Here is a 288,358-nt window from a genome sequence, read left to right as displayed (position 1 = left end):
TTAGAATTTGGGGACAATTGTCATTTTGTTTCCCAAAAAATTTTGAAGACAGGATTAAAATTCACTCTGACGGGGGAGATGGGCGGAGCCTAGTGGAGCAGACATGCATTGTTAGAGCTCCGCACCGCTGAGGAGAGGAGAGAAGGACAAAGCGGAGCCTGCAGGCTCAAAAGGTATCCATTTGAACCTTTTTGCCCCAGGGAACAAACTGTGAAAGTTTGGGCAGGAAATATGGTACTGGGAGGAAACCGTGGCAGAAATAAAAATCACCTCACAAAGAGCTCACAGGCACTCACTGCAACTGAAGCAGCTCCAGTCACCTCACAATATACAGCCTCAGGGCGCTCTCACAGACAGAAAATGTCACAGCAAGACTCTCCATTTGAGTCAGATACAGAACAAATCCTCTCACAAACTTCTCCACAAGCCTCCTCAACATCCCCAGTAATATTATTACAATTTGAAAAGATGCTTCATAAGGCTTTAAAACAAACCTCAGACCAAATAACAAAAAGCCTAACCAAAGAAATAAGAGAGCTGGGAAACCGCACCGCAGCCTTAGAAATAAAAATGGATGAATTTGAAATTACAACCCAAGAAAATATAACAGAATTGGAACAATTAAAAGAAGAGAATTTAATACTTCAAACTAAGCTCGAAGATTAAGAAAATAGAGCCAGACGTTCAAACTTGCGCATAAGGGGAATACCTGAAACTGTGACAGACCTGCAATCTACTATTACTGCTCTATTACAAGAACTAAAGCCAGATATCCCTATTGAACGTTTAGAACTGGACAGAGTACACAGAGCCCTCACAGCCAAAAAGAAAGATGGACCCCCACGTGATATAATCACAAAATGTCATTATTACAGAACGAAAGAACAAATACTAATTGCTGCAAGAGAAAAAAAGGAACTTAATTTTCAAGGACACAATTATCAAATTTTTGCTGACCTATCCCAACTTACTATTACTAAAAGACGATCCATGAAACCCCAACTAATGGAACTGCAACGCCACAACATTATGTATCAATGGGGCTTCCCCTTTTCAGTCAGATTTAACTACCAAGGTACAATTTACAGAAGCAGATCAGCAGATGAACTACAACAAACCCTTTTAAAATTAAATCTGACAGAACCCACAAGCAGCAACTCTCCCACACGCAGAAGAATGGCATCATCTTCACCTTCAGGCAGCACCCAGAAAATTTCAGAACAAAATAGGAATCATCATTCTCACAAAAGAGGCCGTTATGCCACATCATCCATGGACCAAGAAGATTCAATGGACTGACATCCTAATTCCTGATATCTCTTCATTTATTATACTAAGAGATGGTTCTCTATAAAAAACCTGTATTTATAACTGAATGTAACTGCATTCTGATAGTCACACACTGTGTGGGATCATGTTACATTCCAGTTATATTTCTTATTACTTCTGATTCATATAGCCTTAGAATATATAAGTGAAATAAGGAAATTCTTGTTTAGTTATATATTATCAGGTAATAACAATAGATTTATTACTTTTTAGGACAAATATGTTCAATAATTCAGAAGTAATGGAAGCTTTTTCTTTCTTTTCTTAAAACAAATATATTATTACCTAACTAGTTCCTAGAATTATGTTTTTGTTTATTCTAATCTGAAGCAATACAACCTCAATTTTATGAGTTAACATATCTAAACAGTTACATATGAATAAAATATTTACTCTAAAAGGGTTAAAATCCCAAAATAATTCAAACTATCTTCATCAATACCAAAGTTATTAACAGTACCTTTCTAACTGAATTATTTAGCCTAGGGCAAGACTAACCATATACAACCACCCTGGAATAAATAATTTCAACAAAAATTATATTCTGCACTCCAATTAATGAAACATCATTTTGATGTCTTTTGACATAGCACTTCTCTCCTGTAAGCGGAAGATCCGTGTACCCCCATTAGCCCTCCTCATTCTCCCAACCATATTATGTGGGAGTGTGATGAAGGCACTTATTCCCCTGAGAGAAATATTTATTCTCTTTCACGGGTAAATTGTGATTACTTGCAAAAAATAATTTATACAATGTACCATCTAATCTCATATGTTTTTTGTTTACTCTTTACTCCAGAATTCACTGGTTTCTTTTCTATCTTTTCATCTCTTCAGTCCACACAGGTTGATCTGCGCAGTCAGCTCTGCATAACAAAAAGTAAGTCAAAACTATTTGATCTGTTGCCATGGCACCACTGAATATACTTTCCCTGAATGTTCAGGGAATAAATGTCCCTCAAAAAAGGACCAAAGCCTTCCGTACTTTCCATAACAAAAAGGCTCACATAGTATGCCTCCAAGAAACACACTTCACCAAAGATTCTACTCCAAAATATATTTCTCCTTTTTATCAACAAATTTACACGGCTTCTGCCTGTACCAAGCAAAGGGGAACTCTAATTGCATTTCACCGATCCACACCATTCACCTTATCATCAGAAATTAAAGACCCAGAAGGTAGATACCTGATACTCATGGGTTATATAATGGATACAGCAATCACGGTGATTTCCTACTACGCTCCTAACAAACAACCTACACCATTCCTCTCACATATATTACAAGTGATTAATACACATAAAATAGGAACAGTGATAATGTGTGGGGATTCGAAACAGGTCCTCCTCCCATTTCTAGATAAATCACCTTTTACACCATCCAAAATAACCTCTAGATTACCTTTTTCTCAACTTCTTTCCAAATACAATCTGGTAGATTCGTGGAGAGAAAGTAACCCAATGAAAAAGAAATTCACTTATTTCTCGCACCCTCATCAAACCTTCACCAGAATAGATCATATTTTTCTAACAATAGGAATGATACCAGAAATTATTGCATCAGATATAATTCCGATTCCGTGGTCTGACCATAATGCAGTATACACTACTATAGCCTCAGCCATACCAAAAGTGCATGACCCAACGTGGTACTTACCAGACATAATGCTCAAACACCCACTACATCAGATGGCCATTGAACAAGCTTTAAAGGAATACATATCAATTAATAATACAACAGACATCTCCCCAATAACACTATGGGAAGCTCATAAGCCTGTCTTGCGTGGTACAATACAAAGACAAATAGCACTATTTAAACGTGAACGCAAAAATCTAGCAAAAAAACTAGAACTCAATTTTAATGCAGCCTACATATCATTCCAAGATAATCCATCTCAGAGTACAAAATCTCATCTGGAAAAATCTAGATTGGAATACGATCTATTTCTCACTGAGTCAGTTGATAAATCCCTCAAACGCTCCAAACGCAATTTCTACATGAATACAAACAAACCAGGTACATATTTGGCTCGGGCATTAAATTCAACTAACAAATCTTTCAAACCAATACGTTTGAAATTATCAAAAAATGTTTATACTAGTAATCCAGTTAAAATAGTCCATAAATTTCACTCACATCTCGCAACTTTATACAAGACAAACAATGAATTTAATCCTACAGAGGCTGAATCCTTCTTCTCAAAAATAACCTTACCTGAGTTATCTCAGAATCAAAAAAGCAGTTTGGATGAGCCTATAACTATAGATGAAGTTGCTAACGCCATAAAAGACCTAAAACTTAACAAAAGACCAGGCCCAGACGGCTACTCGGCTTTATACTATAAAACATTCTCAGAAATACTCTCTCCCATTCTCACTGAAACTTTTAACAAACTTCTAGATGGACATTCTTTTCCGCAAAAAACACTAATGGCAATTGTTTGTACGATTCCAAAACCCCTTTCTGATGATACTTCCTGTGTGAATTATCGGCCTATCTCTCTGTTAAACCTTGATATTAAATTATTAGCAAAAATAATAGCAAAACGCCTCAATAGCATTATAGGAAAATTAATACATAGAGATCAAGTAGGCTTCATGCCAAATAGACAGGCAGGCGATAATATACGCAGGGCAGTGTTATTGGCACATATTGCTAAAAAAACTGAAAATCCCTTTATGTTTTCTATCTCTCGATGTTAAGAGGGCTTTTGACACAGTATCCTGGCAATATATGCAATATTCATTACAAAAATTGGATTTTGGACCCCACTTTTTAACATGGATCAAAGCGTTATATAATAAACCCAAAGCCTATATAAAATATGCTGGATACAAATCTGATGCCTTTAATATCGAAAGAGGTACCCGACAGGGTTGCCCATTATCTCCCTTATTATTTGCCCTTATACTCGAACCCATGGCCCAATATATCAGAACAAACCAAACTATAACTGGCATTGAAGTAGGAGGTATTACACACAAATTATGTATATTTGCAGACGATATATTACTTTTTCTATCATCACCACAGGTCTCTGGTCCTAACTTAATACCAGCTCTTGATGGATTTGCAGCCCTATCCGGCCTTATGATTAATCCTAAGAAATGCCTAGTGCTTAATATTTCACTCACAAACATGGAATTGATCCCGGCTAGGGCTGCACTCCCATTCACATGGGCAGAAAAATCAATCCCATATCTTGGAATTCATTTAACAGCATCTCATTCTGACTTATTCTCAACCAACTATCCTCCTGTATTAAGACAGATCACAAATCTAATAAAACAATGGTCGCAACTTCCCTTATCCTGGATAGGGAAGATTAATGCAATCAAAATGACTATTCTACCCAAATTGCTTTATCTATTCAGAGTCCTCCCTATTCCAATTCCTTCCTATTTTTTCAGAATAGTACAAAAAAGAGCAACTTCGTTTATATGGGGCTCTTCTAAACCACGTATACCTATACACACACTACATCTTCCCAAAAATAAAGGAGGCCTGGGATACCCTAATTTTACTAACTACTACAGAGCAGCACATTTGGCCAGTCTGTCCAAATACCATGCAAAACAGGAAATCCCATTATGGGTATTTATAGAGGCTTCAGAAAATGACCCTCTATGAATATCAAACTTATTATGGCTTGATCCTAAAGACCGATTTAAAATTCATAATCCCATAACTAAACACTTCTTATCTCTCTGGGATAAACTAAAAACCAGATATCAGTTACAATCTTCACACAATCCTCTCCTTTCTTTTATCAGAAATCCGGCCTTTTATCCGGCATGGATCTACCCAAATTCTTTTAAAGCTTGGACAACATCAGGCATTCAGACACTAAATGACTTCATAGCATCTAAATTATTCCTTTCATTCCCATCGCTTAGAGAAAAATATGATCTACCAAACTCTGAGATATTTAGATATCTCCAAATCAAAAATTTCTATACACCATTCCTAAAGGGGGATACACCATTATCCCAATTATCCATTTTTGAATCAATCTGTATAAAAGATCCATTTGCTAAAGGTACAATTTCATCACTTTATAATCAATTATATGGAGTAGCAAATCTTAATAGACCCTCTTACGTTCAGAGGTGGGAGGAGGACCTGGGACGAACTTTAGAAGACACGGACTGGTCTAACATATGGCTCACATCTAAGTCATCTTCACCCAACATCTTAGCACTGGAGACAAATTATAAAGTCCTAACTCGCTGGTACCTTGTACCCGCTAGAGTGGCAAAATATTCACCTAATACCTAAGCTCTTTGTTTTCGAGGATGCCCAGAAATAGGCACACATTTACACATATGGTGGACGTGCCCAGTAATCCAAACCTTCTGGAAGGAAGTCTTCGTGATTGCATCTAAAATATTTAAAAAAATAATACAACCAGATCCATATATAACTTTACTTAATCTAAAACCGGAATGGTTAACACTCTCTCAATTCAAACTTATGATCCAGCTAATAACGGCTGCAAAACAAACAGTGGCCAAGGCATGGAAATCTCCTACATTGGTACTAGCAGAAATAATTCACAGAATGAATAATACAATGTCCCATGCTAAGATGTTAGCCATCGATCAAAATCAAATTCCAAAATTTGAAAAACTTTGGCATCCTTGGATAAAACAACAGTTCCGGTCAAACTTCAATGACTCTGTCCTGTTGCCATGGTAACAGATTAAAAGACTTACAGAGACACCCATTCTAAGGCTTCAAAGAGTACTAAAAAGAATAATAAACTGACGAGCGGGACAACCTTGTGGACCATACCTCTGCCTTTCTACCCTTTTTCTTCTTTCTCTTTCCTTTTCTCCACCTTATGATTAAAGCTCATTATCAGAATTTATTTGACCTACATACACTCTACCTGTAAACAATATGTATAGTAGGTATAAATCATTTAAATACCTACAAAAATAACTAAGGAAATGATATATATCTTTAATTTAGGTTTACGTGAACCCAATGTTTAATATTTGAAATTTCATGATATTTACCTATATAAACCCTACTGTAAAACAATGAGCTTACTTTATAGATCCTTGTAAACTTACTTTATGTATCTTTATAATATTGTATACTCAATAAACTTCTTTTGACAAGGAAAATTCACTCTGACAAAAAATGCAAAACAATACACATTTTCATGCAAGTTTCACAGATGCAGACACCTCTGTAATCCCCTATGTGTATTAGCCTCAAAAATGTTATCTGGTGTCACATAGCACACTAGTGCTCGTGAGTCCAGATGTGGAAACAGCTGCTGTGTCCTGTCCTTACATTACACTGAATCATTTTTGAAGAAGCATTATAGTTTCAAACACATCTACACAACATCACCACATTTTTTGAATACGACAAATTATCAAGACCTAAATGTATGTCCAACCCTGTACCATCGTATTTGGCGAAAAACAAACGTCATTTTCTTGGTATCATATGTATTTTCAAAAGAACGGTCTTTACGAACGTTGCTGTATAAAAGAAAAGCATATGGATCAGCATGCAAGTTAAATATCTCAATAGGAACACACAACAAGTACTTACTTTTTTAAGCAGCTTCTTTATTCGCCAATATTGTTCAGGCTCCCTAGTTTTGAGGTCAGACCACTGCTTCCTCAATTGTTCTTTGGCCCGTTTAATGCCAAATTTTTTGTCAAGAGCGGTGACAACTAAGGCCATTATTTTGTCCTTCCGCATATTGGGTCGTGTGTACAGTCCTTTTTTGCCATCATAGTCCTCCCTTCTCAATATGGACACCATCTCCACCATCTCTTCAAAGGCCATGTTGGTGGCCTTATATCTCCTCCTGGATCTGGATGGTTGTGGCTCCGGGCTTTCCTCCGTGCTACTTGCAGATAATCTCTCCGCCATCTTTCTCTGTATACTCCCACTGCGCAACGAAGAGTGAAGGGGCAGAGACAAATCGTACTAAAGAACGTCAGGGGCGGGCGACGCAGGCGTAGCATGACACATGCGCAGTTTATATAAAGCTATTACGCTGGCCTACGTATGTCCGAGCGGAAGTAGCGAGCATCAGAAATGAAGGTAAGATTAAACATGGGTGTGTGTTTGGTGAATGTGTTTGGTGTGTGTGTGTGTGTGTATATGTGTACCCTAGATTCAGCAAAAAATAATACTGAGAGTTTGGACTGACATTACAGTTTTTATCTTGTGTCTTGTCTTTCAGCAAAAATGAATCCCTTTAAGGATGCTGAATTTTTGACACGTTTCATTGATCTGTATCAAGAAAAAAGAAACCTGTGGGAGGTCAAGCACCCATTATATTTTAATAGAGATGTGAGGAAGGCAACACTGGGCACACTTTTGGAATTTGTGAAGACTCGAGTCCCCCAGGAGGACCTTAAGTTTGTGGACAGTAAAATTGGTATCTTGCGCAATATGTACAGGCGGGAACACAATAAGATCCAGGAGTCCCACAGATCAGGAGCAGCAGCAGACCAGGTTTATGTCCCCAAGCTGTGGTACTACCAAAAACTGCGATTTCTGGATGACCAGACAGAAGCAAGGCAATCACTTTTGACCCTTCCCTCCAGCCTTCCCTCCAGCCTTCCCTCCACCTCCACCCTTCCCTCCACCCCAGCTGATGAGTCCCAGGAAGAACTGGGCCCTTTCATCCTTGATGAAGTTGATGCGCCCAGCTTTAGCCAGATATACTTTTTTGTGAATTTGGGATTGTGTAAATATTAATGATGTAAACGTAAAAAATTTTGAAGTGCTTCACCAAAAATGACTTCATCACAATTATTAATATGTAGACATATCACTAGACAGTAGTGGCCAAAAATATACTTCAAATATTGGTGAGCAGCTACAATAATGGTGGGGTCAAAAAGATAGCCTTTACTATTTGTTTAGAATTATATTTGCAAGTCATGAGCTGAAAATTGTGTGTGATTGCGTAACCCAAAATTACAACTACCGGTACGTCCCTTTTTTTACCCAGGATGAGCTCAGCCAGGAGGAGACCGTGCCCAGAGGTATAGAGGAGGAGGCCTTGCCCAGTGGGAGAGAGGAGGAGGCCGTGGCTGGGCCTAGTAGAAGCCTCACGGAATTTCAGGTGCCTCCCCGCCGCATTACCATAAAAAGGCTCAGGAAGCTGACCCAAACAGAGGAGGAATCACTAGCCCTCATTCGGGAAGCCAGCCAAATCCTGAGAACACCACCCAATGCTGAAGAGGCCTATGGAACATATATGGCCACCAGGTTGCTGGAACTAGAAAAGGGGCAACGCCTCCTCTGTGAGGGCCTTATTTTTCAAGCATATCAGAAGGGCTTGAGAGGGGAGCTTACTCAAAAAACCTATATAGCAGATGAAGCCACTCCTCCTGCTACTCCTCCTCCTCCTCCTCTTGCCTCAAGTACACCACCAGAGGCACAGCCTCCAAGGAAGGCTGCAGAGAAGCGTGGACGGAACGCTGCAGGGCAGCGTGCAGGGAAGGCTCCATGGAGGAGTCGAAGGTGATTGCCTGGCTTCTGTCTGGTCTGACTTCTGACTGTGCTCCCTAGTCGCAAGATACCAATTTTATTTTCCAAAAACTTGATGTGTGTCCTGGGGGACAAAAGGCTTCACACATTCTAAAAGTGTCTCCAGTGTTGCCTTCCTCATTTCTTTTTTTACCAAAATAAATGGATTTTTTCTTTACCTTACATTATTGACTATGTGTTTTGATTCAAAAAGGACATTTGGTTTGTGAGTAGGCAGGCACAGGTCAAAAAAACTATGTGGGTTATTTACAAAAGGCTAAATCTTTGGCAATTCAAGTGCAAAGTACTAGTGCAAAGTGCACTTTATAAATTGCACTGCAAGTGCACTTGTTGGAAGTGCAGTCGCTGTAAATCTGAGGGGAAGATCTGAAATGAGGGGAAGCTCTGCTGATTTTATCATACAATCATGTGCAAGAGAAAAATTTTTTTGGGTGGTTTCTTGCATGTGCCCCTCAGATACACAGTGAATGCACTTCCAAATGCTCTTTCAGTGCAATTCCAAGTACAATTTGCACTTGTAGTGAAAAATGATTTTGCCTTTTGAAAATAACCCCCCTATGTCTAATTAACAAGGGACACCAACCTCATTAAATAAAAAAACTAACATTTTGTATAATTTAGCACACATTGTAAAATAGATGTTAAAATCTAAAAAAAATAAAGATGAGTCCAAAAGAGAATTTTCTACTTTATTTCTGGAGATCTGGCTTTTAAAAACTATAATATTAGTCATGACATGAGGATAAAATTTGTGAGAACTCTGTGTGAATATAAGCAGCAAAACAACTTCATTCCTCTCGCATTATAAAGAAAAAAAGAATGCGCTGTATTAAAAGATCACAGAAGAGGAATATGCTAGCTTCAATACGAAGGCTAGTTTTACCAGACCGAGCGCTTCCGTCTTGTACTTGCTTCAGTGCATGCGTCAGTTTTGGTCCGTCGGACTAGCACACAGACGACCGGTTTGTACCCTAGAAAGCCGACTCCGTCGGATAGATTTGAAACATGTTTCAAATCTAAGTCTGTCAAACTTTTGAGAAAAAAAAGTCCGCTGGAGCCCACACACGATCGAATTGTCCGACGTCCGGTCGTGTGTACGCGGCATTAGTTCACCTTGACAAAAGATTAGCTGAACTGAATTTATTCTCTCTTGAGAAGAGGAGATTAAGAGGGGATATAATCAACATGTATAAAAAAAGTGATCCATATAGTGAACTCGGTGTCGAATCATTCACTAAAGGGTAGGTTCACCTTTACAGAAAAATTTGTAAGGTGAACTTCCTGCTGACCTGGAGAGGGGCGATATCCCGTTCTGAGCCCTGCTATAACCGCGTCACGGGTTCGGGGCTTAGAAACCTCCTCGACTTTCACTCTTCCCCTTCCCCACTGACAGGATGGGCTATGTGGGTTCTGATTGGTTGACGCCACCCATGTGATGGCGCTGACCAATTAGAATGCTCCTAAATGTACCTCCTGACAGGGTACATTTTGGAGAATAAGCTGCAGGGATTTCTAAGCCCAGGACCCGTGACGTGACTATAACAGGGCTAAGCAATGGGACATCATCACGCTCCAGGTTAGCGGGTCTGGGGGGGGTGAGGAGGGGTCCTGTGTAAGTTCACCTTACAGATTTTTCTGTAAAGACGAACTTACCCTTTAAAGTGAATAATTCTACACTGAGTTTACTATATGGAACACTTATGTATTTATACATGTAGATCATATCCCCCCCCTTAGTCTCTTCTTCTCAAGAGAGAATAAATTCAGTTCAGTTGATCTTTCCTCATAGCTGAGCTCCTCCATTTCTCTCATCAGTTTGGTTGCCCTTCTCTGCACTTTCTCCAGTTCCAATATCCTTTTTGAGAACTGGCTAACTGGCTAATGCTAATTGCTAATGAATTGTACAGGGGTAAAATAATACCTCTCAATCCAAGTACACCACGTTCACAGCCACCCCTCTGTCCAAGATTTTGCTCATCTCCTCACAAAAAGAAATTAGAATTGTCTGACAACTTCTGTCTTTCTTGAATCCATGATGACTTTTGCTTAAAGTTGTTTTTTTTTCTATCAAAAACTCATCTATTTGATCTTTTATTAAACTCTCCAGTATTTTCCCAACTAGGGATGACATAAGTTTGACTTGAACATTGGGTGTTCGCCCGTTCGCCGAAACATTATGGGGTGTTGGCCGAAAATTCGAGCGCCAAGGAAAAACCCCCGAGATCGCAGTGCATTACTGTATGATGTAAGCAATTGGTTTTAACATACTACACGATCCGGAACCCCCCTTTTCTTAATCGTACATCACAGGACACAGAGCCATAGTAGTTACTATGTGGGTTATAGGCCACCTTCAGGTGATGGACACTGGCACACCCTAAGATAAGAAGTCCACCCCTATATAATCCCTCCCACTACTGGGAGTACCTCAGTTGTTTTGCCAGTGTCTTTGGTGTTGGTCACGAGCAAAGATGTGCTGTGCTCCACTGGAATATTCCTTGCTAGGGCAGGCTATGCAACCAGATTCATTCAAAGTGTCTTTTCAGGCTGAATTGAATGGTACCTGGGCCTCCTGGTGGAAGAAAAGAGGTTTAGCCCGTTTCTCTTTTTAGAGAGCTGGACCCCGGGATCCAGTACTTTGTTTTTCTCAGCCATAAAGTTTTCCTGGAGGGGTGCATTAGGGGTCCAGGTGTGTGGATGCCCCAATAAAACGGGGCCCCGTTTCCTGAAGGTTTTTTAACGGAGCACACAGTGAGGGGTGAAGATTGGGTCTGTCGGTTTTACCACAGAATCCCTGCGGCGGGAAAAGTAAGTGGGGATTTCTGTAATGGATATGATTAAGGTGTTACCAGGTAAAAACGTTAAAATGCCTATTTCAAATGTAATATTGTGTGAGAAGCTTAGCTTGTTAAAATCTTAACAACAGATATTTGCTAGTTCCCTTTTTTCAGTCTGAAGCCGAACCGCAAAGGATTATAAAAAGACTGTCTCTTCCAAGAAATTGCACCAAAGGCAGACATGATATCAACATCCAATGTTTGAAGAGGAAGTTACCAAGATATTTAATAATAGCTATGATTAGTTGCTAAGTTTGTTGAAATTATTGCTAAAACTGCTGAAGCTGCTAAAAACTCAGACAATGTCACAATAAAGTGTTTTGCATATGTTATATTCTCTGTCTAAAAAAAGTGTATAAAACTGAAAGAAAAAGAGGAAATAAAGCTCAGAAGTTCTTATTCTGAACTGAGTGTCAGAGTTTGATTACTTCATGGCATGCATGCTTTACATGTAATTTGATAAGGGAAGGGGTAGATAAAATAATATCAGACTTTTGTTCTGAATCCAAAACATTTTAGTGCTCAAACGTGGGGCTCGAGGCTAGGGTCCCAAGTAGCCGATCCAGAAGGGACCAGGACAAGCCAACACGGAGAGACAGGAGGAGACTGATCACTTCTAAAACAGTAAGACACTTTTGATAACTTGTATATCTAGTCTACTGTTTATCCTGTACCCATGGCTGGTCAATCTCTGTGCCCATATTGGCTTTCTGCGGCCCTCAAAGACAGGTTTTAGTCTTGCCTCTAGTCTGTTGATAAGTTAAGGAACCTGCAATTATATCTGCCACCTGCTTTGTTCTGTTCTGTTTTGTTCTGGTCAATTTTGTGTTTTGTGGTGGCTGTTGGGAGTTGGGGATTGCTTATATAGTCACGGATGATGGATGAAATTAGTTGACGTTGTTTAAACTTCTCCTGGGACTAGGAGAAAGCGTCAGGACGTGGTTAAACTTCTCCTAGGGGGAATAAAATAAATAATTGTGTGGCATTTGGTCTAAGCCTCTGGTGGTCAGATGGGGTGATAGGTGTTCAAGAATAGGAAGTGGGAAGCGCACTGTCGGGTTGTGCTTCGAGTCGTCAATAGAATGGCTTATTTTTTCTTTCCACATACCATCTGAATGAGATCAAGTGTTCACCCCAGTTCCATGAGAGATGTCTTTGCCTTTCTGATCCGTATCCTGGTTACCTACTATGAGGACCTACCTGGCAGCCCCCTGAGATCCAGACAGAGTCCAGCTCATACGGTTCGAGTGTTGGGACATCCTTCCCTATGCCCTGGGCGGCACACTGCTCACCTGTTTCCCTGTCGCTGACAAGGGAGTCCATAGGATCTGGTAAGAATTTTTTACACACCACCCTTCCCATGATTTCTTCATCTGATTGATGTGTCTTTTCTCTGCGGATTTAACCTTCTGCCAACTGTTGGAACACCATCTTCTTCTGGATTATATCCATATTTCCATGCAGTGGGACATTACATTCCTCACCCATCCACTTATTTATTGACTTTGTGTTTATTACATGTTATTTGGTTGATGATTCACCAACACCTCTTTGGATTGAAGTACAATTGAGGAATACTCTTTGTATTTTGATTACACACATATTTATTATGCGCTACATTTTTTCTACTATGTATTTATTGTCTTTGTCATACTGTATGTAGCTGCTCCCCTTTTTTCATTTGTTAGCGCAGTGTTTTTTCCACACCCCTTTTCAATTGTGCGGCAAAGCACGGGTAGTACAGTAAGTACGGGCAACCGGGAAACCCCGGGGGGGGGGGCGTCAGGAACACGCATAGCGATGTGGGGGATCCCGTGACAGTTTGAGTAATCCTGTACTCCACTGCGGCCGTCACATACCTTGTTGTTGGTTGATTATGTCATGTCCTAAATGTGTTTGCGGGGACTGTTGTTTGGCATACATGAAGGAGGCTGGGGGTTGGTTAAAGTGGCAGAGCCAGGGTATAAGAGAGAAGCTCTTGGTTACAAACCCTTGTTAGCAGAGATCACAGATGTGTTGGTATTTAGATTAAATGAACATTATCCAGTTAAACTTGAAGTTGGCAAGTCGCCACAGGTTATAGAAAATGAAGTTAAAAGGAGGGGACACGCAGCCGAAAGGTGTCGGTCGCAACTTCAATAACCAGAACAGTTAAAGAGGAAGGAAAAAAAATAGAGTGAGGAATTTGGGCATGGTTCTGGGAAATGTAGATGACATTTAAAGTGGTGCATTGAATATTAGTTACTGTACTCCTTATCTGTTTGTTAACTGTCTTGTTGAGAGTAATAAGTAGTCACGTATTACTTGCTCCTCTACCTGTGGCCACCTGAGTGGGCAGGGCTGTGACTGATCTACGTTTTTAGAAGACGCGTGTAAGGAGACTTGCACGGGGGCGTGGCCAAGATGGAGCTGTGAGAGGCAGCTTTTCTGGGGAGCTCCGCTGATCCGTAGTTTATCCGGATCCATCGCCACTAAATCTCTCACAAAAATACTCCTGCTGACCGTGGGGGACCTGGGGAAGACCTGCCTGCAGAGGGGGGAGGAAAATTTGCTGTCCCCGGGCCGTGATCGGCACTCCGCCGCCGCTCGGGCCTACCTCCGAAGTATAGGCCGGGTGCTCCTCCTCGCGATCGGATCGGCTGCAGGGTTCCATCGGCTGCCGGGGAGCACGGCGGGGAGCGGGTGAGGCGACCCCTGGACGGATTATAGGCTGGGCCTGGGCCTGAAGTCTCTCCCCTCCCTACGTTTTACTAGGCCGGGACCGCGGCCTTTCCTGGAGGATCGGAGCCCTCTGACCAGCTGGAGGGGGGCCCGAACCCTGTGGCCTGAGGAAGTGACCCTATAGCAGCTTGGGGCGGCTGCCTGAGCAAAGGAGGAACTCCTGGGCACCTCCACCCCTGACATCTCACTGTGGAGGAATCCTAAACAGCAGCATCAGCAGATCGCTAGGCCGGCGGCTTTCCTTCACATGCACCGCCGATCGTCCCAGCCTGCCAGAGGAAGGGGTAAGAAACTAAAGGGGTAAGAAACTGGGTTCCCCCCTGAACCGGTGGAGATAGAGGTGGCCTGTGCAGGCCGCGTGGGGTCCGGGGGGCGCGCTATCAGCAATATGGCGTCCCAGACAGAGCAGCCAGAGCAGTCTCCCTCTACACAGCCAGGCCTGGCTGATGTCCTGGCTGCTATTGGAAATTGCCAAGCCTCCCTTACTACCCTCACCTCCAAGGTAGATGCTGTGCAACTAGATGTTGGCTTAATAAGGTTGGACATGGATAAAATAAGGGGCAGACTTTCTGTTGCAGAACAGCGTCTGGGGCACGTGGAGGACACTGTCGAGTCTCACGGAGCAGACTTGCGGGCCCTGCAAACCAAAATTAAAGCACTGGAATATAAATCCGAGGATGCGGAAAATCGTAATAGGAGGAACAACCTCCGAATTGTAGATCTGGCGGAAGGAGCTGAGGGGAAATGTCCGACGGAGTTTATCGAAGGCCTGTTACGTTCCCTCCTACCAGGGGCTCAATTTTCACCTTTCTATGCGGTGGAGCGAGCTCACCGGATCCCTCCCAAGCCGGGCCCCCCTGGAGCACCGCCGCGTATATTTATCCTAAAGTTTCTGAACTTCCGTGACAGGGATGAAGTGCTTCAGGCTGCTAGAGTGCAGGGAGAAATACGCCATCAAAATAACAAGCTACTTATCTTCCCTGACTACTCTGTAGAAACTCAAAAGCTCAGACGATACAGTGTTCTGTTTCCAGCACGGTTAAGAGTTCAAGATGGGGAAACTACCAGATTTTTTACCTCCCCCAGGGATGCTAACGCATGGCTGGAATCATTGCCCCCCAACCGTTAACCGCTGCAGCATGCTCTTCTATACTTCTGTTCTGATTACTAGCCACTGATTACTTAAATCTGGACAGGGGAATTAATCTTGCACCTGTTGTGCCCTTTGTTTTCCCTGTAGGTTTACAATATAAGTATTGTGCCCCTGGCTATGCCAGGTGATATCTACTTCCAGGCTTGCCACTGTTTGATTCTACTGTGGGATAACCTTTTTTGCCCTCTACAAGATGTTCCTGAGTTGCTGGGATCTTTAGAGATGAAGATTGCTTATGTTATACTGACTTACTGCGGCAATGACCTGTTTGGCTCTTATGGAAGCTCAGATTTCAGTGGTGTTTGCAGTGTTTATGGGATGGTCACTGGCGGACTCTAGTGACCATTACACGAATTACAGGATAAATCCTTCCTCTTCTTCCACTTGCAGTGTTATACACCTGTTCTTATGATTGCCTAGTCTGGACTTCCAATCTAGGAGACAATCAATTGCTAACCGCATTCGAGGGAGATAACACTTTGCCAGATTACCTGCCTAGGAGGATGGTGCACCCTGTGTTCCTGAGTTACGGGATGTTTCTCCTCACCTATCCTAAACAGAGAATATTTTGTGTTTGTTTTTTCTATTTTTCATTTTTCAGATGCTGCTAGTTTTTTTTTTTTTTCACGTATCTACTCTCCCACAATGGTCTGAATATGAGATGGTCCGAAATAACCCTGTTTTTGGTTGGATCACTATATTTCTCCTAATTCCTAATGGCGGCGGAGTCTCACGTCACCTTACGTGGACAATTCACTCCACTAAGCTTCTACACCCACTGGTTCACGCTCCCTGAACTTGGGGTTTGATTTTTCTTTCTTTTGATGTTTGGGGAACAAGGCATTCCTAGGTTGGGGTGGGGGATGCGGGGTGGGGAGCGGGGTTTAATGCTAGGACTGTTTTTGTTAAAATTTTTTTGTTGTTTCAGGTGCTTTAGATATGACACATGTTTGAACAGAACCATTTACATAGTGCTATGTAGAATAATATATGTGTGGCTGGACTGGGATGCTGCCTGTCTGGTATGGTGCGTGACTGCATCTCCCCTATACCTCATATTTCATGGCTGAGTTAAAGGTAATTTCATGGAACGTTCGGGGGCTCAATACCGCTCTTAAGCGTTCCCTGGTGTTTCGTTTCCTTCGCTCCCACAACCCGCAGATCTGTATTCTCCAGGAGACACATCTGCAGCAAAACAAGACGGTATGTCTTAGGAAAGCCTGGGTGGGCCTTAACTACCATTCCACCTTTTCCACCTATGCCCGTGGGGTTAGCATCCTGGTCCACAAGACACTACCGTTTAGGCTGATTGAGGTTAAAACAGATAAAGAAGGGAGATTTGTTATTATACATGCTAATATATTTGATAAAAATGTGGTACTAGTTGGGCTTTACGTTCCTCCGCCAGCATCTGGCAGGGTCCTTCATGAGATCATGCAAATAGCGGTGCAATTTGATACCGCATTGGTGTACCTCATGGGGGACTTTAACATGGTTCCACTGGTGGAACTTGACCGGCTACAATCCTCGGCTCGGGACATTCCGTACCTCAGGCAGTGGGCGGAAACTTTTGCCCTCACTGACGTTTGGAGGCACCTGTACCCGACATTGAAAGTCTACACTTGTCATTCAGCCTCCCACAAAACGCTGTCTAGAATAGATCTTGTCTATGCTTCAAGCCCTGCACTCCAATACGTACATGACCTATCTGTGCTTCCCAGGGGAATTTCAGACCACGCACCATTATGTTTGACACTGATGCTGTCTGTTCCACCGGGGACTCGCCTGTGGCGCTTATCCAGATTTTGGGCTAATGATGAGAGATTGTTGGAACCCCTAACGGCCTCTATCTGCAATTTCTGGACAGACAATGCTGAATCAGCTGCCCCTTCTGTTGTATGGGACTCCTTTAAAGCTTGGATACGTGGGGAGTATGGGCATAGTATCGCTCGGCTCAAGCGTGACTCCACTCGCTCCATAGATGAGCTGGAGGCATTGGCTGGTAGATTGGAGGCTGAATATGTTTCTGCTCCTGGGGAGGACCGGTATAGGGCGTGGAAAAAGGCTCTGCGTGACCTATCCACTCTTAGGATGGCCCAGACAGACAAGGCCTTGCTGTACTCTGCTCAGCGGGTGTTCGAACATGGTGGTAAAAATGGGAAGCTCCTTGCATGGCTGGCTAAAGATAACATACCCTCTACCCCCATAGGTTCCATTAAAGACAATACTGGTCAGATCCTCACCGCCCCTGGTAATATTAATGACCATTTTCGAGAATACTTTCAGGAGGTTTACTCCTCAAGAGATGTTGCAGCAGATTCATCCATGTCCTCATTTTTTGACTCCCTGTCTATCCCTGTTTTGTCTGAGGAAGCAAGGGAGGGGCTGGAGGCTGACGTCACACTTGAGGAGATCCAAGTTGCCATGGGACACCTTAGGGGAAGGAAGGCCCCGGGTGCAGATGGGTTACCATCTGAATTTTACTCCAATTTTTCTGAATTATTGGCCCCTAAGCTGACTTCACTGCTCTCTAAATTTGCAACTCTGCCAGCCCTACCTGACTCAATGAATGAGGCGGTTATTGTACTGGTTCCTAAACCAGGAAAGGACCCTCTTGATTGCGCATCGTACCAGCCCATCTCGTTGCTTAATGTCGACGCCAAGATCTTTGCTAAGGTCTTGGCCACCCGACTATCTCATGTAATAGAAGATCTAGTGGGTATAGACCAGACAGGATTTATGCCAGGAAAGGGTACAGATATAAATATTAGGCGCCTATTCCTAAACCTAGCAACATCGCATGACAACACGGGGTCCAGAGTTATTGCCTCTTTAGATGCCGAGAAGGCTTTCGACTCCGTCGAATGGAAATTTTTATGGGAGACTTTACATAGATTCGGATTTGGTCCCAAATTTATTCACGGAATACGATTGCTGTACCGCTCCCCCCGAGCACGGGTTCGCACCAACAATTGGGTCTCAGACTCCTTTGACTTGTTTTGCGGTACGAGGCGGGGATGCCCGCTCTCCCCCAGCCTGTTCGCCCTGGCGCTGGAGCCCCTGGCAATTGCCATTAGGAGTGCACCGGACGTTCAGGGCCTGCGGGTGGGTATGATGGAAGAGCGCCTCTCCCTCTATGCCGATGACGTGTTATTGTACCTAAATGATGCTGGGCCCTCTCTTCAAGCTGCCTTGCGTATTTTTGACAGTTTTGGTGCACTCTCGGGAGTTAAAATAAATTGGACCAAATCAGTCCTATTTTTTATAGATGATGGAGCTAACTCTGGACCCCTCTCCTCCCCGTTACAAAGGGTTAGGGAATTTAAATATCTTGGTGTTGTGATCACTAGAAATCCCTCTGATTTTATTATAAAAAATCTGACCCCTGTCCTGAACACCCTACGTTCGAAATGTGCTGCCTGGGAGAGTCTTCCTCTGAATCTTCTGGGTTGCATTAGTCTCCTTAAAATGATAATATTGCCGAAATTTAACTATTTGTTTAGGAATTGTCCGGTTTGGGTCCCCGTCTCGTTCTTTAAGGACATTGACCGTATAGTGGGATCCTTTATTTGGTCGGGGGGGAACCCTAGGTTGGCACGCACTACGTTGTGTTTACCTGCAGATTTGGGCGGACTTGCTCTCCCAAATTTCCAGATATATTTTTGGGCAGCCATGTTGGTGACGGTGCACTGGTGGTTCCAGGGTTCTAGATCCAATGTGGCAACCTGTCTCGAGGCGAATATCCTGGGTTCACTGACGGACCTTCGGAACTTTCCCTATAGAGGACCCAGGGCATATTGTGGGGTCCGTGGGCCTACTAGGGCAACTTGGAGGGTATGGGAGGCGGCTAAGCGCAGATATTTGAGACCTGGCCAATTATCTCCGGCTCATCCCTTATGGGGAAACCCACGACTTAAACACTTTCGTATGATACCGGACCCATAGGTGTGGGCCAGATATGGTGTAACCACGTTGGAACACGTAATGTCTGGGGGACAACTGCTCTCCTTGCATGAGCTTACGGCTAAATTTGGGTTGCCCCGTTGGATGGGGTTCCGGTACATACAGCTGAGACATGCGGCCAGGGCTCAATTCCCGCAAACTCCCCTGTTACAGACGGATCCCATTGAAGATCTCCTATCTCCTGGAGACTTGACTAAACCCCTATCCTCCCTTTATAATGCGTTACTGGGAAGGGATTCCCCCAAGATAAATGAACTATGGGAAAGATGGCGGGCTGATATTCCGTCATTGGATAAAGAGGGATGGGAGGACTGTTTAGAGTATGGCCCGAAATTGGTGATAGCATCCAAGGACAAACTGATTCAAGTTAAACAGGATCTACTATACCCCGCAGAGACTCCATCGCATATTCCCTGAGAGAGACCCCATGTGTCCTAAATGCAAAATTCATATAGGCACATTTATACAGTGTTGCACTATTTTGGACTAAGATAGTAGGTGAAATGAACTCCAGACTGCAGACCTCTATTCCGCTCTTACCGGCTATGGCGTTGCTGGGGATACATGATGATGAGCAGAGGCCATATCATCTTAAATTACTAATTTCCTTCCTTCTTTTCTATGCCAAAAAAGAAATACTCATGAAATGGATGGATTCTTCCCCTCCATCCTTTTCAGCCTGGGAGGCACAGATTGAGGCAGTAATCCCAATGTATAAAATGACATATATAAACCGTGACTGTCCGTGGAAGTTTGAAAAAGTTTGGGCTCCGTGGATGGCCTCGTAGAGAAACACTTAGTTCATTACGATCATCTGCCCCAAGAGGGGAGGGTTTTGGAGGGTGGCGGGTGGACGGTACTTATTGAGAATGGTACTATTATCCCTACGTATTACTTGCGGGCTTTGCATATTGTCTTCCTTATCCTAAAATGTGTAATCTACATATGTTGTGTATTGTACTCTGTTGAATGGTATTCTGTAACTCTAATTTATCTTGTACAACAATAAAGCACCACTGTTTTTGTTAAAAAAAAAAAAAAAAAGGAGACTTGCACGGCAGTCAAACACTGTAGATGTTCCTTTCTCTCTCTCTCTCTCTCTCTCTCTATCCATTTTGTCCTCATTAACTCGAGACTGTGATATGGTCTGAACTGGTACCAGGTGACAGATAGAGGATTGTCGGACCCTTGAGTCCAGGACAGCCTAGTGACCCATTAAAAATCCTGAGCAGACACACATAAATATCACAATCATCAAGACAGAACGTAGCAAGGTAGTGTTATATATTGGAAGGTGGTCCGAAAGAGGACAGGTGGTGGTCACAGGATTGTCAGACCCTCGAGTCCAAGACAGCTTCATTAAACCGCCATACAAATTCTGAGCCTGGACACATAAACTTCCCAATAGCTAACGATGGGGCAGAAGTTAGAGAGACCTAAAGAGGGTAGTTTGGCTTGTGATTTGGTATTAGAGCGAGAAGGAGAAGATGCTGTCAAGAAAGAGAAAGAAGTCGGCAAAAGTGTGTGGGGTTGATATGTACTTGGGCGGAAGGCTACAGGTAGATGAATGGCGTACTGTTTTGAAACATATAAAAAAGGTCTGTTGTCAGATCATGGGTTGCTACAAACAGCAGATGCTTGGCTCAAAGTTGCAAAAGCTATTCATGAAGAAAGGTGGACAGAACAGGAAATGTGTTGAAATGGTTGTATTGTGTATGTGTGCAAAAAAGCCAGAAAAGGGGTCAAAATCAAAGACAGACAGTCCGCCACCGCCCTATAATGGCGTCTGGAACCCAGGAAGTAGACACTCCCTTTCATCTACTGCCCCTCTGCTACAAGTGACACTTGTCTTTGTACGGCTTGAGTGGTTGCTGCCACACACGCCTGACCCAAACTGTACCACCTGTACCACCACCCCCACCGGAACCTACCCACATATATCCGGTGATAGACCAGTCCTCGGTATCATATTACAAGGCCCAACCTACCCCATTAATGACAAGTGTACATTAGGGATGAGCTTCGAGTTTGAGTCAAACTCATGTTCGACTCGAACATTAGCTGTTCGCAAGTTCGCCGAACAGCGAACAATTTGGGGTGTTCACGGCAAATTCGAATGCCGCAGAACACCCTTTAAAAGTCTATGGGAGAAATCAAAAGTGCTAATTTTAAAGGCTTATATGCAAGTTATTGTCATAAAAAGTGTTTGGGGACCTGGGTCCTGCCCCAGGGGACATGGATCAATGCAAAAAAAAGTTTTAAAAACTGACGTTTTTTCAGGAGCAGTGATTTTAATAATGCTGAAAGTCAAACAATAAAAGTGTAATATCCTTTTAAATTTCGTACCTGGGGGGTGTCTATAGTATGCCTGTAAAGGGGCGCATGTTTCCCGTGTTTAGAACAGTCTGACAGCAAAATGACATTTGGAAGGAAAAAACCCATTTAAAACTACCCGCGGCTATTGCATTGCCGACAATACACATAGAAGTTCATTGATAAAAACAGCAATTCCCCACAGGGAAACCCCGAACCAAAATGAAAAAAAAAAAAAATGACGTGGGAGTCCCCCTAAATTCCATACCAGGCCCTTCAGGTCTGGTATGGATTTTAAGGAGGAGATGCTGGATGCCGGAGGAAGAACCAGAAGAGCCAGAAGAACCAGAAGAAGAAGAAGATGAAGGAAGATAGAAGAAAGAAGAAGCATTTAAATAAAGGAATTGTCAAAAACTGTCTCTTGTCATTTTTAACATTTTTGACAGTTTTTTAGTGAAATGGTAGGGGTAAGTACCCCCTTACCATTTCACACGGGGGGGTCCGAGATCTGGGGGTCCCCTTGTTAAAGGGGGCTTCCAGATTCCGATAAGCCCCCCGCCTGCAGACCCCCACAACCACCGGCCAGGGTTGTGGGGATGAGGCCCTTGTCCTCATCAACATGGGGACAAGGTGTTTTGGGGGGCTACCCCAAAGCACCCTCCCAATGTTGAGGGCATGTGGCCTGGTACGGTTCAGGAGGGGGGCCGCACTCTCATCCCCCCCTCTTTTCCTGCGGCCTGCCAGGTTGCGTGCTCGGATAAGGGTCTGGTATGGATTTTTGGGGGGACCCCACGCCGTTTTTTTTTTTTGGCGTGGGGTTCCCCTTAAAATCCATACCAGACCTGAAGGGTTTGGTATGGAATTTAGGGGGAACCCCACGTCATTTTTTTTTTAAATTTTGGCCGGGGTTCCCCTTAATATCCATACCAGACCTGAAGGGCCAGGTATGGAATTTAGGGGGACTCCCACGTCATTTTTTTTTTTTAATATTGGTTCAGGGTTTCCCTGTGGGGAATTCCCATGCTGTTTTTATCAATGAACTTCTATATGTATTGTCGGCAATGCAATAGCCGCGGGTAGTTTTAAATGGGTTTTTTCCTTCCAAATGTCATTTTGCTGTCAGACTGTTCTAAACACGGGAAACATGCGCCCCTTTACAGGCATACTATAGACACCCCCCAGGTACAAAATTTAAAGGGATATTACACTTTTATTGTTTGACTTTAGGCATTATTAAAATCACTGCTCCTGAAAAAACGGCCGTTTTTAAAACTTTTTTGCATTGATCCATGTCCCCTGGGGCAGGACCCGGGTCCCCAAACACTTTTTATGACAATAACTTGCATATAAGCCTTTAAAATTAGCACTTTTGATTATTCATGTTCGTGTCCCATAGACTTTAACGGTGTTCGCGTGTTCGAGCAAACTTTTTTCCTGTTCGCATGTTCTGGTGCGAACCGAACAGGGGGGTGTTCGGCTCATCCCTAGTGTACATTCTGAGGAAGACTCGGACAACTCCCAGGGGGGGAAACGCAGACAATTAAGCCTCAGGAGGTTCCCCCCTTGGCCCTCCTGCCCTAACAGACCTGGGACTAGGGACTCAGACTCAGCCCGACCTAATGCTAATGGATCAGAGTCACGCCGACCCTGCCAGGATGCACCAAGCTGACAGGCATGTCGGAACAGGTACAACCCCAAAATGACAGATTGTTACATTTCAAGGCACACCCCACATTGGGTCCATCCCCATGTATGACTCATCAGCTGGGGCAATGAGTTCCTTTGCGCCATTGTCCAACGACCCATTTGACCACCTATATGGTGACACACGTTTATAGTCCCTCTTACGCCCCTTGCAATCCAATACACAAATCCAGCAGCCATTACCCAGTACTTTCCCTAAACCCCCTTTGAATGGGTTCCTGGACCCTCACACGACCAAAGACAACGGCCCCAATACGGCCCCTTCCCTTCATCACCGAGAGTCTGACTTTAAGGAGTTTCTCTAATAACAGTGAATGTAGCAAATGTGCTATATTTATGCAAATGGTTTTAATTGTGTTTAAGCTGTATTAGCAATAACTGGTTTAAAATGTAGTTTAAAATGTTCAATTTCAATCAAGAATATATTTAAGAGTATTATAAATAAAGAGGAAGTTTATGTATTCTGGGCGTTATGCCAAGAGAAGAACGCAAGAGGAAGTGCTTTCCTTGCTTGAATCGATATCTAGATTTAGGGCCCATTTACATCTGAGCATTTTGTAGGTTATTCTGAGAAAAAAAAAAAAAACAATTATTCTGTATGTATTCATATCTCCGCTCTAAAATGCCTGAAGCCTCTATGTGTACAAGAGGTCACACAAGGAAAGGCGAATCTGTTGAGAAAGAGCACAAGGAGTTTACTGATTTGGGTTTTAGCGTGCTGAACAAAGCACATAGACACCTGTTAATTTATTTCAGGTCTTAACCACTTGCTTACTGGGCACTTAAACCCCCCTCCAATCCAGACCAATTTTCAGCTTTCAGCGCTGACGTACTTTGAATGACAATTGCGCGGTCATACAACACTGTACCCAAATTAAATTTTTATCATTTTTTCAACACAAATAGAGCTTTCTTTTGGTGGTATTTGATCACCTCTGCAGTTTTTACTTTTTGTTAAAAAAATGTAAAAAACTGAATTTTTTTTTAAAAATTTGTTTTTTTTTTTATATTTTGTTATAAAAAATGTAAAACAGGTCGTTTTTCTCCTTCATTGATGTACGCTGATGAGGCAGCAGTGATGGGCACTGATAGGCGGCAGTGATGGGCACTGATGGGTGGCAGTGATGGGCACTGATGGGTGGCAGTGATGGGCAGCACTGCTAGGTAGCACTGATTGGCACTACAGGTGGGCATTGATAGGTGGCACTTGTGGGCATTGATAGGTGGCACTTGTGGGCACTGTTAGGTGGCACTGTGGGAACTGTTAGGTGGCACTGTGGGAACTGTTAGGTGGCACTATTAGGGTGGCACTGATGAGGCAGATGTGCCTCTTCCACTTCGGGACCGATGTCCCTCACATCCGAGCCGGTGATCAGCTTTTTTTTCTACTCACACTATCAGCGTGAGTAGAAAAAAAAAGATTACCGATCTTTTGTTTACATCATGTGATCAGCTGTCATTGGCTGACAGCTGATCACATGGTAAGGGGCCGGGACTGGCCCCTTACTTGGATCGGTGATCACCCGAGTCTCAGTGACTCAGTGATCACAGCGCGCTCGGCGCGTGCCCTGCAGGGCATGTGCACAGGGGAGGCCATCATATGACGGCCTCCCGGGAATTCAGGTCCGCGCTGTGGCCGTCATTTGGCCATAGCACGGATGTGAAGTGGTTTAGGAGTCAATCTGAAAGGGTCTGAGTATAGAGTAATGGAGCTTGAGACGTTGTTGTTAGTAGTTATTAGGTCCAGAATCCTCTCAGAGCAGTAGAGAGTAGCTCCTCTCATGATGGCCTCTGACACACCCTATCTGTGCCCACCAGTACCAACTCTACATGTCTGCTACAACTGCGGAAGACTCGGCCATTCCAGAAGAGAATACCGAAGCCCCCAGAAATTCACCCACAGGCAACCAAGCCCCAACTGTGGTTCACATAAAAACAGCCAGTACCAGAGACATGACACCCCACCTTGCCTACCACCTCGCCCACCTCTCCGGATCACATGGACCCCTTCTTCAAGCAAGCCTGTGTCACCTGCCCACTACACCTGGACTGTTATGCCACAAGGTGCCCAGAACTCCCCCTCCCAATTCGCCAAGGCAATGGCCCTCATGCCCAGACGTTGTACTCCTTTAGTATGTAGATGACTTCCTACTTGTGCAGATACCCTTGGTGATGCCTTAATCTTCTCTAAAAGCCTCCTCCACTACCTGGCTGAGTAAGGATGCAGGCGACCACGAAGGGACTGGCCTTAAAGCAAAAAGTCCAGAGGGAAAGTGATTTTCCTAGGCCTCTGCATCTCCCAAGGCACCCGACATCTCACTGAAGAAAGAGTTGCTGCAATAAAAGCAATCCCTTTGCCTATATTGCCTATTTATAAACCCTTACATGCTTTCCTAGGATTAATCTCCTATTGCTGCTCTTCGATCCCAGAAGCCTCCCTCTTAATGCAACCTCTTTATGATGCCCTTTCTCGCTTTCTCCAGAAGCTGTGGACAATTTTGAAACTCTGAAGGAGATCCTTTTAACAGCCCCTGCTTTGGGACTAAAAGACTTTCAAACTGTTTGTCTCAGAGAGGCAAGGACATGCCACAGGAGTTTTGGCTCAAGCCCATGGTAACAGACTCAGACCCATTGGCTATTACTCCTGTCAAATGGACTCAGTGGCCAGGGGGGGGGGCCTCCTGCTTCAGAGCTGTCTTTGCAGCCCAATGCCCCTCATGAAATAACTGCCCCTCATGACATAACTGCCATACTAAACCAAGTACAGCCCAAGCACCTGTCTTCAGCAAGACACCTCAGACTCCAGTGTGCCTTGCTCCTACCTGATAACATCACTCTCCTCCAATGTGATACTCTCAACCCATCCACTCTACTTCCACTTCTCGACGGGGGAACCTCATCTCACCGCTCATGACTGTTTCGAGGTGATGAAAATGGAGACTTCACATTTACCGACAGTCAGTGAAACAGCCCTTGAGAATCCTGACTTGACAATCTTTGTGGATGGTTCCAGGTATGCTGACAGTGCTGGATGGTACCACACAGGATACGCAGTCACCACCGAAGATACAGTTCTTCAAGCTTCAGCATTACCTTCCTCCATGTCTGCCCAGGAGACAGAACTCCAGGCCCTAACAATGGCATGCAAATTGGCAGAGGGGAAAAGAGCTAACATCTATACAGACTCAAGATACGCCCTAGGCGTTGCCTGCGATTTTGGGGTCATTTGGAAAACCAGAGGGTTCCTAACAGCAGCAGGCACACCTGTAAAACACAGTACAGCTATCAAGGATTTAATGGATGCCCTACTCCTACCAGCACAAGTGGCTATACTCAAGATAAAGGCGCACAGCAAGCTGGATTCCCAAGAAGCACAAGGCAATCACCTGGCAGACACTGCTGCAAAACAAGCTGCAAACAAAACACAAGAAGTGGTCAGTGGAGTGAATGCACCCATCCTGGATGGTACAGTGGATACCCCTGAAGAAACTGTACAGACCACCATGATTCTACAAAACCCTCCTGTGAGCAGGACCCATCTCAAGGAGCAGCAAGAAGCAGCTGACAAAGAAGAAAAAGAAGTGTGGATCAAGAAAGGAGCCACAGAAACTGTAGGGATCATGGAATTAAACAAGAGGCCGTGTCTGCCACGACCAATGTTTCCTGCAGTGGGCCCACGGTGCCTCTCCCCTGTCAAAAACTTTGATGAATGCCCTGATCAATAAATACTACTTAGCCTGGGAATTACACTACTTACCAACAACTTTTGCAAGTCATGCACTATCTGTGCTAAATGTAACTCAGGAAGAACGGAAAAGGTACCTTTGAAGCATCTAGCAAAGGCCCAGTACCCCTTTCAAAGGATACAGATCGACCACATCCAGATGCCAAAGAGTGGCCAATATGAATATGCATTGATTGACAGCAAAAACCACGGCTAAAAGACTTTTAATGGAAATAGTGTGCAGGTATGGTGTCCCAGAGGTTATAAAGAGTGACCAGGGGCCGGCTTTCACGTAACCAAAGAGATATGGGCAGCTTTAGAGGTCACATGATCTTTCCACACCCCATACCATCCTCAGAGCAGTGGGAAGGTGGAAAGATTAAATGGCATAACAAAATCTAGAATGCTAGAAATGTAAAAATGTCTCAGGGAACGGGAATGAGTTGGCCTTAGACAGCCTACCCATTTCCTTATTCAGTGTTAGGTACACTCCAAGGGGAAACCATGGTCTGTCACCCTATGGGATAATGTTTGGTTCAGCCCCCAGTCTAGGTTGTTATTTCCCACAACAGTTGCAGCTCCAATCTAAAGTATTAGCTGATTATGTGAATGCTTTATCTCGAGAATTAACCTATATCCATTCGGAAGTATCTTCCATTTCAGATCCTGAGCGAGATACAGGATCACACAAGTTGGTCCCCGGCGACTGGGTCCTGGTAAAGAAGTTTGTGAGAAAACACACCCTTGAACCCAGATATGATGGTCCTCTTCGGGTTCTCCTAACTGCCACATCAGTCAAGGTGGCCGGGAAGAACACATGGACACATGCCTCCCACTGCAGGAAAGTCCCTGTACCTGAGGAAGAGGCCGAGGGGACCGAACAATGATTCTGTATATCCTTTTCATAGTAATCATTGCCCAGGTGCAAGAGGTAGCCATCAAACAAAAAGATGGTGTAACCCAGTTCTGGTATAACTCATCCAATACACATGTTGCCACTTTTATATCCTCTTATGAACAGATAATTCCAGGTACTATATACGAGATCCGGTCCTGGAATGAAGCAGTAAGACCCACTTGACTGTGTATGTATGTGTCACTGACACCTATTGGGGTGACAACTGAGATTCCTGGGGAGCAGTGGGTTGGAACACTGGGGGTACAAACTGGGGGTACAAACCTGAAAACGCCCAAAATAGAAAAGACAAAAATGGGAAGTCACTCTTAGATAGAATGACAATCAACAAGCACACAGATCAGTATTACACTAAAGAGTTCAGGCTGACCACTGAGAATCCTAGCCCAGAAGACAGTGGGACCCATGTTCTGGGCCTATGGTGGGGAAGTGGGTATCCCGGTTTTAGAAAGCCCTTCCAACTGAAAGATATGTTCAATAACCCAGAGTGGGGAGTTCCCCAATCCACATCTAGCTCAAACCCCTGAGGCCCCATATACAGACATTAAAGGACATGGTGGCCATAGCAGACCCTACCTTTGAGGAAACCATGGCTGCATAAACCGGGTTCTCAGATGTCAACTTGTGGCTCAAGTGGAAGAGGTACAGTGCAGAGAAACACAACAAAACCAATTGTTATGTATGTGGGGGGGGCTAGGCCTCATTTGGGAATGGTACCCCTGAACATACCCCCCAAACATGAGACATGTTTCCTAAGCCTGTTTACCAACACAACCACTAACCACTCCCTGTGTGAACATTGGAAGGAGGAATATCCCATAGTCACCAAGACTGCCAAGCCAGGAGAAGGTATCACCATATATCCTGGCAATTACACATGCTATGAATGGTATCAGGGAGTGGGGAAACCCTTCGGGAATTTCCCTAGGGGTTACTGTGGATCTTATAGTGAGGTGTCTGCAGATCTAGTGCAAAATCAAGTCCAGTCTTTGGGAGACGTGTACTGAATCTGTGGAGGCATGAAAATTAGAAGCAGATTGACAGGACAGTGGACACGAGAATGTGCACTGGCCAAGGCCATAATGCCTCTACATATTCTCTCAGAAAACCCAAAGCCAAATACAAACAACACACCCAGGCCTAACAGGAGGCGTAGGAGTGCCCCAGCAGGAAGCTTTGAATCTCATGTATACATAGACACCATAGGGATCCCTAGAGGGGTCCCAGATGAGTTCAAAGCAAGAGACCAAGTAGCAGCAGGATTTGAATCTTTGGTCCCCATCATCACTGTAAATAAGAATGTAGACTGGATAAATTACATTACATTACTACTATAACCAACAAAGGTTTGTCAATTACACCAGAGATGCACTCCAAGGTTTAGCCGAATAACTAGAAGCCGCATCACACATGACTTTCCAAAACCGCATGGCCTTAGATATGGTCCTAGCTGAAAAGGGGTGTGTGTGTAAAATGGTGCCTAAAACAGGTACATGTTGTACCTACATCCCAGACAACACTGGCCCAAACGGTAAGGCTGGATTCACACCTATGCAGTTTCAGTGCTTTTTGCATTTTGCAGATTTGCACTAAAGTCCATTTAACACGTTTCCTATGGAAAACGATCTGTAGTGCAAATCTGCAAAATGCAAAAAGCACAAAAAATGCATAGGTGTGAATCCAGCCTAAGGTGACTTTGGCCATTAGGAAACTTGAGGATTTGTCGGAGTAACTAAGAAAGAATTCAGGGCTCACCAACCCTTGGGATCAATACTTCACCTGGATTAGGGGAGGGTGGCAGGGATTACTAACACAGATAGGAATAACCATCCTGATAATTTTGGTGACCTTGGCTGTCATAGTTTGCTGTATTCTCCCCTGTCTTAAAAAGTATGTAGGGAAAGCTATTGACCAATGTTCTCCTACATTTATGAATCAGAAAATACCAGATGAAAATTATGAAATGCACTCCATTACAGTCACCTCCCCTCAGGATGCAACGCCATAAGGTTACAGGGACAGACAGCACCTGATTGTCCCTCCAAGCTGTATAGAGTAGGGTAATGAGTTAGTCATTGCTCTTCTCTAGATACAGTTGAAAAGAGTTGCAGGGGAGCAGGCCAGGGGATTGGATAAGATTTTAAGTATAAGGGACAGATTTTAAATAGACATTTTTAAGGGGGGAACTGTAATGGATGTGATTAAGGTGTTACCGGGTAAAAAACGTTAAAATGCCTATTTCAAATGTAATATTGTGTCAGAAGCTTAGCTTGTTAAAATCTTAACTCTAAGAAATTCAGAAAACACCAGATATCTGCTAGTTCCCTTTTTTCAGTCTGAAGCCGAACCGCAAAGGATTATAAAAGGACTGTCTCTTCCAAGAAATTGCACCAAAGGCAGACATGATATCAACATCCAATGTTTGAAGAGGAAGTTACCAAGATATTTAATAATAGCTATGATTAATTGCTAAATTTGCTGAAATTATTGCTAAAACTGCTGAAGCTGCTAAAAACTCAGACAATGTCACAATAAAGTGTTTTGCATATGTTATATTCTCTGTCTGAAAAAAGTGTGTAAAACCAGGCCTCGTGGTGGAAGAAAAGAGGTTTAGCCCGTAACGCTTCTCTTTTTAGAGAGCTTCACCCCGGGAGCCAATACTTTGTTTTTTTCATCCATAAAGTTTTCCTGGCGGGGTGCATTAGGGGTCCAGGTGTGTGGATCCCTCGATAAAAAGGGGCCCCGGTTCCTGAAGGTTTTTTAACAGAGCCCACCGTGAGGGATGAAGATTGGGTCTGTTGGTTTTACCACAGAATCCCTGCGGCGGGAAAAGTAAGTGGAGATTTCTAAGGAATTTTAAATTGTCTCCTTTAAAAAGTAAATGTTGTCATGCCTTAAAGTCACCACTGAGAGCTGTATAGAGCACGTACCTTTCATGCTTTCCTCAGATCTATCTGTAATCAGCAGAAGCTGCAGACTTCCCTCCGGTGAGCAGTCCTAGGTCTCTGGTAAGGTGTTGGGTTTTTTTTTCCTAAAACACCCCCCACCTGGACAGAAGCTCTCCCCCTCTCTCTCTGGATAGAGGGGGAAGTCGGAAATGATCGTCGGATGCCGCTCCATTTTCCACCGCCTGCACGGCGGTTTGTCACAGCCACCTCGTCGCCCCCCCCCACACACACGTGCCGATCTCATCGGATCGGAGGCCCGCGCTCGTGCGGGAAACACTCTTTTTTAAAAAAGAGAAGGGGGCGTGGTGGGAATACAGCGGGGACATGGCTTAGGCGGCGTTGGCGTGCAGCAATGTCCAGCACGGGAGTACTGTTAAAAAGCTTCATTTGGCTGTCTGCAAACTGTTGAAGGGACACAAGAGCAAAAGCATGTAAGTGATGACACAGGCATTCCCTTGGCACATTTACTAAAGCACCAGGCTGAGCACTAATAGCAGCGGCAGTTGCTGGACTATTTGCTCAAGCAGTGGGTGCAATTTCTTCTGGTAGTACCTCTGCATTTGTGCATCGGGCTATGGTCAGAAGGGGAGGTAGAAACACCCCAAAAAAGGGCTCAAGAGGGATTCCTTCAAGCTCTAAAAAGCCTAAACTCATCTCTACAATGGCATCCTCCCCTAAGAGATCTGAGGTGGCTGGTCAGAGTGAGCCATCAGGGCCATCAAATGTTGCAACTGTTTCCAACACTGCAGCCCCTGTCTATATTACTGAAGAGGTTTTTTTCTGCAGCCATGATAGGTTTGGAAGATAGGTTAGCGGCTTTAATCTCATCCCAGTGTGGGACAAAACGCGACAGGTCCCCTTCCATTACCCAGGACCCTCAAACTAAGGATCTTAGGGCAGGGTAAGATGAATTTCCCTCAGGGGACCATGAAGAGGTTGATGACTCCTCTTCTGAGGGGTCAAATGCGGAAGGATCAGCTTCACAATCTTATAGATTGTTGGTACAATCTCTTACTGAGATGGTCCCTTCCACATTTTTGCTACCCTTAACAGAGTCGGTTTATAAGCCCACTTCTTGTTTGGGTTTGCTATAGCCTCCTCAAGCTGTGCATGCCTTTTCTGTCCATTCATTGCTGGAAAAGCTTATGTATTCTGAGTGGGATCACCCAGATAAGTATTTTTTTCCTCCTAAAAAGTTTTCAACACTTGGAGGAGAAATTTCTCCTCCCATGGAGGAGAAATTCACTAAAAAAGGGAGATACCAGCAATTGACGCTGCTTTATTCTCTGTGAATAAAAGTTTGACTTGTCCGGTAGACAATGCTCAAATGCTTAGGTATCCAACGGACAAAAAGTTGGAATTTCTATTGAAAAACACTTTTTCTCTGGCAGGTTCAGTGACTTAGCCTGCGCTGGCAGAAATTTGTGCATGTCAATCCCTGAGAGACCAGTTTAAACAGGTGCTCAAGGTTATTCCTGATCAACAGGAATAACCTTGAGGGCCTGGACACTCAGATTACAGAATTGTCCTGTCAGGATCCAATCTGACAATGCCACAGCAGTGGCCTATATCAATCACCAAGGGGGCACGAGGAGTCGTGCGGTCCAGAGAGAGGTGAATCATATCTTAACTTGGACAGAAAACAATGTACCCTGCCTATCGGCAGTCTTCATTCCAGGAATAGAAAATTGGCAGGCGGACTACTTGTCAGGGCTGGCTCAGCCCTTCATTCCCTGAGCTGGCCGCTCAGCTTTCGGCTAATTGCCAGCTCTCATCTCTCTCCACAGTTAACCAGCTGTTGTGGATCTGCTCATCAGTCCTGCCTACTTAAAGATCTCCAGCTCACTTCATTCCTGCCTTCGCCTTGGTCACATTACAAGAAACTATCTCCTGCGTTCCTGTTTTAAGACTGGATTTGCTGACATCCCTTCTGGCTCCTTATCCTGCTTGCTATTCCTTTACTTGGATCCCTGACTTTTGGCCTGGCTGATTACCCGATCTGGTTACTGAACTCTGGCTTGGCTGATTACCCGATCCGGTTACTGAACTCTGGCTTGGCTGACTACACAATCCAGTTACTGGACTCTGGCTATGCTTTGACTATGCTTACACTATTTACCTTTTTATTTTTATTAATAAACAAGTGTGATTTTACTGTACTTCTGTCTCGGTCTGGTTCATGGTTTCTAACAGTAGGCGAAGGCCATGAATTCAGAAGATACAGTCAATCCACTTGTTGGTAATATTTTTTCCAGATTGGATGAGCAAGATCACCGCATGGATCAGTTTGCCATGGCATTACAAACGCTCCTGACTCACACGGCTCACCTGGAATCCCCCACTGAGTTGCAGGCCATCCCTGCTGCTGCGCCAGTCTCTGTGCAGGCACCCGCCTTGAGTATTACCTCTATAAGAGGTATGTCTGGCTCCGCCCTGCTTCCCCAGCAATTTGAGGGTGATCCAGTTCAATGCAGAGGGTTTCTCAACCAAGTTGAGATATACAGTACTTTGAGATGCTGCCCCAGGTGTTTCCCACGGACAGAAGCAAAGTAGGGTTTGTGATATCTTTGCTTTCTGAGAGAGCCTTGGCCTGGGCTAACCCTCTATGGGAGACCCAAAAACCTATTATCTTGAGTTACCCTGAGTTTGTGGCCTCCTTTAAAAGGGTATTTGACATTCCCACATGCTCCGCTTCTGCTGCCAAGTGCCTCATGTCCATCGAACAGAGTACCAGAACTGTTGCCGGCTATGCCATTGAGTTCCGTACTCTGGCAGCAGAGGTTGCTTGGAACAATGAGGCCCTCATGGCTGCTTTTTCTCATGGTCTCTCAGATTCCATCAAAGATGAGATAGCAGCTATACCCACTGAGCTGGAGAGCTTGATCTCGTTTGCCATCCTCTTTGACACCAGACTCAGAGAAAGACTTTCTTTTAAGGAGCGCTTGCGGAAGCCTCCTGTACTGTTGCCTCCAAGCTTTGCAGTCCCACCCGTGCCTCCCTCACCACCCATGCCATCTGGTACCGAGTCGGTCAGTGAAGATGAACCCATGCACTTGGGCTTCACGTGTCTCTCTGCGGATGAGAGAGGCTTTAGGAGGAGGGAGAGACTGTTCCTTTATTGTGGCCAGGCAGGTCACTTTTTGAAGTCGTGTCCTACCCGTCCTGGGAACATCCGAACCTTGAGGTCCTGTCATGGACAGACCTTAGGTGGTGTTGTGTCATCCCCAGTTATCCAGAAGGATAAGCCCCTGGTTTCGGTCACACTTTCTTTGGCTAAGTCGTCTATCGAGATACAGGCTCTAATCGACTCTGGGGCTGCAGGCCTGTTCATTGATGCTGCCTTTGTATCAAAGCACTCGATTCCACGACAGCTGCGTGACACTCCACTTGCCATTGAGGCTCTTGATGGAAGACCTCTACAGCCTGCCCATGTGACTCATGAAGCAGTTCCATTGTCCGTGGCCGTAGGGGCTCTTCACCATGAGATAATTCAATTCCAAGTGATTTCCTCTCCTAAATTTCTGCTGGTTATTGGTTATCCTTGGTTACAGAGGCACAACCCTTCTTTTGATTGGCTCTGTGCTGAGGTTCTCTCCTGGTCACCACAATGCAGTGAAACATGCTTCCGGAAGGTAGCAAAGGTCCTGTGTATCTCTTCACTCTCCTCCCTGCCAGAGGAGTACCGTGATTTTAGCAATGTCTTTGACAAAGGTCAAGCCAAGAGTTTTCCTCCACACCGGCCATATGATTGCGCAATTGACCTTCAACCTGGTGCCACTGCCCCTCGTGGCCAGGTTTACCCTTTGTCGGTCTTGGAGGATAAAGCCATGGAGGAGTATGTTGCAGACGCATTTTCTAGGGGTTTCATCCACAAATCCTTGTCTCCTGCTGGTGCTGATTTCTTCTTTGTGAAGAAGAGGAGTGGTGAACTGAGATCTTGTATTGATTATAGGGGTCTCAATCGCTTCACGATTAAGAATGCCTACCCGATCCCATTGATTACAGAGTTATTTGACCGCCTCAAGGGAGCAACGGTTTTCACTAAGCTTGATCTGAGAGGGGCTTACAATCTCGTGAGGATTAAGGAGGGCGACAAGTGTAAAACTGCATTTAATGCCAGAACAGGCCATTATCTCGTAATGCCTTTTGGCCTTTGTAACGCCCCGGCAGTTTTCCAGGAATTTATTAATGATGTCCTCGGAGATTTGTTGCAGTTATGTGTGGTGGTTTATCTCGATGATATCTTCATATTCTCCAAGTCCTTGGAGAGCTACCACACAGATGTCTGTCGTGTGCTTCAGAAATTAATAGAGAACAATTTTCTATTGTAAACTGGAGAAGTGTGAGTTCCATCGGGAACAGGTTAATTTCCTGTCATTTCCACTAATATGACAAATAACCATATATTATGTAGTGTGAAGACCATTAGGTTCCTCAAATCAGCACTTCAAAATGTGTGGGGGGACATAAAAAGTGTATCAATAAATAATCAAGTCCTCAAAGTCCTCAATAAATGTATCATGTAAAATAATGGGATAAGAGTCCTAAATAAATATGCGACTTCGTATTAAAGTATATCAAAAATGCAGAAAACATCTGGACTGAAGAGACACCACAGCCAACAGTGAGGAGGCTTACCGGAACGTTTGAACCCAATAAAACATACATTCAAATTGGTCAAACAAGCTTGAATCCTGAATGGTTGATGAAGTTCCGTGGAAGGTGGGAGAGGATCCAAGGATGGTCCGTGTGATAGTGTGAGCCTCAGGGGTGATGTCCGCAATAGATGATGGTTATATTGGGCAAGGAGAAACAAAAAAAGGCCACATAGTGTAATCCCGCATGGAAAATGTATACCAAATTTATTGTAAAAAAGAAATACAGCGCTGTACAAGTAAAATGGCGGCAGTGGGGTCCTACCCGACGCATTTTGTCTCCACTGCTGCCAACAGGATTTATATAAGAAATATGATTCCCAATTTGAGAGTCAACTCACATTGGATTCGGCATGTAAGCCATGCCACTTCCGATATTCAGGTAAGATGGGCGCTCGGCGTGCGTTCCACACCTCATTTTGAGACCGGAAGTCTGTAAATCAATTAGGCATTACTTCAGCATATCCAATGTATTTAACGTGGGAGGCTTTGGATAATATATGGAGTGTCTGTGGTGTACCGTGCGAACAGAACAAAGTATGAAATAAAAGAAGGGAAGCGTGAGTGCACTGAAAGTGAGTAGTGTGACATCACAGGCATGAGCCCGAGGCATGCGTTTCAACCGACCGTGGTGCGTTGGTGTGTGCGGAGGGGGATGACGTAATTCCCCTTCGCTTAGTGGGAGGCGTCCTGCGCCGACGTACACTAGCATCATGCGGCGGGGTGACGAATGAAAAGCATGTTTGCTAGGAGACATCTCAAAAGGGCGAGCTGCACCGATGCATCATAGCATCGTAAGTCACCCCGGCAATGGGGTCACGTGTCGTGGATGTCGGGATGATGCCTACAAGGCACCATAACAAGTGGAATCATGGTGAACAGACAGAAAAAGTAAAAAACAGTAAAAAACAGAAAAACTTGACCCTGACAGACATAAATGTGTTGGGAATAAATTTTGCGTGTATATGTGCTCACAAAGGCATGTGGAAAACATGTGTATAGTAAATGAGTGAAATCTGAAGTATATCGAAATGTTTGAAACAAATTTTTTTAAATTATTTTTTAAGAGAATAACACCTACTCAAGCCCCAATATGTATATGTAAAGTGGACTCTCATGGGGGGGATCATGTGCCGACAGTTATACACATAAAAGGAGAGAACTTCCACCCCATGTTAGACAAATCTACACATGACTCAAAACATGTGTAGCTTAAGTCCATAACAAAAGGATCCTTAAAGTTCAAAACGTAAAATTGAGAACCTATATGACAATATATATAGAAACTTTATATGTAGGGGTCATATTTACACATAAAAAATACAAATGATAATGGTAAATATATACGGGAAATATATATACCTAAGAAGTTATATTAGAATAAAACAATGAGAAAAGGAGAAAGGTAGGCATATGTGTACCTGAAAGGTGTGTTGAAATAAAACAATGGAAAAAGGAGAAAGATAGGTATATTTAATCGGGACATCAGGCCTTATTGATGAAGGAATTAATGTCTAGCTCCACGTTCATACCGGACGGAAAAAGAGTCCGGAGTTCATGGATCCAGAAGGTCTCTAAACGAGAAACTCCTCTAGTCATGGCACCACCTCTCCATGGGGGAACATATCTGTCTATCACCATGAACTGTGTGCCCTTAATTATACGGTTGTGGTGCAGTTTATAATGCCTGGGGACAGTGTGTTTAGTATCCCCACTTTTAATAAGAGCAATATGTTCAGCCACTCTAACTGAAAAGCAGCGGATAGTACGGCCCACGTATTGTTTCCTACAATGGCAGGTGATTAAGTACACAACATGGCTGGTAGTACAGGTACAAAACTGTTTGATGAAATATTGTTTACGAGTCACAGAGGATGTGAATGAAACAGTTTTGCATCCTATCCCAGAGTTGTGCTGACAAACAATGCATTTTCTACATGAGTAGAAACCTTCCATCTCATGAAAGAGAGGTTGACGTATGGGGGGGGGGGGTTGATAATATTTGGAGCTATTTTACTCTGCAGAGTGGGAGCTCCTCTAAAAATGAATTTCGCTTGGTCAGGCAGAGAGGTATTTAGGATCCGATCGGCTTTAAGGATGTCCCAATGTTTGGAAATAATAGCTCTGACCTGTTTATGCTGAATAGAAAATGAAGTCAGCATAGACCAATTGAAAGTATCCCCCTGTTCTGCTCTAGATTTCTTTATCAGTAGAGACTCCCTGTTGGTGTTTAAAGCTTGTTGAAATTCTCGGTCCACTAGATAGGGATCATAATCTTTGTCCACAAACCTGGCTCTCAGTATGTTGGACTGTGTTCTGAACGTGGCAATATCAGAGCAATTGCGACATAGCCTAAGGAATTGGCTCCTTGGCACGGAGTCCAATCACGATCAATGGTGGCAACTATCCGTTGGAATGAAGCCATTGCGATCTGTTGGTTTAAAGTGCGTCTGAAACTGGAAACGTCCATTACGCATTTTAATATCTAAATATCTAAATATCTTAATATCACATGTTTTGAGTCATGTGTAGATTTGTCTAACATGGGGTGGAAGTTCTCTCCTTTTATGTGTAGAACTGTCGGCACATGATCCCCCCTTGAGAGTCCACTTTACATATACATATTGGGGTTTGAGTAGGTGTTATTTCCTTAAAAAACAATTAAAAAAATTTTGTTTCAAACATTTCGATATACTTCAGATTTCACTCATTTACTATACACATGTTTTCCACATGCCTTTGTGAGCACATATACACACAAAATGTATTCCCATTTGTGGGCACACTCATTCACTCACACCGCTATCCGCGGTTATTTCACATAAATTGCAACACATTTATGTCTGTCCGGGTCAAGTTTTTCTGTTTTTTACTTTTTCCGTCTGTTCACCATGATTCCACTTATTATGGTGCCTTGTAGGCATCATCCCGGCATCCATGACACGTGACCCTGTTGCCGGGGTGACTTACGATGCTATGATGCATCGGTGCAGTACGCCCTTTTGTGACGTCTCCTAGCAAACATGCTTTTCATACGTCACCCCGCCGTCTAGAGCATGTGACCTTTGTTACCAGGGTAACGCATGATGCTAGTGTATGTCGGCGCAGGAAGCCTCCCACTAAGCGCACCATGGTCGGTTGAAATGCATGCCTCGGGCGCATGCCTGTGACGTCACGCTACTCACTTTCAGCGCACTCGTGCTTCCCTTCTTTCATTTCATACTTTGTTCCATTCGCACGGTACACCACAGACACTCCATATATTATCCAAAGCCTCCCACGTTAAATATGTTGGATATGCTGAAGTAATGCCTAATTGATTTACAGACTTCCGGTCTCAAAATGAGGCGTGGAACGCACGCTGAGCGGCCATCTTACCTGAATACCGGAAGTGGCATGGTTTACATGCCGAATCCAATGTGAGTTGACTCTCAAATTGGGGATCACATTTCTTATATAAATCCTGTTGGCAGCAGTGGGGGGTCGCCCCAGACGATGTTCAAGGAGACGAAACGCGTTGGATAGGACCCCACTGCCGCCATTTTACTTGTACAGCGCTGTCTTTTATCCATTGCTCATGTGAGTGTATTTATTTTTTACAATAAATTTGGTATACATTTTCCATATGGGACTACACTATGTGGCCTTTTTTTGTTTCTTCTTGCCCAATATAACCATCATCTATTGCGGACATCACCTCTGCGTCTCACACTATCACACGGACCATCCTTGGATCCTCTCCCACCTTCCACAGAACTTCATCAACCATTCAGGATTCAAGCTTGTTTGACCCATTTGAACATATGTTTTATTGGGTTCAAATGTTCCGGTAAGCCTCCTCGCTGTCGGCTGTGGTGTCTCTTCAGTCCAGATGTTTTCTGCTTTTTTGATATACTTTAATACGAAGTCGCATATTTATTGAGGACTCTTATCCCATTATTTTACATAATACATTTCTTGAGGCCTTTGAGGACTTGATTATTTATTGATACACTTTTTATGTCCCCCCCACACATTTTGATGTGCTGATTTGAGGAACCTAATGGTCTTCACACTACATAATATATGGTTATTTGTCATATTAGCGCTACACTTATTCTGTTCTTTGTTCTATGCTTATATCCTATTGGCTGTGTTAGCTGCTTACTATTTGGGTAGCGCAGAATTACTTGTTATACTATGTCATTTCCACTGCTGGTTTTTCGATGGACCCAGAGAAACTTTCCTCAGTCCTACAGTGGCCTCGACCCATGGGGTTACGTCCTCTGCAGCGTTTCCTGGGTTTTGCCAACTATTATCAGAAGTTTATTTGTAACTTCTCGTCTCTGGTCAAGCCCCTGATCGATATGACCAGAAAGAATGGTAACCCACAGAGTGGGTCTCCGGAGTCCATTAAGGCCTTTGAAAGTCTCAGGGCTGCCTTTGTTTCTGCTCCTGTGTTGGCACATCCTGATCCTACGTTACCTTTTATCCTTGAGGTTGATGCTTCTGAGACTGGTGTTGGTGCCCTTCTGTCTCAACGTCCTACCTCTGAGAGTGCCATGTATCCTTGTGGCTACTTTTCCAAGAAATTGTCACCTGCTGAGTGAAATTACAAGATTGGGGACAGAGAGCTGTTGGCAATCATTTTAGCCCTGAAAGAATGGAGACATCTCCTCGAAGGTACCACTGTGCTGGTTCTCATTCTTACTGACCATCAGAATCTCACATTCTTGTCTGAAGCTAAACGCCTCTCTCCCAGAAGGGCGCAATGGGCTCTTTTCTTGTCAATTACATTGTCTCATTCTTACCCGGTACTAAGAATGTAAGGGCTGACGCCTTGTCACGACAATTTTCCTCCACTTCCAAGTTGGAGTCGGTTCCGGTTCCTATGATTCCTCCTGATCGTATTCTGGCTACGGTTTGCACCAGTCTCATTTCTTCTTTGGGTGACAAAATTCTTGCTGCTCGGGTCAATGATCCTCCAGAGAAACCTTGTGACCGCTGCTTTGTCCCTGAGAATCTCTGTACTGCCGTGCTCCAAACTTATCATTCTCCCAAGGCTGCTGGCCATCCTGGGAAGAGTCAACTCTTTTGGGCCATTTCTCAACAATTCTGGTTGCCTATTCTACGTGCTGATGTAGCCACCTTTGTAGCTACTTGTTCCGTGTGTGCTCAGAGTAAGACTCCATGACACATTCAAGTGACCCATACCCAATGGAGAGAGGCCTTGGACTCACCTGTCTATGGAGTTCATTGTGGAGTTACCCAACTCCCAGGGCAACACAGTTATCCTTATGGTGTTTGACCGGTTCTCAAAGAAGTGTTATTGTATTCCACTTAAGAAGTTGCCCTCTTCTAAGGAACTGGCTTCCATTTTTGCTCAGGAGATCTTTCGCTTACATGGGCTACATGTGCTACCCAAGGTGATTGTCTCGGACAGGGGTAGTCAGTTTGTGTCCCGTTCTGGCGAGCCTTTTGTGCACAGTTGGGAATTCAGATCGCTTTCTCCTCTGCGTATCACCCACAGTCTAATGGGGACTGAACAGGACAAAACAAGCCAACCAGTCCTTGGAGCAGTTCCTACGTTGCTATATTTCTGACCATCATAACAACTGGTCAGACCTCTTACCTTGGACGGAGTTTGCTCACCATAGTGTCTTGAATTCTGCTGCCCAATTGTCCGCGTTTATGGCAAACTATGGTTTCCAACCTTCCATGTTGCCTGAATAATTTGTTCCGCAGAGCATTCCTGCATTAGGGGAACATCTCCACGGTCTTTGTTCCATTTGGGCACAAGCCCAGGAGGCTTTGCGACATGCCAATTATAGGTACAGACTCCATGCTGACCGCAGACGCCTGCCTGTGCCTTCCTACCAGGTTGGGTACAGGGTCTGGCTGTCATCTCGCAACCTCCGACTCCGTGTTCCCTTACTGAAGTTGGCTACTTGGTTTATTGGGCCTTTCCGTATTCTCCACAGGCTTAACCCAGTGGCTTACACTTTAGACCTTCCTTCCAATATAAAATATATATATTAAAACCTTTGGTCTGCAACCACTTCACCACCTCTGTGCCACGTCCTCACCCAGTACAGGTTGAGAACCATGAGGAGTATGAAGTACAGTCCATTGTTGACTCCCGTAGGTTCTGTGGGCGCATACAGTACCTGGTGCATTGGAAAGGGTACGGTCCGGAGGAACGCTCTTGGGTCTCATCCTCAGACATACATGCCCCTGTCCCCCTCCGTGATTTCCATAGATGTTTTCCCCTCAAGCCTGGAACAAAGAGCTGCGGAATGGCAGTGCATGTATTGCCTGGTCTGACCAATCCAATAGAAGAACAGAGAAAGCCTGGTGCTCAAGGCACAGTGTACCCCTCAGGATTTTAAGGACAGATCATTATTTTATTGATACAAAAAACAATTATACAATAGAAATGTTAAAATCAATAGTATTTATACAGAGTTGCAAGCATAGTAATAACTGCCCTGTGAAATAGCAGCGGGCTGATGCAAGTAGCTATATAGAATGACGCCTGACATGTTTCAGACTAATTGTCCTTCTTCAAAGGCTTTGTGTCATCTATAGCATATATATTCTATTCCCCTCAAGCCTAGTGGTCCTCCAAGGGGGGGGGGGGTCGTTGAGGAGGGGGTACTGTCAGGGCTGGGCTCAGCCCTTCCTTCTCTGAGCTGGCCACTCAGCTGTCAGTTAATTGCCAGTTCCTATCTCTCCACAGTGACTCACCTGTTGATGATATCCTGCTCGTCAGTCCTGCTTACTTAAGCAGATGATCTCTGCCTTCGCCTGGTCAACATCACAGAGATTCTCTCCTGTGTGCCTGTTAAAGACTTGCTTGGCTGACGTTCTTTCTGGCTTTAGATCCTGCTTACTGTTCCACTACGCTGATTCCTGGCTTTCTGACTCTCTGGCTTGTTTGACTATGCTTTCCAGTTACTGAACTTTGGCTATGTTTTGACTACGTTTGTTCTATTTACTTTTATTTTTAAACAAGTGTGATTTAACTGTACTTCTGTCTCCATCAGATGCATGGTGTCTGACAGCAGCCTATACCACCAGCTCCTTGTCCACAGTCACTCCTTCCGTAGCCCCACCATCATGCATGGAGGAGTCAGCAGAATTATCCAACCACAGTGTTAGGTACATGCTGCTGGTGCATGCCCAGCAATTTGAAGGCTCCAATGTTGGTTCCCAGATTGAGGAATGGAGTAACATGAGCCTAAAGAAAGGGGATGCCCGAGAAGGACAAGAAACTGGCAGTCATGTTCCCCCAGCTGCAGTATACTGCCAAGTTTGCTCCAGTGACGAGGAGGGAGGGGATGATGAGGTCACTGACTGTACTTGGGCGCCTGAGAGAAGAGAGGAGGAGGCACAAATCTAAGGAGTCAGGATGTCCTCTAGGGGACAGCTTAAGGGCAGCCACCCCATTGCATTACACCGTAGGGTTCTGCAGGTGCAGGGCGCTGCTGACTACCCGCTGACTTTTAAAAGTTCCTTGGTGTGGGCCTTTTTCCACACATGTGCAGCAGACCGCACTGTTGCTGTTTGTAACCTATGTCTGAAACGGATCAAGCTTGGCCAGAACAGCAGCCACTTGGGCACCACATGCTTGACCAGACATATGAAGACCTGCCATACAGTCCATTGGCATTAGCACTTGAAAGACCCACATCAAAGAAAAAGATGGACTTGCTCCTCATCTGGGATCTCCATCCCTACTATACCTCCAGTCCTCTCAAAAACCTGCACTGAGAAGAATGAAGGTATAGCAATAGGTGTCCCAAGTACTTTCAGCCAATCTGCTAGGATGGGCAGGGATGTTACTGTCACGTACCTGGTTGGAGGCCGAAATGCCGAGAGGGCTCCCCTTGCGGCTGAGTGCAGTACACCCCTGTAGTTGGGTACAGAGGGTGTAGTGCCCAGGGAAGCACAGGTTGCCAGATGGATTCCAGAGAGAAGAGCTGGTGGGCACCAAAAGGACACTGGGTAACACAGGAAACACAGCTAGGCTAAAGTCTATAAGAATCTTCGGTAATACTTGGCAAGGTGTGCACAAGGAACAGTAGTGGAAGCCAGGCCAGGGGTCAAACACAGTAGATCTGGCAAGAGGAAGAGGCAGGTTGCAGAAACAGGGACAACCCAAAGGTCTGGTATCAGGAAGAAGGCAGGAACAGGTACTATAGCAAAGTCCGTGATACAAGCCTGGATCAGGTACTGGAGAGAACAACAAGTCGGTAAATCAAGCCAGGGGATCAAACCAGGAGAGCAGATCAGACAGGTCAGGAACAAGCTGGGTCACAACAGGAATCCAAATAGTAATTGCACAGAGGCTTAGGAACACAGGAAGACTGACAAACCAGCAACTGCAGACACAAGCAGACTTCCTTATATAGGCCCATGTGACCTGCTGGTAGAGATACTGGGTCCTAAAGCCTTTCTCCTGCCAGAGATGCTGGGTCCTAAAGTCCTTCTCCTGCCATAAGTGCTGGTAGAGATGCTGGGTCCTAGAGCCCTTCTCTTGCTGTTGGTTCCTTGACAACTGGCACTATTGCCAGTTCTCCTAGGGCCATTTCCCTGACATTTACTTTTCCTTCACGGCGCACTGGGTAACTCTGCTGACAGCTGGGAAGGATGCCGGTCAGGGATCAGTGTTGTTGGAGCTTGTTCCGCCACCACACCTCCAAAATACTAGTGGTGATTCTGCCACAGCTCTCTCCTCCACCCCCTCCTCTTCTTCTTCCTCTATGGCCTCTTCTGCAGATTTGTCCTCTGAATCAGCAGTGCTCCATAAGCATTCAAGGGGCTATGCAAACAGTCAGCTCTGCAGGGGCAGGCTCAGAGATGGTTGACGTCATGCCAGCTTCAGCCAGGAATGGTTGTATGCGACAATGGCACCGACCTTCTCTCCACCCTCCGACAGGGACACTCGACTCATGTTCCATGTTTGGCACAAGTCCTGAATAGGGATGAGCCGAACACCCCCCCGGTTTGGTTCTCACCAGAACCTGCGAACGGACCGAAACTTCACACGAACGTTAGAACCCCATTGAAGTATATGGGACTTGAACGTTCGAAATCAAAAGTGCTAAATTTAAAGGCTAATTTGCATGGCATTGTCCTAAAAAGGGTTTGGGGACCCAGGTCCTGCCCCAGAGGACATGTATCAATGCAAAAAAAAGTTTTAAAAGCGGCCATTTTTTCGGGAGCAGTGATTTTAATGATGCTTAAAGTGAAAAAAAAGTGAAATATTCCTTTAAATATCGTACCTGGGGGGTGTCTATAGTATGCCTGTAAAGTGGCGCGTGTTTCCCGTGCTTAGAACAGTCCCTGCACAAAATGACATTTTTAAAGTAATAAAAGTCATTTAAAACTGCTTACGGCTTTAATTTAATGTCGGGTCCTGGTAATATGGATGAAAATCAGTGAGACAAATGGCATGGGTACCCCCCCAGTCCATTACCAGGCCCTTTGGGTCTTGTATGGATGTTAACCACCTCAATACCGGGCATTTTCGCCCCCTTCCTGCCCAAGCCATTTTTCAGCTTTCAGCGCTGTCGCACTTTGAATGACAATTGTGCGGTCATATAACACTGTACCCAAATGAAATTGTTATCATTTTTTCCCCACAAATAGATCTTTCTTTTAGTGGTATTTGATCACCTCTGCGGTTTTTATTTTTTGCGCTATAAACAAAAAAAGAGTGACAAGTTTTAAAAAAAACACAATAATTTTTACCTTTTGCGATAATAAATATCCAATTTTTTTTTCTTTAAAACAAATTTTTTCTCAGTTTAGGCCGATATGTATTCTTGTACATATTTTTGGTAAAAAAAATCGCAATAAGCGAATATTGATTGGTTTGCGCAAAAGTTATAGCGTCTACAAAATAGGGGATAGATTTATAACATTTTAATTTTTTTTAATTTTTTTACTAGTAATGGCGGCGATCTGCGATTTTTATCGTGACTGCGATATTGCGGCGGACACATCGGACACTTTTGACTCATATTTGGGACCATTCACATTTATACAGCGATCCGTGCTATAAAAATGCATTGATTACTGTATAAATGTGACTGGCAGGGAAGGGATTAACACTAGGTGGTGATCGAGGGGTTAACTGTGTTGCTAGGGAGTGATTCTAACTGTAGGGGGCGGGGACTCACTAGAGGAGGAGACCGATCGGTGTTCCTCTGTACTGGGAACACACCATCGGTCTCCTCTCCTCTGACAGGACCGTGGATCTGTGTGTTTACACACACAGATCCACGGTCCTGCTGTGTTACCGGTAATCGCGGGTGCCCGGCGGACATCGCGGCCTCCGGGCACGCGCACCGGGTGCCTAGTAACACGGCGGGCGCGCGCGATCACCGGCGGCGGCGCGTGTGCGCCCCCTGATGGCCTAGGAAAGCGAGGACGTCATATGACGCCCGCCCGCCACGAGAGCTGCGCCGCCTGGCCGTCAATTGACGGCCGGCGGTCGGGAAGCAGTTAAGGGGAACCCCGCGCCCATATAAAAAAAGGAAAGGCGTGGGGCCCCAGGCCCTCTGAACAGCAGTATACAGGAGGTGCAAACAAGACAGGGACTGTAGGTTTGTTGTTAAGTAGAATCTGTTTGTAATTTTGAACTGGTACATTTTTAAAGTGTTTAGCTCCAGCCAAAAAATCTATTTTAAGCTTTTTGGAAAACATAGGGAAGGGTTATCACCCCTGTGACATATTTTTTGCTGTCTGTGCTCCTCTTCAGAAGATTTCACCTCACTTTTTGTCCCAATGACAAATGTTTTTTGAAAATTTGGGGTTTTTAGTGGAACAAGGATTGGTGATAAAGCATCAGTGGAAAGGAGAAACATTTTTTTATATCAACTCTTACAGGAGAGAATTTCCCTTCCTAGGGGTAGATTTCATCTCACTTCCTGTTGCCTCCTTCTGTTTGCAAGTAGGAGTCATTTGTAAGTTGGATGTTTGACAGTAGGGGCCTGACCTATATACTCTGCAGAAATTGGGGCCTTAGGTGTTGTTGTGGCCTCAACACTGTAAGCCCTCACAGGGCCCTGCTGTGAAATATTAGATCAAGAATTGTAATTACATGCCCCTGTTGAACAGGGCCAGAAAAATTGGGCCTTTGGTGATGGTGGTGGTGGTGCTGGTGCCACAACACTGTAAGTCCTCGCAGTTACTCTTGGTGGGCGCAGAAACGGGCCCTGCTGTGAAATATTAGATCAAGAATTGTAATTACATGTCCCTGTTGAAAAGGGGCAGAAAAATTGGGCCTTAGGCACTGGTGTCACAACACTGCAACCCCTCACAAATACAAGTAGTTGGAGCGCAGAAACGAGCCCTGCTGCAAAGTATTGCATTAAAAATTGTAATTACACGCCCCTGTTAAACAGGAGCTGAAAAATTGGGCCTTAGGCACTGGTGCTGGTGCCACAACACTGCAACCCCTCACAGATACTCTAGTTGGAGCGCACGAATGAGCCCTGCTGCAAAGTATTGCATCAAAAATTGTAATTACACGCCCCTGTTAAACAGGGGCAGAAAAATTGGGCCTTAGCCACTGGTGGAGGCGCCCAGAACCAAAAATATTCTTACAAGCTATCAGCATGATCATTGAGGAGGAAGAGGATAGTCACTCAGCATAACAGGATAGTCACTCAGCATCAGCATAGGGAGTCTTGAAGGAATCTGACATTTCAAAAAAAATTATTTGGTTACATCAGCATCAGGTGCTTGGTATCTGGTGGTGATCCAAGACTGATTCATTTTTATGAAGGTCAGTCGATCGACCGAGTCGGTGGACGGGCGCACCCTGTGATCGGTTACAAAGCCTCCAGCAGCACTGAATGTGCGTTCTGAAAGAACGCTGGATACAGGACAGGCCAGTAGCTCAGTTGCATACTGTGCAAGCTCTGGCCAGTGATCCATCCTCAAGACCCAGTAACCCAGAGGATTTTCGGAGGGAAAGGTGTCCAAGTCAAATCTTGCCCCTAAGTATTCGTGCAGCATGTAAAACAGACGCTGGCGATGGTTGCTGGAATCGATCATACCTTGGAGCTGCGGACTAAGAAATTGTCTGAACGCATCGGTCAGACAGCCACCTTCTCTACCACTCCTTCTTTGACTGACCGAAGCCTCAGCAACACGTTGTCCAGGAACAGGAGTTTGTAACCTCCCAGTCTCTGGGAATGTGTTGCACAGACCTTTCTGCAAGGCCTTCCGAAGATGTTTCATCCTCTGCTCCCTCTGCGACGGCAAGATAAGGTCCGCAACCTTACTCTTGTAACGTGGATCAAGCAGGGTTACCAGCCAGTAACGATCCCTCTCCTTGATCCCACGAATACGAGGATCCTTCCGCAGGCTTTGCAGGATCAGGGAGGCCATGCAGCATAGGTTTGCTGAGGCATTCGGCCAGAGTCCTCTTGGTCACTAAGGACGACATAACCCGCAGCCACCTCCTCCTAGCCACATACAAGTCCATGGGTTTCTTGGGACTGTAAATGATCCCTTAAAGACTGTTGTTGATGCCGAGTGCCAGACTCCACCTCCATGCTGACACAATCCTCCTCCTCCTTCTCGTCCTCTTCATGTGTGATCGCCGGGCATGCAGAAACACTGTCTTGATAAAGTGGGCCTTGAGAGCTAAGGAAGTCTTCCTCTTCCTGCCTCTGTTCTGCCTCAAGTGCCCTGTCCATTATTCCACGCAGCAGGTGCTCCAACAGGTGGACAAGGGGGACAGTGTCACTGATGCATGCACTGTCACTGCTCACCATCCTTGTGGCCTCCTCAAATGGTGACAGGACAATGCATGCATCCCTGATCATGGCCCACTGGCATGGGGAAAAAAAAACAAGCTCACCTGACCCTGTCCTGGTGTCATAGTCGCACAGGTACTCATTGATGGCCCTCTGCTGCATGTGCAGCCGCTGCAGCATGGCCAACGTTGAGTTCCACCTGGTGGGCATTTCACAGATTAGGCAGTTCTTGGGCAGATTAAATTCCTTTTGGAGGTCAGCCAGCCAAGCACTGGCATTATACAACCGGCAGAAATGCACACAGACTTTCCTGGCCTGCCTCAGGACATCCTGTAAGCCCAGTTACCTGCCAAAGAACCATTGCACCACCAAGTTAAGGATGTGAGCCAAACAGGGCACATGGGTCAGCTGTTCCTGTCGGAGAGCGGAGAGGAGGTTGGTGCCATTGTCGCAAACCACCATTCCTGCCTTAAGTTGGCCATGCTTCAACCACCTCTGAACCTGCCCCTGCAGAGCTGACAGAACCTTTGACCCAGTGTGGCTCCTGTCCCCCAAGCACACCAGCTCAAGCACCGCATGGCATCTTTTGGCCTGCATACTTGAGTAGCCCCTTGAACGCCTACAGAGCACCGCTGGTTCCAAGGACAAAGCACAGGAAGAGGCCACGGAGGAAGAAGAAGAGGAGGGGGTGGAGGAGAGAGGTGTGTTAGAATCATTAGTAGTGGCATTTTGGAGGCGTGGTGGCGGAACAACCTCCAACACTACTGCACCTTGTCCTGCATCCTTCCCAGCTGCCAGCAGAGTCACCCAATGCGCCGTGAAACTTAGGTAATGTCCATGTCCATGCCTGCTGGACCATGAGTCAGCGGTAATATGCACCTTACAGCTGACCGCCCTGTCCAGCGAGGCATGGACATTGCCTTCCACAGAACTGGAATCGCCTTCCATGAGAAAAAGTGGCATTTGGGTACCTGCCACTGAGGAACCGCACATTCCACAAACTCATGGAAGGGGGCAGAGTCTACCAACTGAAAAGGTAGCAGTTGAAGTGCTAGCAATTTTGCCAAGCTAGCATTCAACCACTGGGCATGTGGATGGCTGGGAGTGAACTTCTTTCGGCGGTGCAGCAGCTGGGGCGGGAAATTTGCCTGGTACAATCTGACGTCGGTGTACCGAAAGCAGATTGCCCACAAGTACTTGGCTGTGACACACCTTCATTATTCTCAGTGCAGGTCTCAGAGAGGACTGGAGGTATAGTGGGGTTGGAGATCTCAGCTGATGAGGACCAAGGAGAGGTCCTCTTTGTTTTTTGTTGTGGGTCTTTTAGATACGCTTGCCAATGAACTGCATGGCAGGTCAACATATGTTTGGTCAAGCATGTGGTGCCCAAGTGGGAGATGTTTTGGCCACGCGAGATACGCTTGAGACATATGTTGCAAAAAGCAGCTGTGTGATCTGATGCACTCGTCTCAAAAAAGGACCACACCAAAGGACTTTTGGAATAACGCGCAGAGACAACAGCGCCCTGCACATGCGGAGCTTTGTGGTGTGATGCAGTCAGTGTGCTGCCCTTAGGCTGGCCCCTGGAGGGCATCCTGCCTCGTTGGTGATGTGCCTCCTCCTCCTCCTACACTCTCCTATCAGGCACCCACATTGAGTCAGTGACCTCATCATCCCCTCCCTCCTCATCACTGGAGCAAACCTGGCAGTATGCTTCAGCAGGGGGAGCATGACTGCCAGATTGCTGTCCTTCTTGGGCACCCCCTCTGTCCATGCTCACGTTACTGCCTTCATCTAGACATTGCGCAGCCTCAGGGCCCAGTGTACTCAGTGAAATCTCAGTGCCCAAAATAGTATTAAGGATGCCATGGATTGAGGGTTCTAAGTCACTGTCCCTGGTTGCCTCTGGCAAGACCTCTGATACATAGATTGTTTCTACGGTTACGATTCTCGAGGTCTTCAAGTCTGTATAATGAGGCCCTGTAAGCAAATGCTAATTGTGTAACCCTGTCTTGTAGTTCTTTAATGGCTACCGCATGTGAATCTTGGCGCTGCTTTGTCTCCTCCAATCTGCCCAGTAGATGAGACATGTAAGCCCTCACTGACGATATGTCCTTTTTAATGGATTTCTCCATGCTGCGGAACATGCCTGCCATTTCCTTTTTAATTTCACTCACCAGTGAAATCATCTGCGAGTTTGCGGGAGATCCAGGTTCATCCATCAGCTCTGAGCAGCAGGAGGAGGCCGGGGAACTTTCACGAACGGAAGCAGCATGCGAGTCTGGCGAGGCAATCGACCTCGAGGCTTTGGCCTGTCCGCTCCGTGTGCTAGGGCTGGCTCTCTCCGCGGCAAGAAATCTTTTAATGGAGCCAACAGTTGACTGGTGGGAAGCCAAAGACTTCCCGGGACGCTTACCCAGAGTTGAGCAAGGTCCCAATGCTTTAGATGGCATTGCTGAGAGGATTTAGGCCGATGGCTGGACGGAGATCTTCTCAAACACGTCCACTCGGCGCCATGCGTAGGCCACGCCCTAGAGGTTAGAACTTATGCTTAGCATCCCTCAGGGTCTGGGTTCAAATCCCAAACATGTTGCATCATGTAGATAAGTTGTCTCATCTCCCTATGTTGTTAAACATAACTGCTGACTCATGTCCTAAAACTATGTCTAAATGTAGTATTTCTGTATAGGAGGGTTCCACCATCATTGTAAATCTTGCCAGATACACCATTTAGCCAAAAGTATTGGGGACGTCTGCCTTTACACACACATGAACTTTAACGGAAGCCCAGTCTTAATCCTTATGGTTAACATTTGATTTGGCCCAACCTTTGCAGCTTTTGGGAATGCTGTCCACAGGGTTTAGTGTGTCTATGGGAATGTTTCATTTTTCCAGATGCGCACTTGTGAGGCCAGGCACTGATGTTGGATGAGAAGGCCTGGCTCACAGTCTCTGCTCTAATTCAGCCAAAAGGTGTTCTATCGGGTTGAGGTCAGGACTCTGCGCAGGCCAGTCAAGTTTCTCCACCCCAAGCTCCCTCATCCATGTCTTTATGGACCTTGCTTTGTGCACTGGTGTGCAGTCATGTTGGAACAGGAAGGGGGCCATCCCCAAACTGTTCCCACAAAGTTGGGAGCATAAAATTGTCCAAAATGTCTTGGTTTACTGATGCCTTAAGAATTCTTCACTGAAACTAAGAGTCCAACCTGCACCCCTGAAAAACAACCCCACATCATAATCCCCCCTCCACCAAATGATTTGGACCTGTGCACAAAGCAAGGTCTATAAAGACAAGGATAAGTGAGTTTGGGGTGGAGGAACCTGACTGGCCTGTACAGAGTCCTGACCTCAACACAACAGAAGACCTTGGCGATGAATTAGAGCGGAGAATGTAAGCCAGGCTTTCTCGTCTAACATCAGTGCCTGACCTAACAAATGCACTTCTGGAAGAATGGTCAAACATTCCCATAGACACACTCCTAAACCTTGTGGACAGCCTTCCCAGAAGAGTTGAAGCTGTTAAAGCTGCAAAAGGTGGGCCAGATGAATTTTGAACCCTACGGACTAAGACTGGGATGCCATTACAGTTCATGTGCGTATAAAAGCATCTAGTGTCTAATGTAAGAAAGTTAGTTTTGGACTTTAGATTGGAAGCTCATTGCAGCCAGGCACTGATGTTAATGATTGTTAGCACTAATCATGCCCATGGACTTGGACATTTAAAATTGTAGGGTTTACGCTGCACAGTTACATATGCTTATAAAACTGTTGCTTTGTTTATGTGCATGCAAATGGACTTCGATCTTTGGCCTGTAGTTGGAGATTTGATGCACATAGCCAAGGGCAACACAGTTGCAAATAGTATTATATGTTCCTGCTCATCATGTGCAATCACGTTAGACATACATGAAGAGACAGATTGAAAAATACTGGTGGGCATGTACTTCTATTGGGAGTGTGTCAGGGTGCTAACAATACAACCTATCTTATATAAAGGGCTGCAGTGGGGGTGTTTCGTTTGGCCTGAGAAGGCCAGGTTTTTTGCTGTGATTTGTGGGGGAGAAGGAATAATATTGTGCATAATGACAAACACCCAACTAGGGCTGTTTGTTCGCTGAAATTCTTGTGCATTCTTTACATCGAAAGTGGGTTTATATGCCATGCTGTCAATGTTGTGTGTGTATTGTTCCTGTCTGACCATGCATTCATGGTTTGGCAGCATCTGCTGACCTTCTACTCTTTGATCTCATTGCTTAATTATGTACACAGAAATGCAGCTTCCAGCAGAACATGGTCACCCATGTATGTGTGTGGATTGTGGGGTTGTGGTGGGTGGTCTAGTTTGAATATGTGCCTTTTATAATATTATGTTGGAATGCTTTGTAAGAATAATGACTGTTAAGCATGTTTCTATATTCTTGCAGACAAAAATGTGATGTGTGCTGGTGGGTGAGTAGTTGTACTATGAAATGTGCTGCCCATTATACACTGAAAGTAAAGCTGTGTCCACTCTAAGGTTTAGACACATTTTAGATTGTAAGCTCCTATGAGCAGGGCCCTTAAAACCCAATTGCTAGCCATTTTGCTAAATGTAGCACCTGTATAATATTTTTTTATGCTATTAAATGAATGTACATAATTTGGTTTCTGCTGGCAAAATAAAAGTACATTATTGAGCTTGTTTGTTGATTTTTCTCTTTTCTTATTTCTTTTTAATTCCTTTTGGGGGGTGGTGGTTTGGGGGAAGTGGAATATCTTACTTATACCCATAGAAATTATAAGATATATTTGTGCACCAAAAAAATGAATCTCTTCAGCACACCTGCAAGTAAATGATAAAGGTGGAGTCTTATATATAACAACTGTGGAGAATTGCAGGTAATGAATTCAGCTGGTGGATAGGCAGTGTTGTATGTGTCAGCCCTGGTTCACATTGGTGCTATTTTGGCATGCGATTTGACATGTCAAATCCCATGCCACTTCTGCTGTAATTGCACTGTCCTAATCAGTGCAGCACTGCAATTTCCAAAAGTAGTTTCTGTACTACTTTTGGCGACTTCGCGGTGCGATTTACATTGACATCTGTGCAGAAACCTGAAATTCCCCCCCACAGTCGGGACTGACATGCAGGAATAAAATCCTGTGAGTGAACCAGGGCTCAAACTGGGCCTTTGTCTTTGTAATTCACCTGCTGCAATCCCAGGGACACCATTTCTTACCAAACTCCCTTAAGTTTGCCTTCAAATATCGTTATATGTAGAAATACAGATTTGCATATCTGCAAATATTAGAAAATAAAAAATTCTAATCTTGGTTGCGATCAAATATTCGCAGCTGTGATCAAAAAAGCGTAGTTTCACCTTCTGACCCGAAAAGGAGTCATTGTAATCACCTGGAAGTTCCTGTGCTGGTCAGGATCTCCATCTAGGTGGACATGGCGAGGTCCCTCCTTAACAAAGAGGAGGTGCTGCTCATTTACCGGGTAAGTGTAGGCTAAAGCCGTGTACACACAGTCGTATTTTCCGACAGGAAATGTTCGATGTGTGTTTGTTGTCGGAATGTTCAACCGTGTGTATGCTCCATCGAACATTTGCTGTCGGAATTTCAAACAAATGTTTGAGAGCAGGTTCTCAAATTTTCCGACAACAAAACTTGTTGTTGGAAAGTCCAATCGTGTATACACAAGTCCTTCGCACAAAAGTTCACGCATGCTCTGAATCAAGCAGAAGGAGCCGCAATGGCTATTAAACTTCCTTTTTCTCAGCTCGTCTCACATGCTGTACGTCACCGTGTTCTCGCGTTCTGAATTTTTGGCCAACATTTGTGTGACTGTGTGTATGCAAGACAAGTTTGAGCCAACATCCTTCGGAAAAAAATCCACAGTTTTGTTGTCGGAAAATCTGATCATGTGTACGGGGTATTAGTGTATTTGTGCTTACTCAATGTGGGGGTGTATGTGGTAGTTAGATTTGGTGTGGGTGGAGTTCATTAAAGTGGTGTTCTGGCCGAAATTATACTTTTTAAATAAAAATATCCCTATAATACACAAGCTTAATGTATTCTAGTAAAGTTAGTCTGTAAACTAAGGTCTGTTTTGTTAGTTTATAGCAGTAGTTTGTTATTTTATAAACTTACAGCAGGCCATGGCCATCTTAAGTGTGGGCATCTGAAGCCAGACTCTATTTCTTCCTGGATCTCATCCTTGCAGATCTCGCACATGCTCAGTGCAGCACAAGCAATGTAATAGGTTTCAGGTCAGGTTTCCATAGCAACGGCAGTGTCAGAGGAAGTTGCTGCCCCTTTTCAGAAGGCATTGCAAACAGGAAATGATGCGATGGACCACGGCCAGGGAGGAGGAAGTGAAAAATGAATACAGCAGATATACAGTAGGTGCTGAGAAAATTTTTTATTTAAATATCCAATTCATTTACAGTGCACAGTTTAGTGTGGGATGCTGAAGAGTTGTAAAAGTGGGTGGAACTCCACTTTAATTTGTTTATTTGGCATCAGCACACATTTGCTTCCAGCCCATGTGCATACATCACTTCCTGCATTTGTTCTGCTGATGTAAATCAGTCAGGACTATGCAAATATAAATGAGAGCTCCTTTTATTAAAAAAAACAAAAAAAACATGATTTTCTATGATAACCATTCATATCTGTACTACTTTAAGTCGCACCAACGTCAAAGTAGTCTCTGTACTACTTTGGTGTGACTTTCATGCGACTTGAGGTATATAGGTCGCTATATTACACAGACATTCCAAGAAGTTGGGGCCAAGTTGCAGCTGCAAAGTGGCAGCTAAATAGTGTGACTTTCAGGTCGCAGCAGTGTGAATGAGATTCACAGATAACACCTTTGAATTTTGCCCTATTGTCACTTGTGCATCCTTAAAATGGGGAAAATTCATCCCTGCACTACCTTGGTTTGACTTTGATGCGATTTGAGGTCCATGCACCACAAGATTACACAGGGATTCCTTAAAGTCATGGCAAAGCTGTGCAATTTTAAGTGTAGCGCTGGTAGATTTACAATCTACCGCAGATTAGGTAAATTTAGGAAATTGGGTGTTAGGAAGGTTAAAGGTTCGCCTCTGTTCCAGCTCGGCTGACGTTGTGTGTGCTTCCGTGCTGACCGGTGGGTGTTGCTGTTACCACTAGTCAGTGTTGGAAAGGCAACATGTCGAAGTGTATGGATGCTCCTCTGTCTCGGAGACAAGCTCGGTGGAGGTGGTCCTCCGAGTTGCATTCTGGGAAGGGGGTATTTATGGGACAGACACCATGTTTTAGGGTCGTTTTACAGCCACCTGCTGGCCCTCCTGCCGACAGGTATGCGTTAAGGAGCTACCTCATGGTCCTCTGATTGGGAGGACCACGATGCTGCGGCGCAGGGGTGGGTCCAGAGGCTTGTCTGGAGCCTACCACCATGGCCGAGGAATGGTCCTGAGCTGTCAGTCCTGTGTGACGAAGCTGGACGGCCGAGGAGATCCCAGGGGAGGACCCGTTTTGGAGAGATCACGCAGCGTGCTGGTCTATAGAGGGACCTGGTGACTCGGTTGCAGGACGTATCCAAAAGAAGTAATTATACAGCATAGTGTCGCCGGTTCGGCTTAAAGGTTCAGGCACTGTGACTGACTGTTCACTGCAAAAGATCTGATACATCCTGTGGCAGAGGATCATGCAGATTTACCCCCCCAAGTAAGTCTGTGGCAGAGACTTTAGATTCGTGCTGTGTACTGGCTGCTAGACCGGTGAGAGAGGCCTTTCCAGACGAGCAAAGAGTGTGTCCCACAAGGGGAGTGCATTCCATCCAATTATCTGAAATCTACCGGGACATTTGTTGCTAAGATATTAGAAGAAGATATTTGAGTTTCTCCTGAAAGTTTCCTTTTCCACCTCTTTCCTGCTACTTCCTAAAGTTTGACTGTTTAATAAAGCATTGAAAACGTACTCCAGTGTTGGTACAGTAAGTTCAACGGAACCCCTAGACCCGGTGTCGGTGAAACAGACTGAAGCAAAGTGAAGGTAACAGACCCGCTTAAACCAGCAGCTCCACCGTGAGTTATTGCTACGTAAGGTCACACAAGTGCAAATGGGGCCTAATTCAAAGGTGTTATCAATTAATCTCATTAGGTTACTTTCATACTTGGGTGACTTTTCATGCAGATTTGGACCTCAGAGTCGCATGAAAAGTTGCCCCCATGATTTCCATTCATATTTATGAAACTTCACCCATGTTCATATAACTCTGAATTGACCAGTCAAATTGCAGGCCAATCAGCACCTATTGACGGCAATGGAACTGTCCGAATTGGTTCGATGCCACACCGATTCCCAAAAGTAGCTCCTGCACTACTTTGGGTGACTTCAGGGGACCATTTCTTGCCATTTCTTACCTCCCAACTTTTTTAAATGGGAATGAGGAACACCTATTAGCAAAAGTATGTAGGCATAGAACACACCCCCTAACACGCCCCCTAGTTAAACCCCCAAGTGCTTTTTTTTACCAATAATATTCCTTTTGGAAATTTACAAACAAAGCAATTTAGAAATTAGATGAAAGGTTTAGCACTGGGAAACCCTTTTTGAAAGATAAAAAGTGCATTTTATATACAACTATATAGATTAGAACAAAACGAGGGACAAATGAAGATGAAAGAGGGACCAAGGGAATTTGTTCCAAATCAGGGACAGTTGGGACCTATGCGATTTCACTAGACATCTGTGCAGGAAAGTGCACTGATGTCTCTGAAATCGCTCACAAAGTTGGGCTGAGGCCCCTTTCACACTTGTGTGACTTTTCCTATGATTTTGGACATCAGAGTTGCATGATAAGTCATACCCCATGATTTTCAATGAGTACCATTCATATCTATGCGACTTCAAGTCACACCAACTTCAAAGTAGTCCCTGTACAACTTTGGTCTGACTTTGATGCGAGTTGAGGTCCATAGTTCTCAAGTTTACACAGGCATTCCCTGAAATCGCTGCAAAATTGCCACCACAAAATCGCAGGAAAATCGCAGCAAAATTGCACCACTTTCCCTGCGACTCCTGCGTCCATAGACCTCAAGATTACACGGGCATTGCTTAAAATCGCATCAAAATCACGGCAAAAAAGCGCTGCAAAATCACGTGACTTTCAGGTCGCACAATTGTGAAAGGGGCCTAAGCCACTGTGCTGAGTACTATTGTACCTAGAATGTAAAGTAGTTCAACCATCAAACACTAGTAAATGTATTTAATTAGTTAAAGTATCGACACATAGTGGTAATGTGGATACACATATGATACTCGGTGCCACTTCCTGATATAATTGCAAAGAAAGTAGTAGATTGGGCTTTGGACTTTCTGGGCACAATAATCACTATATATGATTGTATTAAAAATATGATTTATTGAAAATTATTAAAAAACAACAGTAAAAAGGACAGAGCCAGAAATCAGTTCATAGCGATACAATTTACAGTTATGCACTCCATACATAGCTCTACAATAGAAATAAATCATATAAAAATTGGAGATACCAATCCTTAATTCATGTAGTTATATTGTAGTACACTGGGAGCTATGCAATGATAACAATCGATGTCTATAGCTTGCTCAACATGTTGCACGCCAAAGCGCTTCTTCAGGAGCACAGAACAGATTACTGAAATATACAAAACATCCAATAAGTATAGCTTTAGTGAACTCACTATAACAAGAGACTATAGCCAGATAATAAACATATTGCGAACTTGGTGTCATTGCCACCGGGACCCATCAGATGATGCCATTCCCATAAAGCCCAAGTAACATTCAAACACTATGGGAACGTGTGTAACATGATAGTGATAAGTACAATGGTTCATAGAGAGGAAAAAAGGTATGGCTGCCAGTAGAAAATTAGAAGGGGGGGGGGAGGGAGAGGGAGAGGGAGGGGGAAGGGGAGGGGAAGGAGGGGGGAGAGGGAGGAATGAGGGGAGGGGAAGGGAGAAGGGGAGGGGAAAGAGAGAAAGGGGAATAGGAAAAGAGGAAAAGGAAGAGAAAAGAAAAATATCAAGGTGCCTATAAGTGCCAGTTCATATGAGAATGAGAAATGATACATTGGTATGAAAAGGGGATGGGCTAGTATGAAAATCCCATTCCAAATAGGAGATCAAATGTGTGTCTATATAGAGATATATATATATATATATATATATATATATATATATATATATACGATCTCCATGATTTTCTAATTAATTGTACTACTGCTATTTGTAACTAAAGGGACCAATAGTTATTTTTGTATAACTGCGGTATTACTGGAACAATATTACATTATTTGTAACCATTGGGACCAATAGTTATTTTTATATACCTGCGGTATTATTGAAACAATATTACAGTATCTAGTATTAATAAGATATTTACAAAATTGATTTAATCTATATGACATGAAAATTATTTTTGAATAAGTTCTGGATACTAAGTATACAGTCAGTTAGCTATCAATATAGAAAAGGTACATTTCACTTACCATTATCATATTAGTAAAAATAAAAAATATATCTATGAACCGCAGGGATAAAAAGACTTTTTATGTCTTCACTCTATATCTTTGCATACAGCAGTGTGTTGCTGGGAGTATAAATTATAGCCAACAAAGCTGTTACACCGGCCAGACAGCGGAGAAACGATATGTCAAGCTTCTGATAAGTATCGCCAGTATATGGTGTTAGGAAATTGGTCGGTATCCAAATTGTTGGGCTGTAGCACTGAGAGGACAGTTCCAGAGAGAGAGATAATGGTAAACAGAAGGAAAAGTGTCAGAACAGCATGTTGTAACATACAGCCTAACCATGATAGAGACAGTATCTTCTACTGTGCAATAGCATACCTGTTAGTGATTCAAGATAGAACTCCTATATCCAGGGAGGAAGTCCACCCAGCCGCTCGGGTAGAGAGCGACTGGCAGTCTGGAGCGTGGATAGAGAGACGTTACCGACGTCTCTTGTACACATGCCCCGCTCATAGTCACCAATCAGCGGGGCTGATGTGACGTCATCCGAGCCGGCCGCCGGGTGCCTACCGCGCATGTCCCAGCTCGTGGCGTCGGCAAGGGAACCGCCGACGTACGAGACAGGGAGAGAGCGGTTGCAGCCCGAGGTATCCTGGAAAATCCAGTGATACCCGTGTGCGCCTATCGCCCTCGGAGGGGGGGCGTGGCGCTGGGCGGCCGCATAGTGATGAAAATTGTACCAGGGCAATATAGAGTACACCTACCTGAGTGGTCATGACCACAAGCACAGCAAATTCGCAATTAGAAAGATTCTAGGATAAGTCAACATAGTATTAGTATTGATACAATATTGATATTAAGAGCGGCTGTATTGATAATGACAATAATCAGGATTATAGATAGAAGACATAATAGACAACTTAAAACAACTGAATGTAAAGACAATATAAGTAAGGGTGTGGTCAATGAAAGGGGTAAGTGAGTCATCTGAGAAAATATGGCGTTCCCACCCCCCCAGGTACAAGTTGGCGTAGGCCGGTGCACAACAGGTGCCCATAGCCACGCCTTGTATCTGGAGGAAGTGGGAACCTTGAAAGCAAAAGTAATTACGGGTAAGCACAAATTTCAGTAGTTCCAGGATGAACTCACAATAATCCCAGCTGTAATGATCCTGTTCTCGTAGAAAGGTACGAGCCATCCCCATGCCCTGCTCGTGAGGGATGCTAGAGTACAATGACTCAACATCCAGAGTCACGAGGAGGGCATCGGGAGGGACAGGCAACCCCTCTATTTGTTTCAACAAGTCCAGTGTATCACGAGTATAGGAAGGTAGACCCAGTACATGTGGCATAAGGACACAGTTATACAAAAATAACTATTGGTCCCATTAGTTACAAATAGCAGTAGTACAATTAGAAAATCATGGAGATCATATATATATATATATCTCTATATAGACACACATTTGGTCACCTATTTGGAATGGGATTTTCATACTAGCCCATCCCCCTTTTCATACCAATGTATCATTTCTCTATCTCATATGAACTGGCACTTATAGGCACCTTGATATTTTTCTTATCTCTTCCTTTTCCTTTTTTCCTATTCCCCTTTCTCTCTTTCCCCTCCCCTTCTCCCTTCCCCTCCCCTCATTCTTCCCTCTCCCCTCTCTTCTAATTTTCTACTGGCAGCCATACCTTTTTTCCTCTCTATGAACCATTGTACTTATCACTATCATGTTACACACATTCCCATGTTTGAATGTTACTTGGGCTTTTTGGGAATGGCATCATCTGATGGGTCCCGGTGGCAATGACACCAAGTTCGCAATATGTTTATTATCTGGCTATAGTCCCTTGTTATAGTGAGTTCACTAAAGCTATACTTATTGGATGTTTTGTATATTTCAGTAATCTGTTCTGTGCTCCTGAAGAAGCGCTTTGGCGTGCAACATGTTGAGCAAGCTATAGACATCGATTGTTATCATTGCATAGCTCCCAGTGTACTATAATATAACTACATGAATTAAGGATTGGTATCTCCAATTTTTATATGATTTATTTCTATTGTAGAGCTATGTATGGAGTGCATAACTGTAAATTGTATCGCTATGAACTGATTTCTGGCTCTGTCCTTTTTACTGTTGTTTTTTAATAATTTTCAATAAATCATATTTTTAATACAATCGTATATAGTGATTATTGTGCCCAGAAAGTCCAAAGCCCAATCTACTACTTTCTTTGCAACTAGTAAATGTATGTTCTCAATATAATTGTGCTCAAATGGCTGAAAATCACACAGATGGTATCACCTTCTGAAAGCTTGCATTGTACTCAGCAGCATATGCTAAAAAGAGGCGAACGCCTATTAGCCAATACCACATCAGCATGAGCATGATTGTTACTATAATATTAGGCTGGATTCACACCTATGCATTTTTAGTGCTTTTCGCATTTTGCAGATTTGCACTACAGAACGTGTTCCATAGGAAACCATGGTGAATGGACTGTAGTGCAAATCTACAAAATGCAAAAAGCACTAAAACTGCATATGTGTGAATCCAGCCTTAAGGCCTGAAATGCAAAACATTATTGTATAGAATGAAACATTAGTAAATGTTTTTTCTATGAAGGTTCATGCTCAGCTCTGTAGCATAGTGGTATTCCCTACTACCTTCAAAGGTTCAAGCCATGAGTTAGAATCCCACTGATGGTATCACCTCATTAAAATATGCATTGTACTCAGCAGTATAATTAGCCAATGTACATCAGCTTGGTTTATTTTATAATTTTAACTCATCAAATGCATGCAATGGTATGTAATTATTCAATAATATTATGGCGTGGAATTCCAAAAATCAAGGAAAAAAACGTCGTAGGGTCCCCTTCGTCCACTTTGGGTCTGGTATGGACTTTAAGGGGAACCCCACACCAAAAATTAAAAAATAATTGATGTGGCTCCTCCAAAATCCATACCAGACTCTTATCCGAGCATGCAGCCTGGAGGTCAGGATAGGGGGGACGAGCGAGCATCCCCCTCCTGAACCGTACCAGGCCAGGTTGCCTCAACATGGAGAGGGTGCTTTGGGGTCCCCAAAGCACCTTGTCCCCATGTTGATGGGGACAAGGGCCTCTTCCCGACAACTCTGGCCGTTGGTTGTTGGGGTCTGCGGGCGGGGGGCTTATCAGAATCTGGAAGCCCCCTTTATCAAGGGGGCCCCCAGATCCTTCCACCCTACATGAATGGGTATGGGGTACCCTACCCATTCACCAAATAAAACAGTGAAATGTAAAAAAAATAGACGGTTTTTGACAAGTCCTTTATTGTATAATAGCTCCGAGCAGAATTATTCCCTGAGCTGTCTTCTCCTGCCACTGTCTTTCCCACCGCCATCTTCTCCCCAAGCTGTCTTTTCCCCGAGCTGTCTCTCCTGCCACCGCTGTCTTCTCCATCTGCTGTGTTCTTCTGGGTCGCCCGTTACCCGCTAATAAAAAAAAAAGCCACTCTTCTTCTGTGGCAGGCCTTGAAGGACTCATGGGTTCAAATCCCACAGGGATACTAAAAGATTGCATTGGTGGAAAAAAGGCGAATGACTATTAGCCAATTAGCTAAAGCAGCATGTGCTGAAAATAGGCAAATGCCAATTAGCCAATGCACTTTGGTTTGGCTGATTCTTTTATATTAACTCTTCAAATGCATGCAATGGTATGTAAGTATTCAATAATATTATGGTGTGGAATTCCAAACATCACACACTAGTTAACGGGCAGTTTACATTTTTTTGTTTGTTTATTTTAATTCACTTGTGCACTGAAAAAATAAACACAGCTGGTGGATGGTAGGGATTTGAACTCATACCTTGAGTACTGTGGATACATCTAAGCAGATCATCAAGCCATTCTGCTAAGTACACTGAGACCTGCAAAATAGTGCAGTACGCTTAAAGAATGAACATAAATAATTACCGTTTTATAGTCACCTAAGTAAAAAAAAAAAAAAAAAACATGAAAAAAACAACATACAAGAAATAGGTAACCTAAATGTTCAATACATGTAACTTTACAGAATAGCAGCCATTACTCTGTAATAATCATTCATAACTGCATTCATTAGCAAAAGAAGGAAAAAAACCAGGAATACTAATTGCAATATACATCAATAGATGTACACGAGGTAGAGCACATCTCACATAAAAATGTTTCTTTCACATAAATGAATCGTGGTTGCAGTGCAATGCTATACAATAACTTTGTATAGATTGGTATTTGCATATCCCCGAATCGCTAAGCGCCGATTTTCAAATTTACTAACGTAAGTTCAACGCTAATAGAGCTCATTTTCATTCGCAAGTTCACCTGTTGAAATCCTAATTGCCTAAAATTGCCGCTATTACATTCAGTAGCGCCCAGTACTTCCCAGCGCTATAGTAAATGATCCCCACAGTATGCGGATTGCTAACATTTACTAAGAAACTCACAAAAAAGCTGTTAAGTTAAAAAAAAGAGCCTTGGATGCAGATGCCGTCTGAACAAAATAAAAGCTAGTGTCAATCATCTTTATCTCCGCCTACGCCACATTAATGCACACAAAATACACATTTGATGTTCAATAAAAATGTATAGGGAGCAGTAAAACAGTTTTTTATATTAATAATTTAATTTAAATTTCTCTTCTGAAAGTTTTTTTTTTTTTTAACTCATATGACCGGCATAGCACCAATCAGGGCAGGCCAGACACAGGCTCATACTGTAGAGAGCATACATCAGCAGATTAATAGAAGCCCCTCCCAAAGCAGTGTTTACTTATCTCTCTTCAAAGCCCTAAGTCCTGTGCCTTTCTGCTGCTCCATTCCTCTGTTATCAGCATGAGAACTTCTGACAAGTTCTCTGACACAGGATATAAAAACACACTGGAAATTTGTGTCATCGGGGTAACTTAGAGATAGATAAGCAGAGAGCTGGTCTATTCACAGCACAGCTCTGCATGTTTCTTCATTCTTCTGCTTATGTGGAGTGGGAAGTGTATGCTTTTCCTCCAATCAGCTCACACACAGTATATGCCCAGACTACCTTCCCACTGCTGAAACAGGAAGAAACATTTCTAACACAATGTGCACTTACTAAAGAGTCTAGAAAGTGGAAGACAACATATATACATGTAAAACGTATGTAGGGAGTTTTGTTTCATCTGTGTATCATCTCAGGCTGTTCACTTCATTGGGTATATGTGAAGGTTTACATCCACTTTAAAAATTAACCAAATATGTATCAGTTTGAGCATCAATGGACATTTTATCCCCTATAAATTAAATGTGGTGAATATTGCTGGTTAACCACTTAACCACTTCAGCCCCGGAAGATTAGGCTGCTCAATGACCAGAGCACTTTTTACAATTTGGTACTGTGCTGCTTTAATTGGTAATTGTGCTGTCATGCAATGCTGTACCCAAACAAAATTTGCGTCCTTTTTTTCCCACAAATAGAGCTTTCTTTTGATGGTATTTGATTGCCTTTGCGATTTTTATTTTTTGTGATATAAACGGAAAAAGACCCTAAAATTGTGAAAAAAAATGATATTTTCTACTTTTTGATAGAAGAAAAATCCAATAAACTCAATTTTAGTCATACATTTAGGCCAAAATGTATTCAGCCACATGTCTTTGGTAAAAAATGTCAATAAGCGTATATTTATTGGTTTTTTCGCAAAAGGAATAGCATCTACAAACTATGGTACATTTTCTGGAATTCACACAGCTTTTAGTTTATGACTGCCTTTATGAAATCTCATTTCTTGAGGTGCTAAAAAGTCAAGGCAGTGCAAATCCCCCCAAATCACCCCATTTTGGAAAGTAGACACCCCAAGGAAATTGCTGAGAGGCATGCTGAGCCCATTGAATATTATTTTTTTTGTCCCAAGTGATTGAATAATGACAAAAAATAAATAAATTACACAAAGTTGTCACTAAATGATATATTGCTCACACATGCCATGGTTATATGTGGAATTACACCCCAAAATACATTCTGCTGCTTCTCCTGAGTACGGGGATACTACATGTGTGAGACTTTTTGGGAGCCTAGCCGCGTACAGGACCCAGAAAACTAAGCACCGCCTTTAGGATTTCTGAGGGCATAAATTTTTGATTTCACTCCTCACTATCTATCACAGTTCAAAGGCCATAAAATGCCCAGATAGCACAACCCCCCCCCCCCCCCCCAAATGACCCCATTTTGGAAAGTAGACACCCAAAACTATTTGCTGAGAGGCATGTTGAGTCCATGGAATATTTTATATTTTGCCACAAGTTGCGGGAAAATTACAAACTTTTTATTTTTTTTTTTGCACAAAGTTGTCACTAAATGATATTTTTCTCAAACATGCCATGGGCATATGTGGGGTTGTAATTCCACATACAGTTGCAATAAAAAGTATGTGAACCCTTTTGGAATAAAATGGATTTCTGCACAAATTGGTCATAAAATGTGATCTGATCTTCATCTAAGTCACAACAATAGACAATCACAGTCTGCTTAAACTAATAACACACAAAGCATTAAATGTAACCATGTTTTTTTTTGAGCACACCATGTAAACATTCACAGTGCAGGTGGAAAAAGTATGTGAACCCTTGGCTTTAATAACTGGTTGAACCTCCTTTGGCAGCAATAACTTCAACCAAACGTTTCCTGTAGTTGCAGATCAGACATGCACAATGGTCAGGAGTAATTCTTGACCATTCCTCTATACAGAACTGTTTCAGTTCAGCAATATTCTTGGGATGTCTTATGTGATTCTATTTCTTGAGGTCATGCCACAGCATCTCAATCGGGTTGAGGTCAGGACTCTGACTGGGCCACTCCAGAAGCCGTATTTTCTTCTGTTGTTGATTTACTTCTATGCTTTGGGTCATTGTCCTGTTGCAACACCCATCTTCTGTTGCGCTTCAGCTGGTGGACAGATGGCCCTAAGTTCTCCTGCAAAATGTCTTGAAAAACTTGGGAATTCATTTTTCCTTCGATGATAGCAATCCGTCCAGGCCCTGACACAGCAAAGAAGCCCCAAACCATGATGCCCCCAACACCATACTTCACAGTTGGGATGAGGTTTCGATGTTGGTGTGCTGTGCCTCTTTTTCTCCACACATAGTGTTGTGTGTTTCTTCCAAACAACTCAACTATCTGTCCACAGAATATTTTGCCAGTACTGCTGTGGAACATCAGGTGCTCTTGTGCAAATTGTAAACGTGCAGCAATGTTTTTTTGGACAGCAGTGACTTCCTCTGTGGTATCCTCCTATGAAATCCATTCTTGTTTAGTGTTTTACGCATCGTAGATTCGCTAACAGGGATGTTAGCATATGCCAGAGACTTTTCTTTTTTTTTTTTACATCAAGAAAAAGTTTATTCAAAAGTTGACAAGACAGTACAAATCAAGTTAACTGTAATCACAGCAAAGATCCACATAAAGCCATATTTGGTCCTCGCTATCTTACAATGTTATCAAGAATAAACAATTTCTGTTATAATGTGAAAAGAAAACAGTGTTGTTAAGTGTAACCTTTGATATATACTATGCCATTGTTATAATTCCCTTGTCTTTTACACTTAACCTTGTCATGACCAGTTATCCTCAATAATAAGGCAAAGGGGATAATCATCTGACTTGCATGTCGGAGTCAAAAAGAGCAATACGAGTCAAGAGAGAGAGAAAAAAAAAAGGGAAAAAAGGAAAAGGTGAGCAGAAAAAAGAAATTTATGACTATTACCTAGTCAAGTAGATATCTAGCGGATAATCAATCAATCAATCAATCGCGTTGCCCAGCTGACTGCAGCCAAGAGGAACCTGTTAGTGTAAATACATGCTATCCTGTCTCAGACAGGTCCAGATGTCTGGGCCTCGTTAGTATCACTGAAGGCCTTGGAATATTTGAAAACGTTCCAGGGACGCCAGGTCTCAAGAAAGCTTTCTACCTGTTCATTGGATTGAGCAAGCGTATCTTCCATTTCATGGAAGTCTGCTACTCTGCGTAACCACTCAGTAACTGTTGGAACACGTGTGGACTTCCAGTAAATTGAGATCAATGATTTGGCAGCGTTTAATAAATGTCTTGTGAGAGAACTCTTGTATTTTTTTAGAGGCCAGTTGGAGATGTGGATGAGGCAGCATGCTGCATCAAGAGGCAGAGTTGTCTCCGCTATCAGTTTAATTAGGTCAAGAACTTCATTCCAGTAGTTAGCGATTAAAGGACATTGCCACCAAATATGCAACAACGATCCCTTATCTTCCATGCAACGCCAGCAACGGTCCGACACTTGTGGGAACCATTTGTTTAGTCTCATTGGTGTTAGATACCATCGTGTCATCAATTTGTACGCAGTTTCTTGGGCTTTAGTGCTTATGGAGCACTTATGTGCTAAAATACAAGCGTTCTTCCATTGTGTGGAGGTTATGTTTATCTGTAGAGCGTCAGACCACCTCACCCTGAGTCTGTCATCTGCCGGTCCCTTTGTTTCCTGTAACCAGGCATACGCCATGGAAGTTGTTCTGTTAACCGGTTCCCCCTTACGGCACACAGACTCAAACTCCGTCAGTGGTCTAGAGAAGTCTCCCCCCTTGTGATTTTCCTTAAGATAACTTCTAGCCTGTAAGTAAACCCAAAAGGGCAACTCTGTTACATTGTCGACCCTTTTTAGAGCCTGATACTCCTTGATTTTACCCTGATGATAACATTCGCCCGCCAGCAAAGGTCTGTCAGTGTTAGGTGACTGAAGGTGGGAGTTAACAAGCCCTGGAATAAAGCCTGGATTGTCTTTCATCGTTGTTAATGGGCCTAACGCTGAAGTGATCACTTTGCCTCTGGGTAAATCATGCATCAATTTGAGAGTGGTACCTGTTATGGGGTGGCGCTTTAGGTCGTCAGGGTAATTGGACCATTGTAGCCAAGGGGACAAAGAAAGTGGAGTGGAAAAGAGGGCCATCTCCAACCCCACCCAGTCCTTACTATCCCGATGACAATGCCAATCAATGATCCTAGCAGCGTGTGATGCTAGATAGTAATCTCTCAGGTTGGGGACTCCAAGCCCCCCAGCTTCTTTTACTTTCATTAATGCTTCGAACTTGATTTTTGTTTTTTTGTGAGCCCAGATGAATCTCACGAACAGGGTTCTTAAGGTCTTAAACAAGCTTGGTGGTAACTTAATCGGTAATGTGCGTATTACATATAGGAGCTTGGGCAGAACGGTCATTTTAATGATGGCCACCCTGCCAAACCATGAAAAGGTTCCTGAGTGCCAGTTGTGTAGGTCTCTGTCTATACTTTTCAATAGTGAAGGAAAATTTTGGTCATATAATGACGAGATCTGTGGCGTTAAATTAACCCCTAAATATTTCAGTTTTTTGGGATCCCATTTGAAAGGAGAGTTAGTCATTGCGGATGATAGTGAGTGGGTATTAAGCGAAATATTCAGGGCCTCTGACTTGGAATAGTTTATTTTTAAGTTAGAAACATAACCATAAATTCCAAATTCCTTCATGAGGTTGGGGAGAGTAATATGCGGTCCCGAGACAAAAAACAACAGGTCATCCGCATATGCGGCTATCTTGAACTCTCTATCCCCCACCCGCCAGCCCTTTACCGAGGGATTTAAGTTGGTTTGTCTAATAAATGGTTCCAAGGACAATATAAACAAGAGAGGGGATAAAGGACACCCCTGTCTTGTACCGTTGGCAATGTGAACTCTCTCGGAAAGTGTGCCATTGATTTTTAATCTAGCCGTAGGCTTTTGATAAAGTGCTGAGATCCAAGCCAACATCTTCGTGCCCAAACCCACATGTTTGCAGGTGGCCAGCATGTAGTCCCAAGCCACGCGATCGAAGGCCTTCTCCGCATCCGTGGATAGGAGAAGGCCTTCTGTATCGCTTGTTCTGATCTTGTTTATTAGCAACAGAGATTTAATAACATTGTCCTTGGCCTCCCGGCCGGGCATAAAACCAACCTGCTCGGGGCCAATTAGTTTATGGAGGATGGGTTTCAGTCTGTTGGCAAGTATTTTCGCAAAAATTTTCACGTCTATATTCAACAGAGATATAGGACGGTAGCTAGCGCATTCATGAGGGTCCTTGGTCTCTTTTGGGATGACCGTAATAAATGCCGAGAGTAATTCAGGTGGTATCTCCTTGGAGTCAGACATGGAGTTCAAGGCCGCCGCCAAGGGAGCTGTCAGGAGATCTGTGAATGTTTTATAGTAAATTGCCGTGTACCCGTCCGGGCCCGGACTTTTGCCTTGTTTCAGATTTTTAATGGCAAGTTTGATCTCAGATGTGTCAATTGGGCATTCTAATTTATTTGCCTCTGCGTCTTCCAAAGATGGGAGCCCGCTTTTTACTAAATATTCTCTGATGATCTGGGGTCTGTCGCCTGTCAATCCTGGTAATTTATGTTGTAGTGGTAAATTGTACAGGTTTGTGTAGTATTTGTGAAAATGTTTTGCAATATCTTCTGTGGAGACATCTAAAGAGCCGTTTGCTCGTTTGATACCCGAAATGTTGGTGTTATGGGTGTGTGTTCGTAAAGCCCTAGCTAGTGTCTTCCCAGGTTTGTTACCTCCCTCGTAATAAATCTTCTTCTTGAAGAACAAGAAGCGCTTTGCCTTAGTGTCAAAGAGGTTCTGCAGAGATTTCCTAGTGTCTAGTAGTTCCGAGGCCGTGGAAGCCGACAGGGACTGTTTGTGTAGAGTTTCTAGGTAGTGGATGCGGTTTATCAAACGTGTAGTCTCTTTTGCTCTCTGTTTTTTCCGCTTTGAACCTATCGAGATCAATTCCCCCCTAATTGTACACTTGTGGGCTTCCCAGAGTGTTATTGGGTCCATCCCCGGCGTCGTATTTCGATCAAAAAAGTCTCTCAGGGAGTCCTTCAGATCGTGTACATAAGTAGGGTCTGAGAGTATGGAGGAGTTAAGTCTCCATATCTGGGATTTTTGCGTCTGTTTAGTCAAGTCTAGGGTTAGTGCAATAGGGGCGTGATCAGATATGGATTGTGTGCCTATGTGTGCCTCTGTGAGAGTGTGGAGGTCATTCTGTGAGATAAAAAGGTAGTCTAACCGTGCGTACTTCTCATGGGGCGTTGAGTAAAACGTGTAATCCCTACCGGTCGGGTTTAGGAATCTCCAGGAATCTATCAACTTAAGGGAGTGGAGCAGGTTTTTGATGCTCTTCAGTGTCCTGTATCTAATACTAGTTGACCCGTTAGAGGTGTCTGTCAAGGGATTCAAGGGTATGTTGAAATCCCCTCCCATGATCAGACATCACGAAGTGAAGTCCTGCAATTTATGAACCATTTGAGTGCAAAAGGTTAAATGAGCTTTATTTGGGAAATAGACATTCGCTATAGTGATGGGAAAGTCTCCATATGTCCCTTTCAGGAAAATGTACCTTCCCTCCGGGTCTATCAATTGTTCCGACAGAACAAAGGGGGCACTCTTATTGACTAGAATTGTAACTCCCTTTGTCTTTGCCTGATCGTTAGTGGCATGAAATGCCCTAGTAAAGGTTGAGTCGGTGAGCCTGGGGATATGCCCGGTCTTAAAGTGTGTCTCCTGCAATAGTACAAAATGTGGCTTACCTTTTTTAATTTCTCTGAGTAACGTGCTACGCTTTTCGGGTATGTTCAACCCTTGAACGTTATGTGATATTGCAGTAGGCTTACGTCCCAGGAATGAGTAGGCCATGATGCAGGCTCAGAGGTTGTGTCGTGAACTAGGCTCTCAAAAAATGAACTTACACACAATCAGTGAATTCGTGAAGTGGGCAACGTGATTGATCAAGGTCTACAAGAAAAAAAAAAGAAGTTAGAGAGAGTAGAGAGAGAAGAAAAAAGAGGAAAAAGAACAATGAACAACAGACAAGATTAGGTTAGCCTCTAGATAGAGCCCTATCTAGAGAAATAGTGTGTCTGGTGGTCTACTGATAGCACCAGATCACTTTGTGGGGCAAAGGGAGGCGGCCGCCTGGTGTGATAACAAAAAAGAGAATGTTATCCTATGTCTGCACCGGTGCACAAAAAAAAACAGCGTGTAAACTGGAAGTATAACTGGCTGACCGCGTCTCCATGTAACACACAGCCTTACATATAAACTGCAATTATAAAAAGAATGTGATAAATTCACTCTGACTAATAGAGGGTCTAAACTCCCCAAAATTTGCGGGGCAACCAAACTGTTATATAATCGCAGACAATAACTGCAATAATACGCTCTCATCCACCCTCATGGTCATCACCTTCAAAGTGTCGTGACCACCTGCGACATTTATTCCACCCGTATCCTTATGACTACCGGACAAAATTATTATGCAATATTTAGGTAGCAGTTTGTCATTAACATTTGCCAACAACCTCCGTTGTGCTCTGGGTCTCTTTACGTTTACAGTAACTCATTAGAAGTTAGTTTTGGAGACGAGCCCGAGCTGAGACAACAAAGATGAAAATAAAAAAAAAAAAAAAAAAAAAAGGGGGGGTGCGCAGTCAGTGAGCTAGTGCGTGGAATTGAGACATTATGACCGATGAGGGGTAGTTCAGCCAGATCTTTAGTCTTCTGCCTGGTCACGGTCCACTCTCGCTCTTGAGTTCGGGGTATCCTGTTTAGGACCTCCAGATCTCCCCTGCTTCATCTTCTTAGAGAATCTCTTCTCCGTTGTGGAAAATGGCGACCGAGGTGGACTTCTGTCATGTGGTGGCAATGCAAAGTCCGCGTACCAATCTGGGAGAACCACTGGATCAAGGTTTAGTCCCGCACAGAAATCAGGAAGATCCGCTGGAGTGCGGAGCACATGTTGGTGACCATTCGCCGATACAATGAGCGCAAAAGGGAAGCGCCAAGTGTATCTGAGATCCCTTTCCCTGAGCTTATCCAAAAGCGGTCGTAGGGCTCTGCGATTTTTTAAAGTAATTTGTGATAAGTCATGAAATAGCATGATGGTTTCACCATTAAAGATGATCCTGTTATTTCTTCTTGCTCTGCGCATTATATCTTCCTTCAATTGAAAGTTCTGTAGGCAACATATGATGTCACGTGGCGGGGCAGTATCAGGGCCTTTAGGCCGGAGGGCTCTGTGAGCCCTGACAAATTCTATTTCTGTCTCTTCCTGCCTGTCAAGGAGGCTGTTAAAGACCCTCTGGAGGGCTGGAGTTATCTGGTCTGCCTCCACTGATTCAGGGATCCCCCGCACCCTGATGTTGTTCCTCCTGCCCCTGTTGTCAAGGTCTTCCACGTGTCTGTTCAAGTCAATGAAGTGATGTGCATGTGAGACAGTGACCTGATCCAGTCTGTGTAGGGCCTTGTCTCTCTGTCTCCCTGCGTGCTCTGAGGCCGCCAGCTTCTCAGTGAGAACTACTAAGTTAGTTTTCAAGTCTGTAATAGCCGCTGAGAACGTGGATTTGATGTCCGCCGAGAATACAGACATGTCTGCATAGGTCAGGGGTTTGTTCACTCTGGATTTGCCCCTACCTGTGTCCTCTGTAGATTCCGAATCTCCACTGAAATCCTCCTCATGGAGCTCGGTCTGTTGCGTCGGCACCATCTTGGGACCGGCCTTGCTGCTGCTCGCTGCCGGCTTTTGTTTCAGGAAATCGGCGATATTCCTGGCAGCGGATGGCAGTTTTCCACGGCGGGATCGTGTCTGCGGGGTGGTGTAGAGCTTTCTGCCCGGCATTGAGGGCTCTGCAGCAGGGTGTCAGGCTGTAAGGCTGTGTGACCTACGGAGCTCTGCTAGTGTGCTTCCATCCGAGCCGCGCGCCAAGCCACGCCCCCGCCAGAGACTTTTCTAAGTCTTTAGCTGACACTCTAGGATTCTTCTTCACCTCATTGAGCAGTCCGCACTGTGCTCTTGCAGTCATCTTTACAGGACGCCGACTCCTAGGGAGAGCAGCAGCAGTGCTGAACATTCTCCATTTATAGACAATTTGTCTTACCATGGACCGATGAACAGCAAGGCTTTTGGAGATATTTTTATAACCCTTTCCAGCTTTATGCAAGTCAACAATTCTTAATCATAGGTCTTCTGAGAGCTCTTTTGTGCAAGACATCATTCACATCAGGCAATGCTTCTTGTGAAAAGCATACCCAGAACTGGTGTGTGTTTTTTATAGGGCAGGGCAGCTGTAACCAACACCTCCAATCTCATCTCATTGATTGGACTCCAGTTGGCTGACACCTCACTCCAATTAGCTCTTGGAGATCTCATTAGTCTAGGGGTTCACATACTTTTTTCCATGTGCACTGTGAATGTTTACATGGTGTGTTCAATAAAAACATGATAACATTTAATTCTTTATGTGTTATTAGTTTAAGCAGACTGTGATTGTCTATTGTTGTGACTTAGATGAAGATCAGATCACATTTTATGACCAATTTGTGCAGAAATCCATATCATTCCAAAAGGGTTCACATACTTTTTATTGCAACTGTATAACCATGGCATGTTTGAGCAATATATCATTTAGTGACAACTTTGTGCAAAAAAAAAAAAAAAAGTTTGTCATTTTCCCGCAACTTGTGGCAAAATATAAAATATTCCATGGACTCAACATGCCTCTCAGCAAATGTGTGAGACTTTTTGGGAGCCTAGCCATGTGCAGGACCCCGAAATCCAATTCACCGCCTTCAGGCTTTCTAAGGGCGTACATTTTTGATTTCACTCCTCACTACCTATCACAGTTTCGGAGGCCATAAAATGCCAAGATAGCACAACCCCCCCCCCCCAAATGACCCAATTTTGGAAAGTAGACACCCCAAGCTATTTGCTGAGAGGCATGTTGAGTCCATGGAATATTTTATATTTTGCCACAAATTGGGGGAAAATGACAAACTTTTTTTTTTGCACAAAGTTGTCACTAAATGATACATTGCTCAAACATGCCATAGTTATATGTGGCAGTGATGGGAGAAAGTCACACATGTGCAAATCACAAGCAAGTCTCAAGTCTTAACCTTCAAGTCACAAGCAAGTCCCAAGTTACTGTGGCGAAAAGCAAGCAAGTCAAGTCGAGTCCCTGCTAGAAGTCAAGCAAGTCAAGTCAAGTCATTTATTTTGGTCAAGTCACAAATTAAGTCAAAATACTGATCTACCCCGAAGCCGGGACTCAGGGGGAGCTTTCTTTTGTTGGGGGGCGGCTTTTGCCTAGGCCAAGACTCAGCACTGGTGGTGCCAAGTCATTGCAAGTCAAATAGCCCAAGTCAAAGTCAAGTCGTAAGTCATTAGTGACAAGTCAAAGTCAGACCCCCCAGGACAAATCACCCCCCTACATTAGTTTAGACCCCCCAGGACAAATCACCCCCCACATTAGTACAGACCCCCAGGACAAATCACCTCCCTACATTAGTTTAGACCCCTCAGGACAAATCACCCCCCCACATTAGTACAGACCCCCCAGGACAAATCACCCCCCTACATTAGTTTAGACCCCCCAGGACAAATCACCCCCCTACATTAGTACAGACCCCCAGGACAAATCACCCCCCTACATTAGTTTAGACTCCCCAGGACAAATCACCCCCCCTACATTAGTTTAGACCCCCCAGGACAAATCACCCCCCTACATTAGTTTAGACCCCCCCAGGACAAATCACCCCCCCACATTAGTATAGACCCCCCAGGACAAACCACCCCCCCCTCCATTAGGCTAATTAAAAACACCCGGGCGGCAGCTGGAGAGGAGAGGATGGTGAGCAGCCGCCCGGGTGGAGAACAGAGCGTGTCAGGCTTGGGCAGCAGGTGGGAGTTATACACAGGAGGAGAAGTGGAACATGTCGGGGTCAGGCTTGGACCGCCCTCCCCGTGACATCACTGCGCGGCTGCAGCTGGTCTCTCTCTGCACACAGAGACAGCCGCTCTGGTCTCCAGCTGTTTCGATCTCCTCCTCTGACAGGAGGAGGGATGGGCACAGCGGTGGCGGCGGTGACCGGCGGAGAGAGCCGCCTACGGAGGAGGAGGAGGAGGGAGGGGAGCACTCTGGCGCTTCAGCTCCCCCACCTCTGTGGTGCCCGGGTGCACTGCACCCCGTGCACCCCAGCCAGGATCGGCCCTGGCACCAGACCGACGCCTGCGCTTGCCTTTGCGTGTAAGCATGGGGGGACAGGGGTGCTTTTTTTTTTTTTAATTATTATTTTTTTTTTAATCATTTTTATTGTTATCTCAGGGAATATAAATATCCCCTATGATAGCAATAGTTAGTGACAGGTACTCTTTTTTTGAAAAAATTGAGGTCTATTAGACCCTAGATGTCTCCTCTGCCCTCAAAAGCCTCTGACCACCAAGATCGGTGTGATAAAATGCTTTGCCAATTTCCCAATGGCGCTGTTATTTTCCGGCGAAACCTAAGTTATGAAATGCTCGTAGCTTCCGGTTTCTTAGGCCATAGAGATGATTGGAGCCATTCTGGTCTCTGATCAGCTCTACGGTCAGCTGGTGGAACCACCGGCTGCATTCTTGGGTTCCCTGTTGGGAAAGGAGAGCCAGAGAAAACCATGGAAGATGGTGTGGGGGGTTCCCTCCCACTGCTTGTAAAAGCAGTCTAGAGGCTAATTAGCCGCTAGCATTGTATTTACATGAAAGCTGACTGCTGGCTGAAAAGAATGATACCAAGATGATACCTAAACCTGCAGGCATCATTCTGGTATAACCACTCAAAGTTCAACAACATACTAGTACGTTGCTGGTCCTTGTTGGGCATATATTGTAATCTTTTTTTTTCATGCAGCCTGTGGGCTGAACGAAAAAAAGAGATTGATCGGTGGGTATGCCCACCATTAGAATACCTCCCTTCATCCACCCACTTCTAAAGATGGGCATACATGCACCATTTATATATGCCGAAGCATGGGGGCATCCTCCCGCAAAAGGTAGGAGCAAATCGCTCCTCTGCCCCTGCTGCCCCCATGCTTCGGCATATATCACCTCCTTTGGAGTCACGGCTTTATATATCGTGGGAGCAAACATACCAGTATGTCACTGGTCCTTGTTGTGCATACATTGTAATGTTCGTTTTTTCATGCAGCCTGTGGGGTGAATGAAAAAAAGAGTTTGATCGGTGGGTATGCCCACCATTAGAATACTGCCCTTCATTCACCCACTTCTAATGATGGGCATACATGCACCATTTTTTTTTTTAACTGTGGTGGTGAAATCCCCTCCCACAGCGCTGGAGTAGCTGATTTACGTATCGTGGGAGCAAATGCTGTTGCTGTCAAGATAAATAAATGAGTGCTGCAGCTGAATGGCGCACCTGCTAAGCAAATGATGGTTAACAATAAATCAAAGTAACATTACAGTTTAACAGTAATGCCCTGTATACACGATCGGACATTGATCGGACATTCCGACAACAAAATCCTAGAATTTTTTCCGACGGATGTTGGCTCAAACTTGTCTTGCATACACACGGTCACACAAAGTTGTCGGAATTTCCGATCTCCAAGAATGCGGTGACGTACACCACGTACAACGAGACTAGAAAAGGGCAGTCCTGAACCAAGCGCGGCACCCTTTGGGCTCCTTTTGCTAATCTTGTGTTAGTAAAAGTTTGGTGAGAGACGATTCGCGCTTTTTCAGACTTGTGGTTTTCAGGATCGTTTTCTGCTGTTCAGTTTGTGCTTGTGGGTTTGTATCTGCTCTTCAGTACGTGCAGTCAGTTCGTAATGAATTATTCAGTGCGTTCTTGTCCACTCGTTGCTGTTTTTCAGGTCGCTCTTCACAGGCCTTGTTGTTCTTCAGTGCGTTCTGTTACTTCGTTCTGAGCAGTCGACCGTTTTCTAGCCATGTTGCGTATACGTACTCCTCGTAGAGTTCGTGCTGTGCGGGGGCTTGGTGTTGGGGTCCTTACCTTGACACAAGCCCAGTCCATGAACAGGGTGGGGAGGAGTTTATGGACCAAGAATTGGTTGCTCCAGCGTGACCAGTTCTGTCACATGCCTTTGCTCCGTGAGATCCGTGAGAATAATCCTGATGATTTCAGGAACTTTCTCCGGATGACGGACCCCATATTTCACCATTTGTTGGCTTTGCTGACCCCTTATATTAGCAGGCAGGATACCTGCATGAGGCAAGCCATCACTCCGGAGCAGAGGCTAGTTGCCACCCTGCAGTACTTGGCGACGGGGAGAAGCCTGCAGGACCTCAAGTTCTCAACAGGCATCTCCCCCCAGGCTCTGGGGATCATTATCCCAGAGACCTGTTCTGTCATCATCCAGGTCCTGCAGAAGGACTATATGAAGGTAAGATTTTTATCCTTTTATATCACATTTTATTGTAGTTAATGTTTGATAATATATTGTATTTCTTTCCTCATTCCCTAATTACCATGATTGTAATATGCTGTGAATGTCCCCTTTGTCCTCATGCATGCTGGATTTTTATGTACTTATTTTTTTTGTCCTTCATGCATATTTGCCTTCACTTACCTCCCCAGCATGCTCTCCTGGCCCTATATTCACATCATGTAGTCACTTAACAATGTATTTTGTCAGCTCCATAGTAGTGCTTTACCCTAAAAACCCGCTAAAATGTTTAAAAATGTGATTTGTGCTTTAAATTCAGGCAGAGTGCCAGAGGCTTTTTTTGGGTCCCCAAATCATTTGGAACCCTCCCTTCCCCCAACTGCTAAGTCAGCTGATACCGATTCTCTATCTATCCTCAATCATTTATCTGCTGACTTTGCCAAACCCATACACACTATACCCACCTCTTTTATGGTCATATTTATGGATGAATTCCCCAAAGCATGTAGTGCAAGGGCCTGCCTGTATACTTTCAAATGGTACTGTTTAAAGTTTTTGTATCCTATTATTATCTTGATAGGTAATAGCAGAATGGCCAAATGTGCTAAAATGTGTACAGTGTGTATTTATCTCTTTGTATTATGACACTTCTTACCTGTCCAGTGGGCTGTCAATAGTGTAAGTAAGGAGGGGCTGGCCAAAGTAATACACATTATTTAGGCATTCATCTCTCAATGAAGTGGAGAGGGTTACCTGTCCAAAACATCTCCCCCCTCCCCTAAAATGTTAGAAATGGCCCATGAGAGGGGGGGGGGGGGATCTGATAGGTTGACCTTATACCTTGGTCTTTCAAAACTCCCTAAAATAAATGTTATACTGATGTTGGCCAAGAATGTTTGTGTCTAATCTGCTTTCCCTGTTTAGGTGCAAAATGATTAATTTTTTTTTCTTGTTTGACTCCACAGTTTCCTTCCAACCCACAGGAATGGCAGACTGTGGCCTCCCACTTTGCCCAGCGGTGGGACTTTCCTAACTGCGGAGGGGCAATTGATGGGAAACACGTCCACATCATCCCACCACCCAACTCGGGGTCATACTATTACAACTGTAAGGGGTTCAATAGTATTGTGATGTTGGCGGTGGTGTCGGCTACTTATGAGTTCCTGTATGCGGACGTGGGGAAGAATGGCCGGATGTCCGATGGTGGAGTAATCGCCCAGACGGAGTTCTACAGGCGTCTCCAGAATGGCAGCTTGGACTTGCCACCTCCAGAAAACAATGTGGAAGGACTCCCATTCGTCTTCGTTGCGGATGAAGCGTTTGCACTGGGGGACCATCTTATGTGGCCATTCCCTATGAGGACCCTCACCCCAGACCAGAGGGTTTTTAATTACCGGCCAGCCGGTTCCGCCTATTTCTTACACCCATACACATGGCGGAGTATAAACTCAATCACATCATCCTGGCTTGCTGTGTTCTCCACAACTTTTTAAGGAGCAATTCTGTGAACTATGCTGGCTCAGTTGGGCCTGAAGCCGAAATTAATCTCAATGAACCAACCCTGACGGTGCTTGAAGCTGGCCGTTCTGGCTTGCCCCCCTGAGTGCCTGCGAGGTCCGTATAAGATACATGCAATAATTTGCGGGTAGAGGGGCCATCAATATGCCAGACAATGTCTGAGACATTTTTTAAATAAAACATTTTTTAAAACTGAACAAATATTTGCTTACATTTACTGCTTGTGTTTCTTTTAGCTGACCATGACTGCAATTTGGGGAATCCTGAAAATGGCGTGATTTTGTAAAATTAAAAAGCACTGTTGGGTGTTATTTACACTTGAGACTGTACTGAAACTGCACTTGTAGTGCAAAGTGGATTTGCCTTTAGTAAATAACCCCCATTGTCACTGAAAACACCAATTTTACCACAAAAAAATGAGCATTGAAAGAAGTAGCCACACATTGTTGATTATCAATCTTTTTAATACAAGCACAATCACATGTGCATTTATAAAAGGTTTTTAAAACAAACCAACATGTTTGTTGTATAACAAATTTTTAGGTCACATTAACCACTTGCCGACCGCCTCACGCAGATATACTGCAGCAGAATGGCACGGGCAGGCAAAATCACGTACCTGTACGTGATCTGCCTCCCGCGGGCAGGGGGTGCGATTGGACTCCCAGGTGCCCGAGGCGGTCGGTTTCTGTCTGGGAGCGATGAGAGGCGAGGGGGAGGCCATCCATTCGTGGCCTCCCCTCGCGATCGCTCCCAGCCAATGAAACCCTTCCTCTGCTACTGTATAGTAAACAGCAGCAGAGGAAGTGATGTCATCTCTCCTCGGCTCGGTATTTTCCGCTCCGGCGCCGAGGAGAGAAGACATCTGAGTAACTGCACAACACACACACACACACAGTAGAACATGCCAGGCATACTTTACACCCACCATCACCCCCCGATCACCCCCTGATTACCCCCCAATCACCCCCCGTCACACTGACACCAAGCAGTTTTTTTTTTCTGATTACTGCATTGGTGTCAGTTTGTGACAGTTAGTGTGGTAGGGCAGTTAGTGTTAGCCCCCTTTAGTTCTAGGGGAACCCCCCTAACCCCCCCTAATAAAGTTTTAACCCCTTGATCACCCCCCCATCACCAGTGTCACTAAGCGATCATTTTTCTGATCGCTGTATTAGTGTCACTGGTGATGCTAGTTAGGGAGGTAAATATATAGGTTCGCCGTCAGTGTTTTATAGCGTCAGGGACCCCCATATACTACCTAATAAAGTTTTTAACCCCTTGTTTGCCCCTAGTTAACCCCTTCACCAGTGATCACCGTAAAACTGTTACGGGTGAAGCTGGTTAGTTAGTTTATTTTTTATAGTGTCAGGGCACCCGCCGTTTATTACCGAATAAAGGTTTAGTCCCCTAATCGCCCGGTGGTGATATAAGTTAGGTTTTAGGGTCACATAAGGTCTGCGTCGCCCCAGGCAGCGTCAGGTTAGCGCCAGTACCGCTAACACCCACGCACGCACTGTACACCTCCCTTAGTGGTATAGTATCTGAACGGATCAATATCTGATCTGATCAGATCTATACTAGTGTCCCCAGCAGTTTAGGGTTCCCAAAAATGCAGTGTTAGCGGGATCAGAACAGATACCTGCTAGCCCCTGAATTTTGCCCCTCCGCCCGGCCCAGCCCAGCCCACCCAAGTGCAGTATCAATCGATCATTGTCACTTACAAAACACTAAACGCATAACTGCAGCGTTCGCAGAGTCAGGCCTGATACCTGCGATCGCTAACAGTTTTTTGGTAGCGCTTTGGTGAACTGGCAAGCACCAGCCCCAGGCAGCGTCAGGTTAGTGCCAGTAGCGATAACACCCACGCATGCACCGTACACCTCCCTTAGTGGTATAGTATTTGAACGGATCAATATCTGATCCAATCAGATCTATACTAACGTCCCCAGCAGTTTAGGGTTCCCAAAAATGCAGTGTTAGCGGGATCAGCCCAGATACCTGCTAGCACCTGCGTTTTGCCCCTCCGCCCAGCCCAGGCCACCCAAGTGCAATATCGATCGATCACTGTCACTTACAAAACACTAAACGCATAACTGCAGCATTCGCAGAGTCAGGCCTGATCCCTGCGATCGCCAACAGTTTTTTTGGTAGCGTTTTGGTGAATTGGCAAGCACCAGTGGCCTAGTACACCCCGGTCATAGTCAAACCAGTACTGCAGTAACACTTGGTGATGTGGCGAGTCCCATAAGTGCAGTTCAAGCTGGTGAGGTGGCAAGCACAAGTAGTGTCCCGCTGCCACCAAGAAGAAGACAAACACAGGCCCGTCGTGCCCATAATGCCCTTCCTGCTGCATTCGCCAATCCTAATTGGGAACCCACCACTTCTGCAGCACCCGTACTTCCCCCATTCACATCCCCAACCAAATGCAGTCGGCTGCATGAGAGGTATTTTCTTTATGTCCTCCCGAGTACCCCTACCCAACGAACCCCCCCAAAAAAGATGTTGTGTCTGCAGCAAGCGCGGATATAGGCGTGACACCCACTATTATTGTCCCTCCTGTCCTGACAATCCTGGTCTTTGCATTGGTGAATGTTTTGAACGCTACCATACACTAGTTGAGTATTAGCGTACAGCATTGCACAGACTAGGCATACTTTCACAGGGTCTCCCAAGATGCCATCACATTTTGAGAGACCCGAACCTGGAACCGGTTACAGTTACAAAAGTTACAGTTACAAAAAAAAGTGTGAAAAAAAAAAAACCACAAAAAAATATATAAAATAAAAAAATAGTTGTCGTTTTATTGTTCTCTCTCTCTATTCTCTCTCTATTGTTCTGCTCTTTTTTACTGTATTCTATTCTGCAATGTTTTATTGTTATTATGTTTTATCATGTTTGCTTTTCAGGTATGCAATTTTTTATACTTTACTGTTTACTGTGTTTTATTGTTAACCATTTTCTTGTCTTCAGGTACGCCATTCAGCTGCAGCACGGATTTATTTATCTTGACAGCAACAGCGTTTGCTCCCACGATATATAAAGCCGTGACTCCAAAGGAGGTGATATATGCCGAAGCATGGGGGCAGCAGGGGCAGAGGAGCGATTTGCTCCTACCTTTTGCGGGAGGATGCCCCCATGCTTCGGCATATACAAATGGTGCATGTATGCCCATCATTAGAAGTGGGTGGATGTAGGGAGGTATTCTAATGGTGGGCATACCCACCGATCAATCTCTTTTTTTCGTTCAGCCCACAGGCTGCATGAAAAAAAAAGATTACAATATATGCCCAACAAGGACCAGCAACGTACTGGTATGTTGTTGGACTTTGAGTGGTTATACCAGAATGATGCCTGCTGGTTTAGGTATCATCTTGGTATCATTCTTTTCAGCCAGCAGTCGGCTTTCATGTAAAAGCAATCCTAGCGGCTAATTAGCCTCTAGACTGCTTTTACAAGAAGTGGGAGGGAATGCCCCCCCACCATCTTCCATGTTTTTCTCTGGCTCTCCTGTCCCAACAGGGAACCTGAGAATGCAGCCGGTGATTCAGCCAGCTGACCATACAGCTGATCAGAGATCAGAGTGGCTCTAAACATCTCTATGGCCTAAGAAACCGGAAGCTACGAGCATTTCATTACTTAGATTTCGCCGGATGTAAACAGCGCCATTGGGAAATTGGGAAGACATTTTATCACACCGATCATGGTGTGGTCAGATGCTTTGAGGGCAGAGGAGAGATCTAGGGTCTAATAGATCCCAATTTTTTCAAAAAAGAGTACCTGTTACTACCTATTGCTGCCATAGGGGATAGTTACATTCCCTGAGATAACAATAAAAATGATTAAAAAAAAAAATGAAAGGAACAGTTTAAAAATAAGATAAAAACGCAAAAAAATAATAAAGGAAAAAAAAAAGCACCCCTGTCCCCCTCTGCTCTCGCGCAAAGGCGAACACAAGCGTCGGTCTGGCGTCACATATAAACAGCAATTGCACCATGCATGTGAGGTATCACCGCGAAGGTCAGATCGAGGGCAGTAATTTTAGCAGTAGACCTCCTCTGTAAATCTAAAGTGGTAACCTGTAAAGGCTTTTAAAGGCTTTTAAAATGTATTTAGTTTGTCGCCACTGCACGTTTGTGCGCAATTTTAAAGCATGTCATGTTTGGTATCCATGTACTCGGCCTAAGATCATCTTTTTTATTTCATTAAATTTGGGCAATATAGTGTGTTTTAGTGCATTAAAATTTAAAAAAGTGTGTTTTTTCCCAAAAAAATGCGTTTGGAAAATCGCAGCACAAATACTGTGTAAAAAAAAATGAAAGACCCACCATTTTAATCTGTAGAGCATTTGCTTTAAAAAAATATATAATGTTTGGGGGTTCAAAGTAATTTTCTTGCAAAAAAAATTATTTTTTCATGTAAACAAAAAGTGTCAGAAAGAGCTTTGTCTTCAAGTAGTTAGAAGAGTCGGTGTTGTGTGACATAAGCTTCTAAATGTTGTGCATAAAATGCCAGGACAGTTCAAAACCCCCCCAAATGACCCCATTTTGGAAAGTAGACACCTCAAGCTATTTGCTGAGAGGCATGTCGAGTCCATGGAATATTTTATATTGTGACACAAGTTGCGGGAAAAAGACACATTTTTTTTTTTTTTGCACAAAGTTGTCACTAAATGATATATTGCTCAAACATGCCATGGGAATATGTGAAATTACACCCCAGAATACATTCTGTTGCTTCTTCTGAGTATGGGGATAACACATGTGTGAGACTTTATGGGAGCCTAGCCACGTACAGGACCCCGAAAACCAAGCACCGCCTTCAGGCTTTCTAAGGGCGTAAATTTTTGATTTCACTCTTCACTGCCTATCACAGTTTCGGAGGCCATGGAATGCCCAGGTGGCACAACACCCCCCCAAATGACCCTATTTTGGAAAGTAGACACCCCAAGCTATTTGCTGAGAGGTATAGTGAGTATTTTGCAGATCTCACTTTTTGTCACAAAGTTTTGAAAATTGAAAAAAGAAAAAAAAAAATTTTTCTTTTCTTTCTTCATTTTCAAAAACAAATGAGAGCTGCAAAATACTCACCATGCCTCTCAGCAAATAGCTTGGGGTGTCTACTTTCCAAAATGGGGTCATTTGGGGGGGTTTGTGCCACCTGGGCATTCCATGGCCTCTGAAACTGTGACAGGCAGTGAAATCAAAAATTTACGCCCTTAGAAATCCTGAAGGCGGTGATTGGTTTTCGGGGCCCCGTACGCGGCTAGGCTCCCAAAAAGTCCCACACATGTGGTATCCCCGTACTCAGGAGAAGAAGCTAAATGTATTTTGGGGTGCAATTCCACATATGCCCATGGCCTGTGTGAGCAATATATCATTTAGTGACAACTTTGTGCAAAAAAAAAAAAATGTGTCACTTTCCCGCAACTTGTGTCAAAATATAAAATATTCCATGGACTCAACATTCCTCTCAGCAAATAGCTTGGGGTGTCTACTTTCCAAAATGGGGTCATTGGGGGGGTTTGTGCCATCTGGACATTTTATGGCCTTCAAAACTGTGATAGGTAGTGAGGAGTGAAATCAAAAATTTACGCCCTTAGAAATCCTGAAGGCGGTGATTGGTTTTCAGGGCCCCGTACGCAGCTAGGCTCCCAAAAAGTCCCACACGTGTGGTATCCCCGTACTCAGGAGAAGCAGCTGAATGTATTTTGGGGTGCAATTTCACATATGCCCATGGCCTGTGTGAGTAATATATCATTTAGTGACAACTTTTTGTATTTTTTTTTGTCATTATTCAATCACTTGGGACAAAAAAAATTAATATTCAATGGGCTCAACATGCCTCTCAGCAATTTCCTTAAGGTATCTACTTTATAAAATGGGGTCATTTGGGGGGTTTGTACTGCCCTGCCATTTTAGCACCTCAAGAAATGACATAAGTCATAAACTAAAAGATGTGTAAATTCCAGAAAATGTACCCTAGTTTGTAGACGCTATAACTTTTGCGCAAACCAATAAATATACGCTTATTGACATTTTTTTACCAAAGACATGTGACCGAATACATTTTGGCCTAAATGTATGACTAAAATTGAGTTTATTGGATTTTTTTATAACAAAAAGTAGAAAATATCATTTTTTTTCAAAATTTTCGGTCTTTTTCCATTTATAGCGCAAAAAATAAAAACCGCAGAGGTGATCAAATACCATCAAAAGAAATCTCTATTTGTGGGAAGAAAAGGACGCAAATTTCGTTTGGGTACAGCATTACATGACCGTGCAATTAGCAGTTAAAGTGACGCAGTGCCAAATTGTAAAAAGTGCTCTGGTCAGGAAGGGGGTAAATCCTTCTGGGGCTGAAGTGGTTAATAAAAGTAGAAATGTACTTTTAAGGTAAAACAGGTATGTTTAAAACTAACAAGAAATACACAAATCTGGAACTTACAAAGTTCAACTTTTGTAGAAATTGAAGGCAATATCAGACTTGAGTATTTATAAATTGTGTTTGATATTGCGTTCAGATGGGGTGAAGTCACCAGACTGAAGTCAGGGAATCACTCTCCACTCTTCCTTCCACTCTTCCTTCCACCCTATCTTCCACCTCAGAAGAGGCTTCCGATGTCCAACCTGGGACTTCCAGCCAGGAAGAAGTGGAGGAGCCCAGCTGGAGCCAGGTATAGCATTGATCTACAGACTTCTGGTCAAGAAATAAATTATGTTTTCTAGATGTTATTGTTGATCACTAATTGTTGATTTAATAAAGTGTTTTACATATCAATAGACAGTAGTGGGCAAAAATAATTGGGACAAGAATGAAAAATGCTGGGCTCAGAATGATAGTCTGTTATATTTGTTAACATTCAATTTGCAACAGTCATGAGATGAAAATTGTGTGTGATTGATGAAGAAAAAACTAAAACTATGTCCCTTTTTCATACACAGGAAGACCTCAGCCAGGAGGAGGCTGTGGAATGTGGCACACAGGAGGAGACTGTGGAATGTGGCACACAGGAGGAGGCGGGGGTTAGTGGCAGCCAGGAGGAGGCGGAGCTAAGTGGCAGCCAGGAGAAGGCCGGGCCCAGTAGGAGCCTGACAGAATCGCAGGTTCGCTCCCCTCCGCCTTCCAAACAAAAGACCCAGGAAGGGGAGTAACGTGGAGAATTCAGCATGCAGGCTAATTCAGGAGGCTTCTGCATCCCTGAGAGCCACCCTCACTCGTGAAGAGGCTTTTGCCTGCATGGCTGCCACCAAACTGCAGGGCATGCAGGAGGGCCAATGCCTCATGTGTGAGGAACTCATTTATCAAACATTAAATAAGGAGTTGAGGGGAGAAATCACACCCAATACCCACCTGAGGGAGTTGCATCATCTTCCTCCTCCTCCTCCTCCTGCCACAACTCCACCACCACAGACACAACGTGGAAGGAAGACCAGAGAGTGATGATCTGGGTTCAGTCTGGTCTGACAAAAGATGCAGGCTCTTGTGTGACCACAGCCTGGGGACATACATGTCATCTGCTGCTGTTCATGATCTCTTGGACTTCTGGACCGGATTGTACTCCCTTATATATGGACTCCTCAGGCCACCAATTTTGCCAGGAAATAATTGATGTGTGCCCTGGGAGCCAAAGGCTTCACCAATTTCTGCTGTTTCTCCAGCGTTGCCTCCCTCTTTGTTTGGTTATGAGCCCTTAATAAATTTTTGGTTTGTTTTATTATACTCGCCTATGTGTGTTTTCATTCAAAAAGGACAGTTTGTTTGTGTGGAGGCAGGTACATTTCAAAAATACAATGTCAATATAACAAGAGACACAAAACAATCTCCTTGAGATTCAATAATACAAGATAATAATGGTGTTGTGGTAACATGACACACAAAACACATACAAAACTATTCTGGAGTAAAAAAAAAAAAAAAGAAAACTAAAACACAAGATCAGGCTTTAAAAAAATCCCCCAAAAAATATTTAATATAAAAACATCCAAAAAATAATATTTTTTCGGTAGATGTGACAAATAAAAATATTATATTGATGAAATCACGAGAAATAATAAAGAAAGAAGTTTGTGAGAACTCTGTGTGAATATCAGCAGCAAAACAACTTCATTCTTCTAGCATTATAAAGAACAGTGTGCGCTGCATTAAACATTTTAAAACATTGTGACGAAAGTGCTATATCCATTCCGAACGCTAATTTTACCAGACCTAGCAGTTCCATCTCGGAATTTATTCTGAGCATGCGTGGCACTTTGTGCGTCGGAATTGTCCACACACGGTCGGAATTGACGTGTGTCGGAAAATCTGATGGAAAACGTCAGATGGAGCCCACACACGGTCGGAATTTCTGACAACAAGCTTCGATCACACATTTTCCGTGTGTACAGGGCATTACACATGCAGGGGAAGGAACTCATTCACCAGGAGCGATCACCAGGTCCAGGCCAGATACCATTGGACTGGGCCTGGGAGTTGATTGGTTCTGGATCGAATCTGATCCTTGCACCCCCCCAGCGGCCGCGCGTGCGAAGTATAGCTATGACGTTTCACGCAGCCGGGCCAACCTGCCACAGTATAACTGGGGTGGCTGGTCCGGAACCGGTTAAGGACCAGAAGGATTTGCTCCCTTAATGACCAGGCCATTTTTGCGATACAGCACTGTGTCGCTTTAACTGACAATTGCGTGGTCGTGCGACGTTGTACCTAAACAAAATTGACGTCTTTTTTTTTCCACAAATAGAGCTTTCTTTTGGTGGTATTTGATCACCTCTGCATTTTTTTTGTTCTATAAACAGAAACAGACCGACAATTTTGAAAAAAAAATAATATTTTTTACTTTTTGCTATAATAAAGATCCAAAAAAAGTAAAAAAACAAGTTTCTTCATCAGTTAAGGCTGATATGTATTCTTCTACCTACTTTTGGTAAAACAAATCGCAATAAGCGTATATAAGCGTATATTGATTGGTTTGTGCAAAAGTTATAGCATCTACAAAATAGAGGATAGATTTATGGTATTTTTATTATTATTTTTTTTTTACTAGTAATGGTGGTGATCAGCAATTTTTAGTGGGATTGCGACAGATCAGACACTTTTGACACTTTTTTGGGATCAGTGACATTTATACAGCGATCATTGCTAAAAATAGCCACTGATTACTGTATAAATGTCACTGGTAGGGAAGGGGTTAACACTAGGGGGCAATCAAGGGGTTAAGTGTTCCCTAGGGAGGTGTTTCTAACTGTGGGGGCAGTGTAGTGACTTGAGGTGGAGACAGATCGCTGTTCCTCATCAGTCCTAATTCCTCCCCTAAAAGAACAGAGATCTGTCTGTTTACACTGACAGATCCCCTTTCTGTTTCTCTCAGGAGCGATCGCGGGTGGCCGGCAGCCATCGCGACCACCATCCACGCGCATTGGCTCCGCCATAGCGCCATGGGCACACATGCGCTGCCTAGTGGTCTTAAATCGGCCGACGTACAATGAAGGCGATTCGTCCAGGAGAGCCAACCTGCTGCAGTACAACTGCGGCGGCTGGTCCTTAACTGGTTATTGACAGTGAATCCAGCACAGTGGATGGGCTTGGTTTCACCAAAGGTTTATAAATGTTCCTTAACGGTCAGGTTACACACAGCTGAATGTATTCTTTACACATATATTTTCATTTTTCTAATGAACTGAATTATACCCATTGCAATGTTGCCCAAGAGCAAATTTGTGTTTTCTAAAATTAGAAATCAAATATATCTTTAAGGTAAATATACAAATGTATAAGTGCAAGATAAGTTCTACAATACTGCTATCTCCAGGATATCCAAGCATGTATTTCTAAGTTAAATAATTAAACAGCTTGGAACGTTCACAAAACAATTAGGAAATAGCAGGTGTTAAACTACAACTGGACACATTACACAAAGAAGGATTGAACATTTTTATTACCTGTTGAGCCCATTGTTTCCCATTATTCTTAATTTTGTACTGAATGCATATTTTATTTCAGGAACATTTTATGTCTATCTGCCATGGTGTATCATAAATATATTATTTAACTATTTGAAAAATGGTAAGTGAATTTAATTTGACCATAATTGCCAACTAAATATATTTTAATACATAAAGAGATTCTGTAAGGAAAATATTTTGGAACTAGCAGTAAAGCATATGACATTTGCAAAGATGAAAACTGAACAAACCCAAAACCATTTAATGACAACTTTTAATTTGAACCCAAACATAATGGGTTATCTTAGCAATGCAAGCAATAAACTCAAACCCTCGATACATATATAAAGAATATTGAAAGTTATTACGGTGAATTTGCTTTTCTATTGTTTTGATTTTTTTTTTTTTGCTGTATTAGTGCTGAGAAAATTGTTTGCTCATACAATAAATGAGGATAAAATTTCTAGTTGTTTTTCTGATTCATGACTGTTAAAACACTGTTCATAGTTTGAGTTTGAGGTAATCTTTACAAAGTAAGTTCACAAACAAAATTGTTAATGGTAGTCGGTGTAGGCCTGAAATAATTGAAATACAATGTGGAAATAGATATATGATTTTAAATTTTGACTATAGATAGAGTATGCTTTAAATTCCTCTTGACAAATAATAGAGCACTTCTGGATGTGTGAAGCTCTTGTCCTGTAGCCTCAAATTTGCCATGTGATATCACACTGCTGCCTCTGATTGCAGAAGATTTGAAGTGAGATTTGATGGCGTCCTTCTTGTGCTGCTCACAAAACTTCTAAGGGTCTTCTGAAAAGGAAGCTGTACCCAACGACCTGCAATGCAAGGATCTCTACATTACTGCATTAATTATATGGATCTGTGCTTTATTCTACTTCTGCTGCTTGATCTTTATAACACCAGTCATCAGGGTTATGAGCCGCTATCAGCTGACTCTGGGTCACAGGAGCAAAATATGTCAGAGCCTCTATGAATTACAATTATGATACATGTACCATATGTTTTTTATCTATAATGTGTCTATTGTGTATGAATCACACGTGGAAAATAAAAAAGTGGCGCTACCTGGAAAATCAATTTCACCCTTTAAAGTGACTAAATTACTCTACTAGCGAACACCTATTAAAGTGTACATCATAATAATAATAATAAAAATATAAAAATATTCTTTATATATATATATATATATATATATATATATAGTGGACACCAAGTGAACACACTCACAGGTTATAACACGGTGTCAATACTGCTCAAAATAACATTATACAAAATTATTTTTAATATCAAATAAAAAGTGTGAGATTCTTATATATCATTTAGCATATATAAAAATGTGATCCAGTGACAGGAAATAAAAGTTCATTTCAAATCGTGCCAAAAAGTCCTCACAACACCTTGTGTAAAATCTTCTTTCAAAAACTTCCACCACACCTAAGTGTTCGGTGAGCCCACTCCCAATGAAAATTCACTCACCAGCTCCAATTGCCCCCACTTGCGTGTAAGGCTATAAAGCTTAATGATTCAAATCACCAGGATTCAGCTAACAATTTCTCCATCCGAGAACACGTTCCATATGTGAAGTGAAAAAAATGCTCCAAATAGTGTGATAACGTAAAACCAGTTTATTAACACACACTTCAAACAAAACTCCAATGGTTCAACTCACATTGTAAAATATATAAATTAGCACAGCAACCTCCACAGCACACTGTATAAGCAGTATCCAACACAGCAACTTAAAAAACCTCCTGGGGGTATGCGGTCACGGCGGACCTGAGATAGGCAGGCGTATGTTGTGATTCTCTCACCCTCACCTCGCTTGCCCGACTGTTAGACCCGATCACTTCCCAGGTGGGTTAACCGCAACACTCGTTCCTCTGTATGTCACTCGTATGCGATGTCCACCGCTGATTGGCCACGCCCCGACATGTTTCGTCATGCTTGTGACTTAATCATGAGATAGGCCGCTCTCACTATCAGTCAATATATATAATAATCGTGTGCATTAATAAAAACACTCATTTAAAATATCACATATTAATAACAATCACTATTTATAATTACATAAAATTAATACCAAATTAAAAGTAACATTCGCACTTAATCTCAATAGGAGACAACTTAGAATGGCTGGAATTCAATAATCCTTACTACTATTAATTGTTGGATTAAAATATTCATAAGTGGGGGGTTTCTCATTAATATATTCATGAGTGGGTGGTTTCTCATTAGTACCTTACAGACGTTATCTTTCCATCTGATTATTGCTATATCCCCCCTATCCCCCCTGCAATATACCCTAATGCATATATGGTCAGATACAAACTCCACTAGGGCTTATGCCCACTGGTCATTATTTGGTATCTATATGTATTCTAGGAAGTAGATCCCACTGGGGATTCTTCCCAACGATCACTGGTAGATGTTGGTTAGAGATTCATTTTTGATTCTCCCCTCATTATGAAGCTACATAAATCAAGCCTACATTTTCAGGCTCGGATGTTTCCCTCTCCAATATACTGTATTCTATACTTGTCCTTGGTGAACCTCCATCCTATGATAACATATTTAGTGGATATTTATGTCACTACTGTCTTACATATATCCCATATAATAATCCATATAGTCCTATATATGATAAACTCTGCAGGGGTTCAAACCCCATATATAGGTATATTATCACTAACTCCTCCAGTAATAACTACACCACTCCTCAAAAAGGTGACAATGCTAAAGTAGTATTTTCTGGACCTATCCTGTGTACAAAAAGTTATCTTGTCTATAAGGAGTTCAAACCCTCCCACTATATAAAGTGACAGTGCTGTACTAAAACTTCTAAAATTATCTCATTCACCGGTAGGTGCTACAATATTAAAACTAAAATAATATCAAATTTAAAAATCATTAATAAAACAATTTAGGTCCAATTCAATATTAAGTCCTCTAGGGGTCAAACTTTTAAAAAGAAATATCCATTCAGTTTCCCTCCGTGATAGATCCCTTATCCTATTGGAACCTCTCCAGGAGGGGTGCACTACATCAATGCCACAAAACTGTAGCAGGGAGGGGTCCTGCTGGTGTTTGTCCTTAAAGTGCATGGACACACTACGGTATTTGTATCCATTTTTAATGTTCGTCAAATGTTCACTTATCCGGACCTTCAATTGTCTCTTGGTCCTCCCTACATAAAATAGGCCGCATGGGCACCACATTAGGTAAACCACATGCGTAGTAGTACATGTACTGAACTCCTTGATTTCAAACATCTCTCCCTCTCTATTAGTGACACTAGTAATGCCCCTATTGCTGACTCTCACTGTCTTACAACATACACATTTCCTGCAGCAATAGAATCCCCTAAAATCAAATCCCAGAGTTCTTGGATTCGGTGGGTCCAAAATTTTCTTGACTATTTGGTCACCTATATTTGGGGCTTTCCTATATATAAATTTAGGTTGTGCCGGTAATATATCCCCTAAGTATCTGTCTTTGCAAAGGATATACCAGTATTTCCTGTAAATATTTTCTATTTCCCTGTACTGACAGTGGAATCCTGAAACAAAGCTCAATTGGTGTTGGGTGTCCCCTACTTGTGGTTCTTTTTTCTTCATACATTGTTCCCTGGGGATTTCAGCTACTTCCTGAATTATTTCAGTGAGTTTCTCATTGCTATACCCCTTCTGTATAAATTTCTTCTTCAAAATATTTGATTGCATCAGATAGTCATCCAGCTGTGTACAATTCCGACAGATTCGCAATATCTGTCCTTTCGGAATATTTCTTATCCAGGACGGATGATGTCCACTCGCCACGGATAAGCAACTGTTGCGATCCGTCGGTTTGAAATACACCTTAGTTTTTAGTATATTGGAGTCTTTCTCTATAGTGACATCCAAGAAATTGATGGTTTTCTCACTAATTTGGTATTCCAATTTAATATTATTCATATTCCTATTTAAATATTCTAAAAATTCCTCCACAGACTCCTTCGTTCCCTCCCAAATCAACAAAATATCATCAATAAACCTACAGTAAAATTTGAGCTGGGGCCTATTTATGTTGAACACCTGTCTATCTTCCCATTCGGACATGAACAAGTTGGCTAGACTAGGGGCATATTTTGCCCCCATTGCCACGCCAACCTGCTGAGAGAAGAACTGCCCGTTAAACCAAAAATAATTGTGGGACATGCAAAATTCTAATGCATGTCCCACAAACTTCTTCTGTACATATGGGATGTCATCCCTCCTACTTAATGCCCAATTGAGGGCCAAGGATGCATCTTCATGCTGTATGTTTGTATATAAGGAGGCTACGTCAGCCGTTACCAGGTAAGATACTGATGATGGATCCAATTTGACTTGTTCCAATAAGCGCAACAGATCCGATGCATCCTTTAGTAAGCTCTCGTTTCCTTTACACTGGGTTGAAGGAATTTGTCTAAATACTCACCCAACCTTGCAGTCACTGACCCAATCCCATTGACTATAGGTCGAGGAGGTGGGTTCTGAGTGTTTTTATGAACTTTGGGCAGCGTGTAGATTACTGGTATTCGGCATGCACTTGGTACGAGATATCTTTTCTCTTTAGGATTTAGGGCCTTCATCCCAAAACCCCACTCTATCAACGCTGCCAGTTGGATACTATATGGTTCTGTGGGATCAGATTTTAATCTTTTATACGTAGTCCGAGCACTCACTAAATCTTCCTCATCAGCAGTCATCTCTTGGCTGCTTGAAAAAACACATTCAGGGTGGATATTATTACTCTCCTAGACCAACACAACAAGGAAGGGGAGGATATAATTATCAAACACCGAGACCGTATAGAGGGAATACCCCACAAGGAAGGGGCAGTTACAACTATCAATCACATGGGGCTTATAGAGGTGATATCCCATGATGGCATAATCCTCCACATGAGTACCAACAGTGGAGACAACACCCCCCACCCAATCGTTACCCAGAAATAGGCAATGAGATTCCATTGTATAATAGATACTCAGGATTGGAAAACAAAAATTATTATGATCAACAACCATATAACAATTCTTTTTTAGGACAACGGGGGAGGGGGGGGGGAATGGGGTACACCGAGAGGGAATTCCCGGACAATGCAACAGAGAGGTGGAGGGAAAATCGGACCCCCACGAACCCAAACCATGGACACCTTGCCCCTACCAAGCGAAGGAGGGGATGTAGGGCAAAAAAATCCAAGCAACCCAAAAAAACGGTTGAGAGATGTGTGAACACGGGGATTTACAATTTGAGTGGGGTAGAGTTGGACCATAAAGAATTAAATATCTTAAACTTGGGCCTTAAGTGTGCACCAAAGAAGAAAATGAACAAATTTCAGGTGTACATAGACACACATAAGTTCATTAGATCTATGAACATAAAGAAATATTTTTTGAGTCACCCGGTGGAAGCAGGAACAAGAGCTTCTGTGGTGTCTAATAAAATAGACAGTGGTCTAAGAAATAGATCGATTTTCAACCCCCAAATCCAAAGTAACCACTTTGTAGAGGTATTTAAAAACCTGGTACTAAAGGATATTGAGGACCTGCCAATAAAGAAAGGGGTGAATCCTCATTATATCAGAGAAGGTATAAAATCCCTGGAAAACAGAAAAAATATAATAATTCGACCAGCTGACAAGGGAGGAGGGGTAGTAGTCATGGATAAGTAATTTTACCATGAGCAATTGGTGGAATTAGTGAGTGATCGGACTACGTATAAAAGATTAAAATCTGATCCCACAGAACCATATAGTATCCAACTGGCAGCGTTGATAGAGTGGGGTTTTGGGATGAAGGCCCTAAATCCTAAAGAGAAAAGATATCTCGTACCAAGTGCATGCCGAAATCTACACGCTGCCCAAAGTTCATAAAAACACTCAGAACCCACCTCCTCGACTTATAGTCAATGGGATTGGGTCAGTGACTGCAAGGTTGGGCGAGTATTTAGACAAATTCCTCCAACCCCAGTGTAAAGGAAACGAGAGCTTATCTAAAGGATACATCGGATCTGTTGCGCTTATTGGAACAAGTCAAATTGGATCCATCATCAGTATCTTACCTGGTAACGGCTGACGTAGCCTCCTTATATACAAACATACAGCATGAAGATGCATCCTTGGCCCTCAATTGGGCATTAAGTAGGAGGGATGACATCCCATATGTACAGAAGAAGTTTGTGGGACATGCATTAGAATTTTGCATGTCCTACAATTATTTTTGGTTTAACGGGCAGTTCTTCTCTCAGCAGGTTGGCGTGGCAATGGGGGCAAAATATGCCCCTAGTCTAGCCAACTTGTTCATGTCCGAATGGGAAGATAGACAGGTGTTCAACATAAATAGGCCCCAGCTCAAATTTTTACCGTAGGTTTATTGATGATATTTTGTTGATTTGGGAGGGAACGAAGGAGTCTGTGGAGGAATTTTTAGAATATTTAAATAGGAATACGAATAATATTAAATTGGAATACCAAATTAGTGAGAAAACCATCAATTTCTTGGATGTCACTGTAGAGAAAGACTCCAATATACTAAAAACTAAGGTGTATTTCAAACCGACGGATCGCAACAGTTACTTATCCGTGGCGAGTGGACATCATCCGTCCTGGATAAGAAATATTCCGAAAGGACAGATATTGCGAATCCGTCGGAATTGTACACAGCTGGATGACTATCTGATGCAATCAAATATTTTGAAGGAGAAATTTATGCAGAAGGGGTATAGCAATGAGAAACTCACTGAAATAATTCGGGAAGTAGCTGAAATCCCCAGGGAACAATGCATGAAGAAAAAAGAACCACATGTAGGGGACACCCAACACCAATTGAGCTTTGTTTCAGGATTCCACTGTCAGTACAGGGAAATAGAAAATATTTACAGGAAATACTGGTATATCCTTTGAAAGACAGATACTTAGGGGATATATTACCGGCACAACCTAAATTTATATATAGGAAAGCCCCAAATATAGGTGACCAAATAGTCAAGAAAATTTTGGACCCACCGAATCCAAGAACTCTGGGATTTGATTTTAGGGGATTCTATTGCTGGAGGAAATGTGTATGTTGTAAGACAGTGAGAGTCAGCAATAGGGGCATTACTAGTGTCACTAATAGAGAGGGAGAGATGTTTGAAATCAAGGAGTTCAGTACATGTACTACCACGCATGTGGTTTACCTGATGTGGTGCCCATGCGGCCTATTTTATGTAGGGAGGACCAAGAGACAATTGAAGGTTCGGATAAGTGAACATTTGACGAACATTAAAAATGGATACAAATACCGTAGTGTGTCCATGCACTTTAAGGACAAACACCAACAGGACCCCTCCTTGCTACAGTTTTGTGGCATTGATGTAGTGCACCCCTCCTGGAGAGGTTCCAATAGGATAAGGGATCTATCACGGAGGGAAACTGAATGGATATTTCTTTTTAAAAGTTTGACCCCTAGAGGACTTAATATTGAACTGGACCTAAATTGTTTTATTAATGATTTTGAAATTTGATATTATTTTAGTTTGAATATTGTAGCACCTACCGATGAATGAGATAATTTTAGAAGTTTTAGTACAGCACTGTCACTTTATATAGTGGGAGGGTTTGAACTCCTTATAGACAAGATAACTTTTTATAGACAGGATAGGTCCAGAAAATACTACTTTAGCATTGTCACCTTTTTGAGGAGTGGTGTAGTTATTACTGGAGGAGATAGTGATAATACACCTATATATGGGGTTTGAACCCCTGCAGAGTTTATCATATATAGGACTATATGGATTATTATATGGGATATATGTAAGACAGTAGTGACATAAATATCCACTAAATATGTTATCATAGGATGGAGGTTCACCTAGGACAAGTATAGAATACAGTATATTGGAGAGGGAAACATCCAAGCCTGAAAATGTAGGCTTGATTTATGTAGCTTCATATTGAGGGGAGAATCAAAGATGAATCTCTAACCAACATCTACCAGTGATTGTTGGGAAGAATCCCCAGTGGGATCTACTTCCTAGAATACATATAGATACCAATTAATGACCAGTGGGGATAAGCCCTAGTGGAGTTTGTATCTGACCATATATGCATTAGGGTATATTGCATGAGGGATAGGGTGGATATAGCAATAATCAGACGGAAAGATAACGTCTGTAAGGTACTAATGAGAAACCACCCACTCATGAATATATTAATGAGAAACCACCCACTTATGAATATTTTAATCCAACAATTAATAGTAGTAAGGATTATTGAATTCCAGCCATTCTAAGTTGTCTCCTATTGAGATTAAGTGCGAATGTTACTTTTAATTTGGTATTAATTTTATATAATTATAAATATTGATTGTTATTAATATGTGATATTTTAAATGAGTGTTTTTATTAATGCACACGATTATTATGTAATTTTAGGGTGATTGGGAGGAATAGGTTGCTATGCGATGTTGTGGTTCACCTGAGCAACATGTATAAAGCAACCAACATGAAGGGGTTAAGGTTTAGGGTCCGGTATTTAGATTTGGAAGCAGCGAACTAAGTACTCTTTACCATTAAATTACATGTTGTTGAAAGATAACTAACATTGGGGAAGTGTAATTTCATAATGGACGATTAAATATTACAATTCGATGCTTCAGGACCCATTGAGCAGCGGTCCCAAGCAGCGGGGGTTTGCGCTCACAGGGACACAACTAATGCGCAGGCGCAAGGTATACGTGGAGTGCGTGTGCATTGTAGCACCTTCTATCAATCACGGATGGGAGGGGATATAAGGATTGACTGATAGTGAGAAAAACATGTCGGGGCGTGGCCAAGCAGCGGTGGACATCGCATACGAGTGACATACAGAGGAACGAGTGTTGCGGTTAACCAACCTGGGAAGTGATCGGGTCTAACAGTCGGGCAAGCGAGGAGAGGGTGAGAGAATCACAACATACGCCTGCCTATCTCGGGTCCGCCGTGACCGCATACCCCCAGGAGGTTTTTTAAGTTGCTGTGTTGGATACTGCTTGTCACGGACCTGGCCGGAGCAGAGGCTGTTGGAGAGGACTGTATGCAAGCCTGTTGCCCACCGATTATGGGCCCTAGCATTTGAGGTGAATGAGAAATCCAGTCTGAACTGTATTAATCGGACTCAGTCATGTATATATTGTATGGGGACTCCTTACTGTAGATTTGTGTCCCTGAAGAGGGAGGGGGGATTCCTCCAGCAGCCCCCTGCTGATAAGACTGATTCATTCTGTTGGGACACATCCTGTGAGGAGATGCTGGTGTTATCAACATGTGTTTATGTTAATTGAGAGAGCTGATCACATTAGCCACCAGCACTGGCTAATAGACGAATGGTCTAGGCTGAGGAGGGGGGAGATTGTTGTTTGTATTGTTAATTGTATTAATGTGTGAAGCTCGGTGCCCACAAGACTGTCATCTGGTCTGGGTACATTTTGTAGTAAATTAGGTCATGTTAATTAGGTTAGCTTTGAGTCATCCCTGCTGTATAAAGGTCTGTGAGATCTCAAAATAAAGGTAGTTCTGATGTACTCCAAGACTGGTGTTGTCTAGTTCTTGGGGTTCCTATGGCCAGATCCATTGGACTCGTGTTCCAGAACTTAGGAAGCGGTATATGACGGAAGCACTCAAGCGGAGTGTGGGGCGTTCCGTGACATTGGTGGCAAGCAGCGGGAAAGCTTCCTGAAGTCTGGGACATCCAAACTTCCATCTGGATCCAAGGTCCAGATAGCAGAAGAGGAGAGGTACAGATACCAGCCGCCATGGATGAGGAATTCAGAAGGAGGTTGCGAGAGATGCAGATACAGCACAGAGGACCAGTATCGGAGCAGGTCCTGCTGGGATGGTGTGATTCTATTCGCTGCAAACTCTGGAAGGAAGCGCTAGCCCGTGAGCAGCGACACCAGGGAAAAGTTCTCCCCTCCATCGAGGAAAGGTACTGGTCGCAGTACGGACTGCGGGTGCGGTTTTTGGGAGAAAAACCACACAAGAAGCAGACAGCTGAATTAAGCAGGCTGGTCTGGGCAGAGATGAAGCTGGATGAGAGCTACAGAGCCCTCTGGTGGCATGTATCCCAAGCATGTCCCTGGATAGCGGATGACAGCCCAACGGAAGGCTTAAGCTATGGCGGCTTGGGACTGTTGTTTGTGAAGCTGACAGGGGACCCTAACTTTGGGAGTGATTTGGAGCGGCGGGTGGACGAAATCATGGATTTCAGAGAAGGGCTACTGAACATTTCGGAAGTGCACTGGGCACAGGAAGATTTGGAGTTTCTGGCCGTTCAGGAATTGGAGCTAGAGATCGCCTACAGACGGCTGCTAGACATTGCTCAGTGCCAGGGCTGGGCTCCCTTTGCCTGGGACTATCAGGAAATACCAGCTGACAACCCTGAAATCCTGGCTGAAGAGTCTGCAATGTGGCAGAGCGATAGTGTGCTTTGCCAACCTGCCCCCACAGCTATGGAGGCGGAGGTCTTATGGCGGATGCAGCAAGTGCTGACTGACCTTGATGATCCTGTTTCTGCATGGGATGATCTTGGATGGAGGAATGTGCCTGTCCAGCAGCATGCCAGAGAATCTACAGTGGAAAATCTGGAGATTGCCATCCCCAAAACTGAAGTGCTGACAACAGGGCAGAGCTCTGCTAACCTCTGCCAAGCACTGATGGTATCTTCTGAGTTCCACGGACAGGAGATGGTGAACCTCTATCCACAGACACCAGTTATAGAGGTAGAGGATTTAATAGACTTTTCTGCTGAGGAAGAACAACCTGATGAGCCTCCAGCAGAAGAGCTGCTATCAGGGCCAAAGTTCACTGTGTTCTGCCCAGCACCAACAGTGGCTTCAGCCTTCCTGAGAGAAGAGGTAGTCAGCCTTTCTCCCACAACACTGACAGGGACATCTGATTTTCTGCCAGCAGCATCTATGGAGTTAAAACAAACTTCTCCAGCTGAAGATCTGGTAACTGAACAGAGGGTCCAAGACCTCTGTCCCACACTTTTACCAATTCCAGAGAGTGGGGATTTAATAGACGTTTCTGTAGAGGAGGAACCACCTGGCAAACCCCCAGCAGAAGTGCTGGCAACCGGACAGAGGGTCCAAGACCTCTGCCCCACACCTGCAGCAATTGTGGAGGCCCAAGGTGAGGAGGTGGCAGTCTATCGCGAGCTGCAGATCAGGATCCAAGGAGAGAATGCAGTCATCACCTCACAACTGCAGCTTGATCTGGTGTTGGTTGATGGGGCTTCAGTCCCCACCTGTATACCCCAGGGATGCTGGGCAGTCGGCCCAGATCCCCAACAGCAGGATGGAGTGAGCCCAGTCCCCCTGTCTTCTCTTCAGCGGCAGAAAGGATTCCAGGGAGAAGGGCCAGTCCGGGCCTCTCCCCAGCGGCAGATATGTTCTCTGAGAGAGGCAGAGGATGGCTGGGTGAGTAATACACTGTTTGGAATAATTTGTTTGGGGTACTGTGTGGGTACAGGCAGTAGAGGACTGGAACTATGGACTAACTTCGGAGTCAACCCGTCTGGGGTCTCCTCCTGTGTTAGTCTCCTGCCGAAAGGGGAGAAATGTCAAGGACCTGGCCGGAGCAGAGGCTGTTGGAGAGGACTGTATGCAAGCCTGTTGCCCACCGATTATGGGCCCTAGCATTTGAGGTGAATGAGAAATCCAGTCTGAACTGTATTAATCGGACTCAGTCATGTATATATTGTATGGGGACTCCTTACTGTAGATTTGTGTCCCTGAAGAGGGAGGGGGGATTCCTCCAGCAGCCCCCTGCTGATAAGACTGATTCATTCTGTTGGGACACATCCTGTGAGGAGATGCTGGTGTTATCAACATGTGTTTATGTTAATTGAGAGAGCTGATCACATTAGCCACCAGCACTGGCTAATAGACGAATGGTCTAGGCTGAGGAGGGGGGAGATTGTTGTTTGTATTGTTAATTGTATTAATGTGTGAAGCTCGGTGCCCACAAGACTGTCATCTGGTCTGGGTACATTTTGTAGTAAATTAGGTCATGTTAATTAGGTTAGCTTTGAGTCATCCCTGCTGTATAAAGGTCTGTGAGATCTCAAAATAAAGGTAGTTCTGATGTACTCCAAGACTGGTGTTGTCTAGTTCTTGGGGTTCCTATGGCCAGATCCATTGGACTCGTGTTCCAGAACTTAGGAAGCGGTATATGACGGAAGCACTCAAGCGGAGTGTGGGGCGTTCCGTGACATTGGTGGCAAGCAGCGGGAAAGCTTCCTGAAGTCTGGGACATCCAAACTTCCATCTGGATCCAAGGTCCAGATAGCAGAAGAGGAGAGGTACAGATACCAGCCGCCATGGATGAGGAATTCAGAAGGAGGTTGCGAGAGATGCAGATACAGCACAGAGGACCAGTATCGGAGCAGGTCCTGCTGGGATGGTGTGACACTGCTTATACAGTGTGCTGTGGAGGTTGCTGTGCTAATTTATATATTTTACAATGTGAGTTGAACCATTGGAGTTTTGTTTGAAGTGTGTGTTAATAAACTGGTTTTACGTTATCACACTATTTGGAGCATTTTTTTCACTTCACATATGGAACGTGTTCTCGGATGGAGAAATTGTTACCTGAATCCTGATGATTTGAATCATTAAGCTTTATAGCCTTACATGCAAGTGGGGGCAGTTGGAGCTGGTGAGTGAATTTTCATTGGGAGTGGGCTCACCGAACACTTAGGTGTGGTGGAAGTTTTTGAAAGAAGATTTTACACATGGTGTTGTGAGGACTTTTTGGCACGATTTGAAATGAACTTTTATTTCCTGTCACTGGATCACATTTTTATATATGCTAAATGATATATAAGAATCTCACACTTTTTATTTGATATTAAAAATAATTTTGTATAATGTTATTTTGAGCAGTATTGACACAGTGTTATAACCTGTGAGTGTGTTCACTTGGTGTCCACTATATATATATATATATATATATATATATATATATATATATATATATATATATATATATAAAGAATATTTTTAAATTTTTATTATTATTATTATTATGATGTACACTTTAATAGGTGTTCACTAGCAGAGTAATTTAGTCACTTTAAAGGGTGAAATTGATTTTCCAGGTAGCGCCACTTTTTTATTTTCCACGTGTGATTCATACACAATAGACACGTTATAGATAAAAACCATATGGTAGAGTAGATGTTTACAACGTGGCAGCTTTAGTTAGATCAGTATATCAACTTTTATTATTAATTAAAGTTGGTCTTTACTCTGAGGCGCAGTGGTGGGTAACTAGGTATAGAGTGGTTATTATACTTTGGAGACCATTTATTAGCAAATTATGATACATGGCTTCTCTGATTTTGAACTATGAAACATGTGAGAGAACCTGGAAAACTTCAGACAAGCCAAAGATTTAATTTGTCACATGAATGTTTAACTATCCCAGAGCAGAACCTAATCAGTTTGTTATACAAACAAAATTGCATACAGAGCAATTCGTTGCAAGGACATAGTCAGTCTATGAATAATGGGATACTTTATGCTTACACAACATTTGGGTCCAGAAAAAATAAAGCTAATTTTGTTATATGTTTGCAAGGTATTAACAAACTAACCAGTTTTATGATTAAAGCCTCGTACACACGATCAGATTTTCCAACGGGAAATGTGTGATGACAGGCTGTTGGCGGAAAATCCGACCGTGTGTATGCTCCATCGGACAATTGTTGTCAGACTTTCCACGGACGAATGTTGGCTAGCAGGTTTTAAAATTTACCATGGACAAATGTGTGTTGTCAGATTTTCGTGTGTACACAAGTCCGTCGGACAAAAGTCCAAAGTACAAACATGCATGCTCAGAAACAAGGACAAGCTGGAATCGGTCGGTCTGGTAAAACTAGCATTCGTAATGGAGATATCACATTCGTGATGCGGCAAATTATGAAATCTCTCAATGCAGCGCATATTCTTTTCTTCTTTATAATGGGATAATAATTAAGCTGCTTTGCTGGTGATATTGACAGAGTTCTGCCAAACATATTTCAAATGGCTTTTTTTTTTCTAGTGATAGCCAGAATAATCATTTTTTATTTTTTTTATTTTGGGTCATGTTACCACAACACCATTATTATCTCATAGTTTTTAAGCTCAAAGATACAACTATGTTGGTGTCCCTTGTTAATTTGACATTGTATTTTTGAAATGTACCTGCCTGCGGCGATGGAGAAACAGTTGGAATTGGTGAATCCATTGTACCCCAGGGCAGACATCAATTATGTGAAGTGCAAAATTGGGAACCTGAGGAGTCCATTTAATAGGGAGCACAATACGGTCCTGGACTCCGAGAGATGGGAGCAGCAGTAGATGACATATATGTCCCCAGGCTATGGTCTTGCAACAGCCTGCGTTTTTTGTCAGACCAGACCGAGCCCAGGCCATCACTGTCAACACTTCCTTCCACATTGGCTGAGGCCATTTTTTGGTGCATTCTTTAACAAATCAAATAAACTAAATTAAATAAAAAATGCATTCTCTGCACAAAAATAAAAAAATAGAACAACTCAAATCATAATTTAAAAAGTAAACAAAAAGAAAATTAAAAATTGTAGGGGTGAAAATCCCCAGCCCAGCAGGCTTGTTGGGGGTGTTGGGGGCTGTATTTGCCATGGTCCGCCATGCTGCTGTGGTGGGTGGGGTGGCTGTGGTGTCTGTGGAGGTGGTGGAGGCAGTGGAGGATTGTCATCTAAATCACAGATGCGGGTTTTAGGTGTAATTTGGCCCCTCCTCCCCTTGTTGAGGAGCTTCAGGATCAGCTCCTCACACATACTCCATTGGCCCTCCTCCATAGCCCTCAGCTTATTGCCTGTCATGCAGCCAAATGCCTCCTGTGCATCTGGGGCTGTACTGGTTGCCGTTGTTGCATGTCTGAGGAAGGCAGATGTGGCATCATCCAGGTTCCTGGTCTTCCTGGCCCTTTTAGTAGGGGGGCATAGGAGAGGAATCTGTGACTCTGTTTGGCTGCTGGGCACGGGCTCGTCCTGACTGAGACTTTCCTGTGTATGAAAACGGGACATATTTGTGGTTTTTTTGGTCATCAATCACACACAATTTTGAGCTCATGACTGTTGCAAATTGAATGTTGACAAATAGAAAAGACTATCATTCTGACCCCAGCATTTTTCATTCTTGACACTTCGTCCCTCTCTCACCACAGAGGAACGACAGCGCAGGCGAATCAATAACCTCTGTATGTACTGTGACCCGGGCATTATGTGAGGTCTTGTCCTGCAAAGATGCGTAAGTGCCTTTCAATCTCTTCAATGCATGTTCCTGTCTTACCTAACCAAGCCTCTCACTTTGCTCTCCCCATCATGTTACAGCTCCCAGGAAAGAGTATCCAGGTATCTGTCATAATTGATTCCGGAGCCTGCAGCTGTTTCATAGACTTGACGTTTGCAGCCAAACACCTCATTCCACTTCAACCAAAGACCCGGAGACTAGCCGTACATCTTGCTGATGGCTCTGTCATTAAATCTGGTCCGGTCACACAGGAGACTGTCCCTTTGCTGGCTATCATTGCTTCCCATCACCAATAGTTTTTATGCCTGAATGCCATTTCATCACCTCTGTTCCCCATCATCTTAGGTATGCCCTGACTGCAGGTCCATAATCCCCACATCAACTGGGCCACTGGAGAAATCAAATTTCCTTCAAGTTATTGCCAGCAACATTGCCTGCAAGAGGCCTCAGTCAACCCTTCACCCTTACTCTGCCTTGACACAGATCCTGAATTACGCCAATCAATCCCAGTGGCATACCACGATTTTCTGGACGTGTTCAGTAAGAAGGGTGCAGAGACCCTTCCTCCCCATAGATCCTACGACTGCCCTATTGAACTGTTACCAGGGGCTGAAGTCCCCTTCGGAAGGATTTTCCCTTTAACCGAGCTTGAGTTGGGCATGCTGAAGGACTATATTGATGACAACCTTAAGAAAGGATTTATTCGTTCCAATCATTTTTGGCCACTACTGTCTATTGATATGTGAACCACTTTGTTAAGGCAGAAATTTGGGATCAATAACGTCTAGTTAACATCATTCTATTTTTGGCTACAAATATGTTCAGCAATGCTATACCTGGGTCAAGCTGGGCTCCTCCACATCTTCCTGTGTAGAAGGACCAGGGTGGACCTCAGGAGCTGTGGCCTCAGCCGATGTGGAAGGAAGCATTGAAAGTGATGGGCATGGTTTCGTGGTCGGACAAAAAACGCAGGTTGTGGTAGTACCACAGTCTGGGGACATATCATCTGCTGATGCTCCCGATTTCTGGGATTCCATGACCTTATTATATGTACTACGCAGACTACCAATTTTGGCTTTCAAATAATTGATGTCTGCCATGGGATACAGAGGCTTCACCAATGCCAACAGTTTCTCCATTGCTGCCTTCCTCTTGATTTCATTTGAGTAATCCCTACTCTTGACTTGCCATAGACACGGCAGCTCCCGGTACTGTTGTATAAAATCTGGCAAAAAGTCTGGCGCTGTGAATTTATCCACCATTGTGAATTCAATTCATTAGCAGATGCCTGCAAGACACAACACAAGACACACACTAATGTCAGAATAAACACATGTCAGGTCACTTCACCTTGAGGCTAGGTGACTGATGCAATCTGTAGGAGTCGGAAGTTCACCACTAGGTAGTGGACCCTAGGACTGACTGCTGCGGATTGAACCCTGGGAGGTTCAGGAAACAGGTCTACTGGATCACTAACACAGATCCCACTGGGAGCTAGAGCATAGATTCCCCAGGGCGCGGAGTCTAAGAGCCAGCAGGTGTTTACCAGAGCCCCTAATGGTGAGGATGGACTGAGCTGCAGTCTGGCTCCAGGTCGCGGCCCCCAGGGTCTCAAAGCTCACGCTCATGGTAGACAACAGGAGAAGAGAAAGTAGGCAGCAGGCTGGAACAACAAGGAAAGTAAGGAATAAGCCAAATGTCAGGGCGACTAGCAGACAAGAATAAACATAACACACCAAAGGTCGGGGTCACAAGCAGACAGGGAAAGTCGAGAACAGGCCAAAGTCAGTAACTGGAATCAGACGTAGGAAACACAGCAAGTACACATGAAAACTAACACACAATGGTTGATCAGCACTGCTGGCTTGCAGTGCACAGGTTAATATAGGGTTCCCTGATAGGAGCTGGGGTGGAGCCATGCTAGAGGAGAGTTTATAAAAGCAGTCTGGTGAGGGTCAGCTGGTCTCTAGAGATGAACACATGGAGATAGGTAAGCTGACAGACAAACTCTATTGCATAACCATGACAACTCATATATAATCTGGTCCCAATATAGGCCTCAATCTATAAGCAGTATAGGCCACTAACCACATTAGCAAAGTATATAGTGCCTTAACATTAGCATGGAGAAGGAAGAGGTGGAAGGAGCTGGCAGTGTTGCAAGGTACCTGAGTTTTGTAGACCCAGGCACCAGGGTCAAGATTACAGAGTAGTTGCAGTGTGTACATTCCTAGTAGTGTAGGTGTCTGAAGGGCAAGAAGGTTGCAAGCAACAATAGACTGGGTAGGTAAGTATTTCCCCAGTTTGACTAGTAACTTGACCATAATTCACTATGTAGGGCCTCAGCCACTTGACCATCATTCCCTCAATACTTTTTTCTCTTCTTACAAGGACATGAACTTCCAAGATGCACAATTGGCCATATGAGTGCAGATATGATGCAGGCTTTGATTAATCTAGAGAAAATAAAGGAGGCTGACACTGCTTTACAGAGAAGCATACGTGATTATGTCGACATGCTTGCCAAATTTTAAGTTCATCTGGCCTGAAGTTTTCTTCCACTTGTTGGCTCGTGTTTGCAGTTTTAAGATTTACCATGGTTTTATTACTTTTAAGCCCTGGTTCACATTTATGCTACTTTGAAATTGCACTACTTCACTTGAAGTAGCACGATTTCGAAGTAGCAAGGTCAGTGCAATTTCAGGTGCAACTTGATAGACATTTGTGTGGCTTCATGAGCAGATGATTATTGAAGTTGCACCTGAAATTCGAAAAAGTAGTGCAGGAACTACTTTTGCAAATTGTTGTGGCGATTGGAACAATGCCATTGCCTCAAATAGGCTGCAACTTGTCATGCGATTTGATCTATCAAATCGCATGACAAATTGCTCCAATGTGAACTTAGGCTTTATAGTGTCTGAGGTCAGTGTTTAGCCACTCCACTTCTCTAGGTGCACCACCAAGTCCTGTTTTCTTTATTTTCCGCAGGATCAAAACGACTGTGTGAATTACTAACCTCGAAAATTACATCATCACCTGTGCCAAAAACAAAAAATATCGAATGACCTAGAAATGCATCTGGAGAAGGAGAGTTGTGAAACACTGCCCTAAGTAATGTTTTAATTGTAATCTTTATGTGTTTTTAAGAATCGCAAAGCCAAAAATTGAAGATGCGCACAAATTGGGCCACAAAATTCGGAAATTCACTCATGATCCCATGCCTAAAATGTGTGTCTTTCCCTACATCTAGTTTGCTAAAGCCCTAAAACACACAGTGTGTCAACATGTGCTATCTCCCATCACGGGATATCAATGTACGCGTTTTGGGGGTGCAACCCTTCCTCAAAACTAAAGTAGGTGAGAGGAAGGGGTTGCACCCCCGAAACACGTCCGTTGATACCCCATGATGGGAGCTAGCACATGTTGACACACTGGGGGTTATTTCCGAAAGGCCAATCCACTTTGCACTACAAGTGCACTGCAAGTAGATTTGCCTTTCATAAATGGATTTGCCTTTCATAGATACATTAACAACAATAACATTGTGTGTGTGTAGCAGTCCCACAGCACAACATAATAGTTAGCTGAAGAAGAGATTGTCACCCCATGGAGCAAATAACATACGTTTGCACTATTCTAGAAAATGACCAAAATTAAGACCATTTGAGAACCTAGGAGACAGATAAGAAATACAAGCAGTAGTTCAAATGAAATAGGAGTTTAGTATCAAATCAAAGATTTATTCCTGATCAGCAACATTTTGCTGCAAAGTCACTGCCCCTCTACCCAAAAAGTAGTCCATATATTGTTGCCGGACATCTCGGGCAGTTTGGGAGGACAACCCAGCACTTTCCAGAGCCATCATTACACCAGGATCACCTGGGCCTGACACTGAAAAGTCAACCTCACTTTGAAGTGAGGCAAGGTAGCTGCTTGCATTCCTCCATAAGTAATTTTGCAGTATGTAGCAGCACAACACGACATGGTTAATCCTGTATTCGACCAGGTTAATTGATGTTAGAAACAGCCTGAACCAATTGGATAGTATGCCAGAGGCGTTTTCCACAACCCTTCAGGCACAAGAGAGCCTGTAGTTGTAGATCCTCTGCTCTGGAGTGAGGTTCGTCATAGGAAATGGCTTCAAAAGATGTTCCGCCAGTGCAAAGGTCTCATCTGCCACAAAGACAAAATTGAGGCCCTCGACATTCTCCTCAGGAGGTGGCAAATGTAAGTTGCCATTCTGTAGCAGATGGTAGAATTCGACCTGTGCAATCACTCCTCCATCCGAGTTGCGGCCGTTCTTCCCAACATCCAGGTACAGGAACTCGTAATTTTCAGTCACTACCGCTAGCATGACTATGCTGCAAAAGCCCTTATAGTTATAATAATAAGAGCCCGAGTTGGGTGGTGGGACAAAACTGACATGCTTCCCATCAATTGCCCCACCACAATTGGAAAAATGCCACTGATGGTGGAACTGGGCTGCAACAGCCAGCCATTCCTCCTGTGGGTTGGAAGGAAACTGTGGAGTCAAACAATAAAAAAATTACTACTTTTGCACATAACATTGCAAGCAGATTTGACACAAACATTCTTGGCAATAATAAGTATAACATTTATTTAAATGAGTAGTTAAAGACAAAAGTATAAGGTCAACTTATCAGAATACTCACCCCCTCTGGTGGCTCATTCTAAAAATGATAAGGTGGGGGGTGGGTAGATGTTTTGGACAGGTAACCCTCTCCAATTCCATGAGAGCTGAATGCATAAATAATGTGTGATACTTTGGCCAGCCCCTCCTTACTTACACTACTGGCACATTTTTGTAAACATTTTATTATTTCTTTTATTGTGACAACACTGAAGAAATGACACTTTTGCTACAATGTAAATTAGTGAGTGTACAGCTTGTATAAGGCCCCTTTCACACGATCGGACCGTTCAGGTCCGCCTGTCAGTTTTGACGGCGGACCTGAACGGGCGATCCATGTTAGCCTATGGAGCGTCGGATGTCAGCGGAGACATGTCCGCTGACATCCGAACCCGTCCGATCCGCTAAAAGCAGACGTATGGCTCTACGTCCAGATCCGTCGCTGGTGGATCGGATCGGGTGAGATCTGACGAAAACGGACACGCTGTCCGTTTTCGTCCGATCCCTCCATAGGCGGCAGCGGCGCCTGACAAGCCCCTCCCCGCTCAGTGAGCAGAGAGAGACCTGTCATCCGCCGGCTCAGCGGAGATCAACGGACTGATCTCCCGCTGAGCCGGCGGACCGAGGCGGGCTCCGTAGAAACGGAGCCCGCCTCGTGTGAAAGGGGCCTAATAGTGTAAATTTTCTGTTCCCTCAAAATAACACAACACACAGCCTTTAATGTCTAAACTGCTGGAAACAAAAGTGAGTATAAACCTAAGTGAAAATGTTCAAATTGGACCGAGTTAACCATTTTCCCTCCCCGGTGTCAAGTGACTCGTTAGTGTTACAAGGTTTCAGCTATGAATAGGGAGCAGGTGTGTTAAATTTGGTATTATCACTCTCACTCTCCCATACTGGTCACTGGAAGTTCAACATGGCACCTCATGGCAAAGAACTCACTGAGGATCTGCCAAAAATAATTGTTTCTCTACATAAAGATGGCCTAGGCCAGTGATGGTGAACCTTGGCACCCCAGATGTTTTGGAACTACATTTCCCATGATGCTCATGCACTCTGCAGTGTAGTGGAGCATCATGGGAAATGTAGTTCCAAAATATCTGGGGTGCCAAGGTTCACCATCACTGGCCTAGGCTATAAGAGTATTGCCAAGACCCTGAAATTGAGCTGCAGCTTGGTGGCCAAGACCAAACAGCAGTTTAACAGGACAGGTTCCACTCAGAATAGGCCTCGCCGTGGTCAACCAAAGAAGTTGAGTGCACATGCTCAGCATCATATCCAGAGCTTTTCTTTGGGAAATAGATGTATGAGTGCTGCCAGCATTGCTGCAGAGGTTGAAAGGGTGGGGGTCAGCCTGTCAGTGCTCAGACCATAGGCCGCACGCTGCATCAAATTGGTCTGCATGGCTGTCATCCCAGAAGGAAGCCTCTTCTAAAGATGATGCACAAGAAAGCCCGCAAACAGTTTGTTGAAGACAAGCAGACTAAGGACATGGATTACTGGAACCATGTCCTGTGGTCTGATGAGACCAAGATAAACTTATTTGGTTCAGATGGTGTCAAGCGTGTGTGGCAGCAACCAGGTGAAGAGTACAAAGACAAGTGTGTCTTGCCTACAGTCAAGCATGGTGGTGGGAGTGTCATGGTCTGGGGCTGCATGAGTGCTGTCGGCACTGGGGAGCTACAGTTCATTGAGGGAACCATGAATACCAGCATGTACAGTGACATACTGAAGCAGAGCATAATCCCCTCTCTTCAGAGACTGGGCTGCAGGGTAGTATTCCAACATGATAATGACCCCAAACACACTTCCAAGACAACTACTGCCTTGCTAAAGAAGCTGAGGGTAAAGGTGATGCACTGGCCAAGCATGTCTCCAGACCTAAACCCTATTGAGCATCTGTGGGGCATCCTCAAATGGAAGGTGTAGGAGAGAAAGGTCTTTAACATCCACCAACTCTGTGATGTTGTCATGGAGTGGCAACCTGTGAAGCTCTGGTGAACTCCATGCCCAAGAGGGTTAAGGTCGTGCAGGAAAATAATGGTGGCCACACAAAATACTGACACTTTGGGCCCGGTTTGGACATTTTCACTTAGCGGTGTACTCACTTTTGTTGCCAGCGGTTTAGACTATAATGGCTGTGTGGTGAGTTATTTATTTATTTATTTATTTATTTATTTATTTATTTATTTATTTCAGGTACTTATATAGCGCCATCAATTTACGCAGCGCTTTACATATACATTGTACATCCACATCAGTCCCTACCCTCAAGGAGCTTACAATCTAAGTTATTTTGAGGGGACAGCAAATTTGCACTGTTATACAAGCTGTACACTCACTACTTTACATTGTAGCAAAGTGTAATTTCTTCAGTGTTGTCACATGAAAAGATATAATAAAATATTTAACAAAAAATGTGAGGGGTGTACTTACTTTTGTGAGATACTGTATATATTATTTAATAATGTTTAACCACTTAGAGACAACCCATCACATATATACTGCGGCAGGGCACAAGATACTGTGGGCTTGCATGCCCGCTGCACAGCAGTGAACCAATCAGCGGGTGCGGCGGACTCGGTGACTGCCGGCCACCCGTGATCGCTCCACAGAGAGAAAGAATGGGGATCTGCCTATGTAATCAAGGCAGATCCCCGTTCTGACAGGGAAGTACACAGAGATCGTCTGTTCCTAGTAATCAGGAACAGCGATCTCTGTGTTCTTCCTGTTAGTCCATCCCCCACACAGTTAGAAAACACTAGCAGGTAACACATTTAACCCTTTGATCGCCCCTGATGTTAACCCCTTGCCTGCCAGTGTCATTTATACAGTGATCAGTACATTTTTTTTTAGCACTGATCACTGTATTGATGTCACTGGTCCCCAAAAAGTGTCACTTAGGGTCAGATTTGTCTGCAGCAATGCTGCAGTCGCGCTAAAGATCGCTGATCACCACCATTACTAGTAAAACATTAAAAAATAGTTTGTAAACGCTATAACTTTTGCACAAACCAACCAATACACACTTTTTGGGATTTCTTTTTACCAAAAATATGTAGTAGAATACATATTGGCCTAAATTTATGAAGACATTTTTTATTTTATTTAATTTTTTTGGATATATATTAAAGCAAAAAGCAAAAAATTTCTTTTTTTTCAAATTTTTTTTGGTTATAGCACAAAAAAAAAATGCAGAGGTGATCAAATACCACCAAAAGAAAGCTCTATTTGTAGGAAAAAAAAAAGGACATCCATTTTATTTGAGTACAGCGTCGCACACCTGCGCAATGGTCAGTTAAAGTAACACAGTGCCGTATCGCAAAAGATGGCCTGGTCATTAAGGGGGTAATCCACTAGTGCCGATATATAGGAAAAATAAGTCCTCATCCTCTAATCGCACCTGCTTCTCTTTCAGATTCTCCACCTCTGAGCTGGAGCATCTGGGAGGGAGATATTTTAGAGTACTGGCCAGTGCGATCTTCAGATCTCACTTTTATAAACTGGCCGTTTGTGACAGAAAAGTCACAAACTGTGATGAGAAGCCGAGAACATGTTCTCGGCTCCTCATCTCAGTTACATAAACTGGTATACACGAGAGATCAGCCGTGATCCTGAGGTAAAGATTCTAAACTGCACCCCCCCCCCCCCACTCATGATGTCCAAGCTTAGGGGATCCTATACCCAGCAGTCATTTGCTTGTCAAAATCACTGCTGCTGTCACTACTCCTGTCAGCCTTGCAACAGAAGGAAGGCTCCCTCAGTAAACCATTGAACCCAGGGAAGTGCCCCCTCCTGCCCACTCCTTGTTCCAGCCCTTGATATGGGTAACATATATGGTTTAAGACCTGATAAAACAAATCAGGAGAGACTTTAAGGACTTAATATGTACAGTCTGGAGGAAAGAAGAGACATGATTAAAACCTTTAAATCATCAAGGGAGTGAATAAGGCTCAGGAGGGCAGTATTTTCAGTTTTAAGTCAGGATCAAGAACACCCTTCATTTGTGCCCTTCATTTTTTATCGGGGATGAGAATTGAGTGCTTTCGATCACAACAAACCATGCGAGAATATACTATTAATTCTTTTATTACGTGTTCCACCAAAAATGTGGTCTATATGCTGCAATGTAAGTGCGGGAAACAGTATTTGAGCCAAACTATTAGATCCCTACAGGTGCTCCTTGTGGAACACGTTGGTAATATTAGGCATGGTTTCTCTGGACATAGTGCGTCCAAGCATTTTATTCTGTGCCATAATAGAAATCTGAATGATATTCTATGGGTTTATTTACTAAAGCTAGAGAGGGCAAAATTTGAGGTTTCAGCTTCCAACCTCAACTTGTTTAATTAAGCTTTAGCAATAAAACCTGGAAGCCGATTGGTTTCCCTGCAGAATTGTGACAAATTTTGCCCTCTCTAGCTTTAGTAAATAAACCCCTATTCGTGGCCATTGACTCCCCTTTGGAGAGGTTGTCACGTGAGATGGGAAATCTCACGGATGGAAATGTGATGGATTTAGTCTCAATACTTTCACCCCATTCAGACTGAACGTCGAATGCGATGTGAATTGTTTCATCAATAATGGTTAAACTGTTCTATATGTTTACAAAAACATGTTTTTCCTTCCCATATTTATGTGAGGATTTCTGTGTTCTATTGTAACTTTGATTATTATGGGTGTTGTTGAAGTTTTTTCCCTGCACACAATGATCTCCCTCATTTTTAACAAATTAACATTTTTAATAATGTACATTTTCCTTAAAAAAAGTTATACTCATTTTAATTTTGCCTTAAGTTGTTTTTTTTTTTTATACAGGATTATTTTCTAGTTTGTTGGCTATTTTATAGCTGGTCAGTGGATCTGCGTTTTGGTTTTTAATTACTGTTTAATCACGTTGTCTAACTTTTTCAGTTAGAATAATTAAGGAGCAATGCAAATGGCATTATTTATGTTTTAATACAAGATGCCTTTGTTTATTCATGGGCACCTTTTTTTCACTTCCTGCTGGCTTATGTGCAGAGGGAACTTCCTCTTTAGCTCGTACCTCACTTTATACCTTCAGCGTGGTGTACGTCATCTAGCTACGCCCCTGACAACGTCAAATGTATGACAAACCACGTAGGGTGGTGCCTAACGTGACGTTACCACATACAGCGGCTGCTGGCCACAAGAATCCTGTTGCCGACATCTTGCTAACCATGATTTACATGCTATTGCAATGCCTGGCATTTGCTTCATAAATGTGAGTGGATTCTTTTCTACGCTATGGGATTTTATGTTTTATATGCCCCCATGTATTGAAAGTGGAGTCAAGAGGCCAAAGGTTGTCTTCCCAATCACTGAGGATTCATTTGGGGTTTAAACCCTAGAGCGCTTCTGGCTTTTCATTCGCTTGAAAGCCTATTATCTCTGGTAAGCAGCCACCATCACCTTCACTTCTACTGGACGTTCTTCCTTTTTTGGAGTTACTCTGGAACTGTATTTAGGTTGGTGTTTAAGGAAAGCACATTTCTGTGCACTTTTCTTTTTCCTACACACAACAGCACTGATGCATGAACTCTTTTGGATGGACTTATTTTTATTTATTTATTTATTTCAGGTACTTATATAGCACTGTCAATTTGCGCAGCGCTTTACATATACATTGTACATTCACATCAGTCCCTACACTCTAAGGTCCCTGACTCACATTCATACATACTAGAGACAATTTAGACAGGATCCAATTAATCTACCAGCATGTCTTTGGAGTGTGGGAGGAAACCGGAGTACCCAGAGGAAACCCACGCAGGCAAAGGGAGAACATGCAAACTCCAGGCAGGTAGTGTCGTGGTTGGGATTCGAACCAGCAAACCTTCTTACTGCTAAGTGAAAGTGCTATCCACTACACCACTGTGCCATTTTATATTGTATTCTTTATTTGTATTCACTAATATATGTGTTTATGACAAGTGCTTCGCTTAGTATGGAATAAACAGTAAGTGGATTTATATGCTTGGGACAGACTCAGATCTATATCTATAAAGTTGACATAAAAGTTAAATTGGTTCTAAAGGCTAAACATTTTTTACCTTCATACATTCTGTGCATGAAACTAAAAAACCTTCTGTGTGCAGCAGCCCCCCCCCCCCCAAAAAAACGTACTTGCATTGCGATGTGCGCCCTGATGTAGGTCCTCATGATGTGCGCTAGAGCATGAAATGCATCGAAATTGAGGCCTGACACGCATGATACAGGAGTTCTCCACTGCCGCTTTCAGCTGAGATGCACCCCGCGCTTCCTGCAACACACACAGAGTGACGGACCGGCCCCTGCCTCATCCACCAGCTCCGCTGCTATCCACTGTATCTTACATATGCATGTAAGTGCTTTTTAATTAAAGACAGTATTACACTATTATTGCCTCTCTGTGGCTCGATTATGGGGGAGCCAAACTTCACACATTCAATGAAAAGGCGCTGTAGATATGCACTTCAGAGTGTAACAGTTTGAGGAATTTACCATTTACCATTCGTGATTGAATTGAAATCCAATTAATTTCTGGAAACGTTTGATTGGAGCTACATGTGGCTTGGAAGGTCCTAGTTAAAGGAGGAAGGATCCTCTCTATTATATGCCTGGTGGTCACTCTGTGGCCAAAGATATCTGGTGAGCACATTTTATATGTTACTTCGGGTGAAGCGCTTTGGTCCCTTCAAGATTTAAGCACACTGCACTTTTAGAGGCACGGTGTTGGAGAAATTATATATACAGAAGATTTGAATCACTATATTGTTTTATTCATATGCATATTTGTGCTGGACTTTTTTTTTACACTAAATTTATGGTGCATTTGCTGTCACAATATATTTAATTCACACTACATTGGGTGATTTATATGGATTTTGCGCCCAAATTTTTCACCATTTCGTGTTTTATTAGTTTTCACAAATTTTTGGTGCTGCAATATAACATTTTTCTGATCTTTTTATACTTTAAATTGACGCAATTTCTCATTTTCTATTTTCACTTTTGCTGTGGGATGCTGAACGAGAGACAGTTTTCCAACAGAGTGTTTGTACACAAGTCAGTTGATAGATCAGCTTGCCCATACATAGATCGAAATTCGGCCGATGAATTGGCCAAATTTTGATCCACGTATGGCTTGTTTAACTGTCTGTGCCTTGGCAAAGGGGTGAACCAAATGGCCTGTTTGCCTACCTCAATGCAATTAGCCACTGGCAATGCAGGAAGTCAATTATTAGTAATGGAATTACTACCGCCACTAAATGAATGACAACTTCAAGCTTGGGGATGCTGACCAGGATGCAAATGGTAGCTGAGGGATTCCCTAGCAGGGAGCTGAATTTATACATTAGAGCCAGGGATGCTGGCTGACATGATTGAGCAAATATGGCTGGGTCTCATAGTTTCATTGGTTGCTAGGGTGCTAGGTGACTTCATCTAGGGATAACTGCCAAATTGTTTACAATTTAAAAAAAGTCAGCAGTGGGATAGGGGGTTGGTATCCTAGCAACCATTGAAGCTGTGCTGTCATTTACATTGGGATAGTAGTTGCTAGGATGCCAGCAGCCTCTTGGGTCCTAGCAATCATTCAAGCTTTTCTATCATTTGTACTAAGAGGATCGGTGGGAGAGGATTGTTGTAGGACATCAACTTCATAGGAAATTATATTTTGGACATCATGGGACATTATTTTTTTAAATCATGGGACATTATTATTTTTTGTTTAAAAAGGACTTTATGTACAAATGTTGCATGTTTATTATTTTACCTTTTTGTGAATGAGTAACCAGAGGTACCATGTACCCTTTACTCATTTACATAGGGCGGTCAAATATCTGGGGCCCCCTTTTTAAATGGGGCAGCCAGATTCCATTAAGTTCTCCAATTCCCCCAGGCCAGGGATGTGGGAACGAGACCCTTGTCTCCATCATCATGGGGACACAGTGCTATTTCAGAATTTTCCCCCATAAGGTACCCTCTTCATTATGAGGGCAAATGCCTAGTATGGTTGAAGAAGGGGTGCACACTTTCTTCCTTCTCAGCCAGGTTGCATGCTCAGATGAGGGTCTAGTATAGATTTTGGGCTAGACAATGTGCTCTTTTTTATTTTGTGTGAGGTACACCATTAATGCCATATCAAACCCAAAGGATCTGGCATGAATTTAGGGGGGGTTCTACAACAATTGTTTTTGTGAGGGGTTCCCCTTACAATCCATACCAGACCATTATTCTGAATAAGGTTGTTTATTTTTTAAAGATGTTAACAGCAATTTAAATGTCCTTTTTGTGTTTGTAAATGCCACCTTATTATGTTTATCATTTATTTATTATAGGTATTTATACAGTGCCTACAATTTACTCTTTACATATTCCTTTCATATTCACACCAGTTCCTGCCCTCAAAGAGCTTACAATCTAAGGTCCCTAACTCACATATGTATATGTACATATACTAGGGTAAATTTAGCCAGGAGATAATTAACCTAACAGGATGTCTTTGGCATTTGGGAGGAAATCAGAGTACCTGGAGGAACCCAAGCAAGCACAGGGAGAACATGCAAACTCCAGGCATGCAGTGCCTTGGTTGGGATTTTAAACAATGACCCTAGTGCTGCCAGGTGGAAGTGCTAATCAGTTACTGTCACTTTTGCTTTAGTGCATCGTAGAGGTATGCTAATTTACAGGCAGGTTTAAAACATCCACTAAGCACGTTGCAGGAATTATGTATTTTTAATGTTGTCCTTTAAGCCTTTTTAAAAAGTGCTGCTTCCTGCCAAACTGTGTTTCTTTTGCATTGGTATATGTCCTCTTTGTATCCAGCTCCCCATGCCTTTTGTTTGACAAAGCCTTGCATTCAAAATTGGCAAAACTAATTTACAAGATTCATCCCCCTATAGACATCAATGGGGTTCATATTACCATTTCTAATTCACAATTTTTTTTTTTTTAGTTCGGTGAACATCTCTTGACCTTTGGCTCATTACTACACAGCAACTGTTGAGATGAAAAAAACCCCCATGGTCAGGAAATAATAATGTACAGAATAACTTAACATGCAGCAGTCAGGACTACATAATGTAAAACAGGGTATACAATGCAGAATGCAGCAGTCAGCAGTATGTAATGTACACAACATATTTTATAGAATGCAGGGTCAGGAGTATGACTTACAGCACAACATACAAAGGTCAGTAGAGGAAAAATGTTTGTGGTCAGTTGATGGAGCAATGTGCCATTGTTGATGTTAGTGAGAAGAACAATCCCTCCCATGGCATTGATGGTCATTAGGGGCATTGATGTTCAAAAACATACATTCCCAAAAAATGTTTTATTGATGATTCAAATTAGGGTGGAGGGGGAGGAGCTGCTGACCAAGATGGCTGCATAGGGAGATCGGCAGTCTGACATACCGGCACGCTGAGAAGCAGACATACCGATAGGCAGACATGCTGAGAGGCAGGCACGCTGGAAAGATGATATGCTGATGGGGCTGACAAGCTGACAAGCTGATAGATTGCGGACATTGGAAGCCTGCACATACCTGGAGTGAGATCGGCGATTCCGTTGTGGTCCTCCTGAGGTTTTCCCGCTGAGACGCGGCGGAGGCGAGCGGGAGCAGGAAGGGCGGAAGGAGTGGTGGACGGAGCAGCGGCACTCATGAAAAAAAAAAGGGAGACCCGAGAGAGCCGATAGGAGAAGAGCCTGTGGGGTGCCGGGATTGATTCCGGGGGTAGAGCCAGGAGACAGCGGGCACTGCCGGGCGGGAGCCTCTGCGAGTCTGCGGAAGCAGACGGCGGAGACACTCGGCTACGGAGGCCCTCTCCGACAGAGACCTCGGGAGTTGAGCGGCAGAGATCAGGCAGACAAAGCGGACTTGGGGATATCCATCATAGAAAGCAGTAGCCGCCTATGGTAAAGTTTACAATCATCTGGATGAACAGGTATGACTTTGGCAAAAAACAATGTAAAGAATGGTAAACCTAATCTCTGGTAATTACACTCTGGAAATAAGAAGGATACAATATTTAAATAAGGTGAGAAAAATTATTAAAACGAAAGGAGGAAGATAAAGGAAGGAAGGAAGGGGGAAGGAGAGGAGGAAAGGAAGAAATAAGGAAGAAGGGAAGGAAAAGGGGAAGAAAAAAAAAAGAAAAAAAAGAAAAAGGAATTTACAGCTTACCAATCTAAGGATCAGAGTTTATTGCTGAATTGTTTATTATTTGCGGGACAGAGTAAATTAAAAAGGATATTAAAGGCTTAACAAAGGACCATAAGGAAATAGGATCCTCTTCAGTGTCCCCCCTCCCCCCCCCCCGGCATAGCACTCAAAAGCTTAATAAACAAAGGAGAGGGATAAGGGAAGATGGCACCTAAGAAAGGAAGTAAAACACCGCAAACTCAAATAGGTAAAAAAGATAAGGTGGAAGCTAATAGTAGAAATACTACGGGGGCACAATCAATACAAACAACAGACATTAAGGAATTCTTCCAACAGCTACATTTACAATCCCCTCATGCAACACAGGAATTACAAACATCACAGGAATTATCAAATTTAGCGGAGTCGTCGGCAACATCTAGATCATCAGGAGAGGAACAAGTAGGCCATCCTAGAAATAGCTCACCAATTGAAAAAACAGGGTTAATAAACAAACAAAAAGAGGAGGATAAAGAGAAATGGGACATAAGGGCGTATATCCGATCGCTCCCAGCTAGGGCGGATATGGACCAATATGTTCATAGGTTGGAAGAATCATATAAAATAGAGATACAAGAATTAAAAACATCCACCAAAAACACACAAGAAAAAATAGATACAGTAGACAAGAGAGTCTTAAAAATGGAACAAGAATTGAAAAGGATAGAGGAGAAAATATGGAAGCAAGAAAAACAACTAAAGCAAGTAATAAGCAATTTAGACGAACAAGAAAATAGAAATAGAAGATCAAACATAAGAATCAGAGGATTAAAAGAAGAGGTGAGCTCAAGAAATCTTACAACAACATTACAAAAAATCTTTCAGGAAGTTGCCCAAGACATTGATATAAAGGATTTAATCATTGATCGGGCACACAGAGTAACAGGGATAAGGAAATTTGATTTAAAAAAGCCTCGGGACGTTATTTGTAAAATGCATTTTGCCCATATAAAGGATAAAATTATGTTTGCGGCCCGTCAAAACAAAAATATTCAATATGACGGAGAATCTTTATTATTTTTCCAAGATTTATCGAAATTCACGCTGGATCGTAGAAGAGCGTTAAGGCCTCTTGTGGAGCAACTAATAAAAAACAATCTCCAATATCGATGGAAATTTCCATTCCAACTGCAGGTCCAAAAAGAGGGACAAACTATTTCTTTCAGAGATTTGGAAGATTTGCCGGAATTTTTGGACATCCTTAAAATTCCAGAAATAGCACTACCAGACTGGCCCATTCTATATACACAGACAGTTAAAAAAACATAAAAAGGGTTGAGGGGTGGCGGGGAGGGAGGGGTTTGGTGGGGGAGGGGGGGGAGTTTGGAAAGGAAGGGAAAGTCTTACTCTGACTGTATATGTTTTTTTTTTTTTTTTTTAAGGGTTAATTAGCAATGTAAAAGATGAAATATTGATTTAACGGATTATGCACTTATAGTATTATATTAGAGATACTTTTAGTTTAATTATATACAATGAAATAATAAGCACAGAACTGATAATATGAAGGTTTGGCATAATGGTTTATGCACTGGGGTATCAAATCTGAGGTTTTTTTTTTTTTTAAAGGGTTAACTATCAATGTATAAGGTGAAATATTGATTATGCACTTGTAGTATTGTATCAGTAGTATTTTGTAGGTTAATTATGTACAACGAAATAATAAGCACAGAACTGATAAAATGAAGGTTCGGCATAATGGTTTATGCACTGGGGTATTGAATTTGAGGTTTTTTTTTTTTGTTTTTTTTTTTGAAAAAGGTTTTTTTTTTTTTTTGTAAAAAATATTATATAAGGTGAAATATTAATTTAATGGTATATATATGTAATGAATTAATGAATTTGGTAATTTGAGACATTTTAATTATTTAATTGGAGGTTCAAATAGGTAATGAATTTTTTTTTTTTTCCCTTCTCCCCCCTTCTGAAGGAAGGGCGTAAGATAATAGTGGTGGATAGGCAAATACATAAGAGATAATATATAGGATATACATATGGGGATAGAGATCTGGTAGTATACATATATAGGATAATAGCAGTAATTAGAGGTAATGAAATGAGAAGATATTGGAAGAAGGAAGATAGGTCGCAGGCGCAAAAGAAGGGTAGAGGGAAAATAGAGGAGGAAGGAGACAGAAGGAAAAAAAAAGGGTTAAACTTGCAATTAGAATGCGGCATGAGGACGATGATCGGGCGACACTTCTTGGTCAGCAGGCTCATAACCCCTCAGTGTAGGGAACTTACTGTAGATAGTAAGATAGACTTTATTCCTTTAAGTCAAGTAGAAGTAGGATAGATCGAGTGCGTGGGGAGTGTGAGTGAGTGAATTAATTTTTTTTTTTTTTTTTTCCTATTGAATGGGCGAGATTACATTTTGTTCCTTTAATGCAAGAGGCATTAACTCTCCTAATAAAAGAAACCAAATTCTAAATTTTTTTAATAAACAAAAAGTAGATATTATACTGTTCCAAGAGACTCATTTTCGTTCAAATCATATTCCGAAACTTAATAATCGAAATTATAATAACTGGATACACGATACATTCTCCTATTCAAGAGGGGTATCTATCGCTTTCCATAGGAACGTACCTCACCAAATAATACAAAAATATACGGGTAATGATGGTAGATCTTTGGTTGTTAAGGTAGCGATATATGGGAAAACTTTTACAATTATTAATTTGTATTTACCAAACTACGATCAGATAAAGACGGGGATAAGGGCCATAAATAGCACTATGGAAAAAGCAGAAGGCACAGTGATTATGGGCGGAGACTTTAATTTTGTTATCGATATAAAAAACGATACAACTAATATCCATGCTTACAGAAATAAGGGCCAAATAGAGGAATTTAAGGGGATAATAGAGAAACATCATCTGGTGGATATTTGGAGAGCTCAACATCAAACGGAAAAAAATTACTCATATTATTCTAACATACATGATTCCTACCATAGGATAGATTATTTTTTCATTAACCATTTAGGAATGTCAATGACTCCATCATCGGATATAGGGGGGTTTTTATGGTCAGATCATGCTCCGTTGTATTTGGAAATTAAGGTAAAAGAACGAGAAAGAATAAAGGGGAACTGGAGGCTAAATGATAACTTGTTAAAAGACAAAGAGTGTATAGAGGATATACGCAAAACAATAAAGGAATTTGTAGAGATTCACGAGAAGGATGAAACATCAACCCCCATGCAATGGGAAACATTAAAATGCATACTAAGGGGGACACTCATCAAGCACGGCTCAAGATTTAAAAAAAGAAAGGATCAAAAGAAATCTCAGCTGATAAAAGAAATAGAGGAATTGGACAAAAAACATAAGCAGAATTTAAAGTCCTCAGATAAAATAAAATTGAAAGAAAAAAGGATGGAATTACAAGCCCTGCTTGATGAGGAATCCCTTAGGATCAGGGACCGTAGAAGGGCACAATGGTATAAATATGGGAACAAGACAGGAAAAATACTGGCTAAAACATTAAAGGAACAACAGACCTTAACAACTATAATTAAAATATTAAAAACAGATGGGGAATATACATATGTATTTCATACATACTATTCTAATCTGTACAATATCAAAACATCACGGGGGAATAAGGGGGAGGACTTGAATAGAGAGAAAATTAAATAATATATTGAAGAAACAGCCCTTCCTAGGTTCCCTAAAGAAACACTCGAGATGTTGGAAAACGATATCTCTCTAGAAGAGATTCAACAAGCGATCAAAGAACTAGTTCCAGGAAAAAGTCCAGGACCTGACGGATATGCTACTAGATTCTATAAGAATTTTCAGGATATAATTGCCCCTATATTGAAAAAAAAACATATAATTCTATATCTGACATACAAGGCTTTATACCACAAAGCACAGAAGCTCACATTTCCTTAATTCCAAAACCGGAGAAGGACCACACACTATGTAAAAACTACCGGCCAATTTCTTTAACCAATATAGATATACGACTATATTCTAAAATCATTGCGAATAGAATAACACCAATCCTACCTAATTATATAAAATTAGATCAAGCCGGATTAACGAAAGGGAGAGAAACTAAGGATAACATTAAAAAGACCTGCACACAGATGGAATTTGCTCAAAGAACAGCTATCGAAACATGTATGCTGGCCGTAGATGCAGAAAAAGCGTTCGATAGGATAGGATGGTGCTTCTTAGAAGAAACACTAAAACAACTCGGTATGGGTCTAAAAATGCATGATAGGATTGCTGCTTTGTATTCTAACTCGAAAGCAAGAGTGAGAGTAAATGGCATGTTATCAAAGGATATTAAAATATCAAATGGCACCCGTCAAGGTTGTCCCCTTTCTCCCTTGCTGTTTGTACTTATAATGGAACATCTAATTACTGCAGTTAGAAATAATAAAGATAATCAGGGGTTAAAAGTTGTGGGGAAGGAACATAAGATAGCGGCATATGCAGACGATCTGCTAATATACATAACTAACCCCATCATAACTATCCCAAATTTAATGAAAGAATTTAGAAGATTCGGGGAACTGAGTTATTTCAAAGTAAATTATGACAAGTCAGAGATATTGAATATATCAGTGAATGAGAAAAGTTGTTTACTGATGCAAAAGGATTTTCCATTTAAATGGAAACAAAATGCAATAAAATATCTGGGAATTTTTATAACAAAAGATTTGAAACAACTACAGGGGATGAATTATGAGAAAATAATTCGAAACGCTATCAATTTGTTACAGAAATATGATAAATTGATATATTCTTGGACGGGAAGGGTTAATATTGTGAAAATGGATATACTGCCAAAACTCTTGTATACTTTTCAAACGATACCTTTGGAACCCCCAAAAAAATTGATGAAGGAGTTAAGAAAAGCTATAGTCGAATTTATATGGGCGCATAAAACTCCCTGGATAAAAAGGGAAAACTTGATCAGAAAAAAAAGAAATGGAGGGCTCGCGTTACCGGACTGCGTAAAATATCTGCAGGCAGCATCACTAACCAGTATAGTAGATTGGTACCATAATAAAGAAAATAAGCAATGGGTTAGTATGGAGGAGGAAATAATAGGGCCTCAATTAAAAGCTCTTCCATGGGTAGAACCCCACTTAAGACCCAAGAGAAATGAGTTGACACTCTTTGTAAGTGCAACGTTAAAAGTATGGGACGGTATAGTGAAAGGTGGGAAGCTCTCTACGATGATGGGACCTATGACTCCATTGTTTTTTAATCCAGAATTCCCTCCAGCAATGAGAGGCAAAAATTTCTTAAAATGGAATAAATTGGAAGACACAAGATTAGTACAAGTCCTCGAGAATGGGAAAATACCCACATTGAGGGATATGGGAGAGGGATACGAAAAAAAAAAATGGTTGCAGCACCAACAGCTACAGACGTTTATAGAGCCCAAAATAGCCAGAATAATTAGACCACCGATCAGGTTTGAAAAATTATTGCTGGGAGAACAGGCCCCAACTAAGAAATGAATGAATTAATCCCGATCAGCCCCCTCAAAGAGATAACAAGTATAAGGAAATGGGAAGCAGTAATCGGAAGGCCCCTATCTGAAGAAGAATGGGAAAAGGTTTTCGAAATTATACATAGAACAACCATTGCAAATAAATATCAGGAGAGAAATTATAAAATTGTAATGAGATGGTATAGGTGCCCAGTTACCTTAAACTTAATCAGTAAAAGAAATCCAGATTTATGTTGGAGATGTAAAGTGGAAAAAGGAACAATGGAACATATATGGTATGGATGTCATATGGTGAAAGGATTCTAGAATAAGATATTCGAGATTTATTATAAGGTATCAGGAGTGGAGTTGACCCCGAGTATGGAAATCTCATTATTTTCCTTGATACCAAAATCAATAAGGTCAATTAAAAAAGATATCATTCACCATATGACATCAGCAGCTAGTTCAACTATAGCAGATTGGGTATGTGAAATGAACGAAATTCAATATATGGAGGAACAGATTCGAGAGGAAGGGTATATAACAAATCAATTACCTGTGATGTGGCAAAGTTGGGACGAGTTTCGGTCATCGCGAGAATTACTAGAATTGGTATAAGGAACGAAGTCATGAAGATTAATAATTGATTTTTTTTTTGGAACGAATGTGGTACATATGTGAAGATAGGTATTGGGGGGGCGGGTAAGGGGGATTATATCCATAGGAGATTAGGAGGAGTAGGTAAGGTATTGAATGATGCCGGCGTTTACAGCCTACTAAAAGGGAAATTTTTTTTTTTTATGCATTAGAAATATGAATGTATACGCTGTAAAAACGTCTTGTATAATTGGGATGTTATGTTATTTATGATTGTTTTATATGAAATGAAAACTTAATAAAGAGAGATTGAAACAAAAACATACATTCCCCACATTGGTGGCAAATAGAAAATCCCTCCCCCCCCTTCCCAATTATTTTCCAGTAGACTACCCCCTGCTCATTGTAGTATATCCCCCTTCCTAGGCATTAATGGTTGGTAAAACACCCCTTGCTTTCCTAGTTAGTGGCCAGGATAATATCACCTTCTCAGGCATTAGGGCCACTATAATATTCTCCCTTCTCACCACTCATGTTCAGTGGGAAAGAGTGTAGCAAATTATACCCAGACGTTCCTGCACTAATGCAGAACTGCGTGCTAAAAAGAGTGTTTCAGCACTTGGTAACAATGGACTGTTTTTTTGTGTAAGAAAAGGTCCAGAAAAGTTGAAAGGAGCCTACCGCACTCTTAAAAAACAACGTAATTCATCCTTCCCTATTGAGTCCATTGCATTTAACAAAATAGCAAAATTTTGCTTACATTTTTAGATTATTCACCAAATTTTCAGTGAAGCAAAAACTTCACTTTTTCCTGTCCCCACTAGGAATCCATGATTTTAGATCCTTCACAATCAAAATTAAAATGAGGGTTTTTTAACATTTCAATAGAAAAGGTAAATTAATATATTGGCAAGTTATGCTCTACATCCAGGTTCTCACAGCTCTCACCAAGATTGCTATAAATGTTTTTGCTCCACACTGCATTATCACTTCACTGCCTCATCCGTCACCAGCAAAATCAGCAAAATCAGTATCAACATGAGACACTACAATGCAAAGACATTATGTAAATTTGTTTTCCCAGTCACCAAAATTAATCAATTATGAATGCAATTCTTTTCAGTCACCTCATTGCCACAAAGTTAATCATGAATCACTACTACATCCATGAAAAAATAAATACAAAGTATTGTAGTGAAAAAATTAACAAAGTATTGTTGCCTTTTAATGCAGGAAAATGCAGCAAGGTTTTGGATCAAGTTAATTGTTAAAAGAGATTGATATATAAGAGATTGTAGTATATTATCACATTCATTATGTTATTTTAGTGATTTTATCGTTTTGATTTTTGGGATGGGTGGCTCACTTAAAAGGCAGATCTGGTGGATGACAGAATCGGTTTAGTTCTGCTCAGACAAGCACTTTTTGCCAAATTTCAGTATAAAGGGCAGTTACATCTTTTGACCGTTTGGTAAATACTTGTGAGTCTCTGAGAACATTTATATAACTTTTTTTATAAGTTTCACGACTCTTGATCCTTTCTGACCACTGAAAAAGACAACATTCATAGGCAACTAGAAATACTGTAAACCAAACAACTCTAATAGCAGATATGCACGCTTTTATTATCCAATCATATTTAACTTATTTAAGGAATACAAACAAATCACTTACATTAAAATTCTCCATGGTGTAATGATGAACACTACAGTTTATATATAAAAAGCTCTTAAAAAGATTAATTTAATTATATTTCTAACCATTGGCATTACTAGCAGTCAGTCCCACTGCAAATACTAAAGTGCAAACTACATTTCAAAATGTTCTGTTTTCTTTACACCATTCCGAGCCACAGATGACAAAGTTTGCTTGAAGCTGTAATTACTCTGTAAAGCTATGAAGCCAATTAGAGAGCCATAAACCTGCCAGTTTCAAAAAGTATAATGATAATAATAATAATAGATCTGTACATCTGTTCATATGTATAACATTAATTAGAAAAGTAGATTTCTTGCGTATTTAACTGTTTATACTGTGAAAATAGACACTGTGTATTCATAGATCAAATCAATTTTAGTAAAATGAAAAATATGATGATTGATGAAATGATGAATATATTGTATTTGTTAGGCCACAGCACAGATGTATGTTTTTTACAGGGTGCTGTAGCTGACAGGATCCTAGAAGGTAGACATTTGGTTCTTCCAAAGTTGGTACTCAGTTCTGATGGAGTAAAGGTTTGCCAGCTTTTTAAAAAAATGTTTTATCATTTATTTTTAACAATTTGAAGTTTACATGGTGTCTATCAGTTTGAATCAGTAAACAAATAGGTTGGCGTCCCCATGGTATGGGGTCCATGAGTCCATGTGTGAGATAACTAAAAAATGAAGACATAAAAATGTACTATTAATTCTACTAATGAAAGCTGGATCATTTTTTTGGCCTGTTGTCAGAAGTCTTTATAGGGTGGGTGGTTTGTGCTGTGGTCACAGAATTTTTTTTTTGTAATATTTCAATTTATTTTACTCTGGGTAGTGTTAGAAATGCAGAAAATCATGTGTTTTTTATAGTTTTGTAATTTTTCTACAATAAAGGTTTTTTTCATCAGGGTGCTCATTTGGGTAATTCACTTAGATTTTTCAACTAAAATGTCTCTTTTACATGTACAACAAATTATCAGAAACAAAACGTCTCTATTTTCAAAGTATTAAACAAGTTTAAAAAATAGTACAAGTAGTTTTATCTCTAAGCCACCCCATCTGATCCACAAATCACAAGGTGTCCGTGGAGAGCATTTTTAAAAGAGGCAGGTCTGTGAAAAAAGTGTCAGAACAGACTTGCAGATACTTATGCTGAAAACTCTGTATTGTACCCACTTTTCATAATTTTCCTTTCCTGGTGCATCTTTATGTCAGCATATGATATGTTATGCCTCCACTCCCACAAACCTGTAGGACAAGATGACTATACATTTTGTCTTAATTCTTCCTAATACCATTCTTTGTAACTATCAGCATCTGGGTGGGAGCTATGTATGCTACTGTGAAGATGCACAAGTAAAGGAAAATTATGGAAAAGTGGGTAAACCTTTTTCCACTTTCTTGGAGAATCATGGCAGCAAAAGGTGAGGATTAACTGACATCACCAGATAACAAGTCAAAATTCATTGTAACAATTAAACCATCAAACAGCAGCAGAGGCAGAGGCTTGAGATATCATTTCAAAAAATGATCCACATTCAGAGGATTGCAGACACCTTCAGAAACTGTGAACAAAAGGAGAAATATCTCTTGATTAAGACAATATGTTTTGGGTTGATAGGTTGATTTTCAGCAAAATTTCTGCCACCGGCCTTAGGGTTGCTCAGTTTGAACATCTAGTAGGGTTCAGAGTAGCTGTAAGCTTTGCGAGCTTCTGAAGCTCATTTTACAGAATCTATAGCTACACAGAAAACTGATTTTAGCATATGATTCCATAAATACATATCACTAGTAGAGTGAAAGGGGCTCTTTGTTTAGAAATCCAAGACAATGGACAGATCTAATTTGGGAAAGATTTGCTTCTTAGGAAGCCTAATATTCACATGCTTTTTAGACTTGTACAATCAGAACATGAATTTCTCACCTGTAGTTCATGAGAGCTTACAGTGCTGACATCCAGTGGCGGAAATATGGGGGTCGCTGAGGTCGCCATGGTGACCGGGCCCCATGCTTGATGGTCCCCTGTATATCTATAGGAGCGGGGCAGCTGAGACCGAGCTCCCCGATCATCAACCGAACTGTAATCGGCACTGGGGAGCTTGTCACACTGATCTAAAGTGAAAGCAGTCTGTGCTGTGCTCTTTGTCTCCCCCTACAGTGCAGTACCCAACAGGAAGAGGTAAGGTAAAGCACTGCCGTTTTTGAAAAGGCTTTCTGTATGTATGTATGTTTATATGTGTGTGTATGTATGTATGTGTGTGCATGTGTATGTGCATGTATGTGTGCATGTATATGTATGTATGTGTGTGTTTGCATGTGTTCATATGTGTGTGCATTTATATATGTATGTGTGTGTGTGTATATATACGGTATATGTGTGTGTATATATACAGTAGGGATGAGCTTTGAGTTCGAGTCGAACTCATGTTCGACTCGAACATTGGCTGTTCGCAAGTTCGCCGAACAGCGAACAATTTGGGGTGTTCGCGGCAAATTCGAATGCCGCGGAACACTCTTTAAAAGTCTATGGGAGAAATCAAAAGTGCTAATTTTAAAGGCTTATATGCAAGTTATTGTCATAAAAAGTGTTTGGGGACCTGGGTCCTGCCCCAGAGGACATGGATCAATGCAAAAATAAGTTTTGAAAACGGCCGTTTTTTCAGGAGCAGTGATTTTAATAATGCTTAAAGTCAAACAATAAAAGTGTAATATCCCTTTAAATTTCGTAGCTGGGGGGTGTCTATAGTATGCCTGTAAAGGGGCGCATGTTTTCCTTCAGGTCTAGTATGGATTTTAAGGGGAACCCCACGGCAAAAAAAAAAAGGCGTGGGGTCCCCCCAAAAATCCATACCAGACCCTTATCCGAGCACGCAACCTGGCAGGCCGCAGGAAAAGAGGGGGGGATGAGAGTGCAGCCCTCCCCCCTCCTGAACCGTACCAGGCCACATGCCCTCAACATTGGGAGGGTGCTTTGGGGTAGCCCCCCAAAACACCTTGTCCCCATGTTGATGAGGACAAGGGCCTCATCCCCACAACCCTGGCCGGTGGTTGTGGGGGTCTGCGGGCGGGGGGCTTATCGGAATCTGGAAGCCCCCTTTAACAAGGGGACCCCCAGATCCCGGCCCCCCCCTGTGTGAAATGGTAAGGGGGTACTTACCCCTACCATTTCACTAAAAACCTGTCAAAAATGTTAAAAATGACAAGAGACAGTTTTTGACAATTCCTTTATTTAAATGCTTCTTCTTTCTTCTATCTTCCTTCATCTTCTTCTTCTTCTGGTTTTTTTGGTCTTCTTGGCGGCGTCTTCTATCTTCTTCTCCTCGGGCCGCTCCTCACCCATGGCATGGGGGGAGGCTCCCGCTTTTCTCTTCATCTTCTTCTTCATCTTCTTCTCTTCTTCATTTTCTTCTCCGGGCCACTCCGCATCCATGCTGGCATGGAGGGAGGCTCCCGCTGTGTGACGGCGTCTCCTCATCTGATGGTTCTTAAATAACGGGGGCGGGGCCACCCGGTGACCCCGCCCCCTCTGACGCACGGGACATGACGGGACTTCCCTGTGGCATTCCCCGTGACGTGAAGAAGAGAAGAAGAGAAGAAAAGAAGAAGAGAAGAAGATGAAGAAGATGAAGAGAAGAGCGTGAGCATCCCCCCATGCCATGGGTGCGGAGCGGCCCGAGGAGAAGAAGATAGAAGACGCCGCGGAGGAGATGCTGGACGAGAACGCCAGAGGAAGAACCAGAAGAGCCAGAAGAACCAGAAGAAGAAGATGAAGGAAGATAGAAGAAAGAAGAAGCATTTAAATAAAGGAATTGTCAAAAACTGTTTCTTGTCATTTTTAACATTTTTGACAGTTTTTTAGTGAAATGGTAGGGGTAAGTACCCCCTTACCATTTCACACGGGGGGGCCGGGATCTGGGGGTCCCCTTGTTAAAGGGGGCTTCCAGATTCCGATAAGCCCCCTGCCCGCAGACCCCCACAACCACCGGCCAGGGTTGTGGGGATGAGGCCCTTGTCCTCATCAACATGGGGACAAGGTGTTTTGGGGGGCTACCCCAAAGCACCCTCCCAATGTTGAGGGCATGTGGCCTGGTACGGTTCAGAAGGGGGGCCGCACTCTCGTCCCCCCTCTTTTCCTGCGGCCTACCAGGTTGCGTGCTCGGATAAGGGTCTGGTATGGACTTTTGGGGGGACCCCACGCCGTTTTTTTTTTTTTTGGCGCGGGGTTCCCCTTAAAATCCATACCAGACCTGAAGGGTCTGGTATGGAATTTAGGGGGAACCCCACGTCATTTTTTTTTAAATTTTGGCCGGGGTTCCCCTTAATATCCATACCAGACCTGAAGCGCCTGGTATGGAATTTAGGGGGACTCCCACGTCATTTTTTTTTTTAATTTTGGTTCGGGGTTCCCCTGTGGGGAATTCCCATGCCGTTTTTATCAATGAACTTCTATGTGTATTGTCGGCAATGCAATAGCCGCGAGTAGTTTTATATGGGTTTTTTCCTTCGAAATGTCATTTTGCTGTCAGACTGTTCTAAACACGGGAAACATGCGCCCCTTTACAGGCATACTATAGACACCCCCAGCTACGAAATTTAAAGGCATATTACACTTTTATTGTTTGACTCTAAGCATTATTAAAATCACTGCTCCTGAAAAAACGGCCGTTTTTAAAACTTTTTTTGCATTGATCCATGTCCCCTGGGGCAGGACCCAGGTCTCCAAACACTTTTTATGACAATAACTTGCATATAAGCTTTTAAAATTAGCACTTTTGATTATTCATGTTCGTGTACCCTGCATCCGAGGGTACTTAGGGAACTCAGTCAGGTGATTGCTAGACCGTTGTTCCTAATTTTTACAGACAGTCTATTGACTGGAATGGTACCAGCTGATTGGAGAAAAGCCAATGTAGCACCAATATTTAAAAAGGGCCCAAAAAACATCCCTGGGAATTACAGACCAGTTAGCCTAACATCAATAGTAGTAAACTCTTGGAGGGGATGATAAGGGACTATATACAAGATTTTAGTAATAAGAATGATATCATTAGCAGTAATCAGCATGGATTCATGAAGAATCGTACTTGCCAAACCAATCTATTAACCTTCTATGAGGAGGTGAGTTGCCATCTAGATAAAGGAAGGCCCGTAGACGTGGTGTATCTGGATTTTGCAAAAGCATTTGACACAGTTCCCCATAAACGTTTACTGTACAAAATAAGGTGCGTTGGCATGGACCATAGGGTGAGTACATGGATTGAAAACTGGCTACAAGGGCGTGTTCAGAGGGTGGTGATAAATGGGGAGTACTCAGAATGGTCAGGGGTGGGTAGTGGGGTTCCCCAGGATTCTGTGCTGGGACCAATCCTATTTAATTTGTTTATAAACGACCTGGAGGATGGGATAAACAGTTCAATCTCTGTATTTGCAGACGATACTAAGCTAAGCAGGGCAATAACTTCTCCGCAAGATGTGGAAATCTTGCAAAAAGACCTGAACAAATTAATGGGGTGGGCGACTACATGGCAAATGAGGTTCAATGTAGAAAAATGTAAAATAATGCATTTGAGTGGCAAAAATATGAATGCAATCTATACACTGGGGGGAGAACCTCTGGGGGAATCTAGGATGGAAAAGGACCTGGGGGTCCTAGTAGATGATAGGCTCAGCAATGGCATGCAATGCCAAGCTGCTGCTAATAAAGCAAACAGAATATTGGCATGCATTAAAAGGGGGATCAACTCCAGAGATAAAACGATAATTCTCCCGCTCTACAAGACTCTGGTCCGGCCGCACCTGGAGTATGCTGTCCAGTTCTGGGCACCAGTCCTCAGGAGGGATGTACTGGAAATGGAGCGAGTACAAAGAAGGGCAACAAAGCTAATAAAGGGTCTGGAGGATCTTAGTTATAAGGAAAGGTTGCGAGCTCTGAACTTATTCTCTCTGGAGAAGAGACGCTTGAGAGGGGATATGATTTCAATTTACGAATACTGTACTGGTGACCCCACAATAGGGATAAAACTTTTTCGCAGAAGAGAGTTTAATAAGACTCGTGGCCACTCATTACAATTAGAAGAAAAGAGGTTTAACCTTAAACTACGTAGAGGGTTCTTTACTGTAAGAGCGGCAAGGATGTGAAATTCCCTTCCACAGGCGGTGGTCTCAGCAGGGAGCATTGATAGCTTCAAGAAACTATTAGATAATCACCTGGATGACCGCCACATACAGGGATATGTAATGAAATACTGACACATAATCACACACATAGGTTGGACTTGATGGACTTGTGTCTTCTTTCAACCTCACCTACTATGTAACTATGTGTCCCATAGACTTTAACAGTGTTCGCGTGTTCGAACGAACTTTTTTCCTGTTCGCATGTTCTGGTGCGAACCGAACAGGGGGGTGTTCGGCTCATCCCTAATATACAATATATGTGTGTGTGTATATATACAGTATATGTGTGTGTGTGTGTATATATACAGTATATTTGTGTGTTTATCTATGTGTGTGTGTTTAGATGCAGTGGCGGCCCCTAGCATTAAGGGCGCACGAGCGCCGTGCCCTCTCTCCTGCCACCCGCTCTATCACCAATAGATAGATTCATGCATTGCATGAATCTATCTATGGCCGCCACTGCCACCCCCTATTCAGACACCCGGACCATTTTTGGGTGCAGGGCGCCTGAATTACAGCAGCGGGGGGTGGTTTTGAAGCACCTGATTAGAGCCATAGGTTCTAATAGGTGTCAAAAAAGGTGACCTGCGAGCGCCATGCTGGGCGCTCGCAGGTCACTCAGCTATGTTAGAAAAGCGAATGACTATTCGCTTTCCTAACACTAAACCGCCTCTCCACCAATCAGGTGCTCAGGTCTGTTACCTGTCACCTGATTGGCTGAAACGATAGGCGCCGCTATTGGATGCCTATCAGGAGGAGAGGACGGGAGATGAGGATGGCAGGAGATGCATGGAGGACCCGGCTTTTCGTCATCACCCGCTGCCCCACCAAGACAGGGTAAGTGCTGGGCAGACGCCAAGCGGGCAGGGGTCACACTGGGGGCATTCAAGGGCACACTAGTAGCATTTAATGGGCACACTGGCAGCATTTGATGGGCACACTGGCAGTATATGATGGGCACACTGGCAGCATTTGATGGGTAAGCAGGCAGAATATGATGGGCACACTGGCAGCATATGATGGGCACACTGGCAGGGTTTAATGGGCACACACGCAGCACTTGATGGGCACACTGGCAGCGTTTAATGGGCACACAGGCAGTGTTTGATGGGCACACAGGCAGCATTTGATGGGCACAGTGGTGGCGTTTGATGGTCACAGTGGTTGCAATTGATGGCACAGTGGCAGCATTTGATGGCACAGTGGCTGCAAATGAGGGCACAGTGGCAGCATTTGAGGGCACAGTGGCAGTGTTTGATGGGCACAGTACATTTTATGTATGTGCGTTTAATCCTGACCCTCCTATATGTGTACAATCAGAACTGATTTTTTTTTCTTGCTTGTTCAAAGTACCAGCAAAAAAATGCTGTTTCTCTGCAAAGCGATCCATGCTTAGATCGCTTTTCAGAGGCATTTGACAGCCGGTAAAGAGGCAATATGTTGCCTCCTGACCACCTGTTTTACCCCTTAAAGTGATTGTAAAGATTTGTGTTTTTTTTTTTTTTTTTATATATAACAAACTTGTCATACTTACCTCCATTGTGAAGTTAATTTTGCACAGAGTGGCCCCGAACACCGACTTCTGGGGTCCCTCGTTAGCTCTCGCGGCTTCTCCTCTTATCAGATAACCCCCTAGGAGAAGCGCTCTCCCGGGGGTTACCTTCCAGGCACGCTCCCAAGTCTAGCATTTGCATCCATAGACATGAATGCCGGACTCGGCCCTGCCCCCCCGACGCCCACCTTATTGGATTTGATTGACAGCAGCGGGAGCCAATGGCTGCGCTGCTATAAATCTATCCAATCAGGAGCCGAGAACCCCGGGCAAAGGAAGAGCGCGTCTCTGCCAGGTGAAGTTCCAGGGCTCAGGTAAGTAAAACGGGGGCCAGGGGGTGGTCACTGCCAGGTGTTTTTTCACCTTAATGCATACGATGCATTAAGGTGAAAAAACATGAGGGTTTACAACACCTTTAAATACATCATCACTATGCTGCAACTGCATGCAATACACACAGTTGCAGAGTGATTGCAGTGCAGCCCCATTCACCTAGGGGTATACTTCAAGGGTGGCCTGACTGAAAAAAGATTGAGAAATACCGACATAGAGGAATCGATCTCTCCATTTTCCTCCTGCAGCCGCTGAATGCCTGCGGGAGGGAGAGGTGGAGAAGCAGGTGGAAAATGGAGAAATCGGTTCCTTTATATGCAGCCACCCTCTTGAGAGCAGGCCCTGGTGTTCAGCCACCGGGCTCGGAGGAAAGGGCTCTGTCCGGGGGTCAGGGGGGCCTTTCATGGTTTCTTGCATCGGGGCCCTGAAGGTTCTAGTTACGCCACTGCTGACATCATTACCTTTAGTGAGTATGACTAGCATTTTATTAAGACGTGCCTGGAAAAACTCAAGTATTTAAGCTGGATCTGGAGAAGTGGCAGGATCTTGCCACCAAAAAATGTTCCTAAATCTTGTAGTAAGTACTATTGGTCAAGCATTTATGGATTTTAAAAACCTGGATATTTTCGGTTGAGATCAGTTTATTTTTATGCCATGAGATGTAGTTTCTCTTGACAGGGATGATGGGTTCTGTGACTACAGGCGTGAAATCAGATGGAGTGGAATTAGTTTCTCCAATACTAGGTTCATGAGAAAGAGAAAGAACTGCCTCCTGAGCCAGTAAGGTATAATTGCAATCACTGAAACTGTGTGAGACCTCAGTATGTGTGGGAACCAAAAGATCAGTGGAACTGGAGGGAACAGTGCCTAGTTCCCAGGGATGGTGAATGAAATCCACCTCTTCTGCTGCATTGTAATGCCCCGTACACACGGTCGGATTTTCCGATGGACAATGTCCGATCGGAGCGTGTTGTCGGAAATTCCGACCGTGTGTGGGCGCCATCGGACATTTTCCATCGGATTTTCCGACACACAAAGTTGGACAGCAGGAGATAAAATTTTCCGACAACAAAATCCGATCGCGTCAATTCCGACCGTGTGTGGCCTGTTCCGACGCACAAAGTGCCACGCATGCTCAGAAGAAATTCCGACACGGGACAGCTCGTTCTGGTAAACTTAGCGTTCGCAATGGATACAGCACTTTCGTCACGCTGCAATGTAAAAAATGGTTTAATACAGCGCACTCTCTTCTTCTTTATAATGTGACAAGAATTAAGTAGTTTTGCTGCTCATATTCACACACACTTCTCACAAACTTTTATTTGTGTTTTTTTAGTGGGATTCCCTCAATATATTGTTATTAGTTGTCACATCTGACAGTTTTATATTTTTTATGTTTTTTTTTTTTTTTGTTTTTAAGCCTTTTTTTTTCTTTAATGTTTGGATTTTTTCCAAGGCTGATCTTTGTTCAATGTTATTTTTATTTTTACTCCAGAATATTTTTGTGTGTGTTTTGTGTGGCAAGTTACCCCAACACCATTGATATCTTTTATTATTTAATCTCCAGGAGATTGTTTGTTGTTGGTGTCCCTTGTTCATTTCACATTGTATATTAGAAATGTACCTGAATCCTCACAAACAAACTGTCCTTTTTGAAGTAAAACACATAGGAGAGTATAATTCCAAACAAAAATCCTTTATTAAGGGATCAGAACCAAACAAAGAGGAAGGCAACACTGGATCAACATGAGAAATTAGTGAAGCCTGGGACCCACACGGCAGACATCAATTCTTCAACATCAAAATTGGTGGCCTGAGGAGTCCATATGTAAGGGAGGGCAGTCTGGTCCGGGATTCACAGAGATCTGGATAGCAGCAGATGACATCAGTGTCCCCAGGCTGTGGTACCACAAGAGGCTGCATTTTTTGGCCGACCAGACTGGACCCAGGGCAATCACTGTCTGGTCTTCCTTTCACGCTTCCTTCCGGGCTGTAGCTGTGCAGTTGGAGATGTGGCAGGAGGAGGAGTAGGACCTGGAGGAGGAGGAGGACTGGGGGGACCTGGAGGAGGACTGGGAGGACCTGGAGGAGGACTGGGAGGACCTGGAGGAGAGGGAGGAGGAGGACCATCCCAAAGCTGTGTGTGAGGTGTAATTTGGCCCCTCATACCTTTCTCCAGAGCCTCTGATATGAGGGCCTGACACATGGCTTTTTGGCCCTCCTCCATCCTCTGCATTTTATATGCTATGAATGCAGCAATGTTCTCCTCCATGGTGTGTGGTGCTCCCAGGACCTCTGTAGCCCTCCAAAAGAATCTGATAGCCGCCTCCTCTAGGGCACTCGTCCTACTGCCACTTTCTCTTTTCAGGGGGGGTGGAGGGACCTGCAGATCAGCCAGCCGGCTCGGCCCGGCCACCTCCTGGCTGAGACTTCCCTGTGTATGAAAAAGGGACATAGTTGTAATGTTTTGCATCATCAATCACAATCCTAAATTAGTACTCCAAACTAACATCTAGTTAACATCATTGATTGGACAAGCAGAAATATTTAGAGGAATGCTATACCTGGCTCAATCTGGGCTCCTCCACATGCGGCCTGGAAGGCCCAGGTTGGGCGTCAGAAGCCTCAGCCAGGGGGGAAGGAAGCGTGGAAGGAAGACTGGAGAGGGATGGCCTGGGTTCAGTCTGGCCTGCCAGAAAGTGCAGCCTGTCGTAGTACAACATCCTGGGGACATAGATGTCATCTGCTGCTCCGGATCTCTGTGAATCCAGGACTTTCTTGCGCTCCCTCAGATATGTGCTCCTCAGGCCACCAATGAAAATCTTTAAATAAGTGATGTCTGCCGTGGGGATCACCTGCTTCACAATTTCACACAATTGCTCCAGTGCTGCCTTCCTCTTTGCTTGGTTCTTGAAATGGGGGTGGGTAATCTCCCACAGACAGGGCAGCTCACTTAGCATATCAATGAATAGTGACATGAAGTCAGTATCTCTCATTAAGATATCCATGTTCACTGCAAGACACAACACAAGACAAAGCCTAATGTCAGACAAAACTCTCCTAATCTTGTTACAATATAGGCCTCAATCTAGAAGCAGTATAGGCACAAGTTTGTCTCTTACCTTCGTTCTTACGATCGGCGCGTCCAATGCTCCTTCCTCCGCTCACAGATCGTACGTAATACGCACGCGTGTTACGCTTTATACACACTGCGCATGCGTGTAACTCCGCCCGCCCCTGACGTTCTTTCTAGTGTATTCCCTGCCCCTTTTCGTTCGGCGCAGTGGGTGAAGAGCATGATGGCAGAGTTACAGCAGGTGCATGCTAATTATAGCAACGAGGAGGAGGAGGAGGAAAGCCCTGGTCCAGGCACGTCCCGATCCAGAAGGAGACGTTTTAAGGCCACAAATATGTCGTTTGGTGAGATGTTGGAGATGGTACACATCATGAGGAAGTCCGACTATGACGGAAAATATGGGCCTTACCCCCACCCCAACATCCGAAAGGCCAAAATCATTGGTAAAGTGGTCCGGAGTCTGGAGAGGAATTTCGGGGTACGAAGATCTAAAGATCAGCTCAGGAAGCGGTGGTCGGACCTGAAGTTGAGAGAGCCAGAGCAGTACCGAAAGATCCGGAGAGTGCTGCAAAAAAGTAAGTAGTTGTGCTGTGTTCCTATTCTTTCTGTCTTTATTACGTTCGTTCTGCTCCATATGCTTTTATTAATTGTAACGTTTAAAAGGGCAACTTTAATGTTCATGGGCCCATTATTCGTTCGTATCAAACATTTTTATTTCGGCCTCTAGAACACCATTGTTTAGGCCATATGCATTTTCACACATTTTTTGGGGCCTACTTGGATGCCAAATATTTGTTTGTGTAGATGGGTTTGTTACTAGAATGAAATGACAACTAGATTGTGTGTAAAGAGAGGACACTGAGCAGCTGTTTTCACATCTGGACACTGGAGCACTAGTGTGGGACCCCAGAACACCATTTTTATTAGGGGGGCACACAGGTGCTCCAGTGTATACTATAGGGGGGGCTACATCTGTGAAGCTTGTACCAAACATGTAAAGTATTGCAGCTTGACAAAGGGCAATAAAAAAAAATATACATCTTGGAACTCGGCTAAAATAGACAATTGTACCCCACTTCCAAGCAATGTTTCCTATTTCTAGTTCTGCCATCAAATATCTGTGTGCTAATTATACCATTTTTGTTTTACATAGGGGAGAAAAGACTCGGAGGACAGCCCTCATCCGAGGAGACCACAGACCCCCCACCTATGGAAGAAGGTGAAATACCCCCAAACGAAGAAGAAGAGCAGGAGGAAGAAGAAGACGTGGTGGAGATTGGCACCACAACAGGTGAGTGTCTGCGACCACAGACTCAGGTAAACGAGATGGATGGTGGCAGATTTTTGAGACCTTTTTTTTGTTCTTTATCTCTTTTTAGGTGATCGTGATGTGAGGGATCCTGAACGCTTTACTTCAGAAAGTGCCCAGATACTTATCGGGGAGATCATGGGGTGTAATCTCCAATTGCAAAACATCCAGAAACAAATCAGTGATGTTATTAAAAAAAATAATAACATCATTGATGTTTTGGGGCGAATTTAAACCCCACAAAATCACCTGTTTTATTGTGGTCCAATCTTCCAAAAATTTTTAAAATGTTTAGAAAAGCCAAATTTGGAGGATACACACAGTGTGCCAACATGTGCTATCTGCCATCACGGGAGATCAATGGACGCGTTTTGGGGGTGCAACACGTTCCTCAATTATAAAGTCGCATTGAGGAAAGGCTTTCTCCCCCAAAACACGTCCCTTGATCCCCCCTGATGGCAGATAGCACATGTTGCCATTCGTAAATTGGTGTGCATCTTCCAAATTTGGCTTTTCCAGGGGTGATTTCCCCCCCATCTGAACGCTAGATCAAACCCAGTTCCTAAATACTGATGTCTGATATAGCCTTCAGGTTTTACCTAATGTGAACTTTGTAAGTTCAAGTTTTTTGGCTTTCTTGTTGGTTTTACACAGGCCTGTTTTATCTGAAATGGATATTTTGATTTTTCATAATGCTACTGCAAACATTGTTATACAACAAACATGTTGGTTTGTTTTAAAAACCTTTGGTAAATGCGCATGTGATTGTGCAGGTATAAAAAAGTGCCTTACTCAAGAATGTGTGGATTATTGTCTCAACACTACAACACTTTTGGGGTGATGTAATTGTTGTTTTATGCACAAATGGGGGTTATTTCCTAAGGGCAAATCCTCTTTGCACTACAAGTGCAGGTTCAGTGCAGTTGCAAGTGCACTTGTAGTGAAATGTGTTTTTGCATTTAGGAAGTACCAGCCAACACTGTTTTTTATAAGGTTACCCAATCACGACATTTTCTGCACTCAACACATTTCTGTCAGGGTCAGCTAAAACAAACACAAGCAGTAAATGTCCACCAAGAATTTCTTTTGGTTGTTTTTTATTTGAAAAAGGTGTCACAGATTGTCTGGCATATTGATAGCCCCCCTACCCGCAAAGAACTCCAGGTTTCGTAACCGGACATCACGGGCATTCAGGGAGGGCAAGCCAGGACGGCCGCTTTCAAGTGCCGTCATTGTTGATGTATTTGGGATTCCGGCCTCAGGCCCAACTGAGCCAGCATAGTTGGCTGAATGTTTTCGTAGAAAATTATGGAGAACACAGCAGGCAAGTATTATATGGTTCAGTTTATACTCCGCCATATGGATGGGTGTCATAAATAATCGGAACCGGCTGGCCAGGATTCCAAATGTGTTCTCCACCACTCTTCAGGCTCTGGCCAGCCGGTAATTAAAAACCCTCTGTTCCGGGGTGAGGGTCCTCATCGGGAATGGCCGCATCAGGTGGTCCCCCAGCGCAAATGCTTCATCAGCAACGAACACAAATGGGAGACCTTCAACATTGTCCTCTGGAGGTGGCAAGTCCAAGCTGCCATTCTGGAGACGCCTGTAGAACTCCGTCTGGGCGATGACTCCACCATCGGACATCCGGCCATTCTTCCCCACGTCCACATACAAGAAGTCGTAATTAGCCGACACCACCGCCAACATCACTATACTATTAAACCCCTTGTAATTATAATAGTACGACCCCGAGTTGGGTGGTGGGACGATGTGGACGTGTTTCCCATCAATTGCCCCTCCGCAGTTAGGAAAGTCCCACCGCTGGGCAAAGTGGGAGGCCACAGTCTGCCATTCCTGTGGCGTGGAAGGAAACTGTTGAGGAAAAAACAATAAACATTACTATTTTTTCACAGAAACCTGGCAAGCAGATTAGACACAAACATTATGGGTCAACCTCCAGATAGCATTTATTAAGGGGAATTTAACAACAACAAAGTATAAGGTACACCTATCATATTCCCCCCCCCTCTCATGGGCCATTTCTAACATTATAGGGGGGGGAACTCTTGGACAGGTAACCCTCTTCACTTCATTGAGAGATGAATGCCTAAATACAGGGTATTACTTGGAACAGCCCCTCCTTAGTTACACTATTGGCAGCCCACTGGACAGGTAAGAAGTGTCATAATACAAAGATATAAATACACACTGTACACATTTGAGCACATTTGGACATTCTGCTATTACCTATCAAGATCATAATAGGATACAAGAACTTTAAACAGTACCATTGGAAAGTATACAGGCAGGCCCTTGCACTACATGCTTTGGGGAATTAATCCATAAATCTGAGCACTAAAGAGATGGGTATAGTGTGTATGGGTTTGGCAAAGTCAGCAGATAGATGATTGAGGATAGAGAATTGGGATCAGCTGACTTAGCAGTTGGGGGAGGGAGGGTTACAAAAAATTTGGGGACACCACAAAAAAAAGCCTCTGGCCCTCTGCCTGAATTTAAATCAAAAATAACATTTCAAAACATTTTAGGGGGTGTTTGGGGTAAAGCACTACTATGGAGCTGATAAAATACATTGTTAAGTAACTACATGAGGTGAATATAGGGCAGGAGACACCATGCTGGGGAGGTTATTGAAGGGCAAATATGTATGAAGGACCTAAAATAATAATTACATAAAAATCCAGCATGCATGAGGACAAAGGGGACATTCACAGCATATTCCAATCATGGTAATTAGGGAATGAGGAAAGAAATACAATATATTATCAAACATTCAATACAATAAAATGTGATATTAAAGGATAAAAATCTTACCTTAATATACTCCTTCTGCAGGACCTGGATGATGGCAGAACAGGTCTCTGGGATAATGATCCCCAGAGCCTGGGGGGAGATGCCTGTCGAGAACTTCAAGTCCTGCAGGCTTCTCCCTGTGGCCAAATACCGCAAGGTAGCGACCAACCTCTGCTCCGGAGTGATGGCTTGCCTCATGTAGGTATCCTGCCTGCTGATATAGGGGGTCAGCGAAGCCAACAAACGGTGAAATACGGGGTCCGTCATCCTGAGAAAGTTCCTGAAATCATCAGGATTATTCTCACGGATCTCACGGAGCAAAGGCATATGAGAGAACTGGTCACGCTGAAGCAACCAATTCTTGGTCCATGAACTCCTCCCCACCCTGTTCATGGACTGGACTTGTGTCAAGGTCAGGACCCCAACACCAAGCCCCCGCACAGCACGAACTCTACGAGGAGTACGCATACGAAACATGGCTAGAAAACGGTCGGCTGCTCAGAACGAAGTAACAGAACGCACTGAAGAACAGCAAGGCCTGTGCAGAGCGACCTGAAAAACAGCAACGAGCGGACAAGATCGCACAGAAAACTCCAATACGAACTGACTGCACGCACTGAAGAGCAGATACAAACCCACAAGCACAAACTGAACAGCAGAAAACGATCTGAAAGCCATGAGTCTGAAAAAGCGCGAATCGTCTCTCACCAAACTTTTACTAACACGAGATTAGCAAAAGGAGCCCAAAGGGTGCCGCGCTTGGTTCTGAACTGGCCTTTTCTAGTCTCGTCGTACGTGCTTGACGTCACCGCGTTCTTGGCGATCGGAAATTCCGACAACTTTGTGCGACCGTGTGTAGGCAAAACAAGTTTGAGCCAACATCCGTCGGAAAAAATCCGAGGATTTTGTTGTCGGAATGTCCGAACAAAGTCCGACCGTGTGTACGGGGCATAAGAGTAGCGGGATATAAAGTAGAAACACCCTTGTATTCTATGGTCACTGCCAGGTCCACCTTACATGATGGCATTGTCATTGAAAACTTTTTGATTCAGCAACCACTCAACTCAACTGCTCAGTTAACTAATTTCGAGCACTGGGGATATACATCACATTTAGATTCAGGCATTCTGCTGTGTTTAGGTCATAAATGTTTGTATCTCCCAAGTTAGAGTTTGACTTTTTGTTTTCTCTTGATGCAGCAAAGCCAGCTGCTTACAAGGCCTGTGCTTGTAATCACAGTGGAAAAAATAACATTAAAAGACCCAGTTCACTTTTAGTCCATTCTCATTGTGTTCAATAAAGCCCTGATGAAGAGGGTATTTTTGGAGCTCATAAACGAGTTAGCTACTCTTTTATCTGTTCCCCTGACTTTTTTTGGAATAAAGTTGTATCTGGACCTCTTAGCAATGGTGGGGAGCTTCAATTTCCAATTTTGTTGCTTACTTCTAATATGACATAAGTCACAATGTCACCAGACTGATACAACCAGTACACAGAAAACAGTAAACCAGTCATTAATGGAGTGGGCAACTAGATGGCAAATTAAGTTTAACATTGAAAAATGTAAAATAATGCACTTGGGGGTTAAAAATATAAATGCAGGTTACTTACTAGGGGAGAAGCTCTGGGGGATTTCAGGATGGAGAAGGATCTGGGGGTCCTAGTAGATGTCAGACTGCGAAGGGGGTTTTTCACTGTCAGGGCAGTAAGGATGTGGAACTCTCTTGCACAATCAGTGGTGTCAACAGGAAGTATTGAGTTTCAAAAGACTCTTTGACATGCATCTTATAGAATATAATATACAGGGATGTGGGAAATAATTATTTACACAAACACACACCAACTTAGGTTGAACTGGATGGACTATTGCCTTTATTCAACCTTACCAGCTATATAACTATGTAACAGTGTTCCTGATCACTGACACACCAGTGTCAGGGTCACCACAGACAGTGAATGGTGTGTCTAATAACTACCATGCCAGTGACAACATCACCATATCAACACAGCCAGCAACAATGTTCCCAATCACTAGTTACCAGTATTACCAGAGCCAGTGCACCCATCAACAGTGTCCCTGATCTCCATCACACCAGTGCACTGACTATGGTAACACTGGCACTGGTGTGGCTAGTGATTAGGAACATCGCTGCCCTGGCCATTGCTTGCCTACACTGGTCTGATGAATATGGTAAAGCTGCCTGTACTGACCCTGACCTGTTTTTTTACCACATTTTTCACCTGCTGCCTAAACTGATCCTTTGTCTGTTTATTGTTCATGTTCCTGCCTGTGGCCTGAACTGACCCATCTGCATGTCCCACTGACTATGTTCCTGTGAAACACAAATTCCAGCCATCCACTGCAGACAACTGCACCCTTGGAACCACTTTTTTGCTCACCCTTTATTCAGCCTCCTGTCTTTCCTGGCCAGTGAACATGGCATTTCTAGTAGCAGCCATATACCAGTAGGCTAGGCTTGCTTGGATTATAGCAATGGCGACTCATATAGGTGATGCTACACTAAGCTATATTCCCTGAGCACCTGTACAAAGGTGAGCATTATACTACACTGTTTTTGATTGGTTGATTTTTGTGATAAACAAGATACAACGTCCAGTACATAATCAGTCCAAACATTTAAAAGATCTCACACATTTAGTATCTCCACACTCGGAAGGCTAGCAGGATGTGTTTTGGGGTGAAATTCTAAGTATGCTCATGCTGTGTGTGGAAAATATCTTATTAACCACTTGCCGACCGCCTCACGCAGATATACTGCGGCAGAATGGCACGGGCAGGCAAAGTAACGTATGGGTACGTTACTTGCCTCCCGCGGGCGAGGGGTCCGATCAGACCCCCCCTGGTGCGGTTGGCTTCTGTCCCGGAGTGATCAGAGGTGAGGGGGAGGCCATCCATTTGTGGCCACCCCCTCGCGATCGCTCCCAGCCAATGAGATTCTTCCTCTGCTGCTGTATAGTAAACAGCGGCAGAGGTAGTGATGTCATCGCTCCTCGGCTCGTTATTTTCCGTTCCGGCGCCGAGGAGAGAAGACATCGATGTGAGTGCACAAACACTACACACACAGTAAAACACACCAGGCACACTTTACACCCCCCATCACCCCGCCGATCACCACCTGATCACCCCCTAATCAACCCCCCCCCGTCACAGTGACACCAAGTATTTTTTTTTTCTCTGATTACTGCATTGGTGTCAGTTTGTGACAGTTAGTGTGGTAGGGCAGTTAGTGGTAGCCCCCTTTAGGTCTAGGATACCCGCTATCCCCCCCAATAAAGTTTTAACCCCTTGATCACCCCCCCGTCGCCAGTGTCACTAAGCAATCGTTTTATTGATCGCTGTATTAGTGTCACTGGTGACGCTAGTTAGGGAGGTAAACATATAGGTTTGCCGTCAGCATTTTATAGCATCAGGGACCCCCATATACTACCTAATAAAGGTTTTAACCCCTTGATTGCCCTCTAGCTAACCCTTTCACCAGTGATCACTGTATAACTGTTACGGGTGACGCTGGTTAGTTAGTTTAATTTTTATAGTGTCAGTGCACCCGCCCTTTATTACCTAATAAAGGTTTAGCCCCCTGATCGCCCGGCGGTGATATAAGTTAGGTTTTAGGGTCAAATAGGGTCTGCACTGCCCCAGGCAGCGTCAGGTTAGCGCCAGTACTGCTAACACCCACGCACGCACCGTACACCTCCCTTAGTGGTATAGTATCTGAACGGATCAATATCTGATCTGATCAGATCTATACTAGCGTCCCCAGCAGTTTAGGGTTCCCAAAAATGCAGTGTTAGCGGGATCAGCCCAGATACCTGCTAGCACCTGCGTTTTGCCCCTCCGCCCGGCCCAGCCCAGCCCACCCAAGTGCAGTATCGATCGATCACTGTCACTTACAAAACACTAAACGCATAACTGCAGCGTTCGCAGAGTCAGGCCTGATACCTGCGATCAGTAACAGTTTTTTTGGTAGCGTTTTGGTGAACTGGCAAGCACCAGCCCCAGGCAGTGTCAGGTTAGTGCCAGTAGTGCTAACACCCACGCACGCACCGCACACCTCCCTTAGTGGTATAGTATCTGAACGGATCAATATCTGATCCGATCAGATCTATACTAGCATCCCCAGCAGTTTAGGGTTCCCAAAAACGCAGTGTTAGCGGGATCAGCCCAGATACCTGCTAGTACCTTCGTTTTGCCCCTCCGCCCAGCCCAGCCCAGCCCAGCCCACCCAAGCGCAGTATCGATCGATCACCGTCACTTACAAAACACTAAACACATAACTGCAGCGTTCGCAGAGTCAGGCCTGATACCTGCGATCGCTAACAGTTTTTTGGTAGCGTTTTGGTGAACTGGCAAGCACCAGCCCCAGGCAGCGTCAGGTTAGTGCCAGTAGCGCTAACACCCATGCATGCACCGTACACCTCCCTTAGTGATATAGTATCTGAACGAATCAATATCTGATACGATCAGATCTATACTAGCGTCCCCAGCAGTTTAGGGTTCCCAAAAACGCAGTGTTAGCGGGATCAGCTCAGATACCTGCTAGCACCTGCGTTTTGCCCCTCCGCCCAGCCCAGCCCAGCCCACCCAAGTTCAGTATCGATCGATCACAGTCACTTACAAAACATTAAACACATAACTGCAGCGTTCGCAGAGTCAGGCCTGATCCCTGCGATCACTAACAGTTTTTTTGGTAGTGTTTTGGTGAACTGGCAAGCACCAGCGGCATAGTACACCCTGGTCGTAGTCAAACCAGCACTGCAGTAACACTTGGTGACGTGGCGAGTCCCATAAGTGCAGTTCAAGCTGGTGAGGTGGCAAGCAAAAGAAGTGTCCCGCTGCCACCAAGAAGAAGACAAACACCGGCCCGTCGTGCCCATAATGCCCTTCCTGCTGCATTCGCCAATCCTAATTGGGAACCCACCACTTCTGCAGCACCCATACTTCCCCCATTCACATCCCCAACCAAATGCAGTCGGCTGCATTGGAGGCATTTTCTTTATGTCCTCCCGAGTACCCCTACCCAACGAACCACCCCAAAAAAGATGTTGTGTCTGCAGCAAGCGCTGATATAGGCATGACACCCGCTATTATTGTCCCTCCTGTCCTGACAATCCTGGTCTTTGCATTGGTGAATGTTTTGAACACTACCATACACTAGTTGAGTATTAGCTTAGAGTAAAGCATTGCACAGACTAGGCACACTTTCACAGGGTCTTCCAAGATGCCATCGCATTTTGAGAGACCCGAACCTGGAACCGGTTACAGTTATAAAAGTTACAGTTACAAAAAAAAAGTGTAAAAAAAAAAAAACACAAAAAAAAAAATAAAAAAAAAAATAGTTGTTGTTTTATTGTTCTCTCTCTCTCTATTGTTCTGCTCTTTTTTACTGTATTCTATTCTGCAATGTTTTATTGTTATTATGTTATATCATGTTTGCTTTTCAGGTATGCAATTTTTTATACTTTACTGTTTACTGTGTTTTATTGTTAACCATTTTGTTGTCTTCAGGTACGCCATTCAGCTGCAGCGCAGATTTATTTATCTTGACAGCAACAGCGTTTGCTCCCACGATATATAAAGCCGTGACTCCAGCGGAGGTGATATATGCCGAAGCATGGGGGCAGCAGGGGCGGAGGAGCGATTTGCTCCTAACTTTTGGGGCAGATGCCCCCATGCTTCGGCATATATAAATGGTGCATGTATGCCCATCATTAGAAGTGGGTGGATGAAGGGAGGTATTCTAATGGTGGGCATACCCATCGATCAATCTCTTTTTTTCGTTCAGCCGACAGGCTGCATGAAAAAAAAAAGATTACAATATATGCCCAACAAGGACCAGCAACGTACTGGTATGTTGCTGGACTTTGAGTGGTTATACCAGAATGATGCCTGCAGGTTTAGGTATCATCTTGGTATCATTCTTTTCCTTGTCAAAAGAAGTTTATTGAGTATACAATGTTATAAAGATACATAAAGTAAGTTTACAAGGATCTATAAAGTAAGCTCATTGTTTTACAGTGGGGTTTATATCGGTAAATATCATGAAATTTCAAATATTAAACATTGGGTTCACGTAAACCTAAATTAAAGATATATATCATTTCCTTAGTTACTTTTGTAGGTATTTAAATGATTTATACCTACTATACATATTGTTTACAAGTAGAGTGTATTTAGGTCAAATAAATTCTGATAATGAGCTTTAATCGTAAGGTGGAGAAAAGGAAAGAGAAAGAAGAAAAAGGGTTGAAAGGTAGAGGTATGGTCCACAAGGTTGTCCCGCTCGTCAGTTTATTATTTTTTTTAGTTCTCTTTGAAGCCTTAGAATGGGTGTCTCTGTAAGTCATTTAATCTGTTACCATGGCAACAGGACAGAGTCATTGAAGTTTGACAGGAACTGTTGTTTTATCCAAGGATGCCAAAGTTTTTCAAATTTTGGAATTTGATTTTGATCGATGGCTACCATCTTAGCATGGGACATTGTATTATTCATTCTGTGAATTGTTTCTGCTAGTACCAATGTAGGAGATTTCCATGCCTTGGCCACTGTTTGTTTTGCAGCCGTTATTAGTTGGATCATAAGTTTGAATTGAGAGAGTGTTAACCATTCCGGTTTTAGATTAAGTAAAGTTAAATATGGATCTGGTTGTATTATTTTTTTAAATATTTTAGATGCAATCACGAAGACTTCCTTCCAGAAGGTTTGGATTACTGGGCACGTCCACCATATGTGTAAATATGTGCCTATTTCTGGGCATCCTCGAAAACAAAGAGCTGAGGTATTAGGTGAATATTTTGCCACTCTAGCGGGTACAAGGTACCAGCGAGTTAGGACTTTATAATTTGTCTCCAGTGCTAAGATGTTGGGTGAAGATGACTTAGATGTGAGCCATATGTTAGACCATTCCGTGTCTTCTAAAGTTCGTCCCAGGTCCTCCTCCCACCTCTGAACGTAAGAGGGTCTATTAAGATTTGCTACTCCATATAATTGATTATAAAGTGATGAAATTGTACCTTTAGCAAATGGATCTTTTGTACAGATTGATTCAAAAATGGATAATTGGGATAATGGTGTATCCCCCTTTAGGAATGGTGTATAGAAATTTTTGATTTGGAGATATCTAAATATCTCAGAGTTTGGTAGATCATATTTTTCTCTAAGCGATGGGAATGAAAGGAATGATTTAGATGCTATGAAGTCATTTAGTGTCTGAATGCCTGATGTTGTCCAAGCTTTAAAAGAATTTGGGTAGATCCATGCCGGATAAAAGGCTGGATTTCTGATAAAAGAAAGGAGAGGATTGTGTGGAGATTGTAACTGATATTTGGTTTTTAGTTTATCCCAGAGAGATAAGAAGTGTTTAGTTATGGGATTATGAATTTTAAAGCGGTCTTTAGGATCAAGCCATAATAAATTTGATATTAATAGAGGGTCATTTTCTGAAGCCTCTATAAATACCCATAATGGGATTTCCTGTTTTGCATGGTATTTGGACAGACTGGCCAAATGTGCTGCTCTGTAGTAGTTAGTAAAATTAGGGTATCCCAGGCCTCCTTTATTTTTGGGAAGATGTAGTGTGTGTATAGGTATACGTGGTTTAGAAGAGCCCCATATAAACGAAGTTGCTCTTTTTTGTACTATTCTCAAAAAATAGGAAGGAATTGGAATAGGGAGGACTCTGAATAGATAAAGCAATTTGGGTAGAATAGTCATTTTGATTGCATTAATCTTCCCTATCCAGGATAAAGGAAGTTGCGACCATTGTTTTATTAGATTTGTGATATGTCTTAATACAGGAGGATAATTGGTTGAGAATAAGTCAGAATGAGATGCTGTTAAATGAATTCCAAGATATGGGATTGATTTTTCTGCCCATGTGAATGGGAGTGCAGCCCTAGCCGGGATCAATTCCATGTTTGTGAGTGAAATATTAAGCACTAGGCATTTCTTAGGATTAATCATAAGGCCGGATAGGGCTGCAAATCCATCAAGAGCTGGTATTAAGTTAGGACCAGAGACCTGTGGTGATGATAGAAAAAGTAATATATCGTCTGCAAATATACATAATTTGTGTGTAATACCTCCTACTTCAATGCCAGTTATAGTTTGGTTTGTTCTGATGTATTGGGCCATGGGTTCGAGTATAAGGGCAAATAATAAGGGAGATAATGGGCAACCCTGTCGGGTACCTCTTTCGATATTAAAGGCTTCAGATTTGTATCCAGCATATTTTATATAGGCTTTGGGTTTATTATATAATGCTTTGATCCACGTTAAAAAGTGGGGTCCAAAACCCCATTTTTGTAATGAATATTGCATATATTGCCAGGATACTGTGTCAAATGCCCTCTTAATATCGAGAGATAGAAAACATAAAGGGATTTTCCGTTTTTTAGCAATATGTGCCAATAACACTGCTCTGCGTATATTATCGCCTGCCTGTCTATTTGGCATGAAGCCTACTTGATCTCTATGTATTAATTTTCCTATAATGCTATTGAGGCGTTTTGCTATTATTTTTGCTAATAATTTAATATCGAGGTTTAACAGAGAGATAGGCCGATAATTCACACAGGAAGTATCATCAGAAAGGGGTTTTGGGATCATACAAACAATTGCCATTAGTGTTTCTTGCCGAAAAGAATGTCCATCTAGAAGTTTGTTAAAAGTTTCAGTGAGAATGGGAGAGAGTATTTCTGAGAATGTTTTATAGTATAAAGCCGAGTAGCCGTCTGGGCCTGGTCTTTTGTTAAGTTTTAGGTCTTTTATGGCGTTAGCAACTTCATCTATAGTTATAGGCTCATCCAAACTGCTTTTTTGATTCTGAGATAACTCAGGTAAGGTTATTTTTGAGAAGAAGGATTCAGCCTCTGTAGGATTAAATTCATTGTTTGTCTTGTATAAAGTTGCGAGATGTGAGTGAAATTTATGGACTATTTTAACTGGATTACAAGTGTAAACATTTTTTGATAATTTCAAACGTATTGGTTTGAAAGATTTGTTAGTTGAATTTAATGCCCGAGCCAAATATGTACCTGGTTTGTTTGTATTCATATAGAAATTGTGTTTGGAGCGTTTGAGGGATTTATCAACTGACTCAGTGAGAAATAGATCGTATTCCAATCTAGATTTTTCCAGATGAGATTTTGTACTCTGAGATGGATTATCTTGAAATGATATGTAGGCTGCATTAAAATTGAGTTCTAGTTTTTTTGCTAGATTTTTGCGTTCCCGTTTAAATAGTGCCATTTGTCTTTGTATTGTACCACGCAAGACAGGCTTATGAGCTTCCCACAGTGTTATTGGGGAGATGTCTGTTGTATTATTAATTGATATGTATTCCTTTAAAGCTTGTTCAATGGCCATCTGATGTAGTGGGTGTTTGAGCATTATGTCCGGTAAGTACCACGTTGGGTCATGCGCTTTTGGTATGGCTGAGGCTATAGTAGTGTATACTGCATTATGGTCAGACCCCGGAATCGGAATTATATCTGATGCAATAATTTCTGGTATCATTCCTATTGTTAGAAAAATATGATCTATTCTGGTGAAGGTTTGATGAGGGTGCGAGAAATAAGTGAATTTCTTTTTCATTGGGTTACTTTCTCTCCATGAATCTACCAGATTGTATTTGGAAAGAAGTTGAGAAAAAGGTAATCTAGAGGTTATTTTGGATGGTGTAAAAGGTGATTTATCTAGAAATGGGAGAAGGACCTGGTTCGAATCCCCACACATTATCACTGTTCCTATTTTGTGTGTATTAATCACTTGTAATATATGTGAGAGGAATGGTGTAGGTTGTTTGTTAGGAGCGTAGTAGGAAATGACCGTGATTGCTGTATCCATTATATAACCCATGAGTATCAGGTATCTACCTTCTGGGTCTTTAATTTCTGATGATAAGGTGAATGGTGTGGATCGGTGAAATGCAATTAGAGTTCCCCTTTGCTTGGTACAGGCAGAAGCCGTGTAAATTTGTTGATAAAAAGGAGAAATATATTTTGGAGTAGAATCTTTGGTGAAGTGTGTTTCTTGGAGGCATACTATGTGAGCCTTCTTGTTATGGAAAGTACGGAAGGCTTTGGTCCTTTTTTGAGGGACATTTATTCCCTGAACATTCAGGGAAAGTATATTCAGTGGTGCCATGGCAATAGATCAAATAGTTTTGACTTACTTTTTGCTATGCAGAGCTGACTGCGCAGATCAACCTGTGTGGACTGAAGAGATGAATAGATAGAAAAGAAACCAGTGAATTCTGGAGTAAAGAGTAAACAAAAAACATATGAGATTAGATGATACATTGTATAAATAATTTTTTGCAAGTAATCACAATTTACCCGTGAAAGAGAATAAATATCTCTCACAGGGGAATAAGTGCCTTCGTCACACTCCCACATAATATGGTTGGGAGAATGAGGAGGGCTAATGGGGGTACACGGATCTTCCGCTTACAGGAGAGAAGTGCTATGTCAAAAGACATCAAAATGATGTTTCATTAATTGGAGTGCAGAATATAGTTTTTGTTGAAATTATTTATTCCAGGGTGGTTGTATATGGTTAGTCTTGCCCTAGGCTAAATAATTCAGTTAGAAAGGTACTGTTAGTAACTTTGGTATTGATGAAGATAGTTTGAATTATTTTGGGATTTTAACCCTTTTAGAGTAAACAATTACATATTTTATTCATATGTAACTGTTTAGATATGTTAACTCATAAAATTGAGGTTGTATTGCTTCAGATTAGAATAAACAAAAACATAATTCTAGAAACTAGTTAGGTAATAATATATTTGTTTTAAGAAAAGAAAGAAAAAGCTTCCATTACTTCTGGATTATTGAACATATTTGTCCTAAAAAGTAATAAATCTATTGTTATTACCTGATAATATATAACTGAACAAGAATTTCCTTATTTCACTTATATATTCTAAGGCTATATGAATCAGAAGTAATAAGAAATATAACTGGAATGTAACATGATCCCACATAGTGTGTGACTATCAGAATGCAGTTACATTCAGTTATAAATATAGGTTTTTTATAGAGAACCATCTCTTAGTATAATAAATGAAGAGATATCAGGAATTAGGATGTCAGTCCATTGAATCTTCTTGGTCCATGGATGATGTGGCATAACGGCCTCTTTTGTGAGAATGATGATTCCCATTTTGTTCTGAAATTTTCTGGGTGCTGCCTGAAGGTGAAGATGATGCCATTTTTCTGCGTGTGGGAGTGTTGCTGCTTGTGGGTTCTGTCAGATTTAATTTTAAAAGGGTTTGTTGTAGTTCATCTGCTGATCTGCTTCTGTAAATTGTACCTTGGTAGTTAAATCTGACTGAAAAGGGGAAGCCCCATTGATACATAATGTTGTGGCATTGCAGTTCCATTAGTTGGGGTTTCATGGATCGTCTTTTAGTAATAGTAAGTTGGGATAGGTCAGCAAAAATTTGATAATTGTGTCCTTGAAAATTAAGTTCCTTTTTCTCTCTTGCAGCAATTAGTATTTGTTCTTTCGTTCTGTAATAATGAAATTTTGTGATTATATCACGTGGGGGTCCATCTTTCTTTTTGGCTGTGAGGGCTCTGTGTACTCTGTCCAGTTCTAAACGTTCAATAGGGATATCTGGCTTTAGTTCTTGTAATAGAGCAGTAATAGTAGATTGCAGGTCTGTCACAGTTTCAGGTATTCCCCTTATGCGCAAGTTTGAACGTCTGGCTCTATTTTCGTAATCTTCGAGCTTAGTTTGAAGTATTAAATTCTCTTTTTTTAATTGTTCCAATTCTGTTATATTTTCTTGGGTTGTAATTTCAATTTCATCCATTTTTATTTCTAAGGCTGCGGTGCGGTTTCCCAGCTCTCTTATTTCTTTGGTTAGGCTTTTTGTTATTTGGTCTGAGGTTTGTTTTAAAGCCTTATGAAGCATCTTTTCAAATTGTAATAATATTACTGGGGATACTGAGGAGGCTTGTGGAGAAGTTTGTGAGAGGATTTGTTCTGTATCTGACTCAAATGGAGAGTCTTGCTGTGACATTTTCTGTCTGTGAGAGCGCCCTGATGCTGTATATTGTGAGGTGACTGGAGCTGCTTCAGCTGCAGTGAGTGCCTGTGAGCTCTTTGTGAGGTGATTTTTATTTCTGCCACGGTTTCCTCCCAGTACCATATTTCCTGCCCAAACTTTCACAGTTTGTTCCCAGGGGCAAAAAGGTTCAAATGGATACCTTTTGAGCCTGCAGGCTCCGCTTTGTCCTTCTCTTCTCTCCTCAGCGGTGTGGATCTCTAACAATGCATGTCTGCTCAGCTAGGCTCCGCCTCCTGCCCCCCGGTATCATTCTTTTCAGCCAGCGGTCGGCTTTCATGTAAAAGCAATCTTAGCAGCTAATTAACCTCTAGACTGCTTTTACAAGCAGTGGGAGGGAATGCCCCCCCACCGTCTTCCATGTTTTTCTCTGGCTCTCCTGTCCCAACAGGGAACCTGAGAATGCAGCTGGTGATTCAGCCAGCTGACCAGAGACCAGAGTGGCTCCAAACATCTCTATGGCCTAAGAAACCGGAAGCTACGAGCATTTCATGACTTAGATTTTGCCGGATGTAAACAGCGCCATCGGGAAATTGGGAAAGCATTTTATCACACCGATCTTGGTGTTGTCAGATGCTTTGAGGGCAGAGGAGAGATCTAGGGTCTAATAGACCCCAATTTTTTCAAAAAAGAGTACCTGTCACTACCTATTGCTATCATAGGGGATATTTACATTCCCTGAGATAACAATAAAAATGATTAAAAAAAAAAAAGAAAGGAACAGTTTAAAAATAAGATAAAAAAGCAAAAAAAAATAAAGAAAAAAAAACAAAAACAAAACACCCCTGTCCCCACCTGCTCTCGCGCAAAGGCAAAAGCAAGTGTCGGTCTGGCGTCAAATGTAAACAGCAATTGCACCATGCATGTGAGGTATCGCCGCGAAGGTCAGATCGAGGGCAGTAATTTTAGCAGTAGACCTCCTCTGTAAATCTAAAATGGTAACCTGTAAAGGCTTTTAAAGGCTTTTAAAAATGTATTTAGTTTGTCGCCACTGCACGTTTGTGTGCAATTTTAAAGCATGTCATGTTTGGTATCCATGTACTCGGCCTAAGATCATCTTTTTTATTTCATCAAACATTTGGGCAATATAGTGTGTTTTAGTGCATTAAAATTTAAAAAAGTGTGTTTTTTCCCCAAAAAATGCGTTTGAAAAATCGCTGCGCAAATACTGTGTGAAAAAAAAATGAAACACCCACCATTTTAATCTGTAGGGCATTTGCTTTAAAAAAATATATAATGTTTGGGGGTTCAAAGTAATTTTCTTGCAAAAAAAAAATAATTTTTTCATGTAAACAAAAAGTGTCAGAAAGGGCTTTGTCTTCAAGTGGTTAGAAGAGTGGGTGACGTGTGACATAAGCTTCTAAATTTTGTGCATAAAATGCCAGGACAGTTCAAACCCCCCCCAAATGATCCCATTTTGGAAAGTAGACACCCCAAGCTATTTGCTGAGAGGCATGTTGAGTCCATGGAATATTTTATATTGTGACACAAGTTGCGGGAAAAAGACATTTTTTTTTTTTTTTTGCACAAAATTGTCACTAAATGATATATTGCTCAAACATACCATGGGACTATGTGAAATTACACCCCAAAATACATTCTGTTGCTTCTCCTGAGTATGGGGATACCACATGTGTGAGACTTTTTGGGAGCCTAGCCGCGTACGGGACCCCGAAAACCAAGCACCGCTTTCAGGCTTTCTAAGGGCGTAAATTTTTTATTTCACTCTTCACTGCCTATCACAGTTTCGGAGGCCATGGAATGCCCAGGTGGCACAAACCCCCCCCAAATGACCCTATTTTGGAAAGTAGACACCCCAAGCTATTTGCTGAGAGGTATAGTGAGTATTTTGCAGACCTCACTTTTTGTTGCAAAGTTTTGAAGATTGAAAAAAGAAAAAAAAAATGTTTTTCTTGTCTTTCTTCATTTTAAAAAACAAATGAGAGCTGCAAAATACTCACCATGCCTCTCGGCAAATAGCTTGGGGTGTCTACTTTCCAAAATGGGGTCATTTGGGGGGGTTTGTGCCATCTTGGCATTTTATGGCCTTCAAAACTGTGATAGGTAGTGAGGAGTGAATCAAAAATTTATGCCCTTAGAAATTCTGAAGGCGGTGATTGGTTTTCGGGCCCCGTACTCAGCTAGGCTCCCAAAAAGTCCCACACATGTGGTATCCCCATACTCAGGAGAAGCATCTAAATGTATTTTGGGGTGCAATTCCACATATGCCCATGGCCTGTGTGAGCAATATATCATTTAGTGACAACTTTGTGCAAAAAAAAAAAATGTGTCACTTTCCTGCAACTTGTGTCAAAATATAAAATATTCCATGGACTCAACAGGCCTCTCAGCAAATAGCTTGGGGTGTCTACTTTCCAAAATGGGGTCATTTGGGGGGGGGGAGGGTTTGTGCCATCTGGGCATTTTATGGCCTTCAAAACTGTGATAGGTAGTGAGGAGTGAAATCAAAAATTTACGCCCTTAGAAATCCTGAAGGCCGTGATTGGTTTTCGGGGCCCCGTACGCTGCTAGGCTCCCAAAAAGTCCCACACATGTGGTATCCCCATACTCAGGAGAAGCAGATAAATGTATTTTGGGGTGCAATTCCACATATGCCCATGGCCTGTCTGAGCAATATATCATTTAGTGACAACTTTTTGTACATTTTTTTTTTTTGTCATTATTCAATCACTTGTGATAAAAAAAAAATAATATTCAATGGGCTCAACATGCCTCTCAGAAATTTCCTTGGGGTGTCTACTTTCCAAAATGAGGTCATTTGGGGGGGGGGGGTTGTACTGCCCTGCCATTTTAGCACCTCAAGATATGACATAGGCAGTCATAAACTAAAAGCTGTGTAAATTCCAGAAAATGTACCCTAGTTTGTAGACGCTATAACTTTTGCGCAAACCAATAAATATACGCTTATTGACATTTTTTTTGCCAAAGACATGTGGCCGAATGCATTTTGGCCTAAATGTATGACTAAAATTGGGTTATTGGATTTTTTTATAACAAAAAGTAGAAAATATCATTTTTTTTCAAAATTTTCGGTCTTTTTCCATTTATATCACAAAAAATAAAAACCACAGAGGTGATCAAATACCATCAAAAGAAAGCTCAACTTGTGGGAAAAAAAGGACGCAAATTTTGTTTGGGTACAGCATTGCATGACCGCGCAATTAGCAGTTAAAGCGACGCAGTGCCAAATTGTAAAAAGTGCTCTGGTCAGGAAGGGGGTAAATCCTTTCGGGGCTGAAGTGGTTAAATTGACAACTTTGTGAAAAAAAAAATATTTTGCATTTTATTTTCTCATTTTCCAAAAACTTGGGTCAAATAAAGTCTGCAAAAAACTCATCATGCTTCTTTAACCACTTGACCTCCAGAGGTTTTACCACGTTCACCACCAGAGCATTTTTTGCTATTCACCACTGTACTATTTTAACTGGCAATTGCGTGATCATGCAACACTGTACACAAATGAAATTTTGCAGGGAGAAGAAATGGCCAGATCACTGTTCACAGTACACAGAGTTCTGTGTCTTTGTAAACACAGAATTCTGTGTGTGATTGACCACAGCCAATCAGCTGACTTCATCCAAAATCATTGGCTGAAATAAGCTAACAAACTCATGCTGTGTCCACAGTACGGGTCAGCAGGGGGTGCATGCATGTGTGCCCCAAACCGGAAAGAAAGGCTGCAATGTACCAGTACTTTGCCTGACCTGCAGCTGCTGCCTGATCGCAGTACAACTACTGTGGGCAAGTAGTTATAAATACCTTGGGAAACGTAAGTTTATCCTGTCCCAGAAGCTATTCTATGAGTTTGGAAATAAATTAGGGGAACTATTAGCGAGAGCCCTTCAAACGAAAAAGTCTTCCGCCACTGTCCATTCCTTAACTGACTCGAGGGGCTGCTCCATAGTCTCCAATTATGCCATAGCGGACCAATTTATCCAATATTACTCCAAACTCTATAATCCCCCCCCCCCAGATGAGTCTGGCAAAAGGTACTGATAGGCAAACCATGATTTCAAATTTCCTTAGTAAATATAGTCCCACAACTCTAAAGACCCAGACAGCTAAAGGCTTAAAGCGCCCTCTCTCTATAGAAGAAACGGAAGCTGCGCTCAAACAACTGAAAACGGGCAAGAGCCCTGGCCCAGATGGCATGACAGTAGGGTACTACAAAACCTTCTCCAACACAATCCTTCCATGCTTCCTTTGGCCTTTAATTCCCTATCAGACCATACCCTGTCATCACGGAACTTGTTAGAAGCCCACATAACAGTGATTCCCAAGGCGGGTAGGGATCCAACTTTAGTCACCAATTACAGACCAATATCCCTCCTCAATGTAGACCTCAAATTATTTGCAAAAATTCTAGCAAACCGCATTCTTCCCCTCCTCCCAAAATGAGTTTCTTTTGACTAAGTAGGCTTCATTCCAGGTAGGGAGGCAGGGATAACACCCTGAAAGCCATCAATATTCACCACTGGCTCACCTCTTCCTTCCTGCCGGGGTTCTTTCTCTCGTTGGACGCGGGGAAGGCGTTCGACAGGGTAGCGTGGGATTACATGGTGGCTGCATTCAGGGCGATTGGCCTAGGTTTTGTGAAGACTTTTGATCATCAGGCCTAGTAGAGTGTATGGGCAAAAAAAATGTTGTGGATAACATCTTATGAAAATACTGTGGGCTAATATTGATTACTTAACCACTTCAATACAGGGCACTTTTCCTCCTTCTTGCCCAGGCCAATTGTCATGAAATGCCTGTCTGTCTGCTTACCTAGTCTGTGTGTCAGCTTTGGGCCTGCACTCTCACACCTGCATAGTTAAGTAATCTTCCCTCAGTGTGGCTTCACCCTAGCCTCTACAGAATACACTATTTAACACTGTGCTGTCCAAGACTGCCTTGCCCGAGCAATATTGTGTGTTTGGTTTCCTGTCTCGCTTGCAGTGTGCTCTACATCTGTTTCTGTTGCCGATCCTGGCTTGTTCTTTGACTATCCCTGCCTGCTTGTTACCCTGACCTTTGGTGTATTTTCTATTTATCCTTGTCTGCTAGTTGCCCCTACATTTGGCTTATATCCTGACTATCCCTTGTTGTCCTGGGCTGCTGCTTCCTCTCTATCCTCCTGTAGCCTACTGTGAGCATGAGCTGGGAGAGCCTGGAGCTAGGAGCCTGGAGCCAGGAGCCTGGAGCGCAATCCATCCTCACCACTTGAGGCTCTGGTGAACACCTGCTGGCTCTTAGACTCCACGCCCTGGGGAATCTTATGCTCTAGCTCCCAGTGCGATCCGTGTTGGTGCTCCAGTGGACCTGCTTTTCTGAATCACCCAGAGCTCCATCTGCAGCAATCAGCCATAGGGTCCACTACCTAAGCAGTGCACTCCTAACCCCAACGGTGTGCATCTGTCACTTGGCTTCAGGTGACCTGATAGTTTGCTCAGGCCATGGACCCGGCTGATGTGCCACTGCCTGACGTTGACCAGCTACAGGGCATAGTCCACAGACTGGAGACATAGGAGTCTAATCAGACCCAAGTGATGCAATTCCTGCAAGGTTTGCCTCCTGCTTTGAACAGCTTTAGGTCTCCTTTGCATCCCAGGTTCAACAACCTCAATTGCAGCCGGCGGTTGTACCTACTCCGCTTACAGTCCCTACCACAAATTTGTTGCATTTACCAGCTCCTTCTCGTTTCTCTGGTCACTCGAAGGCCCACAGGGGGTTCCTTAGTCAGTGCACCATCCATTTTGAGCTCTAGCCTCAAAACTTTTCCTCTAATCAAGCAAGAGTAGCCTATATTATCTCCCTCTTGACCAATAAGGCTTTAGCCTGGGCTGCCCCGTGGGAGAGGAATGATCCAGTGGTCTCCAGCTTGTCTAATTTCCTGAAACTCTTCTGGAATATTTTTGAGGAACCAGGCCGTGTCCCTTTCGCGGCCAGTGCCCTTTTATGTCTCTGTCAAGAGTCTTCTTTTGTGGGACAGTATGCCCTTCACTTTCGCATTTTACTTGCTGAGTTGAGCTGGGCTGTAATAATGAGGCCTTAGTTGCAACCTTTTTATAAGGCCTCTCTGACAGAGTGAAGGATGAGTTAACAGGAAGAACCATTCCCTCAGTTCTGGATGATGTTGTCTCCCTCTGCAATCAGATCGATATTCGCTTCCAGGAGAGGACCCTAGAGAAAAGGCGTCAATACTGTCAGGGCTGGGCTCAGCCCTTCCTTTCTGAGCTGGCCTCTCAGCTTTCGGCTAATTGCCAGCTCCTATCTCTCCACAGTGACTCACCTGTTGATGATATCCTGCTTGTCAGTCCTGCCTACTTAAGCCGTCCAGTCCAGATGATCTCTGCCTTCGCCTTGGTCAACATCACAGAGATTTTCTCCTGCGTTCCTGTTAAAGACTTGCTTGGCTGACATTCCTTCTGGCTCCTGATCCTGCTTGCTGTTCCACTACGCTGATCCCCGGCTTCCTGACTTTCTGGCTTGTCTGACTATCCATTACGGTTACCGAACTTTGGCTATGTTTTGACTACGTTTGTTCTATTTACTTTTATTATTAAACAAGTGTGATTTAACTGTACTTCTGTCTCAGTCTGATTCATGGTTTCTGACCATAGGCAAAGGTCCTGAAATCAGAAGATGCAGTTAATTCACCTGTTGGTAATATTTTTTACAGATTGGATGAGCAGGATCACTGCATGGATCAGTTTGCCATGGCGTTACAAACACTCGTTACAAACGGCTCACCTGGAATCTCCCACTGTGTCTGCTCTGGTACAACCTGTGTTGCAGGCCATTCCTGCTGCTGCTCCGGTCTCTGTGCAGGCACAGGCCTCGAGTATTACCTCTATTAGAGCTATGTCTGGTTCCACTCAACTTCCCCAGCGATTTGGGGGTGATCCAGTCCAATGCAGAGGATTTCCCAACCAATTTGAGATATACTTTGAGATGCTGCCCCAGGCGTTTCCCACGGACAGAAGCAAAGTATGTTTCATGATATCTTTGCTGTCTCAGAGAGCCTTGGCCGGGGCAAACCCTCTATGGGAGACGCAAAAACCCGTTGTCTTGAGTTACCCTGAGTTTGTGGCTTCTTTTAAAAAGGTATTTGATGTTTCTGCATGCTCCGCTTCTGCTGCCAAGTACCTCATGTCCATCAGAGTACGAGAAATGTTGCCAATTATGCCATTAAATTCCATACTCTGGCAGCAGAGGTTGCTTGGAATAATGAGGCCCTCGTGGCTGCTTTTTCTCATGGTCTCTCGGATACCATCAAGGATGAGATAGCAGCCCGAGATATGCCCCACTGAGCTGGAGAAGTTGATCATGTTTGCCATCCTCATTGATTCCAGACTTAGAGAAAAACTTCCTTTTAAGGAGTGCTTGTGGAAGCCTCCTGTATATTTGTCTCTGAACTTTACAGTCCCACCCTTGCCTCCCTCACCTCCCATGCCTCCTGGTACTGAGTTGGTCTGTGAAGATGAACCCATGCACTCGGGCTTCATGCGTCTCTCTGCGGATGAGAGAACCCTTAGAAGGAGGGAGAGATTGTGCCTTTATTGTGGCCAGGAAGGTCACTTTTTGAAGTCTTGTCCTACCCATCCAGGGAACGCCCGAACCTTGAGGTCCTGTCACGGACAGACCTTAGGTGGTGTTGTTTCATCCCCAGTTATCCAGAAGGATAAGCTCCTTGTTTCAGTTAACCTTTCTTGGGCTGAGTCATCCGTTGAGATACAGGCTCTATTCGACTCTAGGGCTGCAGGCCTGCTCATTGATGCTGCCTTTGTATTGAAGCACTTGATTCCGCTGCAGCTGCATGACACTCCACTTGCCATTGAGACCTCAACAGCCTGCCCATGTGACTCATGAGACTGTTCCGTTGTTCATGACTGTAAGGGCACTTCAGCATGAGGAAACCCAATTCCACGTTATTTCCTCATCTAAGTTTCCATGGGTTATTGTTTATCCTTGGTTACAGAGGCACAGCCCCTCTTTTGATTGGCTCCGTTATGAGGTTCTCTCCTGGTCGCCACAATGCAGTAAGACATGCTTCCAGAAGGTAACCAAGGTCCTGTACACCTTTTCACTCTCCTCCCTGCCCTTACCGTGATTTTAGCAATGTCTTTGACAAAGATCAAGCTGGTAGTTTGCCTCCACACCGGTCGTATGATTGTGCAAATTGACCTTCAACTTGGTGCCATACCCCCTCATGGCCGGGTTTACCCTTTGTCGGTCTTGGAGGATAAGGCCATTAAGGAGTATGTTGCAGATGCACTTTCTCCAGGTTTCATCCACAAAGCCTCATCTCCTGCTGGTGCTGGTTTCTTCTTTGTGAAGAAGAAGAGTGGTGAACTGAGACCTTGTATTGATTATAGGGGTCTCAATCATTTCACGATTAAGAATGCCTATCCGATTTCGTTGATTACGGAGTTATTTGACCACCTCAAGGGAGCAAAGGTTTTCACAAAGCTTGATTTGAGAGGGGCATACAATCTCATGAGGATTAAGGAGGGCGACGAGTGGAAAACTGTGTTTAATACCAGAACAGGTCATTATGAGTACCTCATAATGGCTTTTGGGTTTTGTAACGTCCCGGCAGTTTCCAGGAATTTATTAACAATGTCCTCCGAGATTTGTTGCGGTTATGTGTGGTGGTTTATCTCTAAGATATCCTCATATTTTCCAAGTCCCTGGAGAGCCACCACATAGATGTCTGTTGTGTGCTTTAGAAACTAAGAGAGAACAATCTCTATTGTAAATTGGAGAAGTGTGAATTCCAACGTGAACAGGTTAAATTCCTGGGCTATGTACACACAGAGTTGGTCTTCGGAGGCCATTAAGGCCTTTGAGAATCTCAAGGCTGCCTTTGCTTCTGCTCCTGTGTTGGCACATCCTGATCCTACATTAACGTTTATCCTTGAGGTTGATGCTTCTGAGACTGGAGTTGGCGCCCTTCTGTCTCAACGTCCTACCTCTGAGAGCGCTATGCATCCTTGTGCCTACTTTTCCAAGAAATTGTCACCTGCGGAGGGCAATTACGAGATTGGTTACAGAGAGCTGTTAGCGATCATTTTAGCCTTGAAAGAATGGAGACATCTCCTCGAAGGTACCATTGTGCCGGTTTTCATTCTTACTGACCATAAGGATCACACATTCTTGTCTGAGGCTAAACGCCTCTCTCCCAGAAGGGCACGATGGGTCCTTTCTTGTCAAGTTTCAGTTACATTGTTTCATTACTTACTGTTTCATTCTTATTCGTACTAAGAATGTAAGGGCTGACGCTTTGTCACAACAATTTTCCTCCACTTCCAAGATGGAGTGGGTTCCAGTTCCTGTGATTCCTCCTGATCATATTCTGACTACGGTTTGCACCAGTCTCACTTCTCCTTTGAGTGACAAAATTCTCTTGCTGCTCAAGTCCATGCTCCTCCTGAGAAACCTTGTGACCGCTGCTAGACATGTGCAGGTTGAAAAAATTAGTTTAGTTTTGTTTCGTTTCATTATTTAACTAAATTTGTTTAGTTAAATTTGTTGCAATGTATACATTTGTTTTCGGAATTTATTTAGTTTCGTATTCGAATTCGAAAAAATTCGACCACATTTGATAAAAACGATCATTCGAAAAAATTCTACCGCATTAAAAAAAAAACTATCAAATTCAAAAAAATTCTACCGCATTCGAAAAAATTTGACTGAATTTGAAAAAGTAAACTATATATAACCATTTTGCGAAATTCGAATTTCGTATAGAATTAAATCGAATTCCAATAGAAAAGATTAGAATAGAATAGAAAATAATATAAAAGAAAAAAAAATATAACATCTTCCAAAATTCGAATTTCATATAGAGATTATAAAGATTAGAATAGAATAGAAAATAAAAGAAGAACAATAGAACAGAATAGAAAAAATATTTTATATATACAGTGGGGCAAAAAAGTATTTAGTCAGCCACCAATTGTGCAAGTTCTCCCACTTAAAAAGATGAGAGAGGCCTGTAATTGTCATCATAGATTTACCCCAACTACGACAGACAAAATGTGGAAACAAATCCAGACAATCACATTGTCTGATTTTTGAAAGAATTTATTTGCAAATTATGGTGGAAAATAAGTGTTCAATATCAAAAGTTCATCTCAATACTTTGTTATATATTCTTTGTTGGCAATGACAGAGGTCAAACATTTTCTGTAAGTCTTCACAAGGTTGTCACACACTGTTGCTGGTATGTTGGCCCATTCCTCCATGCAGATCTCCTCTAGAGCAGTGATGTTTTGGCGCTGTCGCTGGGTAACACAGACTTTCAACTCCCCCCAAAGGTTTTCTATGGGGTTGAGATCTGGAGACTAGCTAGGCCACTCTGGGACCTTGAAATGCTTCTTACGAAGCCACTCCTTCGTTGCCCAGGTGGTGTGTTTGGGATCATTGTCATGCTGAAAGACCCAGCCATGTTTCATCTTCAATGCCCTTGCTGATGGGAGGAGGTTTGCACTCACAATCTCACAATACATGGCCCCATTCATTCTTTCATGTACACGGATCAGTCGTCCTGTTCCCTTTGCAGAGAAACAGCCCCAAAGCATGATGTTGCCACCCCCATGCTTCACAGTAGGTATGGTGATCTTTGGTTGCAACTCAGCATTCTCTCTCCTTCAAACACGACGAGTTGTGTTTCTACCAAACAATTCTACTTTGGTTTCATCTGACCATATGACATTCTCCCAAATCTCTTCTGGATCATCCAAATGCTCTCTAGCAAACCTAAGATGGGCCCGGACATGTACTGGCTTAAGCAGGGGGACACGTCTGGCACTGCAGGATCTGAGTCCCTGGCAGTGTAGTGTGTTACTGATGGTAGCTTTTGTTACGTTGGTCCCAGCTCTCTGCAGGTCATTCACTAGGTCCCCCCGTGTGGTTCTGGGATTTTTGCTCACCGTACCTGTGATCATTTTGACCCCACAGGGTGAGATCTTGCGTGGAGCCCCAGATCGAAGGAGATTATCAGTGGTCTTGTATGTCTTCCATTTTCTAATTATTGCTCCCACAGTTGATTTCTTCACACCAAGCTGCTTGCCTATTGCAGATTCAGTCTTCCCAGCCTGGTGCAGGTCTACAATTTTGTTTCTGGTGTCCTTCGACAGCTCTTTGGTCTTCACCATAGTGGAGTTTGGAGTGTGACTGTTTGAGGTTGTGGACAGGTGTCTTTTATACTGATAACAAGTTCAAACAGGTGGCAATAATACAGGTAATGAGTGGAGGACAGAGGAGCCTCTTACAGAAGAAGATACAGGTCTGTGAGAGCCAGAACTCTTGCTTGTTTGTAGGTGACCAAATACTTATTTTCCACCATAATTTGCAAATAAATTCTTTCAAAAATCAGACAATGTGATTGTCTGGATTTGTTTCCACATTTTGTCTCTCATAGTTGAGGTATACCTATGATGACAATTACTGGCCTCTCTCACCTTTTTAATTAAGTGGGAGAACTTGCACAATTGGTGGATGACTAAATACTTTTTTGCCCCACTGTATATATATACCGTATTTATTGGCGTATAACACGCACTTTTTTCCAGGGGGAAATCGTGGGTGCGTGTTATACGCCGATCCCCCACCGATTGTTAGCCTTTTGGCGGCTTTCGGCCGCTCTCACAGTCCCGCGTGAGCTGCCGAGAACGGCCGAAAGCCGACGAGAGCAGCCGAGACACGCCGAGAATGGCCGAAAGCCGCTGGGAGCAGCGGCCGAAAGCAGCCGGGAGCAGCGGCACTATTTTTAAACGGCAGTAGTCTGCAAATGACACAGGGGCAAGGCTGCAGATGGACACTGACAAGGCTGCAATAATGGACAAGGCTACAGATGGACACTGACACTGACAAGGCTGCAATGATGGACAAGGCTACAGATGGACACAGACAAGGCTACACTGACACTGATAAGGCTACAGATGGACACTGACAAGGCTACACTGACACTGACAAGGCTACAGATGGACACTGATAAGGCTGCATTGATGGGCATTTAAATGTAAGTTTTTTTCCTTAAACTTCCCTCCTAAAAGTTTTTTTCCTTAAAATTCTCTCCTAAACTTGGGGTGCGTGTTATACGCCGGACCGTATACTTTATTCTATTCTGCTCTATTGTTTTTCTAGTCTATTCCTTTTTATTATTTTCTATTCTAATCTTTTCTATTCAAATTCAAATTCATTCTATACGAAATTCGAATTTCAGAAGCCATCTTCCAAAATTTGTATAGAATGAATTCAAATTCAAATAGAAAAGTATAGAATAGAATAGAAAAGAATAGCATAGAAAAACAATGGAACAGAATAGAAAAAAAAATATTTATATATATATATTATTCTATTGTTTTTCTAGTCTATTCTTTTCTATTCTTTTCTTCTATTCTAATTCAATTTCATTCTATATGAAATTAGAATTTCGGAAAATGGTTATATATATATAATATTTATATATATATAACCATTTTCCGAAATACGAATTTTCGTATAGAATGATTTTGAATTTGAATAGAAAAGATTAGAATAGAATAGAAAATCATAGAAAAGAATAGAATAGAAAAACAATAGAGCAGAATAGAATAAAATACAATATATGTTTTTCTAGTTTATTCTTTTCTATTATTTTCTTTTCTATTCTAATCTTTTCTATTCAAATTCGATTACACTCTATATGGTATTCAAATTTCTATTCTTTTCTATTCTTTTCTATTCAAATCTTTTCTATTTAAATTCATTCTATACGAAATTCGTTCTTCAGAAGCCATGTTCTGAAATTCGAATTTCGTATAGAATGAATTCGAATTTGAATAGAAAAGACTATTATAGAACAGAAAATAATAGAAAAGAAAAGCATAGAAAAACAATAGAACAGAATAAAAAAAATTATATAAATGTATTCTATTGCTTTATTTATTTTATATTCTATTTTATTGTATTTTTTAGAAAATCGATTTCTATTGTTTTTAAATTCGATTCAAATTTGTTTTGGAATTCGATTTGAATTTGTTTTCGAATTCGATTCGAATTTGTTTTCAAATTCGATTATAATTTGTTTTCGAATTTGTTTTCAAATTCGATTTGAATTTGTTTTCAAATTCGTTCGATTTTTTCGGATTCGTTTAGATTCGTTACTTTTGTAATTCGGAAATTCGGATGCATCCGAATTTCCGAATAATGAAAAATTCATCCGAATTTCGATTCGGAACGAAATGTGATGCACATGTCTAACCGCTGCTTTGTCCCAGAGAGTCTCCGTACTGCTATGCTCCAGACGTACCATTCTCCCAAGGCTGCTGGCCACCCTTTTGGGCCATTTTGCAATAATTCTGATGGCCTAGTCTACGTGCTGATGTAACCACCTTCGTAGCTGCCTGTTCTGTGTGTGCTCAGAGTAAGACTCCACGACACCTTTCAGTGGGCCTCCTACAACCCTTACCCAATGGAGAGAGGCCCTGGACCCACCGATTTATGGATTTCATTGTGAAATTACTCAACTCCCAGGGCAACACAGTTATCCTTATGGTGGTTGACCGTTTCTCGAAAATGTCTCATTGTATTCCACTTAAGAAGTTTCCTACTTCTAAGGAACTGGCTTCCATTTTTGCTCGGGAGATCTTTTGCTTACATGGGCTACCCAAGGTGATTGTCTCGGACAGGGGTAGTCAGTTTGTGTCCCGGTTCTGGCGAGCCTTTTGTGCACAGTTGGGAATTCAGCTTGCTTTCCCCTCTGCTTTCCCCTCTGCGTATCACCCACAGTCTAAAGGGGCCGCAGAATGAGCCAATCAGTCCTTGGAACAATTCTTATGTTGCTACATTTCTGGCCATCATAACAACTGGTCAGACCTATTACCGTGGGTGGAGTTTACTCACAATAATGCCTGAAATCTGCTTCCCGATTGTCCCCGTTTATGGCGAACTATGGTTTCCAGCCTTCCATGTTGCCTGACTCATTTGTTCTGCAGAGTATTCCTGCATTAGAGGAGCATCAACATGTTCCACTTGGGCACAAGTGCAGGAGGCTTTGTGACATGCTAATGATGGATACAGACTCCATGCTGACCGCAGATGCCTGCCTGCGCCTTCCTACCAGGTTGGGGACAGGGTCTGGCTGTCATCTCGCAACCTCCAACTTCGTCTTCCCTCACTGAAGTTCACACCTCAGTTTATTGGGCCTTTCTTTATTCTTTGCAGGATTAACCTAGTGGCTTATGCATTAGACCTTCCTTCTAATATGCCTATCTCAAATGTATTTCATGTCTCCTTAATAAAACCTTTGGTCTGCAACTGCTTTACCACCTCTGTGCCATGTCCTCACCCTGTACAGGTTGAGAACCATGAGGAGTATGAAGTCCATTGTTGACTCCTGTAGGTTCCGTGTGCACATACAGTACCTGGTGCATTGGAAGGGGTACAGTCCGGAGGAACACTCTTGGGTCTCATCCTCAGACATACATGTCCCTGTGCTCCTCTGTTATTTCCATAGACATTTTTGCCTCAAGCCTGGTGGTTCTCCGAGGGGGAGGGGTCATTGAGGAGGGGGTACTGTCAGGGCTGGGCTCAGCCCTTCCTTCTTTGAGCTGAGCTGTGTTCCTGTTAAAGACTTGCTTGGCTGACATTCTGGCTCCAGATCCTGCTTGCTGTTCCACTACGCTAATCCCCGGCTACCTGACTTTCTTGCTTGTCTGACTATCCATTGCGGTTACCGAACTTTGACTATGTTTTGACTACGTTTGTTCTGTTTACTTTTATTATTAAACAAGTGTGATTTAACTGTACTTCTGTCTCGGTTTCTGACAAGTACTCCATGATTCTTAGCCAGCCCGAGCTCCCCTCTCCTTGATGCGTGGGGCATCCCTGGTCAGCTGTGGAACCTATGCAGCTAGACTGGACTAGGTTACCTCCTGAAGAGCGTTTTAGGCGCAGATCTCTGGGCTTGTGTTTCTACTGTGGAGGCAAGGGTAATTTTTGGGACACCTGCTCTCTCCGTCCAAGAAACGCGGATCTAATCTTCTTGGAAGGTGCCATATTGGACCCAGGAAAATCACCTTCATCATCCCGTCTCCTTCTTTCTGTGCTCCTCCATGTCGACGCTTCCTCTCATGCAGTCGTGGCCTACCTGGATTTTGGAGCCGCTGGAAATTTCATGGACTGGGGTACTGCGTCTTCCATGAAAATTCCTCTTTCACCTTTCACCACTCCGCTGGTGGTCTTGGCGATTGATGGTACTGTTCTTCCTGGGGGGCCCATCTGCTTCCAGACCCTCCCTGTCAAGATGTCTAAAGGGGCACTCCACCAGGAGTGGATATCCTTTCTTATGCTACTTAAAGCCTCAACCCCCATTGTATTGGGTCTTCCTTGGTTACAGCTCCATTCTCCACACATTGATTGGGCTATTGGGCAGATCCTGGCTTGGAGTCTCTCTTGCTTCTTGTCCTGCCTACTCAAGGTTACCCCAAAGGAGAGAATTCCCGTGGCCACCACATCAGTATCTCCTGCTCTTCCTGCTGCATATAGTGAGTTACGGGATGTATTCTGCAAAAAATCAGCTGAGGTACTTCCTCCTCACAGGCCTTTTAACTGTGCCATTGACCTTGTTCCTGGCGCAACCCTGCCCAGGGGCCAGACCTATCCCTTGTCCATTCCGGAGACCTGTTATTAATATATACTAATACACACATTATCTATTATATATGTTTTTTCTCTTAATAGAAATGAAGCAGCATGTCTGTTTTTTACCCCTGAAGAAGGAAATATACATAACTTAAAAATCCCTCTCTTTGCTCTCCGAAACATGTTGGGTTTTTTGGTATATATGCCCCACTGGTCGAACTTTATGTTTTCGATCTGTGGTGCATCTTCAGCTCAGCAGCTGTTTCATTTCCTACAGTTTTCACTGTATATTGTTTTTAGGTGATTTTTGTACAAGATAATTTTGCATTGTTTATTACTATTTTTGTATCAATAAAATATACATACTTTTTACTTATGGGTATACCCTCATTTACTTCTCCCTGTATCCACAATATCCTTGGGGCTTTCTTCTTTTTTTCAGAAAATATTGTTTAGGATGTGATACAGAGTGTTGGGTTCCCCATATATCCCTGGTTGGCCTCCACTTCTCCCCCTTCTTTCCATATTACATTCCGGAGACCCAGGCCATGTCTGAGTATGTTGCTTAGAATCTAAAAAGAGAGTTCATTCAAAAATTCTCATGCCCTGCAGGAGCAGGGTTCTTTTTTGTAGCCAAGAAGGATGGGACCTTAAGACCCTGCATTGACTATCGAGGCTTAAATGCTCTGACAATCAAAAACCGATACCCCTTACCCTTAATACCAGAACTGTTTGACAGATTGAAAGGCGTGTCCATTTTCACTAAGTTGGATCTCAGGAGTGCGTACAATCTGATCCGGATACAGGTGATGAATGGAAAATGGCATTTAACACTAGAGATGGGCATTATGAATACTTGGTTATGCCCTTTGGTTGGTGTAATGCCCCAACTGTGTTCCAAAACTTTGTCAGCGAGATCTTCAGGGATCTGCTTTATCAGTTTATTGTCATTTATCTGGATGACATTCTCATCTTTTCGGGAAAATCTGCTTGTTCACAGAAACCATGTCCCAATTGTACTTCAGCGCCTTAGAGAAAAGAATCTGTATGCCAAGCTGGAGAAATGCTCTTTCATATGTTCCGAGGTTCTGTTTTTGGGATGCTTTGCCTCTAGCTTGGGTTTTCGTATGGATCCTGGAAAGGTCTTGGTTAGGGTTGCACCGATACTAGTATCGGTGCCGATAACGAGTATTTGCACAAGTATCGAGAACTTTGAGAAATACATCAGAGAGGATATTAATCCGTATGGACTTCGTATCCAAATCTTTCCTCTGATTGACCAGGTTAGTTTAGAGTTTAAAAAGAGATGGGAGGACAATTTACAGACATGCACACGGAATATGATGAAAATGCTTATTGAAGAGTAGGGAGGAGCTTCGTGTTCGAGTCGAACATACGTTCGACTCGAACATCGTCTGTTCCCCCGTTCGCCGAATTGCGAACGATATGGACCGTTCACGCCAAATTCATGTGGCACGTCACGGCCCATAATTCACTGCGGCATCGCAGTGCATTGCTGGCTGATGATTGGCCAAGCATGCACTATGACCCGCATGCTTGGCCAATCACAGCGCCGTCTGAACAGAGAACCGTAATTGGCCAAAGCCAAGGAGGCTTTGGCCAATTATGGCTCAGGGGATTTAGCACATGCCCCACGCTATATAAGGCCGCCTGCACGGCGGCCCTGTGTAGTGTGTGTTCCGGCGTTCATAGATAGAGAGAGAGAGAGACAAACAGTGTCATTTGATTTGAGTTAGATAAATTAGGCAGAACAGTCAGTCAGTTAGCTGCACTTACAGTATATTGTGTATATACATGCATCCCAGGTGTTGCATATATATATATACACTGTATTCAGTTTAGCTAGATCTGTTCCTGTTATCTTCTTACTGACAGGCAGGCTTGTCTTGTTACAGTATTTACAGCTACCTGAAGAAAATTGCTGGTGTTCTTTTGATCCTATTAGTACCACAGTCAGGCAGCTAGACTATTTACAGTTAGTGCAGTGCATCCTGCTCACAGTGTTCAGCTAAAACTACAAGTTAGTGGGGTACGTCCACCTCACAGTGTTCAGCTAAACCTAGAAGTTAGTGCGGTGTGTCCTGCTCACAGTGTTCAGCTAAAACTACAAGTTAGTGCTGTGCATCCTCCTCACAGTGTTCAGCTAAACCTACAAGTTAGAGTATTGAGACCTCTGCACAGTGTTCATCTAAAGCTACAAGTTAGTGCAGTGCGTCCTGCTCACAGTGTTCAGCTAGATCCGTTCCTGTTATCTTCTTACTGACAGGCAGGCTTGTCTTGTTACAGTATTTACAGCTACCTGAAGAAAATTGCTGGTGTTCTTTTGATCCTATTAGTACCACAGTCAGGCATCTAGACTATTTACAGTTAGTGCAGTGCATCCTGCTCACAGTGTTCAGCTAAACCTACAAGCTAGTGTGGTGCGTCCACCTCACAGTGTTCAGCTAAAACTACAAGTTAGTGCGGTGCGTCCTCCTCACAGTGTCCAGCTAAACCTACAAGTTATTTTTTTGCGAGCTCTGCACAGTGTTCAGCTAAAGCTACCTGTAGAAGGTTGGTGGTGTTTTCCTGATCCTATCACTACCACAGGCAGCTAAAAAAGCTACAAGTTATTTTTTTGTGAGCTCTGCACAGTGTTCAGCTAAAGCTACCTGTAGAAGCTTGGTGGTGTTCTCATACTACAGGCAGGCAGTTGATTTTGCTAGCTGCAGTATCAGTATATATATATATATATATATATATATATATATATATATATATATTTATCCCAGCTTAGTGCAGCTACAGGCCATTAGTATGTCTGGAAGGCCAAGAAGGAGAGGCAGACAGTCACAAGCCAATAAGAGAGGGCAAGCAGGCTCTGTGTCTAGTGCTGGTCATGGAGACGGTGCATCCTCATCAGCACGTGGCAGTGGGACACGCTTGGCCTTTTTTTCGGCAGCTGGCCGTGTTGAGCCGCAACATGCGGAAGACTTGGTCGAGTGGATGACCAAGCCGTCCTCATCCTCCTCATCCTCTCTCACCCATGCCCAGGGTACTTTGTCTGGCAAAGCAGCGGCCTCTTCCCTTGGCTCAATGTCATCAGTGACTCCTTCCCTAGCCCCACCATGTCCTCCTGAGGAGTCCCTCGAACTGTTTGACCACAGTGTTGGGTACATGCTCCAGCGTTTGGAAGGCTCTGATGATGATACTGAGCTCGATGAAGGCAGTAACGTGAGCATGGACAGAGGGGGTGCCCAAGAAGGACAGCAATCTGGCAGTCATGCTCCCCCTGCTGCAGCATACTGCCAGGTTTGCTCCAGTGATGAGGAGGGAGGGGATGATGAGGTCACTGACTCAACGTGGGTGCCTGATAGGAGAGAGGAGGAGGCGGCACATCACCAACGAGGCAGGATGCCCGAGGATAGTGAGCAGTGACAGTGCATGCATCAGTAACATTGTCCCCCTTGTCCACCTGTTGGAGCACACGCTGCATGGAATAATGGACAGGGCACTTGAGGCAGAACAGAGGCAGGAAGAGGAGGACTTCCTTAGCTCTCAAGGCCCCCTTTATCCAGACAGTGTTCCTGCGTGCCCACCGATCACACAGGAAGAGGAGGAGGAGGAGGAGGAGGAGGAAGATTGTGTCAGTATGGAGGTGGAGCCTGGCACTCAGCATCAGCAGCAGTCTTTAAGGGATCAGTCCCAAGAAACACATGGACTTGTACGTGGCTGGGAGGAGGTGGCTGCGGACCATGTCGTCCTTAGTGACCCAGAGGACTCCGGACCGAATGCCTCAGCATACCTACGCTGCATGGCCTCCCTGATCCTGAAAAGCCTGCGTAAGGATCCTCGTATTCGTGGTATCAAGGAAAAGGACCAATCCTGGCTGGCAACCCTCCTTGATCCACGTTACAAGGGTAAGGTTACGGACCTTATCTTGCCATCGCAGAGGGAGCAGAGGATGAAACATCTTCGGGAGGCCTTGCAGAAAGGTCTGTGCAATGCGTTCCCAGAGACTGGGAGGTTACAAACTCCTGTTTCTGGACAACGTGTTGCTGAGGCTTCGGACAGTCAAAGAAGGAGCGGTGGAGAAGGTGGCCATCTGACCGATGCGTTCAGACAATTTTTTGGTCCGCAGCCCCAAGGTATGATCGGTTCCAGTAACCATCGCCAGCGTCTGTTTTACATGGTGCAGGAATACCTAGGGGCAAGATCTGACCTGGACTCCTTTCCCACCGAAAATCCTCTGGGTTACTGGGTCTTGAGGATGGATCACTGGCCGGAGCTTGCACAGTATGCAATTGAGCTACTGGCCTTTCCTGCATCCAGCGTTCTTTTGGAACGCACATTCAGTGCTGCTGGAGGCTTTGTAACCAATCACAGGGTGCGTCTGTCCACCGACTCGGTCGATCGACTGACCTTCATAAAAATGAATCAGTCTTGGATCACCACCAGCTACCAAGCACCTGATGCTGATGTAACCGAATATTTTTTTTGGAAATCTCAGATCCCTTCAAAGACTGCCTATGCTGATGCTGAGTGACTATCCCTGAGTAATTATCCTCTTCCTCCTCAATCATCACACTGATAGCTTGTAAGAACATTTTTGGTTCTGGGCGCCACCACCAGTGCCTAAGGCCCAATTTTTCAGCCCCTGTTTAACAGGGGTGTGTAATTACAATTTTTGATGCAATACTTTGCAGCAGGGCTCGTTTCTGCGTTACAACTAGAGTATCTGTGAGGGGTTGCAGTGTTGTGGCACCAGCACCAGTGCCTAAGGCCCAATTTTTCAGCCCCTGTTTAACAGGGGCATGTAATTACAATTTTTGATGCAATACTTTGCAACAGGGCTCATTTCTGCGTTCCAACTAGAGTATCTGTGAGGGGTTGCAGTGTTGTGGCACCAGCACCAGTGCCTAAGGCCCAATTTTTTAGCCCCTGTTTAACAGGGGCGTGTTATTACAATTTTTGATGCAATACTTTGCAGCAGGGCTCATTTCTGCGTTCCAACTAAAGTATCTGTGAGGGGTTGCAGTGTTGTGGCACCAGCACCAGTGCCTAAGGCCTAATTTTTCAGCCCCTGTTCAACAGGGGCATGTAATTACAATTCTTGATCTAATATTTCACAGCAGGGCCCTGTGAGGGCTTACAGTGTTGTGGCCACAACAACACCTAAGGCCCAAATTTCTGCTGAGTATATAGGGCAGGCCCCTACTTTCAAACATCTAACTTACAAACGAGTCCTACTTGCAAACCAAAGGAGACAACAGGATGTGAGATGAAATCTACCCCTAGGAAGGGAAATTCTCTCCTGTAAGAGTTAATATGGGAAAAACATTTCTCCTTTCCACTGATGCTTTCCAATCCTTGTTCCATAAAAAAACCCACATTTTCAAAAAACATTTGTCATTGGGACAAAAAGTGAGGTAAAATCTTATGAAGAGGAGGAAAGACAGCAAAACAAATGTCACACCTTTCCTTATTTTAATTTGGGTGCGGGGTTCCCCTTAATATCCATACAAGACCCAAAGGGCCTGGTAATGGTCTGGGGGGTACCCATGCCATTTGTCTCACTGATTTTCATCCATGTTGCCAGGACCCAACATTACATTAAACCCGCAAGCAGTTTTAAATGAGATTTTTTCCTTTAAAAATGACATTTTGTGCAGGGACTGTTCTAAACACGGGAAACATGCGCCACTTTACAGGCATACTATAGACACACCCCAGGTACGATATTTAAAGGAATATTTCACTTTTTTTTTTTTTTACTTTAAGTATCATTAAAATCACTGCTCCCGAAAAAACGGCAGTTTTTAAAAGTTTTTTTTTGCATCGATACAAGTCCCCTGGGGTAGGACCCGGGTCCCCAAACCCTTTTTAGGACAATACCATGCAAATTAGCCTTTAAAATGAGCACTTTTGATTTCGAACGTTCGAGTCCCATGGACGTCAATGGGGTTCTAACTTTCGTGCAAATTTTCGGTCCGTTCGCAGGTTCTGGTGCGAACCGAACCGGGGGGTGTTCGGCTCATCCCTATTGAAGAGTATAGAATTCGGATTTTGGGGCTTGAGAAGATCTAGTATACACTAAATTGCAAACGTTTAAAAGCCTCCTCGCCCTGAAGGAACATAAAGAGAGGATTAAGACCCACTTAGACCAAGTAACGGTTGAAATTTTGAGAAAGAAGGATAAAAAATTTTGGCGTGACAAAATGTCATTCCAAGAAGGAAAAGCCTATAAATGGCTTCAGAACAATCATACACCAAATTCTAAAAATAGAGGTCTTACTAAAGCTACCATGGAAAGGGGGTCAGATTCTTCAATTAACTCCTCTGTCTCTGTTTCTTCTTCTTATCGGAACCGCAACAGGAATAGACAGAAGAAGTCCAAACGCGCTCTGTCCGGTGGAGACTCTAATACGCAAAAGAAACTAATTACAGATCACCCTCCCTCTCCCACTCAGTCTGTCTCTGGAATCGTTGGTAACTATAACACACGTGGTGAAATTCTTACTAACTCTTCTGGCACTTTAGGTGGTAATTCTTTGCTATCTCAACACATGGGTGGACAATCTTCCCAACCGAGCCCTGGCTCGGTGACGGCCTCTAATGTTGACGCAAGCAAAAGTAGTTTTTTTCCACAGGGCTCGACACCTTTTCCCAAAACATAGAGAATGGCCATGTTGGAGTATTAAATACTAAAGATATGAATATCATTAATTTATCCAGTTACAGCTTATCCGCTGAAGAGAGGACATTGCTATCGAATGGGCTAAGTTTTTGCCCAAATTCTAACCTCGATACTTTCGAGGTCATCAAAGATTTGAACCTCTTTGCGAGAAAATTACTGTTTAAGACTATGTACTCCAAAAATAAAGACAAACCCGAAATACCGGCCACCCAGCATGAGAAAGATCTCGATGTGCTGTTGTCTTTGCTTGACGAACAGGACCCGATAGATCTAATCGATTCTATTGATATAGAGTCACTGCTTCAGGAACAACTGACGGTTGTACCACCCCCCTCGGTCTAAAAAGTTGAAAAACAAATCAGACAAATTTCCTCCTCTCAGCTCTAATCCGAATGTGATGACCTTTGTCTCTTCGGTAGGGATGAGCCGAACACCCCCCGGTTTGGTTCGCACCAGAACCCGCGAACGGACCGAAAGTTCGCACGAACGTTAGAACCCCATTGACGTCTATGGGACTCGAACGTTCGAAATCAAAAGTGCTCATTTTAAAGGCTAATTTGCATGGTATTGTCCTAAAAAGGGTTTGGGGACCCGGGTCCTACCCCAGGGGACATGTATCAATGCAAAAAAAACTTTTAAAAACGGCCGTTTTTTCGGGAGCAGTGATTTTAATGATGCTTAAAGTAAAAAAAAAAAAGTGAAATATTCCTTTAAATATCGTACCTGGGGGGTGTCTATAGTATGCCTGTAAAGTGACGCGTGTTTCCCATGTTTAGAACAGTCCCTGCACCAAATGTCATTTTTAAAGGAAAAAATCTCATTTAAAACTGCTTGCGGGTTTAATGTCATGTCGGGTCATGGCAATATGGATGAAAATCAGTGAGACAAACGGCATGGGTACCCCCCAGTCCATTACCAGGCCCTTTGGGTCTTGTATGGATATTAAGGGGAACCCCGCACCCAAATTAAAATAAGGAAAGGTGTGGGGCCACCAGGCCCTATATACTCTGAACAGCAGTATACAGGCGGTGCAAACAAGACAGGGACTGTAGGTTTGTTGTTAAGTAGAATCTGTTTGTAATTTTGAACATTTTTAACGTGTTTAGCTCCAGCCAAAAAATCTTTTCTAAGCTTTTTGGAAAACATAGGGAAGGGTTATCACCCCTGTGACATTTGTTTTGCTGTCTTTCCTCCTCTTCAGAAGATTTCACCTCACTTTTTTGTCCCAATGAAAAATGTTTTTTGAAAATTTGGGTTTTTTTGTGGAACAAGGATTGGAAAGCATCAGTGGAAAGGAGAAATTGTTTTCCCATATTAACTCTTACAGGAGAGAATTTCCCTTCCTAGGGGTAGATTTCATCTCACTTTCTGTTGTCTCCTTCCGTTTGCAAGTAGGAGTCGTTTGTAAGTTAGATGTTTGAAAGTAGGGTCCTGCCCTATATACTCAGCAGAAATTTGGGCCTTAGGTGTTGCTGTGGCCACAACACTGTAAGCCCTCACAGGGCCCTGCTGTGAAATATTAGATCAAGAATTGTAATTACATGCCCCTGTTGAACAGGAGCTGAAAAATTAGGCCTTAGGCACTGGTGCTGGTGCCACAACACTGCAACCCCTCACAGACACTCTAGTTGGAACGCAGGAACGAGCCCTGCTGCAAATTATTGCTTCAAAAATTGTAATTACACGCCCCTGTTAGACAGGGGCAGAAAAATTGGGCCTTAGGCACTGGTGCTGGTGCCACAACACTGCAACCCCTCACAGACACTCTAGTTGGAACGCAGGAACGAGCCCTGCTGCAAAGTATTGCATCAAAAATTGTAATTACACGCCCCTGTTAGACAGGGGCAGAAAAATTGGGCCCTAGGCACTGGTGCTGGTGCCACAACACTGCAACCCCTCACAGACACTCTAGTTGGAATGCAGGAACGAGCCCTGCTGCAAAGTATTACATCAAAAATTGTAATTACACGCCCCTGTTAAACAGGGGCTGAAAAATTGTGCCTTAGGCACTGGTGGTGGCGCCCAGAACCAAAAATGTTCTTACAAGCTATCAGCGTGATGATTGAGGAGGAAGAGGATAATTACTCAGGGATAGTCACTCAGCATCAGCATAGGCAGTCTTTGAAGGGATCTGAGATTTCCAAAAAAATTATTCGGTTACATCAGCATCAGGTGCTTGGTAGCTGGTGGTGATCCAAGACTCATTCATTTTTATGAAGGTCAGCCGATCGACCGAGTCGGTGGACAGACGCACCCTGTGATCGGTTACCACGCCTCCAGCAGCACTGAATGTGTGTTCCGAAAGAACGCTGGATGCAGGACAGGCCAGTAGCTCAATTGCATACTGTGCAAGCTCTGGCCAGTGATCCATCCTCAAGACCCAGTAACCCAGAGGATTTTCGGTGGGAAAGGTGTCCAAGTCTGATCTTGCCCCTAGGTATTCCTGCACCATGTAAAACAGACGCTGGCGATGGTTGCTGGAACCGATCATACCTTGGGGCTGCGGACCAAAAAATTGTCTGAACGCATCGGTCAGACGGCCACCTTCTCCACCGCTCCTTCTTTGACTGACCGAAGCCTCAGCAACACGTTGTCCAGAAACAGGAGTTTGTAACCTCCCAGTCTCTGGGAACGCGTTGCACAGACCTTTCTGCAAGGCCTCCCGAAGATGTTTCATCCTCTGCTCCCTCTGCGATGGCAAGATAAGGTCCGCAACCTTACCCTTGTAACGTGGATCAAGGAGGGTTGCCAGCCAGTATTGGTCCTTCTCCTTGATACCACGAATACGAGGATCCTTACGCAGGCTTTGCAGGATCAGGGAGGCCATGCAGCGTAGGTTTGCTGAGGCATTCGGTCCGGAGTCCTCTGGGTCACTAAGAACGACATGGTCCGCAGCCACCTCCTCCCAGCCACGTACAAGTCCATGTGTTTCTTGGGACTGATCCCTTAAAGACTGCTGCTGATGCTGAGTGCCAGGCTCCACCTCCATACTGACACAATCTTCCTCCTCCTCCTCTTCCTCCTCGTCCTCTTCCTGTGTGATCGGCGGGCACGCAGGAACACTGTCTGGATAAAGGGGGCCTTGAGAGCTAAGGAAGTCCTCCTCTTCCTGCCTCTGTTCTGCCTCAAGTGCCCTGTCCATTATTCCACGCAGCGTGTGCTCCAACAGGTGGACAAGGGGGACAGTGTCACTGATGCATGCACTGTCACTGCTCACCATCCTCGTGGCCTCCTCGAATGGTGACAGGACAGTGCATGCATCCCTGATCATAGCCCACTGGCGTGGGGAAAAAAAACCAAGCTCCCCTGACCCTGTCCTGGTGCCATAGTCGCACAGGTACTCATTGATGGCCCTCTGCTGCGTGTGCAGCCGCTGCAGCATGGCCAACGTTGAGTTCCACCTGGTGGGCATGTCACAGATTAGGCGGTTCTTGGGCAGGTTAAACTCCTTTTGGAGGTCCGTCAGCCGAGCACTGGCATTATATGACCGGCGGAAATGCACACAGACTTTCCTGGCCTGCCTCAGGACATCCTGTAAGCCCGGGTACCTGCCCAAGAACCGCTGCACCACCAAGTTAAGGACGTGAGCCAAACAGGGCACATGGGTCATTTGTCCCTGTCGGAGGGCAGAGAGGAGGTTGGTGCCATTGTCGCAAACCACCATTCCTGCCTTAAGTTGGCGTGGCGTCAACCACCTCTGAACCTGCCCCTGCAGAGCTGACAGAACCTCTGCCCCAGTGTGGCTCCTGTCCCCCAAGCACACCAGCTCAAGCACCGCATGGCATCTTTTGGCCTGCGTACTTGCGTAGCCCCTTGAACGCCTACGGAGCACCGCTGGTTCCGAGGAAGAGGCCATGGAGGAAGAAGAAGAGGAGGGGGTGGAGGAGAGAGGTGTGTCACAATCAGCATTTTGGAGGCGTGGTGGCGGAACAACCTCCAACACTACTGCACCTTGTCCTGCATCCTTCCCAGCTGCCAGCAGAGTCACCCAATGCGCCGTGAAACTTAGGTAACGTCCCTGTCCATGCCTGCTGGACCATGAGTCAGCGGTAATATGCACCTTACCGCTGACCGCCCTGTCCAGCGAGGCATGGACATTGCCTTCCACATGCCGGTAGAGAGCCGGAATCGCCTTCCGTGAGAAAAAGTGGCGTTTGGGTACCTGCCACTGAGGAACCGCACATTCCACAAACTCACGGAAGGGGGCAGAGTCTACCAACTGAAAAGGCAGCAGTTGAAGTGCTAGCAATTTTGCCAAGCTAGCATTCAACCGCTGGGCATGTGGATGGCTGGGAGCAAACTTCTTTCGGCGGTGCAGCAGCTGGGGCAGGGAAATTTGCCTGGTACAATCTGACGTCGGTGTACCAAAAGCAGATTGCCCACAAGTACTTGGCTGTGACACACCTAATTCTACACCTTCATTCCTCTCACTGCAGGTCTCAGAGAGGACTGAAGGTCTAGTGGGGTTGGAAATCTCAGCTGATGAGGAGCAAGGAGAGATCCTCTTTGTTCTTTGGTGTGGGTCTTTTAGATACGCTTGCCAACGAACTGCATGGCAGGTCAACATATGTCTGGTCAAGCATGTGGTACCCAAGCGGGAGATATTTTGGCCACGCGAGATACGCTTGAGACATATGTTGCAAATAGCAGCGGTGCGATCTGATGCACTCGTCTCAAAAAAGGCCCACACCAAAGAACTTTTTGAATAACGCGCAGAGACTGCAGCGCCCTGCACATGTGGAGCTTTGGGGTGTGATGCAGTCAATGTGCTGCCCTTAGGCTGGCCCCTGGAGGGCATCCTGCCTCGTTGGTGATGTGCTGCCGCCTCCTCCTCCTCCTCCTCCTCTCTCCTATCAGGCACCCACGTTGAGTCAGTGACCTCATCATCCCCTCCCTCCTCATCACTGGAGCAAACCTGGCAGTATGCTGCAGCAGGGGGAGCATGACTGCCAGATTGCTGTCCTTCTTGGGCACCCCCTCTGTCCGCGCTCATGTTACTGCCTTCATCGAGCTCAGTATCGTCATCAGAGCCTTCCAAACGCTGGGCATCCTCCTGGAGCATGTACCCAACACTGTGGTCAAACAGTTCGAGGGAATCCTCATGAGGACATGGTGGAGCTAGGGAAGGAGTCACTGATGACATTGAGCTGAGGGAAGAGGCCGCTGCTTTGCCAGACAAAGCACCCTGGGCATGGGTGAGAGAGGATGAGGAGGATGAGGACGGCTTGGTCATCCACTCGACCAAGTCTTCCGCATGTTGCGGCTCAACATGGCCAGCTGCCGAAAAAAAGGCCAAGCGTGTCCCATGGCCACGTGCTGATGAGGATGCACCGTCTCCACGACCAGCACTAGACACAGAGCCTGCTTGCCCTCTCTTATTGGCTTGTGACTGTCTGCCTCTCCTTCTTGGCCTTCCAGACATACTAATGGCCTGTAGCTGCACTAAGCTGGGATAGAACACCTGTAATTTTCTTCAAGTAGCTTTATATACTGTAACCAGACAAGCCTGCCTGTCAGTAGGAAGATAACAGGAACGGATCTAGCTGAACACTGTGAGCAGGACGCACTGTACTAAATGTAAATAGTCTAGCTGCCTGACCGTGGTACTAATAGGATCAAATAGAACACCTGTAATTTTCTTCAGGTAGCTTTATATACTGTAACCAGACAAGCCTGCCTGTCAGTAGGAAGATAACAGGAACGGATCTAGCTGTACACTGTGAGCAGGACGCACTGTACTAAATGTAAATAGTCTAGCTGCCTGACCGTGGTACTAATAGGATCAAATAGAACACCTGTAATTTTCTTCAGGTAGCTTTATATACTGTAACCAGACAAGCCTGCCTGTCAGTAGGAAGATAACAGGAACGGATCTAGCTGAACACTGTGAGCAGGACGCACTGTACTAAATGTAAATAGTCTAGCTGCCTGACCGTGGTACTAATAGGATCAAATAGAACACCTGTAATTTTCTTCAGGTAGCTTTATATACTGTAACCAGACAAGCCTGCCGGTCAGTAGGAATTTAACAGGAACGGATCTAGCTGAACACTGTGAGCAGGACGCACTGCACTAAATGTAAATAGCAGGAACGGATCTAGCTGAACACTGTGAGCAGGACGCACTGCACTAAATGTAAATAGCAGGAACGGATCTAGCTGAACACTGTGAGCAGGACGCACTGCACTAAATGTAAATAGCAGGAACGGATCTAGCTGAACACTGTGAGCAGGACGCACTGCACTAAATGTAAATAGCAGGAACGGATCTAGCTGAACACTGTGAGCAGGACGCACTGCACTAAATGTAAATTGCAGGAACGGATCTAGCTGAACACTGTGAGCAGGACGCACTGCACTAAATGTAAATAGTCTAGAAGATAACAGGAACGGATCTAGCTGAACACTGTGAGCAGGACGCACTGCACTAAATGTAAATAGCAGGAACGGATCTAGCTGAACACTGTGAGCAGGACGCACTGCACTAAATGTAAATAGCAGGAACGGATCTAGCTGAACACTGTGAGCAGGACGCACTGCACTAAATGTAAATAGCAGGAACGGATCTAGCTGAACACTGTGAGCAGGACGCACTGCACTAAATGTAAATTGCAGGAACGGATCTAGCTGAACACTGTGAGCAGGACGCACTGCACTAAATGTAAATAGTCTAGAAGATAACAGGAACGGATCTAGCTGAACACTGTGAGCAGGACGCACTGCACTAAATGTAAATAGCAGGAACGGATCTAGCTGAACACTGTGAGCAGGACGCACTGCATTAAATGTAAATAGTCTAGATAGAAGATAACAGGAACGGATCTAGCTAAACTGAATACAGTGTATATATATATATGCAACACCTGGGATGCATATATATACACAATACACTGTAAGTGCAGCTAACTGACTGACTGTTCTGCCTAATCTATCTAACTCAAATCAAATGACACTGTCTCTCTCTCTCTCTGTCTCTCAGCACACCGGAACACACACTACACAGGGCCGCCGTGCAGGCGGCCTTATATAGTGTGGGGTGTGTACTAAATCCCCTGAGCCATAATTGGCCAAAGCCACCCTGGCTTTGGCCAATTACAGCTCTCTCTACTGACGGCGCTGTGATTGGCCAAGCATGCGGGTCATAGTGCATGCTTGGCCAATCATCAGCCAGCAATGCACTGCGATGCCGCAGTGAATTATGGGCCGTGACGCGCCACACGAATTTAGCGCGAACGGCCCATAACGTTCGCAATTCGGCGAACGATCGAACAGCCGATGTTCGAGTCGAACATGGGTTCGACTCGAACACGAAGCTCATCCCTACTCTTCGGTGACATCTGAGATTAGGAAATTAAAGATACAGAAAAAGGTTGATAATTTACCTTCGTCTGAACGACTCGCCCTCGAAAATTTAAAAAAATGTCACTCTTTGACGATCAAGCCCTCTGATAAGGGGGCAACATAGTCATTATGTCCAATGATCAATATAGGACAATGTGTAACAAAGTCTTGGCAAATCGAGACTGGTATAAACCTATTCCTAGAGCGAGTATTATCAGATTCGAAACCCAGTTTTATGCCCTTGTGGATGGAGCTTTTTCTCAGGGCATTATAGACCAGGATACCTGGGAATTTTTGCGCATAAAACACCCCAGGACCCCAACCTCTTACTGTTTACCCAAGGTCCACAAAAACCCTATGGTCCCACCTGGGAGACCAATCATATCGGGCAATGGGGCTATTACTGAACATCTCAGTCTGTATGTCGACACCTGCCTCAAACCTTTTGTTGAGAATTTACCCTCCTTTGTATGGGACGCCATTCACCTCTTACAAAGTTTAGATGGGCTTCATGTTTCACAGCAGTCTTTGTTGGTGGCAATCGACATAGAAGCTCTCTACAGTTCTATCCCCCATCAGTTAGGCCTGGCCGAATTCAGACACGTTATTGCGCAGACGCACAGAGATGATAAGAAACTATGTGAATTTATTATCATGGCATTGGAGTTTATTCTCCACCATAACATCTTTTCCTTCAATGGCTCCCATTTCCTCCAGGTACAGGGCGTTGCGATGGGGACTTCCTGTACCCCGTCGTACGCCAACCTGTACCTGGGGGAATAGGAAAAGTTGTTTCGCGCTGACGAGTCCTTCAGATCCCATACACAATATGTATCGGCTTGGTTCTGATATATTGATGATATTCTGGTGTTGTGGGAGGGCTCGGAGAAGGAACTGGAGGAATGCATAAATCTCATGCAACACAATACTCTCAATTTGAAGTTTACTTTCACTTACAGTGAGACTAGTGTCACTTTCTTGGACACTATTATTACTAAAAATGAAGATGGCAGCCTATCGAGTGGGCTTTTCCGTAAACCTATGGCAGGCAATACCATCTTGCATGCCTCTAGCGCCCACCCTCAGCCCCTTCTCCGTGCAATTCCCTACAGCCAATATCTTAGGTTGAAGCGGAATTGCTCCGATCAGGAAACATATCTACGCGAAGCATCTGCACTCAGAGATAGACTTCTCCGTAGGGGATACTCTCCCTCTACCCTGAAAAAGGCATTCAAGCGAGCCAATGGACAAAACAGACACGAGCTACTATTTAGCCATCGAAGGAAAATTGACGACTGCACCACAGTCAGGATGATCACGAGGTTCAGTAATCAACACGAATCTATCAAATCAATTTTCAACAGGTTTTGGCATATTCTGTATGCTGATCCTACGTTACGCCCACACCTATCTGCACGACTGGCCATCACGTACCGACGCACCAGTTCACTAAGGGACCAACTCGTCCATAGTGAATTTGTGGGCGACTTTCAGAATGACCCATGTAAAAGGTTTGGGACCTTTATCTGTGGTGGCTGCCCGATATGCAGATACATGAACACGAGTCAAAACATCATTCTCCCCAATGGTCGCCCATATATACCTCATCACTTTTTCAACTGCAAGACCGAGGGAGTGGTATACCTTCTCACCTGCCAGTGATTCTATGTTGGGAAGACCAAACTGAAGTTTTCCTTGCGGGCCTCTAGGCACATCACTTCCATGAAAAAAGCAAACCCAGATCTCCCTCTGGGAAGGCATGTTATTAATGAACACTATGGGATCTTTCCAGGAATTCAGTTTTTGATCCTGGACAGAGTCCACCCGATGTAGTAGTAGTAATGTAGTAATTACCTACTTGTAGTGTTCACCTCTTGTTTGTTTGTCATGATTAGTTTCTACACGATGTATATTTTGCCTGCCTCTGTGTCCCACATGTGTTGGAATTCTCCTTGCCATTTCCGGTTTTGGGCGTACTAGTGTCCGGGTACAGCTGCTGGCCCCGTCTTGCCCCGCCCGGTGCAGGGGGGCCCCCCTGGGACCCTTTCGTCCCTTGGGGGGCCTTCTCCCCTTGGCATCTTTGCGAGCGTGCTCGAGGCTGGTCCAGTATCGGCCGCTTGCCTGGTTGCCTTTTCTGCGTCGGCGGGCCGCCACTGCATGACCCCCTCTCAGATTTTCCCTGTGGGGGGCGCCGTGCAGTGGTGGCTCAGGGTCCTCCCTGTTTATTTGGCACCTTTTACATGATGCCCTCCTTCCCATTTAGCATACCTAATGGGATCCCCTGGTTGCCTGTTGTACCAACACAATCTGTGGAGAATCGCTTATGCCATTTTTTTCACATGATTCTTATATCATGTGTTTTCATTTTGTAGTTCTTTTTGGTACAATGCTATGACGCCTCTGGTTGCTGGGATACCATCAGCGACACCCTGTCTCCTCTCACATATCAGTGGGAGGAGCCTCGTGCTAGTCCTGCCTGCCTTACTTAGATGTGGAGCGAGGACGGGGGGACGCCGTAGAGAGCGCGGTGTCGCCGTGCAATCACTCTCACTTGGAGGTTCCCCCTCCTCCTACCTCTATCATGTTGATTGACGTGATGATGCCGTATGTTTAATACAGCGCCACGTCTGCCCCCGCCCCCTGAAGCCTTTTTAAACGCCGCACTGATCGGTGTCACCTCGCCACTGCCTTGCACGGAGGTGACCTGTCTGGACGGATGGGCACTAGGATCTATTGCCCAGCAAGAAAGAGTCCTATATCGGTATGTAAGTGTCTCCCCGGCTTTCTTATGGAAGCTGTTACGTCCTATGCACACTATACTGACTAATGCTTTCTCACACAGCACTGTCTCTTTTTATTCGTAGACTCTGCTGATGTGAAGATAAATGCTACAAACACACCTATGTAAGCTATTGACATCTCACCTCATACCTCACATTCTAATTATCTGTCTTCTTCTCTACCTTCCCTGGATCCATTATTGCACATCTGCTAACACTCAGGTATGACACTAGCAACCTAATAGACTATGATTTTTGGATTTACTGCCTGACTCAGATATCCTTATTGAATTCTATATGTTCATTCTTTTTAGATATCTATTTGGGTCTGCTTTTTGATGCAGTATCCCCTTGGACGGGCTCTGTTGTCTGGTGTTCGCTTTGGGGATGGATCAGTGTGGGCAGAGCGGGGCCAGCCACACACACCCCGGCTCCTTTCATTTTTTGGATCCGTGGGTGTTTTTTTGACATAGTCACCGCTGTGATTCTGGCAATGGGTGTTCCAACACTGATATGCTTGGGTAGGCTGTTTCTCTTGTTTGTGATTACAAGACTTGATGTTCTTGATGTAATGCTAGGGCAAATGTTATGTGGTAATAAAATTATGTACTTATTATAATTTTTTCAATTTTTATTTTACTATACAGTAAGATCTTGTCCCACGAGTTGTCCCTGATGAAGGGACGGTTTGTTCAGTCCCGAAACGCGTAGGCCTTTGTGGAAGACCATACAAGTATCTCCATCTTTTGCATATCAGCACAGCTTTACTAGCTTTTTATTGTTATATGTGACTTTTTTGTTATGTATATTGATTTTGCTAATGCTTTGTATATATATCTTTTTCTACTCAATAAAATAAAATTATTTTTTATCTACGCTATTGCTGTTAAAGTCCCATAACCTACTTTGGGGGTATTTTTTTATCCTTTGCACAATTATCGGTACTCATGCAAATGCACCGATACCTGAAACCAATACTTTCAGGCTTGGTTCTTTGAGCTGTCAGTGGATCTCCCCAGTGTTAAAGAATTCCGGTAATTGGAGCTGTCCAAAAAAAAAAAAAAGCAGCCGGTAATGTTTATTACCAACATTGCTCAGTCCCGAAACACTAATGCCCCGTACACACGGTCGGACATTGATCGGACATTTCGACAACAAAATTCATGGATTTTTTCCGACGGACGTTGGCTCAAACTTGTCTTGCATACACACGGTCACACAAAGTTGTCAGAAAATCCGATCGTTCTGAACGTGGTGACGTAATAAACGTACGTCAGGACTATAAATGGGGCAGTAGCCAACAGCTTTCATCTCTTAATTTATTCTGAGCATGCGTGGCATTTTGTGCGTCGGATTTGTATACACACGATCGGAATTTCCGACAACGTATTTTGTTGTCGGAAAATTTTATAGCAAGCTCTCAAACTTTGTGTGTTGGAAATTCCGATGGAAAATGTGTGATGGAGCCCACACACGGTCGGAATTTCCGACAACAAGGTCCTATCACACATTTTCCATCGGAAAATCCGACCGTGTGTACAGGGCATAACACTACACATTGTTTCTTTCTGTATATTTCTGTTTCTTCATCTGCATATCAAAGGGATGAACAAATGTTTGACCTCTGTTTAACTCTTTAATAACCCTTAATTTACTCTAATTAGCCTTAATTAACTCCCTATTCTCCTCCATTTAATTATTATTTTCCTGCTTTTTTTCTTTTGTTCACTTCTATTTTTTTTTTTTTTCCAAAAAAGTTTTTATTGTTTTTCACACAAGTAAGGTTACAATAGGCATTGAACATACATATTGAATATGGACAATATGAACATGAACAGGGGGAAAAAGCAAGCAGGCCTACAATCTTACATTGTTAACACGTAAATCTATATCAATATCATATAATTTAACCGACAATTTATGTATTTCAATTATAGTCTTACTGAGACTGTAGGTCTGTAGAGGGTCCTGTGTTATACTCGTACTGTCTCATGAAAAAATCCGTGTTTGGAGGTGTAAGTGTTATGGATCGAGGTATATGTTAATGCATAGCCCCTTGGGGTTTTGTGGTTATCCTCTCTATGTAGATTGTGTTCATGCGAAATTTAAGCTATAATTGCAATTTGATCAAGGATCCTTGAAAAACTCACGTGTCGGGTGACGCAATGCGTAGGAGGAGTCAGTGACGTACACTGTCGAGGCTGGTCATCAGCTCGATAGTAGCGGTGTGAGGAATCACCACGCTCCAAGCGGCTGATTGTTTTCCTAATGCACAAACTATCCAGGTTCATGTGAGTGAATTTCCTGATGATTTTTTTGCCCTGAGTTATTCTGTTCATTGCGCAATGATGCTTATCTTTGATTTATTGCATGCATCTTTCTGCATTTGAGAGCAGCTATCAAAACACCTTTTCAAACACCCTAAAGTGAAATGAAGTATTAAAACGGACTTGTTTTAGTATTGAATTGGACTTTACAGATAGAACAGCCACACTGGTTTACTCATTGTGTATTTGAAGGTGGGGATCTGTGGGTTATCCCATTGCTGTAGTACATACCAATGTTTATGAGGCTACATGATTGCTAATATTGGCTACATTACCCAGTATACCCTCTCTCAATTTTGTTTAAACCCCTCTTTCATTTTTATTTATTTATTTTTACCATCATTATGAGTTATTCATTTTTAACACGGAATTTAAGCATTGATTGAAAGGTTAATTAAAGCGCAACATATTTTCACTTAACATTCACTTATAGGTGCCTGAATACTTTTTAATGCTTGCAGCTTAAATTATTTGGTTTTCTTTCAGTCACATATTAAAAAATATCCATTTCAGCGCTTTAGTATTATTTTTACTTGTATGTGTGGTTTGTGTTGTCGGTGTTATCCTGTTCAAGTCGGTAAATATAGGTTATATATTTATCAGGGAAGTGTGGGTAGGGGAGAAGTAGGGCAGGCTGTGGGGAGTGAGTATGGAATGGGTATATACTAAAATGGAGGGGGAGGTTAATGAGAGGAGAGAGAAAAGTGGAGGAGGGAGGGATGGCATTGAGGATATTGAAATTAGGGTAGTATGTTGTGATGTGGAAGTATCTGTGTATCTCTCTTGCTTCCCTCCTCAGGAAGGGGCTCCCACGGGACCCATGTCAGCTGATTAACATTATGAGCAACTGGTAAGTCAATTCACTCAGTAGTTTCGGAGTTTGTGTTAAAAGATGTTGAAGCTATGTATGTATTTTACTGGTAAGTGTCAGGATATTTGAGTTCAAGTCTTTACTGATTTGGGGAAAAAAGGTGGGAGTATTCAGTTGTTGTTCGATAATGTGTCCAACATGCCCATTTGATGCTGAATTTGTGTGGAGAGTCTCTTGCTATATGAATTCTTTTTTCCATTTCAGCGATTCTGTTGATTTTGTTGAACCATTCTTTGATGGAGGGGGTGTTTGGGATTTCCAGTGAGTAGGAATGTACTGTTTTGCTGCATTGATCATGGGTATCGCAAGTGATTTGTGATATGTTCGGTGTGAAAGATGTGAGTGGTGTAGTAGAAATTGAGAGGGTTTTTTTTCCAGATTGTAGGTGGTGACTTGCGTGATTATCCTGTGTACTTCTGTCCAGAACGTTTGGATATAGGGGCATTCCCACCATATGTGAAGTAGGGTTCCTGGATGGTCTGTACACCTCCAGCATTCCTCTGGAATTGCTGGATTGATTTTATGTAGTAAGGCGGGTGTGCGGTACCGACGAGTTTGGATTTTGAATCCATTCTCCTGGGTAGTCGCATTGATAGATCTCTTGTGAATGTTGAGATTAATTTTTTCCCACTCTTCCGGGAGAGAGAGAGGGCTATAGACAGATCTCTTTCCCAAGCGGTACACATTGTCGAGTTATTAGGTTTACAGTCTGTGAAGAGAAGGGAGTGTGTAGCTGATATCAAGTGCGTCTGGGGTGTTTTCTGGGAGCAAAGGTGCTCAAAAGGAGTCAATTGTCTGGAACAGGAAAATTTCCTGTCTAGGTTTCTTAAGAAATGTGTAATCATGAAAAATGTTCATTCTGGTATCTGAGGTTTATCAAATTTAGAGGAAAGTTGAGATGGTGAAATCATTGGATTGTTGGTCTGATTAGAGGTTGGGCTTTAGTTCAGTAGGAAAGTGGCTTTCCAAAATCCAAGGCAACGATGCTAGTGAGAGATTCGTGAAGGAGTCTTCCAGTCCAACCCAATCTTTTGTGGATTTGTGGAGGTTCCAATCCAGGATTCTGGTCATATGTACAGCTTTGTAGTAGTTGGTAAGATCTGGTAAACATATGCCTCCTAGGTGTTTGGGTAAGGCTAGTTGTACATATTTAATCCTAGGTTTGTGGCCCCCCCAGAGGATGGTAGAGCTGATGTGTTTGTGGGATTTGAAGAAGGTCGGTGGTACGAGGATCGGAACAGTCTGCAAGATATAGAGGATTCGTGGTAAAGCATTCATTTTTAGAATTGCAGCTCTCCCAAACTATGAGAACATCGGCCGGTTCCAATTTTTGAGGTCTTCTGTAAGTTTGTTTAGCATCGGCAAGTAATTTTTTGCATACAGGTTTGATAGTTTTGTGGGAAGTTGTATTCCTAGATAAGTGAGTGCATCTGAACAGCCACTGAAAGGGGAAATTTGCGTTGCAGTTATCAACTAGGGTTGAAGGTAGGGAGACATTAAGAGCAAAAGATTTAGTAAAATTAATTTTAAAGTTGGATAACAGAACAAATTTACGAAATTCTTTGAGTAGTACTGGGATTGTGATATGTGAATGAGTGAGGGATAGGAGAATGTCATCCGCGTAAGCGGCTAATTTGTATTCTCTTTGGCTAGTGGATACTCCCCATATGTCTGGGTTATGACTAGGGATGAGCTTCGAGTTCGAGTAAAACCCATGTTCGTCTCGAACATCGCATGTTCGACCGTTCGTCAAATTCAAGTGGCGCGTCACGGCCCATAATTTACTGCGGCATTGCAGTGCATTGCTGGATGATTATTGGCCAAGCATGCACTATGACCCGCATGCTTGGCCAATCACAGCACCGTCTGTACAGAGAGCCATAATTGGCCAAAGCAAGGGTGGATTTGGCCAATTATGGCTCAGGGGGTTTAGTACATGCCCCACACTATATAAGGCTGCCTGCGTGGTGGCCTTGTGTAGTGTGTTGCGGTGGCGGCGGAGAGATAGACAGAGAGACAGTTTCATTTGATTTAGGTTAGATAGAGTAGGCAGGCGAGTCAGTTAGCTGCACTTACAGTGTATTGTGTATATATATGCATCCTAGGTGTTGTGTATTTATAAATATATATATATATATATATATACTGTACTCAGTTTAGCTAGATCCGTTCCTGTTATTCTCTTCCTACTGACAGGCAGGCAGGTGTTTTTACAGTATTTAAGGCTGATTGAAGAAAATTGGTGGTGTTCTTCTGATCCTATTAGTACCGCAGGCAGCTGCAGTATTTACAGTTGGTGTAGTGTGTACCATGCACAGTGTGCACCTAAAGCTACCTGAAGAAAATTTATGGTATTCTTCTGATCCTATTAGTACCGCAGCCAGCTGCAGTATTTACAGTTAGTGTAGTGCGTCCTCTGAACAGTGTGCACCTAAAGCTACCTGAAAAAAATTGGTGGTGTTCTTCTGATCCTATTAGTACCGCAGGCAGCTGAAGTTTTTACAGTTAGTGTAGTGCGTCCTCTGCACAGTGTGCACATAAAGCTACCTGAAGAAAATTGGTGGTGTTCTGATCTATTAATACCACAGGCAGAGAGCTACAGTATGTACAATTAGTGTATTGTGTCCTCTGCACAGTGTGCACCTAAAGCTACCTGAAGAAAATTGGTGGTGTTCTTCTGATCCTATTAGCACCACAGACAGGCAGCTGCAGTATATACAGTTAGTGTACTGCGTCCTCTGCACAGTGTGCTCCTAAAGCTACCTGAAGACAATATCTATTGTTCAGATCCTGTTAATACCACAGGCAGCTGCAGTATTTACAGTTAGTGTACTGTGTCCTCTGCACAGTGTGCACCAAAAGCTACCTGAAGAAAAATGGTGGTGTTCTTCTGACCCTATTAGTACCACAGGCAGGCAGCTGCAGTATTTACAGTTAGTTTACTGCGTCCGCTGCACAGTGTGCACCTAAAGCTACCTGAAGACAATTGCTGTTGTTCTGATCCTATTAATACCACAGGCAGGCAGCTGCAGTATTTACAGTTAGTGTACTGTGTCCTCTGCACAGTGTGCACCTAAAGCTACCTGAAGAAAATTGGTGGTGTTCTTCTGACCCTATTAGTACCACAGGCAGGCAGCTGCAGTATTTACAGTTAGTGTAATGCGTCCTCTGCACAGTTTGCACCTAAAGCTACCTGAAGACAATTGCTGTTGTTCTGATCCTATTAATACCAAGGCAGGCAGCTACAGTATTTACAATTAGTGTACTGTGTCTTCTGAGCAGTGTGCACCTAAAGCTACCTGAAGAAAATTGGTGGTGTTCTTCTGATCCTATTAGTACCACAGGCAGGCAGCTGCAGTATTTACAGTTAGTGTATTGTGTCCTCTGCACAGTGTGCACCTAAAGCTACCTGAAGACAATTGCTGTTGTTCTGATCCTATTAATACTACAGGCAGGCAACTACAGTATTTACAGTTATTGTACTGTGTCCTCTACACAGTGTGCACCTAAAGCTACCTGAAGAAAATTGGTGGTATTCTTCTGATTTTATTAGTACTGCAGGCAGGCAGCTGCAGCATTAACAGTTAGTGTAGTGCGTCCTCTGCACAGTGTGCACCTAAAGCTACCTGAAGATAATTGCTGTTGTTCTGATCCTATTAATACCACAGGCAGGCAGCCACAGTATTTACAGTTAGTGTACTGTGTCCTCTGCACAGTGTACACCTAAAGCTACCTGAAGAAAATTGGTGGTGTTCTTCTGATCCTATTAGTACCGCAGCCAGCTGCCATATTTACAGTTAGTGTAGTGCTTCCTCTGCACAGTGTGCACCCAAAGCTACCTGAAGAAAATTGGTGATGTTCTTCTGATCCTATTAGTACCGCAGGCAGCTGCAGTATTTACAGTTAGTGTAGTGTGTCCTCTGCACAGTGTGCACCTAAAGCTACTTGAAGAAAATTGCTGGTGTTCTTCTGATCCTATTAGTACCGCAGGCAGCTGCAGTATTAACAGTTAGTGTAGTGCGTCCTCTGCACAGTGTGTACCAAATGCTACCTGAAGAAAATTGGTGGTGTTCTTCCAATCTTATTAGTACTGCAGCAAGCTGCAGTATTTACAGTTAGTGTAGTGCGTCCTCTGCACAGTGTGCACCTAAAGCTACCTGAAGAAAATTGGTGGTGTTCTTCTGATCCAATTAGTACCACAGGCAGGCAGCTGCAGTATTTACAGTTAGTGTACTGCGTCTTCTGCACAGTGTGCACCTAAAGCTACCTGAAGACAATTGATGTTGTTCTGATCCTATTAATACCACAGGCAGGCAGCTGCAGTATTTACAGTTAGTGTACTGTGTCCTCTGCACAGTGTGCACCTAAAGCTACATAAAGAAAATGGTGGTGTTCTTCTGATCCTATTAGTACCGCAGCCAGCTGAAGTATTTACAGTTAATATAGTGCTTCCTCTGCACAGTGTGCACCCAAAGATACCTGAAGAAAATTGGTGATGTTCTTCTGATCCTATTAGTACCGCAGCCAGCTGCAGTATTTACATTTAGTGTAGTGCGACCTCTTTTGATCATAATAGTACCGCAGCCAGCTGTAGTATTTACAGTTAGCAAAGTGCGTCCTCTACACAGTGTGCACCTAAAGCTACCTGAAGAAAATTGGTGGTGTTCGTCTGATCCTATTAGTACAGTATTTACAGTTAGTGTAGTGCGTCCTCTGCACAGAGTGCACCTAAAGCTACCTGAAGAAAATTGGTGGTGTTCTTCTGATCCTATTAGTACTGCAGCCAGCTGCAGTATTTACAGTTAGTGTAGTGTGTCCTCTGCACAGTGTGCACCTAAAGCTACCTGAAGAAAATTGGTAATGTTCTTCTGATCCTATTAGTACCGCAGCCAGCAGCAGTATTTACAGTAAGTGCAGTGCGTCCTCAGCTCAGTGTGCACCTAAAGCTACCTGAAGAAAATTGGTGGTGTTCTTCTGATCCTATTAGTACCACAGGCAGCTGCAGTATTTACAGTTAGTATAGTGCGTCCTCTGCACAGTGTGCACGTAAAGCTACCTGAAGAAAATTGGTGGAGTTCTTCTGATCCTATTAGTACCGCAGCCAGCTGCAGTATTTACAGTTAGTGTAGTGCGTCCTCTGCACTGTGTGCACCTAAAGCTACCTGAAGACAATTGCTGTTGTTTTGATCCTATTAATACCACAGGCAGGCAGCTGCAGTATTTACAGTTAGTGTAGTGCGTCCTCGGCAAAGTGTGCACCTAAAGCTACCTGAAGACAATTGCTGTTGTTCTGATCCTTTGAATAAAACAGGCAGGCAGCTACAGTATTTACAATTAGTGTATTGTGTCCTCTGCACAGTGTGCACCTAAAGCTACCTGAAGAAAATTGGTGGTGGTCTTCCGATCTTATTAGTACCGCAGCAAGCTGCAGTATTTACAGTTAGTGTAGTGCTCCCTCAGCACAGTGTGCACCTAAAGCTACCTGAAGAAAATTGGTGGTGTTCTTTTGATCATAATAGTAAAGCAGCCAGCTGTAGTATTTACAGTTAGTGAAGTGCGTCCTCTACACAGTGTGCACCTAAAGCTACCTGAAGAAAATTGGTAGTGTTCATCTGATCCTATTAGTACAGTATTTACAGTTAGTGTAGTGGGTCCTCTGCACAGTGTGCACCTAAAGTTACCTGAAGAAAATTGGTGGTGTTCTTCTGATCCTATTAGTACTGCAGCCAGCTGCACTATTTACAGTTAGTGTACTGCATCCTCTGCACAGTTTGCACCTAAAGCTACCTGAAGACAATTGCTGTTGTTCTGATCCTATTAATACCAAGGCAGGCAGCTACATTATTTACAGTTAGTGTACTGTGTCTTCTGCGCAGTGTGCACCTAAAGCTACCTGAAGAAAATTGGTGGTGTTCTTCTGATCCAATTTGTACCACAGGCAGGCAGCTGCAGTATTTACAGTTAGTGTACTACGTCTTCTGCACAGTGTGCACCTAAAGCTACCTGAAGACAATTGATGTAGTTCTGATCCTATTAATACCACAGGCAGGCAGCTGCAGTATTTACAGTTAGTGTACTGTGTCCTCTGCACAGTGTGCACCTAAAGCTACATAAATAAAATTGGTGGTGTTCTTCTGATCCTATTAGTACCGCAGCCAGCTGCAGTATTTACAGTTAGCGTAGTGCTTCCTCTGCACAGTGTGCACCTAAAGCTACCTGAAGAAAATTTGTGGTGTTCTTCTGATTCTATTAGTACCACAGCCAGCTGCAGTATTTACATTTAATGTAGTGCGACCTCTGCACAGTGTGCACCTAAAACTACCTGAAGAAAATTGGTGGTGTTCTTTCGATCATAATAGTACCGCAGCCAGCTGTAGTATTTACAGTTAGTGAAGAGTGTCCTCTACGCAGTGTGCACCTAAAGCTACCTGAAGAAAATTGGTGGTGTTCGTCTGATCCTATAAGTACAGTATTTACAGTTAGTGTAGTGCGTCCTCTGCACAGTGTGCACCTAAAGCTACCTGAAGAAAATTGGTGGTGTTCTTCTGATCCTATTAGTACTGCAGCCAGCTGCAGAATTTACAGTTAGTGTAGTGCGTCCTCTGCACAGTGTGCACCTAAAGCTACCTGAAGCAAATTGGTGGTGTTCTTCTGATCCTATTAGTACTGCAGCCAGCTGCAGTATTTACAGTTAGTGTAGTGTGTCCTCTGCACAGTGTGCACCTAAAGCTAGCTGAAGAAAATTGGTGGTGTTCTTCTGATCCTATTAGAACCGCAGGCAGCTGCAGTATTTACACTTAGTGTAGTGCGTCCTCTGCACAGCGTGCACCTAAAGCTACCTGAAGAAAATTGGTGGTGTTCTTCTGATCCTATTAGTACCGTAGCCAGCTGCAGTATTTACGGTTAGTGTAGTGCGTTGTCTGCACAGTGTGCACCTAAAGCTACCTGAATAAAATTGGTGGTGTTCTTCTGATCCTATTAGTACCACAGGCAGCTGCAGTATTTAGTTAGTGTAGTGCGTCCTCTGCACAATGTGCACCTAAAGCTACCTGAAGAAAATTGGTGGTGTTCTTTTGATCCTATTGGTACCGCAGCCAGCTGTAGTATTTACAGTTAGTGTAGTGCATCCTCTGCACAGTGTGCACCTAAAGCTACCTGAAGAAAATTGGTGGTGTTCTTCTGATCCTATTAGTACCACACAAAGGCAGCTGCAGTATTTACAGTTAGTGTGCTGTGTCCTCTGCACAGTGTGCACCTAAAGCTACCTAAAGACAATTGCTGTTGTTCTGATCCTATTAATACCAAAGGCAGGCAGCTACAGTATTTACAGTTAGTGTACTTTGTCCTCTGCATAGTGTGCACCTCAAGCTACCTCAAGAAAATTGATGGTTTTCTTCTGATCCTATTAGTACCACAGCCAGCTGCAGTATTTACAGTTAGTGTCATGCGTCCTCTGCACAGTGTGCACCTAAAGTTACCTGAAGACAATTGCTGTTGTTCTGATCCTATCAATACCACAGGCAGGCAGCTACAGTATTTACAGTTAGTGTACTGTGTCCTCTGCAAAGTGTGCACCTAAAGCTACCTGAAGAAACATGGTGGTGTTCTTCTGATCCTATTAGTACCACAGGCAGGCAGCTGCCGTATTTACAGTTAGTGTACTGTGTCCACTGCACAGTGTGCACCTAAAGCTACCTGAAGACAATTGCTGTTGTTCTTATCCTATTAATACCACAGACAGGCAGCTACAGTATTTACAATTAGTGTGTTGTGTCCTCTGCACAGTGTGCACCTAAAGCTACCTGAAGGAAATTGGTAGTGTTCTTCTGATCCTTTTAGTACCACACGCAGGCAGCTGCAGTATTTACAGTTAGTGTGCTGTGTCCTCTGCACAGTGTGCACCTAAAGCTACCTGAAGACAATTGCTGTTGTTCTGACCCTATTAATACCCCAGCAGGCAGCTACAGTATTTACAGTTAGTGTACTGTGTCCTCTGCACAGTGTGCACCTAAAGCTACCTGAAGAAAATTGGTGGTGTTCTTCTGATCCTATTACTACCGCAGCCAGCTGCAGTATTTACAGTTAGTGTAGTGCGTCCTCTGCACAGTGTGCACCTAAAGCTACCTGAAGACAATTGCTGTTGTTCTGATCCTATTAATACCACAGGCAGGCATCTGCAGTATTTACAGTTAGTGTACTGTGTCCTCTGCACAGTGTGCACCTAACGCTAACTGAAGTAAATTGGTGGTGTTCTTCTGATTCTATTAGTACTGCAGCCAGCTGCAGTATTTACAGTTAGTGTAGTGCGTCCTCTGCACAGTGTGCACCTAAAGCTACCTGAAGACAATAGCTGTTGTTCTGATCCTATTAATACCACAGGCAGGCATCTGCAATATTTACAGTTAGTGTACTGTGTCCTCTGCACAGTGTGCACCTAACGCTACCTGAAGACAATTGCTGTTGTTCTGATCCTATTAATACCACAGGCAGGCAGCTACAGTATTTGCAGTTAGTGTACTGTGTCCTCTGCACAGTGTGCACCTAAAGCTACCTGAAGAAAATTGGTTGTGTTCTTCTTATTCTATTAGTACTGCAGCCAGCTGCAGTATTTACAGGTAGTGTAGTGCATCCTCTGCACAGTGTGCACCTAAGGCTACCTGAAGAAAATTGGTGGTTTTCTTCTGATCCTATTAGTACCACAGGCAGCTGCAGTATTTACAGTTAGTGTAGTGCGTCCTCTGCACAGTGTGCACCTAAAGCTACCTGAAGAAACATGGTGGTGTTCTTCTGATCCTATTAGTACCGCAGCCAGCTGCATTATTTACAGTTAGTGTCGTGCGTCCTCTGCACAGTGTGCACCCCAAGCTACCTGAAGAAAATTGGTGGTATTCTTCCGATCCTATTAGAAACGCAGGCAGCTGCAGTATTTACAGTTAGTATAATGCGTCCTCTGCACAGTGTGCACCTAAAGCTACCTGAAGAAAATTGGTGGTGTTCTTCTGATCCTATTAGTACCGCAGCTGGCTGCAGTATTTACAGTTAGTGTAGTGCGTCGTCTGCACAGTGTGCACCTAAAGCTACCTGAAGAAAATTGGTAGTGTTCTTCTGATCCTTTTAGTACCACACGCAGGCAGCTGCAGTATTTACAGTTAGTGTGCTGTGTCCTCTGCACAGTGTGCACCTAAAGCTACCTGAAGACAATTGCTGTTGTTCTGATCCTATTAATACCCCAGGCAGACAGCTACAGTATTTACAGTTAGTGTACTGTGTCCTCTGCACAGTGTGCACCTAAAGCTACCTGAAGAAAATTGGTGGTGTTCTTCTGATCCTATTACTACCGCAGCCAGCTGCAGTATTTAAAGTTAGTGTAGTGCGTCCTCTGCACAGTGTGCACCTAAAGCTACCTGAAGACAATTGCTGTTGTTCTGATCCTAATAATACCACAGGCAGGCATCTGCAGTATTTACAGTTAGTGTACTGTGTCCTCTGCACAGTGTGCACCTAACGCTACCTGAAGACAATTGCTGTTGTTCTGATCCTATTAATACCACAGGCAGCCAGCTACAGTATTTGCAGTTAGTGTACTGTGTCCTCTGCACAGTGTGCACCTAAAGCTACCTGAAGAAAATTGGTTGTGTTCTTCTTATTCTATTAGTACTGCAGCCAGCTGCAGTATTTACAGTTAGTGCAGTGCATTCTCTGCACAGTGTGCACCTAAGGCTACCTGAAGAAAATTGGTGGTTTTCTTCTGATCCTATTAGTACCACAGGCAGCTGCAGTATTTACAGTTAGTATAGTGCGTCCTCTGCACAGTGTGCACCTAAAGCTACCTGAAGAAACATGGTGGTGTTCTTCTGATCCTATTAGTACCGCAGCCAGCTGCATTATTTACAGTTAGTGTCGTGCGTCCTCTGCACAGTGTGCACCCCAAGCTACCTGAAGAAAATTGGTGGTATTCTTCCGATCCTATTAGAAACGCAGGCAGCTGCAGTATTTACAGTTAGTATAATGCGTCCTCTGCACAGTGTGCACCTAAAACTACCTGAAGAAAATTGGTGGTGTTCTTCTGATCCTATTAGTACCGCAGCTGGCTGCAGTATTTACAGTTAGTGTAGTGCGTCGTCTGCACAGTGTGCACCTAAAGCTACCTGAATAAAATTGGTGGTGTTCTTCTGATCCTATTAGTACCACAGGCAGGCAGCTGCAATATGTACAGTTAGTGTACTGCATCCTCTGCACAGTTTGCACCTAAAGCTACCTGAAAACAATTGCTGTTGTTCTGATCCTATTAATACCACAGGCAGGCAGCTACAGTATTTACAGTTAGTGTACTGTGTCCTCTGCACAGTGTGCACCTAAAGCTACCTGAAGACAATTGCTGTTGTTCTGATCCTATTAATACCACAGGCAGGCAGCTACAGTATTTACAGTTAGTGTACTGTGTCTTCTGCACAGTGTGCACCTAAAGCTACCTGAAGAAAATTGGTGGTGTTCTTCTGATTCTATTAGTACCGCAGCCAGCTGCAGTATTTACAGTTAGTGTAGTGCATCCTCTGCACAGTGTGCACCTAAGGCTACCTGAATAAAATTGGTGGTTTTCTTCTGATCCTATTAGTACCACAGGCAGCTGCAGTATTTACAGTTAGTGTAGTGCGTCCTCTGCACAGTGTGCACCTAAAGCTACCTGAAGAAAATTGGTGGTGTTCTTCTGATCCTATTAGTACCGCAGCCGGCTGCAGTATTTACAGTTAGTGTAGTGCGTCGTCTGTACAGTGTGCACCTAAAGCTACCTGAATAAAATTGGTGGTGTTCTTCTGATCCTATTAGTACCACAGCCAGCTGTAGTATTTACAGTTAGTGTAGTGCGTCCTCTGCACAGTGTGCACCTAAAGCTAACTGAAGAAAATTGGTGGTATTCTTCTGATCCTATTAGTACCGCAGGCAACTGCATGCAGTATTTATAGTTTTACAGTTATTGTAGTGCGTCCTCTGCACAGTGTGCACCTAAAGCTACCTGAAGACAATTGCTGTTGTTCTAATCCTATTAATACCACAGGCAGGCAGCTGCAGTATTTACAGTTAGTGTACTGTGTCCTCTGCACAGTGTGCACCTAAATCTACCTGAAGACAATAATTGCTGTTGTTCTGATCCTATTAATACCACAGGCAGACAGCTGCAGTATTTACAGTTAGTGTACTGTGTCCTCTGCACAGTGTGTACCTAAAGCTACCTGAAGAAAATTGGTGGTGTTCTTCTGATCCTATTATTACCACAGGCAGGCAGCTGCAGTATGTACAGTTAGTGTACTGCGTCCTCTGCACAGTTTGCACCTAAAGCTACCTGAAGACAATTGATGTTGTTCTGATCCTATTAATACCAAGGCAGGCAGCTACAGTATTTAAAGTTAGTGTACTGTGTCCTCTGCACAGTGTGCACCTAAAGCTACCTGAAGAAACATGGTGGTGTTCTTCTGATCCTATTAGTACCACAGGCAGGCAGCTGCAGTATTTACAGTTAGTGTACTGTGTCCTCTTAACAGTGTGCACCTAAAGCTACCTGAAGAAACATGGTGGTGTTCTTCTGATCCTATTAGTACCACAGGCAGGCAGCTGCAGTATTTACAGTTAGTGTACTGTGTCCTCTGCACAGTGTGCACCTAAAGCTACCTGAAGAAAATTGCTGGTGTTCTTCTGATCCTATTAGTACCATAGGCAGGCAGCTGCAGTATTTACAGTTAGTGTACTGCATCCTCTGCACAGTGTGCACCTAAAGCTACCTGAAGACAATTGCTGTTGTTCTGATCCTATTAATACCACAGGCAGGCAGCTACAGTATTTACAATTAGTGTATTGTGTCCTCTGCACAGTGTGCACCTAAAGCTACCAGAAGAAAATTGGTGGTGTTCTTCTTAACCTATTATTACCACAGGCAGGCAGCTGCAGTATTTACAGTTAGTGTGCTGTGTCTTCTGCACAGTGTACACCTAAAGCTACCTGAAGACAATTGCTGTTGCTCTGATCCTATTAATACCATAGGCAGGCAGCTACAGTATTTACAGTTAGTGTACTGTGTCCTCTGCACAGTGTGTACCTAAAGCTACCTGAAGAAAATTGGTGTTCTTCTGATCCTATTAGTACCGCAGGCAAGCAGCTGCAGTATTTACAGTTAGTGTAGTGCGTTCTTTGCACAGTGTGTACCTAAAGCTACCTGAAGAAAATTGGTGGTGTTCTTCCGATCCAATAGTACCGCAGCCAGCTGCAGTATTTACAGTTAGTGTAGTGCGTCCTCTGCACAATGTGCACCTAATGCTACCTGAAGAAGATTGGTGGTGTTCTTCTGATCCTATTAGTACCACAGGCAGGCAGCTGCAGTATTTACAGTTAGTGTACTGTGTCTTCTGCACAGTGTGCACCTAAAGCTACCTGAAGACAATTGCTGTTGTTCTGATCCTATTAATACCACAGGCAGGCATCTACAGTATTTACAGTTAGTGTACTGTGTCCTCTGCACAGTGTGCACCTAAAGCTACCTGAAGACAATTGCTGGTGTTCTCATACTAATAATACTACAGTCAGGCAGTTGATTCTGCTAGCTGCAGTATCAGTATATATAAACATCCCAGCTTTGTGCAGCTACATCTCACTGCAGGCCATTAGTATGTCTGAAAGGCCAACAAGGAGAGGCAGACAGTCACAAGCCAATAAAAGAGGGCAAGTAGGCTCTGTGTCTAGAGGCAACAGAGCTGGTCGGTGCATCCTCATCAGAATGTGGCCGTGGGACATGCTTGTCCTTTTTTTCGGCAGCTGGCCGTGTTGAGCCGCAACATGCGGAAGACTTGGTAGAGTGGATGGCCAAGCCGTCCTCATCCTCCTCATCCTCCTCATCCTCTCTCACCCAGGCTCAGGGTACTTTGTCTGACAAAGCAGCTGCCAACGCGGCCTCTTCCCTCGGCTCAATGGCATCAGTCACTCCTTCCCTAGCCCCACCATGTCCTCCTGAGGAGATCTTTTTGACCACAGTTTTGGGTACATGCTCCTGGAGGATGCCCAGCGTTTCGAAGACTCCAATGATGGTACCCAGCTAGAGGAAGGCAGTAACGTGAGCCCAGAGAGAGGGGGTGTCCAAGAAGGACAGCAATCTGGCAGTCATGTTCCCCCAGCTGCAGCATACTGCCAGCTTTGCTCCAGAGATGAGGAGGGTGGGGATTATGAGGTCACTGACTCCACGTGGGTGCCTGATAGGAGAAAGGAGGAGGAGGAGGTGGCACTTCTCCAACGAGGCAGGATGCCCTCTAGGGGCCAGCTTAAGGGCAGCACACTGACTGCATCACACCGCAGAACTCCGCATGTGCAGGGCGCTGCTGTATCAGCGCGTTATTCCAAAAGTTCTTTGGTGTGAGCCTTTTTTGAGACTTGTGCATCAGATCCCACCACTGCTATTTGCAACATATGTCTCAAGCTTATCTCGCATGGCCAAAACATCACCCGCTTGGGCACCACATGCTTGACCAGACATATGTCGACCTGCCATGCAGTTCGTTTGCAAGCGTACCTAAAAGACCCACACCAAAGAACAAAGCGGACCTCCCCTTGCTCCTCATCAGCCTGGATCTCCAAACCCACTATACCTTCAGTCCTTTCTGAAACATGCACTGAGAGGAATGAAGGTGTAGTATTAGGTGTGTCACAGCCAAGCACTTGCGGGCAATCTGCTATCGGTACACCAACGTCAGATTGTACCAGGCAAATTTCCCTGCCCCAGCTGATGCACTGCCAAAAGAAGTTCTCTCCCAGCCATCCACATGTCCAGCGGTTGAATGCTAGCTTGGCTAAATTGCTAGCACTTCAACTGCTGCCTTTTCAGTTGGTAGACTGTGCCCCCTTCTGTGAGTTTGTGGAATGTGCGGTTCCTCAGTGGCAGGTTCCCAAATGCCACTTTTTATCACGGAAGGCGATTCCAGCTCTCTACTGGCATGTGGAAGGCAATGTCTTGGCCTCGCTGGAAAGGGCAGTCAGTGGTAAGGTGCATTTTACCACTGATTCCTGGTCCAGCAGGCATGGACAGGGACATTACCTATCTTTCACCGTGCACTGGGTGACTCTTCTGGCAGCTGGGAAGGATGCAAGACAGGGTGCAGCAGTGTTGGAGGTTGTTCCACCAACATGCCTCCAAAATTCTACTAGTGGTGATTCTGCCACACCTCTCTCCTCCACTCCCTCCTCTTCTTCTTCCATGGCCTCTTCCTGTGCTGATTTGTCCTCAGAACCAGCGGTGCTCCGTAGGCATTCAAGGGGCTACGCAAGCACGCAGGCAAAAAGATGCCATGCAGTGTTTGAGCTGGTGTGCTTGGGGGACAGGAGCCACACTGGGGCAGAGATTCTGTCAGCTCTGCAGGGGCAGGTTCAGAGGTGGTTGACGCCATGCCAGCTTAAGCCAGGTATGGTGGATTGCGACAATGGCACCAACTTCCTTTCCGCCTTCTGACAGGGACAAATGACCCATGTGCCCAGTTTGGCTCACGTCCTTAACTTGGTGGTGCAGGGGTTCTTGGGCAGGTACCCGGGCTTACAGGATATCCTGAGGCAGGCCAGGGAAGTCTGTGTGCATTTCTGCAGGTCATATAATGCCAGTGCTCGGCTGGCTGACCTTCAAAAGGAATTTAACCTGCCCAAGAACCGCCTAATCTGTGGCATGCCCACCAGGTGGAACTCAACGTTGGCCATGCTGCAGTGGCTGCACATGCAGCAGAGGGCCATCAATGAGTACCTATATGACTATGGCACCAGGACAGGGTCAGGGGAGCTTGGTTTTTTCCCTATGCCAGTGGGCTATGATCAGGGATGCATGCACTATCCTGTTACCATTTGAGGAGACCATGAGGATGGTGAGCAGTGACAGTGCATGCATCAGTGACACTGTCCCTCTTGTCCACCTGTTGGAGCACACTCTGCGTGGAATAATGGACAGGGCACTTGAGGCAGAACAGAGGGAGGAAGAGGAGGACTTCCTTACCTATCAAGGCCCTCTTTATCCAGACAGTGTTCCTGCGTGCCCAATAATCACACAGGAAGAGGAGGAGGAGGAGAAGGAGGATTGTGTCAGCATGGGGATGGAGCCTGGCACTCAGCATCAACAGCAGTCTTCAAGGGATCATTTACAATCCGAAGAAGCCCATGGACTTGTACGTGGCTGGGAGGAGGTGGCTGCGGATCATGTCGTCCTTAGTGACCCAGAGGACTCTGGACCGAATGCCTCAGCAAACCTACGCTGCATGGCCTCCCTGATCCTGCAAAGCCTGCAGAAGGATCCTCGTATTCGTGGTATCAAGGGGAGGGATGATTACTGGCTGGCAACCCTTCTTGATCCGTGTTACAAGGGTAAGGTTGCGGACCTTATCTTGCTGTCGCAGAGGGAGTAGAGGATGAAACATCTTCAGGAGGCCTTGCAGAAAGATTTGTGCAATGCATTTCCAGAGCCTGGGAGGTTACAATTTCCTGGTCCTCCTGGACAACGTGTTGCTGAGGCTTTGGTCAGTCACAGAAGGAGTGGTGGAGAAGGTGGCTGTCTGACCGATGCGTTCAGACAATTTTTTAGTCCACAGCCCCAAGGTCTGATCGGTTCCAGCAACCATCGCCAGTGTCTGATTCACATGGTGCAGGATTACCTAGGGGCAAGATCAGACTTGGACACCTTTCCCACCGAAAATCCTCTGGGTTACTGGGTCTTGAGGATGGATCACTGGCCAGAACTTGTACAGTATGCAATTGAGCTACTGGTCTGTCCTGCATCCAGCGTTCTTTGGGAACGCACATTCATTTCTGCTGGAGGCTTTGTAACCGATCACGGGGTGTGCCTGTCCACCGAATCGGTCGATCGGCTGACCTTCATAAAAATGAATCAGTCTTGGATCACCAGCTACCAAGCACCTGATGCTGATGTAACCGATTGATTTTTTTTAAATGTGAGATCCCTTCAAGACTGCCTATACTGATGCTGAGTGACTATCCTGTTATGCTAAGTCACAATCCTCTTCCTCCTCAGTTTTCATGCTGACAGCTTGTAAGAACATTTTTGGTTCTGGGCACCGCCATCAGTGGCCAAGGCCCAATTTTTCTGCCCCTGTTTAATAGGGGTGTGTAATTACCATTTTTGATGCAGTACTTTGCAGCAGGGCTCATTCCTGCACTCCAACTATAGTATCTGTGAGGGGTTGCAGTGTTGTGGCACCAGCACCAGTGCCTAAGGCCCAATTTTTCAGCCCCTGTTTAACAGGGGCGTATAATTACAATTTTTGATGCAATACTTTGCAGCAGGGCTCATTCCTGTGCTCCAACTATAGCATTTGTGAGGGGTTGCAGTGTTGTGGCACCAGTGTCTAAGGCCCAATTTTTCTGCCCCTGTTCAACAGGGACATGTAATTACAATTCTTGATCTAATATTTCACAGCAGGGCCCATTCCTGCGCCCACCAAGAGTAACTGTGAGGGCTTACAGTGTTGTGGAAACACTACCATCACCACCACCAAAGGCCCAATTTTTCTGCCCCTGTTCAACAGGTGCATGTAATTACAATTCTTGATCTAATATTTCACAGCAGGGCCCATTCCTGCGCCCACCAAGAGTAACTGTGAGGGCTAAGGCCCTCACCAACACCTAAGGCCCCGATTTCTGCAGAGTATACAGGGCAGGCCCCTACTTTCAAACATCCAACTTACAAACAACTCCTACTTGCAAACAAAAGGAGACAACAGGAAGTGAGATGAAATCTACCCCTAGGAAGGGAAATGCTCTTCTGTAAGAGTTAATATGGGAAAAAGTGTCTCTCTTCACTGATGCTTTATCACCAATCCTTGTTTCACTAAAGACCCCAATTTTTCAAAAAACATTTGTCATTGGGACAGAAAGTAAGGTGAAATCTTCTGAAGAGGTGCACAGACAGCAAAACAAATGTTACAGGGGTGATAACTCTTCCCTATGTTTTCCAAAAAGCTTAAAAATAGATTTTTTGGCTGGAGTTACACTTTAAAAATGTACCAGTTCAAAATTACAAACAGATTCTACTTAACAACAAAGCTACAGTCCCTGTCTTGTTTGAAACGCCTTTATACTGCTGTTCAGAGTATATAGGGCCTGGGGGCCCCATGCCTTTCCTTTTTTTTAATTTGGGTGCGGGGTTCCCCTTAATACCCATACAAGACCCAAAGGGCCTGGTAATGGACTGGGGGGGTACCCATGCCGTTTGTCTCACTGATTTTTATCCATATTGCCTGGTCTCGACATTACATTAAAGCCGCAAGCAGTTTTAAATGTCTTTTATTCCTTTACAAATGTCATTTTGTGCAGGGACTGTTCTAAGCATGGGAAACATGCGCCACTTTACAAGCATACTATAGACACCCCCCAGGTATAATATTTAACCTCTTCAGATCCGGGCTATTACCAAATGACGGCAACATTGTGGATCTACATTACCAGGACTACGTCTATTGACGTCGCCCCCTTTCCTCGTTCCCAGCACGCTCTCATGAGCGCGCCTCGGGGAAAATCTGTGTTGGCCGTGTCCCTTGGACACAGCCAATCACTGTAAACGGCCAATAATAGCGGCCCTTTACAGCGTGATTGCCGCCTCCAATGAGAGATGATCTGAAATGTAAACAATTGAGATCATCTCTTATTGCCGTCTCTCTCTCCTCTCACAGAGACAGCGTGTGAGGAGAGAGAGATTCTGTGAGTAAATTTTTGACAGTAGAAAAGAGAAGTGTGCCCAAAAAGTGCCCAACAGTGCCCACAGTGACATCTATCTAGTGCCATCTCTGCCCACCTGTGCGCATCAGTGCATCATCTGTGCCCGTTTGTGCCCATCAGTGCCCGTCTGTGCCCATCAGTGCCCGTCTGTGCCCATCTGTGCCCATCTGTGCCCATCTGTGCAATCAGTGCGCATCTGTGCAATCAGTGCGCATATGTGCCACCTCATCAGTGCCCATCTGTGCCATCTCACCAGTGCCCATCTGTGCCACCTCATCAGTGCCCATCTGTGCCACCTCATCAGTGCCCTCTGTGCCACCTCAGTGCACATCTGTGCAATCAGTGTACATCTGTGCCGCCTCATCAGTGCCCATCTGTGCCACCTTAACAGTGCCCATCTGTGCCGCCTCAACAGTGCCCATTTGTTCCACTTCAACAGTGCCCATCTGTACCACCTCAACAGTGCACATCTGTACCAATCAGTGCCCATCTGTGCCGCCTCATCAGTGCACATTTGTGCAATCAGTGCACATCTGTGCCGCCTCATCAGTGCCCATCTTTGCTGCCTCATCAATGCCCATCTGTGCCACCTCACCAGTGCCACATCAGTGCATATCTGTGCCCACCTGTGCCGTCTCATTAGTGTAAATCTGTGCAATCAGTGCACATCTGTGCTGCTTCCTCAGTGCCCATCTGTGCCGCCTCATCAGTGCCGATCTGTGCCTCTTCATCAGTGCCCATCTGTGCGATCAGTGCCCGTCTGTGCCGCCTCATCAGTGCACATCTGTGCCGCCTCATCAGTGCCCATCTGTGCGATCAGTGCCCATCTGTGCCGCCTCATCAGTGCACATCTGTGCCATCAATCAGTGCTCATCAGTGCCACCTCATCAGTGCAGGCTTAGCACACACCTGTACAATCTCATAACCACCAGCAGCCATGTCCAAAAAAAGCTTTTCCACTAAGGAGGCATACCAATTTCTTTCCACGGCCGATGAGAGCAACAGGGAGCTCTGTTTTTCGGATTCCCTTGCCAATTCGGATTCTGACATAAATTACGAGCCAGTCCTCAGTAGTGGAACACTAACAGACTCAGAGGAGGAAGAAACTCGGCGTTCTGGTGAGGAGGCGTTCTGGTTAGGAGGCAGTGATATCCACCAGCACCGCAGTGGCATCCACCAGCACCGCAGTGGCATCCACTAGCACTGCAGTGCCATCCACCAGCATCGCAGTGCCATCCACCAGCACTGCAGTACCTCGGCAAGAAAGACCAAGTACCAGTGGGGTGTCACCTCAGCCCCAAAGGGTTAGGTCCCATGCCAGCCTTCCCTATGCCCTCCAGAACCCCTTGTGGCTTCCTCCTAATTCAGGAGAAGCTAGCGTTCCCCCTTTCACTGCCCAGCCAGGAGTCCAGGTGGATACAGAGAATTTTACCCCAATTAATTTTTTTAATTTAATTTTTACGGAGGACATGTTGGTGTCAATTGTGGCCCAGTGCAACCTGTATGCACAGCAATTTATTTTGCAAAATCCCACCTCATATTATGCCCGTCCCTACGAGTGGAGAGACCTGACAGTGGAGGAGTTCAAGGTTTTTTTGGGCCTCACATTTAATATGGGGCTCACCAAAAAAAACTAATTCCGTTCCTATTGGTCAACCCACCCCCTCCACCACATGCTGCTCTTCTCCGCGGTAATGCCCAGAACCAGGTATCTGATGATAATGAGGTTCCTACATTTCAGCGACAATACCCAGTGCCCTCCCGGAAATGATCCAAATTATGACAGACTTTACAAAATTTGGCCAATATTCACCCCGGACCAACACATATGTGTGGATGAGTCCCTTGTTAAATTTAGCGGCAGGCTTAAAATTAAGCAATTTATCCCCAGCAAAAGGGCCCGCTATGGGGTGAAGGTGTACAAATTATGTGACCGAGTCACAGGGTACACATATTCCTTCATAGTGTACGAAGGGAAGGACACCCAGCTGCAGCCCTCTAATTGCCCGGACTACTTGGGATCCAGTGGGAAAGTTGTTTGGGACCTCATATACCCCCTACTGGAGAAAGGCTACCACCTGTATGTAGACAACTTCTACACTTCTCTGCCCCTGTTCCACAACCTTCACCGGAAGAAGACGCCAGCATGTGTCGGAAGGGCTTTCCTCAAAGTCTTGTTAAAAAGAAGTTGAGAAAAGGAGAAACGGCAAGTCTGCGTAACAAAGAGATTCTGGCAGTGAAGTGTAGGGACAGAAGGGATGTGTACATGTTGTCTTCCATCCACAATAACACCTATGTGGAAATCCCCAGAAGGAATGGCCCCATCCAAAAACCAACATGCATCCATAAATACAATTTGTTTATGGGGGGAGTCGACTTCAACGATCAAATGTTGGAACCATACCTTGCTACAAGACGGACATACCATTGGTACAAAAAAGTAGCAATTTATTTTTTTCAATTGGCCATATTCAATTCCTATATCATTTACCGCAACTCCACCCAAAACCCCCAACCCTTCCTTGCCTACCAGGAGGAAATTTACACTGTCCTTATATTCCCGAACGGCCCACCAGAAAACATCCGATCAGATGTTGTTAGTCGACTCTCCGAGCGCCACTTTCCAGATAAACTCCCTCCCAAACCAACAGGCCAAAGACGTCAAAAAAGATGTAAGGTGTGTACCAGAGCAGGAGTCAGAAGAGACACATCTTATTATTGTGCACAATGTCCTACCCAACCAGGCCTCTGCATAGGTGAATGTTTCCGCCGTTACCATACTTCACTAAATTATTAGTGAAGTATGGTAAACGTAATCCTCAGTTCCTGCCTTCACACCCCTTATGCCACTGCCTGCTCTGTAACTGACCCTGGCTTGTTATTCGAACACGCTTCTGCCTGCCGATTTTGTACATACCGCTGCCTGATCTGGAACTGACCCTGGACTGTTATTCGACCATGCTTCTGCCTAACGATTTTGTACATACCTCTGCCTGATCTGGAACTGACCCTGGACTGTTATTTGACCATGCTTCTGCCTAACGATTTTGTACATAGCTCTGCCTAAACTGGAACTGACCTTGGACTGTTTGACCATGCCTCTTGCCTGCCTCTTGGACTGATCTTGTAACCTGCAAATGGACTAGTGGGATTCAACACAGGGGTCTCACATATGTGAGGGGCTCCAGAATAGTTTTTCTGGATGAAGAAAACTATTTTCTTTGTTTTCTCATTCCTAGATTAGGGTCTGGAGACTTGGAGGCAAAGAGATTTGGGTGGGAGAAGCCTCTACCCCTGTCCCTATTCCTGAACGAGGCCCTACTTCTGCCTGCTGCCTGTAAGACTTACTGCTGTCATGCCTCTGTTTGTCGCACTGATCCCAGCACATGGACCATGTTCCTGCCTACTACCAAGACCAATATTTTGGCACTGCTGACAATCTCTGCCTGCACTGACCCTGCACTGCACTGACCTATGGACAGTATCCCTGCCTGCTGCCTGTACTGACTATGGACAGTATTCCTGCCTGCTGCCTGAAAAATTGTATTCACTGTTGCTGACCAAGTACCTGCCTGCTGCCTGGACCAGTGCTATCCTCCTGTGGACAACTGTACTACTAAAACCACAGGTAATCTTTTGTTTCTCTTTGCTCAGCATAATGTATTTTGGGGTGTAATTCTTGGTATGTGCATGCTATGTGTCCCTGGAACACCTGACGGTGTTCCTTGCATGTTGGATTTCTGTATGTGGCCAGACTGTGTAAAGGTCTCACACATGTGGTATTGCCATACTCAGAAGGAGTGGCAGAATGTATTTTGGGGTGTCATTTTTGCTATGTAAATGCTATGTATTGGAAATATCTTATAAACGGACAACTTTGTGTAAAAAACAAAAAAATGCATTTTCATTTTTTTCCACATTTTCCAAAAACTTCTGGAAAAAAATGAACCGTTCAAAAGACTCACTATGCCTTATAGATTATACGTTGGGGTGTTAGCTTTCCAAAATGGGGTCATTTTGTGGGCGTTTCCATTGTCCTGGTGCTCCAGGGCATTCAAAATTGTAATAGGTGAGTGAGAAATGAGATGTGTAAGTTATGCTCGTAGAACCCCTGAAGGTGCTACTTCAAAATTAGGCCTCTGTATGTGGTCACGCTGTGTAAAAGACTCACACAGGTGGTATCGTTATACTCAGGAGGAGTAGCAGAATGTATTTTGGGGTGTTATTTTTGCTATGTAAATGCTATGTGTTGGAAATATCCTATAAACGGACAACTTTGTGTAAAAAAAAAGCGTTTTCTTTTTTTTTCCACATATTCCAAAAACTTCTGGAAAAAAATGAACCATTCAAAAGACTCATTATGCCTCATAGATTATATGTTGGGATGTGTGCTTTCCAAAATGGGGTCATTTTGTGGGCGTTTTCATTGTCCTGGTGCTCCAGGGCCTTCAAAAGTGTAATAGGTGGGTGAGAAATGAAATGTGTAATTTATGCTCGTAGAACGCCTGAAGGTGCTACTTCAATGTTAGGCCTCTGTACGTGGTCAGGCTGTGTAAAAGTCTCACACATGTGGTATCGTTTTACTCAGGAGGAGTAGCAGAATGTATTTTGGGGTGTTATTTTTGCTATGTAAATGCTATGTGTTGGAAATATCTTATAAACGGACAACTTTGTGTAAAAAAAATGCGTTTTCATTTTTTTTTCACATATTCCAAAAACTTCTGGAAAAAAATGAACCGTTCAAAAGACTCATTATGCCTCATAGATTATACGTTGGGGTGTTAGCTTTCCAAAATGGGGTCATTTTGTGGGCATTTCCATTGTCCTGGTGCTCCAGGGCCTTCAAAAGTGTAATAGGTGGGTGAGATATGAAATGTGTAATTTAGTAGAACGCCTGAAGGTGCTACTTCAATGTTAGGCCTCTGTATGTGGTCAGGCTGTGTAAAAGTCTCACACATGTGGGGTCAAACAGTAGGATCTCCCAATCTATGGATAGTGTAGGACCCACTAATCATGGGGTAGTTTGTCGCAGTAAGTGGGCTTAGCACCATATAGCAATATGGTGTGACCAAATCCCCATATTTTTTGATAATATTTTTTGAAATTGTCTAGGTGTTTTAAACTAGCCCTGCTGGAGGTAAATGTCTTTTTTGCATGTGTGAGCTGTAATATTTGGCTCTGCTGTATGGTCTTATGGCTGCACCAGCTTCAATGCATCTTTTAGGGTGTGCCCCCAAATATCTTGTTTGTCTAGTGTATGGATTCTAACCAAATCCCTTTGGGTGAGGAGCACCCCACTCTCTCATTAAGTACCTCTCCTCATTAGTGTCCACTTGTGTCATGGGTGGAGACCTCAAAGTTCTCCCATATAGAAGAGTGTATGCTCTCATGGTTCAGAGAAGTAGGATCTCCCAATATATGGATAGTGTAGGATGCACTAATCACGGGGTACTTTGTCACAGTAAGTGGGCTTAGCACCATATAGCAATATGGTGTGACCAAATCCCCATATTTTTTTATAATGTTTTTTGAAATTGTCTAGGTGTTTTAAACTAGCCCTGCTGGGGATAAATGTCTTTTTTGCATGTGTGTGCTGTAATATTTTGCTCTGCTGTATGGTCTTATGGCTGCACCAGCTTCAATGCATCTTTTAGGGTGTGCCCCCCAAATATCTTGTTTGTCTATTGTATGGATTCTGACCAAATCCCTTTGGGTGAGGAGCACCCCACTCTCTCATTAAGTACCTCTCCTCATTAGTGTCCGCTTGTGTCATGGGTGGAGACCTCAAAGTTCTCCCATATAGAAGAGTTTATGTTCTCATAGTTCAGAGAAACAGGATCTCCCAATCTATGGATAGTGTAGGACCCACTAATCATGGGGTACTTTGTCGCAATAAGTGGGCTTAGCACCATATAGCAATATGGTGTGACCAAATCCCCATATTTTTTGATAATATTTTTTTAAATTGTCTAGGTGTTTTAAACTAGCCCTGCTGGAGGTAAATGCCTTTTTTGCATGTGTGTGCTGTAATATTTTGCTCTGCTGTATGGTCTTATGGCTGCACCAGCTTCAATGCATCTTTTAGGGTGTGCCCCCCAAATATCTAGTTTGGCTTCCCTGTCAGAGACAAAGCCGACTTGATCTCAGGAGATGATTGATGGGAGTAGTGGAAGAAGTCTATTGGCTAGAATTTTGGAAAAAATGTTAATGTCTACATTAAGTAGTGAAATTGGCCTGTAGTTTGCCGGTTGTGATGGATCTTTATTATCTTTGGGTATAACTGTAATGTGTGCTTGTAGCATTTCTGGCGTGAGTGGGTTGGATCCTGATAGGGGGTTAAGAGCTTTTAAGAAGGGTGCACTAAGCATGTCAAAGAATGTAAACAGCAGATAGACCATCAGGGCCTGGGCTTTTTCCTGACTTCAGGCTTTTAACGGCTTCTTTAAGTTCCTGTTGGGTAATCAGGTTTTCTAGTATGCTGGAGGATTCTGGAGAGATCCCCTTGGGGCAGTGCAATTCTAAAAAACTTTTAATTTTAGTTTGGCGTTCCACAATGGAGGAAGTTGGTGTGTTAGACTTTTTATTTATCTATTTTGTAAAGTTTTGTGTAGAATCTCTCAAATTCCTGGGCTATAGCCGTATTGCTAGTGTGTATTTGACCTGTTGGGGAGTGTATTTTATGTATCGTCGTTTTGGCTCTCTTCGAGTGTAGTGCTTGGGTGAGCAAGCGTCCGCTTTTGTTTCCTGATTCATAAAATAGCTTGTGAGATAGCATGAATTTTTTCCTAACTGCGCGACTTAGTTCTGCCTGTAATAGTTTGCGTGTGTCTGTGAGATCTTGGAAAGATTTCTGGGCTAAAGTCTGTTTGTGGAGGGCCTCCAATGTCTTAAGTTTATGGTATAGGCCTGCGAGGTATCGTTGCCTTTCTTTTTTTTTGTTGCCGCCATTGAGATGAGTCTGCCTCTTATCACACATTTATGTGCTTCCCATTGGGTTAGACTGGAGGTCTCCGGTGTGTCATTTTCTCGAAAGTAGTTATCTAAACAATTGGTAATTGTTGAGATTCTGTATTTATCCATCAGTATCATGGGGTCGAGTCTCCAGATATTGGTGTACGTGATCTTATCAGGGAAAGTCAAGGTTAGCGTAATTGGGTGATGGTCCGAGATGGTCATCGGTTCTATTGTCGCCTTAGACAAGAGAGGAAGATCCCCCTGAGTGAGAAACAAATAATCCAGTCTGGAGTATTTTTTATGTGGTGCTGAAAAAAAGGTAAAGTCCTTTTCCTGTGGTCTGAGGGTGCGCCATGTGTTATGAAGAAGAAGAGATTGAATAGTCAGTTTTATTTGGCGTAGTGCTCTATATGGTAGGCTGGATGTGTCTAGGATAAGATCAAGTGGGGCACTGAGATCTCCTCCCAATATGAGTATGCCAGTTTGGAAAGAGGCGAAGGATCGCAGTGTTTTACGAATGAATGGGACTTGTGAAAAATTAGGGCAATAGATGTTTGCTAGTGTAATTGGTTTATTTTGGAAATCCCCTTTTAGGAAGACATATCTCCCTTGCTCGTCAATTAGTGAATCTGTTATTTTGAGAGAGGTGTTTTGAGGATTGTGACTCCTTTAGTTTTTGAGTTCGGTGTTGATGCATAGTAGCTTGTCGGAAAGTCTTGGTTAGAGAATTTAAGGATTGCTGCTGAGGAGAAGTGAGTCTCCTGTAAGAGCACAACATCCGCCTTCATGCCTCTCATGCATGTTAGTACCTGGGATCGTTTTTTGGGTATATTGAGGCCTTTGACATTAAGTGAAACTACTTTAAGAGAGACATTTTTTGTTGTGGTTCTGGTGTCTTCCATGATGTCTCGAGGTGTAACTGCACTAGGGGTAGGTCTCCTAGAGGAGGGAAGCAAGAGAGAGACCAAAAGGGGGGATGGATTGTAGTATGGGGAAGGGGTGTGAGGGGAGGTAATGGGTAAGGTAGGTGGGGGGAGGGCGGAGCTTGTGTGTAAGCTGTTGGTAAAGGGTGGGAGTGGGGGGTAGGTGATGAGAGTTGTGGTCTTAGGTTGATTGGCGGTGATTAGGAACTTTTTCTCGAATCACTTATAGTGAATCCAGTAGAGGTCAGTCGGTACTCTCAGAGTCCGCTGTGCATGGGTGTGGTTGGGTGAGGTTCCTAGACGGAGTTGTACTCTTGTTCCAGTGAGGTCTTGGTGTTTAGTGCGGTTATCGCTTGCTATTAGAGGGCAAATGATCCACCATATTAGCGGATTTGAGGTAAGCTATGAGTGTGTGTAGGGGAATGAGGGGAATGAATTTTGGATGATATGTTTGGTTTGACGCTTCAGGCGGGGTGGTTTGAGGCCATGTATGTGTCATGTGATGTGACATCATTGGGGTTAATGTGATGAATCAATGTGTTCAACATAGTACACAAAAAATTATAAACGTATATAACAAAGTAGAAGCATAACAGTATTATGAATTCATTGAGTTTACAGAAGTTATTTAACTGAAAAACCAAATGTGGTAACAAGAATGGTAATCCTGCCATGGCTAATCTGTGTTAGTAACCCTAAAGAGGGGTGGGGGGGTGGGGGGTTGTGAATTCACGACCCTAGGACCAAGTCCAGAGTAACATGTCTACAGTGTGTATAATAAATCTACTTGGAGATCTAGTAGTTGGAACGGGGGAATATGATATGATATTACCGTTTTTGTGTCTAGCAGGCTCAGGAGATGTGTTAGTAGGTCAATATGAGCTCAAGAATAACTTTAGTGTTGGCGCTAATCAGGGAAATACTTGTGTGAGCTCATTTACATTCAGGGTGTGGGAGAAAGAGAGAGTTATAGGGCGTACACACGGTCGGACTTTGTTCGGACATTCCGACAACAAAATCCTAGGATTTTTTCCGACGGATGTTGGCTCAAACTTGTTTTGCCTACACACGGTCGCACAAAGTTGTCGGAATTTCCGATCGCCAACCACGCGGTCACGTACACCACATACGATGAGACTAGAAAAGGCCGGTTCAGAACCAAGCGCGGCACCCTTTGGGCTCCTTTTGCTAATCTCGTGTTAGTAAAAGTTTGGTGAGAGACGATTCGCGCTTTTTCAGACTCGTGGCTTTCAGATCGTTTTCTGCCGTTCAGTTTGTGCTTGTGGGTTTGTATCTGCTCTTCAGTGCGTGCAGCAAGTTCCGCGTGACTTTAGGTAGTCATTGTATTCTTGTTCGTTCGTTACTGTTTTTCAGGTCGCTCTTCACAGGCCTTGCTGTTCTTCTTTTTTTTTTTTTTTTTTTCTTCCACATCAGCAAGCATTGCCAGCTGGCCTTAATCAGCGTAACATTCATGTAATGTCGCCAACTTAGATTCACATCATTGTGGATTTCTTTCTTTGTTTATTTATTTGTTCATTTATTTTTTCCTTCTTTCACTTCATACTTTTGACAGAGATATAGCGAACAATTATATACCGCTTTATTAAATACCCTGTTGAAGGATTTCTTAGTCCGCTTATTCTCAGCTACTTAAAAGAAAAACGAGTTGTGTAGATCTTATTTCTCCCCTCCCGAGGGTACCCTGAGTGGGATCTATACTCACTGCACAACACGGAACAGGCCAGGTTGCAACGAGTATAAAAAGTACCGCCCGTCGATGGAATCTAGGAGGACCTCGTGTATGGTGCTAGGCTATTGGGGTCCCCACACCCATAGCCCCCTATTAAGACCACTTGTGAATTGTTACGTGTTTGTGAGAACCCCCCACCCCTTCCCGCTCCCCTTCTCCCACCCTCCTCCACCCCTGTACCCCTTCTATACAAAATCACCCCAAACACAAAGTTTTAATGTTTACTATTGTTGCCTACTTAAATCAAAGCACTAATAACACTAAATTACTTTATGTGGTTCACTAGTTCTATATTTCACTAGTTCATGAATAACTTAGCTTTTAGCCTAATCCCTTACACTCCAAACTTTCCCCTTAAGCAGGCCGCCTTATCCATCCATGGCTTCCATATTTTGTCAAATTCCTGGAGATTCCCCCTTTTTATATATTCCAATCTCTCCCTACCAATAGAGGCACCAAGTGTATCTATCCAGTCATTCACTGTCAGGTGGGGAGGAGTTCATGGACCAAGAATTGGTTGCTTCAGCGTGACCAGTTCTCTCATATGCCTTTGCTCCGTGAGATCCGTGAGAATAATCCTGATGATTTCAGGAACTTTCTCAGGATGACGGACCCCGTATTTCACCGTTTGTTGGCTTCGCTGACCCCCTATATCAGCAGACAGGATAACTGCATGAGGCAAGCCATCACTCCGGAGCAGAGGTTGGTTGCTACCTTGCGGTATTTGGCCAAAGGGAGAAGTCTGCAGGACTTGAAGTTCTCGACAGGCATCTCCCCCCAGGCTCTGGGGATCATTATCCCAGAGACCTGTTCTGCCATTATCCAGGTCCTGCAGAAGGAGTATATGAAGGTAAGATTTTTATCCTTTTATATCACATTTTATTGTATTGAATGTTTGATAATATCTTGTATTTCTTTCCTCATTCCCTAATTACCATGATTGTAATATGCTGTGAATGTCCCCTTTGTCCTCATGCATGCTGGATTTTTATGTAATTATTATTTTATGTCCTTCATACATATTTGCCCTTCACTAACCTCCCCAGCATGGTGTCTCCTGCCCCTATATTCACCTCATGTAGTCACTTAACAATGTATTTTATCAGCTCCATAGTAGTGCTTTACCCCAAACACCCCCTAAAATGTTTGGAAATGTAATTTTTGATTTAAATTCAGGCAGAGTGCCAGAGGCTTTTTTTTGTGGTGTCCCCAAATATTTTTTACTAACCCTCCCTCCCCCCAACTGCTAAGTCATCTGATAACAATTCTCTATCTATCCTCAATCATCTATCTGCTGACTTTGCCAAACCCATGCACACTATACCCATCTCTTTACTGGTCAGATTTATGGATGAATTCCCCAAAGCATGTAGTGCAAGGGCCTGCCTGAATACTTTCAAATGGTACTGTTTAAAGTTTTTGTATACTATTATTATCTTGATAGGTAATAGCAGAATGTCCAAATGTCCTCAAATGTGTACAATGTGTATTTATATCTTTGTATTATGACACTTCTTACCTGTCCAGTGGACTGCCAATAGTGTAACTAAGGAGGGGCTGTTCCAAGTAATACACATTATTTAGGCATTCATCTCTCAATGAAGTGAAGAGGGTTACCTGTCCAAGATTTCCACACACCCCATAATGTTAGAAATGGCCCATGAGAGGGGGGGGGAATATGATAGGTGTACCTTATACTTTGGCGTTGTTAAATTCCCCTTAATAAATGCTATCTGGAGGTTGCCCCATAATGTTTGTGTATAATCTGCTTGTTATGTTTCTGAGTAAAAATAGTAATGTTTATTGTTTTTTCCTCAACAGTTTCCTTCCACGCCACAGGAATGGCAGACTGTGGCCTCCCACTTTGCCCAGCGGTGGGACTTTCCTAACTGCGGAGGGGCAATTGATGGGAAACACGTCCACATCGTCCCACCACCCAACTCGGGGTCGTACTATTATAATTACAAGGGGTTCAATAGTATAGTGATGTTGGCGGTGGTGTCGGCTAATTACAACTTCTTGTATGTGGACGTGGGGAAGAATGGCCGGATGTCCGATGGTGGAGTCATCGCCCAGACGGAGTTTTACAGGCGTCTCCAGAATGGCAGCTTGGACTTGCCAGCACCAGAGGACAATGTGGAAGGACTCCCATTCGTGTTCGTTGCTGATGAAGCGTTTGCGCTGGGGACCACCTGATGCGGCCATTCCCAATGAGGACCCTCACCCCGGAACAGAGGGTTTTTAATTACCGGCTGGCCAGAGCCCGAAGAGTGGTGGGGAACACATTTGGAATCCTGGCCAGCCGGTTCCGCCTATTTATGACACCCATCCATATGGCGGAGTATAAACTGAACCATATAATACTTGCGTGCTGTGTTCTCCATAACTTTTTAAGGAAACATTCGGCCAACTATGCTGGCTCAGTTGGGCCTGAGGCCGGAATGATACATCAAACCACACTGACGGTGCTTGAAAGCGGCCATCCTGGCTTGCCCTCCCTGAGTGCCCGTGATGTCCGGTTACGATACCAGGAGTTCTTTGCGGGTAGGGGGGCCATCAATATGCCAGACAATCTGTGAAGCCTTTTTATAATAAAAAAAAACAAAATAAATCTTTGTGGACATTTACTGCTTGTGTTTGTTTTAGCTGACCCTGACAGAAATGTTTGGAGTGCAGAAAATGGCGTGATTGTGTAACCTTATACAAAGCACTGTTGGCTGTTATTTACTAAATACAAAAACACATTTCACTACAAGTGCACTTGCAACTGCACTGAAACTGCACTTGTAGTGCAAAGTGGATTTGCCCTTAGGAAATAACCCCCATTTTCTCATCAAACAACAATTACATCACCCCAAAAGTGTTGTAGCGTTGAGACAATAATCCACACATTCTTGATTAACAATCTTTTTAATACCTGCACAATCACATGTGCATTTACCAAAGGTTTTTCACACAAACCAACATGTTTGTTGTATACCAATTTTTGTGGTGGCATTATCCAAAATCAAAATGTCCATTTTATAGAAAACAGGCCTGTGTAAAACCAACAAGAAAGACACAAATCTTGATCTTACAAAGTTCACATTTGGTAGAACTTGAAGGCAATATCAGACATGAGTATTTAGGAACTGTGTTTGATATTGCGTTCAGATGGGGGGAAATCACCCCTGGAAAAGCCAAATTTGGAAGATGCACACAAATTTCCCAATGTCAACATGTGCTACCTGCCATCACGGGGGATCAAGGGATGTGTTTTGGGGGAGCAAGCCCTTCCTCACCGCTACTTTATTATTGAGGAAGGGGGTTGCACCCCCAAAACACGTCCATTAATCTCCCGTGATGGCAGATAGCACATGTTGGCACACTGTGTGCATCCTCCAAATTTGGCTTTGGGAAAAATCACAAAAACATTTAGCACATTGTAGCACACAAAAGAAGAAAGTGATTTGGAGGGGTTTTAAACTCGCCCCAAAACATCAATGATGTTTTTATATTTTGGAATAACATCATTGATGTTTTGCTTGATGATTTCCAATTGTAAATTACAACCCATGATCTCCCCGATCAGGATCTGGGCACTTTCGGATGTGAAAGGATCTTCAACCACAACCTCACGATCACCTAAAAAGAGAGGAACCCCAAAATAAATTTGGTTTAAAAAAAATGCCGCCATCCATCTTTTATCTGAGCCTGTGGTTGCAGACACTCACCTGTTGTGGTGACTAGTTCCACCACGTCTTCTTCCTCCTGCTCAGCTTGTGTTGGGGGGATTTCCCCTTCTTCCAGAGGGAGGGGCTCTGGTCTCCTCAGATGAGGGATGTCTTCCGAGTCTTTTCTCCCCTATGTGAAACAAAATGGTATAATTAGCACACAGATATTTAATGTCAGAACTATAAATAGGAAACATTGCTTGGAAGTGGGGTACAATTGTCAATTTTAGCAGAGTTCCAAGTTGTAATTTTTTGAATGCCCTTTGTCAACCTGCAATACTTTACCTGTTTAGTGTGAGCTTCACAGATGTAGCCCCCCCTATAGTATACACTGGAGCACCTGTAAGGCCCCCCTAATAAAAATGGCGTTTTTGTGTCCCACACTAGTGCTCCAGTGTCCAGATGTGAAAACAGCTGCTCAGTGTCCTCTCCTTACACAGAATCTAGTTTGCATTTCATTCTAGTAACAAAGCCATCTACACAACCCAATTCTTTGAAGACAAGTATAGGGCGTCAAAATGGTGGCCAAATGCATATGGGCTAAACAATGGTATTTTATATTTGGAACGAAAAATGTTTGATCCGAACGAATAATGTGCCCATGAACATGAAAGTTGCCATTTTAAACTGTACAACAGTTCCTAAAAGCACATGGAGCAGCACGAACGTAATAAACACAAAAAGAATAGGAACACAGCACAACTACTTACTTTTTTGCAGCACTCTCCGGATCTTTCTGTACTGCTCATGTTCTCATAATTTCAGGTCCGACCACCGCTTCCTGAGCTGATCTTTTGATCGTCGTACCCCGAATTTCCGGTGCAGATTCCTGACCACTTTTGCCATGATCATGCGCAGTGTGTATAAAGCGTAACACACGTGCGTATTACGTACGATCTGTGAGCGGAGGAAGGAGCATCGGAGACGCCGATCGTGATAACGAAGGTAAGATCTAAACTTGCGCCTATACTGCTTCGAAATGGAAGCCTATATTGTAACAAGATTAGGGGAGTTTTGCCTGACATTAGGGTTTGTCTTGTGTTGTGTCTTGCAGAGAAAATGGATGGGTTCAACGACCACAATTTCCTGCCCCTGTTCATAGACAAGTACAGGGAGCTGCCCTGTCTGTGGCAAGTGAGACACCCCCACTATAACCACAAACAGAAGAGGCAGGCAGCACTGAAGAAACTGCTGGAGTTGGTGAAGCCGGTGGTCCCCACAGCAACCATCCCTTATTTAAAAGCTAAAATTGGTGGCCTGAGGAGCACTTATCTTAGGGAGCGCAAGAAGGTCACAGATTCCCAGAGATCAGGAGCTGCAGCAGATGACGTTTATGTCCCCAGGCTGTGGTACTATGAGAGACTGCGATTTCTGTCAGACCACACTGAAGTCATGGAATCCCTCTCCACTCTTCCTTCCACGCTTCCTTCCACCCCAGCTGAGGCTTCCGATGTCCAACCTGGGCCTTCCAGCCAGGAAGAAATGGAGGAGCCCAGCTGGAGTCAGGTATAGCATTCTTCTACAGATTTCTGGTCAATAAATAAATGATGTTTACTAGATTTTATTATTGATCACTAATTGCTGATTGAAAAAAGTGTTTTACATATCAATAGACAGTAGTGGGCACCCAAAATTGGGACAAGAATGAAAAATGCTGGGCTCAGAATGATAGTCTGTTATATTTGTTAACAGTCAATTTGCAGCAGTCAGGAGGTGAAAATTGTGTGTGATTGATGAAAAAAATACTAAAACTATGTCCCTTTTTCATACACAGGAAGACCTCAGCCAGGAGGAGGTTGTGGAATGTGGCAGTCAGGAGGAGGCGGGGATTAGTGGCAGCCAGGAGGAGGCGGGGCTAAGTGTCAGCCAGGAGAAGCCTGGGACAAGTCGCAGCCTGACTGAGTCTCAGGTCCCTCCCCTCCGCCTGCCACATAAACGAGCCAGGAAGATGACCCCGAGTCCCGTGCAGGATTCAGCGTTTAGGCTGATCCAGGAGGCTTCTGCATCCCTCAGAGCCTTACCAACTCCTGAAGAGGCCTTTGCCTGCATGGCTGCCACCAAATTGCAGGGCATGCAGGAGGGCCAACGCAGGCTCTCTGAGGACCTTATTTATAAAGTCCTACGTAAGGGGGTGAGTGGGGAACTAACACCCAAGACGGATGTCATTGAGATGGACGATCCTCCTCCTCCTCCTGCTGCCACAACTCCACCACCAGAGCCACCACGTGGAAGGAGGCGTGGAAAGAAGACCAGAGAGTGATGACCCTGGGTTCAGTCTGGTCTGACAGAAGATGCAGTCTATCATATGACCACAGCCTGGGGACATAAATGTCATCTGCTGCTTTCCGGATCTCTGGGACTTCTGGACCACACTGCCCTCCCTTAGATAAGGACTCCTCAGGCCACCAATTTTGCTTTTAAATAGTTGATGTCTGCCCTGGGGGTCCAAGGCTTCACCCACTTCTGCAGTTTCTCCAGCGTTGCCTCCCTCTTTGTTTATAGTTGTGAGCCCTTAATACATTTTTGGGGGAAATTCTACTATCCTGTGTGTGTTTTCATCCAAAAAGCACAGTTTGTTGATGAGGATTCAGGTACATTTCTAACATAAAATGTGAAATTAACAAGAGACAACAACACCAAACAATCTCCTACAGGTTAAATAGAACAACATATCAATGGTGTTGTGTGTCACAAAAAACACACTCAAACATTTTCGGGAGTACAAATCAAAATCGCAAAAAAAAAAAAAAAAAATAGAAACACAAAAAAAGAATCTACATTAAAGCCCAAAAATATATAAAAAATATACAAAAATATGTTGTCAGATGTGAGAAATCAAAATATATTGAGGGAATCCCGATAAATAGTAACGAAAGAAGTTTGTGAGAAGTGTGTGTGAATACGAGCAGCAAAACTACTTAATTCTTGTCACATTATAAAGAAGAAGAGAGTGCTCTGTATTAAACCATTTTTAACATTGCAGCATGGTGAAATTGCTGTATCCATTGCGAACGCTAAGTTTACCAGAATGAGCTGTCCCGTCTCGGAATTTCTTCTGAGCATGCGTGGCACTTTGTGCGTCGGAACAGGCCACACACGGTCGGAATTGACGCGATCGGATTTTGTTGTCGGAAAATTTTATCTCCTGCTGTCCAACATTGTGTGTCGGAAAATTTCCGACAACACGCTCCGATCTGACATTTTCCATCGGAAAATCCGACCGTGTGTACGGGGCATTATAGTTAAATGTTATTAGGAAAGGGTTCTAGCAGACGTTTCAGTTCCTATGGTCACTCCATAGAGCGTTTGGTTAAGTGTGCGTGAGATCCAACTCATCATTCCTAGGGAGGGTTCTGCAATGATATGGGTCCACATGGAGAGTGCCGCTCTCATCTGTGGCTCAGTAGCATGTACATTTTAAACATTTGCAGGCATGACATTACCTTTCTGACCTATCTCCTGTCTTTCTGATAATTGACAGTTAGGAGAAATAGTGGCAGTAAAGAACTGAGGAGTAGTTAAATTAGTTTACTCTTTCTCATCTGAGGGAGGTAAAACAGTCTTTTCCAGTTACCTTATGTGAGGGTTCACCTTCTTACACTTTAGTGGTAAACTTTAAAGTCTGTGGAAAAAAGAAAGAAAGAAAAAAAAAGAAAGAGGAAGAAGAGAAGAAAGAAAGAAAGAAAGAAAGAAAGAAAGAAAGAAAGAAAGAAAGAAAGAAAGAAAGAAAGAAAGAAAGAAAGAAAGAAAGAAAAACAAAAAGAAAAAAAAGAAAAAAGAAAAGAAATTTCCACCACCAGCGCAGGCAGTAGAAAAAAAAGGAGAAAAAACAAAAAGGAAAAAACAATTTAAGGTGTACTTTATAAGTTCGATCATCATCTGAGATGTTTCCAGTAGATCTGCTTCCTGGGGTGTAGTCGGAGAAAGGCAGTCACTTTAAACTGTCTGTGTTCTTTTGCTATGTCTGTTTCAATGATGTTTTGAGGGGGTGCGTATCTCCAGGTGGCGTAGTGGTGGAGTAGGTGGAAGGCTTGTTTGGCCTTCTGACTGTTGGATGAACGGGAGCGTATATGTTCCTGAACAGTACAGTACATGTACATTTCTTCTTTAGCCAACAGCAGGGCCACCATTGGGCAATTAAACTGTAGTTAGGGTCGTTTACATTGGTAACTTCATGTGAAAAAGTCAGTGTGCAATCTATATCTATACAGTATCTATACAAACTATTAATTTTAAATGATCCTGGCGGGATTCTGACGTCAGATTGACGTCAATGGGAGGGGAGGGGACTAATTCTCTCACTCTGCACTTGTTGTTCTCATTATTGGTGACCACTATATATATGTTGTATTTCACTGTGCACCCCATCACTTGCCTGACGAAGGGGTCCTGCGCGGCCCCGAAACATTGCACCCCCCTTGTGATGTGACCATTTTTGATTAAAAAACCTTTTTTGGACAACCTTGTCTGCTGATCCATGGTGTGCTGGCGAAGATGTACTTCTGTTTGATGCTTCCAGAACCCAACTGGTAATCGTTACAGCACCCGTTAATGCTCTATGCCGTTTACCCGGGAACGTGTGCGACTGGAATATTGAATTGCAATCTATATCTGTCTTCTTCCTCTTACATACAATCTTCAGGTTTTAGACTGCGATTGGAGAGGTAGGGGATTAATCTAGTTTATGAGTGGCGAGCTCTGCGGTGCTCTGGGGATGCTGTAGGGCTGCCATTTCTCGGGATCCCCGCTGCTTGGGATGGTGAGGGTGGAGGATGTGCTCGGCGGCGTCAGATGCTGAAGTTTCCCGCTTCAGTGATGCCATCCATGGAGGTGGCTCTGCGAAGTAGAGGAAGATGGAAGTCACTGTACCAGTCAGGCAGGACCACCAATGGGAGGTTGAGCGAGGTACAGAAATGTTCCAGGTCTTCAGGCACTCTGAGATTTGCAGTGTGATCATTGTAAGAAGCCGATAGACAAAAGGGAAACTTCCAGCGGTATACTATGTTTCTTGCCCTTAGTACAACCAGCAGGGGTCTCACTTCTCTCCTCCTCTGCAAAGTTATGCTGGATAAGTCTTGGAATAATTTAATGTCAGAGCACTGAAAGGAGAAGTGTATGTGGCCTCTAGATTTGTGGAGGATTTCTTCCTTCAGGAGAAAGTCAGTCAGGCAGCAAATGATGTCCCTGGGTGGGTCAGTATCCCTTCCTCTCGGGCATAGCACTCTATGGATGCGTTTCATAGCTTAAGGGGGGATCTGGTAGAAGCTCATTGAAAAGGGCAGTGACCATGCGGGAGAGCTGTGCAGAGTCAATTGATTCAGGGAGGCCTCTTACCCTTAAGTTGTGCCGTCTTCCGCAATTGTCCAGATCCTCCATATGCCTGTTTATGTCTCTGAGGTGCGCGGCATAAGATTCTGTCACTTGCTGCACTTGACACAGTGAGGCATCATGGCGGGCTTGAGTTTCTTCAACCTCCTCAATTCTCAGGTTCATCGCCTGAATGTCTGATCGTAGGTCAGAAATAGCAGCAAACAATGTATTTTTAATGTGTGCTGCCACTGTGCGAAGGTCGGCTAGACTTACTGCTGAGACAGCCTGCATTCTGTCTGAAGGGGATGTGAGGGAAGAGGCTTGTGATGGCAGCATGCCTCCCTGACGCTGTGACCGGAATATCTCCCATATATTGCAGCTTAGCTGAGTGCCCAGGTCTCTGTGAGAGCGGTGTCGGGTTGCAGAAGCACTCCTACGTGTGCTTCTCATCTTTTGTTCGCTGGATGTGCGCTGTAGTCAGCTAACTTTACTTCATGGAACAGGAGCTGAGCGTTCAAGCGTCCATCTTAGAATGGCTCCAGGCCACGCCCCCCCACTTCTATTTTATAAACGATAAACAATTAAAACTTTTTTTGTTTGCTTTGTTAGTGAATATTTTTACACATATGGTATATATTAACATACATTTACACACTTTTCATTGAAAAAGCGCTAAATTAATAAAAAAATCCATTTACTTCATTTGTAAATAACTTTTTAATGCTTTGTGCCATTGCTGACAGCTGAAGTTAAAACAAAAAAGTTGCGGTAGGTATCGGTAATTAGTATCGGTGAGTACTAAAAAAAAAGTATCGGTACTTGTACTCATTGTAAACAAAATGGTATCGGTGCATCCCTAGTCTTGGTCATTACCAACTGGCCTCTTCCCGCAAGCCTCAAGGCCACACAGCGCTTTCTTGGGTTCACTAATTATTACAGGCAGTTCATTATGAATTACTCTTCCATTGCTGTGCCTATTATCACCTTGACCAAGAAGGGTGTGAATGCGAAGGAGTAGCCCCCTGAAGCTGTCTCTGTGTTTCATGACTTGAAACAGGCCTTTGGTTTCTGGACCTTTGTTCAGGCGACCTAACCCTGGGGATCCATTTTTTATTGAAATGGACGCTTACTTGACTGGGGTGGGAGATGTGCTTCTTCAATCCTTTGAGCGCAAACGTCAACCATGTGCGTTTTTCTCCAAAAAATGTTCTCAGGCAGAGAAAAATTATGCTATTGATGATCAGTAACTTAGTTGCCCTGACCTTTGGCTTATCTCCTGACTATCCCGGGTTGTCCTGGGCTGCTGCTTCCTCTCTATCCTCCTGTAGCCTACCTTGAGTTTGACATGGCAGACCCTGGGGGCCGTGACCTGGAGCCAGTTGCAGCGCAGTCCATCCTCACCACTAGAGGCTCTGGTGAACACCTGCTGGCTCTTAGACTCAGCGCCCTGGGGAATCTTATGCTCAAACTCCCAGTGGGATCCGTGTTGGTGCTCCAGTGGACCTGCTTTTCTGAACCACCCAGAGTTCCATCCGCAGCAGTTGGCCATAGGGTCCACTACATTAGCGATGCACTCCTGACCCCAACGGTGTGCATCTGTCACGTGGCCTCAGATGACCTGACACCAATTTTTAGCTTTCAGTGATGCCGCACTTTGAATGACAATTGCGCGGTCGTGCAACACTTTACCCATAATACATTTTTATCATTTTTTTCACACAAATAGAGCTTTCTTTTGAGCGTATTTATTCACAGCTGTTTTTTGGTTTTTTTTGCTCAATTAATGAAAACGGACAAAAATTTGGCCTTGTTTATATTAAAAAAATCTGCAAATAAAAATCTTTCTTCATAAATTTATGCCAAAATGTATTCCTGCTACATTTCTTTGGTGAAAATAACCCAAATCAGTGTATAATATTTAGTCTGTAGGAAAGTTATAAAATCCACCAACTATTGTATATACATATACAAATTGATTAATCCTGATGTACTGATGGCCTATGTCATTACTTGAGACCCAAAAATGCCAGGACAGTACAAATATTCCCCAAATGACAGACACTGTGACATTGTTGCGATTAGCTGCGATTGGCCACTGCTAATCACATGGTACAAATAGGCTGTAATTGGCCCTGTCTGTACCATGGGATCACTGTGACCAATCACAGCTAGCAAAACCATTGTATACAATGAATGGCATGAAACGAAGCCATTCATTGTTTACAATTGTCATGTGATCTGCTGTGATTGGTCACAGCAATCATGTGTTACTGGCAGCGGGCCGGTACACTGATCAGTCATTGGCTGTGTCCACCAGACACAGCGGGTAACAGATCAGCCCAGAGCACGTCCTCCCAGAACAATAGGGTTCCCGCCCGAACGTAATTTTACAATGGCCCAGGCAAGAAGCAGTATATTATGAACTAAGTGGTCTCTATCTCTGAAATAGTGGCCTATAAAAAAATTGTATAAATGTACAGATAATCTGTAGAATAATTTTTGTACTTTTTGAAAGCAAGAAGGCTAATGTTCTGTGCAATCATCGTGTACAATTTTTATATTCGCTCTTATTAAATATACACTGTAATTTAATATTACTGACTGCTCTATCCCTCTGAAAATACATTCCATTACTAAGGGTAAGATTATGTACAGCAAATGTGTAGAGATTTTATAATCTGTCTCAGAAAAAAGTCTAATTTTATATTTCTTGCTGAAATCTTTCTGCTCTCTTCCTTTGAAATTGGATCCAATTAAAAAAGTTAAGATTATGTACAGCAAATCTGTAAAATTTGTATTATTATTATTGAAAAATAGTGGAATTTTATATTTTTTTGCTGAATTCTTCCATCTCTCTCCCTCTGAAATTGCATTCTAATAAAAAGGATGAAATTATATGCAGAAAATCTGTATAATTATTATAGTCTGCCTCTAAAAAAAATGTAGGTCTATTTGTATCCTAATGGATGAAACCTGACTGTTCTTTCCCTCTGAAATAGCAGCCTATCCAAATAGATTTAAGGCCTGGTTCACACCTATGTATTTTTTAGTGCATTTTCAGTTTTGCAGAAACAAACTACAGTCCATGTAACATGGTTTCCTATGGGTCATGTTCACATCTGTACATTTCATGGAAAGGGCCAGGGACTGTTTCCTGGTTTTTGGTCCCATATACTTCAATGGATCAAAAACGTGTATTGAAAAATGCAAAATGCACCTGGAATCTGCAAACTGCAATCTGCATAGATGTGAACTAGGCCTAAAAGCTATGGTGCAATTCTATAAAATATTTCTCTGTTGAATTTAAAAAGAAGAACAACATTTTTCTCTCCCTCAGTTAAGGCTTAAGAGGTGTGCTGCAAATCTGTACATTGTTTCTGTTATCATATAAAAACAAAAAACACAATTTTTTGGTTTCCCAATGCACTATATTTCAGATCTATATAGAAAGTTACCTAATTTTTTGCCACAGTAGTACACAGTCAGTATGTTGCATGCCAGAACAAATAAACTGCTAAAAGTGTACTACTGTAGCAAGAAATCATTTTCTAGATAGATATCAGACACTTACAGTATATACACAGGCATAAGGAACGTAAGTAGCAAAAGCCCATGAGGTACTTATCAGTTTCCATATGATCTCTGTTAATCTCAAATGTCCTTGCAAAAGGTAGAAAATAGAGATGGGGAAGCCTGAAGATTGGGCTCTTCCAACTTTGTCAAGCATATAACATAATAGCTATATTTATAGTTGGTGTACCATCAACTACCTTGCTTGCAGTAGCATGAGAGCTATATTTAGTGTTGGTGTACCATAAACCACCTCACTTGTTTGGTTAAATTGTTGACAATCTTTTTCAGAAAAAAATACATTTTTGGAAGATAAATTAAGACCTATTTTGACAAAATATGTAACTATTTTATCTGAAACAGTTGACAATCTAGTTTCATAGTTAGTTTTATTAAGCTTAATTATGCAGGCTTTTTTGTCAAAAATACCTGGCTGATTAAATGTACTAGCAATTAGGGATGAGCCGAACACCCCCCGGTTCGGTTCGCACCAGAACCCGCGAACGGACCGAAAGTTCGCACGAACGTTAGAACCCCATTGACGTCTATGGGACTCGAACGTTCGAAATCAAAAGTGCTCATTTTAAAGGCTAATTTGCATGGTATTGTCCTAAAAAGGGTTTGGGGACCCGGGTCCTACCCCAGGGGACATGTATCAATGCAAAAAAAACTTTTAAAAACGGCCGTTTTTTCGGGAGCAGTGATTTTAATGATGCTTAAAGTAAAAAAAAAAAAGTGAAATATTCCTTTAAATATCGTACCTGGGGGGTGTCTATAGTATGCCTGTAAAGTGACGCGTGTTTCCCATGTTTAGAACAGTCCCTGCACCAAATGTCATTTTTAAAGGAAAAAATCTCATTTAAAACTGCTTGCGGGTTTAATGTCATGTCGGGTCATGGCAATATGGATGAAAATCAGTGAGACAAACGGCATGGGTACCCCCCAGTCCATTACCAGGCCCTTTGGGTCTTGTATGGATATTAAGGGGAACCCCGCACCCAAATTAAAATAAGGAAAGGTGTGGGGCCACCAGGCCCTATATACTCTGAACAGCAGTATACAGGCGGTGCAAACAAGACAGGGACTGTAGGTTTGTTGTTAAGTAGAATCTGTTTGTAATTTTGAACATTTTTAACGTGTTTAGCTCCAGCCAAAAAATCTTTTCTAAGCTTTTTGGAAAACATAGGGAAGGGTTATCACCCCTGTGACATTTGTTTTGCTGTCTTTCCTCCTCTTCAGAAGATTTCACCTCACTTTTTTGTCCCAATGAAAAATGTTTTTTGAAAATTTGGGTTTTTTTGTGGAACAAGGATTGGAAAGCATCAGTGGAAAGGAGAAATTGTTTTCCCATATTAACTCTTACAGGAGAGAATTTCCCTTCCTAGGGGTAGATTTCATCTCACTTCCTGTTGTCTCCTTCCGTTTGCAAGTAGGAGTCGTTTGTAAGTTAGATGTTTGAAAGTAGGGTCCTGCCCTATATACTCAGCAGAAATTTGGGCCTTAGGTGTTGCTGTGGCCACAACACTGTAAGCCCTCACAGGGCCCTGCTGTGAAATATTAGATCAAGAATTGTAATTACATGCCCCTGTTGAACAGGAGCTGAAAAATTAGGCCTTAGGCACTGGTGCTGGTGCCACAACACTGCAACCCCTCACAGACACTCTAGTTGGAACGCAGGAACGAGCCCTGCTGCAAATTATTGCTTCAAAAATTGTAATTACACGCCCCTGTTAGACAGGGGCAGAAAAATTGGGCCTTAGGCACTGGTGCTGGTGCCACAACACTGCAACCCCTCACAGACACTCTAGTTGGAACGCAGGAACGAGCCCTGCTGCAAAGTATTGCATCAAAAATTGTAATTACACGCCCCTGTTAGACAGGGGCAGAAAAATTGGGCCCTAGGCACTGGTGCTGGTGCCACAACACTGCAACCCCTCACAGACACTCTAGTTGGAATGCAGGAACGAGCCCTGCTGCAAAGTATTACATCAAAAATTGTAATTACACGCCCCTGTTAAACAGGGGCTGAAAAATTGTGCCTTAGGCACTGGTGGTGGCGCCCAGAACCAAAAATGTTCTTACAAGCTATCAGCGTGATGATTGAGGAGGAAGAGGATAATTACTCAGGGATAGTCACTCAGCATCAGCATAGGCAGTCTTTGAAGGGATCTGAGATTTCAAAAAAAATTATTCGGTTACATCAGCATCAGGTGCTTGGTAGCTGGTGGTGATCCAAGACTCATTCATTTTTATGAAGGTCAGCCGATCGACCGAGTCGGTGGACAGACGCACCCTGTGATCGGTTACCACGCCTCCAGCAGCACTGAATGTGCGTTCCGAAAGAACGCTGGATGCAGGACAGGCCAGTAGCTCAATTGCATACTGTGCAAGCTCTGGCCAGTGATCCATCCTCAAGACCCAGTAACCCAGAGGATTTTCGGTGGGAAAGGTGTCCAAGTCTGATCTTGCCCCTAGGTATTCCTGCACCATGTAAAACAGACGCTGGCGATGGTTGCTGGAACCGATCATACCTTGGGGCTGCGGACCAAAAAATTGTCTGAACGCATCGGTCAGACGGCCACCTTCTCCACCGCTCCTTCTTTGACTGACCGAAGCCTCAGCAACACGTTGTCCAGAAACAGGAGTTTGTAACCTCCCAGTCTCTGGGAACGCGTTGCACAGACCTTTCTGCAAGGCCTCCCGAAGATGTTTCATCCTCTGCTCCCTCTGCGATGGCAAGATAAGGTCCGCAACCTTACCCTTGTAACGTGGATCAAGGAGGGTTGCCAGCCAGTATTGGTCCTTCTCCTTGATACCACGAATACGAGGATCCTTACGCAGGCTTTGCAGGATCAGGGAGGCCATGCAGCGTAGGTTTGCTGAGGCATTCGGTCCGGAGTCCTCTGGGTCACTAAGAACGACATGGTCCGCAGCCACCTCCTCCCAGCCACGTACAAGTCCATGTGTTTCTTGGGACTGATCCCTTAAAGACTGCTGCTGATGCTGAGTGCCAGGCTCCACCTCCATACTGACACAATCTTCCTCCTCCTCCTCTTCCTCCTCGTCCTCTTCCTGTGTGATCGGCGGGCACGCAGGAACACTGTCTGGATAAAGGGGGCCTTGAGAGCTAAGGAAGTCCTCCTCTTCCTGCCTCTGTTCTGCCTCAAGTGCCCTGTCCATTATTCCACGCAGCGTGTGCTCCAACAGGTGGACAAGGGGGACAGTGTCACTGATGCATGCACTGTCACTGCTCACCATCCTCGTGGCCTCCTCGAATGGTGACAGGACAGTGCATGCATCCCTGATCATAGCCCACTGGCGTGGGGAAAAAAAACCAAGCTCCCCTGACCCTGTCCTGGTGCCATAGTCGCACAGGTACTCATTGATGGCCCTCTGCTGCGTGTGCAGCCGCTGCAGCATGGCCAACGTTGAGTTCCACCTGGTGGGCATGTCACAGATTAGGCGGTTCTTGGGCAGGTTAAACTCCTTTTGGAGGTCCGTCAGCCGAGCACTGGCATTATATGACCGGCGGAAATGCACACAGACTTTCCTGGCCTGCCTCAGGACATCCTGTAAGCCCGGGTACCTGCCCAAGAACCGCTGCACCACCAAGTTAAGGACGTGAGCCAAACAGGGCACATGGGTCATTTGTCCCTGTCGGAGGGCAGAGAGGAGGTTGGTGCCATTGTCGCAAACCACCATTCCTGCCTTAAGTTGGCGTGGCGTCAACCACCTCTGAACCTGCCCCTGCAGAGCTGACAGAACCTCTGCCCCAGTGTGGCTCCTGTCCCCCAAGCACACCAGCTCAAGCACCGCATGGCATCTTTTGGCCTGCGTACTTGCGTAGCCCCTTGAACGCCTACGGAGCACCGCTGGTTCCGAGGAAGAGGCCATGGAGGAAGAAGAAGAGGAGGGGGTGGAGGAGAGAGGTGTGTCACAATCAGCATTTTGGAGGCGTGGTGGCGGAACAACCTCCAACACTACTGCACTTTGTCCTGCATCCTTCCCAGCTGCCAGCAGAGTCACCCAATGCGCCGTGAAACTTAGGTAACGTCCCTGTCCATGCCTGCTGGACCATGAGTCAGCGGTAATATGCACCTTACCGCTGACCGCCCTGTCCAGCGAGGCATGGACATTGCCTTCCACATGCCGGTAGAGAGCCGGAATCGCCTTCCGTGAGAAAAAGTGGCGTTTGGGTACCTGCCACTGAGGAACCGCACATTCCACAAACTCACGGAAGGGGGCAGAGTCTACCAACTGAAAAGGCAGCAGTTGAAGTGCTAGCAATTTTGCCAAGCTAGCATTCAACCGCTGGGCATGTGGATGGCTGGGAGCAAACTTCTTTCGGCGGTGCAGCAGCTGGGGCAGGGAAATTTGCCTGGTACAATCTGACGTCGGTGTACCAAAAGCAGATTGCCCACAAGTACTTGGCTGTGACACACCTAATTCTACACCTTCATTCCTCTCACTGCAGGTCTCAGAGAGGACTGAAGGTCTAGTGGGGTTGGAAATCTCAGCTGATGAGGAGCAAGGAGAGATCCTCTTTGTTCTTTGGTGTGGGTCTTTTAGATACGCTTGCCAACGAACTGCATGGCAGGTCAACATATGTCTGGTCAAGCATGTGGTACCCAAGCGGGAGATATTTTGGCCACGCGAGATACGCTTGAGACATATGTTGCAAATAGCAGCGGTGCGATCTGATGCACTCGTCTCAAAAAAGGCCCACACCAAAGAACTTTTTGAATAACGCGCAGAGACTGCAGCGCCCTGCACATGTGGAGCTTTGGGGTGTGATGCAGTCAATGTGCTGCCCTTAGGCTGGCCCCTGGAGGGCATCCTGCCTCGTTGGTGATGTGCTGCCGCCTCCTCCTCCTCCTCCTCCTCCTCCTCCTCCTCCTCCTCCTCTCTCCTATCAGGCACCCACGTTGAGTCAGTGACCTCATCATCCCCTCCCTCCTCATCACTGGAGCAAACCTGGCAGTATGCTGCAGCAGGGGGAGCATGACTGCCAGATTGCTGTCCTTCTTGGGCACCCCCTCTGTCCGCGCTCATGTTACTGCCTTCATCGAGCTCAGTATCGTCATCAGAGCCTTCCAAACGCTGGGCATCCTCCTGGAGCATGTACCCAACACTGTGGTCAAACAGTTCGAGGGAATCCTCATGAGGACATGGTGGAGCTAGGGAAGGAGTCACTGATGACATTGAGCTGAGGGAAGAGGCCGCTGCTTTGCCAGACAAAGCACCCTGGGCATGGGTGAGAGAGGATGAGGAGGATGAGGACGGCTTGGTCATCCACTCGACCAAGTCTTCCGCATGTTGCGGCTCAACATGGCCAGCTGCCGAAAAAAAGGCCAAGCGTGTCCCATGGCCACGTGCTGATGAGGATGCACCGTCTCCACGACCAGCACTAGACACAGAGCCTGCTTGCCCTCTCTTATTGGCTTGTGACTGTCTGCCTCTCCTTCTTGGCCTTCCAGACATACTAATGGCCTGTAGCTGCACTAAGCTGGGATAGAACACCTGTAATTTTCTTCAAGTAGCTTTATATACTGTAACCAGACAAGCCTGCCTGTCAGTAGGAAGATAACAGGAACGGATCTAGCTGAACACTGTGAGCAGGACGCACTGTACTAAATGTAAATAGTCTAGCTGCCTGACCGTGGTACTAATAGGATCAAATAGAACACCTGTAATTTTCTTCAGGTAGCTTTATATACTGTAACCAGACAAGCCTGCCTGTCAGTAGGAAGATAACAGGAACGGATCTAGCTGTACACTGTGAGCAGGACGCACTGTACTAAATGTAAATAGTCTAGCTGCCTGACCGTGGTACTAATAGGATCAAATAGAACACCTGTAATTTTCTTCAGGTAGCTTTATATACTGTAACCAGACAAGCCTGCCTGTCAGTAGGAAGATAACAGGAACGGATCTAGCTGAACACTGTGAGCAGGACGCACTGTACTAAATGTAAATAGTCTAGCTGCCTGACCGTGGTACTAATAGGATCAAATAGAACACCTGTAATTTTCTTCAGGTAGCTTTATATACTGTAACCAGACAAGCCTGCCGGTCAGTAGGAATTTAACAGGAACGGATCTAGCTGAACACTGTGAGCAGGACGCACTGCACTAAATGTAAATAGCAGGAACGGATCTAGCTGAACACTGTGAGCAGGACGCACTGCACTAAATGTAAATAGCAGGAACGGATCTAGCTGAACACTGTGAGCAGGACGCACTGCACTAAATGTAAATAGCAGGAACGGATCTAGCTGAACACTGTGAGCAGGACGCACTGCACTAAATGTAAATAGCAGGAACGGATCTAGCTGAACACTGTGAGCAGGACGCACTGCACTAAATGTAAATTGCAGGAACGGATCTAGCTGAACACTGTGAGCAGGACGCACTGCACTAAATGTAAATAGTCTAGAAGATAACAGGAACGGATCTAGCTGAACACTGTGAGCAGGACGCACTGCACTAAATGTAAATAGCAGGAACGGATCTAGCTGAACACTGTGAGCAGGACGCACTGCACTAAATGTAAATAGCAGGAACGGATCTAGCTGAGCACTGTGAGCAGGACGCACTGCACTAAATGTAAATAGCAGGAACGGATCTAGCTGAACACTGTGAGCAGGACACACTGCACTAAATGTAAATTGCAGGAACGGATCTAGCTGAACACTGTGAGCAGGACGCACTGCACTAAATGTAAATAGTCTAGAAGATAACAGGAACGGATCTAGCTGAACACTGTGAGCAGGACGCACTGCACTAAATGTAAATAGCAGGAACGGATCTAGCTGAACACTGTGAGCAGGACGCACTGCATTAAATGTAAATAGTCTAGATAGAAGATAATAGGAACGGATCTAGCTAAACTGAATACAGTGTATATATATATATGCAACACCTGGGATGCATATATATACACAATACACTGTAAGTGCAGCTAACTGACTGACTGTTCTGCCTAATCTATCTAACTCAAATCAAATGACACTGTCTCTCTCTCTCTCTGTCTCTCAGCACACCGGAACACACACTACACAGGGCCGCCGTGCAGGCGGCCTTATATAGTGTGGGGTGTGTACTAAATCCCCTGAGCCATAATTGGCCAAAGCCACCCTGGCTTTGGCCAATTACAGCTCTCTCTACTGACGGCGCTGTGATTGGCCAAGCATGCGGGTCATAGTGCATGCTTGGCCAATCATCAGCCAGCAATGCACTGCGATGCCGCAGTGAATTATGGGCCGTGACGCGCCACACGAATTTAGCGCGAACGGCCCATAACGTTCGCAATTCGGCGAACGATCGAACAGCCGATGTTCGAGTCGAACATGGGTTCGACTCGAACACGAAGCTCATCCCTACTAGCAATCTATTTTTTCTTGTATGACTGTTAACACTACATATCATAGTTTCCTCTGTTTTCCAAACATTTTGAGACGCCTATTACCCCACAAAAGTAATCTCAGATTGTCAGGTGCATGACTCACCCTTCACAATTACAGAAAGCTCTTGAACTGCCTGACCCTCACTCTGTAAACAATAAATCAAAGAGGCACTAGAATTTCAACACTTACAGTAGTCATTCAAACGGTCAGAAAGATCATCATTTAGCCACAAGCTGGATCACTCTTGGTAGGACTGCTTCATCAAAAAACTAGGCTTCCTTCAGGTGGGTACCCAGAACATGATTTAAAGCATTAATATACAACAGGAGCACCAAACCAAATAGTAAAAAAGTCCAATTGCTTTAATAGTAGCTTAATCACATATTACATCCCACTCTTTTTAGAGGCCAAACACACTCCTTCTTCAATAAGGCTGAGTAATTATGAAAGAACTTAAATGGACTAGGTAAAGTAGATGACCAGATAGATCAGTAACTTGCCGGTTCAAAAGAATATCATTTTTGCTGCCGCCATTTAAGCTAGTATATTTTGCCTCATTGAGTTCTCAAAAACCGGCAAGTTACGAATCTATCTGGTAGCCAACTGATTCAAATTAAAGGGAATGCATTTCTCCCAAACAAACATAAGTTTTCTCAGCACACGGTCTCATGTTGCAAGGATCTGTACACAATTCCTGGAAGCTGAAAACATCCCAGTTCTTGCATGGCCAGCATACTCACTGGACATGTCACCCATTGAGCATGTTTGGGATGCTCTGGGTCAGCGTATACGACAGCGTGTTCCAGTTCCTGCCAATATCCAGCAACTTTGCACAGCCATTGAAGAGGAATAGACCAACATTCCACAAGCTACAATCAACAACCTGATCAACTCTATGCGAAGGAGATGTGCTGCACTGTGTGAGGCAAATGGTGGTCACACCAGATACTGACTGTTTTTTCGCCCCCCCCCGACCCCCCCAATACAATAAAACTGCACATTTTAGAATGGCCTTTTATTGTGGCCAGCCTAAGGCACACCTGTGCAATAATCATGCTGTCTAATCAGCATCTTGATATGCCACACCTGTGAGGTGGATGGATTATCTTGGCAATGGAGAAGTGCTCACTAACACAGATTTAGACAGATTGTGAACAATAGCGAGAAATAGGCATTTTGTGTACATGTGAAAAAAGGGAAAGGATAGATATGGCGCTGCTAATATTAAGAGGTAATTTGCAACCTCTAAATACTTGAGGGGTGTGTATACCACGGGTGCATATAGTGCAAAAAGTGAAAAAAAGTGCAAAAAATAAGAAATGTAAAGGATATCCTACTGTGTAAAAACTTCCTGATCGCTTATTTATAATGCATACTGTTAGAAGCTATGTGCATTCAAATAAAAATAAAATGAGAAATAAAAATGAAAAAACAAATAGAAAAGCGCTAACTTTTCCTGTGTGAAATCCACAATCCTGTGCAAAATCTGCAATTCAAAGTAACATTTCTGTGCCAAAAAAATACAACATGTATGACTGGTATATAGTATTGCTATGAAACTCGCCTCAGAATCATGCATATACCACCCTTAAACCCTGGTGTATAAAAAAAAGTCAACTAATAAAGTGACAATGTGCTCCTTCAAATTGTTCTGTGCTTCTTAGAAAACCGTGCCCCATAAGAAACGTACTCACCACTATTATTCACCCCACAAGGAGGTATTTCACTTTCACAGTATGAGCCACTGTGCAGCCTGTGGAGTAGGAAAACTTCCTGTCCTGTATCCGCCAAGTGCCTCCTTGTCTGTGATGTAAGTGGTCTCTAATGCCCCGTACACACGGTCAGATTTTCAGATTTTCAGACGGAAAATGTGCGATCAGAGCGTGTTGTCGGACATTCCGACCATGTGTGGGCTCCATCGGACATTTTCCGACCGTGTGTGGCCAGTTCCGACGCACAAAGTGCCACACATGCTCAGAAGAAATTCCGAGACGGAACAGCTCGGTCTGGTAAAATTAGCGTTCGGAATGGATACAGCACTTTCGTCACGCTGCAATGTAAAAAATGGTTTAATACAGCGCACTCTCTTCTTCTTTATAATGTGAGGAGAATGAAATAGTTTTGCTGCTCATATTCACACAGACTTCTTTATTATTTATTGTGATTCCCTCAATATATTTGGATTTGTCACATCTGACAAAATTTGTTTTTTGTTGTTTTATTTATGTTTGTTTTTTTCAAGGCTTTTTTTGGGGGGTTTGTATTTTTCTCAAGGCTGATCTTTGTTTTATTTTATTTTTAGTTTTACTCCATAATATTTTTGTGTGTGTTTTGTGTCTCAAGTTACCACAACACCATTATTATCTTGTATTATTTAATCTCAAGAAGGTTGCTTGGTGTTGGTGTCCCTTGTTAATTTCACATTGTATTTTTGAAATGTACCTGAATCCTCACAAACAAACAGTCCTTTTTTAAGGAAAACACACATAGGCGAATATAATTGAAACAAAAAATCCTTTATTAAGGGCTCAGAACCAAACAAAGAAGGGAGGCAACGCTGGAGAAACATCAGATATTGCGAAGCCTTTAGACCCCCAGGGCACACATCAAATCTTTTCCTGCAAAATTGGTGGCCTGAGGAGTCCATATCTAAAGGAGTGCAGTCTGGTCCAGAAGTCCCAGAGATCTGGAAAGCAGCAGATGACATCTGTGCCCCCAGGCTGTGGTACTACAAGAGGCTGCATATTTTGCAAGACCAGACTGGACCCAGGGTCATCACTTTCTGGTCTTCTTTCCATGCTTCCTTCCACGCTGTGGCTCTGGTGTTGGAGATGTGGCAGGAGGAGGAGTAGGATCTGGAGGAGGAGGAGGAGTAGTAGGACCTAGAGGAGGAGGAGGACTATGTGTGAGGTTACAAATGTGGGTAGCACATGTTATTTGGCCCCTCAACCCCTTATTGAGAGCTTCCAAAATTAAGGACTCACACAGGAGTCGTTGGCCCTCCTCCATCTGCAGCATTTTGCAGGCAGTTAGGCCAGCAAAGTCCTCCTCCACACTGTGGGGGCTTCTCAGGGCCTCTGTAGCCTTCCAAAAAAGGCCTATGGCAGCCTCCTCCAGGTTACTAATCTTCCTGCCACTTTGTCTTTGAAGGTGTAGGGGAGGGACCTGGATATCAGGCAGCCTGCTTGGCCCGGCCACCTCCTGGCTGAGACTTCCCTGTGTATGAAAAAGGTACATTTGTAGTTTTTGCATCATCAATCACAATCATAAATTAGTACTCCAAACTAACATCTAGTTAACATCATTGATGGGACAACCAGAAATATTTAGAGGAATGCTATACCTGGCTCAAGCTGGGCTCCTCCACATGTTGCTGCCTGGAAGGCCCAGGTTGGGCTTCAGAAGCCTCAGCTGGGGGGGAAGGAAGCGTGGAAGAAAGACTGGAGAGTGCTGGCCTGGGTTCAGTCTTACCTGCCAGAAAATGCAGCCTGTCATAGTACCACAGTCTGGGGACATAAGTGTCATCTGCAGCTCCTGATCTCTGGGAATCCTGGACCTTCTTGTGCTCCCTTAGATAAGTGCTCCTCAGGCCACCAATTAGGATCTTCAAATAGGTGATGTCTGCCGTGGGGATCACCGTCTTCACAAATTCCAACAAATTATCCAGCGCTGCCTTCCTCTTTGTTTGGTTCTTATATTCAGGGTGGTTTATCTCCCATAGACAGGGCAGCTCCTTGAACATATCAATGAAGATTGCCATAAAATCCTTATCTTTCAAGATATCCATTTTTACTGCAAAGACACAACACAAGACAAACCCTAATGTCAGCCTAAAGTCTTCTAAACTTGTGCAAATACAGGCCTCAATCTAGAAGCAGTATAGGCCCAATGTTAAATCTTACCTTCGTTATGACGATCGGCGCCTCCGTTACTCCTTCCTCCGCTCACAGATCGTACGTACTATGCACGCGTGTTGCGCTTTATAGACACTGCGCATACGTGAAACTCCGCCCACCCCTGACATTCTTTCTAGTCTATTTCCTGCCCCTTCTCATTCCGCGCAGTGGGGAAGAGCACATGGCGGAGTCAGAGCAGGTGTCTGATATTTACACCAACAAGGAGGAGGAGGAAAGCCCGGAGCCAGAAACGTCCCGATCCAGAAGGAGACGATTTAAGGCATCAAATATGTCCTTTGGGGAGATGTTGGAGATGGTCGACATCCTGAAGAAGGCCGACTATGATGGAAAGTATGGACCTTACCCCAACCCCAATGTCCGAAAGGCCAAGATCATTGCGAAAGTGGTCAAAAGTCTGCACCGGAATTTCGGGGTACGTCGATCGAAAGATCAGCTCAGGAAGCGGTGGTCCGACCTAAAATTAAGAGAGCACGAGTAGTACAGAAAGATCTGGAAAGTGCTGCAAAAAAGTAAGTAGTTGTGCTGTGTTCCTATTCTTTTTGTGTTTATTACGTTCGTGCTGCTCCATGTGCTTTTCTTAACTGTTATCCAGTTTAAAATGTAAACTTTTATGTTCATGGGCACATTATTCGTTCGTATCAAACATTTTTCTTTCGGCCTAGAAAACACCATTGTTTTGGCCAAATGCATTTGCCCACATTTTTTAGGGCCTACTTGTCTGAAAATAATTTGGTTGTGTAGATGGGTTTGTTACTAGAATGAAATGCAAACTAGATTCTGTGTAAGGAGAGGACACTCAGCAGCTGTTTAGACATCTGGACGCTGGAACACTAGTGTGGGACACAAGAACACCCTTTTTATTAGGGGGCCCACACAAGTGCTCCAGTGTATACTATAGGGGTGTCTCCATCTGTGAAGCTTGTACAAAACAGGTAAAGTTTTGAAGCTTGACAAAGGACACTAAAAATTCTACATCTTGGAACTCTGCCAAAACAGACAATTGTACCCCACTTCCAAGCAATGTTACATATTTATAGTTCTTCCCTCAAATATCTGTGTGCTAAGTATACCATTTTTTTTTTACATGGGGAGAAAAGACTCGGAGGACACCCCTCATCCGAGGAGACCAGAGACCCCCCACCTCTGGAAGAAGGGGAAATCCAACCAAGACAAGAAGAGCAGGAGGAGGAAGACGTGGTGGAAATTGGCACCACAACAGGTGAGTGTCTGCGATCACAGGCTCAGGTAAGAGATGGATGCCGGCATATTTATAATACATGGTTTTTTTGGTTTCTATCTTTTTAGGTGATCGTGATGTTGTGGATCCAGATCCTTTCACCTCGGAAAGTGCACAGATCCTGATTGGGGAGATCATAAAAAGGGACTTGGAAACATCAAGAAAAACATCAATGATGTTCTTCAAAAAAATAAGAACATCATTGATGTTTTGGGGAGAGTTTAAAACCCCTCCAAATCCCTTTGTTTTATGGTGTGCTACAATTTTAACATTTTTTGTCAAATTGGAGAAAAGCCAAATTTTGAAGAGGCACACAGTGTGTCAACATGTGCTATCTGCCATCATGGGAGATCAATGGACGCGTTTTGGGGGTGCAACCCCTTCCTCAATAATAAAGTAGCTGAGAGGAAGGGGTTGCTCCCCCAAAACACGTCCCTTGATCCCCCATGATGGCAGCTAGCACATGTTGACATTCGGCTATTTGTGTGCATCTTCAGAATTTGGCTTTTCCGGGGGTGACTTTACCCCATCTGAACGCAATATCAAACACAGTTTCTAAATACTCATGTCTGATATTGCCTTCAAGTTCTACCAAATGTGAACTTTGTAAGTTCAAGATTTGTGTCTTTCTTGTTGGTTTTAAACATGCCTGTTTTATCTTAAATGGACATTTCTACTTTTTCTAATGTGACCCCAAAAATTGTTATACAACAAACATGTTGGTTTGTTTGAAAAACCTTTTCTAAATGCACATGTGATTGTGCAGATATTAAAAAGATTGTAAATCAAGAATGTGTGGATTATTGTCTCAATGCTACAACACTTTTGGGGTGCTCTAATTGCTGCTTTCTGTGACAATGGGTGTTATTTCCTAAGGGCAAATCCACTTTGCACTACAAGTGCACTTTCAAGTGCACTTGTAGTGCAAAGTGTCTTTGCCTTTAGTAAATATCACCCAACAGTGCTTTGTAAGTTTACACAATCACGCCATTTTCAGGACTCACCACATTTCTGTCAGGGTCAGCTAAAACAAACACAAGCAGGAAATGTCACCAAAGATTTGCTTATTTTGTTTTTTTTATTTGAAAAAGGTTTTACACATTGTCGGGCATATTGATAGCCCCCCTACCTGCAAAGAATTCAAGGTATCTTAGCCGGACATCATGGGCACTCAGGGGGGGCAAGCCAGGACGGCCACTTTCAAGTGCCGTCAGGGTTGGTTCATTTTGAATTCTGGCCTCAGGTCCAACTGAGCCAGCATAGTTGGCAGAATGTTGCCGTAAAAAGTTGTGTAGAACACAGCACGCCAGGATAATGTGATTCAGTTTGTACTCTGCCATATGTATGGGTGTAAGAAATAGGCGGAACTGGCTGGCCATGATTCCAAACGTGTTCTCCACCACTCTTCTGCCTCTGGCCAGCCAGTAATTAAAAACCCTCTGGTCCGGGGTGAGGGTCCTCATTGGGAATGGCCGCATAAGTTGATCCCCCAGCGCAAAAGCTTCATCCGCAACGAAGACGTATGGGAGTCCTTCCACATTGTCTTCTGGAGGTGGCAAGTCCAAGCTGCCATTCTGGAGACGCCTGTAGAATTCCGTCTGGGAGATGACTCCACCATCGGACATCCGGCCATTCTTCCCCATGTCCACATACAGAAAATCATGTATGTAGCCGACACCACCGCCAACATCACAATACTATTGAACCCCTTATAATTATAATAGTTCGACCCCGAGTTGGGTGGTGGGATGATTTGGATGTGTTTCCCATCAATTGCCCCTCTGCAGTTAGGAAAGTCCCACTGCTGGGCAAAGTGGGAAGCCACAGTCTGCCATTCCTGTGGCGTGGAAGGAAACTGTGGAATAAAACAAAAAAATAGTCTTTTTGCACATAAACATGGAAAACAGATTAGACACAAACATTCTTGGCCAACATCAAGATAACATTTATTTATGGGAATTTTTAAAGAACAAAGTATAAGGTACACCGATCATATCCCCCCCCCCCTCTCATGGGCCATTTCTAACATTATAGGGGGGGAACTCTTGGACAGGTAACCCTCTCCACTTCATTGAGAGATGATTGCCTAATTAATGGGTATTACTTTGAACAGCCCCTCCTTAGTTACACTATTGGCAGCCCACTGGACAGGTAAGAAGTGTCATAATACAAAGATATAAATACACACTGTACACATTTGAGCACATTTGGACATTCTGCTATTACCTATCAAGATAATAATAGGATACAAAAACTTTAAACATTACCATTTGAAAGTATTCAGGCAGGCCCTTGCACTACACGCTTTGGGGAATTCATCCATACATCTGACCACAAAAGAGATGGGTATAGTGTGTATGGGTTTGGCAAAGTCAGCAGATAGATGATTGAGGATAGATAGAGAATTGGTATCAGCTGACTTAGCAGTTGGGGGAAGGGAGGGTTCCAAATGATTTGGGGACCCCCTAAAAAAACCTCTGGCACTCTGCCTGAATTTAAAGCACAAATCACATTTCAAAACATTTTAGGGGTGTTTGGGGTAAAGCACTACTATGGAGATGATAAAATACATTGTTAAGTGACTACATGAGGTGAATATAGGGCCAGGAGAGCATGTTGGGGAGGTAAGTGAAGGCAAATATGTATGAAGGACAACAAAAATAATTACAAAAATATCAAGCATGCATGAGGACAAAGGGGACATTCACAGCATATTACAATCATGGTGATTAGGGAATGAGGAAAGAAATACAATATATTATCAAACATTATATACAATAAAATGTGATATTAAAGGATAAAAGTCTTACCTTAATATACTCCTTCTGCAGGACCTGGATGATGGCAGAACATACCCAGAGCCTGGGGGGAGATGCCTGTTGAGAACTTGAGGTCCTGCAGGCTTCTCCCTGTCGCCAAGTACCACAGGGTGGCGACGAGCCTCTGTTCCGGAGTGATAGCTTGCCTCATGCAGGTATCCTGCCTGCTGATATAGGGGGTCAGCAAAGCCAACAAACTGTGAAATATGGGGTCCGTCATCCGGAGAAAGTTCCTGAAATCATCAGGATTATTCTCACGGATCTCACGGAGCAAAGGCATATGACAGAACTGGTCACGCTGAAGCAACCAATTCTTGGTCCATGAACTCCTCCCCACCCTGTTTATGGACTGGACTTGTGTCAAGGTCAGGACCCCAACACCAAGCCCCCACACAGCAGGAACTCTACCATGAGTACGTATACGCAACATGGCTAGAAAACGGTCGGCTGCTCAGAACGAAGTAACAGAAAGCACTGAAGAACAGCAAGGCCTGTGAAGAGCGACCTGAAAAACAGTAACGAACGAACAAGAACAAAATGACAAGAGTCACGCATCACTTGCTGCACGCACTGAAGAGCAGATACAAACCCACAAGCACAAACTGAACAGCAGAAAACGATCTGAAATCCTCTCTCACCAAACTTTTACTAACACGAGATTAGCAAAAGGAGCCCAAAGGGTGCCGCGCTTGGTTCTGAACTGGCCTTTTCTAGTCTCGTCGTACGTGGTGTATGTCACCGCGTTCTTGGCGATCGGAAATTCCGACAACTTTGTGCTACCATGTGTACGCAAAACAAGTTTGAGCTAACATCCGTCGGAAAAAATCCATGGATTTTGTTGTCGGAATGTCCGATCGTGTGTACGGGGCATAAGAGTGTATATGTGTAAGTCACACGGCCTCACCATTGCCCCTCTGTCAAGTGCAGTTCTAACTAATATTTGAGAGTCATATTGCATACATAACAATTGATAAATTAAGGGCAGGTATGGGCCTGAACAGCCCATTTCTCCTTAACCACTTCCGGACCGCCCGCCATCGTTTTACGTCGCTACTTTTAAGGGGAATACCGTTGTTATGGAAGCAGCTAGCTGCCATAACCCCAGTATTCTTTTCTTCATTGGGTGGTCTGCTTCAAGATAAAAGTGGTCTCTCCCCCTCCCGCCGCTCTCCGGTGCCCTCCGGAGGCAATCGTGTCCTGTCCCTGGCTTGGCATGGAGACGAGTGAGGGGAAGATGGCTCCCACCCGTCTCTATACCACTGCAGGGCAGAAGCGACGTCAAAACGTCACTTCCGCCCATAGCTCTTAAAGGGACCTTTTTTTATTGCATTTTAGTGTAAATATGAGATCTGAGGTCTTTTTGACCCCAGATCTCATATTTAAGAGGTCCTGTCGTGCTTTTTTTCTTTTACAAGAGATGTTTACATTCCTTGTAATAGGAATAAAAGTGACATTTTTTTTTTTTTAAAAGAACAGCGTAAAAAAATAAAATAAAAGGTAAAATAAATAAGAAAAACAAAAAAATTTTTTAACGCGCCCCATCCCGCCAAGCTCGTGTGAAGAAGCGAGAGCATACGGTGTTCAAACCACACATGTGAGGTATTGCAACGATCGGTAGAGTGAGAGCAATAATTCTAGCCCTAGATCTCCTCTGTAAGTCTAAATATGCAACCTGTAGAATTTTTTAAACATCAAAAAGTTTGTCGCCATTCCATAAGCGGTCGCAATTTTGAAGCATGACATATTCGGTATCAATTTACCAGTTGCTGCAGTTTTACTGCGGCAGAATGGCACGGCTGGGCGAAACAACGTTACCTTACGTCGCTTAGCCTTTTGGCCACTAGCGCACTACAGCGGGTGCCCGGAGCCGATGCGAGTGACCTCCGGGCTCACGCGATCACTCATGACAGAGCAAGAACCGGGATGTGTGTCTGTAAACACACATCCCGGTTCTGTCAGGGGAGAGGAGACAGATCATGTGTTCATACTATGTATGTAATCTCTCTTTCCTCCTAGACAGTCCCATCCCCCCACAGTTAGAAACACACAGGGAACACAGTTTACCCTTTGATCGCCCCCTAGTGTTAACCCCTTCCCTGCCAGTGACATTTACACAGTAATCAGTGCATTTTTATAGCACTGATCACTGTATAATTGTCAATGGTTTCAAAAATGTGTCAAAAGTTTCCGATGTGTCCGCCATAGTGTCACAGTCTGGATAAAAATTGCAGATCGCCGCCATTACTAGTAAAAAAAAATAATAATAATAAAAATGCCATAAATCTATCCCCTATTTTGTAGATGCTATAACTTTTGCACAAACCAATCAATATATTATTGCGTTTTTTTTTCTTTTTTTTACCAAAAATATGTAGAAGAATACATATCGGCCTAAACTGAGGAGAAAAATTTGTTTTTTTGATTAAAAATGTGGGATATTTTTTATAGGAAAAAATAAAAGATATTGGGTTTTTTTCAAAATTGTCGCTCTTCTTTTGAGAATAGCGCAAAAAATAAAAACCGCAGAGGTGATCAAATACCACCAAAAGATAGCTCTATTTGTGGGAAAAAAAAGGATGTCAATTTTGTTTGGGTACAGCGTTGCATGACTTTATTATACACACTGACTCAGAGTCCTCCAGTTTAGCTAAAGATGTCCTGGCTTTGCTGGAATGCTGTGTCCCAACTCAGTTTGTTTGCACCCCCATGCATATCAAAGGACACACCCTGGACCTTAATGGTTCCGTTAATGGTTCTTTTGCCTCTGATTGCTCTTCCCTTTACTTAGGACTGTCTGACCACCTAGCTATTCTTTTCAATCTGCAATTAGCTATCTGTATATAATAAATGTGTAGCGCTAGTGATGTATGTAAGACACAAAAGCCTAACCAGAATGGAAATCTGGAAGCAGGTTGTGCTATAGATACGTTAATGTAACACTCAAAGGCTCAAGTGTATAAACAATTGCAAAAAAATAGAACACAAGTGAACGTGCAAATCAAAAATGCCACTATATAAGCGATATAAAATTGCATATAGTCACATAAACCTGTATATAATATAACACTCAAATCTAGAGTGTACCGTGGGGATGGAAAGTATTCAGACCCCCTTAAATTGTTCACTCTTTGTTATATTGCAGCCATTTGCTAAAATCATTTAAGTTCATTTTTTTCCTCATTATTGTACACAGAGCACCCCATATTGACAGAAAAACACAGAATTGTTGACATTTTTGCAGATTTATTAAAAAAGAAAAACTGAAATATCACATCCTAAGTATTCAGACCCTTTTCTGTGACACTCATATATTTAACTCAGGTGCTGTCCATTTCTTCTGATCATCCTTGATATGGTTCTACACCTTCATTTGAGTCCAGCTGTGTTTTATTATACTGATTGGATTTGATTAGGAAAGCCACACACCTGTCTATATAAGACCTTACAGCTCACAGTGCTTGTCAGAGCAAATGAGAATCATGAGGTCGAAGGAACTGCCTGAAGAGCTGTGGCAAGGCACAGATCTGACCAAGGTTAAAAAAAAAATTCTGCTGCACTTAAGGTTCCTAAGAGCACAGTGGCCTCCATAATCCTTAAATGGAAGACGTTTGGGATGACAAGGACCCTTCCTGGAGCTGGCCATCCAGCCAAACTGAGCTATCGGGGAAGAAGAGCCTTGGTGAGAGAGGTAAAGAGGAACCCAAAGATCACTGTGGCTGAGCTCCAGAGATGCAGTCGGGAGATGGGAGAAAGTTGTAGAAAGTCAACCATCACTGCAGCCCTCCACCAGTCAGGGCTTTATGGCAGAGTGGCCCAACGGAAGCCTCTCCTTAGTGCAAGACACATGAAAGCCCGCATAGAGTTTGCTAAAAAAAACACCTGAAGGACTCCAAGATGGTGAGAAATAAGATTCTCTGGTCTGATAAAACTAAGATAGAACTTTTTGGCCTTAATTCTAAGCGGTATGTGTGGAGAAAACCAGGCACTGCTCATCACCTCTCCAATACAGTCCCAACAGTGAAGCATGGTGGTGACAGCATCATGTGGGGGTGTTTTTCAGCTGCAGAGACAGGACGACTGGTTGCAATTGAGGGAAAGATGAATGCGGCCAAGTACAAGGATATCCTGGACGAAAACCTTCTCCAGAGTGCTCAGGACCTCAGACTGGGCCGAAGGTTTACCTTCCAACAAGACAATGACCCTAAGCACACAGCTAAAATAACGAAGGAGTGGCTTCACAACAACTCTGTGACTGTTCTTGAATGGCCCAGCCAGAGCCCTGACTTAAATCCAATTGAGCATCTCTGGAGAGACCTAAAAATGGCTGTCCACCAACGTTTACTATCCAACCTGACAGAACTGGAGAGGATCTGCAAGGAGGAATGGCAGAGGATCCCCAAATCCAGGTGTGAAAAACTTGTTGCATCTTTCCCAAAAAGACTCATGGCTGTATTAGATCAAAAGGGTGCTTCTACTAAATACTGAGCAAAGGGTCTGAATACTTAGGACCATGTGATATTTCAGTTTTTCTTTTTTAATAAATCTGCAAAAATGTCAACAATTCTGTGTTTTTCTGTCAATATGGGGTGCTGTGTGTACATTAATGAGGAAAACAATGAACGTAAATGATTTTAGCAAATGGCTGCAATATAATAAAGAGTGAAAAATTTAAGGGGGTCTGAATACTTTCTGTCCCCACTGTATATAAAAATTACAGGAAAAAATAAAACAAGTGAGTGTGCAAATCCAAAGGCGACTATTTAAGCAATGTGAAATCGCATATAATCACATGAACCTGTATGTAATTAAAAGTATGGTACAATGTATCACAAAAAAATATAAGAAATTTCAAACACTATAAAAAGTGCACGTGAAGAAGGTGCAAACATGAGTGATTGAAAATCACACCAAGTCTCATAGACTCAGATATATGGGAAAACATGAAATGTATATTCCAAAACTAACTCAAACAAATATAAGTACCTCTAAATACAGAGAGGAAGCTTCCATGTGACATAGAAACAGTATAAATATATTCCCAGATGTGACATAAAAACAATGTAAATATATTCCTAAATGTCACATAAAATGTTGTCAAGTGCGTATAATCCAAGGTATGTTGTTGCAAAAGGTGGAATCAAATGATAAAGATACACCACAAAAAATTATAAACAAAAGTAATAGTCCACAGTAATATGATAAAGGAATATTCATGCAAGTTGATGCAGGACAGGTGATGTATTATCTAAATTTCTGTATTATATTTCAGTGCACTCAATGATTGAAGTGACACCCAGGATAGTGCTTCCACCTTCTGAGGGCAGGGGAGGGAATGGGGTACTCTTACAGGCCGATGGCGGTGAGTCAATCGAGCTTGTACCGTGTTGTGGAAATTTTTATTAATGTATGTTGTCAGATGCCCCAGTATCTGTTTTGCTAATACACTCATGCGAGGGTATTCGCACATACTGGTCTCTGGTGGAAGACCATTGGATGCGGAAACCTTCTCGTGGACACGACAGCTCTGTTTGCTCTTTTAAGGATGTTTATGCCTCACCAGTGAAGTGGCCACTCCAAGGCGATCGCATTTAAACTCCTAAGTAAGCGGACCTGCATACTTGGGAACCATAGCATAACCATAAAAAATTATGCCCCACTGGGCCATGATATAGTATGGCTCGCATCATTGGTAGCAGTGGGAGTGTGCACACGATCGTGTTCGGAACCATGTGCTTGCCGCATGGTTTTGCACACAACCATTTGCACACGTCACTACTGCATTTCTATTTGAATATATACATATGTGTGTGGTTGGTTCTTTTGAATGAATACAAGAGTCTGATTGGCTGATTCTGAAGCCACCATGCTCTTTTGTTATCCATGTGTTTAATATAAATAAAGGCAGCCTGGCTATTGCTCTTCAGAATTATACTGAGCTCGAGGTGATACCAGCATCTGTTTGTGTTACATAGTTACATAGTAGGTGAGGTTGAAAAAAGACACAAGTCCATCAAGTCCAACCTATGTGTGTGATTATGTGTCAGTATTACATTACATATCCCTGTATATTGCGGTCATTCAGGTGATTATCTAATAGTTTCTTGAAGCTATCAATGCTCCCCGCTGAGACCACCGCCTGTGGAAGGGAATTCCACATCCTTGCCGCTCTTACAGTAAAGAACCCTCTACGTAGTTTAAGGTTAAACCTCTTTTCTTCTAATTGTAATGAGTGGCCACGAGTCTTATTAAACTCTCTTCTGCGAAAAAGTTTTATCCCTATTGTGGGGTCACCAGTACAGTATTTGTAAATTGAAATCATATCCCCTCTCAAGCGTCTCTTCTACAGAGAGAATAAGTTCAGTGCTCGCAACCTTTCCTCATAACTAAGATCCTCCAGACCCTTTATTAGCTTTGTTGCCCTTCTTTGTACTCGCTCCATTTCCAGTACGTCCCTCCTGAGGACTGGTGCCCAGAACTGGACAGCATACTCCAGGTGCGGGTGGACCAGAGTCTTGTAGAGCGGGAGAATTATCGTTTTATCCCTGCAGTTGATCCCCCTTTTAATGCATGCCAATATTCTGTTTGCTTTATTAGCAGCAGCTTGGCATTGCATGCCATTGCTGAGCCTATCATCTACTAGGACCCTAAGGTCCTTTTCCATCCTAGATTCCCCCAGAGGTTCTCCCCCCAGTGTATAGATTGCATTCATATTTTTGCCACCCAAATGCATTATTTTACATTTTTCTACATTGAACCTCATTTGCCATGTAGTCGCCCACCCCATTAATTTGTTCAGGTCTTTTTGCAAGATTTCCACATCCTGCGGAGAAGTTATTGCCCTGCTTAGCTTAGTATCGTCTGCAAATACAGAGATTGAACTGTTTATCCCATCCTCCAGGTCGTTTATGAAAAATTAAATAGGATTGGTCCCAGCACAGAACCCTGGGGAACCCCACTACCCACCCCTGACCATTCTGAGTACTCCCCATTTATCACCACCCTCTGAACACGCCCTTGTAGCCAGTTTTCAATCCATGTACTCACCCTATGGTCCATGCCAACGCACCTTATTTTGTACAGTAAACGTTTATGGGGAACTGTGTCAAATGCTTTTGCAAAATCCAGATACACCACGTCTACGGGCCTTCCTTTATCTAGATGGCAACTCACCTCCTCATAGAAGGTTAATAGATTGGTTTGGCAAGAACGATTCTTCATGAATCCATGCTGATTACTGCTAATGATATCATTCTTATTACTAAAATCTTGTATATAGTCCCTTATCATCCCCTCCAAGAGTTTACATACTATTGATGTTAGGCTAACTGGTCTGTAATTCCCAGGGATGTTTTTTGGGCCCTTTTTAAATATTGGTGCTACATTGGCTTTTCTCCAATCAGCTGGTACCATTCCAGTCAATAGACTGTCTGTAAAAATTAGGAACAACGGTCTGGCAATCACCTTACTGAGTTCCCTAAGTACCCTCGGATGCAAGCCATCTGGTCCCGGTGATTTATTAATGTTAAGTTTCTCAAGTCTAATTTTAATTTCATCCTCTGTTAACCATGTAGGTGCTTCCTGTGTTGTGTCATGAGGATAAACACTGCAGTTTTGGTTACTGAAGCCCCCCGATTCACTCGTGAAGACTGAGGAGAAGAGTAAATTCAATACCTTTGCCATCTCCCCATCCTTTGTAACCAGATGTCCTTCCTCATTCTTTATGGGGCCAATATGGTCTGTCCTCCCTTTTTTACTGTTTACATACTACGTGTTACTTGGAGAGATAAACGAGCACGCTTTCCCGGCATTATATAAGAGGGTTGTATCTGTGCTTTTAAGTGCAAAGAAATGATATGCTTATAAGGAGAAGCTTAGAATTTTCCTGACAACCGGAATACGGTAAGTGTGGATGAGGTCCAGACAGGCGTGATGTTCGAACTTATTCTTGGTTGGTCAGTGGACAACACAGACAATAGCTCACCACAAAGGTACACCAGACATGGATCGAATTCAGAAGCCAGAATGCTCAATCCTCTCCTTCACCAATCGATCAAAAATGTTGTAAACACCGATCATCATCTCAAATCCTCCGAATAAAGGTAGTAGTTTCAGAATATGAAAAGAAGAGAGTGACTCCACATACTGTAAATCCAAATACGGATACAAATTTATTGAAAAATAAAAAATAAACTTGGAAGTATTGTATTTTTTCTTTTTTGTGTGTAGGCAAGTCCGTTCATTCAGAAAGTACGTTGAAAAGTCTGCCGGGCAAAGTCTGCCGTAAAGTCCGCTCGTGTGTACGCAGCATTAGTTTTGTTGTGATTAACTGTGATTGGCCAAAGCGAATCACATGGTACAGATGGGCTGTGATTGGCCTAATCACCGCTAGTAACATAATTGTACACAATGGATGGCATGAAAGGAAGCCATCCGTTGTTTACAACTGTCATGTCACCCACTGTGATTGGTTACAGCGGTCACATGGTACCGGCAATGAGCCGGGACACTGATCAGTGATTAGACATTATAAGACGTCCACTCAGAAAGAGGAATGTCCAGCCCGGCCATCAATCTGCTATAGGCCAGACGGGAAGGGGTTAAATCCTGTTTTAGTTCTCCCATTATTATAAATAACTCCCTTAGCACCGGTTTTGTACCAGCAATTCTCAAAACTGACTCCATCACCCAGTACCAAAAAAATTTTAAAGCGTAACTATGTAGTTTAAATTTAAGTGCACTACTACACTTTTAGCGCAATACTGTAACTCACAATATTTATCTATGTGAAGTTTTATGTTTTACATATACCCCACCCACTGAGCATGCAAGAGGTTTTGCTTAAGCAATTTCCATGATTGTTGGTCCACCTCATCTGCACACTGATTATTTGGAGCCATTCTAGATGTCATCTGAGCTAAAATGACTGGATCTAATGTTTAAACCGCACGCATATTGATCTCCCTGAGTAAGGGGATCGCTGGCTCTCTGGTAAGCCTCCAGTGTGAATGCAATGTGGGTGTCACAGTTGCGGTATCTGGATTCTTGAGCACAGATTTTCTTTTGGGACTTTCTTCTTTATGGACAATATTTTTGATTCACAATTTTCTAATGCAATAATTTTTTCACTTTATTTTGCTTATATGCACATAATATATGTATAGCACTGCACTTCGTTTTTCTATTGTGAGTGTGCTTAGTATCAAGGTTATAATGTTTGGCAGTGGCGGTGCATCCATAAGGGCGCTCGGGCGCTGCCCCCTTTCTCCAGGCACCCCTCTATCACCAATAGATAGAGTCATGCATTGCATGACTCTATCCTTGGGCGCTGCTGTCACCCCCTATTCAGGCGCCCGGCCCCTTGCCGGGCTCCTGAATTACAGTGGCAGGGTGTTTTTTTTAAGCACCTGATTAGAGCCATAGGCTCTAATAGGCATCAAAAAAGGTAAACAGCAAGTGCCATTTGCTTACCTAACACTGAACTGCCTCTCCGCCAATCAGGTGCTTGGGTCTATTACCCATCACCTGATTGGCTGAAACGACAGACGCTGTGATTGGACACCTATCTGGCATCCAATCATAGGAGAGGACAGGAGGAGAGGATGGGAGAAGACATTGAGGACATGGAGGAAACCTGCCGTCACCTGCTGCCCCACCAAGACAGGGTAAGTGCCGCGCAGACAGTGGGGCACAGTGGCAGCATTTGATGGCACAGTGGCAGCGTTTGATGGGTACAGTGACTGCATTTGATGGGTACAGTGGCTGCGTTTGATGGGTACAGTGGCTGCATTTGATGGGTACAGTGGATGCGTTTGATGGTATAGTGGCTGCGTTTGATGGGCACAGTGAGGCTGCAATTGATGTTTTTTTTTTCAGTTTGTTTGCCACCCCCCAAAAATTTTGAGCACCAGCTGTCACTAGTTTGGCTGCTGACTCAGCTGAGCTGCTGACTCAGATTCCAAGCACAGATAATCATTTCCTTTTTTCCACAGTCACTAACAATCTTCTGTCAGCTTCTGATTACGGCTCACTATTCTTATTCTACTGAATCTTAGTTCTGCCTTTGATGCTGTATGCCACAATCTTTTACGCTCTCGCCTTGAAACCTTATTTGGAGTCTCAGAATTGGCTTTGAAATGGATTAGGTCAAATCTCACTGATCAACGTCATGGTATTCATCAGGGCTCAATCTTGGAACCCTTACTTTTTAATATTTACATATTTCCACTTAGTCGACTGCTTAGTTTACTTGGGCGAAAATATCACTTCTATGCTTATGACACTCACATATACATCCACACTAAACAGGATTCTACTTTGGCTGCTTCTCTCTAACTGTCTTTGTGATATAAAAACTTGGATGGCCCACAATTTCCTTTCATTAAACTGTGACAAGACTGAAATCCTGCTTATTGGCACCCACCCACCCCACCCCCTCATCAATTGTATAAAATTATGACCAGTCCTGATAGCTTATCCATCGATGGCACTGCACTTGAGCTTCAGTCTACATGGAAAAATCTAGGGGTGATATTTGATGTTGGTTTAACCTTTGATCCACAAGTACATAATGTTGTCAGAACATGTTTTTTCCACTTGAGAAATATTGCTTGGCTGTGTCCTATGCTATTACACACTGTAGCTGAAAAGCTGATCCATGTATTTGTGTTCTCCCAAATTGACTACTAATCTCTAGTTGCTAGTGTACCTAAAGCTACTATTAATCAACTTCAATATGTGCAAAATTCTGCGGCCAGAATCCTGACTAAGTTTGGTACAAGTGATCATTTTACCACTATCCTGGAGTCCTTGCACTGGCTACCCATCACATTTTACATAGACTTTAAGATCCTCTTGTTCACATACAGTATAAGGCTCTTCATGGCCATACTATCTCTCTGAACTTTTATCAACTTACTCCTCACCTCGTAAGCTCTGCTCCTCAAAATTCTAGTCTTCTATGTGTCCCCCCTACTCACCTACAGGCCATGGGAGACAGAGCCTTCTCCTACTATGCTCTTAAGCTCTGAAATTCACTTCCAGGGAACATTAGAGAGTCATATTCTCTTAACTCATTTAAATCAAATCTAAAAGTTTTTTTCTTTAGAGAAGCTTTCATGTAATTGTCCCTCTTTTCCTTTATTTTGCCTTGTGTATTTCTTGTGTTTTCTTTGTAAAGCGCTTTGAGAAGCTACCTTTAAAGGTAAAAAAAATAATTATTATTACTATTAAGACCATTTTTAGGCACTCCTGAGGCTTGAGGTTCCCATTCACCTGTAGCGGTAATCAGGGCCGTCTTATTGAGCAGGCACACCTGGGCACTAGTAATGGGTGAACGGTTTGGCCCGACCATAAGTTTAGGCCGAACTTTCTTTGTTCGGTTGTTCAGCGAACAGCCGAGCAAACTGGTTGTTCGGCCCCTAATCCGACCACAATGCATTGCGGCGCTGAACAGTGCATTGCAAGCCCTGATTGGCTGAAGCAGTGAAAGCTTCAGCCAATCATGGCACAGAGCACTGTCAAAGTCATGATTGGACACTGTCATCATGACTTTATCCATTCATGGCTCATTCTCGCCCTACAGTATAAAAGTACTCTGTCAATGGCAGCCATTTTCAGTGTGATTTCAGCATGAAGAGAGATAGAATAGGGCTCTGTTCAGTGCTATCAGTTAGTGAGTGTGCTATACTGTGCTATTTTGCTTCAATTGTGAGTGTAGAATATTATTTTAGTGTCAGTCTAGGGATAGTGTGTGTGTAGTAAGGAGGACCATCATTCAGCTTTAGTGCGCAGCTAGAGTAGGGACAGCTTAGATAGTTTCACTGTGGTGTAGTGAGACCGTGTCATTCATAAATACATTAGTGTGGAGTAGGGACAACCCATATTTTTTTAGTGTAGTGAAACCGTGTCAGTAATCTTGACATTAGTATATAGCTAGAGTAGGGACAGTTCAGATAGCGTCAGTGTAGTGATGGTTGAACACCGTCTATTTGATTGCATTACTGCCATATAGTTCTGTGTGCATTACTGCCACTTCAACGCCATATCGTTTTGTGTGCGTTACTGCCAGTTTAACACCATATAGTTCTGTGCATCACTGTACGTTTGGTGCATTATATTTCAGTATATTATAGTGTATCCATGGAGTGTGTCTGTGTAGTGTGAGTACTCAAATTAAAGTGCACCAAACACCTCTTTACATTGATTAATTGCATCTACATACAGATTTCAACTTCTTCTTTAAATTTGGTTATAAGCACTGCCCCCTCCCTCCCAATAATGTCTGAGAGGACAACAAGGAGAGGCAGATGTTCCCTTGGCACTGTAAGGGGGCCAGCAACAAATGTGTCCACAGGCAAAGGTGGACGTGGTGGTCAGTCTTCAAGCAGGGCATCATTTCCTCTGTTTAGTGAGTTTGTCTGTGCTATCCAGCCACAGCATGCAGAGGAGGTGGTGGACTGGCTTACTAAACCTATCTCATCCTCCTCATCCTCTGTCACGCAAGTAGAGACAAGTGTGCAGTCCCCTGCAGTTGCCAGAGTGGATAAACCTGCCTCCTTGTCCACATCTATTCCTGCCATAGCTCCAACATTAGCCATTGAGGAGTCAGATGAGTTATATGACCACAGTATCGGCCACTTGCTTCTTGATGATGTTCAGCCATTACTGGATTCAGATGTTGGTTCTGAGGTTGAGGATGTCAGGAACATGAGCCTAGAGAGAGGGAGGAACACTGGTAGACAAATTGGCATTCATGTTCCCCAAGCTGCAGCATATTGTCAAGTTGTCTCCAGTGGTAATGATGAAGATGGAGGAGATGGAGATGATGATGATGAGGTGGTCACTGATGCGACTTGGGTGCCAGACAGAGCAGAGGAGGAAACTGAAGGTGAGGCGACACAACCCCAATGAGGCCAACATCAAGAGAGTAGAGGGCAGCCACCCTATTCCATCACATTCTGCAGCTGTTATCTCCAGGCCCACTCCCCAAAGCTCAGCTGTCTGGACCTTTTTCACCACATCTGCAGCAGATCGCACTGTTGCTATCTGCAAACTGTGTCTCAGGCACATCAAACGTGGCAAAAACACCAACCATTTGGGTACCACATGCCTAACAAGACATTTAGCGTCCAACCACTCAGCCCGTTGGCAAGAGCACCTAAAAGCCACACAAAAGGGGCACAAATCTGTCCCTCCTCCTCCTCCACCTCCTCCTTACCCACTTCAGTCTGACCCTGTGATACCAAGTCATTACCTTTCAGCAGCCTCCACTGACAGGGATGATGGTATAGCACAGGGTGTCCCAGGTCCTAGCAGACATCTGCCAGCAGCACACCACCAGCTGTAGACTGTAGCCAGCAAATTTCTCTGCCCCATCTGCTGCAGCGGAATGCTGCCACTCACATGCCCAGTGCCTGAATGCAAGCTTGTCAAAGCTGTTGACTCTCCAACTTCTGCCTTTCAGCCTGGTGGATTCTGCCCCCTCCTGTGAATTCGCACAATGTGCTGTTCAATGACAGATTCCCAGTCGCTACTACTTTACACGTAAGGCCATTCCTTCTCTCTATCACCACATTGAAGGGAATGTTCTGGCATCGTTGGGCAAGGCAGTCAGCCGTAAAATCCACCTTACTGCTGAAACGTGGTTCAGCAAGCATGGGCAGGGATGACATATTTCATTCACAGCACACTGGTTAACGCTGCTTGCAACTCGAAAGGATGCAGGACAGTGCTCGGTGCTGCAGCTTGTTGTGCCCCACATCTCCAAACAGCTAGTGGTGATGATGCCAGACCTGTGAGCTCTACCTCCTCCTCCGCCACTTCCATGCCCTCCTCTGTAGAATTGTCCTATGAACATCAGGTACCCCCTAAGCGTTCAAAGGGCTATTCCCAGAGTCAGGCTAAAAGGTGCCATTCAGTGCTTCAGCTGGTGTGTTTAGGGGACAGGAACCACACCAGAGCAGAGATTCTTGCAGCTCTGCAGGGACAGGCTTAGAGGTGGTTCACACCACGCCAGCTGGAGCCCGGAATGGTGGTGTCCGATAATGGCTCAAACCTCCTGTCCGGACTTAAACAGGGAAAGTTGACACATGTGCCATGCCTGGCACATGTCCTAAATTTGGTGGTGTAGCTTTCCTAAGTACGTACCCAGAGTTGCAAGACGTACTAAAACAGGCCAGAAGAGTCTGTAGCCATTTCAGGTGGTCATACACAGTTAGTGCTCGGTTGGCTGAAATTCAACGGGAATTCTACCTGCCCGTAAACCGCCTGATTTGTGACATGCCCACCAGATAGAACTCAACATTGGGAATGCTGCAGCGGCTATACATGCAGCAGAGGGCCGTCAATGAGTACCTGTGCCAGTATGGCACGACGACAGGCTCAGGCCACCTCAGCTTTTTTCCCCACACCAATGGCTGATAATTAAGGATGCATGCACTGTATTGCCATCATTTGAGGAGGCCACAAGGATGGTGAGCAGTGACAGTGCATGCATCAGTGACACAATTCCTGTTGTGTTCCTGCTGGAGCAGACTCTGCCTGGCATTATGCACAGGGCACTGGAGGCAGAGCAGCAGGAGGAAGAGGAGGACTTCCTTTCCTCTCAAGGCCCATTTTATCCAGACACCATCATTCCTATGTCACAGAACACACAGGAGGAGAGAGGGGAGGAGGATGAGGAGGAGGATTCTGGCACTTTCATAGGCTTCGAAGAAGAGGAAGACATGTGTCAATCTCTAAGCGATGGCTTTCCAACCCCAGGACCCTTGGGAGTAGTATGTGGCTGGGAGGAGAAAGTTCCAGCTGCTGTCATCCTGAGTGACCCTGAGGAGTCTGCTTCTCAAGCCTCGGCAAATTTGAGGAGCATTGGGCAACCTCATGCTTCAAAGCCTGCCAAAGGACCCAAGAATACGTGGCATAAAGAAGGATGATTACTGGTTGGCAACCCTCCTTGACCACCGTTATAAGGGGAAGGTCTCAGAACTCATCCCGACCCTACAGAGAGTGCAGAAGATAAAATCTCTTGAGGATACGTTAAAGAGGATTTTATTGAACGTTTTTCCTGACTCCAGTAGGTTACAGTGTGGTGGAAAACGTCTTTTTGAGTCTTCTGTTGGTCAAGAGAGGAGCGTTGGAGAAGGCATTTCGGAATTTTTTTAGTCCGCACCGCCCAGGGCTGTCAGCTTCCACATCCCATCGGCAGCATCTGCATCACATGGTGGCCGATTACCTCGGGGCCAAAACAGAGATGGAGAGCTTTCCAGCTGATGATCCACTGACTTACTGGGTCAAGAGAATAGACCACTGGGCAGAACTTGCCCAGTATGCTATTGAGTTGTTGGGCTGCCCTGCATCCAGCGAGCTTTCAGAACAGGAAATCAGTGTTGCAGGAGGTTTCATTACTGATTATAGAATGCATCTGTCCACAGACTCCGTGTCTTTGACTTTTGTAAAAATGAATCAGTCCTGGATTACCAGCTATGAAGCCCCTGACACAGATATCACTGATTAAGTCTTTTTGGGATGTGGAATCTCTGCAGGGCTTTGAGGGTGTTCAATCATTTCATCTGGAAGAGTTTTTGGTATAGGTTTCATGGGCACAATTAAAACCCAAAGACCAATTTTTCAGCACCTGTTTGACAGGTGCATATCATTGCAATTTTTTACAGCAAGGCCAATTCTTGCTTTCATCAAGATTACCTCTATAGAGTTACAGTGGGAAGGCGCGACCAACACCCAAAGACCAATTTTTATGCACCCGTTACTTCTATCCAAAGTCAAAGTGAAGCGAGAATGTATTAAAAAAAATCTCGAATCTTGTTCCCATTGCGCTACATTGTGGCCTCATCATACACACTGGCTCCTCAGCTGTTGCTGAGCAAAATAAGGCAGCTTGCAGGGAAAATGTCATTTTTTTTTGCTTTATAAATGCAATTATTTCTGCAGCAGATTCTAGACATGGTATAGATCTGCCACTTTACAGGTAGACTAATGGAACCCCCCACCCCCCCCCCCACCCCCAGGCACTATATTGGAAGGAATTTTTCATTTTTATGCTTTCACTTTAAAAATCAAGTTTTTTTACAAACTTTTTTTTTTTATTGATACATTTCCCCCAGGACAGGACCCGGACCCCTATAACCATGGTATGCCCAATTACTTGCATATAAGCCTTCAAAATGGACACTTTTGATTTTTGACGTTCAGGTCCCATTGACTTTAATGGGGTTCATTATTCAGGTCTGAACTTACACCGTGTTCGAAAGTTCTGGTGCGAATCGAACAGGGGTCCATTTGGCCAATCCCTACTGGGCACTGCATAGGGGCACCAGCTGCATGAGGGGGCCCTGCACTTTACCTGTCCCCTTGTAAACATGTACTGCTCTGCTTTGATAAGTTGATCGGGTCAGCAGGAGTGTCAGCGGTGCGGGGGAGGCTGCCTGTAACACTCCCCTACCATTTATTCAACTGAGGCTGTCCCTCGGCTCTTCACTATCTCCTAAGGCAGCCAGAGTTGGTGGGTGGAGTCGGGTGTGGCTGCCTCCTTCACTCCTCTCAAAGACTCATTTACTCAAGCTGATGAGGAGAGACCACAGCAGCCCGGGAGTGTTTATATCCAGGAATGCTGTAAGTGACTGACTAAGCACATTGTCACTGCATACAGCCCTAACCTGCCACTATTTCACCCTATACTATCCAAACCTACCACTATACCAACTATACTACCCACACCTACCACTATACTGCCCTACATTACCCACATCTGCCACTATACCTCCATATACTACCCACATCTACCACTATACTGCCCTATACTACCCACATCTTCCACTATACCTCCCTATACTACCCACATCTACCACTATACCTCCCTATACTACCCACATCTACCACTATACCTTCCTATACTACCCACATCTACCACTATACCTTTCTATAATACCCACATCTGCCACTATACCTCTCTATACTACCCACATCTGCCACTATACCTCTCTATACTACCCACAGCTGCCACTATCCCTCTCTATACTACCCACATCTACCACTATACCACCTATACCAGCCCCCAAATTTTCCACTTGCCTACTCACATTTTGCGAGTGGAAAATGTTGGCTTGCGAGCTGGACTGCCTGGGAGTGGGGGGGTGAGCGCTGCCAGCGGGTGGGGTTGATTGGGAGTCGTTCTCCCAGTGACTGCCCCCCGGTGGAAAAAAGCATGGAGGAAGAGGAGAACCACTGGGTCACTGAGCGGTATAGCACGCTGTTACAGCTAACATTGAAATTGCCTCTGCTCTGCTCGCGGTCACACACAGCCCCGTCTCCTCCTTATCCCTCGCCTGTGATAGACAGAATGCGGGTCCAATGCTGGATGTGTTCTGTCTATCACTAAAGTGGGGCCAGGAGGAGGCGGGGCTGTGTGTGACGGCGAGCAGAGCAGAGGCAATTTCGTGTAAGCTGTAACAGGCCACCCTCTCTCTTCCTCCACCCTGGCGAGGCTGCAATGTTGGGCACAGTGAGGCTGCAATGTTGGGCACAGGGAGGCTGCAATGTTGGGCATAGTGAGGCTGCAATGTTTGGCACGGTGAGGCTGCAATGTTGGGCATGGTGAGGCTGCAATGTTGGGCATGGTGAGGCTGCAATGGTGGGCACGGTGAGGCTGCAATTGTGGGCACAGGTCACGCTGCAATGATGAGCACAGGACACGCTGCATTGATGGGCACAGGTGAGCCTGCATTGATGGGCACAGGTGAGCCTGCATTGATGGGCACTGGTGAAGCTATGCTGAGGGGAACTGATAAAGTTGTTGTTAATACTGTATATACTTGAGTATAAGCCGACCCGAATATAAGCTGAGGCACCTAATTTTACCACAAAAAAATGGCAAAACGTATTGACTCGAGTATAAACCTAGGGTGGGGAATGCAGCAGCTACTGGGTAAACAATGCCCATTTGCAGCCTCACTGTGCCCATTTGCAGCCTCACTGTGCCCACCTGTACCTTTGATTACAAACAGTGGGTGTCTCCCGCTGTGTCATGCAGTCTTAACTGTTCGGCGGCTGTGCACTGTAACAAAGCCCCGCCTCCTCCTCGTTCGTGATAGACGGAACACTGATTCAGTTTCCCAGCATTGTATCAGTGTTCAGTGTTCCATCTATCATGGACGAGAAGGAGGCGGGGCTTTGTTACAGTGGATGGCCGCCAAACAGTTAAGACTGCATGACACAGCGGGAGACCCTCACTCGAGTATAAGCTGAGAGGGGGGCTTTTTCAGCAATAAAAATGTGCTGAAAAAGTCAGCTTATACTCGAGTATATACAGTATTTATTTTTGTAACTTAATTCTGTATAAAACATCTAAGTGTCATTTCATTAAAAAATGTATGAGGGCGTGATTAGGGATAGGGCAAGGTAGGGGTTGGGTTTGGCAACTGGTACCGAGTAACCCTTGAGGCCTGGCTAGTAGCTTAGGACTTGAAATTTTGAGCCCTGACCTATACCACCTATACTACCCACATCTGCCACTATACCTCCCTATACTACCCACATCTGCCACTATACCTCTCTATACTACCCACATCTACCACTATACCTCTCTATACCACCCACATCTACCACCTATACTACCATTATACCTCCCTATACTACCCATATCTACCACTATACCTCCCTATACTACCCACATCTGCCACTATACCTCTCTATACTACCCACATCTACCACTATACTGCGCTACACTACCCCTATCTGCCACTATACTTCCCTATACTACCCACATCTACCACTGTACTTCCCTACACTACCACCCTATACTACCCAAACCTGCCACTATACTACCTATACTACCCAAACCTTCAACTATACTACCCAAACCTGCCACTATACCACCTATACTATCCAAAACTGCCACTATACCACCTATACTACCTAACCTGCCACTATATCACCTTATACTACCCAAACCCCCCACTATACCACCTGTACTACCCAATACCTACTGGGCACTGCCTAGGGGCCCCAGCTGCATGAGGGGCCCCTGCACTTTACCTGTCCCCTTGTAAACATGTACTGCTCTGCTTTGCTAAGTCGATCGGGTCAGCAGGAGTGTCAGCAGTGCGGGGGAGGCTGCCTGTAACACTCCCCTACCATTTATTCAACTGAGGCTGTCCCTCGGCTCTTCAGTATCTCCTAAGACAGCCAGAGTTGGTGGGTGGAGTCGGGGTGTGGCTGCCTCCTCCACTCCTCCCAAAGACTCATTCACTCAAGCTGATGAGGAGAGACCACAGCAGCCCAGGAGTGTTTATATCCAGGAATGCTGTAAGTGACTAACTAAGCACATTGTCAGTGCATATAGACCTAACCTGCCACTATTTCACCCTATATTATCCAAACCTACCACTATACCAACTATACTACCCACATCTACCACTATACTGCCCTTCATTACCCACATCTGCCACTATACCACCTATACTACCCACATGTACCACTATACTGCCCTACACTACCCACATCTGCCACTATACCACCTATACTACCTACATCTACCACTATAATGCCCTACACTACCCACATCTGCCACTATACCTCCCTATACTACCCATATCTACCACTATACTGCCCTATACTACCCACATTTACCACTATACCACCCTATACTACCCAAACCTGCCACTATACCACCTATACTACCCAAACATTCAACTATACTACCCAAACCTGCCACTATACCACCTACACTATCCAAAACTGCCACTATACCACCTATACTAACCTAACCTGCCATTATACCACCCTATACTACCCAAACCTCCCACTATACCACTGTGTACAGTCATACATAAATACAGGCCACTGGCTGGGAGAGGCATTTATGACAGGGGGCAGTGTGTACAGGGAGGGGGATAGTTTCAAAAAGGAGTGGGAGCAGTGTGTACATGGAAAAGGATTCAGAGTACACACAGGGTAAGTGTATATGGGGGGAGGGGCAGTGTGTAGAGAAGGCAGGACAGTGTGTATAGGGGTGAATTTTATTTGGGATAATTACCTGGATGTGTGTATTTTTTGTTTTTAAGCCGACTCAATAGCCACGCCCAATATGTAGTATCATTTATCCACACCCACTCCTTGCCACCACGCACATAGCATGCCACAGGTCACTACCTCCCTGGTAGGGGCCCTAGTGCATTACTTTGCCCAGGGGCCCATGATGTTATTAAGATGGCCGTGGTGGTAATGCTATTTCTTTGCATGTATACTTGCCCCCTCACTTACAGGCTCTTTCTTCCAGTGGTCACTATGGCCATGAAGTAGCACCAGAAGAATTGGAAATTAAACAAAGGTGTTTTCTAAATCATGCTATACTTTCAGAGAAATGGGAGCTTGAGGAGAGCTTGGACCTCATGGTGTTTGCCCAGCAGACTTGGGGTTATAGCATTTGGGGTGGAGAATGTTGTAACTTTCAGTTCCGCTATCTTGTTGGACATGGGAAGCTACATGCATATCTTTTTTCACAGAAACAGTATTACAATTCTGTCTAGGATCAAACCCAGTGCAGAGCTGAGCTTTCTGCCTGACCCACATATGTTGATATGGTTAGTCATTGATTTTCACCTGTTATTCCAGACAGTAAGTCTGTTGCCTTCAAATTTCCTTTAACAAATTTGACACAACTAGGGGTGCTTACAATGGTCAGCTTTTATTAATTCATGTAAAATCTTTACCCCCCCCCAAAACAATGGTATCTGCAACTGCTTAAAAAATGTAAGCTTGAGTTCAGATTAAATGTGTTAGTTGAGTTCATCTAGATTTGCATTGCTTTTCTATAAAGTGGAGCCACCCTAAGTCAGAAAGTGTGTTACTGGCTGGATTACCAGGTGAAAATAAAGGGAAAAAGTCTGAAAAAAGAGAACTAATATAACCATCATACTTAAAGTAATTGTAAAGGTCCAAGGTTTTTTACTTTCATGAATTGTATGCATGAAGGTAAAAAAAAAAATCTGTGTTCAGTAGTTCAGCTGCCCCAAAGATTATCTGACCCCCATCCCGATCCAGCAATGTGCACCAGAGCCTCGGCTCTAATGCGTATCTCCCTCCCCATTGGCTGAGAAAGCAGCGGTAGCCATTAGCTCATTACTTCCCCCCCACCACCACTCCCATAGGTGCAACATCCATAGACCTCCCCACCTCTCCTTCCAACCAATCCCAATTAACCACCCTTAGTCCCACTAAGGACTAAGATCAAAGTATCAGGCATCCAAAATGCTCAAACAACAGAAAACCTTGGTCAAGACCATACCAATATTCTCGACAGCCCTCCACCCACAGATGACATCCTATTCCAATGTATAACCAAGGACTTCAGAGCAAAATCCAAAACCTACCCGATACAACACAAGTGCAATTTTATTTCTGATTTCCAGTCCCTTGTCACGATCAATTTCAACAATCTTTTTACCCACTGGGGCTAACCACCAGCAACCTCAATAAACCCAAACACAAAGCATGAAAGAACCTAGAAGAGAACATAGAGATTGTTATGAAAAGTGCAGATAAAGGAGGAAGAATAATAATCCAAAATCGAGAGACCTATATTGCAGAAGCTAAAAGAATCTTGGGAGACCAACAATACTACATAACTCTCAGGGAAGACCCCACAAAAGATTTCTGTACAGAATACCACAACTGCACCCAAAGAGTGCATGTGGATAACCTTTTAACAAAAAATGAAAAGGAGTTCTTCATTATTTAAAATCCAAACATCCCTTTCTTCTACCACCTTACGGAGATTTCAAATCCCCAGGTAGACCCATCATATCAGGCATCAATTCACTCACATGCAATCTCTCCCATTTCATTGATCACCTTCTTCAAAAATTAATGAAAAAAATCTACTTAAGGGACCACACTTGGGCCACAGAATTCCACTGGCTCACTCTTGTCGTGGCCTCGCTATACTCAAACATTCCCCACTCCAAGGGGATCCATGCCACAAAACAATATCTATTCTATGACCCGGTAATGCACAGACAGCAAGCGGCCTTTCTTCTAGATGCCACAAACTTATTTCTTACCCATAATTACTTCATCTATATAGATGACTTCTATCTACAAACCAAAGGAGAGATTGGCGTGGGAGAGATTTGAATGAATGAAATGTTCTTCTGCCCTGTTGAGAAATGATGTTACATGCAGTGTAAACTATGCAGAAACTTTTCTCAATGTAGTAGGGGGAAGGAAGGTTCCTAATGCAGTTCTCATATAAGACCCAAAGCGATTAACCATTGCAGCTCCAACAGTTCAGAACAGGAAGAGGACAGAAGATCTCTACAAGATCCAGCTGCCTGCACCATGTGGAGCATACTTCATTACAGGTAATTGATGAAACTAAAGCTATAGAGAAACTTTAGATTTAAATTACAATACATTTCACTTTAGTTTGTGTTTTATTATTTGAAAACATGCCAACAGATTCAGGTTATAAAATAGCAGTTTTTTTCAGCTCAGCACTCTTTCCAGAAATCCCCCACTCCAAACTCACCTAGCTCACTGTTCCTATATCAACCTGCCAGTGGATTATCAACTTCTTGACAGTCAAGAAAAAGCAGGTGAAGCTGGAGAAAATTAATCCAACACTAAAACAATCAGTACTGCTGATCCCCAAGGATGTGTGCTCTCCCCACTACTCGTTTCCTCCTATATGCCCAAAACAGCACCCCAGGGAATTCACCTGTTAAGGTGTTAAAATATGTGGATAACAGAGCCATCATTGGTCCCATCCAAGATGGTGATGAATCAGCATACAGTACACAGTATCTGGTGGCCCTATGGTGCAGAAGTAACAGCCAGGAGCTCAACATGCTCCAAAACCCTTGATATGAAATTTAATTTTCATAGGAGAAGCCCCCAACACTGTCCTCTCTTACCATACTTAACAGTACCGTGTCAGCCATGGAGACCATCAGAGTTCTATGATCTACAGTTTCTCAGGACATGAAGTTGACATCAGCGACACAATCCTCAAAAGATCTTAGCAAAGCATATTCTTTCTACAGCTGCTTAGGAATTGTCCCTGCCTCAAGATCTGCCCATACAATTAGATTGCAGCAATCAAGCTTGTTCTTTGAACCTTTATAACTGTTTGATTAGGTGCAGCATCCAAACATGATAGGAACAGACAGTGGCAAAGCTAGACATTCTTGCACCTGGCGCCCCCCTCCCTCCGAAGAGAGCAGTAAATGTTTTAAGTAGGGAAGTGGATAGTGTCAGTTTTTTTATTTTTTACAATTGTTTTTGTCTTTGGTAAAATATAAGGGTTCTAAGCAGACCCCTGATGTCTCACCTTTGAGACAGAGAAAGGGACTGAGGACAGATTCCCCTCTAAAGCATTCTTAAGGTGAAAAACCTTCTGTGCTGCAGATCACCCCCCCCCACCCCCCTCTTTGCTTACCTGAACCTGATCTGATCCAGCGATGTGCACGAGAGCAGCAGCTCTTTCCACTGTCTCCCTCCTCCCTTGGCAGATTGATAGCAGTGGGAGCCATCGTCTCCCGCTGCTTTCAATCAAATACTGTGCTGAACGAGCGGGAGGGCACAGATAAACATAGACAACAGGGCGGCTCGGGAGCAAACCAGATTAAAGCTTTAACGTTGCTTGAAGCATAATAAACAGCTGACAGCGTTGTGAAGGAGGGGGGGTCAAGGGAGCACACAGGGGGCCATGTGATCATACAGCAGTTATTGATGGGTCCCACACAGCTGACATTGTGCAGGAGCCACTACCACCACAGCAGCATCCCCCCATGTTTCTCTATCTCACGCACCCCCTCATCTTGTGCACTCCCTGATATTTCCCCACCTTGTCCTCCTCCCCCTCACCTTGTGCAGCTTCCCCATATCCCTCCTTGTGCAACCCCCAACCTTGTCCTTCCCTCCCCCACCTTGAGCAGCTTCCCCCCTCATCTTGTGCACCCCTTGACACTCCCCCTTACCTTGTCTTTCTCCCCCCTCACATTTTTCAGCTTCATCCTCAACCCCCACCTTGTGCTTCCCCTTTACCTTGTGCAGCTCCCCCCCCATATCTTGTGCATTCCTTTCATCCCCCCTTCATCTTATGCACTTCATACCCCCCTTTACCCTGTGCACCTCCACCACCTTTTTTAGCTTCTTCACCCCCCCGTTGCCCCTTCACCTTGTCCTTGTGAAGCTTACCCATGCCCCCCCCCTTACCTTGTGCAGCTTCCACATGTCCTCCAGAGCCTTGTTCTCATGGCTGTGGTCACTGACCTGGGGACGCTGACCTGCTCACAGTACTGAGTGGTTCTCCAGCTCGTGGCCCTTACACGTAGAGATCTTCCAGGGTCTCAGTCTCTGGCTCACCCTGCCCTGGGTTTGCCCTGCCGGTGCTTGACCAGCGGTCCTGGGAGCAGATGACAGGGGAGCATCAGGGTGCACAGTAGAAGATGTTGCTCGGCTCACACATGACAGCGGCTTTCTTTGGGCTTTTCTTGCACAGCTGGCACCGGAGGGCAGCCGCCTTGCTCTGCTGATAGGACACGGTGTAGCTTCTCCGGTTCTTGGTAATGCTGCAGAGCCCCCGCTCATCCAGGAGAAGGGAGTGGTGACACTGCGGGCAGGTCAGGCACTGGTGGTGGGGAGGGGGGAACAGGACCCCGGAGTAGTGATGATGAGGTTGGTGCAGGGCGGGTATGTCCAGGAGAAGATCCGCAGTTTGGGGATTTATGACAGTGGTGCCCCGTTCAATGTGGCGCCCGGGGCAAACCCCCCCACAATCCAGGACTTCTACTGAGTCAGGAGATAGACAGAGAAGATCACTGTAGATCCCTCACGTGGACATTATCTGTTACAGATCACTGGTGTGTGTGTTCAAATATGTATAAATATTCAAAATTTTTCCTTGTGCAAAGGAGATTAATAGTCCATTTCAAAACTTAACCAATGACAAACTCCTTATGTGTCTATACATACAGTGCCTTGCAAAAGTATTCACCCCTTGACATTTTTCGTGTTTTGTTGCCTCACAACTTGGAATTAACAAGGATTGTTTGAGGATTTGCATCATTTAATTTACAGAACATGCCCACAACTTTGAAGATGGTGTGTTTTTATTTTTTTATTGTGAAGCAAACAACAAATAGGACAAAATAACAGAAAAAGTCAATGTGCATAACTATTCACCCCCCTAAAGTCAATGCTTTGTAGAGCCACCTTTTGCAGCTATCACAGCTCCAAGTCGCTTTGGATAAGTCTCTATGAGCTTGCCACATCTTACGACTGGGATTTTTGCCCATTCCTCCTTGCAAAACTGCTCCAGCTCCTTCAAGTTGGATGGTTTGCACTTGTGAATAGCAATCTTTAAGTCTGACCACAGATTTTATGTTGGATTGAGGTCTGGACTTTGACTAGGCCATTTCAACACATTTACATGTTTCCCTTAAACCACTCAAGTGTTGCTTTAGCAGTGTGTTTGGGGTCATTGTTCGGCTGGAAGGTAAACCTCCATCCTAGCTTCAAACCAGAGTGGTACAGGTTTTGCTCAAGAATATCTCTGTATTTAGCACCATCCATCTTTCCCTCAACTCTGACCAGTTTCCCAGTCCTGACTGCTGAAAAACATCCCCACAGTATGATGCTGCTACCACCATGTTTCACTGTGGGGATGGTGTTCTTTGGGTGATGTGATGTGTTGGGTTTGCACCAGACATAGAGTTTTCTTTGATGGCCAAAAAGTTCAATTTTAGTCTCATCAGGCCAGAGCACCTTCCTCCATACATTTTGGGAGTCTCCCACATGCTTTTTCGCAAACTCAAAATGTGCCATTTTGTTTTTTGCTGAAAGTAATGGCTTTCTTCTGGCCTCTCTGCCATAAAGCCCAACTCTATGGAGCGTATGGCAATTTGTCGTCCTATGCACAGATACTCCAGTCTCTGCTGTGGAACTCTGCAGCTCCTCCAGGTTTACCTTAGGTCTCTGTGCTGCCTCTCTGATTAATGCCCTCCTTGCCCCATCCGTGAGTTTTGGTGTGCGGCCATCTCTTGGCAGGTTTGCTGTTGTGCTATGTTCTTTCCATTTGGTTATGATAGATTTGGGATCAAATCCTAGGGTTCAGCAAAGATTTGTATATTTTTTTATAACCTAACCCTGACTTGTACTTCTCAACAACATTGTCCCTTACTTGTTTGGAGAGCTCCTTGGTATTCATGGCAGTGTTTGGTTAGTGGTGCCTCTTGCTTAGGTGTTGCAGTCTCTGGGACCTTTCAAAAAGGTGTGTGTGTATATGTAATGACAGATCATGTGACACTTATGCCACGTACACACGATCGGATTTTCTGACAACAAAACCGTGGATTTTTTACGGAAGGATGTTGGCTCAAACTTGTCTTGCATACACACGGTCACACAAATGTTGTCGGAAATTCCAAATCTCAAGAACGCGGTGATGTACAACAGAGCTGTAAAAAGGAAGTTCAATAGCCAGTGCGCCACCCTTTGGGCTCCTTCTGCTACTCTCGTGTTAGTATTGGTGAGAGACGATTCGTGCTTTTCAGCCTCGTGCTTTTCAATTCGTTTCTGCTTTTCAGTTTGTGATTGTGAGTTTGTATCTGTTCTTCAGTGCGTGTTGTCAGTTTGTTACTGTCTTTCAGTGCGTTCTATTTAATAGTTCGCTTTTCCAGTGTGTGCTTGTCCATTTGTTTCAGATTTTCAGCTCGTTCTTCTCAGGTTCTTTCTGATTTTCAGTGTATTCTGTTAGTTCGTTCTGACCAGCCATGTTGCAGGTATGTACTTGTCGTAAAGTTCGTGCTGTGCTTGGGCTTGGTGTTGGAGTTCTTGCTTTGACCCAAATCCAGTCCATGAACGGGGTGAGGAGGAGACCCTAAACACCCCCTAAAATGTGTCCAAATGTTTTTTTGTTGTCCTTAAATTCAGGCAGAGTGCAAGAGGCTTTTTTTTGGGGGGGGGCCCAAACACATTTGGAACCCACCCTCCCCCCCAACCCTGTATTTGCTGACTTTGTCAAACCCATACACGCTATACCTACCTCTTTTGTGTTAATATTTATGGTTGAATTCACCAAAGCATGTAGTGTAAGGGCCTGCCTGAATACTTTCAAATGGTACTGTTTAAAGTTTTGTTCTCCTATTATCTTGATAGGTAATTGCAGAATGTAAAAATTTGCTTCAATTTGTACAGTGTGTATTTATAATTTTGGATTATGACACTTCTTACCTGTCCAGTGGGCTGCCAATAGTGTAAGTAAGGAGGGACTGGCCAAAGTAACACACATTATTTATGCATTCAGCTCTCAGTGAAGTGGAGATGGTTACCTGTCCAAAACATCTATCCCCCCCTAAAATTTTTACAATGGTCCATCAGAGGGGGTGAGGAATCTGATAAGTGGACCTTATACTTTTGACTTTAAATACTCATTTTAAGAAATGTTATACTTATGTTGGCCAAGAATGTTTGTGTCTAATCTGCTTGCAATGTTATGTGTAACTGCGGTGCGGCAAAAGATGGAAAGCATGTCCGCATCGTCCCACCCCCCAACTCAGGGTCATAGTATTATAATTATAAGGGGTATAATATTATTGTGTTGTTGGCGGTGGTGTCGGCAACTTACGAGTTCCTATATGTGGACGTGGGGAAAAATGGGCGGGTGTCGGATGGTGGAGTCATCACCCAGACGGAGTTCTTCAGAATGCTCCAGAATGGCAGCTTGAAGTTGCCACCTCCTGAAGATAATGTGGCGGGACTCCGTTCGTCTTTGTCACGGATAAAGCTTTTGCGCTGGGGGGACCATCTTCTGCGGCTATTCCCGATGAGGACCCTCACCCCAGACCAGAGGGTTTTTAAGTACCGGCTGTCCAGAGCCAGAAGAGTGGTGGAAAATGCCTTTGGAATAATGGCCAGCCGGTTCCGCCTATTTCTCACAGCACATCAACATGGCGGAATATAAAATCAATCATATCGTTCTTGCATGCTGCATATTATATAACTTTTTGCGAAAAAATGCGTCAAACTATGTGGCCTCAGTTGGGACTGAGGTTGGATTATTACTGGATCAAAGAACTCTGAGGGCTCTTGAACCTGGCCGTCCTGGCTTGCCCCCCCCAAAGCTCCTGCGAAGTTCACCAAAAGTATCTAGAGTACTTTGCGGGTAGGGGGGCAATTGATATGCCAGAGAATAGATAAACATGCTTACAATAAAAAAAACAATTTAGAAACTGAACTGATATTTCATTTGAATTACTGCTTGTGTTTCTTATCTGTCTCCTAGGTTCTCCAATGGCCTTTTATTTTTGGCCATCTTCTTCAATAGTGCAAACGTAACTTATTTGATACATGAGGTGACAATCTCTTCTTCAGCTAACTATTATGTTGTGGGTCTGCTACACACACACCTTGTTTTTCTTGTTAATGTATGTAATGCAGTATAAAAATAATCATCCTTTTCAACTCCATGAATTAATTGCTTATAGTCCCTAAAATGGCCTGATTGGGGCAAATTTTACAGCACTGTGGGGGTTATTTACTAAAGGCAAATCCACTTTGCACTACAAGTGCACTGCAAATGCACTTGAAAGTGCACTGAAACTGCACTAAAATTGCACTTGTGGTGCAAAGTGGATTTGCCTTTAGTAAATAACTCCCATTGTCAATGTAACTACACCAACTTACTCCAAAAACTGGTATTGAGCATTGAAATAAGAAGCCACACATTGAGTGTAAAACATTTTAGTCCAAGCACATTCACATGTGTGTTATAAAAGGGTTTTTTAACCACTTCAGCCCCGGAAGAATTTACCCCCTTCCTGACCAGAGCATTTTTTGCGATTTGGCACTGCGTCGCTTTAACTGACAATTGCGCGGTCGTGCGACGTGGCTCCCAAACAATATTGACGTCCTTTTTTTCCCACAAATAGAGCTTTCTTTTGGTGGTATTTTTTTTTATAGCGCAAAAAATAAAAACCACAGAGGTGAGCTGCGGTTTTTGTTTTTTGCACTATAAACAAAAAATAGCGTCAATTTTGAAAAAAACGCATTATTTTTTACTTTTTGCTATAATAAATATCCCCCAAAAATATATAAAAACATTTTTTTTCCTCAGTTTAGGCCAATACGTATTCTTTGACATATTTTTGGTAAAAAAAAAATCGCAATAAGCGTTTATTGATTGATTTGCGCAAAAGTTATAGCGTCTGCAAAATAGGGGATAGTTTTATGGCATTTTTATTAATAATTTTTTTTTTACTAGTAATGGTGGCGATCAGCGAATTTTATCATGACTGCGACATTATTGCGGACACATCGGACAATTTTGACACATTTTTGGGACCATTGGCATTAATACAATGATCAATGCTATAAAATTGCATTGATTACTGTAAAAATGTCACTGGCAGTGAAGGGGTTAACCACTAGGGGGCGGGGAGGGGTTAAGTTTGTCCTGGGCAGTGATTGTAACTGTGGGGGGGATGGGCTAGCAGTGACATGACACTGATCGCTGCTCCTGATGACAGGGAGCAGACGATCGGTGTCCTGTCACTAGGCAGAATGGGGAGATGCTGTTTACATCGGCATCTCCCCGTTCTTTAGCTCCGTGACACGATCGCGGGTATCCCAGCAGCGATCGAGTCCGTGGGTCCCGCGGGCACGGTCACGGAGTTCGCGGCAGGTGCGCGCGCTCGTGCATGGCGGGAGATTTAAAGTAACGTACAGGTACGTTACTTTGCCCAGCCGTGCCATTCTGCCGACATATATGTGCTGACTAGGGATGAGCCGAACACCCCCTGGTTCGGTTCACACCAGAACCTGCAAACGGACCGAAAATTCGCACGAACGTTAGAACCAAATTGACGTCTATGGGACTCGAACGTTCGAAATCAAAAGTGCTCATTTTAAAGGCTAATTTGCATGGTATTGTCCTAAAAAGGGTTTGGGGACCCGGGTCCTGCCCCAGGGGACATGTATCAATGCAAAAAAAACTTTTAAAAACTTCCGTTTTTTCAGGAGCAGTGATTTTAATAATACTTAAAGTGAAATATTCCTTTAAATATCGTACCTGGGGGGTGTCTATAGGCATGGGTACCCCCAAGTCCATTACCAGGCCCTTTGGGTCTTGTATGGATATTAAGGGGAACCCCGCACCCAAATTAAAAAAGGAAAGGTGTGGGGCCCACAGGCCCTATATACTCTGAACAGCAGTATACAGGCGGTGCAAACAAGACAGGGACTGTAGGTTTGTTGTTAAGTAGAATCTGTTTGTAATTTTGAACTGGCACATTTTTAACGTGTTTAGCTCCAGCCAAAAAATCTATTTTAAGCTTTTTGGAAAACCTAGGGAAGGGTTATCACCCCTGTGACATTTGTTTTGCTGTCTGTGCTCCTCTTCAGAAGATTTCACCTCACTTTTTGTCCCAATGACAAATGTTTTTTGAAAGTTTGGTTTTTTGTGAAACAAGGATTGGTGATAAAGCATCAGTGGAAAGGAGAAAAGTTTTCCCATATTAACTCTTACAGGAGAGAATTTCCCTTCCTAGGGGTAGATTTCATCTCACTTCCTGTTATCTCCTTCCGTTTGCAAGTAGGAGTCGTTTGTAAGTTGGATGTTTGAAAGTAGGGGCCTGCCCTATATACTCAGCAGAAATTTGGGCCTTAGGTGTTGTTGTGGCCACAACACTGTAAGCCCTCACAGGGCCCTGCTGTGAAATATTACATCAAGAATTGTAATTACATGCCCTTGTTGAACAGGGGCAGAAAAATTGGGCCTTTGGTGGTGGTGCTGGTGCCACAACACTGTAAGTCTTCACAGATACTCTTAGTGGGCACAGAAATGGGCCCTGCTGTGAAATATTAGATCAAGAATTCTAATTACATGTCCCTGTTGAACAGGGGCAGAAAAATTGGGCCTTAGACACTGGTGCTAGTGCCACAACACTGCAACCCCTCACGGATACTCTAGTTGGAGCACAGGAACTAGCCCTGCTGCAAAGAATTGCATCAAAAATTGTAATTACACGCCCCTGTTAAACAGGGGCTGAAAAATTGGGCCTTAGGCACTGGTGCTGGTGCTACAACATTGCAACCCCTCACAGATACTCTAGTTGGAGTGCAGGAACTAGCCTGCTGCAAAGAATTGCATCAAAAATTGTAATTACAAGCCCCTATTAAACAGGGGCTGAAAAATTGAGCCTTAGGCACTGGTGCTGGTGCCACAACACTGCAACCCCTCACAGATACTCTAGTTGGAGTGCAGGAACTAGCCCTGCTGCAAAGAATTGCATCAAAAATTGTAATTACATGCCCCCTGTTAAACAGGGGCTGAAAAATTGGGCCTTAGGCACTGGTGCTGGTGCCACAACACTGCAACCCCTCACAGATACTCTAGTTGGAGCGCAGGAACTAGCCCTGCTGCAAAGAATTGCATGAAAAATTGTAATTACATGCCCCTGTTAAACAGGGGCTGAAAATTGAGCCTTAGGCACTGGTGGCGGGACTGGCGGGGCCCAGAACCAAAAATGTTCTTACAAGCTATCATCATGATCATTGAGAAGGAAGAGGATAATTACTCAGTATAACAGGATAGTCACTCAGCATCAGCATAGGCAGTCTTTGAAGGGATCTGACATTTCAAAAAAATTTATTCGCTTACATCAGCATCAGGTGCTTGGTAGCTGGTGGTGATCCAAGACTGATTCATTTTTATGAAGGTCAGTCGATCGACCGAGTCGGTGGACAGACGCATCCTGTGATCGGTTACAAAGCCTCCAGCAGCACTGAATGTGCGTTCCGAAAGAACACTGGATGCAGGACAGGCCAGTAGCTCAATTGCATACTGTGCAAGCTCTGGCCAGTGATCCATCCTCAAGACCCAGTAACCCAGAGGATTTTCAGTGGGAAAGGTGTCCGAGCCAGATCTTGCCCCTAGGTATTCCTGCACCATGTAAAACAGACGCTGGCGATGGTTGCTGGAACTGATCATACCTTGGGGCTGCAGACTAAAAAATTGTCTGAACGCATAGGTCACACAGCCACCTTCTCCACCACTCCTTCTTTGACCTACCGAAGCCTCAGCAACACGTTGTCCAGAAACAGGAGCTTGTAACCTCCCAGTCTCTGGGAACGCGTTGCACAGACCTTTCTGCAAGGCCTCCCGAAGATGTTTCATCCTCTGCTCCCTCTGCGATGGCAAGATAAGGTCTGCAACCTTACCCTCGTAACGTGGATCAAGGAGGGTTGCCAGCCAGTATTGTTCCTTCTCCTTGATACCATGAATACGAGGATCCTTCCGCAGGCTTTGCAGGATCAGGGAGGCCATGCAGCGTAGGTTTGCTGAGGCATTCGGTCCGGAGTCCTCTGGGTCACTAAGGACGACATGATCTGCAGCCACCTCCTCCCAGCCACGTACAAGTCCATGTGTTTCTTGGGACTGTAAATGATGCCTTAAAGACTGCTGCTGATGCTGAGTGCCAGGCTCCACCTCCATACTGACACAATCCTCCTCCTCCTCGTCCTCTTCCTGTGTGATTGGCGAGCATGCAGGAACACTGTCTGGATAAAGGGGGCCTTGAGAGCTAAGGAAGTCCTCCTCTTCCTGCCTCTGTTCTGCCTCAAGTGCCCTGTCCATTATTCCATGCAGTGTGTGCTCCAACAGGTGGACAAGGGGGACAGTGTCACTGATGCATGCACTGTCACTGCTCACCATCCTTGTGGCATCCTCAAATGGTGACAGGACAGTGCATGCATCCCTGATCATGGCCCACTGGTGTGGGGAAAAAAAAACAAGCTCCCCTGACCCTGTCCTGGTGCCATAGTCGCACAGGTACTCATTGATGGCCCTCTGCTGCGTGTGCAGCCGCTGCAGCATGGCCAACGTTGAGTTCCACCTGGTGGGCATGTCACAGATTAGGCGGTTCTTGGGCAGGTTAAATTCCTTTTGGAGGTCTGCCAGCCGAGCACTGGCATTATATGACCGGTGGAAATGCACACAGACTTTCCTGGCCTGCCTTAGGACATTCTGTAAGCCTGGGTACCTGCCCAAGAACCACTGCACCACCAAGTTAAGGACGTGAACCAGACAGGGCACATGGGTCATTTGCCCCTGTCGGAGGGTGGAGAGGAGGTTGGTGCCATTGTCGCAAACCACGATTCCTGCCCTAAGTTGGCATGGCGTCAACCGCCTCTGAACCTGCCCCTACAGAGCTGACAGAACCTCTGCCCCAGTGTGGCTCCTGTCCCCCAAGCACACCAGCTCAAGCACCGCATGGCATCTTTTGGCCTGCATACTTGAGTAGCCCCTTGAACGCCTACGGAGCACCGCTGGTTCCGAGGACAAAGCACAGGAAGAGGCCATGGAGGAAGAAGAAGAGGAGGGGGTGGAGGAGAGAGGTGTGTCATTAGTAGTGGCATTTTGGAGGCATGGTGGCGGAACAACCTCCAACACTACTGCACCTTGTCCTGCATCCTTCCCAGCTGCCAGCAGAGTCAGCCAATGCGCCGTGAAACTTAGGTAACGTCCTTGTCCATGCCTGCTGGACCATGAGTCAGTGGTAATATGCACCTTACCGCTGACCGCCCTGTCCAGCGAGGCATGGACATTGCCTTCCACATGCCGGTAGAGAGCCGGAATCGCCTTCCGTGAGAAAAAGTGGCGTTTGGGTACCTGCCACTGAGGAACCACACATTCCGCAAACTCACGGAAGGGGGCAGAGTCTACCAACTGAAAAGGTAGCAATTGAAGTGTTAGCAATTTTGCCAAGCAAGCATTCAACCGCCGGGCATTTGGATGGCTGGGTGCAAACTTCTTTCGGCGGTGCAGCAGCTGGGGCAGGGAAATTTGCCTGGTACAATCTGACTTTGGTGTACCGAAAGCAGGTTGCCCACAAGTACTTGGCTGTGACACACCTAATTCTACACCTTCATTCCTCTCAGTGCAGGTCTCAGAGAGGACTGAAGGTATAGTGGGGTTGGAGATCTCAGCTGATGAGGAGCAAGGAGAGGTCCTCTTTGTTCTTTGGTGTGGGTCTTTTAGATACGCTTGCCAACAAACTACATGGCAGGTCAACATATGTCTGGTCAAGCATGTGGTGCCCAAGCGGGAGATGTTTTGGCCACGCGAAATACGCTTGAGACATATGTTGCAAATAGCAGATCTGATGCACTCATCTCAATAAAGGCCCACACCAAAGAACTTTTGGAATAATGCGCAGAGACAGCAGCGCCCTTCACATGCGGAGCATTGCGGTGTGATGCAGTCAGTGTGCTGCCCTTAGGCTAGCCCCTGGAGGGCATCCTGCCTCGTTGGTGATGTGCCTTCTCCTCCTCCTCCTCCTCCTCCTCCTCTCTCCTATCAGGCACCCACATTGAGTCAGTGACCTCATCATCCCCTCCCTCCTCATTACTGGAGCAAACCTGGCAGTATGCTGCAGCAGGGGGAGCATGACTGCCAGATTGCTGTCCTTCTTGGGCACCCCCTCTGTCCGTGCTCATGTTACTGCCTTCATCTAGCTCAGTATCATCATCAGAGCCTTCTAAATGCTGGGCATCCTCCTGGAGCATGTACCCAACACTGTGGTCAAAAAGTTCGAGGGACTTCTCAGGAGGACATGGTGGGGCTAGGGAAGGAGTCACTGATGCCATTGAGCTGAGGGAAGAGGCTGTGTTGGCAGCTGCTTTGCCAGACAAAGTACCCTGAGGGTGAGAGAGGATGAGGAGGAAGAGGACGGCTTGGTCATCCACTCGACCAAGTCTACCGCATGTTGCAGCTCAACACGGCCAGCTGCCGAAAAAAAAGCCAAGCGTGTCCCACGGCCACGTGCTGATGAGGATGCACCGTCTCCACGACCAGCACTGTTGCCTCTAGACACAGAGCCTGCTTGCCCTCTTTTATTGGCTTGTGACTGTCTGCCTCTCCTTGTTTCCTTGTTGGCCTTCCAGACATACTAATGGCCTGCAGTGAGATGTAGCTGCACTAAGCTGGGATATATATATATATATATATATATATATATATATATATACTGATACTGCAGCTAGCAAAATCAACTGCCTGCCTGTAGTATGAGAACACCACCAATCTTCTACAGGTAGCTTTAGATGAACACTGTGCAGAGGTCGCACTACACTAACTTGTAGCTTTAGCTGAACACTGTGCAGAGGACACACTACACCAACGTTAAAATAATGTAGCTGCCTGTGGTAGTGATAGGATTAGGAAAACACCACCAACCTTCTACAGGTAGCTTTAGCTGAACACTGTGAAGAGGACGCACTACACTAACGTTAAAATAATGTACAGTAGCTGCCTGCGGTAGTGATAGGATCAGGAAAACACCACCAACCTTCTACAGATAGCTTTAGCTGAACAATGTGCAGAGGTCAAACTAGACTAACGTGTAAATAATGTAGCTGCCTGCGGTAATGATAGGATTAGGAAAACACCACCAACCTTCTACAGGTAGCTTTAGCTGAACACTGTGCAGAGGACGCACTACACTAACATTAAAATAATGTAGCTGCCTGCCGTAGTGATAGGATCAGGAAAACACCACCAACCTTCTACAGATAGCTTTAGCTGAACACTGTGCAGAGGTCACACTAGACTAACATGTAAATAATGTAGCTGCCTGCGGTAGTGATAGGATCAGGAAAACACCACTAACCTTCTACAGGTAGCTTTAGCTGAACACTGTGCAGAGGTCGCACTACACTAACTTGTAGCTTTAGCTGGACACTGTGCACTACACTAACTTGTAGCTTTAGCTGAACACTGTTCAGAGGACGCACTACACTAACTTGTAGCTTTAGCTGAACACTGTGCAGAGGTCGCACTACACTAACTTGTAGCTTTATCTGAAAACTATGAGGAGGACGCACTACACTAACTTGTAGCTTTAGCTGAACACTGTGCACTACACTAACTTGTAGCTTTAGCTGAACACTGTGCAGAGGTCGCACTACACTAACTTGTAGCTTTAGCCGAACACTGTGAAGAGGACGCACTACAGTAACTAATAGCTTTAGCTGAACACTGTGCACTACACTAACTTGTAGATTTAGCTGAACACTGTTCAGAGGTCGCACTACACTAACTTGTAGCTTTAGCTGAACCATGTGCAGAGGTCACACTACACTAACTTGTAGCTTTAGCTGAACATTGTGAGGAGGACGCACTACACTAACTTGTAGCTTTAGTTGAACACTGTGCACTACACTAACATGTAGCTTTAGCTGAACACTGTTCAGAGGATGCACTACACTAACTTGTAGCTTTAGCTGAACACTGTGCAGAGGTCGCACTACACTAACTTGTAGCTTTAGCTGAACACTGTGAGGAGGATGTACTACACTAACTTGTAGCTTTAGCTGAACATTGTGCACTACACTAACTTGTAGCTTTAGCTGAACACTGTTCAGAGGATGCATTACACTAACTTGTAGCTTTAGCTGAACTCTGTGCAGAGGTCACACTACACTAACTTGTAGCTTTAGCTGAACATTGTGAGGAGGACGCACTACACTAACTTGTAGCTTTAGCTGAACACTGTGCAGAGGTCACTCTACACTAACTTGTAGTTTTAGCTGAACACTGTGAGGAGGATTCACTACACTAACTTGTAGCTTTAGCTGAACACTGTGCAGAGGTCACTCTACACTAACTTGTAGCTTTAGCTGAACACTGTGAGGAGGATGCACTACACTAACTTGTAGCTTTAGCTGAACACTGTGAACTACACTAACTTGTAGCTTTAGCTGAACACTGTGAGGAGGATGCACTACACTAACTTGAGGCTTTAGCTGAACCCTGTGCAGAGGTCGCACTACACTAACTTGTAGCTTTAGCTGAACACTGTGAGGAGGACGCACTACACTAACTTGTAGCTTTAGCTGAACACTGTGAGGAGGACACAAAACACTAACTTGTAGCTTTAGTTGAACACTGTGCACTACACTAACTTGTAGCTTTAGCTGAACACTGTGCAGAGATCGCACTACACTAACTTGTAGCGTTAGCTGAACACTGTGAGGAGGATGCACTGCACTAACTTGTAGCTTTAGCTGAACACTGTGCACTACACTAACTTGTAGCTTTAGCTGAACACTGTTCAGAGGACGCACTACACTAACTTGTAGCTTTAGCTGAACCCTGGGCAGAGGTCGCACTACACTAACTTGTAGCTTTATCTGAACACTGTGCAGAGGTCGCACTACACTAATGCCGCGTACACACGAGCGGACTTTCTATCCTACTTGGTCCGGCACACTTTCCGACGGACTTTGTCCGCCAGGTGCGCCGGACTTTAAAACGGACGGACTTGCCCACACACGCCGGGACTTTCCGGCGGGCTAAGTCCGCCCGTCTTTCCGACGGACTTTCGCCGGAGTTCCGGCGGACTTTCAGAATGAACGGACTTGCCCACACACGGACAAGTCCGTTCATTTTGAACGTGACTCAGGTGCGACGGGACTAGAAAAGGATGTCAATCTTGCCGCTTTTATCGGCGAGATTGACACCTTACTAGCCCCGTCGCGGGGCATACCAGGCCCTTAGGTCTGGTATGGATTATAAAGGGGAACCCCGCTACGCCGAAAAAACGGCGTGGGGTCCCCCTAAAATCCATACCAGACCCCGATCCGAGCACGCAGCCTGGCCGGTCAGGAAAGGGGGTGGGGACGAGCGAGCGCCCCCCCCCCCTCCTGAACCGTACCAGGCCGCATGCCCTCAACATGGGGGTGGGTGCTTTGGGGGAGGGGGGCGCCCTGCGCCCCCCCCCCCAAAGCACCTTGTCCCCATGTTGATGAGGACAAGGGCCTCTTCCCGACAACCCTGGCCGTTGGTTGTCGGGGTCTGCGGGCGGGGGCTTATCGGAATCTGGGAGCCCCCTTTAATAAGGGGGCTCCCAGATCCCGGCCCCCCACCCTATGTAAATGAGTATGGGGTACATGGTACCCCTACCCATTTACCTAGGAAAAAAGTGTAAGTAATAAAACACACTACACAGGTGTTTAAAATATTTTATTAAACAGCTCCGGGGGGGGGGATCTTCCTCCGGCTTCGGGGGGTCTTCTTCCGGCTTCGGGGGTCCCTCCGCTTCATCTTCTCCCGGCGTCCGGTTGGTTCTTCTCCGCTCTCTTCTCCCGGTGTTCCTGTTCTTCGGCCGGCTCCTCTGCTGTCTTCAAGTAGCTCTCTTGCCAGCAGAGGTCCGGACTTCTGGGCTTCTGGGCTTCTGGGCTTCTCTTCCCCAGATGTTGACACGACGCTCTCTCCTGCTGGACTGCTCTCCGAGGGCTGCGTTGTGACTTATATAGGTGGAGACCCCGCCCCCTTTTGATGTCACAGTCCCTGGGCATGCTGGGACTGTGACGTTTTAGGGGGCGTGGTCACTGGGTGATGTTGACCACGCCCCCTAAAACGTCACAGTCCCAGCATGCCCAGGGACTGTGACATCAAAAGGGGGCGGGGTCTCCGCCTATATAAGTCACAACGCAGCCCTCGGAGAGCAGTCCAGCAGGAGAGAGCGTCGTGTCAACATCTGGGGAAGAGAAGCCCAGAAGCCCAGAAGCCCAGAAGTCCGGACCTCTGCTGGCAAGAGAGCTACTTGAAGACAGCAGAGGAGCCGGCCGAAGAACAGGAACACCGGGAGAAGAGAGCGGAGAAGAACCAACCGGACGCCGGGAGAAGATGAAGCGGAGGGACCCCCGAAGCCGGAAGAAGACCCCCGAAGCCGGAGGAAGATCCCCCCCCCGGAGCTGTTTAATAAAATATTTTAAAAACCTGTGTAGTGTGTTTTATTACTTACACTTTTTTCCTAGGTAAATGGGTAGGGGTACCATGTACCCCATACTCATTTACATAGGGTGGGGGGCCGGGATCTGGGGGCCCCCTTATTAAAGGGGGCTCCCAGATTCCGATAAGCCCCCGCCCGCAGACCCCGACAACCAACGGCCAGGGTTGTCGGGAAGAGGCCCTTGTCCTCATCAACATGGGGACAAGGTGCTTTGGGGGGGGGGGCGCAGGGCGCCCCCCTCCCCCAAAGCACCCACCCCCATGTTGAGGGCATGCGGCCTGGTATGGTTCAGGAGGGGGGGGGGGCGCTCGCTCGTCCCCACCCCCTTTCCTGACCGGCAAGGCTGCGTGCTCGGATCGGGGTCTGGTATGGATTTTAGGGGGGACCCCACGCCGTTTTTTTCGGCGTAGGGGCTTCCCTTTATAATCCATACCAGACCTAAGGGCCTGGTATGCCCCGCGCTCGCCGCAATAGGAAAATGTGTTTTTCCTATTGCAGCGAGCGTGAGATGCAATACCCTGCCCTCGTGTTGTATCTGGTCCGTCGGACCAGCCTACACACGAGCGGGCTTTCCGTCGGACCAGCACACACACGAGCGGACTTTCCGCCCGAAACTGAGTCCGGCGGAAAGATTTAGAACTTTCTTCAAATCTAGGTCCGGCGGGCTTTTGGGAAAAAGTCCGCCGGAAAAGTCCGCCGGTGCCTACACACGGGCGGATTGTCCGGCACACTCTGGTCCGCCCGACTAAGTATGCCGGAAAGTCCGACCGTGTGTACGCGACATAACTTGTAGCTTTAGCTGAACACTGTGAGGAGGACACACTACACTAACTTGTAGCTTTAGCTGAACACTGTGCAGAGGTCGCATCACACTAACTTGCAGCTTTAGATGAACACCGTGAGGAGGACACACTACGCTAACTTGTAGCTTTTGCTGAACACTGTGCACTACACTAACTTGTAGCTTTAGCTGAACACTGTTCAGAGGATGCACTACACTAACTTGAAGCTTTAGATGAATCCTGTGCAGAGGTCGCACTACACTAACTTGTAGCTTTAGCTGAACACTGTGAGGAGGACGCACTACACTAACTTGTAGCTTTAGCTGAACACTGTGAGGAGGACACACAACACTAACTTGTAGCTTTAGCTGAACACTGTGCAGAGATCGCACTACACTAACTTGTAGCGTTAGCTGAACACTGTGAGGAGGATGCACTACACTAACTTGTAGCTTTAGCTGAACACTGTGCACTACACTAACTTGTAGCTTTAGCTGAACACTGTTCAGAGGACGCACTACACTAACTTGTAGCTTTAGCTGAACCCTGTGCAGAGGTCACACTACACTAACTTGTAGCTTTATCTGAACACTGTGCAGAGGTCGCACTACACTAACTTGTAGCTTTAGCTGAACATTGTAAGTAGAACACACTACACTAACTTGTAGCTTTAGCTGAACACTGTGCAGAGGTCGCACTACACTAACTTGTAGCTTTAGCTGAACACTGTGAGGAGGACACACTACACTAACTTGTAGCTTTAGCTGAACACTGTGCACTACACTAACTTGTAGCTTTAGCTGAACACTGTGAGGAGGATGCACTACACTAACTTGTAGCTTTAGCTGAACACTGTGCAGAGGTCGCACTACACTAACTTGTAGCTTTAGCTGAACAATGTGGGGAGGACACACTACACTAACTTGTAGCTTTAGCTGAACACTGTTCAGAGGACGCACTACACTAACTTGTAGCTTTAGCTGAACCCTGTGCAGAGGTCACACTACACTAACTTGTAGCTTTATCTGAACACTGTGCAGAGGTCGCACTACACTAACTTGTAGCTTTAGCTGAACACTGTAAGGAGAACACACTACACTAACTTGTAGCTTTAGCTGAACACTGTGCAGAGGTTGCACTACACTAACTTGTAGCTTTAGCTGAACACTGTGAGGAGGACACACTAAACTAACTTGTAGCTTTAGCTGAACACTGTGCACTACACTAACTTGTAGCTTTAGCTGAACACTGTGCAGAGATCGCACTACACTAACTTGTAGCGTTAGCTGAACACTGTGAGGAGGATGCACTGCACTAACTTGTAGCTTTAGCTGAACACTGTGCACTACACTAACTTGTAGCTTTAGCTGAACACTGTTCAGAGGACGCACTACACTAACTTGTAGCTTTAGCTGAACCCTGGGCAGAGGTCGCACTACACTAACTTGTAGCTTTATCTGAACACTGTGCAGAGGTCGCACTACACTAAATTGTAGCTTTAGCTGAACACTGTGAGGAGGACACACTACACTAACTTGTAGCTTTAGCTGAACACTGTGAGGAGGACAAACTACACTAACTTGTAGCTTTAGCTGAACACTGTGCAGAGGTCGCACTACACTAACTTGCAGCTTTAGATGAACACTGTGAGGAGGACACACTACACTAACTTGTAGCTTTAGCTGAACACTGTGCACTACACTAACTTGTAGCTTTAGCTGAACATTGTGAGGAGGACGCACTACACTAACTTGTAGCTTTAGTTGAACACTGTGCACTACACTAACATGTAGCTTTAGCTGAACACTGTTCAGAGGATGCACTACACTAACTTGTAGCTTTAGCTGAACACTGTGCAGAGGTCGCACTACACTAACTTGTAGCTTTAGCTGAACACTGTGAGGAGGACGTACTACACTAACTTGTAGCTTTAGCTGAACATTGTGCACTACACTAACTTGTAGCTTTAGCTGAACACTGTTCAGAGGATGCATTACACTAACTTGTAGCTTTAGCTGAACTCTGTGCAGAGGTCACACTACACCAACTTGTAGCTTTAGCTGAACATTGTGAAGAGGACGCACTACACTAACTTGTAGCTTTAGCTGAACACTGTGCAGAGGTCACTCTACACTAACTTGTAGCTTTAGCTGAGCACTGTGAGGAGGATGCACTACACTAACTTGTAGCTTTAGCTGAACACTGTGCAGAGGTCACTCTACACTAACTTGTAGCTTTAGCTGAACACTGTGAGGAGGATGCACTACACTAACTTGTAGCTTTAGCTGAACACTGTGAACTACACTAACTTGTAGCTTTAGCTGAACACTGTTCAGAGGATGCACTACACTAACTTGAGGCTTTAGCTGAACCCTGTGCAGAGGTCGCACTACACTAACTTGTAGCTTTAGCTGAACACTGTGAGGAGGACGCACTACACTAACTTGTAGCTTTAGCTGAACACTGTGAGGAGGACACAAAACACTAACTTGTAGCTTTAGCTGAACACTGTGCACTACACTAACTTGTAGCTTTAGCTGAACACTGTGCAGAGATCGCACTACACTAACTTGTAGCGTTAGCTGAACACTGTGAGGAGGATGCACTGCACTAACTTGTAGCTTTAGCTGAACACTGTGCACTACACTAACTTGTAGCTTTAGCTGAACACTGTTCAGAGGACTCACTACACTAACTTGTAGCTTTAGCTGAACCCTGGGCAGAGGTCGCACTACACTAACTTGTAGCTTTATCTGAACACTGTGCAGAGGTCGCACTACACTAACTTGTAGCTTTAGCTGAACACCGTGAGGAGGACACACTACACTAACTTGTAGCTTTAGCTGAACACTGTGCAGAGGTCGCACTACATTAACTTGCAGCTTTAGATGAACACCGTGAGGAGGACACACTACGCTAACTTGTAGCTTTTGCTGAACACTGTGCACTACACTAACTTGTAGCTTTAGCTGAACACTGTTCAGAGGATGCACTACACTAACTTGAAGCTTTAGATGAACCCTGTGCAGAGGTCGCACTACACTAACTTGTAGCTTTAGCTGAACACTGTGAGGAGGACGCACTACACTAACTTGTAGCTTTAGCTGAACACTGTGAGGAGGACACACAACACTAACTTGTAGCTTTAGCTGAACACTGTGCACTACACTAACTTGTAGCTTTAGCTGAACACTGTGCAGAGATCGCACTACACTAACTTGTAGCGTTAGCTGAACACTGTGAGGAGGATGCACTACACTAACTTGTAGCTTTAGCTGAACACTGTGCACTACACTAACTTGTAGCTTTAGCTGAACACTGTTCAGAGGACGCACTACACTAACTTGTAGTTTTAGCTGAACCCTGTGCAGAGGTCACACTACACTAACTTGTAGCTTTATCTGAACACTGTGCAGAGGTCGCACTACACTAACTTGTAGCTTTAGCTGAACATTGTAAGGAGAACACACTACACTAACTTGTAGCTTTAGCTGAACACTGTGCAGAGGTCGCGCTACACTAACTTGTAGCTTTAGCTGAACACTGTGAGGAGGACACACTACACTAACTTGTAGCTTTAGCTGAACACTGTGCACTACACTAACTTGTAGCTTTAGCTGAACACTGTGAGGAGGATGCACTACACTAACTTGTAGCTTTAGCTGAACACTGTGCAGAGGTCGCACTACACTAACT

The sequence above is a fragment of the Aquarana catesbeiana genome, linkage group LG04 (assembly GCF_042186555.1).
Source record: "Aquarana catesbeiana isolate 2022-GZ linkage group LG04, ASM4218655v1, whole genome shotgun sequence".
Lineage (NCBI taxonomy): Eukaryota > Metazoa > Chordata > Amphibia > Anura > Ranidae > Aquarana > Aquarana catesbeiana.
The sequence above is the reverse complement of the archived record's forward strand: the minus strand, read 5'-3'. Positions refer to the sequence as shown.